Source organism: Spermophilus citellus (assembly GCF_964194105.1).
Source record: "Spermophilus citellus genome assembly, chromosome: 16".
Lineage (NCBI taxonomy): Eukaryota > Metazoa > Chordata > Mammalia > Rodentia > Sciuridae > Spermophilus > Spermophilus citellus.
In genome coordinates, this window is record NC_138196.1 from 86,378,923 (window position 1) to 86,651,422 (window position 272,500).

Sequence of the window (272,500 nt, forward strand, 5' to 3'; positions counted from 1 at the left end):
TGTGTATGTGTATGTGTCTGTGTGTGTCTGTGTGTACGTGTGTGTGTCTGTGTATGTGTATGTGTGTGTGTGTGTCTGTGTGTGTATGTGTTTGTGTGTGTATATATCTGTGTGTGTATGTGTCTGTGTGTCTGTGTGTGTGTCCGTGTGTGTCTGTGTGTGTCTGTATGTGTGTGTATGTGTATGTGTCTGTGTGTGTATGTGTCTGTGTGTGTGTATGTGTGTGTCTGAGTGTGTGAGTGTGTGTCTGTGTGTGTCTGGGTATGTGTGTGTGTGTGTCTGTGTATGGGTATGTGTGTGTATGTGTATGTGTTGTGTCTGTGTGTGTGTCTGTGTATGTGTGTGTGTGTCTGTGTGTATGTGTGTGTGTGTGTGTGTGTCTGTGTCTGGGTATGTGTGTCTGTGTGTGTATGTGTGTGTGTGTGTGTGTGTGTCTGGGTATGTGTGTCTGTGCGTGTGTGTGTCTGGGTATGTGTGTGTCTGTGTGTGTATGTGTATGTGTGTGTGTGTCTGTGTCTGGGTATGTGTGTCTGTGCGTGTCTGTGTCTGGGTATGTGTGTGTGTGTCTGGGTATGTGTGTGTGTGTCTGTGTGTGTGTGTGTATGTGTGTGTGTGTGTGTGTCTGTGTCTGGGTATGTGTGTCTGTGTGTGTATGTGTGTGTGTGTCTGTGTCTGGGTATGTGTGTCTGTGCGTGTGTGTGTGTCTGGGTATGTGTGTGTGTCTGTGTGTGTATGTGTGTGTGTGTCTGTCTGTGTCTGGGTATGTGTGTGTATGTGTATGTGTTGTGTCTGTGTGTGCATGAGTGTGTGGGGGTGTGTGCCTCATGCAATGTGGGGAGGGCCAGAGGAAGTGGTTTCTGAAAGAGCAAGAAGTGTCCTGAGCACTAACCCAGCCCCCAGAGAATCCTAGAGTCATTTACGGGTTTTTCTCGAGGACATTCACTTAACTGTCTTAGCAAAGTGAGTGAGAGAGAGGGCCCAGCCGTCCCAGCACTGCTGCCCCCGGACCCACCGCTCCACGCCTGGTGGGCAGCTCCACGCCAGTGCACTGCTCCTGGGACTTCACACCCTCGCATAAAAATCAACTTACCATGCACTTCCATGTCCACGGATTGGAAGGGTGTCCAAGGAGCAAGAGGTTTAGGACTTCCATCATGCCCACTCTGTCGGTGAGAAAACATGTAAAAATCGTCCTGCTCTCCCTAGTATCGAGGATCCTCGCCAAATCCAATTGGTGAAAATACTGATTTACAGGAAAAGACACCCAGGACACGATTTACAAAGTCAGATGAGAAGCGACCGGAAGTAACCCGCTGTCAGGGAGATGCGTCCTTATTCCGTGTCTTGGACCACAGGCCACCTAGGCTCCCTGGCACCTGGAGAGATCTGAGTTTGAAAAGAAAGCCACACCCTCAGTCCATTGGCATTCAGGGCTCAGGCTCTGAACGTCTGGGGTTTAGACAGACCATGGTGCGTGATGGTGTCCGCAGGGCAGCGCAGACCCTTGCTGGCCTGTTAGGACTTTTTCCTCTGTCCCCACTGGGAACAGCAAGCGCCTTGGAGCCCACCAGGCAACCCTCCCGAGGCCCCCCTGCAGCAGGCTTCCAGCCAGATGAGAGGAGGAGGCAGCTCAGGACACATCCCGGGGGGCTCGGCCTGTGGTCTCCCAACAGGCAGCATGGGCGCTGGCCCATCAGGACGCGACAGGAGGCGGCCAGGAGCTGGGGACAGACATCCATGAGGCAGTCATGAGGAGGCACAGTGTGGCTTCAGGGACCCCTTCCTCACCCGCTGATCACCCCAGTGCACTGCATTCCCCCATCTCGTGAGAGCGCTCAGGAACCAGGGGCTGTCCCTCAAGGCCTTGCCTACCTCAATAGCACTCAAGAGCCTCAGAGTGTCCAGCTGGTGCACTGCCCATCTCCTGACACTCCCAACTTGCCTGCCACCTCCCATGGCCTGTGCCCAAGCCAGTCCCCGACCCTGAGGACCCTTGTCAGGAGTCGGCTTCAGATGAACACCTCGCCCACGCAGGCCTTGACATCCTGTGGCTTGGGGGTGTGGCCCTGCCGGCAGGCCTGGGAAAAGCTGGCAGCACTGGACACAGGCCCATCCTCTGTGGTGGCAGGTGATGGAGCAAGGTGGGGACAGGGAGGAGGGAGCAGGCGTCCTCATGGGCAGACATCTGCAGCTGGACTGGACAGCCTGTCCTGTAGACTGGGCTGTGGAGGGAGGCACTGCCCATGTCTGCCCCCTCCTCTACTCTGTCACTCCTGGTCAGGTCCCCTTGACCATCAGCTGCCCTGGGCCCTAAGTTGGGTCCCTCCTGGGTCACCTCAGTGGGTTGGTCCTGCTCCTTACCCAGGAGAGGGCTGAGGCCTCGGGGCTCCCTGGAGCAGATGCTAAAAGCCTGAGTTGGGGGCAGGCAAGTCCAGAGTGGCATGTGCCCAGCTCTCAACAGCACACCACTGGGACACCAAGTACTGGACGGGCTTTCGCCCCCTCCAGCAGCTGACCCTCAACAGACACACTCCCTGATTCCAGGAAACCAGTCCTGCAGCTGGCCCCCTCCCGGGCACCTGGGGCAACACCTACCGTGGGATGCTGGCTGTGCGCGTTTCTGGGACGGTCCTCAGCCCCCTGGGGTCGCTGCAGCCTCCTACAGCTTGTAGGGAGGGCGACCAGTCCCCGGCCTGCCCGAGTTCCTCACCCCTTCGCAGCGGCCCCTCGGCCAGCACGTTGGCTGCACGAGAGGCCGTACACTTGAGGAGGCTGAGGCCTGAGGCTGAGGTGGTGTGGCACATCATTGGCGTTTACTGATGGCCATGGAGTCCCAGGACACGGTCCAGCAAGCCCTCTTGTTTCCTCCTGCCCCTTCCTGTAGGAGGGTCCTGGCCTCCCATGGGGACCAGTGTCCATCACCCAGCAATTCAGGAACTCTCTCCTTTGCTGCCCACCACCAAAAGGTCAAAGGTCCCACTACTCTTGGTGGAACTCTGACTCTGTCCCCGGGGGACATTTCTGTCTTTGGAAATCCCAGCAGGACCTGAGGGTGCAGCCATGATAAGGTTGTTGGGGGAGAGACAGGGAGGGTGGGCGGGCTGTGCCTGCACTGGCCCCTTGGTCCCCAGGCCCGAGGTTGGCCAGGCTTGACGTCACCCACTGATGGCGCATCAGGTGCAGCGTCCAACCCTGAGACCCCTCCAGCTGCTGCAGTTGCTGGCCTCCAGCAGGCGCCCTGCTGGCTCCCTGGGCCCGCTGCCTGGGGCACCCCAGCTCCTGGCCACCGGCTCTGGCTAGCTTCTTCCTGAGGAGGTGCAGGGCTGAGAGTGGACTGTGGGCTCCCCAGGAGGACTCCCTTTGGGGCTTCCTCAGGGCCTCCTTGCACAGGCCAGTGAACTGTCAGTCCTGTGGTCCCGTCCATTCCCAGCTGGCCTGCAGCCTGGGCTGTCTGGGGCCTGCACACCGACCAGTTCTGGAGGACAGTGGCAGTGAGATGGGCGTGTGGGGATCTGCTCTTGCACCTGCTCTGCTCCTGGGTCTGCTCTTGGGCTGCGGCTCGGGCCAGTGCCCTCTGGCAGTGGGTTGCTCACCGCCCACCTGGCCACAGCTCCCCGGGTATGAGGTCCACTCACAACAGGCAGCTTAATTCACAGAGGACAGTGTCTGCTAGAGAGGCAGGCTGGCGTCTCCCCCAGGTTTGTAGGCAGAGCCCTGACCCCACGTGGGAGGTGACGAGGGGGTCACCTTGATGAGGGGAGACACCGGACAGCGTGCTTCCTCTGTCCATGGCAGGGCAGTGAGAAGCCAGACCCCTGCCAGCCAGAACAGTCATGCTGGGACCCTCACCTTGGACCAGTGGCCTCCAGAGCTCTGAGAGGCGAGTTGCGGGCTCCTGTGTGACGTTTCGGCAGCCTGAGCCGGGACACTGTTCGGTGGCCAGGAGCCCAGGTGCTGCTGTTCCAACAGGTGATAACTCCTGCTGCGGACCTCAGTCACGCTCAGACTCTAGCGGTCAGGGCTCGATAGGGCCCCCCCGGGAGCCAGTTTTCTCTCTCCACCGAATCTGCCGCAGATGGCCCAGTGCTGTCTGATCTGCCCTGTCCCCAGGCCCTAGGTGAGGCACCTGCCCCGCAGAACTCTGCAGATAGCTCAAGAGGCTCCCCAGGGGGCTGGGGGACCCGACGTGCAGTTGTGCTCCATCCGAAATCCAAAGAGGCCTGTAGTCATGTAGCCATGGTGGGACAAGCCGGTGACACCACCTAGCCTTACGAGTGCATCCAGAAGGCCTGGGGTCTGAGCCCCTGAAAGCCTCAGGGACCAGGGCTCCCAGGGGAGGGGCTTGCATCCCACCTCTGTCCCGTGTGCACCCTCCTCGGGGACCTGGTTGGCAGGTCTCCGGGCCGCAGGACACCATCGACACAGTGGTCAGTGGGCCTCTGTGGGCAGTGTCGTTGTGGACTATACTAGGGAGCAGGCTTCACAGCTGAGGCGAGACAACACGGAGTTTGGGGGTGTAAAGGCAGACTCCCCTCACCTGCAGGTGGTGCTGAGGCACAGCCACGCGCCCTGCCCCCGCAGACCCTGGGCTTGATGCTGTGGCTGTGACAGGGTCCTACCCACACCCCCATGGTGCCTGGGCTTGCTGTGTCAGCCCCACGAATCGCACAGGGATGCGTGGGGACAAGGGCTGGCCATCCTGTCTTCCACGGTGGCTCTGATCTCTGCCAGCTGTCCAGGAGGGCAGGGTGGATGTGCCACTGTGGGAGGGGCAGTGCTCAGGGACTTCCTTCCCACTGGCTCTCCGACACGACTGCGCAGGCCAGGGGGCAGAATGTGGTTTCTGCCAGCTGCTAAGTCCCACTGACACATGAGGAGAAGGACCTGGGGACTCAGCTCAGGGTGCGGCTCTGCTCACCTGCTCAGCCAGCCCCAGCTGTAGCCTGCCACGCTGTGGTTTCCCTCCCCCCTGCAGCCTGCCCAGCTCCGAGGACGAGGGACTGCAGCCACCCACACCGGCGGTGACGGTCAGGGGCGGGGCCTGGGACGGCTGGAGCTGGCCATGTGCCAGGGTGGCTGTAACCAAGTGCCCCAGTGTGGGCGGCTCACGAACAGCAGAAATCCATTTCCTCAGCTCTGGAGGCTGAAAGTCCAAGGTCAAGGGGCAGCAGGGCGGGTCCAGGGAAAGCCTCTTCCTAGGGGCAGCTGACTGCCGGCAGAGTCCCCGGAGAAAAAGGGCAAGGGAGTTCTCTGAGGCTCCTTCCTGACGCCTGCAGGGGTGGCCCTCCTGGCTCTGCCCTCACAACCTGACTGTGCCCAGGGGCCTCGCCTCTGGATGTTGTACTTGGGAATAGGATTTCAACCTCTGACTCATCAGGGGGGCACGGACACTCAGGGGTACTTCTGCTGTCTTCAAATGGAGAAGTTATCTGGTTGCCCATCTGATTCAACTCCAGGAAAAAGAAGACCAGACTTCTCCACCGAATGCGTCGTTGGATAACAGGTGGTCTTCCTGCCGTCTCTCACGCCCACTGTGTGCAAGGCCACCTGGGCTCAACTCTGTGGAGCTGAGAACCACCATGGAGTATCATCAAGGTGTTCTTGCCCAGAGAAGGGGGGTCTTCTGAGCCCCCCAAGGAGCACGGTCACTAGATGAGTTCTGTGCTACTTGGCAAGTTCCGTCTAACACTCCCAATTGCCCTCTCCTTTAGTAAGATGTGGAAGGGCTCTGCTCCGAGTCGCACACTCAGGCCACCCTGCTCTGCAGGACCCAGGAAGCCGTCCCAGGAAACCACACAGCCACCAGTGTCCTTAAGAACCTTGCCATCACCCTCCCCCTCCTGGTCTGTCTCAGGGAGTCCCCTGCCATCCTCCTGGTCTGCCTCAGAACCCAGTGCCATCCACCCTCTCCCCTGGTTCCTCGGGGCCGCAGAGAGGTGAGCTGCTGCGCAGCCTCATTCTGGGCCCAGATCGCACCACGGGGTTCTCCCTGGCCTTGCCACACGTTCACCTGGTGGACATCCGCACCAGGAGAGTGGTGAGGGCCTGAGTCTCTTGCAGGGTCCCCTGTGGTCCAGAGCAGTTTCTCCCACACTCAGTCAGTGTCTGGGGTTTACACAAAGTCTCCCGGCTGGCCAGTGGTGATGTCCGTGCTAAAGGACTGGCCAGACCACACCGCCCTTCCTGGGCGTAGTTACCCTTTTGTGTTTATGCGGGGGAGCATCCTTCTGGCTCTGCCCTTACAACCTAATTGTGACATCAGGCACCATCAGAGTGGTGAGGGCCGAGTCTCTGGCAGGGGGAGAAAGGCAACTTGTAATGCCGAATTTCTTTTTTAATAAGAAGACTTTATTTATGAAAGGAGATAGCAGCTAACAACTTAAGAAAGCTTGGAAGTGTATATGCAACTCAGAAAATATTTGGCTAAGTCATAAAATCAGCATTTTTAGTCATCTGTGAAGTGCCAAGAAAAGTTTCTGGGGGATGCCTGCAATAGGCTTTTTTCTTACTGTTTTGACCCAACTTCACCAGGTACTAGCACCTGGTACAGAAACACAGGAAGAACAAACGGAGCTCAGCCGTGGCCGTGCACCCCAGCAGGCAGCATGGGCTTGCAGCTGCAGAGGGCCAACCCAGGGCAGAGTGGGGCTCTCCTCTGGGTGCTCCCAGGCCAGCAGCAGTGTCTTGCAGGGACATTTCCAGGGCAGAGTGGGGCTCTCCTCTGGGTGCTCCCAGGCCAGCAGCAGTGTCTTGCAGGGACATTTCCAGGGCAGAGTGGGGGCATTCCTCTGCGTGCTCCCAGGCCAGCAGCACACCTGTGCTGATGAACACCGTGAGTCCTCAGGGTGAGATTTCAAACGTGCACAGCACTCCAGGTCTATGGGGCAAGAAATGCCTGGGACCAGAAACTCAGAGCTCTCTCCTGTACTCAGTACAGGACTGAAACCCACACATGTCTCATGAGGATGTCCAGAAAGTATTTGATGTGCCAAGGGAAGAATGATTTGGCATTGATGCCTGAGTCTAAACGTTGACAGGCACTGAACATTTTGGTTCAAAGCAGATTATTTGTCAAACACCATAGATAATACATTGGCTTTAACTGTTAATTTTTAATAGAAAATGCAATATAAAAAATAGTGCTTTGTTAAAATATATGGTACAAGCATCAGACCCCTTAGGAAAGCCCAGGTCCCTTCCAAAGGTAAACCATTGTGACTGGACTAGTGTGTGTTACCTGGCTTTTAAAAACTGTTATAAATTCTACCCTGGAACTTGCAAATACAGAACATATAAATAAGGGTAGGGAATCTGAGCCAAGCAGAGTTATTCTGAGAGCTACTATTAGTAAGTCCCACATTACTGAGCAGCTACACGTCCCCAGGAATTCACTACAGGAGAAGGTGCGGGGGCACGTAGGACACCGACAGCCAGCCCGGGAGGAGCAGGCCCTGACCTCTGCACATGGAGGCAGAGGCTCACACTCTCCGAGGGCAGGCGCTGCACGTTCTTTTCCAAACACACTTCAGTTGGCTCTGCTGGTGTGAAGGTGGCCTCAGCCACAGGGGCCTGCACCTGCTGAGAGGCTGTGTCCACCTAGGCGCTCAGCAGTGGGATCTGCCAGACCATCACAGAGGACACCATCTCCTCCAGGGGCTGCTGCCGGGCTTTCCGGCACACCCGCCGGTGGCCCTGGCCCCCACACACCACCAGCACTGAGGTGGCCTTGGCCTTCCTGGGCCGACGGGCCCTGCTTCTCGGGGGGGCAGTGGGGTCCTTCAAGAGGTCACAGGTGCTGCTGTCCTCAGACCTGTGCTCGAGTGAGCTGGAGCCCTGGGATAAGCTCAGAGACCCAGATGAAGAGGACAGGTCACTCTGGGGGTTCACTGGTCCCCAGGAGTCTGCCAACCAGATGGCTGTGTCCAGGTCGCCTTGGCTGGGACTGGCCCCAGTGCCCTCAGGGGGGAGCACGTCCCTCTGGTCCTCTTCCTGGGGCTCGAGGCCAGGAGGTGGGCTGTCCCTGGCTGGGTCCTGGTCCTTCTTGTGTAACGCTGTGGCCATGACGATGAACTTGACAGGGCCGTTGTGAGCATGGTAGGAGACCATGCCTCTTCCTGAAAAGGGAGCAGGTCAACGGCCGTCCGTCAGTCAGAGAGTCAGTCAGAGAGCAGACAGCAGGGGGAACCGAGCCCCGCCCACCCAGGGCCTCTCTCCACCCAGCCGCAGCCTGGAGCACTGACCTGGGCGAGGGCTGCAAGGAGGACCCGTGCAGGTCCCTCCAAGAGAACGCAGGACCAGGCTTTTACATAAACAGTCTGTTTCCCGTCTTCCCTATTAAATACCTTCTCATTTGTTCTAACTTTCCTAAATCTTGACTTTTTTTTAAGGTCTTTGGATTTATTTTCCATATCCTTCAAATTTACATCAAAGGCAAACACGAGCCCTGAATCTTGACTTTTTAAGTTCAAGACTAAACCGTTATCAGTTTTAGAAACTAAGTGACTATAGTCTCAGCAGCTTCTGTCAATGTTTTGTTTTAAGAATTTAACCTTTCTATTTATTTATTTGGGTCTAAGTGGTGCTGGGGATGGACCAGGCCTTCCCTGCTAGGCAAGCGCTCTACACTGAGCCACACTAGCCCCACTCTGTCCTGTTTCATTGCAGAAAGTTTCTGGGGCTTAGGAAAAATCAATTCTATGATTTTAATTAAAATCAGGACTTCTCAGTTTCCAGGAGCGAGATTCAGATTTTAAAGCATCACTGCTATCAGAGACCCCTGAGGCCTCCTGAGCACTGACCCCACCCAGGCGGGCCGGGCTGCAGACTGGGCCCTCCTCACCAAGCGAGTCCGGGCGGACAGGCCCCAGCTTCACCGAGTTCCTACTCTGGCCCAGGCGGGTGGAGTGGTAAAAGGCCACCACCACCACCGCGAGGCTCCAGCACTTGGCAAGCGGAGTGGCAGAGTGAAGTCTGCCGTGGCGGGCGGGAGCTGGTCTGCGGCGGGCAGCGGTGCTCACCCACGGGGAGGGCCCAGAGCCACCACTGTGGTGCCACCGCTGTGGCAGAGTGGTGCCTGGGGGAGCAGGACAGGCGGCGCAGCAGCAGGACAGGAGGGCAGAGGCCCCCTGCTAGACCAGGCCCGGGCAGGGGCCGTGGCCAAGGGCCTCAGGAGGGACAGGCAGGGAAGCCCATCGCTGAGCGTCCTGCAGATCCTCGTCCGTTAACCAGCCCCCCAGGCTGACTGCAGGATGCAGGGACGTGAGGACGCTCACCACGTTTCCCAGCCTCCCCTGCCAGCTCAGCCACTTTCTGAGCACTGTCCTGCCCTGCCCTGGACGTTCAGGTTCTTGGTGTCCTGCTACTGAGAATGAGATGCTGGGCGAGGGTCTCTGCCCACACCTTGCTCCTGCCTGGGCGTTTCCCAAGACGGCCTCCTGGACTGGAGGCTGGTTCTGGACTCGGGTGTTAGGTCCCAAGAGCCACAGTGCCGAGCTGCTTCCCTGGAGGGCCGCACTGAAGGGGGCCCAGCCGAGGAGCAGAGAAGCCCAGGGAGCTCCTCCAGGGCCACCACGCCCAACCGACAGAGATCAACAGGTGGGTGTGAAACGGGCTTCCAGGAGGAGCTTCTCACGGGCTCGCGACACAGGCAGCCAGACTTGCCAGGCACCGTCTGCTGCCACAGCAGAGCTCACACCTGCGTCCCCCACCCAGGTGAGAAGGCACACGGGAGGCTCTTGGACCTGCAGCTGGAACAAGGGCACTTGTTCCACTACACCCGGGAAGTAAGACCAGACCAACCGGCACTTCAACTGCGGAGTCTCTCCTGGGAGGGGCGTCCACTCACCGGTCACCTTGGGGATCCCCTGCAGCCGAGGGACCGGCAGGGCCACAAGCACACCCAGGCTGGTGCCGACCATCAGCAAGCCGTGGCAGACGAGGAGGCTGGTCACAGAGAGCCGCTGGTGCCCTGGGCAACAGAGAGGGAAGCGGCTTTTGTGTCCTGCAGTTGGCTCATGCGGCCATGTCGGAGTAGGGCAGCCGGGAGCTGTGTGCTGCCTGGAAACAAACACCCTGGACCGGGGGCCAGTCTCCCAAGCCGACACCCAGCCTGGTGGCAGGATGAACCACAGCAGAGCTCACACCTGTGTGTGCCCCCCACCCAGGTGAGAAGGCACACGGGGGAGGCTCCTGGACCTGCAGCTGGAACAAGGGCACTGAGGCACCGGCACCTCCCTGCTGCACCTGGCTGGCTCCTCCAGAGGGAGCCAAGCCCCTGGGCCTCCGCTGAAACCATCTGCTTCAAGGAAGTGCAGCCACACGTGTCCATGACACACACGTGAAGAGCCGTCCCTAACCACAAGGGCACACTCTGGCACACCACAGACAAGACGCTGCCTGAGAGAACCCAGAGTTCTGTTCAGAGAACCTTGCAGACATGGTGTCAGGACAGAGGCAGGCTGGGAGTCAGAGAGGCCCCTGAAGCCCCTTGTTCTGCGCAGCCAGGGCTCTGACCAGGCCAGACAGGGCAGTGGAGGGAGGGCCTTCCACGCGCCTCTCCTCTCCAGGGCAATGCCAGAGCTGCCCCAACCCTGCCCGCTCTGCACCACTGGGAGGTAGGCAGGTCCCACGCCCCTGGGCCAAGCCAGCGTCCAGGGGATGGACCCGTCTTCTGTAGACCCGAGCTGTTTTCAGTAGCTCTGCACTGACCCGTTCCAGCTCCAGGGCCAAGGCAGACTGGCAGAAGTCACTCCATGAAATGTTTAGGCAACAGGAAAAATAAAGAAACAGACTTGAAACCAAGGCACTTGGTTTTATCTGAAACAGACTCATGTTTGTTAAAAAGCTAAAGCCAGGAACCCTGGAGTTCTGGCTGCTGAGGGCTGGGGAGGGGACACAGCGCAGCTGTGGTTGACCTGGGCTTGCCCTGTGTGAGCAAGGTGGTTTCCTTCTCAAAGCTCCCAAGAAGATTCCTCAGAAGACTTGGAATGAACCACCACTTGACCCAGTTATCCACTCCATGGTATATAGACAAAGGATTTAATACCAGCACCCTGCAGGGACACAGCCACATCAACGTTTATAGCAGCTCAACTCAGAATAGCCAAGCTGTGGAACCAACCTAGGTGTCCTTCAACAGATGAGTGGATAAAGAAAATGTGGCATCTATACAAAATGAAATATCATTAAGCCATAAAGAAGAAATTATGGCATTTGCTAGCAAATGGATATAACTGGAGACTGTCATGCTAAGTGAAATAAGCCAATTCCAAAAAAACCAAGGTTGAATGTTCTCTGATATACGGATGCTAACCCAAAATAAGGGGGGGGAGGGAATAGAAGTTCATTGGATTAGACAAAGGGGAGCGAAGGAAGGGAGGGGGTGGGAGCAGGAAAGACAGCAGAATGCATCAGCCGTCACCCCCTCCTTCATATATGAAACATGACCAGGAAACTCCACACCACGTGCACCACAGAATGGGATCCTACGTGGAGTACGTCTTATGCCGTGTACGTGCAATATGTCAAAATGCACGGCACTGTCAAGTGCATCTGAAAGGAGTAAAACAGATTTCAACAAAACAAAGCTCCTGAGACAGGCGCTGAGGCGGCTGGGGTGGACGCTCGGCAGAGGCCACACCCCTGCTGCCCCTCCGACCTCGAGCCAGGCTCAGCAGGAGTGTGGAGGAGCAGGAAGATCTTCCTGGAGCCTCAGTCTGAGCCGTGGTGAGTGTTCTGAGCATTAAGTGCCATCATCTGAGGAGACAGGGACAGATGTGCACAGGAGTCCAGTGAGACTCTGGGGCCACTCCCTTCGACCCCGGGACAGCGAGGAGGAAGAGCCCCGGGCTGGTGGCAGAGGTGCACTTGGGACTGATTCGCTGCCCTGCACTTCTGTTTGGATCTCACAAACAGTGTTCTCCACAACCTGAGTGCAGGACAGAGAAGCTGCTCACCACCCGTGGGAACGGGAGGCCTCCAAGTTCACTGCCCGTCTCCCCACCCGAGGGAACAGCTGCCCCAGGGGGGTGAGGCTGCACTCCCTGCGGCCTTCTGAGGCCGTGCCTCCTCAGCCAGGACGAGGAGGGTGTGCTCAGGAACGGTTTACTCCATTCCCGTGGTGCCCCACCTGCCTGTCCCAGGGGCCTGGACTTTGAGAGGGCCCAGACCCAATTAAAAACTATGCAAATGAATATAATGACTGTTTTACGGTCGTTTTAATCTGACATTCAAAAATATTTTGGTTTGGGAAACAATCTTTTAATTTTTCTACAGAGGAATGTCTGAATTGAATTTTCCTCCACAGTGAATTATAAATTTGAAGTGTTGGCTTAGGGCTTTTTAAAAAATATTTATTTTTTTAGTTGTAGACGGACACAATTCCTTTACTTTACTTATTTTTTTGTGGTGCTGAGGATCGAACCCAGGGCCTCGCACATGCTGGGCGAGCGCTCTGCCCTGAGCCCCAGCCCCTGGCTTAGGACTCTGAAGAAACATCTGAAATATCTTTACAAACAACTTCAGAGACAACTAATGGGCTTTCAAAAGTCCCCTCTGAACAGTCAGATTTCCAACAAGGGCTTGTAATGTTGTTAAAAAGCACATCAACCAGGAGGGGGAGCCTCCCTGCCCCTGCTGGCCGCATGTCCTCCGGCTCCGCCCCTCTGTCGGGAGCTCCTGAATAAACACACAGGCCCATGCAGCCTCTAGGGCAGGAGGCCGGGTGCAGGAGGGCGGGAGGTGACCAGCAGCAGTGGGCCGAGGCTCTGCAGAGCACGGCCGGAGCTCAGGTTAGTGACCAGGTGGAAGCAGGTAAAACCTGGGTTTTCTTTCCTAACTGGTTTGAAACCACTGAGGAACCAGGTAAGAGACCAGTCCCCGGGACAGCTGCTTATTCGCTTTCCAAGGGGCCCAGGGCCAGGCATGACAGCACTGCTGCCCGTGTCCTGGGATGCAAGGCCCCGGGCACTGCCGAGTCGCTAGGAGGAAACCCAGCTGCTCTGCACGTCCTTGGCACAGCCATCACCTGGCGCCCAGGTTAAGCTGCTCAATGTCCTTCAACATGCTCGGTGGCTGATTTTCAATGGAAATTTTGGTGCTTTTATTAGGTCACATCACTTCTGCGGGCTACATCTGCTCGGCAGGGACACAGAAGGGCTACATGTGACCCACACGTCCTGCTTTGTGTAGGCTGCACCATGCAGGAAACATCTGTGCCTGGTGCAAAGGACCCTGGCTGGCTAAGGCCTGCAGCAGGCACAGTGCCCTCAAGTCCACAGCTGCCCATTCTTCACCCTGTGCTGGACATCCTGTGAGCAGCCCCACAAATGCACATCTCAGTCCTAAACTGTGTCCTCTCGCCGTTGGACGGCACCACGTGGTGTGTGTGTGGTGGGGGTGCCACGGAAGCAGCCTGGCTACCTGGTTCCACAACTGACCCACACAGAAGGCAAAGACCCACTCACAGGGCCCGGAGCCCCAGGCTCCACGGTCGGAGTCGCTGCCGTCTCAAGGAAGGACAGACTGGGCGAGGCTGTGGCTGTTCCTTTTTCCTTCGAATTCTGTTCTTTGTGGGCCTGTGTTCATCTGCCTGCCATCTTGAATTCTACATCCCTACGACAGCCCAGAAAGGCACCTTCGCCTCACCCTTGGGCGTGTGTAGGTGATTCTTCCTGGAGTCCAGACACCAAGCACTTAAACATCAACACAGTCATGTTCACAGACCCGGCAGAGGGGACCCTACAAGACAGGAGGGGACAATCCCACGCTGCACCCCGAGGACACCACCTGAGCCGGCTTCAGAGGCACAACAGACGACTCTGCCTTTGCAGTGCTGCCGAGCCTGCCCTAGGCTGCCCACCTTCCCAGGGGACAGGCAGCGTGGAGCCCAGAGCCCACAAGGCCTCGTGGGCACAGGGGACGGCTAGAGGAGAGGGCAGCCTGGGCGGGCAGGACTTGATTCTGTGATGCCACGCACACAGACGTCTCATACAGTGTGCACTCCGCCCACACTGGCCGGGGCCTTCCTTTCCTCAGTTTCTTTCTGACTGTATCAGCAGAGAGAGGGACAGACACCAAGGCAGAGCAGGCCCAGCCTGCTGTGCCACAGGCATTTCTGTGGCTCTTTCTCAGGCTTCTGGAGCCATGGCCGCAGTGGCTGCTGGCCCGGGAGGCCCTTTACCACCATGCCCCATCTCCAGGCGCCCTGGGCACGGCAGCCAGAGGAGTGGGTGTGTGGGCAATGGTAGATCCCACTTGTCTCCTCCCAACAGTAACAGGTCCACCAGCCGACACCTGTCCCCCGGCCTGTGCTTGAGAGAGCGATCTTCAAGTCCCCACCGCGTCCACATGCCTCTGGCCAGGGGCTAAGCCACTCCACTTCTCTAAACATGCACGTTATGTTACACAGGCCTTCGCTTTTCTCAGTGAAAGTGTCCTCTACACGTCCTGAAGACGATTTGCACAGCTGGCCCCAAGGAAAGAAGTGTCACCACAGCACCCCACGCCTTCACCCCCACAGTCCCCAGGCCTCCACTGCCCCACGCCCTGCCCCGTCCCCATCCCTCCTGTGGAACGACACCCTCTGTGCCTTGAATCTCTATTACTGGTCTCTTACAGGGCATCATAAATGGCCACCGCTGCGGTCATGCCTCAGGAGGTGAGGCCAGGAGGGGACGGGGCCTTGGGCACCAGTGGGGGTCCTGTGTGGGGTCAGACTCTAGAGCCCACTTCCCTTCTGCCTGTGTGCACACATCCAGGAGCGAGCACTGGGCTCTCCTCAGGACCTGACCCGCACGCACTGTGACCAGACCTTCAGAGCCAGAGCCCTGTCCTCCTTAGCCGGGGGCCTTCTGCATTCCATTACAGCAGCTGGCAGCAGCCCAGAAGCTCCCCAGGCCCCTCCCTGGCCCCAGGAACGCCCCACAACATGCCCAGCCCTCCCACCAGGCCCACCGAGCCTCCGCCCCCACCCCAGGCACACGCACAGAGCACACTGCCAGTCATCTGGCCCAAGAGGGTCTGACCGCTTGACTTGCTCTCCGTGGGCGAGGAACCAAGCACACAGAAACACCACCGAGCACAGGAGGCCGGTCACCAGCCGCTGACGGAGGGGGGGCTCTGGTCCCCAGCAGCAGCTGTGCTTTTCCAAGGTGGAACCAACTCCAGTACCCACTGCCCAGTTTCCATCCCGCCACTCCCCACTCCCATTCTTGCTCCCGTCCTCCCTCACACTGTCCAGGGCAGGCAGCCTGGAAGGAGACGCCCCCCATTCCTCCTGCTGCCTTTCTACACTGCTGCAGACAGTCTCCAAATCCCTTTGCCAGGGCTGCCTCCCATCCTGAGCCCTCAGTGACCCAGGTCAACAACATGGCCACTCATGGCCATGACAGCCCGCAATCCTGTCCTGGGGGCCCTGCAGTCCTTTCACGCTTACCCGTCCACACAGGCTGCACATGCTACAGACGGGCCCCTTGCCCACACCAGCTTCACACTCGCTCACAACTGCTGCACACTCATACCACAGGGCACATGCTCACGCACATAAACCTCACACAGGCCACAAGCTCACACACACGAGTACACACTCGCAGAGCACATGTGCTCACAACAGTAGCTACAGGCCTGTGCGCAGGAAGAACATGCACACCAGGGGCTGTGAGCCTACACAGAGAGATGACCCTCAAGTCCCAGCAGCACCCACAGGCCTCTGGCCAGGGGCTAAGGAGCTCCACCTCACGCCCTCCCTGCCCTCTGCGACCCTCTGCCCCAGGCTCGACTCTCCCGGGCACCTCTGCACCTTGGGCTTCCTTCCTCCCTGTGTTCCTGACCTCGGGGCCTCGCTCCCCAGGGCCTGCTGACATGCGGGGGAAATCCCACAGCCGCCCACGCCGCCCACTCTGCCCAGGGGTCTGACTGGCTCTGCTCGGGGCCATTGGTCAGGGTGGGCTGGCCCCTGCTGGCCCCGCCCGTACCTGGCAGCACGCTGTGCACAGGGGCAGTGATGTTGACGTCCTGCAGGTGCTTCAGGGTCTCTGTGTGGAAGAGACGAAGGGTGGACCCCGAGGTAAAGGCGATCCAGATCCCCACGCCGGCCACGGCCATGTGGGAGATGACCATTCCTTCTTCCTGGTGGGCCTCCAGCTGACTCTGTAGAGGGTGGTCAAAAGAAGACCACGCCGAGGCGTCAGGTGGCTGGAGCCGAAGCTCCATGCAGTCTCCAAGGCCACCCCAGGAGACCAAGCTGAGCGATTTCTGTGGACTGCAGGGTCCAGCTGGAACCCCTCAGCGACCTGGGACAAGGAGACCATGCTCTGGAACCACGGGTCTTCCTGCAGTGGGACACCACAGGTCAACTGCTCTTGACCCTTGGCAGACCACAGTGGCCCAAGAACTCCCTGTGACACTCGGCTACCCAGGCCTCGCCAGGGGCTGAGGAGCCCTAATTGAAACAGGGCAGCCACAGAGCCCCTGCCGGGGCCTGGCCAGCACTGAGTGGCTGGCTGGGTTCAGCTGGATCTCATGGCCACAGACGTTTCACTGGGAACCGCACAGCAGCAGAGCCCCAGGACCAGGGCAGAGTGGGGTGGCCTCCAGGCTGGGCACCCAGGGCTGGGACCACAAGCCTGGAGGTGTGCACTTCAGGGGGCTGGCCCCCACAGGGAGCAAACCGGGTCCTGCCAGTGTGCCCTGGACAGACTGCACATGTGTCCACCCCACAACAGCCAACCACTGCCCACTGGGGTCCCCTGTGTCCTGAGGGAAGGGGTGTGGGGACCCTGGGCAGGGCAGGGGCAACTGTAATAGGCCCTCTGCTCCGTCGTGCGCAGGGCATGGGGGCGGTGGCCTCGGTGTGGCTCTCCTCCTGGACAGGTCCTCAAGGCCCATCCGTGCTGCGGTGGCAGGACCTCACCCTTCCTCGGGCAGAACATCTCCCGCCATTTGCAGAGACCAGGTTGTGTGTCCTTCATCTTGGATGGACCTGTGCAGTATTCACACCACCAATAAAACACCATGCTCGGTCACCGCGTACAGGACTTCGAGTATGTGAATAAGAAGTTCTCTTGAGGATGCACCTGCGACAGGAAATGCTGAGCAGGGACACCTGTGTCCCTTCCTAAGGAAGGAACCTGCTCCTGGGAGAACATGATCCTGTGCTTCTCCACATGCCCTCCAGGACCTGTAGCACTGGCTGGTTCCACTGGCCTTTCTCCAAGGACTTCTACCTGGGCAGCTTCTCTGCAGAACTGCCTGTGCTGAGAGCCATAGATGAGTCGAGTCGAGTCAGCATTTTTGCCAGAAGGGAGTGGTTGAGAGGTGATGCCAGCAAGCCACTGAGATGGTGACGGTTAAGTTAAGCTGTGTATTCAATGGTATATTAGACCCCTGCTGTCCGCCTCAGGCACCGGCTACTTTGGAGTTCTCCCGGGGATTCCGGAGAGTTGGGGAGTTCCCGTTGGTTGGGGAAGTGCAGGAGGAAGGATTTCCGGTTGGTGTGTGGTGTGTGTGTGTGGGGGGGAAGGCCGCGTGGCGTGCGTGCATGGCATTCGCGGGAGTTCGGAAATAAAGTTTGTTCCTGCTTGAGTGGCTCGTGATTTGTGCCTAGCCAGACTGCGGCAGTCTGTCCAGTTCCTTTGCCCACTGTTGGTTTGCTATGTGTACTGGACATCTGATCATATCACATGAGCTGTATTCATTTTATCTCATTCTTTCTACTTTCTTGTGTATCCTGAAGCACAGTTTTTTTTTAATCTTTTTTTTTTTGAGAATTTTAATATTTATTTTCTAGTTTTTGGTGGACACCACATCTTTGTTGGTATGTGGTGCTGAGGATCAAACCCGGGCCGCACGAATGCCAGGCGAGCGCGCTACCACTTGAGCCACATCCCCAGCCCTGAAGCACAGTTTTAATTTGAGTGAAATCCAATTTCTCTCTTTTCCCACTGACACAGTTGCTTGTGATTTAGGCGTCATCTTTTTTTTTTTTTTTTTTTTGGTGGCTCTAGGGATTGAACCCCAGGGTGCTTTACCACTGAGCTATATCCCCAGCCCTAATGTCCTTCCTTCCCTCCCCTCCTCCTCCCACCCTCCCTTTCTCCCAACCGTCTTTCTTCCTTTCTTTTCTTTCAGGTACTGGGGTTTGAGCCCCGGGATGCTCTACCACTGAGGCACATCTGCATGGCTTTTCACTTTTTAGTCTGAGACAGGGTCTCACTAAGTTGCTGAGGCTGGCTTTCAACTCACAATCCTCCTGCCTCAGCCTCCCCACCTGCTGGAATCATAGGCCAGGCCACTGCACCTGCCCAGGAGTCCTACCTAAGAAGCTGTGGCTTGGTCCGAGGTCACCAGACTGGCCCTTCGGCTTCCTTTGAGAGTGCTCATGGTTGGAGCTCTTCTGCTGGGTCTGACCCACCCACATCAGCATTTGCAGGTGGCCTGGGCCCAGGGCAACGGCTGCAGACAGTCCCCACCACTGGGCTGTTCACAGTCGGAACATGCTCTTGCTCCTGCGCTCGCGCTCTACTTCCCTGGTCTACACGCTGTCCTTGAGCCAGTGCCACACTGCCCTGGTCACTGTGGCTGTTCAGGGAGAGGCTGAGATGGGCATGGTGAGTCCTCCAATTCTGTTGCCTTCCCACATTACTCTGGCCATGCCGGACCCCTTCATTTCACACCAAGCGCTAGGATCTGCTTGCCCCATCTGCAGGTGCTGTGGCCACCTGGGACCCTCCCTTCCAATCTACACAGGGGGTCTCCCGCTAGTTTCCAGGGCACATGCCTGTACTCTTTGTCGGGTTCAGATCTCAGTATCCCCTCTTGGTGGTGGTGTTCTCAGCACTGCCGGTCATCTGCTGGACTCCTGGGCACTGGCCTGGGAACCTGTGGCCTTGCTGGCTTGTTCACTCTATTCGGGGTGGTAGTAATCTTCTGTGGACTTCTTAGGGTTTCCTGCTCCTCGTCCATTCAACCTCTACCCTCGGGCCATCCCTTTCCTCCTGCCCAGCTGCCTGGTCAGAGCCTCCAGCTGTGTGCTCTCCAGAGTGGTGTAGGCGGACATCCTGTCTGCTCCAGAGCCTGGCCGTTCACCCTTCCCTCTGCCCTGAAGGGCCAGTGCCTCGTCTTCAGCCTCCTCTGCAAGCTCATCCCAAGAGCGGCTCACCCCTAGCACAGCTCCCAAGCTGCCTCCAGCACTGCTGTCCACTCTGGTGCACCGTCCTCCTGAAATCCCATACCCAGAGTGCCTGCTGGGAGCCCTGCTGCACATTCAGCGGCGGTCTCCTCCCTGGCTGATGTCAGCCAGAGGTCCCACCTCCTCTCCAGGCACAGGACGACACGGGCAGACCTGTCATGGACAGCAGGCTGTGGCCCTGCGTCCCTCCACGGTGAGGAGCAGCGGTCTCCAGGCTGTGCTTGTCCCTGTGTCCCCTATTCTACGCTGCAGCAGCTGGCCAGGAGCTGCTCTGCTTGGGGCCAAGTGCCACGGTAGAAAGAGCCAAGCACAAGTCCGCAGCCCTTCCTTCCTTGGCACAACCTGGCAAATAACCTTCTCCTGCCCAAGTGTCAGTGAACTCAGGAGCACCTGGACCTGGAGGCATCCCAGATCACACCAGGAACACGACACAGGAGCTTAACAACCCCCCGAGGCCCAGAAGAGGAGGAGCCCGAGGCGGGACACGGGCACACTGGCCCTGCCACCAGGTCGTATCACAGACCTCGCCCAGGGAAATCCACACAACAATGAACCCCAGATTCTGCACCCCTGGGCCTCAGCCTGGTGCAGTTCCTCTTGTACTCAATGACAACACCCCAGGATGACGTGTCAGGCTGACACTCGCCCTGAAGACGCTGCAGAGCCTTTAACTGTGCTTCCTTCCCTTGGCCTCTGACATCCCCGTAGGAAGGCCGCGTGGGGCTGGACTACAAGACTCTTGGGATGACACAGCTCAGGGGCTCCTGGTGGCCACGCTTCCCTGACTGGTCTTGGTACACTGAACAAGCCACAGCACCAAAAGTACCAACCAGGAAAACACAGGAAGGTTAGTGGTGGCCCAAGGGAAGAAGTCAGGCCTGAGTCTGTCCAAGACCCCGACCAGGGACCTCGTGGCTCTAACCAGGCCCTGATCCCCTGCAGCGCCCTCAGAGTCCTTCCCTGGCTGCAGACGGCATCCACACCTGTTCTCAAGAACTTGACTTTGCCAGCAACTCTCCAGCTTTGCACCACATTCAGAGGATGCTCCGGGCTGGCGGTGTGGCTGGGCGACAGAGCACGGCTTAGCATGCGCAAGGCCCTGGGTTTCATCACCAGCACACACCCAAAATGAAGTTCTCCTTATTGGGAGCCAAAGTTCCACTTCCCTCTGTACTTACAGAACACGCCACAAGAGCTCATCCTGAAATACCAGGACAGTGGCCTGGTCCCCACCCGGGGAGCTGATACACCCCCTAGGAAACCTCTGGACAACATCTTGAGAGGTCCATAATGACCCAAGTTTGTTTCTAAACTTGCAGCTATTTACACAGTCAATGGACCATGTCCTCAGACAGGTGCTGGACCCTCACCTATCTGGACAGACTTTCTATGACCTTGTATGTGAGCATTAAAGGAAGGTGTAATCATGACGAGAATCATTTTAATGGCTGAAAAAAATGCCCGTGTGCCCTGTGTTTGCTGAGAGAAAGACAGGGTGAGAGATGGTCGTGGGTAAACAGGACAGCTGGGCACAGGCCTTTACAGTAAAAGCCATGTAAGAGTGGAACTTTTTGGCGGGCCAGGCCACGAGGTGCCAGCTGGTGCCGTGCCCAGGGAACCACAACAGAGCGCTTGGCCACTGGCCCCGTCAGGCACTCCCCTCCTCTGGCACGCAGCCCCCGGGCTCTGCACAGCACACGGTGTCTCACCAGGAACCCTGCTCTGAAATGCCTTCCCCACGCCACGCAGCCACCTGAAAGGACTCACCTCCACAGCATGAGTCTCTGTGCTGATGAGGAACACCTGACCGCCAGACGCTGCCCACAAGGTGTCTTCCATCAGCAGGAGGCTTCTAACTGGCAGGACGCCCAGTTTGATCACTTTTTGAGGTTCTGAATTCCAGGATCCATCTTAAAAGAAAACACTTCTTTTAATTTCATTTGAGTTCAGGTAACCATGCACAGGGACAAATAAACAGGATCACAGATCACTTTAAATAACAGACAACCAAAATATCCATAGCAATTTTGATGCTTATGCTTAATTCTGGGTGTGCCCGTGGCCTCAAGAATTAATGCCATCAGGGAGTCTGTGTGGGGAAGACACACGAGGGCCCAGAGGGGGGTGTGCCAAACAAATGGCTCATTTGCGCTGAATCTCAGATGCCTTATCTGTAGAGTGGGGATGATGCCTCCGTTAGCCTCTTAGCCTCGAAGACTGGAGAATCATAAGCAAGATAAAGCATGTAAAAAGCTTAGCACAGCACCCAGGGGGCAAGAGGTGCAAGCAACACTACTGTGATGTGATCATGGCTGGAAGGAGCTGCATTCAAAATAACTGAGCCAACGTTTAGAGCTTCCCATCATCTGCTAGATGTGCACGGCATCTGGAGGAGAAACCGCACCTTCCCCGAACATGAAAAACAATCCAAACGGAAGTGAATGGCTTTCCTGTCTTCTTACACTGCTCCCTGTCCTGACACTCAGGGAATACGTTTTGGTTTGAAAATATTTTCAAAGATCTACAATGAAGTCTATCACACTTCACATGAAGTATGAGTCAGAAACTTGTCAATAAAAATTACTTCAAGCAAGACTTAATACAGATTTTAAAGTGACTGATGTAATTACCCTGTAAATGATTAAAACTAACTCTTTGATTCTCAGTCTAGCCACTAATTAAGTCACCATGCTCAAAAACGTAACAGAAGTGTCACTGCCTCACTGCCTTCGGCCTCACATCAAGGCAACACACTTCGCTCAGAGAACCAGGTCTTGGTTCTACCCTGTGCTCTGGTGCTGAGCACTGATGCCCTGCTCCACAGCTTACTGTGGGCACCTGTCTGAAGCTGAGCTGTGCAGTCTCTGCCAGCAAGCTGTGGCTCTGACTGCCGTGGGGACTCCACGCTGTGACGCAGCTGAATGGTGTTCAGGGCACCCACAGCCTCCAAGGACACTGGCCTGCCTTTTACTCTGCACCTGCACCAGGTCCAGTGGCAATTATGCATCTGAACACAAACCCAGGCACACACACACATGCACACACGTGCACACCCCCTGATACACATGTATACACACTCCTTTTCATTCACACGTGCATACATGCACTTGCACACATAGGAACAAGTACACACACACATGCACACATACCAACACAATGCACACACACCCTCCCACTCAGATGTACACACATGGAAGCACACGTGCACACCCACAGTGCACATAGCTGCACACGCACGTGCCCTTACACATGCATGCACAGGCCTTCCCCATCCTGGAAAGCAATGATGGGACATGGAAGTTCTGATGGACAGGTTTTCTCTTTCACATGCTCTGAGGGCAAAGTGGCTTCTGCCCACTAGCCGACCAGGATGGTACTGCACTGACCCACTGAGAGCAAGCCACCTTTGAAACAAGACCCCAAAAGTCAGAGGTGGGATACTCCAGACGTTTACCTTGGTTGAGGATCAGCTCCCACAATTGAACTCTGATTTCTGAGCCTCTTAGCTACTCTTTCTAGATACCGTAGGCTTGTCTCCCTGGGGGGCCACATGCAACGTGAATCTGGGCCGACAGGACCGCCTCTGGCAACAGCTCCCCCTGCATCTGCGCCTCAGGCCAGGCCTCTCAGTCCACCGACACCAGTCACAGTCCATGCACAAACTAGTGACACTTTGAACCTGAGGCATCACTCCACCTGCTGCACCTAGGGTGGCAAGAGGAGGCTCCACCCTCCAGGGAATTCCCACCATGGGGGAAGGGCCGATGCAGCCCCTGGCCATGGAAACGACTCAGGAAGGTCAGAGGCCAAGTGCAAGGTAGTCCTGTGCCTGGGCTCAGGCTGGTGCAGACCTCCAGGAGGGACAGACTCTGAGCAGGACCAGGGCTAACAAAGGGGGGTTTGCAGGGGAGCGGGGCTCACGGGCCAGGGCGGGAACTGGGATTGCATTCCCAGCACACGGGGAATCCCTGACTGCTTTATGCAGGAGAAGGCCAGTTTTAAAAGCTCACTAGCGAACGCGGGGAGGGCAGACTGTAGGAGTGCAAGACGAAGACAGAGGTGACACAGGAAGCCACGTGGTCGCTGAGGCCTTCTGGAGCAGGTGGTGACGGTGGGGGCTGGCTGCAGGTCCAGGAGCAGGGACAAGAGGTGCTGGTGGGTGGGCCACAGGACAGGAGGGAGATCCTAAGGGGCACGGAGCCTGGCTGCAGGACGGTGTCCCCTCCTGGTGGGAGCAGCCTTTGCTGGAGGAAAGCCCTCTGCTGCACTAAAATCCTTCAGGGCCAGGGGCAGCACCAAAGGGCGCTGGACACGTGAGCCCGGGTACAAGGCCAGCCTGTGGGCAGTGGTGTGGGTCTGGGGTGGCAGTGCAGTGGCGGGCAGAGAAGGGTGGGCTCCCGGCTGCAGCACAGCAGGTCTGCATTTATCCCTGCATGAGAGGAGCCAGGGGGGACCTGGCCAGCAGCCGTGCCCAGGGCAGGGAAGCCCAGGAACAGGGTTTCCAGAGAAGGGACAGTGGAGGTCGTGCGAGAAGGGCTTAGGACAGTGGTACTGTGCCAACGCACAGGGAGAGCAGCGGGACTGCACACGCACCCCCACCAGCTCCCGCTGCTAGCAGGACACGATGGGAGACAGGGAGCCCAGGCTGGGCAATCCGCAAGGCTGCGAGGGCCCCGAGGCCAGGCAGTGCTCCTCTCTGCTGCCCCAGAGCCACAGAACTGCCAGTTAAAGGTGGACAGGTGGCAAAGAGGGCTGGAGGTTGAGGGACCCGGAGGAGGACCAAGAACCTCAGAGGCAGGAAGGACCCTGCTGGGGCAGGAGGAGGCTGGCAGCACCACATGGAGCTGCCGGGAAGGCAGAGAGGTGGGGCCTCAGTGCAGAGGGCCGGGTGGGCGGAGAGGACGGAGCCCCGGGTGGGGAGCCCACGTGTCCCACGGACGCCTTTCGAGAAGGAACACGTCACAGAAGCCTGGGACCAGAGGTGACAGGCGCCAAGGGAAGGTGGGACGGAAACAACCCCAGGAGCGGTCGGGAGGGAGTGCGGTACCTGCAGCCTTGGTGTAGCTGGCCACCGAGCCGTTGACCAGGCCAGCATACAGGCCCTGCGGCGAGCAGGCCAGGCTCAGGACCGTGGACTTCTCGGGAGTGAAAAAGTGCTGAAGCCTCACTTTCTTGGAGCCTTGGTTGCTTTTGTAAATGGAAATGCTTTAAAAGGAAAACACGAGTTAGTCTGCACACTGCCCCCCCCCAAGGCCCCGCACCCTCGACAGCAGGGTGCCCATCTCCTCGTCCTGCTCCCTGTTGAGCCCGCCTCCTGCTCCGAGACACACTGGCTGCATTTCCAACAGTCTGCAGCACCCTGATCTCTTTCCTATATTTAAAATAGAAATTCTAGGTCCTAAAAATAATCAGATCTTCCTATGGCTTAACTTCACATCAGGAAAATCATTTTAACTTTCCATTAAAGGATGTGAATGTTCAATGCGATCATAACACCGAAAAATAGCTATTTTATTCCAAAACGCAAGAGTGGTGTGCTTTTAAAGCATAACAAAAATGAGTACCTTAGGGACAAACAGCAGGTGTGAAACTTCCATTGCTCTTTGGGGTCTCCTAGAATAATTCCCGGGGCCCCATCACTGGTGACTTCAGAGCGCAGAGACCCCTCCCCGGATCTTGTCATTCCCACCTGCTGCCCAACGCTCACGCCAACGCCTATCCCCAGGACGGGCCCTAGGTGTCTGGGCACAGCTCGCCACACCCCTTGTGACCGCTACCTTCCCTCCTCCGTGCCCACACAGATGGTGGGCACTTCGGATGCTCTGGTGGCCTGGGCCTCAGGGCCCACAACGGTGCTGGGCTCCCGCTGCTGCTCCTCGGCAGGAATGTACCCCAGGCACAGGATGCGGGATTCGACGTTGAAACACTCGATGACTTTGGGGGTGGAGTCGTGAAAGGAGACAATGGCAATCTGACCCATCTGGTCACTACAACTTCCAATCTGATCAGGGAGTTAAGAGAAAGAGAGCGAGGGTGCATGGGAACCCCGGGAACCCCAGAAGAAAGGCAGCCTCCTGTGAGGATCGACCCCACACAAAGCAGTCTGCCTCTGAACCAGCTGCTCCCAGGCCCCCGCCCTTCCACATAGTTAGGTCTTTAAATATGTAGTAACAGGGGATAACTTTGTTTTTAAAAAGACATGCATTGAAAACCACACACCCAGGGCTGCCGTGCAGCTCAGTGGTAGAGTGCTTGCTCAGCACTGGGTTCGATCCTCAGCTCCACATAAAAGTAGATAAAGGTATTGTGTCCACCCACCCACTCGTCACCACACAAGGGCAAAGACCTATTCACAGTCTTGAGGGGCAAATCATATCCATCTTAAGTAAGTTAACGTTGGAGTTTCACAGCCCTCAGCTAAGAAAACAGAGTCCCCGAGAGTACGCGGCAGACTCGGTCTCCCAACTGCAGCTCCAGTCCAGCTGGTGTACGGGGCCACGACGGGTCCCTACTAAGGGCCAGTCCAAGAGAGCCAGGCTGACCCTGATGACAGACCCCTTTCTTCTCCACCAATTTGAGCATGTTCTTAGGCCTCCTATTCCACATTACAAGGACACCCTCCTTTGCCCCGTCGGGGAGGGAAGACCAACTGCGGCGTCCCTGTGCCAGCCCTGGGGAGTGGGGTGTCACCAGAAGAGGAAGAAACCCCCAGCCAGCCCAGATCCCTGTGGGCGGAAAACCTGCATCCCCCAGGCAATGACGCCTCTGCCCTCCTTCACAGATGCTATGAAATGCCAGCCAGCCCGGCCGCTGCGCTGTCAGCCTGGCTAGGAACACCATGCGGGCAGGAGCTCTGCCTGCAGCCAGCAAGGCATGACCCTGGACCACAGTCCAGCCGGGAAGAGCCGGGCTTCGGGCTGAGGGTGGACCCGAGTCCCTGCGCCTGAGGACTGTCCTCCATTTGCACAAACCAGGAAGGGCCACTGCAAATGCAGGGTATTTTTAGATGCTGCGTTTCACTTGGAACAAATTAATTCCAACGGCCAAGTCTCCAGGGTAAAAAGCCACCAATGTCTGCAAACAAGGAAAGTCCTTCTCATCTAACCACCAACAGGCCAGAAACAGTAAAATGGCTCTTACACTAGTCAGATCAGCTGTCTGGATGAAATCAGATCTTGTGAAAGTTTTACGTGGAAAAGGGCAGAAATCAACATTTTAATTCCTAGAATTTCATCTTTCCCCAGTCACCAGCTCCCATCAGAGAAAGGCTCCGTGTCTGTGGCCGTCACCTGGGCTCGCGGGGACCGACACTCTTCTGAGCTGCTCAAATCTGAGCTTCACACGACTGTAGGTTCGATTCTAGGTGAACTTGCAGTACAAATAAAGACCCTTACCCACAGGAAGCCACGTGCCGCGGGGGATGGATCTGGTTGGCCTTCGTGATCGAGGTCAGGCTCGGGGTTATAAGCAGCACACTCGATCTAAAGACACCAATCACAACAAGCGCTCGTCAGGGACTCCAGCTGGTGATCCCATTTCAACACCAGCACAGACTCGGGGTCCTGCCTCTCACAGGTACAACAGCAGGGGCAGGCGACTGAGGCCCAGCCCTCCCTCCTCACCCAGGGAGACTGGGGGCTCCAGCCTCTCCCTGCAGACAGCCCAGCGCAGCCTCCACGCTTGACATCTGCTCAGGCACTTGTGACACTGACGCCACGTAACTTCCACACGTCCTGGGGGACACATGAAGTGTCCCCCAAGGCTCAGGGGAGACAGTGCAGGAACATTCAGAAGTGGAGCGAGGAAAGCCTGACCCTCCTGGGCACTAACCCCTGACAGGGGGTGGCTGGGTGGCAGCTGCAGGCAGGTGGGCAGTAGCAGGTGGGTCCTTGGGGACAGAGCTCTCTGCTCCCTGAGGCCATGTCCGGAGCTGCTTTCGTGGGACACACCCTCCTGCCCTGTGCTCTGCCTCAGCTGACCACAGACTGGACCCATGAAACCTCCTCTAGATGGTTTGGGCCAGGCCTCTGGGCACAGCGGTCAGGAGCCACCGCGTGAATGCTTTTTCTGTTCTACTGTTCAGGGAACAAAGACAAGGAGATACATCTGTCCACAGGGTGCAGATGCAGTTTTGTTCCGAAACATCTTCCTGCTGGTCAGCAGGACCCCTGCTGAGGGAGCCCAGCAGACCCAGGCCACTGTCAGCCCTGTGCTCACATTGTAGAAGTGAACCCCTGAGTGCTCAGGCCAAGCGTGGCCGGGGACCAGCAATGGGAAAGGGAAAGGCAGGTCAGGAGCCCCCAGCGCTCAGGAACACGGCCTGCCCGAGCCCAGGAAGCGGAACCTGATGAGCGCTCGCGGGCTTCCCTGGGCACCAGGCCAGCCTGGCACCAGCAGTGTGCAGTCCTGTGCCGTCCAGAGGCCCTCCCACTCCAGGGACCTGCAGGGCCACCCTGGGGACAAGAGCCAAGACTCGACCTCGGCCACAGGCCTGTCGTCTCAGACACCTCTGACTCACCCTCGGGAGAAGCAGCAGCGGTGGCTGGCCCAGAGGACCGCCCCACCACACCCTCACAGCGATCCCAGGTACGCCCGCAGGAGAGGCAGCCAACCCAGCGCATGTACCTTGAACTCTGGCTGCCTGGCCACCGTCACCGGCATGTGTCCCACGAGGAGAGGGTGCGTCTCCTTCTTGGTGTGACTGCCCTCATCGTCCACGCAGAACCAGCCCAGGTGGTTCTCCTCCTCTGCGTTACATTCAGAGAGTGGCGCTCAGTCCCAGGAGCTGCCACGCGACACCCCAGTTCTGCTGCTCAGGAGCCTGAGCCACCATCATTGCTCGGGGTGGCAGCCCCTCCTCTTCCTAAAGTGGGTACAGCACTCGGGGTCCCAGAGAGCGAGAGCCCCAGCCCCGCCTGCTGAGTGCCCATGTACTCTCCCTCAGGCTGCCTCCTTCACCCTCCATGTTCAAAGTCCCCTGGAGGGCCGCCGTCACACACCAGGGATGTGGTGGGGCTGACACTGCGGGTGAAGGAGGACGATACCAGGAAGACACGTTTGCAGCTAAGGGTCCGTCCTGGCTTTGAAGAACCATCTCAAAGATCTTCACATCCACTCCCTCCCTCAGAGTGGCTGTCTCCCATGTGTGGTCACTCTGAGCCCAACCGGGCATACCGCCAGCTCAGGAGAAAGGGAGCAGTGGGCCGTCTGCCCTGGGTACAGCCCCACCACAGCAGGAAGCCCCTGCCTCCCACCCCCCAGCTCCCCAGGGGATGAGTGTCCCTTCTGCTTGGTTCTGACACTCTCATCTGGAGGAGCAGCTCACACACATCTACACCCCAGTGTCTGCCCAGCAGGTCTGTGTGGTGAGCCACATGAGTGGCCAAGGGACAGAGGAACCAGAAAATAGTCATCAAGCCACGCAGATCCACGGCAGGCCCTCAGGACTTGTGTGTCGCCACAGGGGACAGCAGGCAGGCAGAAGAGCCCGGGTGGCGCCTGCTCCTGGGAGATGACCACACCAGGCCGGCGCTCTGACCATGGCCTCAGACACTGGACCACCTCATGCTCAAAAGCTGAGTGCCAGGAGGCCGGTTCCAAGGGAGCCGAGCCTCCTTCCTGCAACCCCTAAATCATCACACACGTCTGAAAACACCCCTCCAGGCTAACGGGGGGACTATCACCAAGTCTCTTTGTCTTTCCGATTTTATCCTCTGAGACCAGGAGTTCGGCAGAGAAAGGTCCACAGAGGACAACCAGCAGGATGCGTGGCTTTCTCGAGCACACCCAGGTCAGCTTCGGTGAGCCACATCTTACCCAGGGCGAGCTTGGCCATCTGCAAGTTGTTGACCCAGGACTCTTTGATGGCAGGCGTGAATGTGTTGAACACAGCCGTGAAGAAAGTGGGCCGCCCAGACCTGCCAGGAGCAACAGACACACACTCTACAGAGGCGCGCCACCTGCCCGTCTCCACCAGGCATCGGCCAAGAGCATCCCCCCAACCCCCCCACCCCCCGGCTCTCTGATGTCACTAACTTGTCCTGCCTCCCCGGGAGCTGTAGCTGAATTCTGCAGCGGTCAGCAGCTCTGATTTCTTCCTCTTTCTTCAGAATCAGTCTTTGTAAACCTGATGTCCAATCATGGGCTACGGACTGGTTCAAGTTCTACAGAGGGAACCCAGAAGCACATTGATTTTAAAAGCGTTTAAAAAATACGGAGGAGGAGGAGGAGGAGGAGGAAAGCCAAGTTGCAACACAGAACATTCAGGGAAGCCCAAAGCGCCCCACCTGAGGTGGACATGCAGGGTGGACCAGCGTGCACGGCGAGCAGACCTGACCTTGGGCACTGCTACATGCACACGAGCTGCACGGAGCCCGGCCACCCAGTCAAGGGAAAGGCACCACAGGCCACGCGGCGAGTTGGGAGCGCAGTCGCCATGGCAGACCTGCAGACACCCACACCCCCGACAGAGCTCTGGTGCGCCCCACCTACCTGATAGCTCCCTTTAAGGTTTCCTATCAGCTGAGCAATCTGGCCCACAACGTTCAGGTCGTGCAGCAGGTTTTGCAGATCTTGATACAGCTGTCCTGGACCCATGTAAACTTTGTCTACAAAGCAAGCAAGAAAAAGAGGGTTGGCGGAACAGGCCGTTATGGCGGTGCTGGAAAGAAACGCGGGTGAATTCTATTTATTATTTTAAGTTGGAGGCTAATCTTGAATTTTTTAAAAGTGGGGCATCTTCAAGAATTTAGTATTTTTTTATCTCTTTGAAATTCTTACTTTGAAATATTTTAGACTTATAGAAGAACACCAGAGAATGGCACGATGAGTCCCTCCAAGTGCCCCTCGCCCACGTTCCCTGGGGTGGAAACTAGGCCCACACACCACTGCCGACGGATCCCCCTGTTCAAATGTCACTGGTTTCCCAAGAGCACCGTCCCCCGTCTGGGGGCCACCTCAGGCTCCCGCACCACGATGTTGTCATGATCAAGGAGCGTGGCCTGCCGCGGTGGAGGACACTGTGGGTTAGTTTACAGGATGTCTCACGCTTTGCTTTGACTGGTGTTTTGTCACTTCCAATATTTTAAATCTGAACCAAATTTCTAGTATCTGGGGCCAACCCACCCCAGAGAATCCCTGTGATCCTCCCTGACGTGAGGGGGAGGAGGAAACAGAACATTCGGGGAGGCCGTGGTTCTTCTGCGCTGACTGGCAGTGGGCTGTGCGTGTCCACTCGGCCGTCCCACCACTTACTGAGGCTGGGTGGGCTGCAGTGCTACTCCGACTCTGTGGCACTGAGTCCCACAGCAACCTGTGGGCAGAGCAGGCCCCGTTCCCCAGGCCAGCTGAAACTGCCCAAGGCCACAAATGTACAACAGGAAGGGCTGGAACTCAGAACGCCATTCAAGGCCACGCGTAGACCAAGGGGTAGTGACATCAGTCTTCTCTTACACCCACGTAAATCGACTGCGTCAGCTCACACTGCCACCCAGGGAAGGAGCCAGACTCAAATCCAGGCAGAAGGGATTCGTGTGGCTGAGAGGGGAGCGGTGCCTTGGTACCTGGGTCCCCGGGGTGCTGCCTGGACATAGTCCTGTGCAAAAGGACACAGCTAGGTTGGAGGCTTTACCATGGACGCCTTCACATGTGTAATGGTTTCCAACAAGGGTCCCGATGTTCAACCAGCCTGGGCGCTTGCACATGGTCCCGTCCTACAGCATGTCTAATGCAGTGTACATGAGGGCCAACGAGATCTACAAATGTCCACCATAAACATTTCATAGGCCCCTGGACATGGCTCCCCTTCCTACAGCATGTCTAATGCAGTGTACGTGAGGGCCAACGAGATCTACGGACGTCCACCACACACACTTCACAGTCACCTGGACATGGCTCCCCTTCCTACAGCATGTCTAATGCACAGTGTACGTGAGGGCTAACGAGATCTACGGACGTCCACCATAAACATTTCATAGGGCCCTGGACATGGCTCCCCTTCCTACAGCATGTCTAATGCAGTGTACGTGAGGGCCAACGAGATCTACGGACGTCCACCATAAACATTTCATAGGGCCCTGGACATGGCTCCCCGTCCTGCAGCACATCAATGCACACACTGTGTACGTGAGGGCCAACGAGACGGGTTCACGTCCACCATACACACTTCACAGTCACCTGGACATGGCCTCCCCGTCCTGCAGCACATCAATGCACACAGTGTGTGTGTGAGGGCCAACGAGATGGGTTCACGTCCACCACACACACTTCACAGTCACCTGGACATGGCCTCCCCGTCCTGCAGCACATCAATGCACACAGTGTGTGCGCGAGAGCCAACGAGACGGGTTCACGTCCACCACACACACTTCACAGTCACCTGGACATGGCCTCCCCGTCCTGCAGCCCATCAATGCACACAGTGTGTGTGTGAGGGCCAATGAGACGGGTTCACGTCCACCACACACACTTCACAGTCACCTGGACATGGCTCCCCGTCCTGCAGCCCAAAAATGCACACAGTGTGTGTGTGAGGGCCAACGAGACGGGTTCACGTCCACCACACACACTTCACAGTCACCTGGACATGGCTCCCCGTCCTGCAGCCCATCAATGCACACAGTGTGTGTGTGAGGGCCAATGAGACGGGTTCACGTCCACCACACACACTTCACAGTCACCTGGACATGGCTCCCCGTCCTGCAGCACATCAATGCACACAGTGTGTGTGTGAGAGCCAACGAGACGGGTTCACGTCCACCACACATACTTCACAGTCACCTGGACATGGCTCCCCGTCCTACAGCACATCAATGCACACAGTGTGTATGTGAGAGCCAACGAGACGGGTTCACGTCCACCACACACACTTCACAGTCACCTGGACATGGCTCCCCGTCCTACAGCACATCAATGCACACAGTGTGTGTGTGAGGGCCAACGAGACGGGTTCACGTCCACCACACACACTTCACAGTCATCTGGACATGGCTCCCCGTCCTACAGCACATCAATGCACACAGTGTGTATGTGAGAGCCAACGAGACGGGTTCACGTCCACCACACACACTTCACAGTCACCTGGACATGGCTCCCCGTCCTGCAGCCCATCAATGCACACAGTGTGTGTGTGAGGGCCAACGAGACGGGTTCACGTCCACCACACACACTTCACAGTCATCTGGACATGGCCTCCCCGTCCTGCAGCACATCAATGCACACAGTGTGTATGTGAGAGCCAACGAGACGGGTTCATGTCCACCACACACACTTCACAGTCACCTGGACATGACTCCCCGTCCTGCAGCCCATCAATGCACACAGTGTGTATGTGAGAGCCAACGAGACGGGTTCACGTCCACCACACACACTTCACAATCACCTGGACATGGCTCCCCGTCCTGCAGCACATCAATGCACACAGTGTGTGTGTGAGAGCCAACGAGACGGGTTCACGTCCACCACACACACTTCACAATCACCTGGACATGGCTCCCCGTCCTACAGCACATCAATGCACACAGTGTGTATGTGAGAGCCAATGAGACGGGTTCACGTCCACCACACACACTTCACAGTCACCTGGACATGGCTCCCCGTCCTGCAGCACATCAATGCACACAGTGTGTATGTGAGAGGCAACGAGACGGGTTCACGTCCACCACACACACTTCACAGTCACCTGGACATGGCTCCCCGTCCTGCAGCACATCAATGCACACAGTGTGTATGTGAGAGGCAACGAGACGGGTTCACGTCCACCACACACACTTCACAGTCACCTGGACATGGCTCCCCGTCCTGCAGCACATCAATGCACACAGTGTGTGTGTGAGGGCCAACGAGACGGGTTCACGTCCACCACACACACTTCACAGTCACCTGGACATGGCTCCCCGTCCTGCAGCACATCAATGCACACAGTGTGTATGTGAGGGCCAACGAGATCCACGGACGTCCACCACACACACTTCACAGTCACCTGGACATGGCTCCCCGTCCTGCAGCACATCAATGCACACAGTGTGTATGTGAGGGCCAACGAGATCCACGGACGTCCACCACACACACTTCACAGTCACCTGGACATGGCTCCCCGTCCTGCAGCACATCAATGCACACACTGTGTACGTGAGGGCCAACGAGACGGGTTCACGTCCACCACACACACTTCACAGTCACCTGGACATGGCTCCCCGTCCTGCAGCACATCAATGCACACAGTGTGTGCGCGAGAGCCAACGAGACGGGTTCACGTCCACCACACACACTTCACAGTCACCTGGACATGGCTCCCCGTCCTGCAGCACATCAATGCACACAGTGTGTGTGTGAGGGCCAACAAGACGGGTTCACGTCCACCACACACACTTCACAGTCACCTGGACATGGCCTCCCCGTCCTGCAGCACATCAATGCACACAGTGTGTGTGTGAGGGCCAACGAGACGGGTTCACGTCCACCACACACACTTCACAGTCACCTGGACATGGCTCCCCGTCCTGCAGCACATCAATGCACACAGTGTGTATGTGAGAGCCAACGAGACGGGTTCACGTCCACCACACACACTTCACAGTCACCTGGACATGGCTCCCCGTCCTGCAGCATGTCTGATGCACAGTGTACGTGAGGGCCAACGAGATCCATGGACGTCCACCACACACACTTCACAGTCACCTGGACATGGCTCCCCGTCCTGCAGCACATCAATGCACACAGTGTGTGTGTGAGGGCCAACAAGACGGGTTCGCGTCCACCACACACACTTCACAGTCACCTGGACATGGCCTCCCCGTCCTGCAGCACATCAATGCACACAGTGTGTGCGCGAGAGCCAACGAGACGGGTTCACGTCCACCACACACACTTCACAATCACCTGGACATGGCTCCCCGTCCTGCAGCCCATCAATGCACACAGTGTGTGTGTGAGGGCCAACGAGACGGGTTCACGTCCACCACACACACTTCACAGTCACCTGGACATGGCTCCCCGTCCTGCAGCATGTCTGATGCACAGTGTACGTGAGGGCCAACGAGATCCATGGACGTCCACCACACACACTTCACAGTCACCTGGACATGGCTCCCCGTCCTGCAGCACATCAATGCACACAGTGTGTGTGTGAGGGCCAACAAGACGGGTTCGCGTCCACCACACACACTTCACAGTCACCTGGACATGGCCTCCCCGTCCTGCAGCACATCAATGCACACAGTGTGTGCGCGAGAGCCAACGAGACGGGTTCACGTCCACCACACACACTTCACAGTCACCTGGACATGGCTCCCCGTCCTGCAGCCCATCAATGCACACAGTGTGTGTGTGAGGGCCAACGAGACGGGTTCACGTCCACCACACACACTTCACAGTCACCTGGACATGGCTCCCCGTCCTGCAGCACATCAATGCACACAGTGTGTATGTGAGAGCCAACGAGACGGGTTCACATCCACCACACACACTTCACAGTCACCTGGACATGGCTCCCCGTCCTGCAGCATGTCTGATGCACAGTGTACGTGAGGGCCAACGAGATCCATGGACGTCCACCACACACACTTCACAGTCACCTGGACATGGCTCCCCGTCCTGCAGCACATCAATGCACACAGTGTGTGTGTGAGGGCCAACAAGACGGGTTCGCGTCCACCACACACACTTCACAGTCACCTGGACATGGCCTCCCCGTCCTGCAGCACATCAATGCACACAGTGTGTGCGCGAGAGCCAACGAGACGGGTTCACGTCCACCACACACACTTCACAGTCACCTGGACATGGCTCCCCGTCCTGCAGCCCATCAATGCACACAGTGTGTGTGTGAGGGCCAACGAGACGGGTTCACGTCCACCACACACACTTCACAGTCACCTGGACATGGCTCCCCGTCCTGCAGCACATCAATGCACACAGTGTGTACGTGAGGGCCAACGAGATCCACGGACGTCCACTACACACACTTCACAGTCACCTGGACATGGCTCCCCGTCCTGCAGCACATCAATGCACACAGTGTGTATGTGAGGGCCAACGAGACGGGTTCACGTCCACCACACACACTTCACAGTCACCTGGACATGGCTCCCCGTCCTGCAGCACATCAATGCACACAGTGTGTGTGTGAGAGCCAACGAGACGGGTTCACGTCCACCACACACACTTCACAGTCACCTGGACATGGCTCCCCGTCCTGCAGCACATCAATGCACACAGTGTGTGTGTGAGAGCCAACGAGACGGGTTCACGTCCACCACACACACTTCACAGTCACCTGGACATGGCCTCCCCGTCCTGCAGCACATCAATGTACACAGTGTGTATGTGAGGGCCAACGAGACGGGTTCACGTCCACCACACACACTTCACAGTCACCTGGACATGGCTCCCCGTCCTGCAGCACATCAATGCACACAGTGTGTGTGTGAGGGCCAATGAGACGGGTTCACGTCCACCACACACACTTCACAGTCACCTGGACATGGCGCCCCGTCCTGCAGCACATCAATGCACACAGTGTGTATGTGAGGGCCAACGAGACGGGTTCACGTCCACCACACACACTTCACAGTCACCTGGACATGGCTCCCCGTCCTGCAGCACATCAATGCACACAGTGTGTGTGTGAGGGCCAACAAGACGGGTTCACGTCCACCACACACACTTCACAGTCACCTGGACATGGCTCCCCATCCTGCAGCACATCAATGCACACAGTGTGTATGTGAGGGCCAACGAGACGGGTTCACGTCCACCACACACACTTCACAGTCACCTGGACATGGCCTCCCCGTCCTACAGCACATCAATGCACACAGTGTGTATGTGAGGGCCAATGAGACGGGTTCACGTCCACCACACACACTTCACAGTCACCTGGACATGGCTCCCCGTCCTGCAGCACATCAATGCACACAGTGTGTGTGTGAGGGCCAACGAGATCCACGGACGTCCACCACACACACTTCACAGTCACCTGGACATGGCTCCCCGTCCTGCAGCACATCAATGCACACAGTGTGTGTGTGAGGGCCAACGAGACGGGTTCACATCCACCACACACACTTCACAGTCACCTGGACATGGCTCCCCGTCCTGCCGCATGTCTGATGCACAGTGTACGTGAGGGCCAACGAGATCCACGGACGTCCACTACACACACTTCACAGTCACCTGGACATGGCTCCCCGTCCTGCAGCACATCAATGCACACAGTGTGTATGTGAGGGCCAACGAGACGGGTTCACGTCCACCACACACACTTCACAGTCACCTGGACATGGCTCCCCGTCCTGCAGCACATCAATGCACACAGTGTGTATGTGAGAGCCAATGAGACGGGTTCACGTCCACCACACACACTTCACAGTCACCTGGACATGGCCTCCCCGTCCTGCAGCACATCAATGCACACAGTGTGTATGTGAGAGCCAACGAGATCCACGGACGTCCACCACACACACTTCACAGTCACCTGGACATGGCTCCCCGTCCTGCAGCACATCAATGCACACAGTGTGTATGTGAGGGCCAACGAGATCCACGGACGTCCACCACACACACTTCACAGTCACCTGGACATGGCTCCCCGTCCTGCAGCCCATCAGGCACACAGTGTGTATGTGAGGGCCAACGAGACGGGTTCACGTCCACCACACACACTTCACAGTCACCTGGACATGGCTCCCCGTCCTGCAGCACATCAATGCACACAGTGTGTGTGTGAGGGCCAACGAGACGGGTTCACGTCCACCACACACACTTCACAGTCACCTGGACATGGCTCCCCGTCCTGCAGCACATCAATGCACACAGTGTGTATGTGAGGGCCAACGAGACGGGTTCACGTCCACCACACACACTTCACAGTCACCTGGACATGGCTCCCCGTCCTGCAGCACATCAATGCACACAGTGTGTATGTGAGGGCCAACGAGACGGGTTCACGTCCACCACACATACTTCACAGTCACCTGGACATGGCTCCCCGTCCTGCAGCACATCAATGCACACAGTGTGTGTGTGAGGGCCAACGAGATCCACGGACGTCCACCACACACACTTCACAGTCACCTGGACATGGCTCCCCGTCCTGCAGCCCATCAATGCACACAGTGTGTGTGTGAGAGCCAACAAGACGGGTTCACGTCCACCACACACACTTCACAGTCACCTGGACATGGCTCCCCGTCCTGCAGCACATCAATGCACACAGTGTGTATGTGAGGGCCAACGAGACGGGTTCACGTCCACCACACACACTTCACAGTCACCTGGACATGGCTCCCCGTCCTGCAGCACATCAATGCACACAGTGTGTGTGTGAGAGCCAACGAGACGGGTTCACGTCCACCACACACACTTCACAGTCACCTGGACATGGCTCCCCGTCCTGCAGCCCATCAATGCACACAGTGTGTGTGTGAGAGCCAACGAGACGGGTTCACGTCCACCACACACACTTCACAGTCACCTGGACATGGCTCCCCGTCCTGCAGCACATCAATGCACACAGTGTGTGTGTGAGAGCCAACGAGACGGGTTCACGTCCACCACACACACTTCACAGTCACCTGGACATGGCTCCCCGTCCTGCAGCACATCAATGCACACAGTGTGTATGTGAGGGCCAACGAGACGGGTTCACGTCCACCACACACACTTCACAGTCACCTGGACATGGCTCCCCGTCCTGCAGCACATCAATGCACACAGTGTGTGTGTGAGGGCCAATGAGATGGGTTCACGTCCAACACACACACTTCACAGTCACCTGGACATGGCTCCCCGTCCTGCAGCACATCAATGCACACAGTGTGTGTGTGAGGGCCAACGAGACGGGTTCACGTCCACCACACACACTTCACAGTCACCTGGACATGGCTCCCCGTCCTGCAGCACATCAATGCACACAGTGTGTGTGTGAGGGCCAACGAGACGGGTTCACGTCCACCACACACACTTCACAGTCACCTGGACATGGCTCCCCGTCCTGCAGCCCATCAATGCACACAGTGTGTATGTGAGGGCCAACGAGATCCACGGACGTCCACCACACACACTTCACAGTCACCTGGACATGGCTCCCCGTCCTGCAGTACATCAATGCACACAGTGTGTATGTGAGGGCCAACAAGACGGGTTCACGTCCACCACACACACTTCACAGTCACCTGGACATGGCTCCCCGTCCTGCAGCACATCAATGCACACAGTGTGTGTGTGAGGGCCAACGAGATCCACGGACGTCCACCACACACACTTCACAGTCACCTGGACATGGCTCCCCGTCCTGCAGCACATCAATGCACACAGTGTGTATGTGAGGGCCAACGAGACGGGTTCACGTCCACCACACACACTTCACAGTCACCTGGACATGGCTCCCCGTCCTGCAGCCCATCAATGCACACAGTGTGTATGTGAGGGCCAACGAGATCCACGGACGTCCACCACACACACTTCACAGTCACCTGGACATGGCTCCCCGTCCTGCAGCACATCAATGCACACAGTGTGTATGTGAGGGCCAACAAGACGGGTTCACGTCCACCACACACACTTCACAGTCACCTGGACATAGCTCCCCGTCCTACAGCACATCAATGCACACAGTGTGTGTGTGAGGGCCAACGAGACGGGTTCACGTCCACCACACACACTTCACAGTCACCTGGACATGGCTCCCCGTCCTGCAGCACATCAATGCACACAGTGTGTATGTGAGGGCCAACGAGACGGGTTCACGTCCACCACACACACTTCACAGTCACCTGGACATGACTCCCCGTCCTACAGCCCATCAATGCACACAGTGTGTATGTGAGGGCCAACGAGACGGGTTCACGTCCACCATACACACTTCACAGTCACCTGGACATGGCTCCCCGTCCTGCAGCACATCAATGCACACAGTGTGTGTGTGAGGGCCAACGAGACGGGTTCACGTCCACCACACACACTTCACAGTCACCTGGACATGGCTCCCCGTCCTGCAGCACATCAATGCACACAGTGTGTGTGTGAGGGCCAATGAGACGGGTTCACGTCCACCACACACACTTCACAGTCACCTGGACATGGCACCCCGTCCTGCAGCACATCAATGCACACAGTGTGTGTGTGAGGGCCAACAAGACGGGTTCACGTCCACCACACACACTTCACAGTCACCTGGACATGACTCCCCGTCCTGCAGCCCATCAATGCACACAGTGTGTATGTGAGAGCCAACGAGACGGGTTCACGTCCACCACACACACTTCACAGTCACCTGGACATGGCTCCCCGTCCTGCAGCACATCAATGCACACAGTGTGTGTGTGAGGGCCAACAAGACGGGTTCACGTCCACCACACACACTTCACAGTCACCTGGACATGGCTCCCCGTCCTACAGCACATCAATGCACACAGTGTGTGTGTGAGGGCCAACAAGACGGGTTCACGTCCACCACACACACTTCACAGTCACCTGGACATGGCTCCCCGTCCTGCAGCCCATCAATGCACACAGTGTGTGTGTGAGGGCCAATGAGACGGGTTCACGTCCACCACACACACTTCACAGTCACCTGGACATGGCTCCCCGTCCTGCAGCCCATCAATGCACACAGTGTGTGTGTGAGGGCCAACAAGACGGGTTCACGTCCACCACACACACTTCACAGTCACCTGGACATGGCTCCCCGTCCTGCAGCACATCAATGCACACAGTGTGTATGTGAGGGCCAACGAGACGGGTTCACGTCCACCACACACACTTCACAGTCACCTGGACATGGCTCCCCGTCCTGCAGCACATCAATGCACACAGTGTGTGTGTGAGGGCCAACGAGACGGGTTCACGTCCACCACACACACTTCACAGTCACCTGGACATGACTCCCCGTCCTGCAGCACATCAATGCACACAGTGTGTATGTGAGGGCCAACGAGATCCACGGACGTCCACCACACACACTTCACAGTCACCTGGACATGGCTCCCCGTCCTGCAGCACATCAATGCACACAGTGTGTATGTGAGGGCCAACGAGATCCACGGACGTCCACCACACACACTTCACAGTCACCTGGACATGGCTCCCCGTCCTGCAGCACATCAATGCACACAGTGTGTATGTGAGGGCCAACGAGACGGGTTCACGTCCACCACACACACTTCACAGTCACCTGGACATGGCTCCCCGTCCTGCAGCACATCAATGCACACAGTGTGAGTGTGAGGGCCAACGAGACGGGTTCACGTCCACCACACACACTTCACAGTCACCTGGACATGGCTCCCCGTCCTGCAGCACATCAATGCACACAGTGTGTATGTGAGGGCCAATGAGACGGGTTCACGTCCACCACACACACTTCACAGTCACCTGGACATGGCTCCCCGTCCTGCAGCACATCAATGCACACAGTGTGTATGTGAGGGCCAACGAGATCCACGGACGTCCACCACACATACTTCACAGTCACCTGGACATGGCTCCCCGTCCTGCAGCACATCAATGCACACAGTGTGTATGTGAGGGCCAACGAGATCCACGGACGTCCACCACACATACTTCACAGTCACCTGGACATGGCCTCCCCGTCCTGCAGCACATCAATGCACACAGTGTGTATGTGAGGGCCAACGAGACGGGTTCACGTCCACCACACACACTTCACAGTCACCTGGACATGGCTCCCCGTCCTGCAGCATGTCTGATGCACAGTGTACGTGAGGGCCAACGAGATCCACGGACGTCCACCACACACACTTCACAGTCACCTGGACATGGCTCCCCGTCCTGCAGCACATCAATGCACACAGTGTGTATGTGAGAGCCAACGAGACGGGTTCACGTCCACCACACACACTTCACAGTCACCTGGACATGGCTCCCCGTCCTGCAGCACATCAATGCACACAGTGTGTGTGTGAGGGCCAACGAGACGGGTTCACGTCCACCACACACACTTCACAGTCACCTGGACATGGCTCCCCGTCCTGCAGCACATCAATGCACACAGTGTGTGTGTGAGGGCCAACAAGACGGGTTCACGTCCACCACACACACTTCACAGTCACCTGGACATGGCTCCCCGTCCTGTAGCACATCAATGCACACAGTGTGTGTGTGAGGGCCAACGAGACGGGTTCACGTCCACCACACACACTTCACAGTCACCTGGACATGGCTCCCCGTCCTGCAGCACATCAATGCACACAGTGTGTGTGTGAGGGCCAACGAGACGGGTTCACGTCCACCACACACACTTCACAGTCACCTGGACATGGCTCCCCGTCCTGCAGCACATCAATGCACACAGTGTGTGTGTGAGGGCCAACAAGACGGGTTCACGTCCACCACACACACTTCACAGTCACCTGGACATGGCTCCCCGTCCTGCAGCACATCAATGCACACAGTGTGTGTGTGAGGGCCAACAAGACGGGTTCACGTCCACCACACACACTTCACAGTCACCTGGACATGGCTCCCCGTCCTGCAGCACATCAATGCACACAGTGTGTGTGTGAGGGCCAACAAGACGGGTTCACGTCCACCACACACACTTCACAGTCACCTGGACATGGCTCCCCGTCCTGCAGCACATCAATGCACACAGTGTGTGTGTGAGGGCCAACGAGACGGGTTCACGTCCACCACACACACTTCACAGTCACCTGGACATGGCTCCCCGTCCTGCAGCACATCAATGCACACAGTGTGTGCGCGAGAGCCAACGAGACGGGTTCACGTCCACCACACACACTTCACAGTCACCTGGACATGGCTCCCCGTCCTGCAGCACATCAATGCACACAGTGTGTGTGTGAGGGCCAACGAGACGGGTTCACGTCCACCACACACACTTCACAGTCACCTGGACATGGCTCCCCGTCCTGCAGCACATCAATGCACACAGTGTGTGTGTGAGGGCCAACGAGACGGGTTCACGTCCACCACACACACTTCACAGTCACCTGGACATGGCTCCCCGTCCTGCAGCACATCAATGCACACAGTGTGTGTGTGAGGGCCAACGAGACGGGTTCACGTCCACCACACACACTTCACAGTCACCTGGACATGGCTCCCCGTCCTGCAGCACATCAATGCACACAGTGTGTGTGTGAGGGCCAACGAGACGGGTTCACGTCCACCACACACACTTCACAGTCACCTGGACATGGCTCCCCGTCCTGCAGCACATCAATGCACACAGTGTGTATGTGAGGGCCAACGAGACGGGTTCACGTCCACCACACACACTTCACAGTCACCTGGACATGGCTCCCCGTCCTGCAGCACATCAATGCACACAGTGTGTGTGAGGGCCAATGAGACGGGTTCACGTCCACCACACACACTTCACAGTCACCTGGACATGGCGCCCCGTCCTGCAGCACATCAATGCACACAGTGTGTATGTGAGGGCCAACGAGACGGGTTCACGTCCACCACACACACTTCACAGTCACCTGGACATGGCTCCCCGTCCTGCAGCACATCAATGCACACAGTGTGTGTGTGAGGGCCAACAAGACGGGTTCACGTCCACCACACACACTTCACAGTCACCTGGACATGGCTCCCCATCCTGCAGCACATCAATGCACACAGTGTGTATGTGAGGGCCAACGAGACGGGTTCACGTCCACCACACACACTTCACAGTCACCTGGACATGGCCTCCCCGTCCTACAGCACATCAATGCACACAGTGTGTATGTGAGGGCCAATGAGACGGGTTCACGTCCACCACACACACTTCACAGTCACCTGGACATGGCTCCCCGTCCTGCAGCACATCAATGCACACAGTGTGTGTGTGAGGGCCAACGAGATCCACGGACGTCCACCACACACACTTCACAGTCACCTGGACATGGCTCCCCGTCCTGCAGCACATCAATGCACACAGTGTGTGTGTGAGGGCCAACGAGACGGGTTCACATCCACCACACACACTTCACAGTCACCTGGACATGGCTCCCCGTCCTGCCGCATGTCTGATGCACAGTGTACGTGAGGGCCAACGAGATCCACGGACGTCCACTACACACACTTCACAGTCACCTGGACATGGCTCCCCGTCCTGCAGCACATCAATGCACACAGTGTGTATGTGAGGGCCAACGAGACGGGTTCACGTCCACCACACACACTTCACAGTCACCTGGACATGGCTCCCCGTCCTGCAGCACATCAATGCACACAGTGTGTATGTGAGGGCCAACGAGACGGGTTCACGTCCACCACACATACTTCACAGTCACCTGGACATGGCTCCCCGTCCTGCAGCACATCAATGCACACAGTGTGTATGTGAGAGCCAATGAGACGGGTTCACGTCCACCACACACACTTCACAGTCACCTGGACATGGCCTCCCCGTCCTGCAGCACATCAATGCACACAGTGTGTATGTGAGAGCCAACGAGATCCACGGACGTCCACCACACACACTTCACAGTCACCTGGACATGGCTCCCCGTCCTGCAGCACATCAATGCACACAGTGTGTATGTGAGGGCCAACGAGATCCACGGACGTCCACCACACACACTTCACAGTCACCTGGACATGGCTCCCCGTCCTGCAGCCCATCAATGCACACAGTGTGTATGTGAGGGCCAACGAGACGGGTTCACGTCCACCACACACACTTCACAGTCACCTGGACATGGCTCCCCGTCCTGCAGCACATCAATGCACACAGTGTGTGTGTGAGGGCCAACGAGACGGGTTCACGTCCACCACACACACTTCACAGTCACCTGGACATGGCTCCCCGTCCTGCAGCACATCAATGCACACAGTGTGTATGTGAGGGCCAACGAGACGGGTTCACGTCCACCACACACACTTCACAGTCACCTGGACATGGCTCCCCGTCCTGCAGCACATCAATGCACACAGTGTGTATGTGAGGGCCAACGAGACGGGTTCACGTCCACCACACATACTTCACAGTCACCTGGACATGGCTCCCCGTCCTGCAGCACATCAATGCACACAGTGTGTGTGTGAGGGCCAACGAGATCCACGGACGTCCACCACACACACTTCACAGTCACCTGGACATGGCTCCCCGTCCTGCAGCACATCAATGCACACAGTGTGTGTGTGAGGGCCAACGAGACGGGTTCACGTCCACCACACACACTTCACAGTCACCTGGACATGGCTCCCCGTCCTGCAGCACATCAATGCACACAGTGTGTATGTGAGAGCCAATGAGACGGGTTCACGTCCACCACACACACTTCACAGTCACCTGGACATGGCTCCCCGTCCTGCAGCCCATCAATGCACACAGTGTGTGTGTGAGAGCCAACGAGACGGGTTCACGTCCACCACACACACTTCACAGTCACCTGGACATGGCTCCCCGTCCTGCAGCACATCAATGCACACAGTGTGTATGTGAGGGCCAACGAGACGGGTTCACGTCCACCACACACACTTCACAGTCACCTGGACATGGCTCCCCGTCCTGCAGCACATCAATGCACACAGTGTGTATGTGAGGGCCAACGAGACGGGTTCACGTCCACCACACACACTTCACAGTCACCTGGACATGGCTCCCCGTCCTGCAGCACATCAATGCACACAGTGTGTGTGTGAGGGCCAATGAGACGGGTTCACGTCCACCACACACACTTCACAGTCACCTGGACATGGCTCCCCGTCCTGCAGCACATCAATGCACACAGTGTGTGTGTGAGGGCCAACAAGACGGGTTCACGTCCACCACACACACTTCACAGTCACCTGGACATGGCCTCCCCGTCCTGCAGCACATCAATGCACACAGTGTGTGTGTGAGGGCCAACGAGACGGGTTCACGTCCACCACACACACTTCACAGTCACCTGGACATGGCTCCCCGTCCTGCAGCACATCAATGCACACAGTGTGTGCGCGAGAGCCAACGAGACGGGTTCACGTCCACCACACACACTTCACAGTCACCTGGACATGGCTCCCCGTCCTGCAGCACATCAATGCACACAGTGTGTGTGTGAGGGCCAACGAGACGGGTTCACGTCCACCACACACACTTCACAGTCACCTGGACATGGCTCCCCGTCCTGCAGCACATCAATGCACACAGTGTGTGTGTGAGGGCCAACGAGACGGGTTCACGTCCACCACACACACTTCACAGTCACCTGGACATGGCTCCCCGTCCTGCAGCACATCAATGCACACAGTGTGTGTGTGAGGGCCAACGAGACGGGTTCACGTCCACCACACACACTTCACAGTCACCTGGACATGGCTCCCCGTCCTGCAGCACATCAATGCACACAGTGTGTGTGTGAGGGCCAACGAGACGGGTTCACGTCCACCACACACACTTCACAGTCACCTGGACATGGCTCCCCGTCCTGCAGCACATCAATGCACACAGTGTGTATGTGAGGGCCAACGAGACGGGTTCACGTCCACCACACACACTTCACAGTCACCTGGACATGGCTCCCCGTCCTGCAGCACATCAATGCACACAGTGTGTGTGTGAGAGCCAACGAGACGGGTTCACGTCCACCACACACACTTCACACTCACCTGGACATGGCGCCCCGTCCTGCAGCACATCAATGCACACAGTGTGTATGTGAGGGCCAACGAGACGGGTTCACGTCCACCACACACACTTCACAGTCACCTGGACATGGCTCCCCGTCCTGCAGCACATCAATGCACACAGTGTGTGTGTGAGGGCCAACAAGACGGGTTCACGTCCACCACACACACTTCACAGTCACCTGGACATGGCTCCCCATCCTGCAGCACATCAATGCACACAGTGTGTATGTGAGGGCCAACGAGACGGGTTCACGTCCACCACACACACTTCACAGTCACCTGGACATGGCCTCCCCGTCCTACAGCACATCAATGCACACAGTGTGTATGTGAGGGCCAATGAGACGGGTTCACGTCCACCACACACACTTCACAGTCACCTGGACATGGCTCCCCGTCCTGCAGCACATCAATGCACACAGTGTGTGTGTGAGGGCCAACGAGATCCACGGACGTCCACCACACACACTTCACAGTCACCTGGACATGGCTCCCCGTCCTGCAGCACATCAATGCACACAGTGTGTGTGTGAGGGCCAACGAGACGGGTTCACATCCACCACACACACTTCACAGTCACCTGGACATGGCTCCCCGTCCTGCCGCATGTCTGATGCACAGTGTACGTGAGGGCCAACGAGATCCACGGACGTCCACTACACACACTTCACAGTCACCTGGACATGGCTCCCCGTCCTGCAGCACATCAATGCACACAGTGTGTATGTGAGGGCCAACGAGACGGGTTCACGTCCACCACACACACTTCACAGTCACCTGGACATGGCTCCCCGTCCTGCAGCACATCAATGCACACAGTGTGTATGTGAGGGCCAACGAGACGGGTTCACGTCCACCACACATACTTCACAGTCACCTGGACATGGCTCCCCGTCCTGCAGCACATCAATGCACACAGTGTGTATGTGAGAGCCAATGAGACGGGTTCACGTCCACCACACACACTTCACAGTCACCTGGACATGGCCTCCCCGTCCTGCAGCACATCAATGCACACAGTGTGTATGTGAGAGCCAACGAGATCCACGGACGTCCACCACACACACTTCACAGTCACCTGGACATGGCTCCCCGTCCTGCAGCACATCAATGCACACAGTGTGTATGTGAGGGCCAACGAGATCCACGGACGTCCACCACACACACTTCACAGTCACCTGGACATGGCTCCCCGTCCTGCAGCCCATCAATGCACACAGTGTGTATGTGAGGGCCAACGAGACGGGTTCACGTCCACCACACACACTTCACAGTCACCTGGACATGGCTCCCCGTCCTGCAGCACATCAATGCACACAGTGTGTGTGTGAGGGCCAACGAGACGGGTTCACGTCCACCACACACACTTCACAGTCACCTGGACATGGCTCCCCGTCCTGCAGCACATCAATGCACACAGTGTGTATGTGAGGGCCAACGAGACGGGTTCACGTCCACCACACACACTTCACAGTCACCTGGACATGGCTCCCCGTCCTGCAGCACATCAATGCACACAGTGTGTATGTGAGGGCCAACGAGACGGGTTCACGTCCACCACACATACTTCACAGTCACCTGGACATGGCTCCCCGTCCTGCAGCACATCAATGCACACAGTGTGTGTGTGAGGGCCAACGAGATCCACGGACGTCCACCACACACACTTCACAGTCACCTGGACATGGCTCCCCGTCCTGCAGCACATCAATGCACACAGTGTGTGTGTGAGGGCCAACGAGACGGGTTCACGTCCACCACACACACTTCACAGTCACCTGGACATGGCTCCCCGTCCTGCAGCACATCAATGCACACAGTGTGTATGTGAGAGCCAATGAGACGGGTTCACGTCCACCACACACACTTCACAGTCACCTGGACATGGCTCCCCGTCCTGCAGCCCATCAATGCACACAGTGTGTGTGTGAGAGCCAACGAGACGGGTTCACGTCCACCACACACACTTCACAGTCACCTGGACATGGCTCCCCGTCCTGCAGCACATCAATGCACACAGTGTGTATGTGAGGGCCAACGAGACGGGTTCACGTCCACCACACACACTTCACAGTCACCTGGACATGGCTCCCCGTCCTGCAGCACATCAATGCACACAGTGTGTATGTGAGGGCCAACGAGACGGGTTCACGTCCACCACACACACTTCACAGTCACCTGGACATGGCTCCCCGTCCTGCAGCACATCAATGCACACAGTGTGTGTGTGAGGGCCAATGAGATGGGTTCACGTCCAACACACACACTTCACAGTCACCTGGACATGGCTCCCCGTCCTGCAGCACATCAATGCACACAGTGTGTGTGTGAGGGCCAACGAGACGGGTTCACGTCCACCACACACACTTCACAGTCACCTGGACATGGCTCCCCGTCCTGCAGCACATCAATGCACACAGTGTGTGTGTGAGGGCCAACGAGACGGGTTCACGTCCACCACACACACTTCACAGTCACCTGGACATGGCTCCCCGTCCTGCAGCCCATCAATGCACACAGTGTGTATGTGAGGGCCAACGAGATCCACGGACGTCCACCACACACACTTCACAGTCACCTGGACATGGCTCCCCGTCCTGCAGTACATCAATGCACACAGTGTGTATGTGAGGGCCAACAAGACGGGTTCACGTCCACCACACACACTTCACAGTCACCTGGACATGGCTCCCCGTCCTGCAGCACATCAATGCACACAGTGTGTGTGTGAGGGCCAACGAGATCCACGGACGTCCACCACACACACTTCACAGTCACCTGGACATGGCTCCCCGTCCTGCAGCACATCAATGCACACAGTGTGTGTGTGAGGGCCAACGAGATCCACGGACGTCCACCACACACACTTCACAGTCACCTGGACATGGCTCCCCGTCCTGCAGCACATCAATGCACACAGTGTGTATGTGAGGGCCAACGAGACGGGTTCACGTCCACCACACACACTTCACAGTCACCTGGACATGGCTCCCCGTCCTGCAGCCCATCAATGCACACAGTGTGTATGTGAGGGCCAACGAGATCCACGGACGTCCACCACACACACTTCACAGTCACCTGGACATGGCTCCCCGTCCTGCAGCACATCAATGCACACAGTGTGTATGTGAGGGCCAACAAGACGGGTTCACGTCCACCACACACACTTCACAGTCACCTGGACATAGCTCCCCGTCCTACAGCACATCAATGCACACAGTGTGTGTGTGAGGGCCAACGAGACGGGTTCACGTCCACCACACACACTTCACAGTCACCTGGACATGGCTCCCCGTCCTGCAGCACATCAATGCACACAGTGTGTATGTGAGGGCCAACGAGACGGGTTCACGTCCACCACACACACTTCACAGTCACCTGGACATGACTCCCCGTCCTACAGCCCATCAATGCACACAGTGTGTATGTGAGGGCCAATGAGACGGGTTCACGTCCACCACACACACTTCACAGTCACCTGGACATGGCACCCCGTCCTGCAGCACATCAATGCACACAGTGTGTGTGTGAGGGCCAACAAGACGGGTTCACGTCCACCACACACACTTCACAGTCACCTGGACATGGCTCCCCGTCCTGCAGCACATCAATGCACACAGTGTGTGTGTGAGGGCCAACAAGACGGGTTCACGTCCACCACACACACTTCACAGTCACCTGGACATGGCTCCCCGTCCTACAGCACATCAATGCACACAGTGTGTGTGTGAGGGCCAACAAGACGGGTTCACGTCCACCACACACACTTCACAGTCACCTGGACATGGCTCCCCGTCCTGCAGCCCATCAATGCACACAGTGTGTGTGTGAGGGCCAATGAGACGGGTTCACGTCCACCATACACACTTCACAGTCACCTGGACATGGCTCCCCGTCCTACAGCACATCAATGCACACAGTGTGTATGTGAGGGCCAACAAGACGGGTTCACGTCCACCACACACACTTCACAGTCACCTGGACATGGCTCCCCGTCCTGCAGCCCATCAATGCACACAGTGTGTGTGTGAGGGCCAATGAGACGGGTTCACGTCCACCACACACACTTCACAGTCACCTGGACATGGCTCCCCGTCCTGCAGCACATCAATGCACACAGTGTGTGTGTGAGGGCCAACAAGACGGGTTCACGTCCACCACACACACTTCACAGTCACCTGGACATGGCTCCCCGTCCTGCAGCACATCAATGCACACAGTGTGTGTGTGAGGGCCAACGAGACGGGTTCACGTCCACCACACACACTTCACAGTCACCTGGACATGACTCCCCGTCCTGCAGCACATCAATGCACACAGTGTGTATGTGAGGGCCAACGAGATCCACGGACGTCCACCACACACACTTCACAGTCACCTGGACATGGCTCCCCGTCCTGCAGCACATCAATGCACACAGTGTGTATGTGAGGGCCAACGAGACGGGTTCACGTCCACCACACACACTTCACAGTCACCTGGACATGGCTCCCCGTCCTGCAGCACATCAATGCACACAGTGTGTACGTGAGGGCCAACGAGACGGGTTCACGTCCACCACACACACTTCACAGTCACCTGGACATGGCCTCCCCGTCCTGCAGCACATCAATGCACACAGTGTGTGTGTGAGGGCCAACGAGACGGGTTCACGTCCACCACACACACTTCACAGTCACCTGGACATGGCTCCCCGTCCTGCAGCACATCAATGCACACAGTGTGTATGTGAGGGCCAATGAGACGGGTTCACGTCCACCACACACACTTCACAGTCACCTGGACATGGCTCCCCGTCCTGCAGCACATCAATGCACACAGTGTGTATGTGAGGGCCAACGAGATCCACGGACGTCCACCACACACACTTCACAGTCACCTGGACATGGCTCCCCGTCCTGCAGCACATCAATGCACACAGTGTGTGTGTGAGGGCCAACGAGACGGGTTCATGTCCACCACACACACTTCACAGTCACCTGGACATGGCTCCCCGTCCTGCAGCATGTCTGATGCACAGTGTACGTGAGGGCCAACGAGATCCACGGACGTCCACCACACACACTTCACAGTCACCTGGACATGGCTCCCCGTCCTGCAGCACATCAATGCACACAGTGTGTATGTGAGAGCCAACGAGACGGGTTCACGTCCACCACACACACTTCACAGTCACCTGGACATGGCTCCCCGTCCTGCAGCACATCAATGCACACAGTGTGTGTGTGAGGGCCAACGAGACGGGTTCACGTCCACCACACACACTTCACAGTCACCTGGACATGGCTCCCCGTCCTGCAGCACATCAATGCACACAGTGTGTGTGTGAGGGCCAACAAGACGGGTTCACGTCCACCACACACACTTCACAGTCACCTGGACATGGCTCCCCGTCCTGTAGCACATCAATGCACACAGTGTGTGTGTGAGGGCCAACGAGACGGGTTCACGTCCACCACACACACTTCACAGTCACCTGGACATGGCTCCCCGTCCTGCAGCACATCAATGCACACAGTGTGTGTGTGAGGGCCAACGAGACGGGTTCACGTCCACCACACACACTTCACAGTCACCTGGACATGGCTCCCCGTCCTGCAGCACATCAATGCACACAGTGTGTGTGTGAGGGCCAACAAGACGGGTTCACGTCCACCACACACACTTCACAGTCACCTGGACATGGCTCCCCGTCCTGCAGCACATCAATGCACACAGTGTGTGTGTGAGGGCCAACAAGACGGGTTCACGTCCACCACACACACTTCACAGTCACCTGGACATGGCTCCCCGTCCTGCAGCACATCAATGCACACAGTGTGTGTGTGAGGGCCAACAAGACGGGTTCACGTCCACCACACACACTTCACAGTCACCTGGACATGGCTCCCCGTCCTGCAGCACATCAATGCACACAGTGTGTGTGTGAGGGCCAACGAGACGGGTTCACGTCCACCACACACACTTCACAGTCACCTGGACATGGCTCCCCGTCCTGCAGCACATCAATGCACACAGTGTGTGCGCGAGAGCCAACGAGACGGGTTCACGTCCACCACACACACTTCACAGTCACCTGGACATGACTCCCCGTCCTGCAGCACATCAATGCACACAGTGTGTGTGTGAGGGCCAACGAGACGGGTTCACGTCCACCACACACACTTCACAGTCACCTGGACATGGCTCCCCGTCCTGCAGCACATCAATGCACACAGTGTGTGTGTGAGGGCCAACGAGACGGGTTCACGTCCACCACACACACTTCACAGTCACCTGGACATGGCTCCCCGTCCTGCAGCACATCAATGCACACAGTGTGTGTGTGAGGGCCAACGAGACGGGTTCACGTCCACCACACACACTTCACAGTCACCTGGACATGGCTCCCCGTCCTGCAGCACATCAATGCACACAGTGTGTGTGTGAGGGCCAACGAGACGGGTTCACGTCCACCACACACACTTCACAGTCACCTGGACATGGCTCCCCGTCCTGCAGCACATCAATGCACACAGTGTGTGTGTGAGGGCCAACGAGACGGGTTCACGTCCACCACACACACTTCACAGTCACCTGGACATGGCTCCCCGTCCTACAGCACATCAATGCACACAGTGTGTGTGTGAGGGCCAACGAGACGGGTTCACGTCCACCACACACACTTCACAGTCACCTGGACATGGCTCCCCGTCCTGCAGCACATCAATGCACACAGTGTGTATGTGAGGGCCAACGAGATCCACGGACGTCCACCACACACACTTCACAGTCACCTGGACATGGCTCCCCGTCCTGCAGCACATCAATGCACACATTGTGTATGTGAGGGCCAACGAGATCCACGGACGTCCACCACACACACTTCACAGTCACCTGGACATGGCTCCCCGTCCTGCAGCACATCAATGCACACAGTGTGTATGTGAGGGCCAACGAGATCCACGGACGTCCACCACACACACTTCACAGTCACCTGGACATGGCTCCCCGTCCTGCAGCCCATCAATGCACACAGTGTGTATGTGAGGGCCAACGAGACGGGTTCACGTCCACCACACACACTTCACAGTCACCTGGACATGGCTCCCCGTCCTGCAGCATGTCTGATGCACAGTGTACGTGAGGGCCAACGAGATCTACGGACGTCCACCACACACACTTCACAGTCACCTGGACATGGCTCCCCGTCCTGCAGCACATCAATGCACACAGTGTGTATGTGAGGGCCAACGAGATCCACGGACGTCCACCACACACACTTCACAGTCACCTGGACATGGCTCCCCGTCCTGCAGCACATCAATGCACACAGTGTGTATGTGAGGGCCAACGAGACGGGTTCACGTCCACCACACACACTTCACAGTCACCTGGACATGGCTCCCCGTCCTGCAGCACATCAATGCACACAGTGTGTATGTGAGGGCCAACGAGACGGGTTCACGTCCACCACACACACTTCACAGTCACCTGGACATGGCTCCCCGTCCTGCAGCACATCAATGCACACAGTGTGTACGTGAGGGCCAACGAGACGGGTTCACGTCCACCACACATACTTCACAGTCACCTGGACATGGCTCCCCGTCCTGCAGCACATCAATGCACACAGTGTGTATGTGAGGGCCAACGAGACGGGTTCACGTCCACCACACACACTTCACAGTCACCTGGACATGGCTCCCCGTCCTGCAGCACATCAATGCACACAGTGTGTGTGTGAGGGCCAACGAGACGGGTTCACGTCCACCACACACACTTCACAGTCACCTGGACATGGCTCCCCGTCCTGCAGCACATCAATGCACACAGTGTGTGTGTGAGGGCCAACGAGACGGGTTCACGTCCACCACACACACTTCACAGTCATCTGGACATGGCTCCCCGTCCTGCAGCACATCAATGCACACAGTGTGTATGTGAGGGCCAACGAGACGGGTTCACGTCCACCACACACACTTCACAATCACCTGGACATGGCTCCCCGTCCTGCAGCACATCAATGCACACAGTGTGTGTGTGAGGGCCAACGAGACGGGTTCACGTCCACCACACACACTTCACAGTCATCTGGACATGGCTCCCCGTCCTGCAGCACATCAATGCACACAGTGTGTGTGTGAGGGCCAACGAGACGGGTTCACGTCCACCACACACACTTCACAGTCACCTGGACATGGCTCCCCGTCCTGCAGCACATCAATGCACACAGTGTGTGTGTGAGGGCCAACGAGACGGGTTCACGTCCACCACACACACTTCACAGTCACCTGGACATGGCTCCCCGTCCTGCAGCACATCAATGCACACAGTGTGTATGTGAGGGCCAACGAGACGGGTTCACGTCCACCACACACACTTCACAGTCACCTGGACATGGCTCCCCGTCCTACAGCACATCAATGCACACAGTGTGTGTGTGAGGGCCAACGAGACGGGTTCACGTCCACCACACACACTTCACAGTCACCTGGACATGGCTCCCCGTCCTGCAGCACATCAATGCACACAGTGTGTATGTGAGGGCCAACGAGATCCACGGACGTCCACCACACACACTTCACAGTCACCTGGACATGGCTCCCCGTCCTGCAGCACATCAATGCACACATTGTGTATGTGAGGGCCAACGAGATCCACGGACGTCCACCACACACACTTCACAGTCACCTGGACATGGCTCCCCGTCCTGCAGCACATCAATGCACACAGTGTGTATGTGAGGGCCAACGAGATCCACGGACGTCCACCACACACACTTCACAGTCACCTGGACATGGCTCCCCGTCCTGCAGCCCATCAATGCACACAGTGTGTATGTGAGGGCCAACGAGACGGGTTCACGTCCACCACACACACTTCACAGTCACCTGGACATGGCTCCCCGTCCTGCAGCATGTCTGATGCACAGTGTACGTGAGGGCCAACGAGATCTACGGACGTCCACCACACACACTTCACAGTCACCTGGACATGGCTCCCCGTCCTGCAGCACATCAATGCACACAGTGTGTATGTGAGGGCCAACGAGATCCACGGACGTCCACCACACACACTTCACAGTCACCTGGACATGGCTCCCCGTCCTGCAGCACATCAATGCACACAGTGTGTATGTGAGGGCCAACGAGACGGGTTCACGTCCACCACACACACTTCACAGTCACCTGGACATGGCTCCCCGTCCTGCAGCACATCAATGCACACAGTGTGTGTGTGAGGGCCAACGAGACGGGTTCACGTCCACCACACACACTTCACAGTCACCTGGACATGGCTCCCCGTCCTGCAGCACATCAATGCACACAGTGTGTGTGTGAGGGCCAACGAGACGGGTTCACGTCCACCACACACACTTCACAGTCATCTGGACATGGCTCCCCGTCCTGCAGCACATCAATGCACACAGTGTGTATGTGAGGGCCAACGAGACGGGTTCACGTCCACCACACACACTTCACAATCACCTGGACATGGCTCCCCGTCCTGCAGCCCATCAATGCACACAGTGTGTGTGTGAGGGCCAACGAGACGGGTTCACGTCCACCACACACACTTCACAGTCACCTGGACATGGCTCCCCGTCCTGCAGCACATCAATGCACACAGTGTGTATGTGAGAGCCAACGAGACGGGTTCACGTCCACCACACACACTTCACAGTCATCTGGACATGGCTCCCCGTCCTGCAGCACATCAATGCACACAGTGTGTATGTGAGAGCCAACGAGACGGGTTCACGTCCACCACACACACTTCACAGTCACCTGGACATGGCTCCCCGTCCTGCAGCACATCAATGCACACAATGTGTGTGTGAGGGCCAACGAGACGGGTTCACGTCCACCACACACACTTCACAGTCACCTGGACATGGCTCCCCGTCCTGCAGCACACCAATGCACACAGTGTGTATGTGAGGGCCAACAAGACGGGTTCACGTCCACCACACACACTTCACAGTCACCTGGACATGGCTCCCCGTCCTGCAGCACATCAATGCACACAGTGTGTGTGTGAGGGCCAATGAGACGGGTTCACGTCCACCACACACACTTCACAGTCACCTGGACATGGCTCCCCGTCCTGCAGCACATCAATGCACACAGTGTGTATGTGAGGGCCAACGAGACGGGTTCACGTCCACCACACACACTTCACAGTCACCTGGACATGGCTCCCCGTCCTGCAGCACATCAATGCACACAGTGTGTGTGTGAGGGCCAACGAGACGGGTTCACGTCCACCATACACACTTCACAGTCACCTGGACATGGCTCCCCGTCCTGCAGCACATCAATGCACACAGTGTGTGTGTGAGGGCCAATGAGACGGGTTCACGTCCACCACACACACTTCACAGTCACCTGGACATGACTCCCCGTCCTGCAGCACATCAATGCACACAGTGTGTGTGTGAGGGCCAACGAGACGGGTTCACGTCCACCACACACACTTCACAGTCACCTGGACATGGCTCCCCGTCCTGCAGCACATCAATGCACACAGTGTGTATGTGAGAGCCAACGAGACGGGTTCACGTCCACCATACACACTTCACAGTCACCTGGACATGACTCCCCGTCCTGCAGCACATCAATGCACACAGTGTGTGTGTGAGGGCCAATGAGACGGGTTCACGTCCACCACACACACTTCACAGTCACCTGGACATGACTCCCCGTCCTACAGCCCATCAATGCACACAGTGTGTGTGTGAGGGCCAACGAGATCCACGGACGTCCACCACACACACTTCACAGTCACCTGGACATGGCCTCCCCGTCCTGCAGCACATCAATGCACACAGTGTGTATGTGAGGGCCAACGAGACGGGTTCACGTCCACCACACACACTTCACAGTCACCTGGACATGACTCCCCGTCCTGCAGCCCATCAATGCACACAGTGTGTATGTGAGGGCCAACGAGACGGGTTCACGTCCACCACACACACTTCACAATCACCTGGACATGGCTCCCCGTCCTGCAGCACATCAATGCACACAGTGTGTGTGTGAGGGCCAACGAGACGGGTTCACGTCCACCACACACACTTCACAGTCACCTGGACATGGCTCCCCGTCCTACAGCACATCAATGCACACAGTGTGTATGTGAGAGCCAACGAGACGGGTTCACGTCCACCACACACACTTCACAGTCACCTGGACATGGCTCCCCGTCCTGCAGCACATCAATGCACACAGTGTGTATGTGAGGGCCAACGAGACGGGTTCACGTCCACCACACACACTTCACAGTCACCTGGACATGACTCCCCGTCCTGCAGCCCATCAATGCACACAGTGTGTATGTGAGGGCCAACGAGACGGGTTCACGTCCACCACACACACTTCACAATCACCTGGACATGGCTCCCCGTCCTGCAGCACATCAATGCACACAGTGTGTGTGTGAGGGCCAACGAGACGGGTTCACGTCCACCACACACACTTCACAGTCACCTGGACATGGCTCCCCGTCCTGCACCACATCAATGCACACAGTGTGTGTGTGAGAGCCAACGAGACGGGTTCACGTCCACCACACACACTTCACAGTCACCTGGACATGGCTCCCCGTCCTGCAGCACATCAATGCACACAGTGTGTGTGTGAGGGCCAACGAGACGGGTTCACGTCCACCACACACACTTCACAGTCACCTGGACATGACTCCCCGTCCTGCAGCCCATCAATGCACACAGTGTGTGTGTGAGAGCCAACGAGACGGGTTCACGTCCACCACACACACTTCACAGTCACCTGGACATGGCTCCCCGTCCTGCAGCACATCAATGCACACAGTGTGTATGTGAGGGCCAATGAGACGGGTTCACGTCCACCACACACACTTCACAGTCACCTGGACATGGCTCCCCGTCCTGCAGCACATCAATGCACACAGTGTGTATGTGAGAGCCAACGAGACGGGTTCACGTCCACCACACACACTTCACAGTCACCTGGACATGGCTCCCCGTCCTGCAGCACATCAATGCACACAGTGTGTGTGTGAGAGCCAACGAGACGGGTTCACGTCCACCACACACACTTCACAGTCATCTGGACATGGCTCCCCGTCCTGCAGCACATCAATGCACACAGTGTGTATGTGAGGGCCAACGAGATCCACGGACGTCCACCACACACACTTCACAGTCACCTGGACATGGCTCCCCGTCCTGCAGCACATCAATGCACACAGTGTGTGTGTGAGGGCCAACGAGACGGGTTCACGTCCACCACACACACTTCACAGTCACCTGGACATGGCTCCCCGTCCTGCAGCACATCAATGCACACAGTGTGTATGTGAGGGCCAACGAGACGGGTTCACGTCCACCACACACACTTCACAGTCACCTGGACATGGCTCCCCGTCCTGCAGCACATCAATGCACACAGTGTGTGTGTGAGGGCCAACGAGACGGGTTCATGTCCACCACACACACTTCACAATCACCTGGACATGGCTCCCCGTCCTGCAGCACATCAATGCACACAGTGTGTGTGTGAGGGCCAACGAGACGGGTTCACGTCCACCACACACACTTCACAGTCACCTGGACATGGCTCCCCGTCCTGCAGCACATCAATGCACACAGTGTGTATGTGAGGGCCAACGAGACGGGTTCACGTCCACCACACACACTTCACAGTCACCTGGACATGGCTCCCCGTCCTGCAGCACATCAATGCACACAGTGTGTATGTGAGGGCCAACGAGATCCACGGACGTCCACCACACACACTTCACAGTCACCTGGACATGGCTCCCCGTCCTGCAGCACATCAATGCACACAGTGTGTGTGTGAGGGCCAACAAGACGGGTTCACGTCCACCACACACACTTCACAGTCACCTGGACATGGCTCCCCGTCCTGCAGCACATCAATGCACACAGTGTGTGTGTGAGGGCCAACGAGACGGGTTCATGTCCACCACACACACTTCACAATCACCTGGACATGGCTCCCCGTCCTGCAGCACATCAATGCACACAGTGTGTGTGTGAGGGCCAACGAGACGGGTTCACGTCCACCACACACACTTCACAGTCACCTGGACATGGCTCCCCGTCCTGCAGCACATCAATGCACACAGTGTGTATGTGAGGGCCAACGAGACGGGTTCACGTCCACCACACACACTTCACAGTCACCTGGACATGGCTCCCCGTCCTGCAGCACATCAATGCACACAGTGTGTATGTGAGGGCCAACGAGATCCACGGACGTCCACCACACACACTTCACAGTCACCTGGACATGGCTCCCCGTCCTGCAGCACATCAATGCACACAGTGTGTATGTGAGGGCCAACGAGATCCACGGACGTCCACCACACACACTTCACAGTCACCTGGACATGGCTCCCCGTCCTACAGCACATCAATGCACACAGTGTGTGTGTGAGGGCCAACAAGACGGGTTCACGTCCACCACACACACTTCACAGTCACCTGGACATGGCTCCCCGTCCTGCAGCACATCAATGCACACAGTGTGTATGTGAGGGCCAACGAGATCCACGGACGTCCACCACACACACTTCACAGTCACCTGGACATGGCTTCCCGTCCTGCAGCACATCAATGCACACAGTGTGTATGTGAGGGCCAACGAGACGGGTTCACGTCCACCACACACACTTCACAGTCACCTGGACATGGCTCCCCGTCCTGCAGCACATCAATGCACACAGTGTGTGTGTGAGGGCCAACAAGACGGGTTCACGTCCACCACACACACTTCACAGTCACCTGGACATGGCTCCCCGTCCTGCAGCACATCAATGCACACAGTGTGTATGTGAGGGCCAACGAGATCCACGGACGTCCACCACACACACTTCACAGTCACCTGGACATGGCTCCCCGTCCTGCAGCACATCAATGCACACAGTGTGTGTGTGAGGGCCAACGAGACGGGTTCACGTCCACCACACACACTTCACAGTCACCTGGACATGGCTCCCCGTCCTGCAGCACATCAATGCACACAGTGTGTATGTGAGGGCCAACGAGACGGGTTCACGTCCACCACACACACTTCACAGTCACCTGGACATGGCTCCCCGTCCTGCAGCACATCAATGCACACAGTGTGTATGTGAGGGCCAACGAGACGGGTTCACGTCCACCACACACACTTCACAGTCACCTGGACATGGCTCCCCGTCCTGCAGCACATCAATGCACACAGTGTGTGTGTGAGGGCCAACGAGACGGGTTCACGTCCACCACACACACTTCACAGTCACCTGGACATGGCTCCCCGTCCTACAGCACATCAATGCACACAGTGTGTATGTGAGGGCCAACGAGACGGGTTCACGTCCACCACACACACTTCACAGTCACCTGGACATGGCTCCCCGTCCTACAGCACATCAATGCACACAGTGTGTATGTGAGGGCCAACGAGACGGGTTCACGTCCACCACACACACTTCACAGTCACCTGGACATGGCTCCCCGTCCTACAGCACATCAATGCACACAGTGTGTATGTGAGGGCCAACGAGACGGGTTCACGTCCACCACACACACTTCACAGTCACCTGGACATGGCTCCCCGTCCTACAGCACATCAATGCACACAGTGTGTATGTGAGGGCCAACGAGACGGGTTCACGTCCACCACACACACTTCACAGTCACCTGGACATGGCTCCCCGTCCTACAGCACATCAATGCACACAGTGTGTATGTGAGGGCCAACGAGACGGGTTCACGTCCACCACACACACTTCACAGTCACCTGGACATGGCTCCCCGTCCTGCAGCACATCAATGCACACAGTGTGTATGTGAGGGCCAACGAGACGGGTTCACGTCCACCACACACACTTCACAGTCACCTGGACATGGCTCCCCGTCCTGCAGCACATCAATGCACACAGTGTGTATGTGAGGGCCAACGAGACGGGTTCACGTCCACCACACACACTTCACAGTCACCTGGACATGGCTCCCCGTCCTGCAGCACATCAATGCACACAGTGTGTATGTGAGAGCCAATGAGACGGGTTCACGTCCACCACACACACTTCACAGTCACCTGGACATGGCTCCCCGTCCTGCAGCACATCAATGCACACAGTGTGTATGTGAGGGCCAACGAGACGGGTTCACGTCCACCACACATACTTCACAGTCACCTGGACATGGCTCCCCGTCCTACAGCACATCAATGCACACAGTGTGTATGTGAGAGCCAATGAGACGGGTTCACGTCCACCACACACACTTCACAGTCACCTACATGGCTCCCCGTCCTGCAGCACATCAATGCACACAGTGTGTATGTGAGGGCCAACAAGACGGGTTCACGTCCACCACACACACTTCACAGTCACCTGGACATGGCTCCCCGTCCTGCAGCATATCAATGCACACAGTGTGTATGTGAGGGCCAACGAGACGGGTTCACGTCCACCACACACACTTCACAGTCACCTGGACATGACTCCCCGTCCTACAGCACATCAATGCACACAGTGTGTGTGTGAGGGCCAACGAGACGGGTTCACGTCCACCACACACACTTCACAGTCACCTGGACATGGCTCCCCGTCCTGCAGCACATCAATGCACACAGTGTGTGTGTGAGGGCCAACGAGACGGGTTCACGTCCACCACACACACTTCACAGTCACCTGGACATGGCTCCCCGTCCTGCAGCACATCAATGCACACAGTGTGTGTGTGAGGGCCAACGAGATCCACGGACGTCCACCACACACACTTCACAGTCACCTGGACATGGCTCCCCGTCCTGCAGCACATCAATGCACACAGTGTGTGTGTGAGGGCCAACAAGACGGGTTCACGTCCACCACACACACTTCACAGTCACCTGGACATGGCTCCCCGTCCTGCAGCACATCAATGCACACAGTGTGTGTGTGAGAGCCAACGAGACGGGTTCACGTCCACCACACACACTTCACAGTCACCTGGACATGGCCTCCCCGTCCTGCAGCACATCAATGTACACAGTGTGTATGTGAGGGCCAACGAGACGGGTTCACGTCCACCACACACACTTCACAGTCACCTGGACATGGCTCCCCGTCCTGCAGCACATCAATGCACACAGTGTGTATGTGAGGGCCAACGAGACGGGTTCACGTCCACCACACACACTTCACAGTCACCTGGACATGGCTCCCCGTCCTGCAGCACATCAATGCACACAGTGTGTATGTGAGGGCCAACGAGATCCACGGACGTCCACCACACACACTTCACAGTCACCTGGACATGGCTCCCCGTCCTGCAGTACATCAATGCACACAGTGTGTATGTGAGGGCCAACGAGACGGGTTCACGTCCACCACACACACTTCACAGTCACCTGGACATGGCTCCCCGTCCTACAGCACATCAATGCACACAGTGTGTGTGTGAGGGCCAACGAGACGGGTTCACGTCCACCACACACACTTCACAGTCACCTGGACATGGCTCCCCGTCCTGCAGCACATCAATGCACACAGTGTGTGTGTGAGGGCCAACGAGACGGGTTCACGTCCACCACACACACTTCACAGTCACCTGGACATGGCTCCCCGTCCTGCAGCACATCAATGCACACAGTGTGTATGTGAGGGCCAACGAGACGGGTTCACGTCCACCACACACACTTCACAGTCACCTGGACATGGCTCCCCGTCCTGCAGCACATCAATGCACACAGTGTGTGTGTGAGGGCCAACGAGACGGGTTCACGTCCACCACACACACTTCACAGTCACCTGGACATGGCTCCCCGTCCTGCAGCACATCAATGCACACAGTGTGTGTGTGAGGGCCAACGAGACGGGTTCACGTCCACCACACACACTTCACAGTCACCTGGACATGGCTCCCCGTCCTGCAGCACATCAATGCACACAGTGTGTATGTGAGGGCCAACGAGATCCACGGACGTCCACCACACACACTTCACAGTCACCTGGACATGGCTCCCCGTCCTGCAGCACATCAATGCACACAGTGTGTATGTGAGGGCCAACGAGATCCACGGACGTCCACCACACACACTTCACAGTCACCTGGACATGGCTCCCCGTCCTGCAGCACATCAATGCACACAGTGTGTATGTGAGGGCCAACGAGACGGGTTCACGTCCACCACACACACTTCACAGTCACCTGGACATGGCTCCCCGTCCTGCAGCACATCAATGCACACAGTGTGTATGTGAGGGCCAACGAGACGGGTTCACGTCCACCACACACACTTCACAGTCACCTGGACATGGCTCCCCGTCCTGCAGCACATCAATGCACACAGTGTGTATGTGAGAGCCAACGAGACGGGTTCACGTCCACCACACACACTTCACAGTCACCTGGACATGGCTCCCCATCCTGCAGCACATCAATGCACACAGTGTGTATGTGAGGGCCAACAAGACGGGTTCACGTCCACCACACACACTTCACAGTCACCTGGACATGGCTCCCCGTCCTGCAGCACATCGATGCACAAAGTGTGTGTGTCAGGGCCAACGAGATCCACGGACGTCCACCACACACACTTCACAGTCACCTGGACATGGCTCCTCGTCCTGCAGCACATCAATGCACACAGTGTGTGTGTGCGGGCCAACGAGATCCACGGACGTCCACCACACACACTTCACAGTCACCTGGACATGGCTCCCCGTCCTGCAGCATATCAATGCACACAGTGTGTGCGCGAGAGCCAACGAGACGGGTTCACGTCCACCACACACACTTCACAGTCACCTGGACATGGCTCCCCGTCCTGCAGCACATCAATGCACACAGTGTGTATGTGAGAGCCAACGAGACGGGTTCACGTCCACTACACACACTTCACAGTCACCTGGACATGGCTCCCCGTCCTGCAGCCCATCAATGCACACAGTGTGTATGTGAGGGCCAACGAGATCCACGGACGTCCACCACACACACTTCACAGTCACCTGGACATGGCTCCCCGTCCTGCAGCACATCAATGCACACAGTGTGTATGTGAGGGCCAACGAGATCCACGGACGTCCACCACACACACTTCACAGTCACCTGGACATGGCTCCCCGTCCTGCAGCACATCAATGCACACAGTGTGTATGTGAGAGCCAACGAGATCCACGGACGTCCACCACACACACTTCACAGTCACCTGGACATGGCTCCCCGTCCTGCAGCACATCAATGCACACAGTGTGTGTGTGAGGGCCAACGAGATCCACGGACGTCCACCACACACACTTCACAGTCACCTGGACATGGCTCCCCGTCCTGCAGCACATCAATGCACACAGTGTGTATGTGAGGGCCAACGAGATCCACGGACGTCCACCACACACACTTCACAGTCACCTGGACATGGCTCCCCGTCCTGCAGCACATCAATGCACACAGTGTGTGTGTGAGGGCCAACGAGATCCACGGACGTCCACCACACACACTTCACAGTCACCTGGACATGGCTCCCCGTCCTACAGCACATCAATGCACACAGTGTGTGTGTGAGGGCCAACGAGACGGGTTCACGTCCACCACACACACTTCACAGTCACCTGGACATGGCTCCCCGTCCTACAGCATGTCTGATGCACAGTGTACGTGAGGGCCAACGAGATCCACGGACGTCCACCACACACACTTCACAGTCACCTGGACATGGCTCCCCTTCCTACAGCATGTCTGATGCACAGTGTACGTGAGGGCCAACGAGATCCACGGACGTCCACCACACACACTTCACAGTCACCTGGACATGGCTCCCCTTCCTACAGCATGTCTGATGCACAGTGTACGTGAGGGCCAACGAGATCCACGGACGTCCACCACACACACTTCACAGTCACCTGGACATGGCTCCCCGTCCTGCAGCCCATCAATGCACACAGTGTGTGAGGGCCAACGAGACGGGTTCACGTCCACCACACACACTTCACAGTCACCTGGACATGGCTCCCCGTCCTGCAGCCCATCAATGCACACAGTGTGTATGTGAGAGCCAACGAGACGGGTTCACGTCCACCACACACACTTCACAGTCACCTGGACATGGCTCCCCGTCCTACAGCACATCAATGCACACAGTGTGTGTGTGAGGGCCAACAAGACGGGTTCACGTCCACCACACACACTTCACAGTCACCTGGACATGGCTCCCCGTCCTGCAGCACATCAATGCACACAGTGTGTATGTGAGGGCCAACGAGACGGGTTCACGTCCACCACACACACTTCACAGTCACCTGGACATGGCTCCCCGTCCTACAGCACATCAATGCACACAGTGTGTGTGTGAGGGCCAACAAGACGGGTTCACGTCCACCACACACACTTCACAGTCACCTGGACATGGCTCCCCGTCCTACAGCACATCAATGCACACAGTGTGTGTGTGAGGGCCAACGAGACGGGTTCACGTCCACCACACACACTTCACAGTCACCTGGACATGGCTCCCCGTCCTGCAGCCCATCAATGCACACAGTGTGTGTGTGAGGGCCAACGAGACGGGTTCACGTCCACCACACACACTTCACAGTCACCTGGACATGGCTCCCCGTCCTGTAGCACATCAATGCACACAGTGTGTGTGTGAGGGCCAACGAGACGGGTTCACGTCCACCACACACACTTCACAGTCACCTGGACATGGCCTCCCCGTCCTGCAGCACATCAATGCACACAGTGTGTGTGTGAGGGCCAATGAGACGGGTTCACGTCCACCACACACACTTCACAGTCACCTGGACATGGCTCCCCGTCCTGCAGCACATCAATGCACACAGTGTGTGTGTGAGGGCCAACAAGACGGGTTCACGTCCACCACACACACTTCACAGTCACCTGGACATGGCTCCCCGTCCTGCAGCACATCAATGCACACAGTGTGTGTGTGAGGGCCAACGAGACGGGTTCACATCCACCACACACACTTCACAGTCACCTGGACATGGCTCCCCGTCCTGCAGCACATCAATGCACACAGTGTGTATGTGAGGGCCAACGAGACGGGTTCACGTCCACCACACACACTTCACAGTCACCTGGACATGGCTCCCCGTCCTACAGCACATCAATGCACACAGTGTGTATGTGAGGGCCAACGAGACGGGTTCACGTCCACCACACACACTTCACAGTCACCTGGACATGGCTCCCCGTCCTACAGCACATCAATGCACACAGTGTGTATGTGAGGGCCAACGAGACGGGTTCACGTCCACCACACACACTTCACAGTCACCTGGACATGGCTCCCCGTCCTACAGCACATCAATGCACACAGTGTGTATGTGAGGGCCAACGAGACGGGTTCACGTCCACCACACACACTTCACAGTCACCTGGACATGGCTCCCCGTCCTACAGCACATCAATGCACACAGTGTGTATGTGAGGGCCAACGAGATCCACGGACGTCCACCACACACACTTCACAGTCACCTGGACATGGCTCCCCGTCCTGCAGCACATCAATGCACACAGTGTGTATGTGAGGGCCAACGAGACGGGTTCACGTCCACCACACACACTTCACAGTCACCTGGACATGGCTCCCCGTCCTACAGCACATCAATGCACACAGTGTGTGTGTGAGGGCCAACGAGACGGGTTCACGTCCACCACACACACTTCACAGTCACCTGGACATGGCTCCCCGTCCTACAGCACATCAATGCACACAGTGTGTATGTGAGGGCCAACGAGACGGGTTCACGTCCACCACACACACTTCACAGTCACCTGGACATGGCTCCCCGTCCTACAGCACATCAATGCACACAGTGTGTATGTGAGGGCCAACGAGACGGTTTCACGTCCACCACACACACTTCACAGTCACCTGGACATGGCTCCCCGTCCTACAGCACATCAATGCACACAGTGTGTATGTGAGGGCCAACGAGACGGGTTCACGTCCACCACACACACTTCACAGTCACCTGGACATGGCTCCCCGTCCTGCAGCACATCAATGCACACAGTGTGTATGTGAGGGCCAACGAGACGGGTTCACGTCCACCACACACACTTCACAGTCACCTGGACATGGCTCCCCGTCCTGCAGCACATCAATGCACACAGTGTGTATGTGAGGGCCAACGAGATCCACGGACGTCCACCACACACACTTCACAGTCACCTGGACATGGCCTCCCCGTCCTGCAGCACATCAATGCACACAGTGTGTGTGTGAGAGCCAACGAGACGGGTTCACGTCCACCACACACACTTCACAGTCACCTGGACATGGCTCCCCGTCCTACAGCACATCAATGCACACAGTGTGTGTGTGAGGGCCAACGAGACGGGTTCACGTCCACCACACACACTTCACAGTCACCTGGACATGGCTCCCCGTCCTGCAGCACATCAATGCACACAGTGTGTGTGTGAGAGCCAACGAGACGGGTTCACGTCCACCACACACACTTCACAGTCACCTGGACATGGCTCCCCGTCCTACAGCACATCAATGCACACAGTGTGTGTGTGAGGGCCAACGAGACGGGTTCACGTCCACCATACACACTTCACAGTCACCTGGACATGGCTCCCCGTCCTGCAGCACATCAATGCACACAGTGTGTATGTGAGGGCCAACGAGATCCACGGACGTCCACCACACACACTTCACAGTCACCTGGACATGGCTCCCCGTCCTGCAGCCCATCAATGCACACAGTGTGTGTGTGAGGGCCAACGAGACGGGTTCACGTCCACCATACACACTTCACAGTCACCTGGACATGGCTCCCCGTCCTGCAGCACATCAATGCACACAGTGTGTATGTGAGAGCCAACGAGACGGGTTCACGTCCACCATACACACTTCACAGTCACCTGGACATGGCTCCCCGTCCTGCAGCCCATCAATGCACACAGTGTGTGTGTGAGGGCCAACGAGACGGGTTCACGTCCACCACACACACTTCACAGTCACCTGGACATGGCTCCCCGTCCTGCAGCACATCAATGCACACAGTGTGTGTGTGAGGGCCAAGAAGACGGGTTCACGTCCACCACACACACTTCACAGTCACCTGGACATGACTCCCCGTCCTGCAGCCCATCAATGCACACAGTGTGTATGTGAGAGCCAACGAGACGGGTTCACGTCCACCACACACACTTCACAGTCACCTGGACATGGCTCCCCGTCCTGCAGCACATCAATGCACACAGTGTGTGTGTGAGGGCCAACGAGACGGGTTCACGTCCACCACACACACTTCACAGTCACCTGGACATGGCTCCCCGTCCTGCAGCACATCAATGCACACAGTGTGTATGTGAGGGCCAACGAGACGGGTTCACGTCCACCATACACACTTCACAGTCACCTGGACATGGCTCCCCGTCCTGCAGCACATCAATGCACACAGTGTGTGCGCGAGAGCCAACAAGACGGGTTCGCGTCCACCACACACACTTCACAGTCACCTGGACATGGCTCCCCGTCCTACAGCACATCAATGCACACAGTGTGTGTGTGAGGGCCAACGAGACGGGTTCACGTCCACCACACACACTTCACAGTCACCTGGACATGGCTCCCCGTCCTGCAGCACATCAATGCACACAGTGTGTGTGTGAGGGCCAACGAGACGGGTTCACGTCCACCACACACACTTCACAGTCACCTGGACATGGCCTCCCCGTCCTGCAGCCCATCAATGCACACAGTGTGTATGTGAGGGCCAACGAGACGGGTTCACATCCACCACACACACTTCACAGTCACCTGGACATGGCTCCCCGTCCTGCAGCACATCAATGCACACAGTGTGTATGTGAGGGCCAACGAGACGGGTTCACGTCCACCACACACACTTCACAGTCACCTGGACATGGCTCCCCGTCCTACAGCACATCAATGCACACAGTGTGTGTGTGAGGGCCAACGAGACGGGTTCACGTCCACCACACACACTTCACAGTCACCTGGACATGGCTCCCCGTCCTACAGCACATCAATGCACACAGTGTGTGTGTGAGAGCCAACGAGACGGGTTCACGTCCACCATACACACTTCACAGTCACCTGGACATGGCTCCCCGTCCTGCAGCCCATCAATGCACACAGTGTGTATGTGAGAGCCAACGAGACGGGTTCACATCCACCACACACACTTCACAGTCACCTGGACATGGCTCCCCGTCCTGCAGCACATCAATGCACACAGTGTGTATGTGAGGGCCAACGAGACGGGTTCACGTCCACCACACACACTTCACAGTCACCTGGACATGGCTCCCCGTCCTACAGCACATCAATGCACACAGTGTGTATGTGAGGGCCAACGAGACGGGTTCACGTCCACCACACACACTTCACAGTCACCTGGACATGGCTCCCCGTCCTACAGCACATCAATGCACACAGTGTGTATGTGAGGGCCAACGAGACGGGTTCACGTCCACCACACACACTTCACAGTCACCTGGACATGGCTCCCCGTCCTGCAGCACATCAATGCACACAGTGTGTATGTGAGAGCCAACGAGACGGGTTCACGTCCACCATACACACTTCACAGTCACCTGGACATGGCTCCCCGTCCTGCAGCACATCAATGCACACAGTGTGTATGTGAGAGCCAACGAGACGGGTTCACGTCCACCATACACACTTCACAGTCACCTGGACATGGCTCCCCGTCCTGCAGTCCATCAATGCACACAGTGTGTGTGTGAGGGCCAACGAGACGGGTTCACGTCCACCACACACACTTCACAGTCACCTGGACATGGCTCCCCGTCCTGCAGCCCATCAATGCACACAGTGTGTGTGTGAGGGCCAACGAGACGGGTTCACGTCCACCACACACACTTCACAGTCATCTGGACATGGCTCCCCGTCCTGCAGCACATCAATGCACACAGTGTGTATGTGAGGGCCAACGAGACGGGTTCACGTCCACCACACACACTTCACAGTCACCTGGACATGGCTCCCCGTCCTGCAGCACATCAATGCACACAGTGTGTATGTGAGGGCCAACGAGATGGGTTCACGTCCACCACACACACTTCACAATCACCTGGACATGGCTCCCCGTCCTGCAGCACATCAATGCACACAGTGTGTATGTGAGGGCCAACGAGACGGGTTCACGTCCACCACACACACTTCACAGTCATCTGGACATGGCTCCCCGTCCTGCAGCACATCAATGCACACAGTGTGTATGTGAGGGCCAACGAGACGGGTTCACGTCCACCACACACACTTCACAATCACCTGGACATGGCTCCCCGTCCTGCAGCACATCAATGCACACAGTGTGTATGTGAGGGCCAACGAGACGGGTTCACGTCCACCACACACACTTCACAGTCATCTGGACATGGCTCCCCGTCCTGCAGCACATCAATGCACACAGTGTGTATGTGAGGGCCAATGAGACGGGTTCACGTCCACCACACACACTTCACAGTCACCTGGACATGGCTCCCCGTCCTACAGCACATCAATGCACACAGTGTGTATGTGAGAGCCAACAAGACGGGTTCACGTCCACCACACACACTTCACAGTCACCTGGACATGGCCTCCCCGTCCTGCAGCACATCAATGCACACAGTGTGTATGTGAGGGCCAATGAGACGGGTTCACGTCCACCACACACACTTCACAGTCACCTGGACATGGCTCCCCGTCCTGCAGCACATCAATGCACACAGTGTGTATGTGAGGGCCAACAAGACGGGTTCACGTCCACCACACACACTTCACAGTCACCTGGACATGGCTCCCCGTCCTACAGCATGTCTGATGCACAGTGTACGTGAGGGCCAACGAGATCCACGGACGTCCACCACACACACTTCACAGTCACCTGGACATGGCTCCCCTTCCTACAGCACATCAATGCACACAGTGTGTGTGTGAGGGCCAACGAGATCCACGGACGTCCACCACACACACTTCACAGTCACCTGGACATGGCTCCCCGTCCTGCAGCACATCAATGCACACAGTGTGTGTGTGAGGGCCAACGAGATCCACGGACGTCCACCACACACACTTCACAGTCACCTGGACATGGCTCCCCGTCCTACAGCACATCAATGCACACAGTGTGTGTGTGAGGGCCAACAAGACAGGTTCACGTCCACCACACACACTTCACACTCACCTGGACATGGCTCCCCGTCCTGCAGCACATCAATGCACACAGTGTGTATGTGAGGGCCAACGAGACGGGTTCACGTCCACCACACACACTTCACAGTCACCTGGACATGGCACCCCGTCCTGCAGCACATCAATGCACACAGTGTGTGTGTGAGGGCCAACAAGACGGGTTCACGTCCACCACACACACTTCACAGTCACCTGGACATGGCTCCCCGTCCTGCAGCACATCAATGCACACAGTGTGTATGTGAGGGCCAACGAGACGGGTTCACGTCCACCACACACACTTCACAGTCACCTGGACATGGCTCCCCGTCCTGCAGCACATCAATGCACACAGTGTGTGAGGGCCAACGAGACGGGTTCACGTCCACCACACACACTTCACAGTCACCTGGACATGGCTCCCCGTCCTACAGCATGTCTGATGCACAGTGTACGTGAGGGCCAACGAGATCCACGGACGTCCACCACACACACGTCACAGTCACCTGTATCTAGCTGCATCACTGCTTACATGGGAGGAGGTTGCAGTGCTCATTTTGTGGGCACTTAGTTTAAGGGTGTGACTACAGGGGTTTATCCATAGGGTAGGCCTGGTTTTCAAGATGAAATGCCTCTAAAGCATTACGAAGCTTCATAAAAAAGGGGGGACAAATCTATCCTTGTGATCTTATACAAGTACTAACTTCTTAACAATTTTTCCTTACAGAATGCTTATAAATATCTTATATGATCGCACATATTTCCTTTCATTTATGAACTTTTGATAAACTGTATAAACATAACTACAATACACTGATAAAGTAAATTAATAAAGCTACATGAAGTTAATAGAGCTATATTAACTTTATCAACTCTCCAACACCTACTTTCTGTCACCTTTACAATCATCATTCAATAAAACTGACCTTTTACATCGGTGTCCAGCTCTAAGAGCGTTAGGACAGGTACGGCTGTGTGTGACACCCTGGGTCAGCCCAGGGAACAGCTCCACCAGGAGCCGCCGCCCATGGGCCGTTCCATGGCCACGTGTTGTTTGACGCGTCCCCCTCGTCTCCTGCCCCACCCAGTGCACTTACATGGGCACAGTATTTAGTTGGTGCGCCCTGGGTTCTGGAGGACAGTGTCTCCCACCCCCTGGGCAGGAAGGCACAGGCAGACCTCACCCTGTGCCCATCTGCAGAGGGACTCTGTGCTGCATGGCTACCTGCTCTCGCCCCTTCTGCTCCACCTCCGAGCGTGAGGTCAGTTAGAAGGGAAGCGCCTTCTTGGCAACTGTGTGTGTGGGGGGGTGGTCAGGAGTCAAGCCTTTGTGCTTGATTTGCAGACGTCTCCTTCTCCCACCAAACGTCTCTGTGAGAAGCCACATGTTGGAAGGGAAAACATGTGGGAACCAGAGTTGCTGAGCGCAGGCCAGGGGCCGGCCACTCTCTGCGAACGTGGTTTCTCCACAGCGAGGCTCAGGCGTCCATGCTCCAGAACTTGCCGGGAACCAATCCTCTGGCCCTGGTCTGTTTCCTCTCTGTAAAGAGGGACGAAACCACTTTTCCTGTCTGCTTCCTAGCACTGCTCTGAGGGTCAAATGGACAGTGACTGTGAATCAATTTTTAACTAACACATACATCATGAATATCGTGCAAATGAGTGCCACCATGGGCAGCAGGTGGGCACCCTCCCAGCAGGGGCAGGACGGCAGGGCGGGACCTGGTGCAGAGGCTGTCCAAATCGTTACTTCAGTCCAGGAGAGAGCTGTTCTATTTTATGGTCAAAATTTACTGACCAATAAAACACCTGAAACTCAAGATTTTGTTAGAGTCGATGTCCAGCCACCTAGTGGTGGATTTCAAGTACTTTAAATTCTGTGAGAAGGTCTCTGGTCTTTCCTTTTCTCATGGGCACTGCCTGTTTCCATGGAAACCCCTGCAACAGCTGGGAAATTCTAGATGTGGGCTGAATGGACCCTTGTGTGAAAGGAAGCAGGGGCTGCCGGGCCGTGGCAGCGCCAACACCCGCGGGACCCTCTGCAGGCGGCTTCCTCGGCCTCCTGGAGGCTCGCCAGCCTGGGACCACAGGGCCCGCGGCCAGGCTGGAGCCAGTCCACTCCCAGGCAGGGGTGGGAAGAGCACTCCTGGGCAGGAGGGAGGAGCCGCCTTCCCAGCGGAGGCGGGGTGCAGGACCAGGTGCACAGGGGAGCCGCTGCTGCAGCCACCCCTCCCAGGCAGCGCCCAGCAGGACAGGCACTGCTTCCCAGACCCCCCAAGTGCATCGCCCCTTCCAGGACTTGGCCCCTCCTGAGTTGCACAGTCACCGTCCCTGGCACCACCAGCGTCCCCTCCCTGGCCCCTGTCCTCCCCCACCCTCCCCAGCGCCCGCCCCTCCTGCCTGCTCCCAGGGTGGCTTCCTCAGAGAGCAAGGACACGGCGCTCACCAAGGAAACACTGGCCAGGACCTGCCCTGTGGGAAGGAGCACCCCGAGGTACAAAGTCCACACCTGCTGGTGCCAGGTGTGGCTGTGAGAGGCAGGGGGAGGCGGTGCTGTGAGGCCTGTCCTGTCCAGTGTCTCCTCCCAATGCCCTGGAGCAGGACAGGCAGGAGGCAGAACAGCAACTCCCAGGGAGAACAGTCCCTGGAGACATCCTGTCTGGAAGCGACCCCTGCTCCCACAGGCAGGGCAGGAAAAGCGGTCCCAGAAGCCTAGGAGCAAAACCAGGGGACATTCCGAGATGACTTTCCCACAGTGGCCGAGGCTCAGTCTTCTAACATGAACATCCACTTTCCCCAGAGCCCTTTGACAAGGGATTTTGGACAAGACCCCAGAAGCACAACCAACACAAGCAATAACAGGCCAACCAGATTCTATCGAACTAGGACCCTCTGCCCAGCAAATGCACAGAGTGAAGAGACGACCCTCTCATGCAGGCCAGCTCTCCATCACCGCCTGACTGCAACAGAAGGGAAAGATCTGTTTTGGCTCATGGTTCCAGAGGTTTCTACCTGTGATGGGCCAGCTCCATGCTCTGGGCTTAAGTGAGGCAGCACATCATGGCAGAGGAGGGGTGGGGAGCTGCTCAGCTCCAGCTGCCCAAGGGCAGGGGGAGTTCCCAAGGGCACACCTGAAGGGCCCACCTCCGGGTTTCCGCCACCTCCCCACAGTCCATTCAGCTGTGAGCCCTCCATGGACCAGGCCCCCGGTGAGGTCAGAGCCCCGTGAAGTTCCCAAGGCTCGTCTCTGGACACTGCTGCACTGGGGACCAAGGCTTCAGCACACTGGCCTTGGGGGGACATCCCAGATTCAACCACAGGACTACAGAATTAGGGGAAAACGCACGTGAAATACTCATCTGACCAAGGTTTGGTATCCAGAATACATAAGGAACTCAAAATAAAACCACCCAATCATCCAATTAAAAATGGGCAAAGGATGGGGCTGGGGCTCAGTGGTGGAGCACCTGCCTAGCACGTGTGAGGCACTGGGTTCGATGCTCAGCACCACATGTGAATAAATGAACAAAATAAAGGTCCATCAGCAACTAACAATACCTGTGAAAACAACTTTAAAAAATGGGCGAAAGATCTATATAAATGTTTCTCAAAAGAAGAAAACGATATATAACAAAATCCTCAGCATCACTAATCATCAGGGAAATGCAATCACACCGTGCTGAGACCCTGCCTCACGGTAGTGGGGATGGCTATTCCCAAAACACAGACGACGGCGGCTGCTGGTGAGAGTGCTGGGGGCGAGCCCTCACGCTGCTGCTGGAACGTGGGTCAGGGCAGCCGGGAGGAGGGCGGGGCACAGGCAGGTCCCAGAAACCGAGGACCGTGCTGCACAGCCCCTGCGACCCCCTGGGCATGCAATGGAGGGCAATCTGCAAAGGGACACCCAGCACAGCGCCCCGTGCACTGCCGCACGACACGGCACCCCACAGCCAGCGGAGGGGCCGTGGCCGGGGTGGACGGCCTGCGGTGCTCTTCACCACGCACCAGTACTCAGCTCTGACCCGACAGTTGTCACTCCCACTACCTGGATGGGACCGAGGACGCCACAGAAGGACAAGCACCACCAGGTCCCTCCCACGCGGACACTGAGCAGAGACCATGACGATTAGGGGCTGGGAAGCGGAGGGGGACCGCGGGCACCCAACAGCAGCAGACATGCCGGGTGCTCGCGCTCTACGGCACAGTAGGTGAAGAGCCTATGAATGACCAGAAGAGGGGACTCAAGGCTCTGCACACAAGGCAGTGACAGGAGATGGCCAGTGACAGACAGGAAGCCAGGTACAGCTGCTGGTCACAGGAAGTCTGCCGGGCTCCCTGTGGACCTGTGTTCTGAAAAACTCCAACTGGGACAAGGCATCACAAGCCACTAGCAGACAGAGGAGGTGGCAACCTGGCTCTGTGGTGGCACTTACCCGCCCGGGAGGGCAGGTAGCTTCAGTGCAGCCCCTGACCCAGGTGTGGAGTCAGCAAGCGGTGTCCACACTGGGCTTTGGTCCTTCACAACTCTACTGTGAGAAGAAGTCACCAGGACCACCACGGCCGGAGGCTTTCTGGGTCACCCTGGCCGGCCAGATGCCTGCTGACGGAGGATGTGCTTCCAGGGCCAGCAGGACCACCAGGAGTCCCTGCTGGGGCAGAGGTGCCCTGTGTGAGCAGGGGTGGAGCATAAGGGCCACTCAGGGAACTGCCCAAGTCACAGGAGCTTCCTGGAGGTCGCTCACACCATGGGACATCCCTGAGGCTGTCATGGTTGGGATGTGAGGTGTCCCCCAAAAGCTCACAGGTGAGGCAATGCAGGACGGTTCACAGGAGAAAGCACCGGGCCTGGAGAGCTCCACCCAGTCAGGGATTCAGTCCCTGGAGGGACTAGCTGGTGACGGAGGAGGTGTGGTGTGGCTGCAGGAGGGCCCTGGGTGTGGCTGTGGGTGGAGTCTGCTTCCTGATCATCATGGGAGCTGCCCTCCACCACACTCTTCCTCCACAGTCTTCAGCCTCTTTGAGCCCCGTGGAATGGAGTCTGCTGTCTACGGATTGACACCTCTGAAGCCGTGAATCCCTCAATAAACTTTCCCTCCCCTAAAACTGTTCCGGCCGACCCTTTCGTCACAACAGCGAGACAGCTGACTAAAACAGGGGAATGGTCGACATCGAGGAATCCTCCCTCCAGCCACACACCCCGCTACGAAGGACGACCGCCCACTGCAACCGGCTTCCTGACCACACCTGCGTGAGGTCCAGTTGTTCACGGGACATGGAAAGCCTCCCGGCTGAGGCTGGCCCCTGCTCACCGATGTCAGAGGTCAGGTCCCCTCCCTCAGAGGAGCCAGGCTCAGGCCACGTCTCTCACAGGTGCAGCCCGCAGGGTGACTGGGCTGGGCGACTCCGTGCCCCCGACACAGGGCCAGCCAGGCCTGCAGCAGCCTGCCCAGCTCTCCATCAAGTCCAGCCTCAGCCACCCGTCCCCAGGTGAGGAGAGTCACAGGGCTTTAGTGGCAGCAGAGCAAGGCACACTGCTGGGCGAGGCAGGGGCCAGGGTCAGATGCTGGAGTCTCTGCAGTCAGGCCAGGGGGGAACCAAGGCCCCCCAGCCCTGGGCGGTCTCGGGAGAACGGCCCGGGTTCCCACACACTGAGCCCCTTCCCTCCTGCCGTGGAAGGGCCAGGGCCGAGTTTCCTGATGGAGCCCACTCCACCTCCACCTGCTGGTGCATGTCCTGTCCAGGGCGTGTGCTCCTCTGGTGGGCTCTCGGGTTTATCCCCTCCACACGCTGCGCCCCAAAAGGTTTCTGTATCTCCTGGAAATTTTCAGGGTCTCTCCTGTGGCACGTCCCAAGGCAGCACAAGTCCACCTCTTCCAGCCTGGGGTTAGTGACCCCAATCTCCCGGTCCCCCACAGATCCCATCACACTGCAGAAGTGTCCTGCACTTTTAGAAGACTGGGAGTGAGGGTGGGCACTAGAGACTGACCCCTCTGCAGAGGGGAGGCGGATGCTTCCTGGAACACCATGCCTCTTCAGGCCCACTGCCAGGGCGAGCAAGACCCCTGGATGTGCTGCCCGCCTGGGTCCTGCAGTTCTCAGGTCTGCACTACGAACACAGCCGGAACAGTGCCCGACCCAGGTGCACATAGCCCCGTGCCATCCTCAGGTATGGCCACCTTTCCTCGGGCCCGTGCCTCTCTTTTCCTTCATACCTTTTACTGGAGCTTTATAACTGTACATGACGGTGTCATTTGTTGTCACATGTTGTGACAGTATAATTTGGGCAATGCCATTCCCCAGTGTTTCCCCCTCCCTCCCCACCTGCCATCCCCCGTGCTCTTCCCCTACTGCTCTCCTTTGGTTTTCATGAGACCCCCATGCCCCTTGCTCCCTTTTTCCTCTCTAGCTTCTACATGTGAGAGAAAACATACGACCCTTGACCTGAGGTTGGGTGTTTCACTTAACATAATGGTCTCAAGTTCCATCCATTTTCCTGCAAATGCTATAACTTCATTCTTCTTTATGGATACATAAAACTCCGTTGTGTGTATGTATATCCATCCATCCGTCGACAGACACCTATGTTGACAGTCCCACAGTGTGGCCATTGTCAACTGGGCTGCCATAAACATGGACGTGCCTGTCTCACTGTAGTCAGACGGCTTTAATTCTTCAGGATGAATACCGAGAAGAGGTAGAGCTGGGTCACATGGTGGTTCCACGCCTGGTCTTTTAAGAAACCTCCATACAATCCCATACAATCTCAGCAATAGTGCAAAAGTGTTCCTTTCATCCACGTCCTCTGCAGCCTTACTAGAGTCTGTGTCCAGATAACTCCGTTCTGACTGTGAGGGAGGAAATCTCTGGGTGGCTCTGATTTGCACTTCCCTAACTCCAAATGATGTTGAACATTTTTTCATGTATTTGTTGGCCTTTTGTATTTCTTCTTTTAAGAATGTCTGTTTAGTTCATTTGCCTGTTTATTAATTGAGTTATTTGGGCTCTTTGATGATAAATTTTTTGAGTTCTTTATATATTCTGGCAATTAATCTTCTGTTGGAAAAGTAGGTAGCAAAATTCCCCCATTAGTCCCCATTCTGTGGGTTCTCTCTTCCCATTCCTGATTGTTTCCTTGCTCTCCAGAAGCATTTTAATTTGATGGTTAGTTTAATTATCAACTCTTGGTATCACTACCTGAGCTTAGGGTCCTGTTTGGAAAGTCACTGCATTTTCTTCTAGGAGTCACCAGTTTCTGGTCTAATTCTGAGGTCTTTGGTCCGCTGTGACTTCGGCACAGGGTGGGAGGGACCTACTCCTCTTCACACTTGGATGGCACTTGTCGTGGCACCGTTTGTTAGAGAGGCGTCTTTTCTCCAGGGTGTGTCCTGGCAGCCTTGTCCTGGACCAGATGTGTGGGTCTGTCTGTCTTCTCTTCTGTGTGTTCGTCCAGGAATCTGTTTTCACACCTTACCATGCAGTTTTGTGACTGTGATCTTGTACGATAATCTAAAGTCAGAAACTGTGAGCCCTCCAGCATTCTTTCTTGGCTTAGAATTGCTTTGGCTATTCTGGGTCTGTTATTCCTCTAAATGAACTGGAGAGCTGTTTTTCCTAGTTCTGTGGAGAACTAGAAAATGACCCTGGAATGTGGATGGGTCTGCACTGAGTCTGCCTGTGACTTGGTGGGAGGCCGTTTTAACAACATTGACCCTGCCTGTCCAGGAGCTCGAATCCGCTCTAGCCATCTTGTGGTGGAGCTTTGGGGTCTCTTAAGCGTATGATCTTATCTTCTCAAACTCTCCCACTGTGTACCCCTTTTCCTCTCTTGCCTCCTCTCTGGTAGAACTTCTAGCACTACACTGAACAGCAGTGGTGAGTGTGGACCCTCATCTCGTTCCAGACTAGGAAGGAAGTGCTCTCTGTTGCCCGTTCACTACAAGGCTGGCTTTGGGTGTTCACACCTCACCTTCATGATGTTGAGGCAGGTTCCTCTGTCCCTAGTCTCTTCAGTGTTTGTTGTTTGTTTTTTAATCGTGAATGTGTGCTGAATTTTGACAAAGGCCACATATATTGAAACGACTAATCTTTGTCCTTCATTCTATTTATGCTGCACTCTCATTTTTAAGGCTTATATAACTAACCACAGAATGATAGGAAAGTTACAAAACGAAATGATCAATATTCGCCCAGGCAAATGAGTGTTCCCTTTAAAATATGCTTAAATGCACTATTATTATCATTATTATCATTATTCCACCATTTCGGGGCCATCTGGCTTGGAAGGTTTAAAGAGTGGTGGACGGTCTCCACAGCCTTTCTCCAGGAACCTGGCTGGGTGGAGAGGCCCCAGAGGACAAGGTTAGCATTCCTCTCCCCCCACAGGACTCCTACTTAGCTCCTTGTGAGCTGGGAGTGTTCTGTCACCTATTTATTGAAAATGAACCGGGCGGTGAAGATCTGCCTGAATAGAACCCACCCAGAGTCACGTTGCTCCTGGCAACAGGGAAAGCACCTTCTCAGAGCTCCACTCCCCACATGGGAAGCGATGGGCACCTCCGTGGAACTGCACCATGGTTGGTTCAGAGTCTTTCTTCCCCCACCACAAGCTGTAATCCAGGAAGCCAGTGAGACCTCGTCAATCACCCAGAAAAGAAATGCACCACAGTTTACAAAATAACTTCTGGAATTCAGGAAGCTTGAACCAATCCATGGGTTTCTGGAGGATCAAGGTGAGCAGCTTCCAGCCCTGTGCTAGGAGCAGAGTCCAAGGACTCAGGAGACCAGCCTGCATGACAGAGGCACACTCGAGGCAGTGTCCTGGGACTGGAGGGCTGGAGCAGCTCCCTGCTGGTTCTGGACTCCCACGGTCCTTCCCCCAGCGCGGGTTGCTAGGCAGGGAGACCTACGCTCTGTCTGCAACACCAAACCACCAAGGCCTTCCAGAGCAGAGTGTCCCAGAACAGAGCCATTCAAACAGGAGAACTGTCACGTGAACGTGCAGTGAGAACAAGAACTCCTACCTGGCCCCTCACGATGATTCAGAACGAGACAGTAAGGGACCAGAAGGGGAGAACAGAGCGTGGACTGGAGCTGTCACCCCCGAAGGAGCAAGACCCAGGAAAGGGCTGAAGTCCTGGTGCAGACAGGGGGGCCAACTCCAGGGCTGCAGCTGGGCATGATGTGTCCATGTTACAGCTCTGACACCACAGGACCCCTCACCTCCTGACCAGCCGCAGTCCCTCTCCATGCTGTGTGAATCTGGATGGACCAGGATCCCAGCACTCGCTCTGCCAGCAAACGTGTGGGCCACTGACCACATCCCCAGACGAAGGGCGGCAGGACACTCTGAGGTCTGAAGAAGCCCCACAGGATTCTGAGCTGAGTCCCACCTCACAAGCCACACAGTAGCAACAAATTTCAATTGATTTGTTAAGACTTTTAAAATATGGCCAAAAGGGACACGAAGAGTTCCTAACATCATGACCAAGACCACAGAGGCACGCACGCACCGTCAGGGTGCTGCCAGCAGGTGTGGCAGAAAAGGGGGGCCTGCGCCCCGCTGGAGGGAAGGTGGAACCCAGCATGGAGGGTCCTCACCGGAGCCAGGGTCCCCCGCCAGCCACGCACCTGAGGAGACGCCCAACTCCCGTGTCCACGGCACAGCATCACGACAGCCAGGACGTGGACGACCCAGGAGTCCACTGACAGGACAACGGGCAGAGGAAAAGTGCCATTTACGCGGCCAAGTCCCAAAGAAGAAGGGACATGCTGCCCATGAGGATGCGAAGGGACTCGGAGGGACCCGAGTCAGTGGAGCACCACACGCAGCAAGAGGAACCCGGCCCTCTCCCACGTGAACGTCGGGAATCGTCCAGCTCAGTCTCACCAGGAGGGCTTCCAGGGCTGAGGGACCCGGGAGGGACTTCTTCACGACGACATCGAGGGCTCCCGATGGCTCATGCCACATCCAGGGGCACAACGAGGGCTCTACCACGTCCCGGGGGGACAGCGAGGGCTCTACCACGTCCCGGGGGGACAGCGAGGGCTCCGCCGCATCCCAGGGGGACAGCGAGGGCTCCACCACGTCCTGGAGGGACAGGAGGGCTCTACCACGTCCCGGGGGGACAGCGAGGGCTCTACCACGTCCTGGGGGGACAGCGAGGGCTCCGCCGCATCCCAGGGGGACAGCGAGGGCTCCACCACGTCCTGGAGGGACAGGAGGGCTCTACCACGTCCCGGGGGGACAGCGAGGGCTCTACCACGTCCTGGAGGGACAGGAGGGCTCCACCACGTCCTGGAGGGACAGGAGGGCTCCACCACGTCCTGGGGGCACATTGAGGGCTCTACCACGTCCCGGGGGGACAGCGAGGGCTCTACCACGTCCTGGAGGGACAGGAGGGCTCCACCACGTCCTGGAGGGACAGGAGGGCTCCACCACGTCCTGGAGGGACAGGAGGGCTCCACCACGTCCTGGGGGCACATTGAGGGCTCTACCACGTCCTGGGGGGACAGGAGGGCTCTACCACGTCCCGGGGGGACAGCGAGGGCTCTACCACGTCCTGGGGGGACAGCGAGGGCTCTACCACGTCCCGGGGGGACAGCGAGGGCTCCACCATGTCCTGGGGGGACAGCGAGGGCTCTACCACGTCCCGGGGGGACAGCGAGGGCTCTACCACGTCCTGGAGGGACAGGAGGGCTCCACCACGTCCTGGAGGGACAGGAGGGCTCCACCACGTCCTGGGGGCACATTGAGGGCTCTACCACGTCCCGGGGGGACAGCGAGGGCTCTACCACGTCCTGGAGGGACAGGAGGGCTCCACCACGTCCTGGAGGGACAGGAGGGCTCCACCACGTCCTGGAGGGACAGGAGGGCTCCACCACGTCCTGGGGGCACATTGAGGGCTCTACCACGTCCTGGGGGGACAGGAGGGCTCTACCACGTCCCGGGGGGACAGCGAGGGCTCTACCACGTCCTGGGGGGACAGCGAGGGCTCTACCACGTCCCGGGGGGACAGCGAGGGCTCCACCATGTCCTGGGGGGACAGCGAGGGCTCTACCACGTCCCGGGGGGACAGCGAGGGCTCTACCACGTCCTGGAGGGACAGGAGGGCTCCACCACGTCCTGGAGGGACAGGAGGGCTCCACCACGTCCTGGGGGCACATTGAGGGCTCTACCACGTCCCGGGGGGACAGCGAGGGCTCTACCACGTCCTGGAGGGACAGGAGGGCTCCACCACGTCCTGGAGGGACAGGAGGGCTCCACCACGTCCTGGAGGGACAGGAGGGCTCCACCACGTCCTGGGGGCACATTGAGGGCTCTACCACGTCCTGGGGGGACAGGAGGGCTCTACCACGTCCCGGGGGGACAGCGAGGGCTCTACCACGTCCTGGGGGGACAGCGAGGGCTCTACCACGTCCCGGGGGGACAGCGAGGGCTCCACCATGTCCTGGGGGGACAGCGAGGGCTCTACCACGTCCCGGGGGGACAGCGAGGGCTCTACCACGTCCTGGAGGGACAGGAGGGCTCCACCACGTCCTGGAGGGACAGGAGGGCTCCACCACGTCCTGGGGGCACATTGAGGGCTCTACCACGTCCTGGGGGGACAGCGAGGGCTCCACCACGTCCTGGAGGGACAGGAGGGCTCCACCACGTCCTGGAGGGACAGGAGGGCTCCACCACGTCCTGGGGGCACATTGAGGGCTCTACCACGTCCTGGGGGGACAGCAAGGGCTCCGCCGCATCCCAGGGGGACAGCGAGGGCTCTACCACGTCCCGGGGGGACAGCGAGGGCTCCGCCACATCCCAGGGGGACAGCGAGGGCTCCGCCACATCCCAGGGGGACAGCGAGGGCTCCACCATGTCCTGGAGGGACAGGAGGGCTCCACCATGTCCTGGAGGGACAGGAGGGCTCCACCACGTCCTGGGGGACAGGAGGGCTCCACCACGTCCTGGGGGACAGGAGGGCTCCACCACGTCCTGGGGGACAGGAGGGCTCCACCACGTCCTGGGGGCACATTGAGGGCTCTACCACGTCCTGGGGGGACAGCGAGGGCTCCGCCGCATCCCAAGGGGGCAGGAGGGCTCCACCACGTCCCGGGGGGACAGCGAGGGCTACCCCACACTCAGTGCCTCTACTCACACCGTGCGTGGCGGAAGGAAGGAAGACTCACAGCGACTCTGGGAATCAAATGCAAGACGGACACGTCCCAGGCCCTTCCTCCCAAGGTTTAGGGAGACTGACTCAATCAGCTGCTCTGTGCCCTTAACCCTGGTGACCCTCCCCTGTTCCAAGGTCAGCACAGGTCACAACACAAAGGTGAGGAAGGAAACGGAAGGTGGGGCTGGACTGCGCTGTCTCGAATCACAGTCAGCGTGAGCTGTTCAAACACAATACGGCAAGCTCAGGTACAAACACAGGTTTTTGTTGTTTATTTTTTGGTAACCTGGACTAAACCCAAGGGCACTTAACCACCAAGCCATAACCCCAGCCCTTTTCATTTTTATTTTGAGACAGGGTCTCACAAAGTTGCTTAGGGCCTCACTTAGTTGCTGAAGCTGGCCTTGAACCTGTGATCCTCCTGCCTCAGCCTCCCAAGTCACTGGGATAACAGGCATGTGCCACTGTGCCAGGCACAAACGCATTCTAAAATGTTCACAAAACAGACATGAATAACTTCGATATTTCTAAATAATTTTAAATGATTTTAAAGACTGTTTTACGATATTCAATTTGCCCTTGAATAAATGTTAATGAGTCATGCCAATCTGAAAAAGGATCTCTCCCCCACTCTCTTCCTCCCTGGTCCTCCTTCCTCTGCTCACCACCCCTCTGTGTGCATGTCACCTGAGAGCCAGCACCTCAGGGGACCTGCAACTCTAGTAAGTAACACTCCCAGAGCAGCCTGCTAGGCAGATGACCAACAAACGACATGAGGGGACAGCCAACCAGACCTGGAGCTCATCACTCCCACTCCCATCAACGTGCGGCCTCTCAGTGGCTCTCAGGCTGTGGAACCTGTGCACAGGGACTGACCCTGAGAGGTTATGGCTCAGCTGACATGAAAGGGGTCTTCTCCAAGTTCTCCTGCTCTGTGTTCTCCTGGTTCCTCAGTCCAGGGGCAGAGGCCAACAAGTGAATAAACCTAGCCTTGCTTTAATTTTTAAAAGGAGGAGGAGGAAAGAATGACTTTGGAACTCGGGTCAAAATCCACAGCATGAACGACATTTAGTAAGAACAATCCGACTAGGCATGATGCTGGACGTTTCCACAGCCTCTAGTCATCGCGCCATAGTTCACCTGGACAAGTTCACAGACCAGCACCAACGTCACAGGGAAACCCAGGCAGAAGCATTGAGATGCTGGCCACAGCTGGAGTGTGCACAGTGGCCACAGGAGCAGGTCTGACCTGAGACTTCCTGCTGCCTGCAATTCGTGCCCATCTGGAGAGGAAGCCCCCTGCTCACGTGCTTCATGGAAGGGCAACCTAGCTGGGGTGGCCAAGTGCACCTCCAGGTGGCCAGGGCTCACACTGCAGGAGGCTGGACTACAGGTGCGACAAGTTCAGGGGCACGGCAGAAGCGTTCTGGACAGCTGTCCCACCAGACCCACCACTGAACCCTCGGGTGAGGCACAGGCGGACCCCAACCTGCAACAACAGCAATGGGGTCACTCACGTGGCTTCGCATTAGGGACCACGGCCAGGCTCTCGGGCGCGTGTGTGGTGGGGCACCTGCCTTGGTGCCCTGTGCCGGGGCCATACTGGATCACGTCCGTGTGCCCTAGAGGCACACTCCACTTCAGCAGGTACCTCTGGCTGGCTGGGGGGCGGCTCTCGTGGGAGGTGCTGGAAGACAAGAAGGCTGGTCTCAGGAGTGCTGTGCCCAGGGTTATCCTCAGACCTTTCACACCCCGGCTCAGAGAAGCAGAAAACCCCAGCACCCGCTTCCCAGGAAGCCTCAGGGGCAGAGCAGGAGGCCTGGAGATGAGGCGCTCAAGAACTCGAGAGAGATCCCTGGGAGAAGAATCCACCAGACCCTGCTCCTACAGGTTCACAGTAACCACGTCCCTGCACTCCCCGACGCCGGCTGTGAGGTGCACAGGGAACTCAGGAAAAGGTGTACCCCACAATCCAACTCCTATCACAGCACGGGACAGGCAGAGAAGCATGTAAGGTGGGGGGCCAGGCAAGACCCACATGTGGGCAGCGGGAGCAGCCAAACACCAAGGGATGCCACTGGCATAAATCAAACGAAAGTATCTTTACTGCAGCAGAGAGATCACCAGACTCAGAATTAGGAGAGGACCCTGAGGAGCAACAGCAAGATGGCGAGGACTGCCTGGAACAGGGGCAAGGACAGGGAGGACCTGGGGAAGAGGGAAAGGATGATGGTGAGGACCCCGAGGAACAGGAGTAAGGGTGACGGTGAAGACCCGGGGAGCAGGAGTAAGGGTGACGGTGAGGACCCGGGGAGCAGGAGTAAGGGTGACGGTGAGGACCCGGGGAGCAGGAGTGAGGGTGACGGTGAGGACCTCGGGAGCAGGAGTAAGGGTGACGGTGAGGACCCGGGAGCAGGAGGAAGGGTGACGGTGAGGACCCGGGGAGCAGGAGTAAGGGTGACGGTGAGGACCCGGGGAGCAGGAGTAAGGGTGACGGTGAGGACCCCGGGAGCAGGAGTAAGGGTGACGGTGAGGACCCCGGGAGCAGGAGTGAGGGTGACGGTGAGGACCCGGGGAGCAGGAGTAAGGGTGACGGTGAGGACCCCGGGAGCAGGAGTAAGGGTGACGGTGAGGACCCCGGGAGCAGGAGTAAGGGTGACGGTGAGGACCCCGGGAGCAGGAGTAAGGGTGACGGTGAGGACCCGGGGAGCAGGAGTAAGGGTGACGGTGAGGACCCGGGGAGCAGGAGTGAGGGTGACGGTGAGGACCCGGGGAGCAGGAGTGAGGGTGACGGTGAGGACCCCGGGGAGCAGGAGTAAGGGTGACGGTGAGGACCCGGGGAGCAGGAGTAAGGGTGACGGTGAGGACCCGGGGAGCAGGAGTAAGGGTGACGGTGAGGACCCGGGAGCAGGAGTGAGGGTGACGGTGAGGACCCGGGAGCAGGAGTAAGGGTGACGGTGAGGACCTCGGGAGCAGGAGTAAGGGTGACGGTGAGGACCCGGGAGCAGGAGTAAGGGTGACGGTGAGGACCCGGGAGCAGGAGTAAGGGTGACGGTGAGGACCCGGGGAGCAGGAGTAAGGGTGACGGTGAGGACCCGGGGAGCAGAAGTAAGGGTGACGGTGAGGACCCCGGGGAGCAGGAGTGAGGGTGACGGTGAGGACCTCGGGAGCAGGAGTGAGGGTGACGGTGAGGACCCCGGGAGCAGGAGTGAGGGTGACGGTGAGGACCCCGGGAGCAGGAGTAAGGGTGAAGGTGAGGACCCGGGGAGCAGGAGTAAGGGTGACGGTGAGGACCCGGGGAGCAGGAGTAAGGGTGACGGTGAGGACCCGGGGAGCAGGAGTGAGGGTGACGGTGAGGACCCGGGGAGCAGGAGTGAGGGTGACGGTGAGGACCCCGGGGAGCAGGAGTAAGGGTGACGGTGAGGACCCGGGGAGCAGGAGTAAGGGTGACGGTGAGGACCCGGGGAGCAGGAGTAAGGGTGACGGTGAGGACCCGGGAGCAGGAGTGAGGGTGACGGTGAGGACCCGGGAGCAGGAGTGAGGGTGACGGTGAGGACCTCGGGAGCAGGAGTAAGGGTGACGGTGAGGACCCGGGAGCAGGAGTAAGGGTGACGGTGAGGACCCGGGGAGCAGGAGTAAGGGTGACGGTGAGGACCCGGGGAGCAGGAGTAAGGGTGACGGTGAGGACCCCGGGGAGCAGGAGTGAGGGTGACGGTGAGGACCCCGGGAGCAGGAGTGAGGGTGACGGTGAGGACCCCGGGAGCAGGAGTAAGGGTGACGGTGAGGACCCCGGGAGCAGGAGTAAGGGTGACGGTGAGGACCCCGGGAGCAGGAGTAAGGGTGACGGTGAGGACCCGGGAGCAGGAGTAAGGGTGACGGTGAGGACCCGGGGAGCAGGAGTAAGGGTGACGGTGAGGACCCGGGGAGCAGGAGTAAGGGTGACGGTGAGGACCCCGGGAGCAGGAGTAAGGGTGACGGTGAGGACCCGGGGTGCAGGAGTAAGGGTGACGGTGAGGACCCGGGGAGCAGGAGTAAGGGTGACGGTGAGGACCCGGGGAGCAGGAGTAAGGGTGACGGTGAGGACCCCGGGAGCAGGAGGAAGGGTGACGGTGAGGACCCGGGGAGCAGGAGTGAGGGTGACGGTGAGGACCCGGGGAGCAGGAGTGAGGGTGACGGTGAGGACCCGGGGTGCAGGAGTGAGGGTGACGGTGAGGACCCGGGGAGCAGGAGTAAGGGTGACGGTGAGGACCCCGGGAGCAGGAGTAAGGGTGACGGTGAGGACCCCGGGAGCAGGAGTAAGGGTGACGGTGAGGACCCAGGGAGCAGGAGTAAGGGTGACGGTGAGGACCCGGGAGCAGGAGTAAGGGTGACGGTGAGGACCCGGGGAGCAGGAGTAAGGGTGACGGTGAGGACCCGGGAGCAGGAGTAAGGGTGACGGTGAGGACCCCGGGAGCAGGAGTAAGGGTGACGGTGAGGACCCGGGGAGCAGGAGTAAGGGTGACGGTGAGGACCCGGGGAGCAGGAGTAAGGGTGACGGTGAGGACCTCGGGAGCAGGAGTAAGGGTGACGGTGAGGACCCGGGGAGCAGGAGTAAGGGTGACGGAGAGGACCCGGGGAGCAGGGAGCAGGAGTAAGGGTGACGGTGAGGACCCGGGAGCAGGAGTAAGGGTGACGGTGAGGACCCGGGGAGCAGGAGTGAGGGTGACGGTGAGGACCCCGGGGAGCAGGAGTAAGGGTGACGGTGAGGACCCCGGGAGCAGGAGTAAGGGTGACGGTGAGGACCCGGGGAGCAGGAGTGAGGGTGACGGTGAGGACCCCGGGAGCAGGAGTAAGGGTGACGGTGAGGACCCGGGGAGCAGGAGTGAGGGTGACGGTGAGGACCCGGGGAGCAGGAGTAAGGGTGACGGTGAGGACCCCGGGAGCAGGAGTAAGGGTGACGGTGAGGACGCGGGGAGCAGGAGTAAGGGTGACGGTGAGGACCCGGGGAGCAGGAGTAAGGGTGACGGTGAGGACCCGGGGAGCAGGAGTAAGGGTGACGGTGAGGACCCGGGAGCAGGAGTAAGGGTGACGGTGAGGACCCCGGGAGCAGGAGTAAGGGTGACGGTGAAGACCCGGGGAGCAGGAGTAAGGGTGACGGTGAGGACCCGGGGAGCAGGAGTAAGGGTGAGGGTGAGGACCCGGGGAGCAGGAGTGAGGGTGACGGTGAGGACCCGGGGAGCAGGAGTGAGGGTGACGGTGAGGACCCGGGGAGCAGGAGTGAGGGTGACGGTGAGGACCCGGGGAGCAGGAGTGAGGGTGACGGTGAGGACCCGGGGAGCAGGAGTGAAGGTGACGGTGAGGACCCGGGGAGAAGGAGTGAGGGTGACGGTGAGGACCCGGGGAGCAGGAGTGAGGGTGACGGTGAGGACCCCGGGAGCAGGAGTGAGGGTGACGGTGAGGACCCGGGGAGCAGGAGTGAGGGTGACGGTGAGGACCCGGGGAGCAGGAGTGAGGGTGACGGTGAGGACCCGGGGAGCAGGAGTGAGGGTGACGGTGAGGACCCCGGGAGCAGGAGTAAGGGTGACGGTGAGGACCCGGGGAGCAGGAGTAAGGGTGACGGTGAGGACCCGGGGAGCAGGAGTAAGGGTGACGGTGAGGACCCGGGAGCAGGGAGCAGGAGTGAGGGTGACGGTGAGGACCCCGGGAGCAGGAGTGAGGGTGACGGTGAGGACCCGGGGAGCAGGAGTGAGGGTGACGGTGAGGACCCCGGGAGCAGGAGTGAGGGTGACGGTGAGGACCCGGGGAGCAGGAGTGAGGGTGACGGTGAGGACCCGGGAGCAGGAGTAAGGGTGACGGTGAGGACCCGGGAGCAGGAGTAAGGGTGACGGTGAGGACCCGGGGAGCAGGAGTAAGGGTGACGGTGAGGACCCGGGGAGCAGGAGTAAGGGTGACGGTGAGGACCCCGGGGAGCAGGAGTGAGGGTGACGGTGAGGACCTCGGGAGCAGGAGTGAGGGTGACGGTGAGGACCCCGGGAGCAGGAGTGAGGGTGACGGTGAGGACCCCGGGAGCAGGAGTGAGGGTGACGGTGAGGACCCGGGGAGCAGGAGTAAGGGTGACGGTGAGGACCCGGGGAGCAGGAGTAAGGGTGACGGTGAGGACCCGGGAGCAGGAGTAAGGGTGACGGTGAGGACCCCGGGAGCAGGAGTAAGGGTGACGGTGAGGACCCGGGGAGCAGGAGTAAGGGTGACGGTGAGGACCCGGGGAGCAGGAGTAAGGGTGACGGTGAGGACCTCGGGAGCAGGAGTAAGGGTGACGGTGAGGACCCGGGGAGCAGGAGTAAGGGTGACGGAGAGGACCCGGGGAGCAGGGAGCAGGAGTAAGGGTGACGGTGAGGACCCGGGAGCAGGAGTAAGGGTGACGGTGAGGACCCGGGGAGCAGGAGTGAGGGTGACGGTGAGGACCCCGGGGAGCAGGAGTGAGGGTGACGGTGAGGACCCCGGGAGCAGGAGTAAGGGTGACGGTGAGGACCCGGGGAGCAGGAGTGAGGGTGACGGTGAGGACCCCGGGAGCAGGAGTGAGGGTGACGGTGAGGACCCGGGGAGCAGGAGTGAGGGTGACGGTGAGGACCCGGGGAGCAGGAGTGAGGGTGACGGTGAGGACCCCGGGAGCAGGAGTAAGGGTGACGGTGAGGACGCGGGGAGCAGGAGTAAGGGTGACGGTGAGGACCCGGGGAGCAGGAGTAAGGGTGACGGTGAGGACCCGGGGAGCAGGAGTAAGGGTGACGGTGAGGACCCGGGGAGCAGGAGTAAGGGTGACGGTGAGGACCCGGGAGCAGGAGTAAGGGTGACGGTGAGGACCCCGGGAGCAGGAGTAAGGGTGACGGTGAAGACCCGGGGAGCAGGAGTAAGGGTGACGGTGAGGACCCGGGGAGCAGGAGTAAGGGTGAGGGTGAGGACCCGGGGAGCAGGAGTGAGGGTGACGGTGAGGACCCGGGGAGCAGGAGTGAGGGTGACGGTGAGGACCCGGGGAGCAGGAGTGAGGGTGACGGTGAGGACCCGGGGAGCAGGAGTGAGGGTGACGGTGAGGACCCGGGGAGCAGGAGTGAAGGTGACGGTGAGGACCCGGGGAGAAGGAGTGAGGGTGACGGTGAGGACCCGGGGAGCAGGAGTGAGGGTGACGGTGAGGACCCCGGGAGCAGGAGTGAGGGTGACGGTGAGGACCCGGGGAGCAGGAGTGAGGGTGACGGTGAGGACCCCGGGAGCAGGAGTGAGGGTGACGGTGAGGACCCGGGGAGCAGGAGTGAGGGTGACGGTGAGGACCCCGGGAGCAGGAGTAAGGGTGACGGTGAGGACCCGGGGAGCAGGAGTAAGGGTGACGGTGAGGACCCGGGGAGCAGGAGTAAGGGTGACGGTGAGGACCCGGGAGCAGGGAGCAGGAGTAAGGGTGACGGTGAGGACCCGGGGAGCAGGAGTGAGGGTGACGGTGAGGACCCCGGGAGCAGGAGTGAGGGTGACGGTGAGGACCCGGGGAGCAGGAGTGAGGGTGACGGTGAGGACCCCGGGAGCAGGAGTGAGGGTGACGGTGAGGACCCGGGGAGCAGGAGTGAGGGTGACGATGAGGACCCGGGAGCAGGAGTAAGGGTGACGGTGAGGACCCGGGAGCAGGAGTAAGGGTGACGGTGAGGACCCGGGGAGCAGGAGTAAGGGTGACGGTGAGGACCCGGGGAGCAGGAGTAAGGGTGACGGTGAGGACCCCGGGGAGCAGGAGTGAGGGTGACGGTGAGGACCTCGGGAGCAGGAGTGAGGGTGACGGTGAGGACCCCGGGAGCAGGAGTGAGGGTGACGGTGAGGACCCCGGGAGCAGGAGTAAGGGTGAAGGTGAGGACCCGGGGAGCAGGAGTAAGGGTGACGGTGAGGACCCGGGGAGCAGGAGTAAGGGTGACGGTGAGGACCCGGGGAGCAGGAGTGAGGGTGACGGTGAGGACCCGGGGAGCAGGAGTGAGGGTGACGGTGAGGACCCCGGGGAGCAGGAGTAAGGGTGACGGTGAGGACCCGGGGAGCAGGAGTAAGGGTGACGGTGAGGACCCGGGGAGCAGGAGTAAGGGTGACGGTGAGGACCCAGGGAGCAGGAGTAAGGGTGACGGTGAGGACCCGGGAGCAGGAGTAAGGGTGACGGTGAGGACCCGGGGAGCAGGGAGCAGGAGTAAGGGTGACGGTGAGGACCCGGGAGCAGGAGTGAGGGTGACGGTGAGGACCCGGGGAGCAGGAGTAAGGGTGACGGTGAGGACCCGGGGAGCAGGAGTAAGGGTGACGGTGAGGACCCCGGGGAGCAGGAGTGAGGGTGACGGTGAGGACCCCGGGAGCAGGAGTAAGGGTGACGGTGAGGACCCCGGGAGCAGGAGTAAGGGTGACGGTGAGGACCTCGGGAGCAGGAGTAAGGGTGACGGTGAGGACCCCGGGAGCAGGAGTAAGGGTGACGGTGAGGACCCGGGAGCAGGAGTAAGGGTGACGGTGAGGACCCGGGGAGCGGGGAGCAGGAGTAAGGGTGACGGTGAGGACCCGGGAGCAGGAGTGAGGGTGACGGTGAGGACCCGGGGAGCAGGAGTGAGGGTGACAGTGAGGACCCGGGAGCAGGAGTAAGGGTGACGGTGAGGACCCGGGAGCAGGAGTAAGGGTGACGGTGAGGACCCGGGGAGCAGGAGTAAGGGTGACGGTGAGGACCCGGGGAGCAGGAGTAAGGGTGACGGTGAGGACCCCGGGAGCAGGAGTAAGGGTGACGGTGAGGACCCGGGGTGCAGGAGTAAGGGTGACGGTGAGGACCCGGGGAGCAGGAGTAAGGGTGACGGTGAGGACCCGGGGAGCAGGAGTAAGGGTGACGGTGAGGACCCCGGGAGCAGGAGGAAGGGTGACGGTGAGGACCCGGGGAGCAGGAGTGAGGGTGACGGTGAGGACCCGGGGAGCAGGAGTGAGGGTGACGGTGAGGACCCGGGGTGCAGGAGTGAGGGTGACGGTGAGGACCCGGGGAGCAGGAGTAAGGGTGACGGTGAGGACCCCGGGAGCAGGAGTAAGGGTGACGGTGAGGACCCCGGGAGCAGGAGTAAGGGTGACGGTGAGGACCCAGAGAGCAGGAGTAAGGGTGACGGTGAGGACCCGGGAGCAGGAGTAAGGGTGACGGTGAGGACCCGGGGAGCAGGAGTAAGGGTGACGGTGAGGACCCGGGAGCAGGAGTAAGGGTGACGGTGAGGACCCCGGGAGCAGGAGTAAGGGTGACGGTGAGGACCCGGGGAGCAGGAGTAAGGGTGACGGTGAGGACCCGGGGAGCAGGAGTAAGGGTGACGGTGAGGACCTCGGGAGCAGGAGTAAGGGTGACGGTGAGGACCCGGGGAGCAGGAGTAAGGGTGACGGAGAGGACCCGGGGAGCAGGGAGCAGGAGTAAGGGTGACGGTGAGGACCCGGGAGCAGGAGTAAGGGTGACGGTGAGGACCCGGGGAGCAGGAGTGAGGGTGACGGTGAGGACCCCGGGGAGCAGGAGTAAGGGTGACGGTGAGGACCCCGGGAGCAGGAGTAAGGGTGACGGTGAGGACCCGGGGAGCAGGAGTGAGGGTGACGGTGAGGACCCCGGGAGCAGGAGTAAGGGTGACGGTGAGGACCCGGGGAGCAGGAGTGAGGGTGACGGTGAGGACCCGGGGAGCAGGAGTAAGGGTGACGGTGAGGACCCCGGGAGCAGGAGTAAGGGTGACGGTGAGGACCCGGGGAGCAGGAGTAAGGGTGACGGTGAGGACCCGGGGAGCAGGAGTAAGGGTGACGGTGAGGACCCGGGGAGCAGGAGTAAGGGTGACGGTGAGGACCCGGGAGCAGGAGTAAGGGTGACGGTGAGGACCCCGGGAGCAGGAGTAAGGGTGACGGTGAAGACCCGGGGAGCAGGAGTAAGGGTGACGGTGAGGACCCGGGGAGCAGGAGTAAGGGTGAGGGTGAGGACCCGGGGAGCAGGAGTGAGGGTGACGGTGAGGACCCGGGGAGCAGGAGTGAGGGTGACGGTGAGGACCCGGGGAGCAGGAGTGAGGGTGACGGTGAGGACCCGGGGAGCAGGAGTGAGGGTGACGGTGAGGACCCGGGGAGCAGGAGTGAGGGTGACGGTGAGGACCCGGGGAGCAGGAGTGAGGGTGACGGTGAGGACCCGGGGAGAAGGAGTGAGGGTGACGGTGAGGACCCGGGGAGCAGGAGTGAGGGTGACGGTGAGGACCCGGGGAGCAGGAGTGAGGATGACGGTGAGGACCCGGGGAGCAGGAGTGAGGGTGACGGTGAGGACCCGGGAGCAGGAGTAAGGGTGACGGTGAGGACCCGGGGAGCAGGAGTGAGGGTGACGGTGAGGACCCGGGAGCAGGAGTGAGTGTGACGGTGAGGACCCGGGGAGCAAGGAGCAGGAGTAAGGGTGACGGTGAGGACCCCGGGAGCAGGAGTAAGGGTGACGGTGAGGACCCGGGAGCAGGAGTGAGGGTGACGGTGAGGACCCCGGGAGCAGGAGTAAGGGTGACGGTGAGGACCCGGGAGCAGGAGTTAGGGTGACGGTGAGGACCCGGGAGCAGGAGTGAGGGTGACGGTGAGGACCCGGGGGAGCAGGAGTAAGGGTGACGGTGAGGACCCGGGAGCAGGAGTGAGGGTGACGGTGAGGACCCGGGGGAGCAGGAGTAAGGGTGACGGTGAGGACCCGGGAGCAGGAGTGAGGGTGACGGTGAGGACCCGGGGAGCAGGAGTAAGGGTGACGGTGAGGACCCGGGGAGCAGGAGTGAGGGTGACGGTGAGGACCCGGGAGCAGGAGTGAGGGTGACGGTGAGGACCCGGGGAGCAGGAGTAAGGGTGACGGTGAGGACCCGGGAGCAGGAGTGAGGGTGACGGTGAGGACCCAGGGGAGCAGGAGTGAGGGTGACGGTGAGGACCCGGGAGCAGGAGTAAGGGTGACGGTGAGGACCCCGGGAGCAGGAGTGAGGGTGACGGTGAGGACCCGGGGAGCAGGAGTGAGGGTGACGGTGAGGACCCGGGGAGCAGGAGTGAGGGTGACGGTGAGGACCCCGGGAGCAGGAGTGAGGGTGACGGTGAGGACCCCGGGAGCAGGAGTGAGGGTGACGGTGAGGACCCGGGGAGCAGGAGTGAGGGTGACGGTGAGGACCCGGGGAGAAGGAGTGAGGGTGACGGTGAGGACCCGGGAGCAGGAGTAAGGGTGACGGTGAAGACCCGGGGAGCAGGAGTAAGGGTGACGGTGAGGACCCGGGGAGCAGGAGTAAGGGTGACGGTGAGGACCCGGGGAGCAGGGAGCAGGAGTAAGGGTGACGTTGAGGACCCCGGGAGCAGGAGTAAGGGTGACGGTGAGGACCCGGGGAGCAGGAGTAAGGGTGACGGTGAGGACCCGGGGAGCAGGAGTAAGGGTGACGGTGAGGACCCGGGAGCAGGAGGAAGGGTGACGGTGAGGACCCGGGAGCAGGAGTAAGGGTGACGGTGAGGACCCGGGGAGCAGGAGTAAGGGTGACGGTGAGGACCCGGGGAGCAGGAGTGAGGGTGACGGTGAGGACCCGGGGAGCAGGAGTGAGGGTGACGGTGAGGACCCGGGGAGCAGGGAGCAGGAGTAAGGGTGACGGTGAGGACCCGGGGAGCGGGAGTAAGGGTGACGGTGAGGACCCGGGGAGCAGGAGTAAGGGTGACGGTGAGGACCCGGGAGCAGGAGTGAGGGTGACGGTGAGGACCCCGGGAGCAGGAGTAAGGGTGACGGTGAGGACCCGGGAGCAGGAGTTAGGGTGACGGTGAGGACCCGGGAGCAGGAGTGAGGGTGACGGTGAGGACCCGGGGGAGCAGGAGTAAGGGTGACGGTGAGGACCCGGGAGCAGGAGTGAGGGTGACGGTGAGGACCCGGGGGAGCAGGAGTGAGGGTGACGGTGAGGACCCGGGAGCAGGAGTGAGGGTGACGGTGAGGACCCGGGGAGCAGGAGTAAGGGTGACGGTGAGGACCCGGGGAGCAGGAGTAAGGGTGACGGTGAGGACCCGGGAGCAGGAGTGAGGGTGACGGTGAGGACCCGGGAGCAGGAGTAAGGGTGACGGTGAGGACCTCGGGAGCAGGAGTGAGGGTGACGGTGAGGACCCGGGAGCAGGAGTGAGGGTGACGGTGAGGACCCGGGAGCAGGAGTAAGGGTGACGGTGAGGACCCCGGGAGCAGGAGTAAGGGTGACGGTGAGGACCTCGGGAGCAGGAGTAAGGGTGATGGTGAGGACCCCGGGAGCAGGAGTAAGGGTGACGGTGAGGACCCGGGAGCAGGAGTAAGGGTGACGGTGAGGACCCGGGGAGCGGGGAGCAGGAGTAAGGGTGACGGTGAGGACCCGGGAGCAGGAGTGAGGGTGACGGTGAGGACCCGGGGAGCAGGAGTGAGGGTGACAGTGAGGACCCGGGAGCAGGAGTAAGGGTGACGGTGAGGACCCGGGGAGCAGGAGTAAGGGTGACGGTGAGGACCCGGGGAGCAGGGAGCAGGAGTAAGGGTGACGGTGAGGACCTCGGGAGCAGGAGTAAGGGTGACGGTGAGGACCCGGGAGCAGGAGTAAGGGTGACGGTGAGGACCCGGGGAGCAGGGAGCAGGAGTAAGGGTGACGGTGAGGACCCGGGAGCAGGAGTAAGGGTGACGGTGAGGACCCGGGAGCAGGAGTAAGGGTGACGGTGAGGACCCGGGGAGCAGGAGTAAGGGTGACGGTGAGGACCCGGGGAGCAGGAGTAAGGGTGACGGTGAGGACCCGGGAGCAGGAGTGAGGGTGACGGTGAGGACCCGGGGGAGCAGGAGTAAGGGTGACGGTGAGGACCCGGGAGCAGGAGTGAGGGTGACGGTGAGGACCCGGGGGAGCAGGAGTGAGGGTGACGGTGAGGACCCGGGAGCAGGAGTAAGGGTGACGGTGAGGACCCCGGGAGCAGGAGTAAGGGTGACGGTGAAGACCCGGGGAGCAGGAGTAAGGGTGACGGTGAGGACCCGGGGAGCAGGAGTAAGGGTGACGGTGAGGACCCGGGGAGCAGGGAGCAGGAGTAAGGGTGACGTTGAGGACCCCGGGAGCAGGAGTAAGGGTGACGGTGAGGACCCGGGGAGCAGGAGTAAGGGTGACGGTGAGGACCCGGGGAGCAGGAGTAAGGGTGACGGTGAGGACCCGGGAGCAGGAGGAAGGGTGACGGTGAGGACCCGGGAGCAGGAGTAAGGGTGACGGTGAGGACCCGGGGAGCAGGAGTAAGGGTGACGGTGAGGACCCGGGGAGCAGGAGTGAGGGTGACGGTGAGGACCCGGGGAGCAGGAGTAAGGGTGACGGTGAGGACCCGGGGAGCAGGGAGCAGGAGTAAGGGTGACGGTGAGGACCCGGGGAGCGGGAGTAAGGGTGACGGTGAGGACCCGGGGAGCAGGAGTAAGGGTGACGGTGAGGACCCGGGAGCAGGAGTGAGGGTGACGGTGAGGACCCCGGGAGCAGGAGTAAGGGTGACGGTGAGGACCCGGGAGCAGGAGTTAGGGTGACGGTGAGGACCCGGGAGCAGGAGTGAGGGTGACGGTGAGGACCCGGGGGAGCAGGAGTAAGGGTGACGGTGAGGACCCGGGAGCAGGAATGAGGGTGACGGTGAGGACCCGGGGGAGCAGGAGTAAGGGTGACGGTGAGGACCCGGGAGCAGGAGTGAGGGTGACGGTGAGGACCCGGGGAGCAGGAGTAAGGGTGACGGTGAGGACCCGGGGAGCAGGAGTAAGGGTGACGGTGAGGACCCGGGAGCAGGAGTGAGGGTGACGGTGAGGACCTGGGAGCAGGAGTAAGGGTGACGGTGAGGACCTCGGGAGCAGGAGTAAGGGTGACGGTGAGGACCCGGGAGCAGGAGTGAGGGTGACGGTGAGGACCCGGGAGCAGGAGTAAGGGTGACGGTGAGGACCCCGGGAGCAGGAGTAAGGGTGACGGTGAGGACCTCGGGAGCAGGAGTAAGGGTGACGGTGAGGACCCCGGGAGCAGGAGTAAGGGTGACGGTGAGGACCCGGGAGCAGGAGTAAGGGTGACGGTGAGGACCCGGGGAGCGGGGAGCAGGAGTAAGGGTGACGGTGAGGACCCGGGAGCAGGAGTGAGGGTGACGGTGAGGACCCGGGGAGCAGGAGTGAGGGTGACGGTGAGGACCCGGGAGCAGGAGTAAGGGTGACGGTGAGGACCCGGGGAGCAGGAGTAAGGGTGACGGTGAGGACCCGGGGAGCAGGGAGCAGGAGTAAGGGTGACGGTGAGGACCTCGGGAGCAGGAGTAAGGGTGACGGTGAGGACCCGGGAGCAGGAGTAAGGGTGACGGTGAGGACCCGGGGAGCAGGGAGCAGGAGTAAGGGTGACGGTGAGGACCCGGGAGCAGGAGTAAGGGTGACGGTGAGGACCCGGGAGCAGGAGTAAGGGTGACGGTGAGGACCCGGGGAGCAGGAGTAAGGGTGACGGTGAGGACCCCGGGAGCAGGAGTGAGGGTGACGGTGAGGACCCGGGGAGCAGGAGTAAGGGTGACGGTGAGGACCCCGGGAGCAGGAGTGAGGGTGACGGTGAGGACCTCGGGAGCAGGAGTAAGGGTGACGGTGAGGACCCAGGGAGCAGGAGTAAGGGTGACGGTGAGGACCCGGGGAGCAGGAGTGAGGGTGACGGTGAGGACCCGGGAGCAGGAGTAAGGGTGACGGTGAGGACCCGGGGAGCACGGAGCAGGAGTAAGGGTGACGGTGAGGACCCGGGAGCAGGAGTAAGGGTGACGGTGAGGACCCGGGGAGCAGGAGTAAGGGTGACGGTGAAGACCCGGGGAGCAGGAGTAAGGGTGACGGTGAGGACCCGGGGAGAAGGAGTAAGGGTGACGGTCAGGACCCGGGGAGCAGGGAGCAGGAGTAAGGGTGACGTTGAGGACCCCGGGAGCAGGAGTAAGGGTGACGGTGAGGACCCGGGGAGCAGGAGTAAGGGTGACGGTGAGGACCCGGGGAGCAGGAGTAAGGGTGACGGTGAGGACCTCGGGAGCAGGAGTAAGGGTGACGGTGAGGACCCGGGGAGCAGGAGTAAGGGTGACGGTGAGGACCCGGGGAGCAGGAGTAAGGGTGACGGTGAGGACCTCGGGAGCAGGAGTAAGGGTGACGGTGAGGACCCGGGAGCAGGAGTGAGGGTGACGGTGAGGATCCGGGGAGCAGGATTGAGGGTGACGGTGAGGAACCCGGGAGCAGGAGTGAGGGTGACGGTGAGGACCCGGGGAACAGGAGTAAGGGTGACGGTGAGGACCCGGGGAGCAGGAGTAAGGGTGACGGTGAGGACCCGGGAGCAGGAGTAAGGGTGACGGTGAGGACCCCGGGAGCAGGAGTAAGGGTGACGGTGAAGACCCGGGGAGCAGGAGTAAGGGTGACGGTGAGGACCCGGGGAGAAGGAGTAAGGGTGACGGTCAGGACCCGGGGAGCAGGGAGCAGGAGTAAGGGTGACGTTGAGGACCCCGGGAGCAGGAGTAAGGGTGACGGTGAGGACCCGGGGAGCAGGAGTAAGGGTGACGGTGAGGACCCGGGGAGCAGGAGTAAGGGTGACGGTGAGGACCTCGGGAGCAGGAGTAAGGGTGACGGTGAGGACCCGAGAGCAGGAGTAAGGGTGACGGTGAGGACCCGGGGAGCAGGAGTAAGGGTGACGGTGAGGACCCGGGGAGCAGGAGTAAGGGTGACGGTGAGGACCCGGGAGCAGGAGGAAGGGTGACGGTGAGGACCCGGGAGCAGGAGTAAGGGTGACGGTGAGGACCCGGGGAGCAGGAGTAAGGGTGACGGTGAGGACCCGGGGAGCAGGAGTGAGGGTGACGGTGAGGACCCGGGGAGCAGGAGTAAGGGTGACGGTGAGGACCCGGGGAGCAGGGAGCAGGAGTAAGGGTGACGGTGAGGACCCGGGGAGCGGGAGTAAGGGTGACGGTGAGGACCCGGGGAGCAGGAGTAAGGGTGACGGTGAGGACCCGGGGAGCGGGAGTAAGGGTGACGGTGAGGACCCGGGGAGCAGGAGTAAGGGTGACGGTGAGGACCCGGGGAGCAGGAGTGAGGGTGACGGTGAGGACCCGGGAGCAGGAGTGAGTGTGACGGTGAGGACCCGGGGAGCAGGGAGCAGGAGTAAGGGTGACGGTGAGGACCCGGGGAGCAGGAGTGAGGGTGACGGTGAGGACCCGGGGAACAGGAGTGAGGGTGACGGTGAGGACCCGGGGAGCAGGAGTAAGGGTGACGGTGAGGACCCGGGGAGCAGGAGTAAGGGTGACGGTGAGGACCCGGGAGCAGGAGTAAGGGTGACGGTGAGGACCCGGGAGCAGGAGTAAGGGTGACGGTGAGGACCCGGGGAGCAGGGAGCAGGAGTAAGGGTGACGGTGAGGACCCGGGAGCAGGAGTGAGGGTGACGGTGAGGACCCGGGGAGCAGGAGTGAGGGTGACGGTGAGGACCCGGGGAGCAGGAGTGAGGGTGACGGTGAGGACCCCGGGAGCAGGAGTAAGGGTGACGGTGAGGACCCCGGGAGCAGGAGTAAGGGTGACGGTGAAGACCCGGGGAGCAGGAGTAAGGGTGACGGTGAGGACCCCGGGAGCAGGAGTAAGGGTGACGGTGAGGACCCGGGAGCAGGAGTAAGGGTGACGGTGAGGACCTCGGGAGCAGGAGTAAGGGTGACGGTGAGGACCCGGGGAGCAGGAGTAAGGGTGACGGTGAGGACCCGGGGAGCAGGAGTAAGGGTGACGGTGAGGACCCGGGGAGCAGGGAGCAGGAGTAAGTGTGACGGTGAGGACCCGGGGAGCAGGGAGCAGGAGTAAGGGTGACGGTGAGGACCTCGGGAGCAGGAGTAAGGGTGACGGTGAGGACCCGGGAGCAGGAGTAAGGGTGACGGTGAGGACCCGGGGAGCAGGGAGCAGGAGTAAGGGTGACGGTGAGGACCCGGGAGCAGGAGTGAGGGTGACGGTGAGGACCCGGGGAGCAGGAGTAAGGGTGACGGTGAGGACCCGGGGAGCAGGAGTGAGGGTGACGGTGAGGACCCGGGGAGCAGGAGTGAGGGTGACGGTGAGGACCCCGGGAGCAGGAGTAAGGGTGACGGTGAGGACCCCGGGAGCAGGAGTAAGGGTGACGGTGAAGACCCGGGGAGCAGGAGTAAGGGTGACGGTGAGGACCTCGGGAGCAGGAGTAAGGGTGACGGTGAGGACCCGAGAGCAGGAGTAAGGGTGACGGTGAGGACCCGGGGAGCAGGAGTAAGGGTGACGGTGAGGACCCGGGGAGCAGGAGTAAGGGTGACGGTGAGGACCCGGGAGCAGGAGGAAGGGTGACGGTGAGGACCCGGGAGCAGGAGTAAGGGTGACGGTGAGGACCCGGGGAGCAGGAGTAAGGGTGACGGTGAGGACCCGGGGAGCAGGAGTGAGGGTGACGGTGAGGACCCGGGGAGCAGGAGTAAGGGTGACGGTGAGGACCCGGGGAGCAGGGAGCAGGAGTAAGGGTGACGGTGAGGACCCGGGGAGCGGGAGTAAGGGTGACGGTGAGGACCCGGGGAGCAGGAGTAAGGGTGACGGTGAGGACCCGGGGAGCGGGAGTAAGGGTGACGGTGAGGACCCGGGGAGCAGGAGTAAGGGTGACGGTGAGGACCCGGGGAGCAGGAGTGAGGGTGACGGTGAGGACCCGGGAGCAGGAGTGAGTGTGACGGTGAGGACCCGGGGAGCAGGGAGCAGGAGTAAGGGTGACGGTGAGGACCCGGGGAGCAGGAGTGAGGGTGACGGTGAGGACCCGGGGAGCAGGAGTGAGGGTGACGGTGAGGACCCGGGGAGCAGGAGTAAGGGTGACGGTGAGGACCCGGGGAGCAGGAGTAAGGGTGACGGTGAGGACCCGGGAGCAGGAGTAAGGGTGACGGTGAGGACCCGGGAGCAGGAGTAAGGGTGACGGTGAGGACCCGGGGAGCAGGGAGCAGGAGTAAGGGTGACGGTGAGGACCCGGGAGCAGGAGTGAGGGTGACGGTGAGGACCCGGGGAGCAGGAGTGAGGGTGACGGTGAGGACCCGGGGAGCAGGAGTGAGGGTGACGGTGAGGACCCCGGGAGCAGGAGTAAGGGTGACGGTGAGGACCCCGGGAGCAGGAGTAAGGGTGACGGTGAAGACCCGGGGAGCAGGAGTAAGGGTGACGGTGAGGACCCCGGGAGCAGGAGTAAGGGTGACGGTGAGGACCCGGGAGCAGGAGTAAGGGTGACGGTGAGGACCTCGGGAGCAGGAGTAAGGGTGACGGTGAGGACCCGGGGAGCAGGAGTAAGGGTGACGGTGAGGACCCGGGGAGCAGGAGTAAGGGTGACGGTGAGGACCCGGGGAGCAGGGAGCAGGAGTAAGTGTGACGGTGAGGACCCGGGGAGCAGGGAGCAGGAGTAAGGGTGACGGTGAGGACCTCGGGAGCAGGAGTAAGGGTGACGGTGAGGACCCGGGAGCAGGAGTAAGGGTGACGGTGAGGACCCGGGGAGCAGGGAGCAGGAGTAAGGGTGACGGTGAGGACCCGGGAGCAGGAGTGAGGGTGACGGTGAGGACCCGGGGAGCAGGAGTAAGGGTGACGGTGAGGACCCGGGGAGCAGGAGTGAGGGTGACGGTGAGGACCCGGGGAGCAGGAGTGAGGGTGACGGTGAGGACCCCGGGAGCAGGAGTAAGGGTGACGGTGAAGACCCGGGGAGCAGGAGTAAGGGTGACGGTGAGGATCCGGGGAGCAGGGAGCAGGAGTAAGGGTGACGTTGAGGACCCGGGGAGCAGGAGTGAGGGTGACGGTGAGGACCCGGGGAGCAGGAGTAAGGGTGACGGTGAAGACCCGGGGAGCAGGAGTAAGGGTGACGGTGAGGACCCGGGGAGAAGGAGTAAGGGTGACGGTGAGGACCCCGGGAGCAGGAGTAAGGGTGACGGTGAGGACCCGGGAGCAGGAGTAAGGGTGACGGTGAGGACCTCGGGAGCAGGAGTAAGGGTGACGGTGAGGACCCGGGGAGCAGGAGTAAGGGTGACGGTGAGGACCCGGGGAGCAGGAGTAAGGGTGACGGTGAGGACCCCGGGAGCAGGGAGCAGGAGTAAGGGTGACGGTGAGGACCCCGGGAGCAGGAGTGAGGGTGACGGTGAGGACCCCGGGAGCAGGAGTAAGGGTGACGGTGAGGACCCGGGAGCAGGAGTAAGGGTGACGGTGAGGACCCGGGGAGCAGGGAGCAGGAGTAAGGGTGACGGTGAGGACCCCGGGAGCAGGAGTAAGGGTGACGGTGAGGACCCGGGAGCAGGAGTAAGGGTGACGGTGAGGACCTCGGGAGCAGGAGTAAGGGTGACGGTGAGGACCCGGGGAGCAGGAGTAAGGGTGACGGTGAGGACCCGGGGAGCAGGAGTAAGGGTGACGGTGAGGACCCCGGGAGCAGGGAGCAGGAGTAAGGGTGACGGTGAGGACCCGGGAGCAGGAGTGAGGGTGACGGTGAGGACCCGGGAGCAGGAGTGAGGGTGACGGTGAGGACCCGGGGAGCAGGGAGCAGGAGTAAGGGTGACGGTGAGGACCTGGGGAGCGGGAGTGAGGGTGACGGTGAGGACCCGGGGAGCAGGAGTGAGGGTGACGATGAGGACCCGGGAGCGGGAGTAAGGGTGACGGTGAGGACCCGGGAAGCAGGAGTAAGGGTGACGGTGAGGACCCCGGGAGCAGGAGTAAGGGTGACGGTGAGGACCCGGGGAGCAGGAGTAAGGGTGACGGTGAGGACCCGGGAGCAGGAGGAAGGGTGACGGTGAGGACCTCGGGAGCAGGAGGAAGGGTGACGGTGAGGACCCCGGGAGCAGGAGTAAGGGTGACGGTGAGGACCCGGGGAGCAGGAGTAAGGGTGACGGTGAGGACCAGGGAGCAGGAGTAAGGGTGACGGTGAGGACCTCGGGAGCAGGAGGAAGGGTGACGGTGAGGACCCGGGAGCAGGAGTAAGGGTGACGGTGAGGACCCCGGGAGCAGGAGTGAGGGTGACGGTGAGGACCCGGGGAGCAGGAGTAAGGGTGACGGTGAGGACCCGGGGAGCAGGAGTAAGGGTGACGGTGAGGACCCCGGGAGCAGGAGGAAGGGTGACGGTGAGGACCCGGGAGCAGGAGTAAGGGTGACGGTGAGGACCCGGGGAGCAGGAGTAAGGGTGACGGTGAGGACCCCGGGAGCAGGGAGCAGGAGTAAGGGTGACGGTGAGGACCCGGGAGCAGGAGTAAGGGTGACGGTGAGGACCCCGGGAGCAGGGAGCAGGAGTAAGGGTGACGGTGAGGACCCGGGAGCAGGAGTGAGGGTGACGGTGAGGACCCGGGGAGCAGGAGTGAGGGTGACGGTGAGGACCCGGGAGCAGGAGTAAGGGTGACGGTGAGGACCCGGGGAGCAGCATCAAGGACGGCAGTTCCTGGACACATAGGCTCCAGCCACTCTTGCAGCCAGCTCTTGGGCCTCCTGGCCTTGCTCACACAGACCCTGCCAGGCATCCGTGCATGCCCTCATCCCCCTATGCTGACAAGGAGTCTGCGGCTTCTTAGAGAGGCTGCTTTTCAAAGTCCTTAGAAGGTGCACTGGGTTGGTGCACTGAGGCCTCCCCGACCTGGAGGTCCTCGTATCCAGCAGGGGTCCCTGCTCTTCTGGTCATGCAGCAGAGGGGGGCATCTGTGGGAGTGCTGGGGAGTGTCTCACGAGGCTCTGGGAGGAGGGGGCCTGCACGTTGTGCTTCCCGACGTCCATGGTGCCAGTACCCCAGTGGGCCCTGTCGTGCTGGAGGTACAGCACTGGCCTCCCATATCCTGCAAGTCTCACGACCATCTCTGGCAAGCCGAAGAAGCTGGCTCCACTCTGCCAGGTCTTGTTCTGGAAAGCCCCAGGGAGGTCTAGTTACTCTCAAACCAGGGCCGCCTGCTCTGCCTGTGTGTAGCTTCTTGGATTTCCTCAACTTCTACACAGGCCACACTGCTTAACGTGGAAGAGCCTGCCAGGCACAGTGATGCACACCTGTAACCCCAGCGACCCAGGAGGCTGAGGCAGGAGGATGGCGAGGTCAAAGCGAGCCTCAGCAATTTAGTGAGGCCTTAAGCAATTTAGTGAAATATAAAAAGGGCTGAGGATGTGGCTCCGTAGTTAAGCGCCCTAGTTCAATCCCTGGCCCAAAATAAAGAAATAAATACAAATAAAGCAGAGAACTACCAAAGCACCCCTCCATTTCTTACACTAAGCCTGATGTGCCCAAATTGAAGGCCAAAATGCATACACAGAGAAGCAGCAGAGAAAAGAAGCATCTGAGCAACAACAGAGAACTCCAAGTACAGTGGCGGCTCCGAGGGCCTGGGTCCAGGGCCTGCTCCCCAGCACCGTCTGAGGAGCGGTTCCCAGGGTGTCAGCCTCGGCCAGCAGGGCTCCCGGACTCGCTCCTGGCCCCCTCCCTCACAGCTCAGCCTGGGCGGGCAGTGACCCCAGGGGGGCAGAGCGGGGCACCTGGTGTCAGGCAGGCGCGGCCCAGCGCGGTGGCCAGCAGCAGGCCTGCTCTTACCGGGGGCTGGCCGTGGCACACATCAGCACGTCGTTGAGCATGAAGAGCCGGCGCTCTTTGGTCTTGATGACTTCACCCCTGTCGTTGTAAACCGTCTCGATCACGTCGTCGGACCGGATGAGGTACCGACTTCCACTGCTGAGGAGCTGTATGTTGAAATGACACCAGTTACCACTGAGTCCACCCAGAAAATGAAAGAGGACGAGGAAAGGTCTTCCAAACAGGAGGCTGCAGCATCAGTTCCACCCAGGTGTGGGGTGCGGGGCCCGAGGTGCGCCTCTCACAGACATCAGCTTCGCAGCTGCCCTCTATGGTGAAAGGAGCCCGCCTCCCTAGAGGCGCTGACGGGCCAAGGACGCAGCCTCCCGTTACCTGTCACCTGACACGACCCCCCTGAACCTGCTGCGCCCCTCACCCTCCACTCCGGAGCCGACACCCCTTGTCTTGCAGCACCAACAACCCGCAGGCGGCTCTTGGGCCGACTACTCCCCAGTGAGTGCCAGGGAGCACGCTGGTGAGCCTCTGAGCTCTCACAGGATGCCATGTTCTAGTCCCCGGGCCAGACAGGAGTCAGGCCTCTGCCAGCTTGTGCCAGCCGACGAGTGACAGGCCCCAGAGACGTCCACTTCCCATAGTTAGTCCACAGGGGCTCAGGGTCCTGGGACCAGGGGATCTGCCGCCCTCTCGAGCCTGAACCGAGGCCACTGCCTGGCTGTACACAGGTGGTGCAGATGCCCGCCTCCCAGCTGGCCTCTCCCGAGAGCCCAGGAAGAGCCAGGCAGGTCTCACTGACGGCCACTCCACGGTGCCTGTGCCTGGCCTGGCTCACTCTGCCCACATGGATTCACATGTGCAAGAGCTGCAGGCCAGTGTGACGTCAGCTGACCACGTCAAGAACACGGCTGGCGCCTTCTCTCCTTCCTTATGAATATCCCAACGTGAGGCACTTGAGGAACTGAGGAAATGGCCGCTCAGACTGCATCCTGCGAAGTTCTCAGGGTCAGACCACTGACGGTCCTCACCAAGCAGGAAACCACTCCCACTGAGGAAAAGTGGGCATCCTAGCCACCCTGACTACGACGTGTGATCACACAGCTCCCACCACACACCTCCCGGGGCCGGGGGCCGGGGCGGCTAACAACACAGGGAGAGGCACACTGCTGCAGGAAACCTGCTCGGCAGACATGAACCTGCATCTGCACCAGTCCTCACCACAGCCAGCTCGGACCTGCAGGGGGCACGAAGGCATTGAACAGAACTCAGTGAAGCCAGAGAGCTGCTCCGGCCTTCCTGGGCGCTGGCCCAGCTGAGCAGCTCCCAAATCTAGGAACCCTTTCCCAAGAAGACTCGGAGACGGACAGACCACCAAGGTCTGCGTGAGGCCTCACCTCCGTCCCACCCGGAGACCTGAGCCCAGGGAAGGACCCCCGCCCCGTGGTGGGAGGGCTGAGGTGAGGGCCCGTCAGTGTGGAGCAGGAGCAGGCGCAGCGCACGAGGAGCGAACGTCTCTACCTTGTCCAGGTACCTTTCGTTCACTGCTTTGGCTATCTGTCTGATCTCACAGCGCTGGTCCGCGTCCCTCTTTCTTTCGTTCAACTTCTCCGCTAAGGTTTCGAGCTCTGTCAGTGCCATCTGCAGGGGCAGCCTGTCGGGGTGTCCTTTGGACGTGTTCTTCAGCATGTCCTGGGAGCAAGAGGTAAAAGGCAGGCGGTCAGCACACACATGCTTCCAGCTGCTGTGCTCGACGGCACCACTCAGCGGGATGGGGGACGACAGTGTGGCCTCGGCTGGGAGAGGGCTGCAAGCAGAGTGAGCCTTGGGCAGCTCCTTTCACAACAGCAAATGGAGTGACTAGTGCAAAACACAGCGCTCTGCTGTCATCCCAGGGGCATGGGAGACTGAGGCAGGAGGATCGCAAGTTTGAGGCCAGCATCAGCAACTTAGCAAGAACCTAAGCAACTCAGGAAGGCCCTGTCTCTAAGTAAAATATGAAAAGGTTGTCTTAGAAAGGGTCTCTACGAATGTGACCAAGTGGTTGGTGCCTTTCTCATCTAGAGCCTGGCACACCTACCCATGCACAGATGCGTCCTCAATAACCCTTTCCCCTGGGTTTCCCAGCAGTGGTGAGTGTGCAGCAGTGCCGTGCGGTGCCCAGCAGGGCCAAGTGCCCAGCGCCTCCCAAACCTGCTCCGGACAGCAGAGCTCTCGGGGCGCGCACAGGCAGACCTGGCAGGCCTGCTGAGCCTCTCCCCCAACAGCACCGCCGGCTCTCACCCGTGCCCCACCCTGGTCACTCCCACGATATCTCAAGTTCGCACTGCGGTCACATCTGTCTGTGGTCAGTGATTTCAATGTCACTATTGTCATTGTTCTGGGGCGCCGCGTACTGTGTCCACAGAGAACAGTGATCTAACAGCATCCATTCTGAGGGCTCCCAGGCTCTCCCCGCTCTGTGGCCTCCCCACCTCCTGGCACACACTCAATGAGACCCACAATGACCCTGCGGGGGCCAAGTGCTCGAGGGAAAGGAAGCACCCGCAGCTCCCCTGTGACCAAAGGCGCGACTGAGCCTGGAGAGGAAGGCAGTCGGAGCAGACGGCTGGGTCTAACCCTCCTGCACCACAGCCAGACTGAGGACGCGGAGGAGGTTCCCGCAGGACGCGGAGGCGCGGCTCCCGTGAACACAGGGCGGTGAGGGGGCTGTCACCTGGGGGCTACAGGTGACTGTGTCCTGCCATTCCCCATGAAAAGTGCCTGAGAGCACCATCAGGAGACACTCAGCCACCCTCCAGGTGAGGCCCATCCGCTGGCAGGTGCCAGGGCCCTGCGACTGCCTGCAGACTGCAAGTCTCTTGCAGCGATCCCACGTGCCCTGCCCAACCTGCCACCCAATGGCACACAGAGGCTGCTTCGGTGCACAATGTGAGAGTGGGCTGGCCGGAGCCCCGTCTCCTTACCTGGAGCAGAAGGATGAACTGCGGGAACCTCTGGATGGGCTTCATCATCAGGCTGTGGAGCGTGACCCTGTCTGGACTGCTCTCCTGGCTCTGCTGTGGGGAGAGCACGGCTCACTGCGGAGGCCAGCCACCTGCTGGGCTGCGTTCCCATCACACAGATGGGGTGCCCCGACAGGTATCCAGACCTGCAGGCGGCCCTTACTCCAGGAGGAAAGAATCCATCCACCTGTGAGAAACACTCCGTGCCCTCTTCTGGGGAGAGCCCGGGGCCACGGCTTTCCCAGAAGGGCCATGTTTTCCACTTAGGTGCCTGGCTCAGTCCTGGCCAGTCTGGCCCAGGAGAGGACGCCCGCCTCTCTGCCGCTTGGAGCAGAAGAAGGTCCTGGTGCCCAAGGGTCACCTGGACCCACCTCTCTGTGCCTCGCAGGAGACATCGACTGGGTCGGACCACTGACCAGCTGAGGCTGTGGGCAGTCCCGACCTGGGGCTGCACCTGGTGTCCTCAGCTCTCCCAGCATGGGCAGCCACACAGTGCCCTAGAGCACGGCTAGCTGTGCCACCCCAAGATGCAGGACAGCCAGCACACCCATCCGTGGTGCTGCGTGGCCTCCACGCCACGGCCGACACCTCAGAGGCTGCAGCCACGTCCTCAGAGGGAGTGAGGTGGCTACGCGTCACGCTTCTTCCCCCAAGAGACAGACACGGACAGCCTCGGGACTCGGCACTGCAGCCCCCGCCTGGGCAACTGCGACGGCCCACTCTGGCGATAAGGGAGGCGGGGACACTCGGCTTAGAGGACAGCGCTGTGCACGCGCCCTGGCCGCAGCCTCCTGCGTGGCTACCTGACCTCACTCCAGTGCCTGCTGGGGAACCACTGTCCACCATGCAAATCCAGAGTCAGCAGGGCCCGGCGCTTGCTCCAACAGGCGCCAGGAGGCACAGGACCCCCACCCGGCCACATGGGGACTCTCCTCGGGGTCTGCCTTCCCAGGGCTCTGCTTGCCACCCTGACTCAGAGGGGCATCTCCAACCCAAAATCTTGCCTAGGCTTCCTTCACCCCAGGAAGGTGGCCAAGGCAGCTGTGGGAGCTGACCTTCACTGTCTGTCCACCGTATGCTTTCAAGGATGGACAAGAGTTACTTTCAAAAGCTACCTTTGAGGCCCCAAACCATAGCTAAGGCTCTGTGGGTACAGCCACCTCTGTTACAACTCCATGCCTGCAGGGGGGGGTCTGCAAAGGGCACCCTGAGTGCTTCCCCTGAACTCACCTTCCACGGGCACCCAACCCCGGGGCCACGTGCTCACCTTCAGGAATTCCAGGAAAGCAGGCTTCGCGGCACAGGTCTTCTTGAGCATGGCCACGGCTGTGCTGAAGTTGTTCACGTACTCGCTGTAGGCGTCCAGCACCATGGACTTGGAGAACTGTGGCAAGGGGGAGGGCGACACGTGGCGTCCAAGCACTGCCCCCCAGCCCAGGGTGGCCCTCCAGGCCTGCCAGGGTCCTGCGGCCTTCCCTCTGCCCACTGTGGAGCTCCCTGTGGCTGGCTGGCCTCACCTTCCCCACCTCCCCCTCTCAGTCCTTATTCTAAACTGTGCTGATCTGGGTTTCCACTGTGACGTCCTCCCGCCCCACAGACGGCCCTCTCTGCTTCCTGCCTAGCTGCCCTTGCTGGACTCAACCTGCACTAGAGAGCAAGGATCACTAGGTGGTGGTCCAGCTCTCTGAGACACGGGCGTCCACCTTCCCCAGGAACACAGGGCAGGACAACAATGCTTCTCAGGCTCGGGTCCCCTACCCTGTGCGTTCATTTTCCTAAAGACACACACGTTTCAAGAAGCAGGTACAGTTGCCCCTGGCATCAATTCCAGAGACTTGAAAATCGTTCCATGTTCTTCCCTGAGGATCTGTGTGTCCTCAGAAAGTCAGCACCCCAACCCCAGTAGGGACCAGGGTGACTGCTACTGAGAGAGGCAGGCTGCCACCTCAATGGCAGCTTACAAAAGGCCCCCACCTTAAAACAGGTTTCCAGGGTAAATCTGAAATAAATACAGAGCCCAGGCAGAAAACGTAAAGTAAGTATCCAGTATTCTTCTGTCTGCCATAAGGTTCTGTGAAGGGTATCGTGCGGATCTTTTGGTAAGAACTTGGTTTCCACATTATCTTCAAAACATCCTACAAAGAAAACCTGCCTTTTGCCATGAGAATAGCATTCGTTTAATAAGCACTTGAAAACTCCAAGCTTACACCCACTGGTAGCATCACTTTCTTAAACGATTACAGAAACCCCTTTGTTCTCTCCACAGCTTCTAGGTAGAGGCAGAAATCCAGCCAGCACATGACAGGGAAGACCCCACCAGGGCCGGGATAAAATGGCCCAAAGCTGCCCAGGCAGGAACTCAGCGCAGGGGTTTCTGGCAGCTGCTTCTCCTGCCAGGAAACGTCAATGAAGCTGTTGCAACATGACTTTCCTTGCTGTGCTGCGGGGCCCAGACCTGGACCTACACACATTGAGGACAACACCACGTGTCTTCCTACCACACGTGTTCTACCTTCCCAGGCCTGGGCGACTCTGAGCCCAGAAAGTAAGACGGAGGCAGGAGGGCCCAGCGAGAGGGCGCTTCCTGACCCTCTGCAATGCCACCAACAAGTGGGTCCTCCTTCCGCAACTCACCAGCAGAGCCAGCGACGCTGGTGCGTCCAAGACCAACATGGCACGACCTCAAGCAGATCCAGGCACACCCTTTGCCTGACCCTCTCTGGCTCCCCCGGCCTCCCTGGAAGGCCCCTGGTTGTTCCCTTGAATGCACTGGGTCAGGGCACTGCCACCTCCGAACCGGGTCCTGTGGCTCTCCAGTGCTCTGGGGGCGCAGCCCTGATCCTACATGACGATGCCACACATCCGTGGCCAAACAGCCCGCAAGGGGAAGGGGACTCGCACAAGCCCCGGGGCTTTGGGTAGCGGCTGGATTACCGAAGCCACAAAGACGTCGCCAATGGTCTCCACGGCATCCCACTCGGACACGCGGCTGGCCAGCGCGATCTGGAACATGGAGTGGCACTGCAGGATCTCCCTGACCCGGTAGAACACCACCTTCCGCTTCCTGTCACTCAGGAGCCGCGGTTCCGTCTCCGACAGCGGCTTCTCATATTGCTGAAGCCACAGCAAGTGCAGCACAGACAGGTCGAGGGAGGGAAAGAACACCTGAGAATAGCTCAGCCAGTGACCCTGACTTCAAGACAGACAGCAGGACACCCGACGCCAGAACACAGACAACACTTCCAGAGTTTTCAAACGTGAATACTCTGTGTTCATAAATATATAAAACTTACAGGTGCATGTAAAACATGTGTGATCAAGAGTACCTAAGTAAACAAGGGTGATAAAAAACAAGTGGTACCTCCAGAATCCTCTTAAGAGCATCAACATAGTTCTTTTCACTTTCAACAATGGAACCCAGAATATATCTTCTCACAACCTATTAGAAATTTGGAAACAGAATGGGAGAAAATTGCTTCAGATACATACAAATAAACTTTAATACTAAGTTGAGATTTGTTGCTGAAAGTAAGTTTTTTTGTTTTTTTTTTTGTACCAGGGACTGAACTCAGGGGCACTCGACCACTGAGCCACATCCCCAGCCCTATTTTGTATTTTATTTAGAGGCAGGGTCTCACTGAGTTGCTTGGGGGCTTCACTATTGCTGAGGCTGGCTTTGAACTCGAGATCCTCCTGCCTCAGCCTCCTGAGCCGCTGGGATTATAGGTGTGTGCTGTCGTGTCTGGTTCCTAAGTTTTGTTTTTTAAATAGTAGGTACAGAAAACCTCCAAAATCCTCTTAAATATTTTAAATGTTTTGTTCAGTAGCATTACAGGTATAAAATTCCTCTATTAATATAATTGTATGACCTTTTAAGTCTCAAATTATAAACCATAACTACAGCAGGAAAAATAAAACCGTAGTACTAAAAACAAACAAAGTCACTAACGTAACAATAGTAAGCTGAATCAACAATTGTACTTCATGTGCCCAACACCGTTAGATGATATTTCATGTATAATTAATTATAAAAAGCCAGTTGCAGTTTTGGTCAAAGAATGCTATTAGCAACACTCATTGAAATCATTATTCCAAAGTCATGGGAACACAGAGAGCTTGCTGAGTGTGGAGGGACTGGTTCTGTGGCTTCCTTTCTGCCCAAAGACCCTGTGACCATGCAAAGGTCCCCCTGTGATGCCAGGTGTGCAGGGGAGGAGTCACTCCGGTCACAGAGGGTGCTTGCCTCCCCAAGGCTCACACATCTCCCTGCTCTGCCTCTCAGCACTGAAGCCCAGGGAGTGCAGACCTGGGCCTTGAGGTGCCTGCAAGAGGCTGACACCAACACCTGGCATGTCACCTGAGCACTGCAGCAGGAGTCGGCCCATGTGTGGAAAACCAGGCAGGGTGTCACAGCAGAGCTGCACCAGGGCCTGCGTGTGCATGCACACGTACACACATGCCACACCTCACACAATGCACATGTTGCACCCTACACGCATACACACATCATACTTCACAGTGCGCATGCCATCCCACATATGTGCACATGCTACACCTCACACACGCACATGCCACACATGTACAGCCACACCTAACACGTGTATACACACCTCACACCTCACACGTGCACACACACGCAGACATCACGCCACACATGTAGATACACACCACAGGTGGATACATGCTACACCTCACACACTAGCCAAGGTCCTACTGAGTGATAGTGGCTGAGGGTGCTGCAGTGCCACCTGGTGGACAAAGAGCATTTTCCAGAGAGGAAACGCCTGCTGTTGATTCCAGAATAACCAAGATTCATGGAATCATCATTCTCTTTACAAAACAGAGTACAGATTTAATTCATAAAAATAAGAAAAACAAATCCTTCCAGAACACCTACGGAAAAGTATATGTTTCTTACAATACAGGTGTGGCTGGGGTTGGAGACAAACAGGACTGAGTAACCCAGTAGCCACAGCATGACCTTGACCTTGACCTTGGCTGGCTCACAGGCACGGGCTGAGCAGACTCTCCATTCTAAAATGATCCTCACATCTTCAAATCTCCCCCATTCTTCCTTCCAAAACTCGGCCCCCACACACCATCTCAAGGGTCAGGCCCCCTGCGTGTGTGCGCATGTGCGTCCTGAGATGCTAGGAACACATGAGGTCAAGGTGCTGAACTGGTATGCGATATTAAAATGCAAGACCAAAAGCAATCTCCCAGATTCCATGCCACTGCAGGTAACGTCCACCTTCGTGGGCAGCTAGAATTGACATATCAAGTAACATGCCCAGATTGGGTGGGGGGACAAGAGAGGGTCCAGTGTCTTCCCAACAATGACCAATCCAAGTGTTAGGGTGTAAACAAGTCAAGATGGCGCCTGGCATTTTGCCAGAGGGAGTGGTTTGTGAAGTAACGCCAGGGAGCCATTAAGTGTGGAGATTCCTTATTGGTTGACTGCTGTATCTAGTTTATGTTAATTAGATAAGCTGTGTGGAATGTATATATACCCCTCCTGTCCTACAATAAACGGCTCCCACTCCTGCTGCATCAATGTACACAAGCTGCTCGTCACCCCCCCCAGTTACTTTGCTGCAGCCGGACTGCGGCAATCAAGGTCGAGGAAGAGAATGTGCAAAACAGAAGGAATAAACAAGGGGAAGTGGACCACCAAGGAGGGCAACTGACTTGAAGGACACAGGTCTGGTGGAGGAGCCAGACCAGGGAGGTTCTGGACCAGTCCACAGCCACCCTGCTAGGCACAACATGCATGGGACAAGGAGGGTGACAGGCAGGACGCAGTGTCCTCAGAAACCAGCGGTCTTTTTCCGGAAATGAACAAGGGCTTCCTCCATCCCCGGAAGCAGGGTCGTAAAGTATGCTCAGCACACAGCCTTCCCAGCTAGTCATGTTACCTTTTTCCCATTTTTCAAAGGCGAAAAGAAAGGGAATTCAAAAGCACCTCCTCCAGTTTAACCTTTAAAGACAAAACTCCCACGAAGAATGCAGCTAACAATAGCAAAATCGAACCATGGGAACCTGACTGTAAAAAGCAAGCTGAATGGAAAACACCGCATCCTAGTGCTGGAGGGAAGCAGCAGCCCAGACCCAACTCTGGCCTTTAGAGCTGCCGTGCTGTGAGGGAGCGCCCAAAGCCCTTCCTCTGCATTATCTCTGTTGGGTGTGTGGGAGACCCCCCTTCTGAGACATCATGGAATCCTTTACCCTTCCCCCTCCTCTCCAAAGGGCGCCAAGCCAAGAGCACCAAATTCAGGTCTCCTTGACCAATCCCCATAGGACCCAGTGTCTGCTCGCTGAGTCACCCTGCCAATCAGCACCAGCCACGTCCCCTATGCCACCCTTCTTAAGCCAAAGCTTGTGTAGGCACAAGCTCTCTCCTCTGTCCTCTTCCTCTTCTTTCTCTCCTGTCTCTACCCTTTCTCTTTCTCTCTCTTTTCCTGTGCTCTCTTTCTCTCTGCCTCTCCCTTTCTTCCCCTTTGGGTTGAATTTCCGTCTCGCCTTCCAATCTCCCTAGTTCTTCCTGCATGGCCAGGAAGACCTCATTAGCTACTAGCACTGCCATTTCACAAAGAGCAGAGAATGGGCTCAAAGGCAGCATGGGGTCCTTGCTTAGCATCTGGATGGCCATCTTTTTTTTTAATATTTATTTTTTAGTTGTAGTTGGACACAATATTTTTATTTCATTCATATATTTCTATGTGGTGCTGAGGATCGAACACAGGGTCTTGCATGTGCAAGGCGGGTGCTCTACTGCTGAGCCACAACCCCAGCCCCTGGATGGCCATCTTAAAGAAAAAGTGTCACTTTCCTGCCCAAGGGCGTTTCTGAGAAAGGCTCACCACTCCCTCATACCAACCCCATCCTTGACCTTCTCCCCCATCCCTCTCCGCTCCCCCATGAAAGTCCTAGAACCCAAGCCTGTTTTGCCTCTCTCCTGTAGAGATGGCCTTTATTGTCAACTGTGACAAATAAACTCTCCGGTGTATGTCTGCCTGGCCTCCATCTTTCATTTCTCATTTACCGTCTCGCTCCTCCTTTCCCTTCAGTAAGTGCCTCACTGGACCAAATGACGAGCTCCATCCCAGTGGCAGACCTGGGGGTTGGACAAGCCTTGGCAGGACACTACTGTGACAGGGGTTCACTTGATGCTTTGACTATATCCCTTGGGGCTTTGAAACTTAAATATTTTTTTCTTTTTCCCTAAACTTCTCCTCCCTGATCTTCTTTTCCCTGGTCTTCTCCCTGATCCTCTCCTCCTAATGTCATTTTCTCTGAATCTCCTCTATAAAGCCTCCTGTTCCTGCACACAGGCAGAATCACAGCCTTTGGAATAGGATTGGCATGGGGGCCAAGGACCTAGCTTTGCTCTGAACCTTTCAAAACCAAGGGCTCCAGGGAATCGCTGTGCAGCTAGGACAGCTGAATGGCCAGGAGCTGGGGTTGCTGGGCCAGCACCCTCCGGCCTGCGGTGGCCTCCGCTGCTGAGTCCTACACACACCTAGAGTGGGACATCATCCTGGACCCCATGCATGGAACAGGAAGTAGACAGGCTGGGGTGTAGGAGCCTCCACTCACACAAGCCCTGCAGACCTAGTCTGCAAACCCGGAGTCACACACACTTGCTGTCCATTCATAGCCTGCTCTTCTCTTGGCCACTCTTCTCTCCCTCCCCAGTTCCTCTCCGCTCCCCCAAACCCCCCGGCCCTGTTCCTCTCCGCTCCCCCAACCCCCCCAACCCCTCACTCCCCCCCCACCCCGTTCCTCTCCGCTCCCCCAACCTCCCCCGTACCTCTCCGCTTCCCAGGTCTCCTCCAACCCTCTCTGCTGCCCCGGCCTCCCCCACCCTCCCCGCTCCCCCTGCCTCCCCCTTCCTCTCCGCTCCCTCAGCCTCCCCCTCGGTACTAGGGAAACGTCAACCTGCCTTTCGGGCAGAAAATTGACAGCTCCTAGGTATCCTTTTTAACTTTTAAAAAACTCTTGACCATCCCGCTTAGCATCTTTATGTTGCCTTCCTTGCCTGTCACCGACACATCACCTGTCGATGTTGTTTAGTCACTCTCTCCGTCTATACACTGGTCCATCTCTCACTCACCCCTGACCGTAACTGTCCGTCTGTTATCCATCCATCTGCCCTTCACCTATCCAGCCATCATCCCTGGTTCTTGTATCCATCACCCACCCATCAGCCATCTATCTGTCCACTCATCTCTCCATCTGTCCATGGTCTGCACCATGCTACAACGTGGAACAGAAAAGAACTCAAAAGAACTTGGAAAAGAACTCAAACCCCATCCAAAAGTTCATGCCCTGCCCGTAAATCCCCTCAAACTCTGTGGCATTATTCTTGCTTTTTAAGTTCTCTTTTCCCTTCACCCAAAGATGACCAGATAGAAACCACTAATTTTTTTTTCTCCCTTTGCCATTTATGATCAATTTTAAGACATGAGGATTATTCCAGTAGCTCCTGAAAACTGTTTTCATCTTAATTGTGGCTCCTGTGAACATATACTGACTTTACCACATCACACACTGGCTCTTTGTAAAAGGACCACAACAACACAAACTTGTAAGAGTTGTTGCTGCAAAGACTGCAATTACTACACATTCCTCAAAATTCCACAAGAGATGGCATTCAGAACACTTCAGGACAAAGTGACCTGACGGAGACTGCGGTAAGACCTGGGACCCCCTGGGAGGGCCCTGCTGTGTGCAGCTGGGGACCAAAGGCAGGCAGTGGCGACTGAGTGGACAGAGGGCAGGGTGCCAGACAGCAGGCACCGACCCACCAGCGCGTGAACACTCGAGTGTCTTCCCACTGGCCCAGAGCACCTGGGCCTTGCCAGCTCGACCCACCTGCTGCTGGGATAAACCCTCGGGCATTGGTGTCAGGATGGCCTCTGGGTGCTTGCAGTCCACGTCAATGAACAGACTCTGCTCCTCATCGAGACCAGACCTGTGATCTTGAGAAAGGTGAAGACCCATGAATCTCACATTCAGATCATGCACTCAGACGCAGCACAGAAAAGTCAGCTGTCGCATGAACCGCTCATATAGACGTTTCCATCTCTACGCTAACTTTCCTCCCAGCTACTGTTGACTTGAAATTTTAACAACCCAAACAAAATACCCATGAGGAAACTACAGTGTCAATATTTGAAACTGAGGTGTCACTTGGATAGCTGGGAAGGTAGCGTGACGACAAATGTTCTGGTTTCTCAGCCTACGTGGTCTGAGACCAGGAAGCAAGCAGGTGCCGAGACAGCTCGGAACAAAGCACTTAGGTCAGTGGACACTCAGGTGGGACTTCCAGTGTTCCTGACTTTGTCTTCTTCTCAGACAAAAGTCTAGAAAAGGACAGTTTCCCCCAAACCAAGAAGTTCAAACTGAAACTAAAATGATTTTTAAATGCCAGTCTCCACCAGATGGCTAGAAGACAGAGCCAGGAGCCTTTAAGAGAGCAGCCTGAGCTCTCCAACTCCGAGACCCCAAACCCTGGCTGCACAGAGACTAGCTGTGGGGCTTCCCACAGACGTGCCCAGACCCCTCCCTCGGAGGCTGCAGGGCTGGGGTGGGGGATGGGCACGCGGCCTCTCTGAGCACTTTTGGGGTGATTCTGTATAAACCCAGACCTAAGTTCGTGCTAGTTTAGTGAGGTGCTCAGGGAATGGAGCCAGAGGGCTCAGGCACCTGTCTGTTGAGTGCTGCAGCTCCCCGGCAGACGCCCAAGACCACCTGCTAAGCCAGAGGTGCACCACAGCTCCTCTCATGGCCTGCACCATCCCTTGTCCCTCGGGGTACTGTCGGGACGTGGATCCTGCTGGGGCCTGGGCGGGGCCAGGCTGGACATTTCTGACCCACTCCGTCATCCAGGTCCCAGACGGACAGAGGTTCTCCTGCAGGCGGCAGTCTCTGGGAGGCAGAGACCCACAGAATGTGTGCAGGTCCCAGCTGCTCCACCTGAGGACCCTGCAGGTGCTGCTGGAGACCAGGCAGAGGCCATCTCCATGGCAGCGCCCTCGCCTGGTGCCGGGATGCTGCTGGCGCTCTCCTGGGGAGCAGACTTTGCAGCACATTTCCCTAGAATGCTCGAGTCTCTCTCCTTCACCAGTGAGGCCACGGCGGTCCTGACGGCCTCCGTCTGGCTAACTCCAATTCCACACAGGGCTCCTCAGCTGTTGCCTGCAGAGACACCTGCTGCCGAGTGCCATGCACACCAGCACCCGTGTGTGGATACAGCCATCCAGGAAACAGGTGCTCCAGACCCGTCAGGGCCGCGGAGCTCCACGGCCCTCCCACAGCCCAACCCCGGTGTCCGTGCAGGGAGGACTCCCTTGGACGTCAGCGACCCGGCCTGCAGCTCACTGCCAGCACAATACTGTGTCCAGGGCCCCAAGGCAAGACCTAGGAAAACGCGGAAATCTGACCCAGTGAAGAGGTACCAGAATCCCGCCGAGACGGCTGCCTGCTTGGCTTGTGACTGTCCCCACAGGAAGACCACCAGGAGCCTGTCCACACAACCACTGTGCAGGCTCGGGAAACTCACCGGGGTCCCTGGCCACTATCCTGTGTAGGAAAGGGCATGAGATGGGGGGACAGCACAGAGGGGGGGAATGGCGGCCCCACTGGGGGAGAGCACGGAGTCGGCTGCCCAGAGCCCTCCTTTACTGTCTTCTGCTTACTGTGTGTGCCCCTGTGGTGACCTGGGGACTCTCAGCCTAGCAGTGAGGGACCCCTCCACTTGAGGGGGCAGGTTGGGGTAGCTGGGCTGACCCAAACCTCTCCAGCAAGAAGGGCCAGCTCCAGGACCACGGAGGCCAAGGAACTTGGGTCACATGGCACAAGTTCAGGGTCCTGACCTTGAGATATGAGGGACTTGGTCCTGATGAAGGAGCGGCCCCTCTTCACCGCGGCTCTCGTCTTCTCCAGCCCGTCCTTGGTGCCCTCCCTGGCCGCCTTCATGAGCTTCTGCATCTGCAGGGAGAGGGAGTGGGTGAGGAGGCACCCAGGACTTGGGCCGCTGGGCTGGGTGTTTTAAAAGAGTACTGTCAAGTAGGCTGGCTTGAGGCGGAGCCCGAGTGTGTATGGCTCTGTGGCTTTTCCTATCTCATTTATCTGTAAAAATGAAAGGTAAACAGGGACCTGGGACAGCACCCACCCTGCCGCAGCCTCTGAACGCTAGACCTCACTCTACCCCTCTCACTCAGAGCTCGGCAGAGCCCCTGGCACTGAAGCCACAGAGGCCAAGCTGGCCAAGGCACGCCCGGCACCACGCGGCGGGACGGCCCACTGCACTCATGTGGCTCCAACCTCCTGCGTTCTCCACAGGGCCCTTCCTGAGATGCCCATGAGCAGGCATGGTCAGCTGCTTAGCGGTGCCTCTATAATGGTCACCAGACCCCTCCAGAGCATGGAGCCAAAGGCAAGGCAGTCAGGCGGTGGTAGACACGTGGGGAAGAAGTGAGGGACAAGTAGACGCTCGACATCCCCTAAGGCAACTGCCAACAGCACTCAGGAGCCCTGGGCTCGTGCTGGGACTGACTTCCACCCTGAAGACCTGACGCTTCAGGGACTGGCCAGTGCCTGCTCAATGTCCTCTTTCTGAGTACACCCAAGTGGCCCTTCAGGGGACCAGACAGCCCCATGCAGCCCACGGCCCCACCTCTGCCCCCTTCATGTGACAGGGCACTGCAGTGAGCTGGCAGCCCTGAAGGGTTCTCCCCAAGGCCCCGGGCTCCTTCCTATGGGCACCTCTGGCTGCCATCCAACATGCTCACCCCAGTCTGTGAGACACCCCCACAGGCACCCAGACTCCAGCTCCCAGCCTGAACTGGGCCATTCTCTCCAACTACTAAAACACGGAAGCCACTCTTGCCCGCTGCACGCCTGCACAACAGTGGACCATCCACGGCTGGCCAGCCTACGTGGCTGGGTGGCTTCTCACACATGCCTCTGCCCCTCACCCTGGGGGGCCTCACATCCACTCACTGCAGGTCCCTCTAGGTCCTGCTCCTTCCTCACACCAGAGCTGGGCGGCTCCCTGCACCTGGTGCCCAGCCTGACCATGTGTGAAGCTGAGGATGGCTGCTAGACAGGACAGCCCCATGCTGGGTGGCAAAGCAGCGTGGCCTGGGGCTCATCCCTGGCCATATCCCTGCCCAGGCCTCCTGGCTCTGCAGGATTTTCTTCTTCCTGAATGAAAGGTGTCCACCGGGTCTGGTTTCACATGTCTTCTGATCCAAGCTCGGCTAAGTGGGCTACTCTGCACTGCACCCCTTCCCCAGGGCCTGGGGCCCCTAGGAGGCCCTGGAGGCAACCCACCATCCCAGACCTGCCACCCTGGCTCTGCTCGGTCCTGTGGAGTCAACCAGAAGGGCCTCCTGCCGCTAGTACTATTCAGGGAAGGACACGTCACGCACAGCGCAGGGTCAAGATGCGGTCGAGGGGAATTACTTGACAGTGCTCTTTTAAAACACATCCAAAGAACTGACCTTTGCAGTGTCCATACCCAGCAGTTCTGAAACATCTTGGCCTGGGAGCTATTCTTTACTCCCTTAAAAACTGTCGTTATGAGTATTCTTTGTGGTGTTGGGGCCTCGTGGGTGCTAAGCATGTGCCCTACCACTGAGCTACGCCCCAGCCCTTCCAAGCCAAAGGAGACTCCTAGGAGCATGAGTTTATCTGGGTTTTATTAACAGAAAGTGACTGTAGCAGAAATTAAAACTGAGAATCTCCGACTACTTTTATTAATTTTTATTTAAAAAATAAACCCACGACACATCATCTTCAATGTCGTATTTATGGGAAACTCCTATATTTTCCAAACCGCACAGCAAGGGCCTATCTTGCCCTTGGGGAGATCTGTGCCTCTGACCCGCTGCCCGGCACACAGGCTCAACACCACCCTTGCAGACCTCCTGCGGCTCCCGTTGCTCGAGAGGCAAGGAGTGTAGAAGGCACACAGAGGCCAGCATCGAAAGCCAGAGGTGCCGGGTGCACCCGAACACTGCTCCAGCCCAGTGGTACAGAGGCCGGGTGCCCGGCGGTCTGCGGGCAGCATCTCTGGCCATGGTTGGGAAGAGCCACACTACCTTGCGCTGGCGCCTGCGCTGCAGCTGCCGCCCCTCCATGGTGCCCACCGTGCTCGCCACCAAGCCTCTCACCTTCTCCTCACAGTGCGCCTTTAAACGGGTGAGGTCATGGGAAAGCTGTGGCATAAAGAGACACAGCTTCAAAACAGGCCCTGCCTGCACAGGGCACCTCAGGGCGAAGGACACTGGCCCCTCTCCTGGGCCCAGCCCTGCTGATGGAGAGGTGAAGGTCTGTGTGCCGGAGACTCCACCAGAGGACACTGCCCTGGCCACCAAGGTGGCAAGTGCACCACACACCCATCAGCACCCGACGTCACTCAGCAGCACCTGGGAGGACAGCCGTGGCCTGGGCAGCACCAGGCCTCTGCATCAGCCCCCACACGGGAACGCTGCCTGCAGGACTGCCTCCACGCCGCTCCGGCCTCTCACTGACCAGCTGGGCTGGGCTCTTTTGCACTGACCAGCATCTCAAATGCACACCCCCAAGCCCTCTGCTCCTCTGGGGGCGTTTCTCATGTCCACCAGAGAAACTGTGACCGTGTTTAACCAAAGCCTGAGATGCCTCCTGACTCCCCACCACTCATCGTTTTACTCTGGCAGTTTTAAAATATAAACTCATAGGCTAGAGACCTGATCTGCCTGTGCACACCCCACCTGGTACTCCTGGCAGGAAACCCAGTTTGGCTGCCTCGCAGGACTCCACGTCCACAGGCCAGGCCCGTGCGGCCCCGCATGCTCCTCCAAGCAGGGAAGGGCTGCCCAGTCACTGCACCCTCTCTGACATCCTTGCTGGTGTGCTGGGGGCTCGAGTGGGAACACAGTCCCCTCGGAGGGCAGAGCGGTCGCGCGATGCCCAACGGGCCCAGCTGCCACGTAAGCCACAGGACAGAACCAAGTGTTTCCCTCGTGTGCTCCAGGCCACCTTGAATGCTACACCCGAGAACTGCTCTTGAAACCACAGCGGCCGTCAGGAAGGTCTGACCCAGCCCCGTGCTGCCCCGGTGTCTAGAAGGAGCCTGGTAACAAACCTGAGCAGCTGAGCTGACCACGCTCACAACTCGAGTTCAGAGAACACAACAGCTCCAAGCAGCCCTGTAACCTGCCAGCCACAGAGACGGGAACCGCATCCAGAACGCGGCCTCTGGTCGTGGGGTCACTGGGGAGCGGGACAAACCTGGCCACGGCCACTAGTCACAGGACAAAGGTGTCCAGCCTCAGAGCAGGGCCGCCTGTGGCCTGCCTGGTGACCACACCCTGGTATGTGGGACTGGACACACTGGTACCCAGAGACCCTCCCACACCTGGCCAGAAGACCCCCACCAACAAAAACTGGGCCCCCACCCATGGTAAAGGCCTCACTGCAGAGGAGCCTCGGGGAGGAGGCTGCAGCCACGCACAGCCCCACCAGCTCTGGAGTTCACTCCTGGAGGGCTCCAAGTTCCTCGCTGGACCCCACCTGTAGGATTTCCACAAAAACATTTAAAACTCTCCTTAGGAAAAGGTCGTCTCAGGCCGCCTGGGACGCCGGGACTCATCCCTCCACACGTCCCGCGTCCTTCTGCCTGTGGGGAGACACGGGCTCTCAGGACTCCACTGAAGGACACAGAGCGGCACCCGTCAGGCCACCGGCTGCGTGGGCCTGGCACACCCAGCAAGCAGGAGCCACAGAGCACCACCAGGACCCACACAACGCCTGGACAGGGAGCCTGCCTGGGGTCCTTTCAGCGATGGAGCTTAAGAAGGTGTAATGTCCCAATTACCTATGATCATTCACCCCACGCAAAGATACCTCATGTTCTCCCCAAACTGAATGTCGAGGTCTTAAAAACAATCCCATAAGTGCCCTGTGAATAAAATCCACATCTCACAGCCCGTGCATGTGCCGATGGGGGGACAGCCACCCAAGCCAGACCCACACCTACCTGCTTCTTGTGGCTGCTGCGCAGGAAGGGCCTGGGGACTCCGTTCCTGCATTCTGAGTCACTCTGCTCTTCGTAGCTTTCAAATTCACTCGAACTCCACCCATACTCCAGAGAACTGTTTCCACCTTCATCTCCGTTCTCCACGTCGTCATAAATCATTTCATCTGAGTGCACAAACACCAAGACAACATTAAAATGGAGAGGCAGCACACCAGCCTGGCCGTGATTTTACCTCGCCATCTAGCCCAGGGGCGGGACACATCCCAGTGCCCGACACGCTTCTTGGAAAGGCACCACTTAGAGGCTCCTCCACTGGGCAGCTCCTCGGTGGTTCTCATAGGTCCCCAACCCCATCCGTTTCCCAGGGATGTTGCTCTGTGGGAGCCCCCCACAATGACACCAAGTAACTTGTTAGCAACAGCAAACTTTCCATGAAGGAAAGTCACAGGGAAGTACAGACAGCATAGAAAGATGACAGACAGCTCGATGATGGGCAGATGGCAGGTGGGCAGAGAGACGGCAGATGCTGGCTGGGTGGCTAGGAGGAGGGGTGACAAACAGCTGCTGATTTCCTCTACGCAGATGAAATACTGAAGCACCGACACAGTGCACTTGCTTCAAACAACTGTACAGTTTGCTTTTATGCTAAAAATGGTGATAAAACTTATAATCTGCTAGTGTATTTAAATGCCTTCTTCACATAGGTCATTTCAGAACGAGTGAAGACATGTCATATTTATGTCACCAAGTACGATGACAAGGAGCTCTCTGTTAAAACCCCAAGGGCCACCCACGGCATGTGTCCTGTGGATGAAGCTGAGCGGTGCCTCCTACAGTGGGCCAAGGCCTGATGCCCACGAGAGCAAGCCTCCTCCCAGCAGGTGCCAGGACGCCACGATTCCCACTAACAAGCGGCATCAGCAGGACAGCGAGGTGCTCCCCCACAGTGGTGGCCGCTGGCTCCAGGGCTCCGGGAGGACAGAGGACGTCCTCAGACCCCAAACACATGCCTTCCTGATCCCAACTGTGCGTCTCGGGGGCACACGTGGCTCTGCATGAGGCTGAAGTTTACCCAGGACAAAGGACGGAAGGCAGCCTTCTGCTTAGACGGTCACCTCAGGGCAGTCTACCTGGAAGATGGCATTTCCTGCATCAAGATAAATCCGTATCTCTACGACCTCTACCGCGCAACCTCAGTCCTTCACTGCGGTAAAACTTGGAGTAAGAACCCTGAACAGGAGGAACACACTCCTCAGGGGGAAGGCAGCGTCTGCCTCTGCTGGAAATGGCCACTTTAAATCCCGGGAAGTTCCAGATCCTTCCCCAGGGCTCCTTCGCCTCCCACAGGTCAGGGCTTGCTCCGCTGGAGGGTGGATGACGACGTGAACATCTACCCTCTGCAATTCCTGGGTTCCGACTCACGGTTTCCAAAACTGAGGACTGAACCCAGCCCCCACAGCGCCTGCCCGCCCGTCCCTCCAGCCGCAGCCCAGGGCCTGCTGGGCCACAAGTCCAGGAGGGATCTAGGTATACACAGCAGCTGCACAGCTTGAGGAGCCGGCAGGGGGTGGCCTCTGTGGCTCCAAGATTCTACTGAGCCCCTCAGTGCCCTCGCACATGCTGGCCAGGCCAACGCCACCAGGTAGACTCTAGGAGGAACCTGGGCACAAGGGCAGCTGTCCTAGAGCCATGAGGCGCCTGGCCCTGGGACTCGGAGTCCAAGGAGGGAGTCTCCGAGCTCACTGCATCGGCTTCATTCAGAGACACGGGAGCGTGGAACTCTGAACGGGTGAAAAGGCACAGGGTGGCGGGCACGCCTGCTGCCTACCCAGACACCTGCCCGGAGGCCTCACTGGTCTCACTAGAGGCAGAAGTGACTGCTGACCATCTAGCTGACCAGCCTCGGTCCTCCAGGTCAGCACAGGTCACTCCTGCTGGTGCTGTCCCGAAGGACACGGGCACCACCAGCGCTGACCCGTGCCCGTGGCTGGACACTGCCCAGTCCACACTCAGCCTGTCTGGGCTCATCTGCGCTGTGCTTCCTGAGCCTCCCCACCTCTTGCCCTTTACCAGTCGGGCTGGGCCCTGGGCCATGAGTTTCTGGAGGTCCACCTGCGGGGGCCACAGGTTCTCAAGCATGGCCTGACTGTTCATGCCAAGCCTCACGTGTGGGCACCGCATCCCCACTGCCATGGCGTCAGCAGGTGATCCTGAGGGCAGAGTTCTCAGCATGCGGTCAGGGCCCTTCGTAGGGAGACCCAGGGGCAGCCTGCCTCCTCCGTAGAGGACGCAGGGAGAAGGCAGAGTGCAACCAGGGAGCGGGCCCTGACACCAACCTGCACACAAGCGATGCCTCGGGTCTCTAAGACACCTAGGCTACTGCACTCTGTCACAGTGGCCCAAAGGGCTGAAACAGACGTGAGCCACTACCCAGGAAATACCAAGTGTTCTTCAAAACCTGGGGGGCCAGCAGGACACTCGAGGCAAAGAGCATCAGCTCCAGTGGGCAGCATGATCCTGGCCAGGGAAGTGTCATGCTGACCTCAGAGGACCATCAGGAACAAGATACTTCCAGACCTTGAAAAAGACACGAAGACACTTGGCTCCCACAGCCACAAGGTTTGGGGAAGGTTTGTGAGCAGAATTTCCTTGCAAAGGAGAACCAGGGGAGTTGGTCCCTGAGCATCAACTCTCTGCAGTGCTATCCTCACAAAGGGGGCACGGGCAACCAGGACCACAGCCATCCCTGGCAGCCACCTCCTGGAAGACCCAGGGCACAGGCTACCTGGCAGGGCCAGTGACCCTACCAGGTAGATGAGCTGGCCTGTAGGCAATGAGCTGGGGGCCCCCCTTATTTGCACTTACATAAATCACCTGCTCCAGGCAATTGCCCTTATCAAGAGGCCCAGGTGGGACTGTTGGCCTGCAGGGGAATCCCGAGGGGGGCACAGCTCCTCTGGGGTGGACAAGCCCCAGGCACTCCAGAAATGGATGAACTAATGAGTATCCGACACTCCACCTCTGAGAAGTCTGACGGATTTCAGGAACACATTCCTGGTCAGGCTGGGAAAGGCCCCTTCTCCTGTCGTCTTCCCCACAGCCACTGAAGTGCGTTTGCCCTCACCCTGTAGAAAGGACCCGACTCCCAGGACACACCCACCGGGCTAAGTGGGATTCTGCTTTTTTCTGGGACACCACTGGACTCATTTCCTGTCTTATCTGGGACACCCAGATTTCGAGGGAGGGGTTTGCAAGTTTACACTACATCTTGAGTTTAGAGCCTCGCCCGTCTGCCATCACAGGAACAGGGTGCCCTGGAGGGTCGCTCGTTCCTGCAGCTCATGGGCCAGCTCTGTGTCTGGGGACTGTTCTGCATGTGAGCCAAGCCATGGATTCAGCATCCTCGGTTATTGCAGATTAATGCTTTCAATTTCAGATACAGCTGACTCTTACAGAAAAACGTAACTTAAGGGTTTTAATTTATCGAGGAAAAGCTATGGCTTCTTCAAATACATGCTGCACCTACACTCTGGGTCTTCTACAGTCTTCCCCCTGCTCCCCTTCTCCGCTTCTCCCCCTGAGGGCACCACCAGGGCGGGCCTGTCTCTACTTTTCCAAGGACTGCCTGGGCTCTGCTGAAACCCTGCTGCTGTGTCATTCTGTTTTATCACTTTCCGGTATCTTCTTTCCTCCCTCCCACCATCCTTAGTGTACTCTGCTGTCTGTTCTTGTGACTGGACTATACCCAGACTCAGGACTTTGCAATCCATTTTTAACATATGCTATTATGTAGAGAGCTTTATTATCTTAAATCTACCCTACACATTTCTAAATTATTCAAGTCAAATTACTTCTGATTTTCATTGTTTTCAAACTGACCACAAGTAGCAGAGTAGTGATTGATAATTCCCAAATGTCTGTGGTTTTTACCCATCTTATTGGACTGGTACCCAGGGAGGAGACCTAAACAGCAATTCTCTGACACTGTTCTTCTTTGTGGCACACTGGGAACTCGCTCCAGGGCTCCGTGCGTCCTTTCTGTCCCTCAGACTCACCTTCTACGCTCACTGGCCCTGCATCCCGGGTCCTTCCACAGGGGAGGGCTGCCCCTCCTACAGTGATGGAACCAGGTCAGAGTGGGCTCTAGGTATCCTGGGGCTATGCCGTCAGGAAACCCGGGCTCAGCACTGCAGACCCGCGACGGTGCTCCACAGCGGCCCCAGTAGCCGCCTCACAGAGCCCGGGCATTTCTTTTCCTACCAGTTACTTCAGATCCTCTGCATCCCTCTCTCTCTCTCACGAGAGACACAGCTCTCCATTTTATCCCTCTGAGGACTTCTCCCACTGGCAACTGGATCCGACTCCCGTTTTCCGTGAGAACCAATGTCTGGACTTCTGCAGTCTTTCTCAGACCACTGCTACTCTTTCTTAACTTACACTTCTACCTTTAGCCAGAATGACGGTTTGTCATTTCACACTGCATTTCACTCTCTTAGCAGTCACCCATGAAACACACTGGACCCTCACAGGCCACAAAGCGAAAGGAGGCAACCAAGGAGCCCAGCCAGCTGTAAAAGTGGCCTCAGGGCTTGGTGCAGCAGCGCCCTCCCAGCCCAGGGCCACCCAGGGCTGAGCCCCACGGAACTGCCACCGTTATGGGTGGCCCTGGGCTTGCAAGGCTACACATGCGCCTCGACCTCTTCTTCCCCTCACTTTCCTCTAGGCTCAGCACTGCGTCCTCAGAAGCCTGACATTAAGTATGTCCTCAGCATCCACAAGGGGGTAAGCTCCCCAGGCTGTGGCCGGCAGATCTTCCTTCTTGAAGGAATCTGCAAGTCCAGGTTCAGAGAGCGGCTACTCCCTCACTCCCTGGTGCTGTCTCCCAGATGGAGAGGGCTGTCCCCCTAGGTCCTAACTGCAGATCCGCCGTGGGCTGCGGTCCCAGCCGCCCTGCATGTTCCCACTGGATCTGGGGCTCCGCTCTGCGGCATTAGCCTAGTATGGACTGACATTTAACTAATCCTGGGTTGAGTCGGTATTTCTGAGAATTTACGTCTTCCTATAACCCTAGAAAATTCTTAGTGATGCCACCCAATCCTGATTCTCCCCATTTTCCCACTGATGTCATCTTCAGACACAGGCTGGGGCTTCTTGGCCACCAAGGGTCTGATGTCTTTGTTCCTACCATCCACATCTTTCACTCCTGCTTCACGTGCTGTCCACACATATGTGCATGCACACCAGTGTTCTACCACATGTGGAATGTGAACACAGACACACATGCACCCGGCCCCGGGGTTGTGTGCATGCTCAGGAGCCCCTCCGCACCCAGAGGGAAAGACTGCTAAGCTCAGGTCCAGAAAGAGCAAACCTGGTTCCGAGTCTGAATTCTCCCTGGGCACATCATCATAAATGGCTTCCTCTGGATCTGCAACAAAAGGGAAGAAGCTGTAAGGGCCACCCTGAAGGAACCACAGGCACCTAGAGCTCCCAAGCCCACTGTCCCCTGAGAAGCCACACTGGCTTGAAAAGCCACTTTAGTGGGCTTTTTTGGCCCACCACGGGACAAGCACTGCGGTTGGGGAGGACTCTTTTGTTTGGAATGAGAGATGCCACTCTGTGGACAAGCTGTGGAAGGCCACAACAGGTGACCTGTCCTATGACCTGTGTTCAATTATTCACCTCTGCACAAGACTGTGGCCGTAAAGCCTTCTAATGCACAAAGTACAAAAGTGACGTCCAGAGTTTTGGAAATAAAGGGGGAACCACTTGTGCCATGTAAAACAGGAAAGCATTGACATGACCGACGGCCCCACGGTGCTTGCAAGGTACTCGTGGGGGACGAATGTCTCAGCTGGCACCTCGTGCACCACTCCTGCTCCGTGAAGGTGAGTTTCCTCAGGAGCAGGCAGCACAGGCCACATGGTACATGCTGTATAAGACGGCCTTGTCAGAGCAGCAGTGACCTTGGCATTGACTGAAAAGTGTCTGTTTCACAGAAGGACCTTGCTATTACTTTTTTTTTTTTTGAAGCGGGGGATGGCGGGCTGCAGAGTGGGTACCAGGGATTGAACTCAGGGGCACTCGACTACTGAGCCACATCCCCAGCCCTATTTTGTATTTTCTTTAGAGACAGGGTCTCACTGAGGTGCTTAGTACCTTGCTTTTGCTGAGGCTGGCTTTAAACTGTGATCTCCTGTTTCAGCCTCCTGAGCTGCTGGGATTACAGGCATGGCCATGCACCCAGCCTGGGTTACTTTTCTAAAACACTCACTCACTTATCAGTGTTCCATTCTCTATAAAGGACCACTCCAACTGCCAAGTCTTCCCGTAGGAAAACCCAGGTGAGGGCTCCCTGTACAGGACACGAGCAGAAGCTCCCCCTGCACCCTGCCATCGCTGCCCAGAGCTGGGAACATGGCAGCTGCTGTCACTGGTGAGCTCAGGGTCACGAGGGCACTACAACTGCAGCCCCAGCAAACACTGCCCCTTTCTGAGACAGGGGTGAAGGACACTTGTTCACAGCACTACCTTTCAAGTATAACTCTTCTAATTAACTGGACTGTGTAAGTGAGTAACAGGAGGAACTGGGGAAGATTTTGCATTGGAAATAAAACCACCAGCAAAGAGCCAGATGATGATTTAATTCTGCGATGATCATGATTCAGCAGCTCCTGGCAGAACCAGCTAGTTAAGCCAGGATCTGTGTTCTGCAAAGTCATGAGCAGAGCAGTGTGAGGATTTGCAGGAGGTAATCCAGTGCTCAGCAGCAGCTGCCGAGGTTTCCCCCAAGTCGATGTGCAAGCGTCAGAGGACCAGTGGGTCAGAGAAGGCATAATCAAAAAGCAATCTTTACTTTTCGTTAAAAATTAAAGAAATGAATCTAGCTAAAACGTGTGCTAGATGTGGCATGCTGGCGGGCATGCTGAACGAAGGGAAGGGCCTCATCCTGGGACATCAAACCACATGTGGAATTGCAATCTGTCCATGGCTGGCTGAACCACTGCCACCTCTAGTCAAAACCGTCCAGGACAAAGTGGCTCCTAGGAATTGCCAGCAGGAATGCCTTGCCATCCCAGCAGAGTGGCCAACAGGGCTGCAAGTCAACACGTTAGTTTCCCAACCAAAGTCCATACCAAGAGGTGCAACGGAGAGGTGGCAAGTGCCAGATGTGATCACCTGTAGAAACGACGGCCTGTCAGGGAACCTAGGGACATTCCTACGCTTTAAATAAGTGAGAAATGTTAAAGCTTCTGATCTGACCAAAGAGAGGGCTCAGGATACTCACTCTCCATCCATGCTGTGTTGGCAGGGTCTGCTGCCCATTGGGCAAGGGCGCTGCCACCTCGGCTGTCTTGATCACCACTGAAAGAAAGCACCATGAAATCAGAACCCACAGAAGCACCCCACCTCAGAGGAGTGAGCACCCGCCCTGTGCCCGCGTGTGCCCAGCTGGGCCTACTAACTGTGGTTTCCCTGATATGACTCTACAGAAATCCCATGCCCAAATTCATCCCGACTTGTCAGCAAGTGCTCTCGACCACCTCTGCACGCAGCAACAGGACTAGCACCACAGGACACAAGACAAATGCAGTCCCTGCCAGAAGGCCCGACTCGCCTCCAGGTCTGCACCATGCTGCACATGACGCTGGGGGTACAAGGCCTAAACCTTCACCCCCACTACCGGTCAGGGTCAGAGAGACACAAGGCCACCCTAGCCCATGGGTGAGTCACAGGGCCCGACAGGGACTTGTATCCTGTCCTGGGCCACAGGAAGCCACTGCAACACTCCGATCAGACCCACTGGAGAACCTAAGGGGACAGCTTCAAGGCACCGCTGCTGACAAAAGGAACACCAGGGTGCCAGGCCCAGGACACGTGCATTCTGCTGGCACTTCTAAGGGGAAACTGCAGCAGCCTAACAGGCCCAGAGGAAAGAGGGGACTGGGACAGGGCCAGCATCCAGACACAGAGGAGCAGAGTGCCAGGAGCCAGGCCATGGAGAGGCAAGGTGCCTTGCCAGAGAGTGACACGGGCGGGGCCACAGCAGACACTGTTTTACTGAAAGCTCTAACGATAGCTGCAAGACTCTGAGGACAAGACTGAAGGCTTCCGTCACAACACCATACAGCTGTCAGGCACACGCCCCAGGACATCTCCAGGGCCCCAGTGGCCGCCTGACGGTGCAGGGGCCTGGGATCTTTGCACACAGCTTCTCCTGCGTGACTGGCCGGCATGCTGAAGGAAGGGACCTCAATCATGCTACTCGGAAGCGTGCCGTGTAACACGTACGACTGGCTCATTTCTAAGTTGTTTGCTTAGTACTTAGCACTGTGTGTGACTGAGGAGACCTGGAACTGCAGAAGGGAGACCGTGGGGGCTGCAGAGCCCCAGGGTGCACTGCACAGCCCGCCTCAGGGCTGCGCAGGGACGGGAGCCAGGTCCTGCTGCTCCAGCGCAGCCCACACCGAGAAAGGAGGGTCACTGCACCTTTCAAGTGTGAGGATACACCTTTAAAAGGGTCGATTTAAAAAGTAAGCAAAATCCTGAAGCAAGCAGGAAAGGTATTTTAAACCATTCTGAGCATTTCCGTGTTTAAAAGTCTTGCGCTCTGGAAACCCCCCCTTCTGTGGGCTCCGTTCTGGCTCCTCCCATTCAGGAAGACCCCGCCTCTTGGCTCCTCCCCTTCCAGAAGATCCCACCTCCTGGTTCCTCCCCTTCAGGAAGACCCCGCCTCTTGGCTCCTCCCCTTCAGGAAGATCCCACCTCCTGGTTCCTCCCCTTCAGGAAGACCCCGCCTCTTGGCTCCTCCCCTTCCAGAAGATCCCACCTCCTGGTTCCTCCCCTTCAGGAAGACCCCGCCTCTGGGCTCCTCCCCTCAGGAAGATCCCGCCTCCTGGTTCCTCCCCTTCAGGAAGATCCCACCTCTGGGCTCCTCCCCTTCAGGAAGACCCCGCCTCTTGGCTCCTCCCCTTCAGGAAGATCCCACCTCCTGGTTCCTCCCCTTCAGGAAGACCCCGCCTCTTGGCTCCTCCCCTTCCAGAAGATCCCACCTCCTGGTTCCTCCCCTTCAGGAAGACCCCGCCTCTGGGCTCCTCCCCTTCAGGAAGATCCCACCTCCTGGTTCCTCCCCTTCAGGAAGACCCCGCCTCTGGGCTCCTCCCCTCAGGAAGATCCCGCCTCCTGGTTCCTCCCCTTCAGGAAGACCCCGCCTCTGGGCTCCTCCCCTCAGGAAGATCCCGCCTCCAGGTTCCTCCCCTTCAGGAAGACCCCGCCTCTGGGCTCCTCCCCTCAGGAAGATCCCGCCTCCTGGTTCCTCCCCTTCAGGAAGATCCCACCTCTTGGCTCCTCCCCTCCAGGAAGACCCCGCCTCCTGGCTCCTCCCCTTCAGGAAGATCCCGCCTCCTGGTGAGCCTCAGGCTGCTGGGGTGCGAGCCCCGCCCTCTCACAGTGACTTATGGGTCACGGGTTCCAGGCAGGCTTCCTGAACCAGCCTGCACTGGCAGTGGGTGGGGGTCTTGACAGTCTTTCTCCCCAGAAGCCTGTCTGTGGGAGGCTCCAGGTCTGAGGTCCTTCAACCCTGAACCCTGAAGGGGAGAACAAGCCATGCTGAAGACAGCACAGCCCTGCCCAGGCCCACAGCCCATCACCCTGGGGCAGCTGGGTGGCCCCACGTGGGTAAGGCACCTGGTGACCACGCACTGGCCTGAGGGAGGCCTGCAGCACTTGGAGGGGCCTGAGGCAGGAAGGGGGCCGGGCCGTGGGCAGCAGGAGGCTGAGGGAAGGGCGGGCACCGGGCACATGGGGTCAGTGCACGCGGCCCACCTGAGCAGGCAGGGCCTCAGGATAATACAGCGACCTACCTGAGTGGAGGGTCTGCAGAACTTGGAGAAGCAGGCTGGTGGTCCTCAGCAACCTCCAGAGCTCCTGCTGGGAAAGAAGAACCCATGCTTTACATCCCAGAGTGTGTGAGCGGTCATCATTCTCCTCTCATGATGAGTCCACAGCTCCTTCTCACCACAGGCTTATGGCACCATAAAGATGGCTGGGAGGCTTAAGAACCTCCAGTTCCTAGGCCAAATGTGCTCAGCATGGGGTCATGACACAGAACAAACAAAGCACACGGAGGTGCAGACAGATCAGGCTGCAGGTCGAAGCACACGACCCTCTAGCTCCAGTGTCCGTGGGAATTTACAATCTGATTTATTTGCAGGGGCATCTATGGACCAATGCAGATGGCCCTCAGGGGAGAAAGCGTGATGTGGGTCCAGCCTTATGCACACACACTCATGCCCTCACTCTGCACAGGGCCGACTCAGGCGCCTGGGCTCCACCAGGCATCCTCCTCTCAGCCCTGTGTGGGTGTTGAGAGCGGAAATCATGGCAAAGGCCATCCTACATGAGAAGACGGCTGACGAACAGCCAATCAGGTGCCAGCAAGAGAAATGAGTCTCCACTGTCCACACAGAGCCCTCAAAAGGGACTCACTGATGGGTAAGCCACCATTCCCAGTCAGCTGCTGGATGGCTGACTCAAAGGCCAAGAGAGCTCAGCCAGCTTGGTGACTCCACAGATGAAGGCAGAGTCCAGGCACAGGGCTGCTGCCACACAGCACAGGCACAGGTGCAGGGCAAGGAACTGCACACAGCAGGCAGGACTTCCAGGCCACAGAAGCAGGCCTCTGTGCCCAGTGCTGCGGGAGCTCAGGCAGGCCTCCCAGCCTGCTCCCACCCAACTTCTCACTGCAGGGGCTTCCACATGTCCCACCCCCAGAAGGTTGCAGTTCCCGGCTCGGATCCTCCTTTCAAGAAGGAAAGTGCAAGTTGGGTGTCCTCCAGAACACAAGAGCTCTGATGTGGGGCAGGGGCCACGGGAGCATGCTCACCACACAGGGCACTGCGAGCGCTCTGCTGGCAGAAGACAACCAGGGAACCAAAGCAGCACCTGTCTCAGAGGCCTTCAGGATGGCCTTGGACAGCAGGCCAGGGCCCGGTGTGGGAAGGGGCCAGGCTAGCACAGTGTCCCAAGACAATCCTAAGGGTCACAGCGGTCCCCATCTCCAGGGCAGAATCCTGGCACCAGAAGCTGAAAGGCAAGCAGGCTTTGGACCTGCCCAAGACCAACCCTCCTTGGAAAGAGGTCAGAGTGTTCATCTCTCTTCAAAAGATAAACACAAACGGCCTTGTTCCTCGGCTCCAAGACTCACGGCAGAATTGACCACAACATGACTTTATTACAGGCTCTTGGTTGACAGTAAAAATAATCAGCAGTTGTTTTAAGATTATGCTGAGTGATTTTTAAGCTACTTTAAATGATGTTCAATCGCTAAATAACCAAACAACTTAAATACAAGCAGAGCACTATAAAAGGAGCACATTTTCTTAAGTGAAAGTCTCCATGACACACTCCCTGGTCTGCAGACGGGCCAGCTTCGTGGTTACAGACCAAGGACAGACCATGGCTCGTGGCCCACTGCAGAACAAAGACAGGCAGAAGACACCTCTCCTACGAGCCCTCTGTGGTTTCCAGAATCAAGAGCTTTCTTTAAGGAAGGTGTTTCTCTTAAATTGCTGCTAACTAGAAAGAAAAGGATCTCTGCCAAACTCCCCACAAGAGCACAACTGCGACTCACACCTGGGCCACTCTCATATGCCGCTCACGTTGTGAGAAGGCCATCTCTAGCTAACTCAGCCCAGCCTCTCGAGACCCTCGCAGCTTCTGCGCTCTGGGTAGAGAGGAAGGCAGAGACTGACTGCCCCCACCCCAGAACTGAGGACACAGGCTGGAGAGATGGGTGAACACCTGTCATCCCCAGTGCCTTGCTGCACACCCTGGCATGGCTGTGGGGTCTAGGCCTCTCCCCAAGGTCTCTTTTTGCACCTCACTGGTGTGGCCAGCTCTGGAGCATCTCCGGGCCTCCACTGCAGGCCTGCTGCCGGGCAGGGAGACAGCTCCCAGGCAGAGTGTGCCCTTGTCTCTCCTTCCCTCCTCACCCCTCCTCACTGAGAATGAAACAGCTGGACAACAACTCAGAGGACGCTGGTTTGTGGGTAGACAGGTGTATCAGGACACACGTAAATCCAGTCAGCAGCGGAACAGTGAGTGCCAGAGGAGGTGTGGGGCGTGGTGGCACTGCCAGAGGTCACCTATGGCTCCCTGGTCTTCAGAGGCCAGACTCGCAGGCTCAGCCTCGATTTCAAAGCCCTCCTTATCTGTGCCTTGTGGAAGAGAGCACTGATCCCACCCTATGAGCAGGGGGGTGACTAAGGTGGGGAAGGGAAGACAGCACGCCCTGCTGTGCCAGGGAGCAGGCGCAGTACCTTCCTCCTCCGCAGACTCCGTGCGGATGATGGCGGGGCTGCAGTAGGCTGGCTGCAGCAGGGGTAGGCTGCAGGGGACAGCGTAGCCGCAGGGCACGGGCACCGAGTACCCGCTGGGCACCTGCAGACCCACGGCTTCCTCCTCGGCGCTCAGGTCGGAGGGCGGCGGCTGGTCCTCCTGGAATGGCGTGATGTCGATGACCGAATAGGGGTTCACTCTGGCTGGGACCGCAAGGGGGGCAGGTTCTGCCACTGCCTCGGCTTCTGTGCTGGTCCCGTTTTCGCCTCCTGGAGGGCGGAAGGTCACCTGTCAGAGCACTCAAGGGCAGGCGGGTGCCCTCCGTGTGCGGGCCAGGAAGGCCTGGGCACGCAGCATATGCCTGGCATGTCCAGATGGATATAGGAGACCACAGTCCATGCAGCACACTGCAGAACTGGGCTCCACACCCCCTCTGGGACAGGTGAGATGGACACAGCCTGGTGGCTGACCCTGGACCACAGCTCGGGCTCAGCAGCCCCTGCTCAGTGAGCCAGCCCAGGCCTGTAGCCTTGAAGACGGAAAACCTGGGTGACTCCCCGCAGGGCCACGCTGTGAAGAAAGGCAAGTGGGACTCACCAGCAGGGGAGGAGGCTTCACCTGCCTCCTGGCCCTGGGCCCCAGCATCTGCCGGGGCTTGTCGGTCTGCTTCCGGAACTTCATCTCCACTGTCAAAATCGAACTGCTCCCCCTCCTCCTCCTCGTTGTTATTAGCATCATATTTCACTTCATTTTCTAAAATTTAAGAAGTATGAATTACCAGGTTAACCGTTATTCTTGGCACAAGGGCTTGCACCTTCCTGAACAAGGACAGAGACCACGGGGCACTTCCCTCCTGGGAAGCAGGAGCAAGGCCAGCAGCCAGAGCATTCCAAAGAGGAAGACAGTCTACTTCATGCCCAGGAGGGCCTGGGGCCCAAGCAAAGAGAGAAGGACAGAAGGGAAGCCCAGGCCGACCCTGCACTACTCAGGAGCTTCTGGAAGTAAAACATAGAAAGGACCATGGAATACTCAATGGCCAAGGGAGGCTAGAGGAAAGAGGAGAGGGTGGAGGAGGGGGGGAAGGGAGGGGGAGGGGGGAGGGAAGGGAAGAGGGGAGGAAGGAAGGGGAGGAAGAGAGGAAGGAGAGGGAGAGGAGGAAGGGGGGAGGAGGGGAGAGAGGAGGGAGGAGGGGAGGGAGGGGGAGGGAGGAGGAGGGGAGGAGGAGAGGAAGGAGAGAGGGAGAGGAGGAAGGGAGGGGAGGAGGAGAGGACGGAGAGAGGGAGAGGAGGGAGGGAGGAGGAGAGGGGAAAGGAGGGGAGGGGAGGGGAGAAGAAGGGAGGAGAGGAAAGGAGGAGGGGAGGAGGGAAGAGGGAGAGAAGGGAGGGGTGAGGAGGGAAGAGAGGAAGAGGAGGGGAGGGAGAAAGGAGAAAGGAAGGGGGAGAAGGGGAGGGAAGAGGGGAAGGAAAAGGAAGAAGGGGAGAGGGGAGGGGAGACCAGAGGGAGAGGAGGGAGGGAGAGGAGGAGGAAGGGAAGGGAGAGAGGAAGGAATAGAAGGAGGGAAGGGAAGAGGGAAAGGGGGAGAGGGGGAGGGGGAGGGGAGGGAAGAAGGGAAAAAAGAAAAGCAACAATCTAAAGGCAGGGACCCCGTGCTGAAGACGCCGCACCCCAGCTGGACACTGATGGGTGCTGCTCAGGCCGGGTCTGGCCCCATTTGGCCCATGCTCTCCCTGCACTGGCTGAGGCCTCAGCCCTTGTCCCAGCCAAGGCCTTCTGCTTGTCCCCAAGGACCTGAGAGCAGCCCCCGTGCCCCCGTGCCCCCGTGCTGTGGGCCATACTCTGTCTCCACGTGGCTCCAGCTCTGGCTACCTCCACCCGAGGCTGCTCTGACCCAAACTCAGGCAGGCTGGGCCTCACGGTGCTATGCACAAGACTGGGTCTGCCATGCCCAGGGCTTCCGAGGAGGTCCTGGCCTGGGGCCCTGGGCTGGGTGACCAGGGCGAGAGCGCGGTAGCTGCTCTCAGGAGAGCTGAGCCCTTCCTCCTGAGCTTGCCACATCAAGAGGCATTCAGTCCCTGGGTCTTCATGAACTGAGGTTAATATAGCGATAGTATGATTTCTTTTTCTGAAACATCATCTGTGGCAGAATTTTAGTATTAATTAGAGACAGCTCTTGCTGGTAGTGTGACTTTAAAATCAGGAACTGAGTTTTGCTTTCTGAAATACCCCAAAGCATCTTCCGAGATGATTTCTTTACACGTCTCAGGTGGCTGTCTGAGCTGCTCGTGGGCCGCTGCCAGCCTGGATGCTGGGAACGCTGCAGACACTGCCTTGCTCAGCCCTGTGGCAAGGCTGGAAGAGGCGCTGCTCCATCTGTCCTTCCTGAAGCTGTCTTGTGTTTATAGTCTCCCCCAAAACTGTAACTGTCTCCTTCATATCTCATACAAAAGTACAAGCCTGGGCATCATGGCTGAAAGGCCAGGGCTCCCACAGCTGAGGCCCACACAGGTGAGACCCGCCAGAGGCCAGAGCAGCCGCAGAACCGGCCTCTAGGCACCCATTCCCACATCCCATGCCTCCTGGGTCCTCCAGCTCCAGATGATCCTCAGGGGTCAGTCCCCCACTCAGCAGGAGCTCCTGCAAACAGTGGCACCTGACAGTTCTCTGGGGGCCTCTCCTCCCACTGGACACTCTGGGCAGTTCACCACACCACAGTTGGCTCGGTGTCTCTGGGGCCCTGCTCACTTGGGGGCAGCTCTGCCTACAGAGCTTCTGGATGAGCATAACCAGGGCCAGAGGTCCGTATGGCGGGCAGCGCAGGGTGGAAGAATGCCCGCACAGCTTTGCCCCACCTGCCCCACAGCCCAGGTTTCACAAGAACAGGAAGCCCTGGGGATGCCTGCTACAGAAATGTTAGGGTCCACCACGGGGCTGGGGCCAGCCTTCCCTGCCATGGGCATCTGGGCAGACGGCTCTGGCGAGATGATAAGAAGGCTGTACCTGGTGTGGATGGACAGAAGAGATCCATGCTTAGCCCTGAGTTGCCCCAGAGAAAGGAAGCAGGAGAGGACTCCCTGGACCCCGTTCCAAGTGCCTGGAGAGGCTGTGTTCTAGTGGTGGAACGTTGGCCCTGGCCACTGGGCCTGCACGTGGACGTGGCCTCTGAACAGGAAGCCCTTTCCCTTCCACATCAGTCAGCTTGGGTGGGGGACGGAACACCTTGCAGGAAGCTGAGATGCCCAGGACAGGCAAGCCTGGTGCAAGAGGCTCACTGGTGCACCCCAAGTGCACTGGCCTAAGAGCTGGGACCCTCAAAGTTCATATCCCCTCTGAGCCCCAGCAAGCACCTCATCATTCTCCCTGAGACACTCTCACCCTCGTCTCCCCCACCACTCGCCCCTGTCAGGAGCAGCCTCGTAATTCCAGAGCACAGAGTGTTCAGGAAGAGCCCCTAGTGCCCCAGGGCTCCTGGACACCCCTGTGGAGGCCACGCACCTGTGGGAGCAGGAGGAGGGCCCTCTTGCTGGTCCATGCTCTGTGGCTTGGTCAGGGAACAGAAGCCCCTGCAGGAAGTGGAGACACCACCCGTCACATGCTGGCTAGGCAGATGTCACTTTCTCACCATGTGCAGGGCTTGTAGTGATGGCCTGATGGCCCTGTAAGGAGGAAACACAGCTGTCACTTGCAGCTGGGGTTAAAGAACTCATCCCCTACTGGCTGCAAACCAAACCCAAGAGAGGGTTCTCAGTCAGCGCGACTTCTCCTCGGGTCACCCTGAATCGCAGCCAGCAGGTAGCCTCACAGCTGGGACCACTGGGCAGATCCCTGCCAGCCAACACCTCCGAAAGTCTTTGCTTAAGTTCATTCAGGGTTCTGAAGGGAAAAATCAGCACATAAGCCAAATGTGTGCTTCCTCTTCCTTCAACTAACACTTAGCAGTTCTGAGTAAAGAACTATCAGGATTAAGGTGCAGCTGACAGTTTTCTAAGCTTCCTTGAGGGACAAGTAACCAGTCTCTTGGCTAGGACAATCCCACGTGCCTGGATCTAAAACAGGGTGACACCCAGAACTCATGAGAAGGCTGGCTCCTAGCTCCAGAGGAGGACATCCTGTCCACTGACTCACAGGAGACTTCCCCGCACCCACCTGGCTTCAGACAGGGACAGAGGGTTGAGGAAAAGCCAACTGCTTCCGTTCCCACGTCAGGAACAACGGATGCGACAGACGGACGGCGACGCCTGCCCCCAGCGCCTCCTCCACCGCCAGCTGCCTACCCAAGGCCATCACTGGCTTCACGTGCTCCGCACAGAAAACAGGCCTGGAAAAGCCCTGGGCTGCCAGCGGGCATAGCCTTGGACTTCGTCTGCAACCACCTAAGCCCAGCCAATTATTTTAGCCAAATTAATTAACAAAATGTGGTACTTTCCGGAGAAAGCCAATGTGTTCTCAAACTAAGATGAGCTGGCAGTGCCACGAAGGCTCTCATCCACTGAGACGCGGAGGGCTCCAGGGGCACCCAGCAGGAGCAGCCACCCTCTGCCCCATGCTCCCCTTACCCAACTTTCCCTGACACCCTCATGGGCATTGAGAAGCTGCCAGGACCTGGCCCAGAGCTGCACACCCTGTGTGAGCAGCTGGCCCTCCTCACTGGCATCTGGAGTCTCAGTTCCCATGTCCCTCCTTCACCAACACTCGCAGCTCCACAGGTGCCGGGAAGCTGCTGGGAGCAGTGGCCTCACTTGGGAGGAACCCAGTCACAGCATCGCCCCAACAAGGGGGTTCTGCCTCAAATGAAGATGCAACAGCTCAGAAAGTTCAAAGGACCTACCCAGGCCATACAAGGGCAGGTGTATGACGCGGAGCCTCAGAGCCCAGAGGCTGGGGCAGAATCTGCTGTCCACATGCCAGGTGAGACCTGGCAAGTTCTGAGATGGTGCAGCCAGCTGCTACACCTGGAACTGGTGGGCGGCAAAAGTGTCCACCTCCCAGCATGCTGCAGGTGAAACATGGTGCAGGGATGAGAATAGGAGCCTCGTCAGTGCTGGGCACGCACGTGCCAGCTGCCACTGCTGCTCACGGTGGCGGACAGGAGTGGTCACTGCTGCAGTTCCTGCTGCTCTGCGCCAGGCCCTCCAGCCACACCTGGACTCTACATGCTGGACACTGAGGACATCCACAGAAGGGGCAAAGGAGCTCATGCCAGTGGTAGGAAACGGACCTGCTTTCCCGTCTAAGGCAGGCGTGCTTAGGCTCAAGGCTGGGCCACAGTTGGGAGGGCCACAGAAGGGTCCTCAGAGAGAAGCTGAGCAACGCGGACACTGCCTGCAGCTGCACAGGGATGTAAGTGAGGGCAGGCAAAGGGCTGCTGTAGTGCCAGTCCAGCCAAGGGCACACCTGCTGTGCTGCAGAAACCCACGGTTCTGAGACAGAATCGACTCGCCCTGCACACACGCAGGTGCACACGAGAGCCCCCAACCAAGCACAGCAGCGCACTGCATTCTGGGCTGACACGGCCACAGGCTTCCTCCAGCTTCTCCCAGGGAGGGCGCAGGGCAGGGAAGCAGAGTGGACAGGACTGGACTATGGGAGGCAGGCCTGGTGACCCCGCGCCTCTGAGGCTGAGGGCAGTCTGCATAGCCAGGAGAAGAAGGAGGTGCTGGAAGGCCAGCCCAGGTCCCACAGAGCCTACGGGCTCCCGCGTTTCATGGAACACCGCATCGGGCTGCTCGCATGATGCCCGTGCAGCTGCAGAACAGTTGGGATGTGTAAGGAAAGGGGCACGGAACGGCACGGTGGCTCCCACTGGGCCCAGGCCCCGGGCCCATCCTCCAGAGGGCCAAGGCCTCAGGAACAGGACAGAGAGGGCCATCAGTGAATGTCCTTGAACTCTAGTCCAGAGAAACTGGGAAAGAGACACAGGCATCTCCAGACACTGCCACAGGAGAGGCGGCTGCCCCGGCGCAGCACTGCCCAGTGATGGCTGAGGCTGAATCACCCGCCTAGGAGGGCATGGGACAGAGACCAGCTCAGCCTGCGGTGACCCGAGCTTTGCTGTGCGACTCTGCGGACCTTGGTGCTCAGCCTGCCCTTGCCAGGGCTCGCCTCAGCAGACTGAGCGCCAAGGTCCGCAGAGTCGCACAGCATGGGTTGCTCTTCTCTAGGTCTTCCTGTCAGCAGAGAAAGCAAGCACGCTCCGCCTGCATCTGCTCAAGACAGAAGGTGGGCACGCTGGCCCACTGCTGGCAGCCACAAGGCTCTCTGTGTCTTACAGGGGCCCGGTGTGCCCTCGCTTTGGCTAAACATTTCCTAACCGTGCTGCGTGGGTCTGGCCTCACTGATGCTCTGTTTTTCTGCCCAGAACACCTGGAAAAAGGGTCAAGCCAACCCATCTCACCAGTGTGACCGGTATGAGCAGGATGAAAAAAGAATAAACACCCGAGTCTTCCAGCAACACCTGTTCTCTGAAGTCACACTGGCTCGCACTCACACAGCACTTACACCCGTCAGCTGAACTGGGGCTTCACACACACCAGGCCACTTTACCCACACAACTCTCTGCCATTCCCCTGAGGCCAGAGGGCCCGCAGCAGGCCTGTGGCTCCCTGGCTGTCAGCGGCTATCAGGACTGCTACCCACTCCCGGCATCCCAGACAGTGTGTCAAACAGATGAGCCAGGGCTCCAGACCTTCTCCTGCATGTGAGTGCCCCTGGACACTGCACCCCGGAGCAGGGGCTTCTGGGGCTGGCCCTCGGGTGGAGGTGGTCCTCACTGGAGCACTGGGCAGGAGCTCTGCCTGCTGCGAGCAGGTGAGACAGACTGACGCCAGGCAGAGCCCAGGGTCTGCTTTCAAAGCACCCTGTGTCTGACCTGCGTGCAGCGTGAGCAAGACCAGCCTCGGCTGCCCAGCTTTGTTTTCATGACTGCTGTCATCGTCCAATTTAAGCATCTTAATGAAAGATCTCATTGTACATTTGGATTGTGGTTTTAAACAAAAGTAGAAACGGTCAGTTAAAGAGCCCAGACACTAACAGACTGCCTCAGCCTTTTGTGTTCAAACATTGTGCTCCCTTTCATACAACTGCCTCTGGCCAGCATGGCCACCCACCCGAGTTGGTGAAGGCCCCTGATCACCACCCCAGTGGTGGTATTGGGCAAGAGCTGCTGCATTCAGGCAAATAGGAAAGACCGCAGCCAGAGACCTCAGGAAACTGGGCATGAGCCCATGTGCACAGCCCTTCTGGAATCCCCTGGCCGAGGCCCTCACTGAGCAGAGGGCAAAGGGGCTGGAGGCTCTGTCTGGTCACTGTTCCTGGTCAGACAAGGATCTGACCCACCCAGCCTGTGTCCTCTGCTGCAGCTGGGCCGCTGACGTGGCCATCCCACTTCTGGCAGGCTGGCAGGAGCACCATATCTGGTAGCACAGGTGTTGTGCCTGCTTCAGAATGCTCTGCCAGATTCATGCGACAAACACAAGACCTGCGTACCCTGAGCCTCCTGGCCCCTCAGCCCTTCAAAGGTGAGAGCTCACGGAGACCTCGTGAGTCGACACCACACGTCACACTAGAGTCCCACCAGAGGCAGATCCATGGCCGTCCATACTCGGCAGTCCCTGGGCAGAGGGAGGCTCAGGAAAGGCTCAGGACCGGCCCTCTCCAGGTTTAAGAGGAGGCAGCCAGGGAGCAGAGAGCCCGGAAGTGGGTCAGGAGCATGTGCTGCTGCAACACCCACGGGTTCTCGGTGGCTGAGCAAAACCTGGCTGCCTGCTGGGAAGGCTCTGTACCCATAAAGAATCCATGAGGGGGTGCAGACGTAAGTACAGGGTGCTCAGCCCACCCCACTGCAGAGAAAGACAGTGGACATTCCTCTCACTGTCCACGGGCACAAGCAGACAGAATGCTTACAAAAACTGAAAATCCAAACATGCTTTCCACAGTCACTCTTCTCCAGGACTAGAGAAGCCTAGCGTGTCAGAGCTACTGTGTGGCTGTGTGGACAGGTCACTCAGGGACTCCAGGTGGTCTCTGCATCAGAGCCTGCACCCACTCCAGGAGGGACAGCAAGCAGCCACATCCCTCAAGGTGCAGCTTCAAAGGGCTAGCCATGTGCTGGGGCAGCTGCCTTCCCAAGGGCTACCAGAGCCCAGGATCATACCCCCTGATACCACTACTACAAGACCAGACCCCTACAACCACTCCTACAGGACCAGACCCTACAGCCACTCCTACAGGACCAGACCCCCTACAGCCACTCCTGCAGGACCAGACCCCCTACAGCCACCCCTGCAGGACCAGACCCTACAGCCACTCCTGCAGGACCAGACCCCCTACAGCCACTCCTGCAGGACCAGACCCCCTACAGCCACTCCTGCAGGACCAGACCCCCTACAGCCACCCCTACAGGACCAGACCCTACAGCCACCCCTACAGGACCAGACCCCCTACAGCCACTCCTGCAGGACCAGACCCTACAGCCACCCCTGCAGGACCAGACCCCCTACAGCCACCCCTGCAGGACCAGACCCCCTACAGCCACTCCTGCAGGACCAGACCCTACAGCCACTCCTGCAGGACCAGACCCCCTACAGCCACCCCTACAGGACCAGACCCCCTACAGCCACCCCTGCAGGACCAGACCCCCTACAGCCACCCCTGCAGGACCAGACCCCCTACAGCCACCCCTGCAGGACCAGACCCTACAGCCACCCCTGCAGGACCAGACCCCCTATAGCCACCCCTGCAGGACCAGACCCCCTACAGCCACCCCTGCAGGACCAGACCCCCTACAGCCACCCCTGCAGGACCAGACCCCCTACAGCCACCCCTGCAGGACCAGACCCTACAGCCACCCCTACAGGACCAGACCCCCTACAGCCACTCCTGCAGGACCAGACCCCCTACAGCCACTCCTGCAGGACCAGACCCCCTACAGCCACCCCTACAGGACCAGACCCCCTACAGCCACCCCTACAGGACCAGACCCCCTACAGCCACCCCTGCAGGACCAGACCCCCTACAGCCACCCCTGCAGGACCAGAGCCCCTACAGCCACTCCTGCAGGACCAGACCCTACAGCCACCCCTACAGGACCAGACCCCCTACAGCCACCCCTGCAGGACCAGACCCCCTACAGCCACCCCTGCAGGACCAGACCCCCTACAGCCACCCCTGCAGGACCAGACCCCCTACAGCCACCCCTACAGGACCAGACCCTACAGCCACTCCTGCAGGACCAGACCCCCTACAGCCACTCCTGCAGGACCAGACCCTACAGCCACTCCTGCAGGACCAGACCCCCTACAGCCACCCCTACAGGACCAGACCCTACAGCCACCCCTACAGGACCAGACCCCCTACAGCCACTCCTGCAGGACCAGACCCTACAGCCACCCCTGCAGGACCAGACCCCCTACAGCCACTCCTGCAGGACCAGACCCCCTACAGCCACCCCTGCAGGACCAGACCCCCTACAGCCACCCCTGCAGGACCAGACCCCCTACAGCCACCCCTGCAGGACCAGACCCCCTACAGCCACCCCTGCAGGACCAGACCCCCTACAGCCACCCCTGCAGGACCAGACCCCCTACAGCCACCCCTGCAGGACCAGACCCCCTACAGCCACCCCTGCAGGACCAGACCCCCTACAGCCACCCCTGCAGGACCAGACCCCCTACAGCCACCCCTGCAGGACCAGACCCCCTACAGCCACCCCTGCAGGACCAGACCCCCTACAGCCACCCCTACAGGACCAGACCCCCTACAGCCACCCCTGCAGGACCAGACCCCCTACAGCCACCCCTGCAGGACCAGACCCCCTACAGCCACTCCTGCAGGACCAGACCCTACAGCCACCCCTGCAGGACCAGACCCTACAGCCACCCCTACAGGACCAGACCCCCTACAGCCACTCCTGCAGGACCAGACCCCCTACAGCCACCCCTGCAGGACCAGACCCTACAGCCACCCCTACAGGACCAGACCCCCTACAGCCACTCCTGCAGGACCAGACCCCCTACAGCCACTCCTGCAGGACCAGACCCCCTACAGCCACCCCTACAGGACCAGACCCCCTACAGCCACCCCTGCAGGACCAGACCCCCTACAGCCACCCCTGCAGGACCAGACCCCCTACAGCCACTCCTGCAGGACCAGAGCCCCTACAGCCACTCCTGCAGGACCAGAGCCCCTACAGCCACTCCTGCAGGACCAGACCCTACAGCCACCCCTGCAGGACCAGACCCCCTACAGCCACTCCTGCAGGACCAGACCCCCTACAGCCACTCCTGCAGGACCAGACCCCCTACAGCCACTCCTGCAGGACCAGACCCCCTACAGCCACCCCTGCAGGACCAGACCCCCTACAGCCACTCCTGCAGGACCAGACCCCCTACAGCCACTCCTGCAGGACCAGACCCTACAGCCACCCCTGCAGGACCAGACCCCCTACAGCCACCCCTGCAGGACCAGACCCCCTACAGCCACTCCTGCAGGACCAGACCCCCTACAGCCACTCCTGCAGGACCAGACCCCCTACAGCCACTCCTGCAGGACCAGACCCCCTACAGCCACCCCTGCAGGACCAGACCCTACAACCGCCCCTGAAGGGCCAGACCCTACAACCACTACTCCTGCAGGCCAGACGCCCTACAACTGCCCCTGAAGGGCCAGACCCCTTAGAAGTGCTCTGCCGGGGTGGGCAGCCGCCACCTGCATGGGCACTGCTGGAACCTGGCCAGCAGTACCTGGGCTCTGCCCCCAGTGCCCGCTGTGCCTGTGTGCCTGCTGTCTGTGGTTCAGCACTGCCACCACATCCTCAGGAAGGCCCCCCCGGGCATGCTGAGACATCTCAAGTGACCTCTGAGGTCGAGCTCTCATTCGTGGACAGAAGAGAAAGAATGCAGGACTCTCCAGAGGACACAGGGAGGGGGACAGGAGAAAGGCAGCGTGAGCAGCAGGGGCTGCCCGGGCTGGAGGAGCAGAGCTCTGGCTGGGGGTGCACCTGAGGGCATGGAGGGGCACTGCCCATCAGGACTTGCCCTGGCCTGGCTCCCACTGCCTGCCAGAGGCACCAAGCTCCATGTCCCTGGTCTTCCACTCCCTGCTGTCCTCCACCCGCCCTGGCCCAGCTGCCAGGGTGGCCCCTGTGGACTTGGCCACGTCACCTCACCTGTGTGTGCCCTTCACGCCCCCTAGGCCAGCAGAGATGGAGCCATTAGTACTGTCTCCATGTTCCCTGTTGTCCCCCACTAGAAGCCAGACTCCCCAGGACAGACAAACAAGAGGGAGAACGACAGGACCCTGCGCAAGCCCTCCCTGGCAGTAGGCGGATCAGCGTGCGGCCACTCACCTGCAGCCCCAGCACACAGACACCTGCCTGCTGCACAGCCGACTAGAGCGCGTCTGCAGGGGTAAGAGCGGGGACAGCAGAGATGGGTTATGTGCTGGGCACTCAGCAGCATGCCCGCAGTGGTCAGCTCTCAAAACCAGGTGTGGAAGAAGAAGGCAGGCAGGAGCGCGGGGAGAGCATCCCCGGATGCACAACCCAGCTAGGCCCCTGGCCAGTCTGCACTGGCCCTCAGGAAATCCCGCACCCGAGCTCCCTCACACAGACCCCAGCAGCCAGCGGCTGAACTGGCGGGAGGTGGGTCTGTTCCAGTGCTTTCCTCCCCCCTGCCCCCAAGCAGTCGTCCCACTGCACCTGAGATCATGGCACCCAGACCAGGGTGGCCACCACATCACAGCCCTCCCAGGAGCCTCTGCGGGCAGACGCACACCAGGTGTCACCACGCCAGCCCGGGAGCGTCCTCTCCGGGAAAAGCCAGCCAGAAAGAACACCATCGCTCCCACTGCCAACTGCCCCAGCACCTGCGTGGGTGCCACCTTTACCTGGGGCGGCCCGTCTTTGCAGCTCTTTCTCATGACATGAGAGGTATATTCACAAAACAGAGCAGAAAGCCCCCCGCCCCCCGCAAGAGTCACCAGACCTGCCGCGCGTCCCGCCTTTGCTTGCCCACACTCGGTTGTGTTTCCAGGGCCAGTCCATCCAGAAGGAACAGAATGGAACAGAAAGTTTCTGACTGGACCAGAAGAGCAAACGGAGCTACGAGTCAAACCAACTGTTCTCAAAGGTCAGAAGGAAGAGTGGGGTAAAGAGGAGAAGAGCACCTGCCCAAGTCCCAACATTGTACCCAGGGATTTCATGCACACAAGTTCAAACTTCCAAGTCACTTTTATTTGGTACTGGGGATTGAACCCAGGGGCACTTAACCACTGAGTGACATCCCAGGTCCTTTTTATTTGTTAACACAGGGTCTTGCTAAGTTGCTGAAGGTCTCACTAAATTGCTGAGGCTGGCCTCAAACTCATGATCCTCCTGCCTCAGCCTCCCCAGGTCACTGGGATTACTGGTATTTACCCACATGCGGGGTGAAAAGTCACTTTTATAATAAGATATTAAGGCTATGGGAGTTTAAGTAACTTGTGAAAATCCCCCCAGGGCTATAGTCCCTTCCTGCACTTAGATACCTGCTGCTGAGAGTTCACATCCCAGTAGAGGGGCTGCAGGAGGAGTGGGATGCCACAGTTATCACACTCCTAGCTCTGGGAGCTGAGACGTGCAAGTCCAGACTAAAATCCCTACAAGGAAGGAAAAGAGTGGGGACAGGTCAGACCTTCTGCCCAAGCCAGGAGACAAGGATCTTCCTGGAAAGGCCCACAGTCCAGCTCGAGTGCCGGGCTGGAAAGAGCCAGGAGAAATGCAGGGGGCTGGCGTCTGGAACTTGAGAGAGGGGTGGCCTGGTCACTCCTGTCCATGGCATGGGCAGGCCTTAGAACAAAGGAAACCCACACATGCAGTGTTGAACAGGGGCTGACTGGGGGAAGGGAGGCCAGGGCACGGTGGGTGTCTGCAGGAAGGCTCTGTGGTTGGGGACAGGATGAGCAGCAGCAGCAGAAGGTGTGGGGGCCAAGGCTGTAGCTGTCGGCCCTGGGCAGACTCCTTCAGGGCAGCAGGTGGCCCTCAGCATGTCCTGTGCAGCAGTGCTGCCCCCTCTCCCACTCACCTACAGACTTAGTCCCATGGAGCCCTGGGGAGGATGTCCTAGGTGGCCACTCTGGTTCAAGGCCAGGGGCCAGTGGGACCCCCGTGCGAGGATTATTAAGACCATCCTCAAACATCAGGAGGAGGCCCCCATCCAGCAGGCTCCAGATAAACACGTGCCCCTCGTCCCTGTGGCGTCCATCCCTCTGGTGGCCCTTTCCCGGATCCTGGACCACTGTCCACGTGCAGGCACCACTGAGCCACGAGCTGGGGATGGTCCTGGCTCTACTCCTGCCCTGGCTGGAGGGGCGGCCTCAGTCCTGAGCACCAGATCCAAGGGCCAGGAGGCAGCAGCCACGCCTTGGTGACCACAGCGCACACCCTCCTTCCCACCGGGCCCTCAGGAGAGGTGCCAGGAGGACAGCAGCCTGCTCTTGTCCATGTCCAGTACTGGGCTCAACATATCAACAGGAACTGATATCCCGTTCTGCCAGCACCCCTCTGCTGGGCCCCAGCATGCCACGCTCTGCATTCCTCTCTCCACCAGTCCTGCCCTCTGCTCCCCTGCGGGCCTGCCCCTTCCTTGGTGACCTCAGTCAGCCTGCAGCTTCGCCGCCACCTGGACAGGGTGACCTCACCAGCACTGTGCTCCTCAATGCAGCTGCCTGTAGCACGTCCCCAGGGGCACCTGGAAAGTTCCCACCATGTGACCCAGGCCCAGCTCCACCACCCACTGCCCACCAAACCAAGCACCCTGGGAGCCGTCCCCCATCCTTCCTTACTCTCAAGCCCAGGACCAAACCAGGAGCAGATACAGTCAGCAGCCTTCAACTCTGTCCACACACCACTGGCCCTGGCTGCCTCCCAGCGTGCACCACCGCACCTGTGCCCAGAGCCATGTGAAGTCTCAGGTACACCTCCAGGCCTCCGTCTGGGCCTCTGCAGGGTCACTTCTCAGTAACCCAGAGGACAGTCCTACAAAACGTGAGCTGACTGGCTCGACACCCTCCAGGCATTCTGTCACAAACCCTCCGCTGCTCTGTCGCTCTGACCTTCTGTGGCTTCCCGTCACACTCGGAACCTCCACGGGCCTTCTTCATCTCTACTGCCCAGCTGGCCACAAGCCCAGGCACGCTGCCCCAGGATGCCCTTCACTGGCCTTCCTGTTGACTTTGGGCATGCCTGGCACCCCCTCCCCTGGCCCTATACTCCTTCTGCAAGGAATGCCCTTGCCAGGGGTACCAGTTGGACCTGGCCACTTCCTTCAGTGTTTCCACTGCCCCACACAGTTCTAGGTGGCCAACGTGTGGGACAGTAGGCATGCTTGGGAAAGGATGTCCACCTAGGTCCACCTGAACCCCCAAGGGAAATGAGTCATCTGCAGAAGCACTTGGCTACGAAACTAGCAATCTCCAGACAAGTGCACACAACTTCCGTCCCCCCCAGTCCACAAGGTCACCAGAGCCCCCATCTTCTGCGGGCCTGCTCCTGTAGACACACGGGGTTTGGAAGCAGCTCCTTACCACAGGAGCCACAGGCCAACCCAGCTCTCCCACGGCAGACTGCACATCCTGGAAAGCCGAAGACCAGCGTTCCAGGGACTCTGCTGTCTGGCAAGGCTGCACCTTTCCTTCCCTCCTATTAAGTCAGAGAGAAACGCAGGTCTCCGCTGTCCTCCCGGAGCAGAGGGCCTCCCTCCTCCCAGCAGGCGCCCCCAACTTCAGACCCTGGGGCCTGGGCCAGAAGCTGAGAACTGTGCCACTCTGGGTCCTCCCTACCCCACAGAAGAGCTCAGACTTGAGCTCCACTAAGAGCGGTCACAGGGCAAGAGCTCCCAGAGCCAGCAATTCTCCTCGACTGCACTCTGCAGCGCCCTGCTGGCTGAATTCAGAGCCCACACGTGACATCGCGAAGCTCCTCTGAGGATCAGCGGCATGCTGGGCAGGGATCAACACTGCTGCTGGGCGTGGGCTGCTTCCTACTGGACTGCTGAGTCCAGGGCTGGAGAACAGTCATGAATGGGCTTCCTCATCACCTCTTCAGCAAGAGGGCCGCCCTGCAGTGGGAAGGAAGCAAGCGGGCCTGGCCAGAGCAGAGGCTACCACACGGCCCTGGCAACATCCTGCCCACCTTGCCCCCGACAGGGCCAGGCTCAGGCTGCCCACACTGTGAGGAACAGACCTGCGACATCCCCATGCAGAAAGCCTGGACTTGAGGGCCATCATCACCAGCTCTGGGTCCCCTGGGTGGGCTGGGCTCGCCCAACAGGCTTCCTACCACCCTCCTGCACACGCCCTGCATTCCCAAGCCACTTGGAGCCACCTCTGCAGGGAAGAGGAGCACAGCCCAATTAGGTGGGACCAGACCACTGCCCAGATGTGCTGGAAATCCAGTGGCCCAGCCTATCCAGAAACCAGAGCCTTCAGCCCTAGCTTGCAGCTTCTGCTCAAGTGGGCATGGAACACCACCCAGCGTACCAGTGCCCTTTCAAGTCACCTCCTCATGTTCCTAAAGGTAGCCAGGAAACAAACTGAAATCCTTGCTGTTCTCCTTTCATAAAAAATTAAAACGTAAGACATAAGTGTGCACAGAACATTTTTATCAAAATATAATTCCAGGGTCATGGGAGTAGCTCAGTAGTAGAGAGTACTTGCCTACCACACACAAGGCCCTGGGTCAAATCACCAGCACCATACATGCAAAAGAAGTATATTTAAGTGTATCTGCATATATACATGTATACATACATACATACACACAGGTGTGTGTATATGTATATATATATATAATGTATACATACACATAAGCATTTGTAATCCTAAGGCCTTTCTTATATAGTTAGCTTTTAATTTCCACATTAGACAACACAGGTTAAAAACCAGCTATAAAGGTGATTCTTAAGTTTTCCTTTCAGTATTATATCTCAAAGTGAACATCTATAATTTTTCTTTAAAAATATTAAGCATAAATTTTTTATACAAGCATGAAGGCCTGTTGACCAACCAGACAGTATGCCCCCGTCAGGACACAGCTGGTGCCTTCCTTGGGGACCTGGCCCCTGGCACTGAGAGCTCTCAGCTGCTCCTTGTTTCCTTCCTCGCACCTGGGCTTCGCGCTGAGCCAGCAGGCCCAGGTCTGCAGCAGTGCCACGAGGTTCCAGACACACTTGCTCACAAACAGCCAGTAGGTACACTTCCCCACCACACAACGGTCTGATAGTTCTCATATCAGGAGGTGATAGAAAACAAAAACCCTCACCTACGATTTTTAAAAAATATTTTGCATGTTTTCCCACTTTTAATAAAATATCAACAACCACTGAGAGTATTTTCTATTAGCAGGTGTCAGTTCATCATGCAAAGAAAATCAAGAAACGCCCAAATGGAAAGAAAGAATAACACACAAAATGACTGCTCCAGGGCTGGGGTGGTGGCTCCGGGCAGAGCGCTTGCCTCACACCCACACGGCCCTGGGTTCCATCCTCGGCACCACATAAGAAATATGAATAAATAAAAATAGATACTGTGTCCATCTACAACTAAAAATATTTTTAAAAAATGACTGCTCCATTTTGTAGTCCAGATTTTTAAATTTTACACAAAGGAAGGAAGGAAGGAAGGGAGGGACGGACGGAGGAAGGGAAGACAGAAAGGAGGGAGGAAGGGAGGAAAAGAGGAAGGGAAGACAGGAAGGAGGGAGGAAGGAAGGAGGGAGGAAGGAAGAAGGGAAGACAGGAAGGAGGGAGGAAGGGAGGAAAAGAAGAAGGGAGGAAGGGAAGACAGGAAGGAGGGAGGAAGGGAGGAAAAGAGGAAGGGAGGAAGGGAAGACAGGAAGGAGGGAGGAAGGGAAGACAGGAAGGAGGGAGGAAGGGAGGAAAAGAGGAAGGGAGGAAGGGAAGACAGGAAGGAGGGAGGAAGGGAGGAAAAGAGGAAGGGAGGAAGGGAAGACAGGAAGGAGGGAGGAAGGGAGGAAAAGAGGAAGGGAGGAAGGGAAGACAGGAAGGAGGGAGGAAGGGAGGAAAAGAGGAAGGGAGGAAGGGAAGACAGGAAGGAGGGAGGAAGGGAGGAAAAGAGGAAGGGAGGAAGGGAAGACAGGAAGGAGGGAGGAAGGAAGGAGGGAAGACAGGGAGGAGGGAGTAGAGAGGAGGGAGGAGGAAGGAAGGGAGGGAGGAGAGGGGAGGAGGGAGGAGGGAGGGAGAGCAAAGGGAACCTCCAGGCCAGGCAGCTCTGGAAGCGGCCAGGAGGGAGAGTGCAGTGGCTGGCCACAGGCCTCCCAGTTGCAAGTTGCACTCGCAGGGGTGCTGGTCTCTTTGTGGGGCACAGGTAGGACCTATCAAGGCCAGCACCCTCTGGGTCACACTGACCATGGCTTCCTGCCTGGCCACGCCCTCCGTACAAGCACTCATGGCCCACCTGCCTTCCACTCTGGACTCACCTTAAACCAAGCCAAGCAGGTTTGGACCTGAAACACCCCTTCCCTCGGCAGTCTCCCATTCTTCCAAAACTGCACCCCTGGAGGCTTAGTGAATGAGAGCTGAAATTCTATCAGTGACGAGAGCTCTGTTCCCCTCTAACTTCACCACACTTACTATCTACCTGGGCGATCCACACGCGGGGTGTGAATGAATATTAACATGCTCTCAGTACCCAGACCCACACCTCTTGCTGCATCCTTTCTATCGCATGTTGTGCAATGAAAGATGATGTACAGCCAGGCACAGCTGCACGTGCCTGGGACCAGCAGCCTGGGAAGCTACAGCAGGAGGGCTGCAAGCTTGAGGCCAGCCTGGGTAACCCAGACCCTGCCTCAAAACTGAAAAATAAACAAACAAGTAAATAGATAGATAGGGCTCAGGATGTAGTTCAGCAGTACAGCATCCCTGGGTTCAATACCCAGTACTGCGCAAAGAGAGAGAGAGAGAGAGAGAGAGAGAGAGAGAGAGAGAGAAAGAAAGAGGGAAAGACTGCTCTATCAGGCAACATGGGCTCTCCTTTTTATTATGCCTCCACACTTTACCTATAGGCTAATGCGGTCGCAGGTGCTGTTCCCACTGCTGTAGCACCTGCAGAAGGTCTCCAGTTTAACTCCCAGCAATGTCCTCAGTGGGCACACCGAGTCCTGTAGAGGGCTGCTGCTTCCCAAGGCCACATCTCCATCTAGAGCTCCCAGGGTCTGCCCCTACCTCACCACAGAACTGCACAGGAGAGGCAGCGAAGTACCAAGGTGACAAACCGGAGGTCTAGAAAGTACACCTTCTGAACAATAAAAAGCTCTTTTGAGCTGGGGGTGTGGTCGGCAGTAGAGCCTTGGCAAGCGGAGGCCCTGGGTTCCAACCCAGCACTGGAAAAAAAAAAGTTCATGTTGAATAACTGAATCTTGCCTCATCCCTCACTGTCCGCAGCTCCTCTCACAACTGGTGTGTACAGAGAGACAGCAACTGTGAACAGCACCTCACACAGGGTCAGGAAGTCCTGCATGGCTGTGAACAGTGGCAGCACGCAATGTAACTGCAGACGCTGGCACCAAGGCCCATCAGATAAACACTGGTAGTGCGGAGGGACAGGGCATCTTCTTAAACACATACAAAGTGTGAATCTCAGTTATCTTCTCTTCTAGTAGAAGGAACTTTCTAAAAAATGGGTTTCAAGATATAAAAATGTTATCCCTCAGGGAAACTAAGGAACCCCTGTACCCAACGCAGCTTTAGGTGCCACCCAACCACAGGGCCCTCTGTTTGAAGTCAATGAGAACTTCCACCTCCAGCCAAAGCAAGGAAAGGAACACTGGGGTGGGTGGCACCAGGCACCTGTGTTGCTTTCCACGAACCTGACATCCCATTAAAAGCCCAAACAGCTGGGCTAGGTGGCCCGCACTTGTGATCCCCAAGACATTGAGGCAGGAGGACTGCAAGTTCAAGGCCAGCCTCAGGCCAGCCTCAGAGAAGTAGGAAAACCCTGAAACCCTGACTCAAAAGGGGCTGGGTCTATCTCAGTGGACCCCTGGGTTCAATCCCCAGTACCCCACACCCACACATTCATCCAGACTTTTACACTTTCACATTCAAAACTTCAGGGCCCCACAGAGGGGAGAGTGGAACCAGGTGGAGTTAACAAGGTACCTGCTGACCAAGCAAATCCACTTAAACCCTGCCTGCATTCTTGGGCAATGGGGGCTGTGGAATGCAGGAGAGAGACCTGCAGGCCCTCATTCCGCAGTGGACAATCATTATCCCCACACAAATACCTGCTTTTCCTCACATTCCGCCCCACTGCGTCCCGTGGGACGTGGGTTCACCCCAAGTCTCTGTGGGTGCCCTGGAACACTGGCCCCAGGACAGCTGTCCTGAAGGGACTGGACACTGCTGGAGTTGAGGGGTCGCCGTCTCTGGCTCCTGGGATACCTCTGGAGCTGGGGGGCTTCCCTGTCTGTGCCCAGGAACAGCCTCTGGAGTTAGGGATCCCCGTGTCTGGAGACACTAGCTGGAGTTGGAGGGTCACTGTCTGTGCCCAGGGACAGTCACTGAGGTTGGAGACTGCCCTATGTGACCCCAGGGGAGCCACTGGAGTTGGGGGGCTGCCCGCCGCACTCCGTGCATCCCGCAAACCTCGGGTGGGATTTAGCTACTTAGAGGAGCTGGACAGACACTCAACTTTTAAAGCAAACAAGAAAGCCCGCGAGAGGCCCAGGCGCCCAGGACCCCTGCCCCGCACTCACCGTGGGCCCGGAATAAGTCCGCCGCGTCCGCATCCGCGTCCGCCGACAGTCCCGAGCCCCCCCACCCGCGCTGTACCCCGCCCGCCGTGCGCCCAGGCCCCGCCCACGCCGGAGGGAGGCCCCGCCCACCACGATGGAATTGGCGCATCCCAACCGTGCCGAGCGCCCACTGGCCGGAGCTTCTGCCCATTTCCCGGCCAGACCCCGCCCTCGCGCCCGCGCATTCCTGCGAGGCCACGTGGCCATCGCACCCCCACCCGCGACGTCCCAACGCCCCGCCCGGGCTGCGCTCGTGTGGGAGGGGGCGCGGTGAGGCTGCGCGTCACACTAGGTGAAGGCAGGGCGCCGGCGAGCACACGCAGCCTGCGGGAGAGCCACCGCCTTTCCCTGAGCGCCCCCAGCGCGCTGGCGCGGGACCTTCACCCTACCAGTGACATGCCAGCATCACCTCCTTCCCGCGCCACTTAGGTGGGGAGCAGGGCAGACTCCCCTCTCACCCCACCATTCGCCCTTCGCTGAGGACCATTCCCGGGGCACTCAGCCAGTGATCCCCTTGCATTCCCTATCCAAGGTGTGCTCACTAGGGCAGGGATGCCAGGAGGACACCACACTCCACGTGCATCATCACCCTCCCTGGAGGGGGGGTGCACTCGGTGTGTGCAGGGTTCCCTAGTCTTAAGACCCCGACCCTGCGCCTTCCCTTCCTCGCTCCTGGTCCCCAGCTGTTATCACTGGGCTGGGGGCTTTTGTGTATCCCCCCCCACCTCCCCGCCCCCCCCCCATTCACCTCTCCCTGTGGATCACTCCCCCAGCTGCCCTCAGGGGTACAGGGCTATGTCCCAAGTCCCAAGCCAGCGCAGCTTGCGCCCCTCCCCGCAGGGCCCCGCCCTCTGGCATCAGCAGCTCTGGGACCCTCCAAGTGCGGCTTTTACAGATCCCCGCCTGTCACTAGAAGCCCTCCTCTGACCTAGCCTGTCAGCCCTAGAGCTGCAGCAACTACGTGCCAGAAAGTCCTGCTGCAGAGGGCTGCTCCAGTCTTGCTGACCCTTTGAGGAGATGGTGCTTCTGAGCTGGGAAAAGCCACAAATTATCACCACGTTACTAAAGGAGGAAACTGAGACAACACTTTTAACCCAACGACTGAAAAATATTACCTACTGTCTGGTCAGTGCCTTCAGCAAACGTGTTCCATTGCCAGGTCCCCATGTTTCCTCCCAACCAAATCTCTCAAAGCATGGGAGTAAATTAAAACCAGAATTTTAGAACTGTCAAAATTCTTAGAGATCTCTAGTCCATTCATTTGTTTATGAGAAATACAAAAAGTTATTTGGCATGCTAAAAGTCATAATATTAAACATTAAGAAGCTTGTATGCTCTGTAATAATTTATATCCCTGAAATTTCTATTGTAAAAACTCATAGCTCACAAATATAGGCTGGAGGTGGTTGGGAATCCGGAGGTACAGGTAGGGTGATGCTTTAGCACTTACTGCTTTTGTAGGAGTGCTCTGAGTTACTCCTGAATGCTGTCAGACCTCTGACCGCACATTCCTCTCAGTGACCTTGAGATTATAACTCTTGTACCAGCCTGGGTTCCTGGGGTTCTTCTGAGAACCTTCCTGGAGCGTCTCCTACACAAGTATTAAACACTCCTGGTCAACAGAGGTAAGAAGGTCAACTGCACTAGTGCTTGTTCACTAGTTGGCATTGATTTCTGCTCAAATAGACCAGAGATGGAAGACAGTCCTGGGTGGAAGGAGCCACATGTGCTCCAGGCTGTGAGGGGCCCTAAACATAGCCAGGAGAAGCCACTGGGAAGGATCTAGGAAGGGCCTGGGAGAGGGGGCTGGGCAGGAAGGACTCTTTGGTTTGGAACTTGAATCCAGTGTAGTCTGTCCGGGTTTTCTCTGGACACAGGACCACACTTACAAGTCCTGAGGTGGAAAAGTTGGGATTTTCCACTGTGATTCCCCCTTTGTCCCTCACTGATAGAATATTTAGAAATTTAGGATATATGTGTTATTGGGGATCAAAACCAGGGCCTCAGTGTTCTATACTGGACCCCTCTCCCAGCACTGTGGCTTTGGGGATGCAGTTTTCAACACATGAGCTTTGGGAGACACAAACCATAGCACTTGTAAATAAAGAACTCTTGTAAATTAACAATACAGATGGCCCAAATAAAAATGGGCAAATACATAAATGCTTCTTAAAAGATTCACTGATGGCCAATAAGAACAGGAAATGGTGCACACTGTTGTTATTTTCAGGAAAACCCAGGTTAAACCCAATAGACGCCATTGTACCCAGATGAGAATGGCTGACACTGAGGATTGAAGCAGCATGGGTTGGTGAAGAGCAGACCCCGTGAGCTGCTGTGGCAGGAGGGTGGTGGCCCCTTCCAGTGGTTGGCTGGCAGGTGCTTACCTAAGGCAAAGGAGAACTTAAGCCACCAAGAGACTTCTACAAGCATTCTTTACTCATCACAGTTCAAACTGGTTACAACAGTTCAAAATTAGATAAAGGCATGAACTCGTGTGGTGACAGACACTGCCCCTGACAACCAGGCAGAGTGACAGTGCATTCAGCAACAGATGTATCTCAAGAACATCACACTGCCTAAAAAGTCAGAGGAGAGGGCACGTGTGGCAGATGAAATGAACTAAATGTGTATGGGAGACCAGGAGGTCCTGCTCTGGGGGAGTTGCCTGGGAGAGGACATGAAAGAATTCTGGGCGGGGGCGGGGGGCGATGAAAGTGTTCTGAGATGCAGACACTTTGATGTCTTCACTTTGTGAAGTATTAGCAAGCTGAGTGCAAGAGTAAGGGACTTCATGAGGTACATCCTATTGCTGTGGTCTGAATTCGCTTCCCTCCGGCCCCCACCACAGTCCACATGCTGAAACTTAACCACCAGTGTGATAGTTAGGAAGAGGAGAGGTCTTGGGGAGGTGATTACATCATGAGGGCTCCCTCCCCATGGACAGGATTAGATCCTCCCCCCTATTTGCCCTTCCTTCCCTCCCTCCCACCATCCCAGGACCATCATGGAAGTAAAGACGGACCCTTACCAGCCCCTGACCCTGCAGGCACTTCAGTCCTCCCTAACTGTGAGAAATCAACTACCCAGTGTAAGTTGTTGTAGCAGCAGGAATAGACTAAGACTGTTACCTATCACTAAAAAGAGATTTTAAAAGCTGGACTGACACTTTTTTAAATTAATGATTCTCTTTATCAATTAGACACAAATGTCCCCTTATTAAGCCAACATGTAAGATCCACACACAGTCAGGAGGTAACTTACACCTGCAGTAGGACATTCAGAAAGCAAAGAAATGGCAGATGCCTCACGGGCTCTGGGTCTCCTTTCCTGCACAGTCATCCTCAGGCCCCACACAGGGCCATACGGTCATCTGTGGCCAGGTCAAGGGCTTGGCTCTGTTATCAAATAGACCTGAGGTGACTTCTGCCTCTTCTGCCACTCACTGGGTGAACTTGGACTGTTATTTAATGTCCCATGCTCCAGTTTCCTCCTGAAAACAGAGTAATTGCTATCTACTGAGGCAGTTTTGAAGACCAGGTGCACAGATCCTCAGGACCTTCGGAAGATGCCTAAAGTGCTATCAGGTCAGAATCCTGTGTCCACACCTGCAGCCTCTTCCCAGGTCGGACCCTAGGCGCCTCCCTACCAGCTGCACCACCTACATGGCAGTGCCTCAGCTCCTCCTATGAAGAGATGGAAGACAGCAGTGCTTGCTGTGGTGGTCCAGCCCCTCTGTTCCGAGGTCCCTCCTCAGGGGCCTTCCACTAAGGAGCTGATTCTGAAGAGTCCAGGTGGCTTGACTCAGGCGTTAGGCACAGCCCAGGCCCCAGCCCAGCTCACCCTCTGCTGCTGCAGCTCTTTGTGCTTGCTCCTGCCGGTGGCTCTCCCGCTGATGCTGACGGACCTGCTTGAAGAACTTTGTCCCTGCAGTGTTCCATGGTGCCTGAACTCAGCAGGTGTCAGCAGCAGGGTTCTTACAGCACTGGGCTCAGAAGACATGGCTGGCACTGCCCAGAGTGCACCAAGCAAGCGGAGGACCTGGAGTCAGTGGCCAGCGGACTGCTCACGGTGAGTCAGGGGAGAATGGCCAACAAGGCTGATGGTCAAGGCACCCAGGTAAAGACTGGGGTGGAGAGACCTCCCTCAGATACCCCAGAGCAGTATCACAGCTTCCATTGGTTTCACAAGCCCTTTGCAAGCCCAAACGATATGTCCATCCTGTGCCGCTCTGAATTGCCCTTAGAGGCCCCTGTGCACAGGGGAATCTGCAGGACTGCCCTGCACACACCTCCGCTGGCCCTCAGGCCTCTCAGATCCTGCACACACCTCCGATGGCCCTCAGGCCTCTCTGCTTGGCACAGGCTATCTAGGCACCAAACATAGCTGGGCAGGTGGGTCTCACTGGACAGGAAACCCCTCCCCATTGGGGCATGCACTGCTCACTGACCCTGAGGCCCAGTGTCCTCCTGCCCTCCACAGGTCCCTTCAGCAGTGCTTTCCCATGAGCCCTTGGCTGGACGTGCTCTCCCCTCAGGCGCGTGCTGTCTCCTCACTGTGGCCCTCCAGCCCCTGTTTGCATCCTGGCACCAGTGGGCCAGGCTGACAGAGAGCAGGACCACCCAGTGAGACGTCATGAGGAAACAGGAAGGCTGCACCGGACTGAGGTAGCCACAACTAGGAAAGCAGCCCTGAGCTGAGCATAGGGGGCCAGGACACCAGCTGGGCCCACTGCAGCTGCGGCTCAGTCAGCCTGCGTCACTCGGGCTGTGACCTTCTGGGCCACTGATCAGTGTTCCTCCATACAAAGTTCTAAAAACAACTGGCTACTTGGAACAAGAGGCCACTGCGGTGGCAGGTGTGTCCAACTCACAAGTCCCCGTGAGCACATGGACATCCTGGTGGGCACTTTACCTTTGTGTGGTTCATCCAACACCCATTACACTAAGGCAGTTGTTAAAATACAGAAACAAAGATGATGAGGCCATGATACTGCAATTTTTTTCTGAAAAGGCCAGTGAACCGACCTCTCTGAGGTCCAGCAGGACCCAAAAATTGTCTCGTGGATCCACTGTTGTGTTTGTCACTGGGGTAACAAGGAATTAGGTTGTGGAGTCAGATAGTGGCCAGTAGGCGACATCATGGGATACTAGCCAGCAATGCTGGATCATGGGCAGCTGCTGGATCCCTGGACCGCAGGACGTGAATGTCCCAGGCCTCCGCCTGCCAAGTGCCCCCAGCTCCATTTCTCTCCACGCTGGGCATCGCTGTGGAGGAGACCCCTCTCCTTTATTCACCAGGCTGCTCCCTGGGCTGGGCTGCTTTCCAGCTCTCTCTCAGAACATGGAACAGGTGGGGAAGTTCAATGGGAGAAAGCAGCAGGTGGATATTACAAGGAAGCAGGCTGCAAAGATGGGAAAGGGAGAGGCAGGTAGAGCAGGAACATCCAGCTGCCCAGCGGAGCACTCTGCTCACGTGTCTGAGCCGAGGGAGCCAGGGCCAGGCACGTGTTCAGCCCACCCTCCACAGAGCGCCAGCCCTGGCCTTGCAAGGGCAGGTCTGAAGCAGCTTGCGAGCTTGCGTGTCCTCCTCCACAGCGCATCTCTGTCTCTGGAGGTGTCTCTGGGTGTGTCCCTCAGCCCACGACTCCTGACAGTACACATGGGTGAGCTTGGAGAACGGCTGGAACACCCCCATGCCTGAGCTCAAACTGCAGATCTCCGGGACATACTCTTGAGATTGCTGGCCTTAGTCTCTCTAGTTCCCACCCGACCCCTACCAACTCCCTTTGATGGACAGGTCAAAGAGAAAAGGGGTGCCTGTGTTTAAAAAAGAAAGAGAGGAGGCTTTGGGACCCAGCAAAGACAAGGCAGGACTCTCACTGATGGTCTGTCAAAGGGCCCCTGTAATCTGGTGGGAGAAGGATTCATTGTTCCCGAGGGTACAGTGGCTTTTTGTTTTCAGAGCTCTTGCAACAACTAAGCCTGTTTTTTCTGGCTTTGCCCAATCTGAAGTAGGAGGTGGGGGAGGCGGAGGTCAGAGAAGTCTGAGAAAGCAGCTCTCCCAGTGACCAGAGGTACACCTGTTGGGGGCAGGGAGGGATGGGCAAAGCTCTGATGTAAACAGCCCCCACCCATGGGTGGGCTTCCCTGGCCCCAGTGACCAGGAGACACTGCCTCCTCACACAGGAGTGCTGCACAAAGCCCCCCATCCCTCTACCCCTCCCGGCCTCCCTCTCGTGGGCTAGGCAGCGCCTCTGGGAACACACCAGGACTGGGCAGCTGGGGCAGAGAGGAATATGGCAAAGGACAGGGCCCGCATTCGCATTCGCTGTGCCAGAGCAGGCTGGAGTCTGCGTGCTGCAGCGGGCAGAGGCAGAGCACAGCAGGCAGGCGGCCTGCACGGGCCATGGCTCAAGGCACACCCGGGGAGCACGCCCTCACCCCAACCTGCGTGTGCAGAGGTGTCTCTGTTGCTCATAGTGGCGGCGATTAAAGCCCAGGACATGGTAGGCATGTTGTGTGGAGTCACACAGTTGTGGCCGGTCTACCTAAGAAGAATGGCCTTCAGCCATTACCTGATTCCCGTTAGTCACGCAGAGCCTTCTGGGGCAGCCAGAGCACAGGCAGGTTCAGATGGGAAGGACGGGTCCAAAGGAGGCTCCAGAAAGAAGGTCGGACGTGGCGCTGAGTGGGGCGGCAGGTAGAGGAGAAGGAGCCCCGGGAGCAGGCCCTGTATTCTGACTTCCACTTCATCCAGAAGGAGGGCCAAGGCCCTTGCTTGTCTGCAGACCACGCCGCCCAGGAGCAGCTTGGCCTGGCTCACAGCTACCCATCCTCACGTCACCCAGAGTGCAGCTGAACACCATCACAACTTCACTACACCAAAATGCACGGAGCCTCAGCGGCTCGCTCAGAACCCAAGCTCCAGCTCCAGAAAGTGAGTCAGTCACTGCTGGTGACCCCCCATGATGTCATAGCATGCTCCACAGGTCTGTGCTTCCTCCTGCACCCTGGGGCCTTCACGAGTCTAAGTTGTTGCTTATCAGGGGAGTCTACAGTAGCTAGCTGAGCACTTCTACTCCTTCCATGATCCAGCATGAGTTATCATGGAAGAAAACACAGTCACAATAAAAAAAAAAAATAACAATTTTCAGCCAGGCATGGTGGCACATACCTATAAACCAAGTGACTTGGGAGGTTGAAGCAGAAGGACAACTTAGTGAGACTTTGTCCAAAATAAAATAAAAGCTCTAGGGATGTAGTCAGAGATAGAGCACTTGCCTATCACATGAGAAGTCCTGGTTTAATCCACAGCACCACAAAACAACAAAAATCAAACAATTTTTACTATTCTATTTAAAGAACTATCAAAGAATTTTCTTAAGAAAATTATATTGTATTTTTCTTAACTTTGCTTAGTTGTTTAGAAAACTTTACATTTTACTATGAAAAGAAGCACACAAAGAAATTCATAAACCATACATCTAATGAAGTGTTATAAAGCCAGCAGTGTGTGGTCAGGTCACAGAGCACCAGGCCAATGCCCAGCGCCTGCTGGGCCTCTCCACCCACAGCCTGCCCCAGGGGGACTTGAGTTCTTTTTGCACTTTGTCCTGCAACCTCACCTCGTGTTCCCAGAAAGCCCCAGAGCAAGAGACCAACCCGTCCCACCATGTGGGCAGCATTGTTTCAGGACACATCCAAACTTCTGCTGTCCAGGGGCCACCTGTAACTGACCCCAGCTACTCTTGGCCTCAGACAGGCAGGGACTCCTCATAAGCCTGCCCATCAGCTCCCAAGAAATTAGAGACTGGGGTCAAGCCAGTTAGATAATTTATCAACCAACCAAGCCCAGTGATTCCCTGTGACAAGGACACAAGATGCTGGAGGTGAATGTCACTTTTATGAATAAAACAAAGCAGAACCCTAGCAAGGGAGCAAAGACTCTGGTTAAACAGGGCACAGCAGGCACCAGTTTCCTTCCTCCTGAAACCTGGCCTAATCACTTGTGTTTCTAAAGTAGAGAGAGGGGGAAGGTCCTCAAGAACCGAGAGGGCAGGCCCAGTCAAGTCCAGGGCAGGAGGCTCCTGCACTATGGTGAGGTAGGAGGTGAAGCCCACTTGGTGCCTCTGTAGGGGCTACTGAAGAGTGTGTGGGATACTCCATGCCCAGGGCCTCTTCCACCCTAGGGAGGCCACTGAAGAAGGGAAGGCCTGGCCGTCTGGACACAGTCTGTGAGATGGAGCAGGTGCAGTGCGTGGACAGTGAGCCCTCAGCACAGGGTCCATGGTACTCCTTGCTGGGAGCACACAAACAAGCGGGAACGGCTGGCGTGCTGGAGTCAGCTGTGAGAAAGAGCTGGGAGCAAATCCAGAGAGCCGGCTCTCGCACTCGTGCCCTGTGCCAACCAGCCTCCGCAACACAGAGGACTGAGCTCCGTTTGCATCCTGAGGGGTTTGATTTCATGATTACAACCGAGACACCTGCTTTCCTTTCTCCAGAAGCACAGGTGTAGACGCCCCTGATTTAGTATTAAAATACACCTACCCACAGTTGTCATCTGTTTTCTGAGCTCTTGAGAAAAGGGGCAGCCCCAACACCATGACAGACTTTGGGCGACCTGGAGAGGACTAAGTTCTCTGAAGACTTGCAGCACAAGGCCACAGGACGAGGACCCAGCAGAATGCAGTTAATGGAGCAGAAGGCAGGTCTGAGACACAGGGGACCGTGCGGGGGCGAGGCCAGGACTCATACCTTTGTCACGACCACCGATGGACTGCACTCTGTGAAGGGAGAGAGAGAATGCTGCATGTGGCTAGAGTGGCCACCACACACCTAAGTCTTCAGAGTTCCCTGGACAGAAGGCCCTCCAGGCCTCTGAGGGCCGAATGGCTTGGAGGGCTCTGAGCAGCAGCCTCAGGGGATTCAGCTGAGTGTGCATATGAAGCAGAGAGGACAATTTGGTACTGACATCCCAGGTCTTAAAGGTGTGGCTGCCATATCATTTCTAGAACTCCAGTGTGCAGGAAGTCAGGCCTTTGAACCTGGAACAGGGGAAGTGTGGGAGGGACAGGTCAACCAGTCTTTGCTTAGACAGCTGCCTTGAGAGCTGAGCCAGAGGCGAAACCCCAGGCAAGGTGGCCCAGGTCACCAGCAACTAGCTTGCACCTGGCTTTGCTTCAGGACAGAGAGGGGCTCACACAGCCTGAAACCTGCAAGTTGGCTCCATGCTGGGCAGGGGGAGGCAGGACTTACCTCACAAATCAGGCCAGTTAAGACTGAGCTTCTTTCAAAGAAAGCTGCTTCCTATCCAAAAATCAAGCAGAAGGCAGGCTATGCCATGAACCCACATCCCCTCCCTGCATACTCTGCACCCATCAGGAGAAGAGCTGGGCTGGGGACCCACCTGACCAAATGCTGGCTGATCCACTGAGAGGATTAGGGGCTGAGGCCAAGTAGGAGGACAGGGGGCTGTAGCTCTGGACAGTTAGTGCATCACAAATCAAAACCAAAACTCTTTAGAAGCATTAGCTTGTTTAAAAATAGTGATAGAGCTGGGGATGTGGCTCAAGCAGTACGCTCCCCTGGCATGCGCGGGGCACTGGGTTCGATCCTCAGCACCACATAAAAATAAAATAAAGACGTTGTGTCCACCGAAAACTAAAAAATAAATATTAAAAAAAAATTCTCTCTCTCTTTTAAAAAAAATAGTGATAAACCTAGTACATGTTTACTTGTTTCCCCAAACAAAATAGTCTGGCAAGAAAGTAAACTGCATGTTTTTCATCTTCTTTGTCTTCTGCAGCTGAGCAGAAGCTGGGAGGTGCTGCAGCGGGAGGGGTGCCTTGTGGTGACCCAGGCTCCAGGCTTGTCCATGCTGGACAAGACGTGTGTGTCTGTCACTGACACGTATGAAGGCCTGAACAAAATCCCCAGTGCTGAAAGAAAGAGAGGGAAAGGGAAAGGGAAAGGGAAAGGGAAAGGGAAAGGGAAAGGGAAGGAAAGCTCAGTTCTGAATGGAGCCAAGCTCCATGGCAGGGATCCGATGTGTGGCCAGGGAACAGAGTGCTAGATGGAGAAGATGTTAAAAGACAAAGGGACCCAGGAGGGAGATGGAGGAGGGCCACAGCCCTCTGCAGGATTCCAGGAAAGAACGCACTCAAGGAGAGGAAGAGCCCTGTGATGCTGCCACCCAGCAGGTGCAAGCAAGCTGGAAGGGCACCTGCCACCCAGCATTTGGGCGATGGAGTGGCTGTGTTTGAAGACGGAGGCCACACAGAGCTAGTGAGGTGGAGAGAGCAGGAATCGAGGAAGTGGGGCAGTGTAGGCGAGTGGTTTTCTAGACAGAGTAGATAAGGCAGTTCTGTGAGGACCAATGGGTCTTAATGACGGAGACTTACAGCACCTGGGAGCAGCCCCGTGCCTCCACAAGTAGAAGTGAGACAACTAGGCCAGAGGGCCCATGTCATCACTCGGGGTCTCCCAGTGCCTAGCACAGTGACACTGGCCTTGCCACCATCCCAGGTGGTGGCAACGCCCACCAGTGTATGGAGCAACGAGTGCAGAGGCTCCTCACAGTGACATCTTCTCTACTTGCAGTGACTGGAAGGCACCCTTGGCGCGAGAGATTGCTGGAGCAAGATACATCCAAGGTGTGGACTCCGATGCCCTGCTAAGAAGTCGAGCTCCGTGAGCACTGCCACAGAGCAGGAATTTCCTGACACAATGGACTACAACATCAGAAGCCAAGTGGAAAGAAGATGCTACCTCAGTGGTCAGAAGGGTCAATGAGAAAACCTGGGCACGTGCTTCATTTTGCACAAGGCCTAAACAATCAGGGGTTCACTGGGTGCGATGGCACACACCTGTAATCCCAGCACCTCGGGAGGCTGAGGCAGGAGGATCGTGAGTTCAAAGCCAGCCTCAGCAACAACAAGATGCTAGGCAACTCAGTGAGACCCTGTCTCTAAATAAAATACAAAATAGTGCTGGGGATGTGGCTCAGTGGTCCAGTGCCTCTGAGTTCAATTCTCAGTACTCAAAATAAATAAATAAACAAACAAATAATAAATATCCAGGGATCCTATGCTCATGTATAGAAAGCCGTGAAAAGTACTCCCAAACTCACCTGTGAGTTCCATGAAATATCAGTGCCATGCCAGGACAGGGTGGGCAGGTGAGGAAGCAGGGGCTGGACTAAGTACAGCCATCAATGCTCACAAATCGCCCTTCTACCTAGGTTTCCAAATGCTATTCCTCACCAGAGAAGCTTCCAGAGGGCAGAGGAAGGCTTCCTACTGTGTTAGAAAGGGAAAAAAGAGGGCCCTGAAGCAACTTGAGCAGGCCCCACTGCACAGGTGGGCATTTGCACAGACAATAATGAATCTAATCTTGGACAAGATGAACCAAGTCAGGGTAGAGGAGGTGCGGAGAGTGGAGCTCTCCTGAGGCTAAAGAGCTGGCCATGGTGAGCACAGCGCAGGGGTGACAGGTGAGTGCCATCTTACTGAGCTTGGTGGAGACCAATCCAGAGCACCAGGGGTCTCCAGGAAACAAAACACTCAAAGCAGTCTCAGCAAGTTAACTGATAATGTGGGAAATAGTGACTGACCAGTGGGGGAGCCAGACAACATCCTAACTGGGTGACCAGCAGGGGGTAAGTAGACAAGTGCCCTGGGCATGATACCCCAGGAAGGACCATATTTACATAGTGCCCCAGACAAATGTATGTAACTATTCTGTGACATAACAGCTAGTAGTCTTCAAAATACCAATGTCATTGAAGACAGGCTGTTCCTGGCCCTTAAGTCAGTCCCCGTGGCAACAAGAGCTGGTGCCTTTGCAGGCATGTGACTTCATTTTAGCCAAAAGGAGGCTGGCGATCAGGAAAGGCGGCTCACGCTCAAGGCTCTTGGCATTTGCCAAGGAAACACACCCTTCCAAGAACACCCCCATGCTCACTGGCCAGCCCTAGGACATGAGGACACCAGGGTGGCTAGGGAGACAGGAAGCCCCTGGGAAGGGAAACTGAGCAGGGTTTCACCGCGACTAAGCCAAACTACTAGCTACAAATTAGAATGTAAAAGTCACTTTTGGCGAGTGAGCTTTTTCCTGAGCTGCACTTTTTCCACGACCACATACTTTGCATCTGAGACAGCTGTGAGCTAAGAGAAAATGCACAGTGGAGTACTGCCAGGGCAGTCTTGCCCCACCCAAGCTTCAGCTCTCTGTACAAAACTTTGTGGGGCCTGAGGTCCTGTCCTCCCTGTGTGTGCAACAAACTCTCTGGGGTGGGCCAAGTTTGCTGAGAAATTCCTTATGACAAAAGAAATTGTAGCCGAGAAGGGCCAAGTTCCAGTTGGAATTTTATATGTCATGTATTATTTTTTATAAACAGCACAGTAAGTATTACAAAAAGGATTATAAGTTTTTTGTGCAAACTTTCATCAGGTACTTTTCAGACTAAAAGACCTGACATTTAATACCTTTCTGTAATAACTGAGGATTTTAACTAGGGGTTAATTTTTGGAGTCTGGGGTGGTGGTGTAAACAGTGAAGTAAGGTGAGTGGGGCTTCAGGCAGATTAGAGAGTAGCAGTGAGAGGGCCAAGTACAATCAGAAGGCCAATTCATCCCGAGAAAGGCGTCCACGTGGGGGGTCCAGAGGTGAGGCCAGGGCACCCCAACCACCTGGAGAGTGCAGAAGGAAGGCCGAGGTCCTGCTTCTGGTCCTGGCTTGTTCAGCACTGCAGGGAAGGAGACTGACTCATTAAAAAAAAGAAAATCGAGATTTCTGAATTTTTCACATCATGGCACTAAAATATGACTAGGAAAGCAAGTTTTTGCTATCAAAACAGTAATATGCAGAGTATGTATTAATTACTGAAAGAGGAAAGTTTATTTCAGAAGGAATGGTGACTGAATCAGCTCTCCTAACAAAGCAGACAGTGACTTAGAGACAGAGGCGACTCGAAAGCATTGGTGAGCATCAGTCAAAGCCAGGTTGTTTCTGTTGGCGTCCTCTTAGGAGGAGCCATGCACAGCCGGGCTCCTGGCTCCCTCTTCCTGCAGTACTGGGCCCCCAGGCAGGCCCATGAGAGCCTCAGGCTATGGGCAGCCTCACAGGAAGGCCAGCGCACTGCACTCCCCATGCCGAGTGGGGTCTGAGGCAGACACGGGCGGCCTGATTTTGAGGGAACCCAAAGAAAAGTCAGCAGCCCAGTGCTCCCCTGTACTCTGACCCCAGAGGGGCAGCTTCTTCCCATCTAGCCTGTCCCAGGCGCCTCTGTCCAGCCCCCTGCTGCTGATCTCCTGGCACCTAAGGCACAGCAGGCAGCGCCAGGGAGACCCTGGCACATGGGAGCTGGACTCTGCTGTCCTCTGTGCCTGGGCACCACCCACAACTCATATGATGTATGACCAGTCTGAGGCCAAGCAGAGAAAGCATACTATGTAACGAGGCACTTCTGACTGGTACTTCTCCAAGCTCGTGCCACTGTTGCTGGGTGGGGCCCATGAAGGCAGCCCACAGCACTCCTGAGGCATGGTGGCGGTCCATGAGCCTGAGGTCCTGCTGTCAGCATTACTAGACAGCCCCAGTGTTTCTGCACTTCTTCTTTTTTTTTTTTAAAGAGAGAGTGAGAGAGGAGAGAGAGGAGAGAGAGAGAGAATTTTTAATATTTATTTTTAGTTCTCGGCGGACACAACATCTTTGTTGGTATGTGGTGCTGAGGATCGAACCCGGGCCGCACGCATGCCAGGCGAGTGCGCTACCACTTGAGCCACATCCCCAGCCCTGTTTCTCCACTTCTTCAATCTGCACGACAGCATTCGTGTGGAGTAAACGCACCGTCTTCAGTAAAACACCCAAGACCTGTCTCACAGAAGAAAGGTTTAGTATGCCGTCAACTTATGGGCTCCCAGTGGGGGAGGCCAACCCCAGCAGACCTCACCCAACCTTGTGCCTGCCGTTTCTCCCCAGCTCCCCCTGGCTGGGCCAGTCCTCAGTGACTACAGTTCTCTGCAGAGTATGTCACCTACAGCCACAGGCCAGGTGGGACACTGCATCAGGCAAAGCTGGCCACCCTTCCTTGGTGGATGTGCCCTTGCCAGATGTTCTGTTGCCCTCTGGGGTTTGCATCTGTTTTCTGACGGTGCCTGCTGGGCTGACATGTGACAGTCGTTCCCTGCTCGGACACCCACCCAGTCATTGGGCGTCCTCCCAAGCTAGGCATGGCAGCTGCTGGAGACGTGCCAGGAGGCCAGGCAGGCACCACCCTGTGAGCCTGGAGCCAGTGACATCTCCTGCGGCAGGGGCGTGAGGGTGGCTCTGTTAATAGTACCTGCCACTGTGGGTGCTGAGTGACAGGCTCTCGCCCTCACCAGAGAAGCAGTGCCTGAGAAGGGCTGTGGACCAGCCTAGGCCCTCTGCTATCCTTCCATCCCTTCTGCCACCTGAGGATCCGGCCTGTTCCCTCCGGGGACGTAGCCACAGTGCGAAAGGAGGCTGGGTCCCTATCTGACACTGAACCCACTGCTTCTTGACCTTGGACTGCCAGCCTCCAGAACCAGGGCAATCAGCCTGGGATTGTGCTGTCATAGCAGCACAAGGACTGAGACCCACAGGAAGTGCCCACCAGGCTGGGCACCAGACACGAGTCGGCTGGTGCTGACGCACCCAGGAGCAGGCCTGGCACGCAGGGCCATGTCACCATGCGTAACCACAGCGGCTCCCAGCCTGGAGCTCCCCGGCTGTGCAGTGGAGGCAACGGTACTTCCTGCAGGGCTGCCAGTCAGAGAAAGAGGGATATCAAGAGACCCTTGGGTTGAGCTGAAGCATTGCCACCATGAGCAGAGCTACACCAGCTAGGCCACACTTTGGGGAGCGGTGGGACACTGAGAGGAGCAGGCTTGGTGCTAGATGAGAAGGGGTGGTGGACAGGACAGATCCCCTCCCTCAATGAAAACGCTTGTCCCACGTTCTGAGTCATTCGGGCTTCCTGGCCCATTTGGTTATCCAACTTTGGAAAAAAAAAAAAAACAAAAAACATGGACACCAAGAAATATTTCCCATCAGAGAAAGCACAGTGCCAAGGTGCGGCACCATGGCAAGCCAAAGAGCCAGGCCGGCCCACGGAGTGCTTTCCTCCCATCGTCACCAGGGGAGATTTAAGGCCAACACTGCCCCATCTTGAGTCTTTCAAGTGATTGCAGAACCCTTGACTGTTACCTGAAGCCTCCCAGGTAATGCCTGTTCCAACTCCACCAGAGGAAGCCTGAGGCATGAGGCATGGGTCTTGATGGTAGCCAGCGCGGCCACTGAGTGGGCTGGCAGGCTCACACCAGCAGGCTGCTTGCCAGCACTGCCAGTACCACGCGACGTGTCAGGTCCGCTCTCACGCTGGTGGGGGACAGGCACCGTGCGACCTGGAGGGTGCTACCATCCACGGGGCGACAGAGGCACAGGCTACTGGGTCCCAACATTCCAAAGCCTTGTGCTCCTCACTGACAAGCCCCTACTCAGAAAGGAGCCATGCGTGCAGGACACCCCACTGAGCGGGTAGGCTGGCGGTCCCATCCACCAAGAAAGAGGGCGTCAAGTGTGGACCCCTGAGGAGGACAGACTCCCAGTGAAGTGCAGAAACCAGTTCAGCCCAGTGCTTGAAAGTGCTTCTCGAGCACGTGAGGTTTGACCGTCACATTTGTTTCCAAGACAACATATCACCAGGTGTGCAAATACTACCTGGGTACAGCGTGGTAAAAGCCAGGTGCATTGGAGACCCCTTCTCAAGAGCTGGTTGCAGGTCCTGGTCAGTGAGGGAAGTTCACTTTAAGAGAAGGAAACTGACATTCATTCGGGTTCTGTAAACATCAGTCACTTTATTAAACTTCTGCCCAGTGGAAAACCACTAGCTTATGCTGGTTCCATGGGACAGGGCAGAACGGAGCAGCCATCAGGAGCAACAGGGTTCTTAGTTAAGGATCTTAGCAGGGACATAGCTTAAATAATTTTAGGATGAGATAAATAGGCATATATCTTGATCTAAATACAATCAATAAAGTTAAAGCACCAGTCATCAAAATACACTATCCCAAGAGTTCCATGATGCAAACAAGCAGGGGTCACATGATTTTAAGAGCAATAAAAACATATTTTCTGCAAGCACTTATTCAAAGGTGCTTTGATAAAAATATACTTTCACTTTTAATTATGTACTTATGGGGAATAAAATGTTTGTAGGTCTGTCAACACTGCTAAGTTGGTGTGCAAATTCTACCTGGGTACAGCGTAGTAAAAGCCAGGTGCATCGGAGACCCCTTCTCAAGAGCTGGTTGCAGGTCTGCCCAGGGCCACTAGGGTCAACCACACACCTCAGGGAAGAAGTCCTCAATAACTTGCCTTAAAGTCCACAGACAAATATCAATCAAGGATTCAGGGTCTGGCCTGGGTACCTACAGGCAACAAGTAAAAACGGCTCTGAAATCCAGACATATCTGCTTGCTGAACACTTACCTTATTTTGTCAATTGAGAAATATAATGTCAATAAAATCATTTAAAAATCCTTCTTGATTAAAAAAAAAAAGTGGAAGTTTTTATAACTTGCACTCCCGTCAGGGCAGGTGGCATCCTGGGTGGCAGTCTCCTACCCAGGGCCACCACAACGGCTCCACTGCCCCTAGGTGGTACCATTACACACCAGCTTTAAAAGGCCATACACTGGGCCTTCCTTAGGCCAGTCCTTTCCAACAAAAGGAAAATGTCTTTGGGGCACACCCACCAGGAGCACTGCAGTGTGCCTGCCACCAGGGCTCCTCCTCCGAGCTAACTGCCTGCAGGAGCAAGCCAGAGGAGTCCAGGAAGTCACAGTGGCGAAGATCTGCTCCAGAAGGTGAAGGAGGCCTTGTAATACTCTGTGGCTACTTCAGAACTAACACTAGTGACTAGAAAGTCAGGGTTTCACTTAGCTTAGATAGTCAAGACCTTATTTGTTACAAATGTCACTGTTCTCTGAGCTGTGGAACCCATGTGCTGCATCCACAGACACAGTGGCCCGCCTGGTCCCGACTACGGCCACTATGGCTGCTTCTTCTGCAGCACCTGACCGTTGGTCCTCTCTGGCCGGCTGCTCTTGGTCTCAGGCTGTGCAAAGTTCCAATCCACTGGATTGAGAAGCTGCTGGGTCTTCTTATGGGTCCAATATGGATTAATGATGAGTGTGAGCAGAGCCAGTCCAACAAGGAACAGTGCGAAATGAGGCAGGTACAGGCTGCTGGCGAGGCGTCCCCAGTGCCAGAAGCACACCCACCACATGTGGTAGGTGAGGACCATGCGGCAGTGAAACATGTGGATCATCAGCCACTGGTTGAGCTTCCAGAACAGCGTCTCGGACCAGCCGGCCTGCGGACCAACAAACGGGTGTCAGCATGCAGCCAGCCAGCCTGCTCACACCTAAGGAGGCCTCATCCTCTGCCAGCAGCGGGCTTTCTGGCCAGGGCTCCGTGCTCCCTGTGTTTCACTCTCAGAGCACCTGGCTCTGAACCCGAGCACCTGAGCCCTGGTGAGCCCTGCTGGCACCTCACCTGCCAGCCTTGTCACTCTTGATTTCTGCTCCCTGAAGCTTTGATTTACCTTGAACTTGCACACATGGGGAAAATCAGCTCTGCTTATGTAGCAACAGCAGAAGATAGATGCCATCAAGCCCTGCACCTTGACTCAGGAAAAGAACTTTCTAGAACAGAGAAGCTCAGGGTAAAATGCAGGTCCTGGTTCACTTTTGTTTGTTTGTTTGTTTGGTACTGGGGATTGAACCCAGGGGGGTAACTACTGAGCCACACCCCCAATCCCCAGCCATTTTTATATTTTATTTAGAGACAGGGTCTTGCTTAGTTGCTTAGGGCCTTGCTAAGTTGCTGAGGTTGGCTTTGAACTTGTGATTCTCCTGCCTCAGACTCCTGAGATGCTGGGATTACAGGCATGCACCTCTGCACCCGGCTCTGTTTCAATTCTTAATATTTCAACGTCATGAGTCCTTGGACACAGGCCAAAATGGACTTGCCTTAACTATGTTGAGTGATCACTGAAGCTAGTTCCAGCATAACTACTGGGCCTGACCCATCAGACCAGGAACACAAGGGGCAGGGCCCTGCCCGATGCAGACCAAGGTACTTCCTGGTACCAGCTCCTTCCCAGGACTGGGATACTGTCCTGCACTTGCAAAAGGACATCAGCAGCTGGAGCAGCCACACTGGATGCAGGGCAAGCGAGAGAGACAGGCAGGGCCAACCTCAGACACACGTCACTTCAACTTCCACAGTGGCTGAATAAACAAGACAGGTATGCTGCTCTCACGCTGGCCTGAAAGTGTGCACACCACACTGGCAAAAAACAGGGGATGGGATCAAGACACAAGGAATTATCTTGGTGATACACAGGAAAAATAGACAAAGAACTTATGTTTCATTCCAAACATTGTGAATGTGCCCCTGAAATAACCTCCTGAGAAGGCAGCAGATCAGACATACCTGCTCTTCCTCACACTAGACGATGTAGTTACTACCTTTGAACAGGAAACCTGCATGTGGAGCAGCCTGGGCTTACATACCAGTGTGTGCACGTGGCCGTAATCCTAGAGGTTCAGAGGCTGAGGCAGGGAGATCATGAGTTCAAAGCCACCCCTGGCAACATAGTGAGTACCTGTCTCAAAATAAAAAACTGAAAAGGGCTGTTGCTCAGTGATTGGTTAAGTGTCTCTGGGTTCAATTCACTTCTTTGGCATCCTGGGCTGTGGTGTGGAAGTTCATGTCCCAAAGACTGAGTCCTGAGGCTCATTTATTACGGATTCTAACCACATCTAGACCCAGCCCGAGGCATGAGCCACCCTGTGAGCCTGGCAAGGCCACCTTAAGTCAGGCTGGCCTCTTGTTTTGATTTATATCCTTTAGTCCTGTCAAGTCAGACTCAAAGATGGGAAATTCCAGGATCCAGACGCTCTACTCTGCAACAATCCATGAGCTTTATTAGGAGCTCAAAAGAAGTTGGATATTTTAAACACAGCCTTTACTTATAACACTTAGTATTTGAAACAGGACAATAAAAAAGCAGAGCCCCCGAGTCATACCGACCCTCAGCTGCATTAACTCAGGAGGTGCACTTCTGGGGTGGGTCTGCTGGCCGTGTGCAGTTAACTCGAGGAGGGTAAGAAGTAAATGCTTGTCTCCATCCTTCATAAACTGCACCCTCAACACCAACCCCAACAGTCTCTCACTAGTGGTCACTCCACCTGTGACAGTGTCCCCGAGGTGCTGAGGGCTCCAGGGATGGCCCCACCACACCTGAGGAGCAAGCACCTGCAGAAGCCCCTCGCTGGGAGGCAGGCCCTCCAGGAGGTGCAGGCCACTCCTGTCTTGGTGGAAGGACAGGATGTGGGGAGCCCAGCCAGCCCCAGCCCTGACTTCCTGAGGAATGCAGACAGGAAGACCTCCATGTCTGTCTGCCTTCCTCTCCTTTCCTTGCCATCCCCTTCCTTTCTCCTGTTTTTCCTCCCACACTTTTTTGGTGTGTTATTGTACATTTTTTTGGTGTGTTATTGTGAGATCTGCTGTGACACATTCGTCCATGCACACAACGTGACAATATAGTTGGCCAATATTACTCTCTAGCACGTCCCCTTCCCTCCAAGCCTCCCACCTCTTGCCCCTTTTCCTCTATGGACCTCTCTTTGACCTTTAGGAGACACTCCCACCTTTGTTTTCTCCATACGTAAGAGGAAACACATGACCCTTCAATTTGACTCATTTCACTTAACGTGATGGTCTTTAGTTCCACTCATTTTCCTGCAAATACCATAATTTCATTTTTCCTATGGCTGAATAAAACACAGTTGTGTATATACACCACATTTTCTTTTTCCATTCTTCCCTTGATGGCCACCTGGGCTGGTTCCATAGTTTGGCTATTGTGAATTATGCTGCTATAAACATGGGTATGCCTGTGTCACTATAGTACAATGACTTTAATTCTTCAGGATAAATACCAAGAAGTAGGATAGCTGGATCATACGGTGGTTCTATGCCTACACTTTTGAGGAGCCTCCATACCAATTTCCATATTGGTCATATTGATTTGCATTTCCCTAATTGCTAATGATGTTCAACATTTTTTTCACGTATTTGTTGTTCTTTGTATTTCTTCTTTTGAGAAGTATCTATTTAGTTCATTTGCCCATTTATTACTTGAGTTATTTGATATTTTGGGTGTAAAATTTTTGAGCACTTTAGATATTCTAGATATTAATCCTCTCCCAGATGAGTAGGTAGCAAAAGTTTTCTCCTATTCTGTGGGTTTTCTCTTCACATTCTTAATTGCTTCCTTTGTTATACAGAAGTTTTTTAATTGATGCTGTCCTATTTATTAACTCTGGGCATTATTTCCTGAGCTTAAGAGGTTTCTCTCTCTCTTTAAAATTTTTTCAATAAAAAAAAATTAAAAAATTAAAAAGACATTTGTAAACTCGTTTTCAAAACACATGCATTATCACAAGCACAGCACCGAGACCTTAGTTCAGTGACACTGTACATCTGTGAGCAAGCATTCCCAAGAACACCATGCTCTGCATGGCAGGGCTGCTTTTGAGACCCTGCTTTTCAGTGCAAGAGGAATAGGTGGGCAGAGAGCTGGCCAAGGCCCCTCTTGCACATATTCCTTCATCCTCAGGATGCCTATGCTGGTACCCATGCCAAGTCAGGGGCAGGGAATTCACAGAGAAAACTAAATCTCCACATAACATGGGCAGGTGCTGATAGAGCCCCAGGCCCCAGAATTTCACCTAAGATGGTCCCCCACTTACCAGCTGCTACATATCCACTCTCGAGGCTGGCACAGAACGCACAGGTGGGTGGATGTGTAGTGACTTTTAGTGTGATCATGGCTCCCACCTTCCTCTCTGGTGAAGCCCACCCAATCGCTCCTGCCACAGACAAGCATGTAACCTCAAACCTCACCCCTCAGGGATCCCTGCAACTCCTCATTAGCCTTCTAATGGTGGGAACTGTTTGTCTCCAGTGGCTGCAGGGGACGCCTGGTACTGCGGACTGTGGTACCCAGCTCATGCATCTTCACTGCACATGCCTCAGAAGGGCCCGTGTCCCTGAACACTCCTGTCACCTAAAGACATAACCAACTATCGCCCAAATGGGGTCATGGCAAATGCAGGTCCTAGCACAAGGCTGGGCACACGACACAACTGGGTCTCCAAAAGTGCGTGTTGTGCTGCTGGCTCTCCTATGACACAACAGGCCTACATCCAGTAGATCCTGAAGCACACAGCTGGTGCTGCACAAACGCCTGTCACACCAACTAGGTGACACGCCATGCCATCACCCACTGGCTCCTGAAGGCTGGAACAACATTTTTATACTCATTCATTTCCCTTCACAAAGCTTACCTATCACAGTGTTCTGATTGAGAAGTGCTCCAAAATATGACCTATATGTCTGAATTATTAAACACTAGTGATATTTCAAGTTCTGTATAAAATACTCTGTGAACAAGGTAATATATCATAAAAGATTGCAAGATTCTTACCAAAAAAATTGTCAAAAAGGATTTAACATGAAGATAATTTTGACATCAAAATGAGAATCCTCACCATGTACAGAAGACACACATTAAAAATATGCGTCTTCTAAACCAAAGGGAAAACCTGGGCAAGTCTCCACACTAGGGGCCAAGTCTGGCCACTTGTGAACACCCTGTGGGCACCACGTGGCCTGGGATCAGCATGGCCATCTGAGCCAGGGCGAGCGAGAACTAAAAAGCAATAAGGATATATGTACACATAGGTATTACTTCAAAAATTTTTTTAAGCATTGAAAGAAAAAAAAGCATGTTTTCAAAAAGAAAGCAAAGTATCTTAAGGAGCAATAAGTATGTAAAGCTTAAAATCAAGAAATCAATAATAAAATTGAAGTTAATAAAATTCGACTACACGAGCTTCTTCCTATATGGGTGGGCTGTGGTTCTGCTGCCGATGGGTCCACAGTGCTCAGCCAGAGGTTAAATGTTCAAGGCACCTTGTCCTGCACCCTCTGCAGTAACCACCTCCCATAGAAATGCTTACCTTTAAGAGCATCCAGGAAATGCAGGTAAAGGGGGTACTCATCTCCAGCAGCAATGTGGTCATCGCTAGGTAGTGGCCAGCTCTGAGATTGATCGCTGAGCCTAGATATCCAAGAAAGGCAAAGAGGTGGTGCACAACCAGGAACAAGTCAAAGGTACGGAAGAACATGTTGGACAAGTGAACGGCCACATTTTCAAAGAAGAAGAACCCTGTGGCTGTGGTGATGTGGAACCAGCACCAGTTTTGCTGGCCAAGCGCTTTGTCAGCTTGAAGCACAGGGTCCCACAGCAGAGCCCACAGGCCCGCAGCTGTGCTCTGGACGCCAAAGACAGCCCGCGTGGCTGCCAGGTCCCAGAAGACCTTCTCTCTGGCCCTTAGAGAACGGTAAGTGGCGTTGAGGGAGGACGACAGCTGGTGGCAGGCCACGAAGACACCCAGATAGAAGACAAAGCCTGAGACCACCAGTGTGGAGCGGATCTCCCAGGAAGCATAGTCCAGGTCAAAAATGCTGTTGGATGTGCCCCCTTCGCTCACAGGAGTCATTGTCCCAAACCGTACACCAGAGTAGTCCTGGGGCCAAGGACGGCTGGGGGCTGCTGGGCCCTGTGCTGTGACTTGTGGAAGGAGACAGTGCAGCTCGCGCTGGGATCTTCATGTATCCGCCTTTGATCTGAAGAAGAGAATGCACCGTATGTTGACTTTGCAGAAGGATGCATCACTGCCCCAGAAACACACACTCAGAAATACTTCTTTAATTCTGTCTCCTACTCCTATGCACTTACAAAGACCACAACACTGCACGATCACTCCCATGGGCAATACAGGAGAGTGAGCAAAAATGAACTCTGGATGGAGTGGCACACCCATAAACGTAAACGTGAACGTAAACGTGAACAGGCAGGAACACTGAAACCCGATCGCACTGGGCAGCACACTTCCTGCGGATTCCACAGGCAAACAAAGGCAGCCCGTCCATCAGGTAGATGACTCACAGTCCACAGGAAGAACATCTAGGTTACACTGTAATAGTTTTAAAGACTTTACTTCCAGAGCCTGAGAGAACATTGTCTTGGTGCTCCAGTTTGTTTGGTGAAGCTGTGTATGAAGCTATACATGTCCCATTTCAAAAATTCACTTTCTCCTATTAACAGTGGCTGAAGGCAGAGGAGATACTCTGAACCATATCAATGTATTTATCTACTCAAAAAACACATTCATCTGGGTGTGGTGGTACATACCGCTGATCCCAGCTACGGGGGAGGCAGAGGCAAGAGGACTGCAAGTTTGAAGCCAGTCTGGGCAATTTAGTGAAACTTTGTCTCCAAAGAACATAAAAAGGGATGGTGTGTTGCTCAGCAGAGAGCACTTGCCAAGCATGTGAGGCCCTGGGTTCAACCCCCAGTACTGCAAACAAAAAACAAGTTAAAATAAAGCAATAACTGTCCTCTGCAGCAACGTAAAAATATAAGTTCATTTGTTCCCTGTACTTTCTATATTTCTGCTTTTTTACTACCATTTCCTATTCTAACTTAAGTCTGATAAACTTGTACATCACACAGTACAGGTCCCACATTGTACTTCCAACAGACCCAAGAACTCCCTGCCTCCGTGCTGGGAGGTAGCCATCTCAGTTGTCCCACTGTCAACAGCACGAGCTTGTTCTAGGGACCTGTGTTCCCATTCCTCATGTTATTTCCTTGGTTAAGGCACTGGTGGGGCTTCCCAAAGCCAGTGGGGTATGTCTGCCCAGGACCTACAGGAGTCTTCAGGAATAACCCACCTACCCCTCTGGACTCCATTCCCAACATCCCCTCATCTCACCCCATGCTAGAACCTTCCAGTTCTCCGAAACATCACATTCTCCTTGACTGGGCCTCTGCAGTGCTGAGACCCCCTGCTGCCTACACTAAAGGCATTTGTTCCAGACATCTTCCAGGCTAGAGGAAGTGCCTCCACTGTAAGCTCCTGAAGCACTTTCTATCTTCTCCACTCCTACACCCAAAATGCACTCTAATGGCTCACTCCAACCTCCACCAGACAGGCTCTCTGAGGGCACAGCCCGTACCTGCCTGTCCACTGTTTTATACTCTGCTGGGCGATGCAATGTCTGATACACAGCAGGTATTCCTGGAATATCTGCCGAATACACAGATTGTAAATTGTGCTCAAGTGGTCAGATCTACCTAAGATTGGACCTATTTTATGAAACTGGAAAAACCAGTCTCGGGTTCTCAGAAGTGAAGAAACCACTCTGCTTCCTGACCACGATGTCCTGAGCTGCTTTCCTCTGCCATGACATTCCACCTCACCTTTGACCCAGATCTGTGGAGTCAGCTGTCTGTAGACTGAAACCTCTGAAACTGATGAAGTAATTTTTTTCTTCCTCTAAAAGTGTTCTTGTCAGGGCTTTTGGTCACAGCAATGAAAAAGCTGACTGAAACAGAAATCGGCACAAAGAGTGGGGTCCCTGTTGGGACCAACCTGACCATCTGGTTCAGAAGAATTTGGAGCTGGTGTGTGGGGGGAAATTTTTTGAAAAGTTCAGCAGTGAAAACTGGAGAAGCTTTAGAATGTTGTAACTGGAGCTTAATGAACCACTCATGGGAGGTCAAAAAACCAGAATGCAAACAAGACTATGGACAGTAAAGACTAGGCTCATGAGGGTTCAGAAGAGGACTCTATTGGAAATTGGACTAGCAGGCATTTGGGTTATGTTCTGGCTTGGAAGTCATTTACATTTTGCCCAGGTCCTGAGATTTTCTGTGAGCCTAAATTTAAAGATGATGGACTTCTTAATGTGACACAGGAAATTTTGAGGCAGCACAGCAGTCAGGTAGTGGCATGGAGAGTGCTGGTAGCTTTTAACCAAGTTTACTGTGATTACCAGGAGCAGAACAGAAAAATTTCAAAAACTTGGAAGTTTGGCCAGAAAACTGCAAGTAAAACTGTGTTCAAGGAAGGTATGGTTGGTAAAGTGATTAGGGCTACTAAAGAAATGCTAAATGCTTTACCCAGAACCATAGGAAAGATGGCTTGATGGCATCTCGGGAGTTGGCAAGACCATACCTATCTCAGGCTCAAGAATGTAACAGAATTCCATTGAGAGGAGACCACGGGGGCACTCTACTTGCACAGAGGAGCCTAACAAGTTGTTTCACCAAGTACAGCTGCCCAGGCATTTAGAGGTTGGTGCAACTGTGGTCCAGGAGGCTTGGCTACTGCTTGAGATGGTGTCAGAGCTTGGCATAAATCACACGGTACTGGTTCTACAGGAATGCAGGATGGGTTAGGGGGCCATGAAGGCTTCCACTGAGAGGCCAGGAAAAGTATAGTAGAGTTGGAGTCCTTGTGGGTTGCCCCTGAGAGAGCAATACATGGAGATGTGAAAAGGAAGCCAAAGCTGCAGTAGAGACACCTCCACCCCAAGAGAGGCCAGTAATGTGAGATATAAGCCAACAAAAGTTGTAGGAATTAAAAAGAAAGAAGCCAACAGAGAAACCGCCACCAGCAAGGTCATAAGGCAGAGCTACACCAGTCCTTTAGAGAGAACATCATGAGGCCATGTGCCCCAGATGCTAGACATGGAGCTAGACTTGTTTACCCAATTGGATTTCAGTCTTGCTTTGGTCCCATTTCTTCTTTCTAAACCTCTATTTCTCCCTTGTGGAATGGAAAAGTTACTCTGTGCCATTATATATCCGATATAACAGAGACTTGGACTTGGACTTTTGGGTAATGCTGGAACCAGGATGGAATGTTGGATTTAGACTGGGTGTCCCCCAATGCTTGTGTGTAAGTCCATGCACGCAAGAAAGCTTAGAGGCAAATGATGGAATTATGAGAGTTTTTAACCAAATCAGTGTGTTAACTGGGGTGACTGTAGGCAGGTGGGGAGTGGCTGGAGGTGGGACACTAGGGTGTGTCTTTGTGGTTTATATTTTTCCCCTGGTGAGTGAAGTTCTGTCTGCTGTTTGCCATGTCTTGAGTGGCTTTCCTCTGCCATGATATTCACTTGAGGCCCAGAGCTATGGAGCTGGCAGTCTATGGACTGAGACCTCTGAAACCATGAAGACCAAATAAACTTTTTCTTCTCTTAACAAGGAAAAACAAAACAAAACAAAACTGAAGGAACCTGTGAAGCTACCTACTCCAGCCCTTTGTTTATAAAACAGGCACATGAAATCGGCCACCCACAGGAGCCTCTGCAGCAAGGATGCAGTCTGCCCTGCACTTCCTCAGGGTCAGGAGTGAAGAGCAGGATCCCCCCCTGGGGCTGTTCCCCAGTGCTCTGGGAGGGCCTCCAGATGACAACCATGAGTAGGCAGGCTGGCGCCACCAGGAGCACTACACTAGCTGTCTTCGCCAATTCCTGGAAAAACATCTTAGGCCACACCCCTAATGACACCAAAAGCCCCAGCTCACATGAGCCCATGCCCACTGCGAGTTCTGGGGTTTATTACAAATGCCAGAAGAAACCCCTGGAACTATTAACTCCTGGATTTGAAGGTGGTCATATAGTCAGAGGCAAGAACCCAGAGACGTGTGTTCTTTCAACTTTAATACAGGTCATGTTGTGTGAACAAAACTCTTTGAGTTGGAGGAGAAAAGACCACTAGCATTCACATCTCTTCTGGAATTCAGATGGCTCCCTGTTGTTCCACCCCTAGTACCTTCTTGGGGTATGTGGACTCTGATGGATGATGGCCAGAAGGCTATTCTGTCCCAAACCAACACTTCATGGCTCATGCCTCTGGTTGTGTTATGGTAAGAATCCAGTGGACTTACACATCTCCAAATTTAACAATGAACCAAGAGACTGACCAGAGACCTTGGCCCTGGTGTGGTCTGTACTTTCTGACCCATTGACATTACAGGTGCAGACCTGCTTCAAGCCAAATCCAGAGCTGTGGGAGGAGACAAACCTTAATCAGACCCTTATTCTCAACACGGAACTGCAGCCCACTAAGTTATACTGCACAAAACTGAACTGCTGAAACATACTTATCCTAAAATGACTGCTTGTGCTTTTCCCCGAGTCAGTCATGAGATCGGGGCTACAGTTCCCATTCTGCCATGATTGCATCAACATGCTCTGGGCCAATCTACCCAGCTTCGTGGGGCCTCTGCTTGGCATAGGTGGGTCCCCAACTCCAAAAAGTTCTGCCTGCATCCACCTTGTGGTGTGATGGGTACAAGTGCTGTTTCAGGAAGGTTCTGAGTAGGTCAGATTGGAAGGGACCCAAGGACACCAGCACTAGATCAAGAACAGCCCAGTCTAGTGGGTTCTCATCTTGGTTTTGCTAACTAAAAGCTAAAAAATAAGCTGGGCTAGGCACACGCCGTAATCCCAGCTACTCAGAAAGCTAAGGCAGGAAGATATCAACTTCAAAGCCAGCCTGGAAATTTAATGAGACTGTCTCAAGATTAAAAGTAGAGATAGAATGCTTGGCTAGCATACAGAAGGCCCTGAATTTGATCCCCAGTACCACAAAAACACACAAAAAAAGAAGCTAATAAAATAAATTTCTCTCTTAACCACATTAAGCCCAAGTGTCTAAATATGAGAGGAAGAAATATACAGAAGTACAGAATAGTAAAGGGCTGAAGCATCTACCATGTGCCAGGCACATTTGGCTGGCTCAATTAATTTTTAATTGCAGAGACAAAATGGTTCCCAGGTATTCTGGGCACCTTTTTGGAAACAGGACCATATCTAAAGGAAGAACTGCATACAGATCAAGCAGGCAGGCCAGAGTTGAGACCCAGTAGGCCCTACGGGAAGGCCCAGGCAAGGTGCCAGTTACATACGGAAACAGCAGATCATAAACACCAGAGCATCACCAATTCCCTCACCTGATTCAGTGCTCAGACCTCCTGGTTATGCAAGTCCCCACAGCAGTGTGCAGAGAGCCCCTGGGCAAGCCTGTGCATTGGTCTCCCAGTGCCATTCAGCATCCTCCAGCTGAGAAGGCAGAAATTGCCTGACTTGTACTCAACTGCCTGAGCCTGAGGGTAGAGAGCCAATGCCCCCACCACCTCCGCCCCCCCACTGCAGGGTCCCAGGATTAGCTGGTCAGCCTTCCCAAGAGTCCTGCAGAGCCCTGAAAGCTGCTGTGAGGCATCTCATCCTGAGTCACCAGGTGGGAGCCCAGAGAGGTTCTGTTGGGCCTTTGTCTGGTGGGCAGCACAGATGGCTATGTGACAAGCTCTACTTCTCCTTCTGCATATATTTCTACTCCCTGGTCTGACCACTTCCCTCTCACCTGAGGCAAAAAAGGCTGCTGGGGTCACCACTGTTCCCCCTGCACTCCTGCCTCCCATCAGCCTGGAGTGAGGCCTAAAGTGTGCTGCACAGCTGGCGTCACTGTGGCCTCTAGGGCTGCATCAAGTCCTCCCGTTCTCTTCTCTGCCCTTTGGCCTCACTGGTGGAGGCAGGGCTGGGAGAGAAGGGAGCCTGAAAGAGCTGCCACATCAGGACCAGCCTAAAGCCCCATCTCTGAAGATCTCTGCTTTCTTTGGGAAAACATTTTTTCAACCCTGTTCTTATTCTTTCTCTGATAAGGTTCAGTTGTTCTACTTCAGTGAATGTTGCCTTTAAAAAAGTTTGAATACAAATTAATAAGAGTGCCAGTCCTGTGCTGCCATGTAACCAGGTAGCCTTGTCACCAGGAGCTGGGATACAGCAGTCACAGGACCCTTCATCTCTGCCTGCCCCAAATCTGAAGACAGCTCCTGCTCATTGAGGATGCCAGCATTTTGTGTTTAAGGTAGTTCATCCAAGCCAGTCACGGTGGTGCACACCTGTAATCCCAGCAGCTTGGGAGGCTGAGGCAGGTGGATAGTGAGTTCAAAGCCAGCCTCAGCAACCGTGAGGCACTAAGCAACTCAGTGAGACCCTGTCTCTAAATAAAAAACAAAATAGGGCTGGGGATGTGCCCCTGAGTTCAATCCCCAGTAACTGCCCCTACCCCCTGCCAAAAAAAGTCGTTTATCCAAAACTTGGAAATGAAGTCAAAGAGGGAAAACTTTTTTGCCAAGCCAAATCACTGTTTCAGAAAACCTTCAGGATCACTTGACTTTTAGGAAAACTAAACACACTTATTTACCACTGATAATGACCAGACAGTCACAATCTGCAACATCGGGGTTAACCTACAGAACACTGATAAGGTTAGTTAAATTTCCTTTCCACCCAGGATTGCTGAGGGCCATTACGAAGTAGGAATGACGCATCGAAATTTCCTTGCCAGCGTACCCCATGTTAAATTCGCTGTTGACCTTGCATGTGTGTTTGAGAAAGGTGACCCTGCTCAACGACCAGGGAGGATCCAGGATTAGGGTGTGCCCTGCAGTTTGAGGAAGTATCCTGCTCCTTGGGTTAAGGGCGTTCCCAGTTTAAGACCTTGGATTTTAGGGAAGTTCGATGTTGAGGATTATTGCTGCTGGAATTAGGGCGTTCCTGCTGCCTGAGCTCCCATTGAGTTCTCGTGAGATTCAGAGAGATTTTGGGAAGAAAGCCTCGTGGAGGAGGTGAATTGGGTGGCAGCAGAACTGGGATTGCCCCAGAACGTGTGTGGAGGCCGGTGTGAGTTCGGGAATAAAGAATTGCTGTTTGAATCTACAAAGCAAACTGCAGGGCACACCCTAATCCTGGATCCTCCCTGGTCGTTGAGCAGGGTCACCTTTCTCAAACACACATGCAAGGTCAACAGCGAATTTAACATGGGGTACGCTGGCAAGGAAATTTCGATGCGTCATTCCTACTTCGTAATGGCCCTCAGCACAGGATGAAGAATAATCCCAAGGCTGGGTTTCATTACACAGTGATACCAATTCTGTAACCAACCCAGCAACCATATTTTAGTATTCCTTTTATTCACTCACTACAAAAATCCTACTTCTGCATATTATCTGTGAACTGGCATCGTCATCCTGGTAGGTCCTTTATTAATGAGCTAAATAACAATGGCATGGGCTGTTTGCATGAGAATTATACTTCTAATATTTTGAGAATCACACATGGGCAGTGGATAAAATATTTTTCCCAAAATCAAAAGAAATACATGCTAAATTAACAAAATTTTAAAAATATAAACAAGCATAAAAACACAGAAATAAAACCTTGTAATCCTCCTACTTGGCTCTAAGCACTATTGCAAGTTTTTGCTACCTGTTGGGTCAATCTTTTTTCTAGATACACATCCCCTCCTCCTGGCTTTTCTTAAAAAAGGATAAAAGTATATAAGCTACCTGTTTCTTTTCTTTAGTGATGTGTTATCACATTTACCCTGCTAATCCTCTTCCAGGTACTTGTGTGTGGCTGCAGAGACCTATCTTAGGGATGTGCCCCCAATGCCTCAAGGTTTTACCAGTTTCTACCATAAAACATTCCCTAGTGAACCTCTCCGAGGCCACCCAGAGAACCTGCTGTTTTAGCTCTTTTCAAGGAGACTGAATGCTCAGGGAGATCTTCATAACAGAAAGGGCTTAGAAGAAGAGAGCCAGTTCATCACTGTTTCCATAGCAACTAGGGTCTGGGGGCCAGGGCCAGCAGGCTAGTGCTGTTTCTGGAAGGTTCAAACTTTTCACAATTCCTGAAAAGTTTAAGTAAAAAACAAAATATGGAAAGGAGATAAGCAGTAAATGGATGGTGGCAGATCACACAGAAGGTGAAGTCAAACTGCTTCAGCAACTGCCACCTCTCCCCAGTCACTGGAGAGTCTACAAGGGCACAGGTGGCACCCCGCGGTGACTCAGCCAAGTCCCAACTCTGTCCCTCCTCTCCTACTGGGACCTGCTCCCAGTCCAGAGTCCTCCCACCCAGTGGCGACCCAGCCCTCGGCGCCCCTCGCTGTCCCTTCGCACCCCGTGAGGAACTGACCCACAGCTCCCCTCGCTGTACCTCGAATCCCATGAGGACACGGCCCACGGCGCCCCTCGCTGTCCCTCCCACCCCGTGGCTACCCGGCCCTCGGCGCCCCTCGCTGCCCCCTCGCACCCCGTAGCCACCTGGTCCAGCGCGCCCCTCGCTGTCCCTCCCGCGCCGACCCCGCCCGCCGACCCGACCCACGGCGCCCCTCGCTGTCCCTCCCACCCCGTGGCTACCCGGCCCTCGGCGCCCCTCGCTGCCCCCTCGCACCCCGTGAGGACACAGCCCACGGCGCCTCTCGCTGTCCCTTCGCACCCCGTGAGGACACGGCCCACGGCGCCCCTCGCTGTCCCTCCCACCCCGTGGCTACCCGGCCCTCGGCGCCCCTCGCTGCCCCCTCGCACCCCGTGAGGACACGGCCCATGGCGCCCCTCGCTGTCCCTCCCACCCCATGGCGACCCGGCCCACGGCGCCCCTCGCTGTCCCTCCCACCCCGTGGCCACCTGGTCCAGCGCGCCCCTCGCTGTCCCTCCCGCCGCGTCGACCCCGCCCGCCGACCCGGCCCAGGTCCCGGCCCAGGTCCCAGCCCCGCCGCGGCGCAGGCCGGTCCGCGCCCCTCCGCGCTGGGCAGCGGGTCGGCCACGCAGCGGCGGCCTGCCCGAGCCCCCACGCCCCGCACGGCGGGCAGCTCACCGCGCCGCGGCACCCGACCCAGCCGGCGCTCACCTGGCCGCGGCCCCTCCGGCGCGCCCCCCGGGCCCGCGCCACCGACGCCACCGTCGCGCGCTCACGCCCGCTGCCGCAACGGCGCACGCGCACGCGCACGCGCACCGCTAGGGGGCGTGGCGACGGCGGGCCCCGCCCCGGGCGTTCCGCGGTTCCGGCCCGCGGCCGCCTTTCGCGTCCTGGGCGGGTCGCCGGAGCCCGGGCGGTTCGCTGAAGGGGGTGGCGGAAGGTCTCCGGGGCGAGGTCTGCCTGTCTCCGTGCAGGGGCGTCTCCGGGGGCCGCGGGACCCCCGGGGACCCCCTCACCCCGACCCACAAGATCCCGCCACGCAGACCCCTGCGGGGTCCTTGTCCACCCGGAAGCCCACGCACACACACCCCGCGAGGCCCTGCCCCGGGGAGCGCCTGGCCTCCGAGGGTCCTGGAGGCTGACGGGCCTGTGCAGAGGTGTAGGGGGGTGGAGGCACACCCACACGACATGTCCGACCTGTCCTCTGGGAGAGAATAGCCTCCAGCCTGTCCCACAAACTACCCAGAGCCAAGGACATCCTGGGGAGGCAGGTGACACCTGGGCCCGTGCAGCCTTTCCCTTAAGAAAAGGTGACATGAGAAGTGCGGAGCTGTTCTGTTAGTCTGAGTGAGGCTGGCCCTTGAGGCAGAAGTTCCTTAGAGTTGCCCAGGGCCTCTGCCTGCTGGCGTTCTGAAAAGAAGTTTGCCTGCACCACCCTCCTGTCCAGAGACTGGGCCTGGAGGCTGGCCTTGGGTGTCCTCGAATGGGACCCTTTAGAGCAAAGACTGGCAGATTCTGGAGAACCCAGCCTAGCACAGAGAAGGTGGCTCTGGAGTCAGACCCGAGGCAGCACAGCCTGCGGTGGGTGTGCACCTGCTTGCTTCTGGGTCCCGGAGGTCGGTGCTGCAGTGTGGATGCAAGACCAGCCAGGTGCTTTGGGATTTCTGGACCTATCCAGGGAGGGCAGGTGACCAGGAGCAGAGCCTTCCCTAAGGCCTTTTGTAGCTAGATGACTCTGTCACCATCAGCCACACTACAGATCTGTTTGTCTTATTTATTTATAAATAAAAACATTGTGTGGTTGTTTTATTTATATGTTTTTTCAGTTATTTGATTTTCCTGTTTCTTCCTGCTAAAATGTGAAGCCTGAGAGTGGGACCCCAATTTTGCTCCCTCTGTCCCCACACCTAGAATACTACCTGGCACTTAACAGATGATCAATAAGTGTTGAAAGAACAAATGAAATTAGGTGCTTTCTATAACAAGAAATCTCCACCCACCCTGCCTGCCCCCACCCAAAGCCTGTTAGACGACAATCCTTCAAAAATGTCTCCTGAGGCAAATTAAAAACAGGATGGACCCTGAGACTTGCTTTTCCCCCTTTCCTGCAACATGTCAAAGACACCTGCCTTATCACCCTCAGGACTGTTCTGGGCATGAAATAAGTTTAAATCATGAGTACAGTGTGAGCGCGTCTCCAGCACCTGCTGAGAAAAGTTGGCATTCTCTTTCACCTCTGGTGGTTGCTCTGATATTTCTTCTAGGTTTGCTGCTACCCTGCGTCCGTAGGTCTGTATGAAAACAAAGAGTGTGTGGGTGCTTGCTGCAGGCCAGCATCCAGGCCGCAGCCTTCCCTACTTCTCCGTCCATCCTCAGGGTGCTCTAAGGAGTGATGTTGGGACTGCCCTGCACCAGACCTGTGGCTTAGAAAGATGAGCCCTGACCTGCAGGTTAGGTCCTCAGCCTGCAGTTAACGATTGTAGGTAAAACCCAGGACACTCCAGTCGGACTTGAGGACTTTGGATGAAGTCCAGTGTATTCCTTCTCTCATCACCTGAGAAGCCCATGTTTACCACCTGGTCACTCACCTCCACCCACCCATCTTGGTCATCTGTCCCTCAGCTGCTCCCTCCTACACATGGAACAACAGTAAGGACATTCTTGATGAGCTTACTGTGCAGGACGCGTAAACACTGGCCTTGCTTTGTTTGTTCAGGTATCACAGGGTCTGCGCAGGCACCCCCAGTGTCCGCTGAGGTCCAGGTGAGTGCAGCTGAACTTGAGAGACACCCCACAAGTCTGGACCTTGAGATACTATTGCACTGGTAGTGTGGAAACAATTCACATGACTTTTTAAAGGAGGTGGCAATGAACATTCTTTTCCTGATCACATAGGCAGAACATGCTCCTTGCAACGTTTGGTTGTTTCCTTAAGAAAGACTTTTAAAAGACATTCACAGACTGGTGGTGCGATTTCTCCTCTCCTGCCTATTTCTTTCTGCTGAACTCAGCAAATGAGTTTTCAGAGGAAGTACCTCAGGGTGAGAGAGGGAGAAGAGAATTCCCATGATTTTAGATCCAAGAGCAGGAGTTCATTCAGTGGGCCCCAGAGATGGCCCAGTGCTTCCTGACAGGACTTCACACCAGGCCAGCAGCAAGCCGGAGGCTGTGCAAAGCCAGTCCAACAGGTCAGCTTTCCACCTGCCTGTGGCAAAGACACCCTGGACTGACTCCAGGTGGGATTCTAGAGGTCCTCAAGGAAGAGGCGTGGGCCAGTTTCAGCAGGAATCCTGCAGGATCCACTTAGTGAAAAATCCGCCCCCCTTGGTATCTGATTAAATTCCTCACCCGCCCTCAGTATCTTCACCACTTAAGCTTCCTCAGCAGGAATCCTGTTGAGTCCACCCTGCAGGGGTTAACCCCTAAACTGGATGTTCCCTCTGGGAGAGGTTTCACCTGACCCCGCCCTGCTCCTTGGCTGACTCCACCTACCCTGCATTCCAGTTGAGCCCACTGTCTCCCCTGTGGCAAGACCCCACTGCAGTTGCCCATCACCATCCTCCCTCAGTCTGAATAAGGATCTTGAGTAATTTCTCTTTAATTGTAGAAAATTAAAGATTCCTACAAAGTAAAATCTCATCAGAGAAATCTGTGTCTTCCTGAAATCATATCTACACAGGCAAGCACACTTGTGTCCATTATTTTTTCCTAAAAGCACATCTTTCTAAAAATGTTTGAGCCACAAAACAGTGCCTAGGGCTTGGATCCAAGAATACAGTAAAGGGCTCTGAGCTTCCTCGGGGAGCTACTGGCTTTTTGACCTTGGAGGGTCTGCGTGGCCTTCCTGAGCTGCCCTTGTAACCGGAGTGGGCAGGTCTCTGGTGACATGATGGATGCTCTGTGATCCAAGTCTGTGCTGTTGGGGTGTCCACCACACCACTGTGGGCATGATGTCCCTGAAGCTAAAGGTGGCACATGATAACCCTTCCACTTGGTGGGCCAGACTCTGCTATAACAGCCGGCGCTACAAAATGCCCTGAGAAGCCTGTGCTGACCCAGGGCCACAAAGACAGGCTGTGCTATATGGCACCTCCTCCAGTCAGTACCTGGGTTCATCCATGCCTGGAGATGGTTTTGGCTTTCACAACTGGGGGGAGAGCTGGGGAGGTGGTCCTCTTCTCCAGGGGAGATGCCACCAACAGCATCAGAGCAGCTCATAGCAGGAAAGCTCCATCCCAGAATGTCAGCAGTGCCCGGGTGGGAAATGCCTCCAAGTAACTCCACTCCCCTCAGAGAGGGACACAAATGTTCTGGGTGGGACCCCCATTCGAGGCAGGAACTCTAGGAGCAGGCACAGTGCTCCAGGTGGGAACCCCAGGACAGGGCACTGTGTGCTGGGTGGAGTAAATATCATCAGAGAAATCCTGACAATTACAACTCTTTGCCTGATCCCAAGTGGGACTTAGGTGACCTAGAGGGTTTTAGGAAAACTTTTTCTTGTTGCCTCTGTTTTGGGATAAAACCTCCCACAGGTACTCCTCTGCCAAGCCACATCCCCAACCATAAACAAAGTTCTTTTTTTTTTTTCCAAAGTGGGGTCTTCCTATATTGCCCAGGCTAGCCTCAAACTCCTGGGCTCAAGTGATCCTCTTGCCTCAGCCTCCTGAGATCTTACTTAGGGCAACTTTAAGAAATGCTTATCTTCTTTCCTTAGATATAGATAACCACTTTGACATATTTTCCAACACAGTGACTAGTTTAGGAACAGATCTATAGGCTCAAAGACAGCTTGCCTTCCCCATCAACACAAAGGATAAAGTGATGTGAATGGAACATACAGGCATATAAAAGAAATCTAGAGTTCAGAATGTCAGGTGAAGAGCTATAAAGTGGACAAATCCAGCAAATAACACACTGAATCAGTATATTTGTTAATTGACCAACAATGAAAACTTACCTAAGAGTTTTCTTTCCAGATTTTCCTCCTGGAGTATATTTGTAGACAATTACACTTGAAATGAAATGAAAAAGAAATTTGTAGACAAGGATGTGAAACTTTGGAACAGCTGCACAGGAACCACCAACAGGAAACAGGAAACACAACTGCCCAGATCTCATGAAGAGCGAGGCTCCAGATGTCCTCCCTGCCACCACGTTGCCTATCTTCTCACAGGGACCCAGACAGGAGAGGTGGAGCAAGCTGTGACCTAAATAATGACCCGGCCAGCACAGAGTTCATGAGCAATGAGGCTTGAGTCACTTGACACGAAGAGAGGAAGCAGTCCTCCCAAGAAGGAATGGGGTCACGATGCGTCCCACATGCTGGGCCACCTCTGGGTCCAGGCTCCAGCCTGTTGTTAGGCCTGTCACTGTGTGCGTCCAGGTGAAGAGATGGACGGGGTGCCACAGTGTGCAGAGGGCCCTGCCGTGGGCACGCAGCCCTCCCGGGGGATGTGACCCAGACAGAAGAAAGCCCAAGGCCATGTTTGACTGAGAGCTTCAGGTCCCCAGGAGAGTGCAGTGGGATGGCTTCATCCCGGCACGAGAGGAGGCCTCTGTGCTTCATGCCTTTCATGCTGTCAGAGGACACAGTCACGACTTTATTTGCTATTCCAGACATGGGCAACTCTTCATTTCATAAAACAGGAGGAGTGTTCCAGTGAGCGGAACTGGGAAGTTCCCCTGATGGACAAGGAAGAGCTGAAGGAAGCAGAAGCAGAGACACAGGGAGGCCGATGGTTTCAAAGTTCTTTCCTTGTTGTTAGGGATGGGGAGACGGCAATGGAACGTACCCACATGGGGCCGGGGCGCGGCTCAGAGGCAGAGGGCCGGCCTGGCAAGCCGAGGCCCAGACTCTGTCCCAGCACTGAAGGAAGAAGAGAGAAGAGGGCAAGAGCTGTGTGGGTGCTCCAGGTGGTCTCCCCTGGTGAGGGGGAAGCAGAGGGGCTTCACTGTCCAGCTCCCCCATCACACTCTGATCCGACAGGCCTGTGTGGAAACTGGCTGTGATCTCTCTTTGTCGCCGTTTCTCTGAACATCGGATGACAGCCAGTTTATGGTGAGGGACTGGACTTCAGCCTCAGTGACTACTCATTGCTGGGCCAGTGTAGGAGCCTCGTAAGAAACAGCAGCTGGCCTCCTCTCATTTTATTTAACCATCTTTTCCACCGATGAGTGTTAACCCTGGAAGTCAATCAGCTGCTGACTTCTAGGCACAGAGGAGCAAAATTCTTGTCCACACCCAGTTTATTTTTCTTTTCTTTTTTTCCAGAAATTTGTGCTGTGTTAAAATAACACCAAGTAAAGAAACAGCTATGAAATTTGCAGTAGTTAGTGTTTCACAGAAAACACCTAGGCATGCTTATCATTGTTAGTGCCTGTTTCATAGGAACAGCTCCCTTCACCTTTGCGCAGGCCACACAGAGCCGGGGCGTTGTGACAGAGTTCTGCACTGGGAAGTCACTCTTGGTTGGAAGTGCTGTGCTCTTTGTGCAGGACTATGCTCTTCCTCGGTGCTTAGGCTGCTTCAGCCTCAGGAGCCTTGCTACCCTCCTAGGGGGTGGCAAACTCCAGACATGGCAAGTGCACCCTGCCCTACCCAGAGCCCTGACTAATCCGGTTCTTCCGGCTGTGAGATGGAGCTCCCACCTCCTGGCCCTGCTGCTGAAACTCACCAGTCCAGACCTGGTCAGCTGGTTTGCCTCGCCCACTTCTTCCCTCAGAAACCACAATAAAGCTCTCCTGGCTCCTGCCCCGAGGCTGACCGGGCCTTGCCTGTGTCCTGAGTGGCTTGATGTGCTTCCCGTGTCTGGGTTCTGTGAGTCTAGACTTCTCCCTTCTCAGCAGTCCTTCCATGTCTGGGTCTGGCCATGCCTGCTCAAGTCAAACTCCGGGTGCACTGTTAAACAATCTGCTAAAACTCACAGACATTTTCAGAAGAAGGAACACTTCCATCAACTCTGTTAAAGATCAATGAAAAATAAAACAAAGACCAAAGAAACGTCCTGAAACAAAATCACCAACGCCTTCAACAACAGCAAGGGCTTGGCACGTACGAGGTGCTGGGTGACACTATATGCACGTGGGAAACATCAGGAATGATATTCGTAGCCCGGCGCAGAGGCACATGCCTGTAATTCAAGCAGCTCAGGAGGCTGAGGCAGGAAGATGAGGAGTTCAAAGCCAGCCTCAGCAACTTAGCAAGGCTGTAAGCAACTCAGGAAGACCCTATCTCTAAACAAAAAATATGAAAAGGGCTGGGGATGTGGCCCAGTGGTTAAGTGCCTCTGGGTTCAGGCCCCAGTGAAAAGAAAAAAAGAAAGAATGACATTTGTGCTATTTGAAAAGTGTTAAGACTCAGACCGCATTTTATGTGCATCCTATTCTAAGCCAAATCACAAACCTGAGAGAATGGCATCTGTGCTATTTGAAAAGTGTTAAGACTCAGACCGCATTTTATGTGCATCCTATTCTAAGCCAAATCACAAACCTGAGGACAGACATTTCCCCCCAGAGTTCACCTCGTGGCAGCAGGACCATCAGCCTCTTCTGTGATGGCCCTGCGTGCTGGAGGAGGACTGGGGAGGAGGCCTGGGGCCTTGATGCCATCTGTCCTGAGAATGTCTCCATTTCCCTGGTGAGGTGGCGAAATTGAGGAAGACACCCACAGAGACAGCACCTGCAGCCAGGGGCAGCGGGCTCTGTTTCCCCAAAGCTGTCATCACCAAAGCTGTCACCACCAAAGCAAACTGCAGGACCCACAGAGGCGGTCCCTAAGTGCACAGTGGGGCCTTCTTCTATTCAAGATTCCTGAAATAGGGGACCCTCAGCAGCAGCCTGTGTCCCCAGATGTGAGGGGCGTTGGTGGGCTTTGCCTGTGAAGAGGGTGATAACTATGAACCCCACTGCTGCATGTCAAGGGGTTGCAGTACCTCAGAGAGACTTGGCTCTCCGTGTGAAGACTCCTGGAAGTTCAGGCTGCTGAGCCAAGACACAGAGGGCAGATTATAAGCACCAGACAGTCCCCGGAAGGAAGTCCTAGATCAAGGAGCAGCAGCGTGGAGTCTGTGAAGGTCTGCTTCCTGGTGCCCAGGCAGTGCCTTCTGGCTGTTCTCTCGCGGTGGGCGGGCAGCTCCCGAGGCCTCTTTAGAAGACCATTAATCCCACCACAGGCTGCACCCCCAACACCTCAGCACTCCCAGAGCCCCTACCTCCTGATGCCATCCCCATGAGGGTCTCAGCCCCTGAGGTTTGGGGGACACGGTCAGGCGGGCTGTAGCGTGGACGTACAACTCACCTAAGGTGCACTCCAGGTCTAACTGTGTGGGTCACTGCACATGGGTGGGCCCTGCTAGACGCTGGCTTTGGCAAGCGGGACATGATCAGGTGTGATGCAGGAGGGGTGTGGCGAAGGCTTGCACACTGGGGTGCCTCCCCACGGGACCCAGCAGCTATGCTGGATCCTGTGAGATAACCTGGCCGTTCCAGCCCCCCAGTGGAGGCACCCGTGTGCGGGTGAAGCCCACCTGCGGTGCCAGGCCCTGAAGCAGGGGCTGCAGAGCAGCCAGCCAGAAAGGTGCTGAATCCTGAGCCCACGAGGATGGTGGCTTTACGACATTCTGCTCAGGTGTTGCCCTTGTGTCTAAGCAGATAAATGCAGCTGGCATGTGGCGTCTCCCCTGCCCCCTTTCCTTCCACAGCTCACTAGACGGGGACCGCCAAAGTGGACCTGGACCCCATGGGCTTAGTAAGAAGGCCAGAGGCCCCCAAACCGACAGTCACTGGCCCGTGGAGCCTGTGGCGATGGTTTTAGCTTTGCCCCCTTTGTCTCACACCTCCCGGGACTTCCAGGTAGTGTAGTCAACCGTGAAGCGCCCAGACCCCTGCCCACCCCCGCCAGCTCTCCTTGAGTGTTGCTGCCGCTAGCCGGTCCCTCCATTTTTATAGAAGACTTGGTACTCAGTCTTTGTGTGCTTTATGCTAAAAGGGTGCATAGGAGGTTAATAGGGATGTGATTAAGTTTTTAACTGAAATGCATAATTAAAAATAACTGAAAAGAAGAACAGATGAGGTCTGTAAGAGCTCTGTGCCTTTCTGCCTCCTGCTGAGGGAAAGCTCTGCTGTGGACCAAATCCTGTATGCAAGTGATTCAGAGGTCAATCAAGTGACTGGAACAGGGGCCACCTGCACTGTCACTTGCCATTCCAAGTCCAGGCTTTTTATTGAGCTTCTCCACAAAAACTTTGGTGAGAGACATGGAATCATCATGGGCAAAATGCAGAAAACCGATGGAAGATGGGCGACTGGAATTGAGGCCCCCCTGGGAGAGGGGGGTTGGCAGGCTGATTCACGCACGTCAGGGCCACACGGGCTGTGGGGAACCAGAGAGGGCGTGGACTCACCACCCAGGCTGACCAGTCGGTCCTCAGCCAGCAAGTGCTGGATGTTAGGCCTTGAAGAGAGCCTTCTGTAGGTGGGCCAGTTCCGAGGGCAGAGAACCCCTGGGAGGGGGGACATCCCGAAAGCCACCACCATCTGGCTGTTCATCCCCAGGGGGCCCGTGGGGTGAGCTGCAGCAGGGGTCTTCTCTGCAGGTTGGAACAGCACTGCGGGCCAGGCTGTGCCAAGGCCCAGGGCCTCCCGAGTGCCTGCAAGCACCCACTGATGGATCCTGAGCTGGAGTCCAGGCAGTGCCCTCACCACCCTCCAAGAGTTCCCAGAGAGAAACGAGGAAGCTCTTCAGCTGCGTGGCCCCAGGTGAGTGCGCCAGTGTCTGAATCTGTGTCTGTGTCTATGATTTGTGTATATCCATGACCCTCTTCTGTGTCTGAGCTATGAACATGCCTGCATCTGCACTGTATGTTTGTGTGGATACACCTATATACACATGTATGCGCACAATTATATACATACTACATTTATATATTGATCTGTATTTGGGGAGGACAGGGAGATGGTTCTCACAGGCTCTTCTCAAACTCCTGGGCTCAGATGATTCTCCTACCTCAAGTAGCTGACTGCAGGTGTGTGCTACCAAGCCCCGTGATATGCACAAGTTGATTTTTCACTGCTGAGGATGGAACTTGGGGCCCAGAGCATGCAAGGTGAGTGCTCTACCATGGAGCCACACCCGCCCATATACATTTTTTTTTAAAGAGGAGAGAGAGAGAGAGAGAGAGAGAGAGAGAGAGAATTTTTTAATATTTATTTTTTACTTTTCTGTGGACACAACATCTTTAATTTATTTTTATGTGGTGCTGCGGATCGAACCCAGCGCTCTGCACATGCCAGGCGAGCACACTACCGCTTGAGCCACATCTCCAGCCCCCATATACATTTTTAAAATAAGGAAATATCCTCAAAGAAACGGCAAGTCTGAGCTGCGTGTCAGTCAGAACTGGCATGAGAACTGGCTTCTCTGCTGAGGCCAGAGTCCTGTCCACCCCCACAACAGGCCTCTATAGGTAAGGAAGTACCCCACGGTGGGTAGCTGGTGACAACCAAGTTACCTCTCCAGTTCTGGGGGCCACAGGTCCACGACCAAGGTATGGGCAGTCCACGCTTCCTCTGGAGGCTCCAAGGGGTGGCTCACGTGGCGCTCGTGCTCTGCAAGCCTGTACCCAAACTCTCCGGAGAACCGTCTCTGACCTTTTCTGGTGGAGGGGGTTACTGGGAACTGAACCAGGGGTGGCTCTACCACTGAGCCATACCCCACCCTTTTTATTTTTTATTTTGTGTCAGGGCCTAAGTTGCCCAGGCTGGCCTTGAACATTTGATCCTCCTGCCTCAGAGGCCGAGCAGCTGGGATTGCAGGCACGGGCCACTGAGCCAGGCTTATTGACCTCATTTTAACTTGACCTCTCTGAGGGCCCTTTTTGTAAATAAAGCACATTCTGAGGCCCAGGAGTGGTGACTCTGATGTATCTTTCTTATGGAGGACATAATTCAACCTGTAACAGGGAAATGCAGGCCTGAAATGCTAATCAGAACACAGTTACCCAGAAGGGAGAGAGACTTTCTGACCCTTTTATACAGACCAGATCCCAGAACCCAAGGAGATAAGGATAATTCCTCTTCACCATAAAATCTGTAAGAATTAGAACTGGTCATCATGGGCCACAGTGACTTAGAGTTGTCATGGCCGTGGGGACTCTAAAGTCTGATCTCATCCTGCTGTCAATCAAAAGTCCAGAGGTGGACCTGGGCAGGACTCCCTGGAAACTTCCCTCGGACCCCCAATAATAATGGAGTGCAGGGATGGGGCCAGGGCTCAGAGGCAGAGCACTTGCCTGGCATGTGTGAGGCACTGGGTCCAATTCTCAGCACCCCGTATCAATAAATAAAATAAAGGTCCACTGACAACTAAAAAAACATTTTTTAAAAAATGGAGTGCAGGAGGGGCCTGCTACCCCCTCCTCCCTGAGAGGACCCACTCTCTCCCTTGATGGAGCCCCTTTCCCTTTTCCTTTCCTTCTAATAAACTCATGCCTGACATCTTCCTGGAATGGTGGCCAGTGTCGGGTGGTGAGGGGTCTCCACCGGCCTCGGGTTAACTGCTGACACCTCGTGAGATGATGCAGGCCAGGAGCCTTGCGTGAGGTGGTGGCTGTCCACAGTGAGCTCGAGTTCAGATCGCACCTCCAGGAGTCTTAACCACGACCCGTGTCCTGGGAGGGCAGATAGTTGATAAACCCGAGCAATGGTGGTGCTTGGTGGCCACCAGCCCATCAGGGTCTCTGTGTGCTCCTTCACAGGAGGACAGCAGCTCTGCCCACCTGGGCGCAAGGTCTGGGTGAGTGGACCCCCAGGGCACTCAGGCCCTCTTGACGGCTGCCCCTGGGATTCGTGGCATGTGGGTTAATAGGTGGGTGGGAGACGGCTGGTTCCAGCAGCAGGCGCTGGGTCATTGGTGCTGCTGACGCCACACGGGTGACGAGTCTCCACCGGGGTACAGTGCCCGTCCGTAGTGCGTCCTGTCTTCTGCTCGGCTCCAGCAGCCTGGTTTTCCTGGTTTCTCCTCATTGGGGATGGGAAAGGGCAGAGGTTGGGGTGGGTGGAAGCAAAACAGGAAGAGAAGGGGACAGGGTGGCATGTCAGCTAGCAGCCAGGGTCCCACGCTTGGCGCAGGCCTGGGACCTGTTTTGGTGGGGTCACCTTCGAGAGCCTCCTGTCCTGCCTGCAGCAGTGATGCCTGTGGTGCCACAGGGAAGTGCAGGCACAGGAGCAGGGGTCTCGCTGTCAAGTTCATGGCCTGGAGGTGTGGCCCTGCTTGATGATTTGTGTATATCCATGACCCTCTTCTGTGTCTGAGCTATGAACATGCCTGCATCTGCACTGTATGTTTGTGTGGATACACCTATAAACACATGTATATAGAGCCTCCAGACTCTGGGCCCCTGGGTGGTGGCAAATCATGCACAGGCAGGAGGTCTTCTGCCAAGGCACCAAGCCCGAGCCAGCCTGAAGTGAGTGCATCAGGGCTGGCTGGGGACGGCCGTGGGCTCTGAGAGTCTTCACCACAGAACAGGCCTGGTGAATTCCCTTGCCCACGCTGGGCCGTTTGCCCCAGCCCCAGGCTTGCTCAGGGCTCACTGTGGGCCGGGCAGGCCAGAGGGAGCCGCTGGCTTTCCTCGAGGTTGTTTTTCCAGGTCAAGATGCACATCCTGGGAAGATGGTCCTCTGGCCACCCTTGCACTCTGCCCATCTGTGCCAGGCCCTCCGTAATGCCCAGCACCTCAGCGCTCCACTTGTCACTCGATACTGTCTCAGTGCCTCCTGCCCACCTGCAGGACCCTGCAGCACACCCAGGGCCTGACCTTCACCTTCTCCCCAGGAGGCTGCTCCCCAGGGCTTGACCTTCACCCTGGTGACTTTTGCCTGAAAAACCAGCCTCTACCTCAGAGCAAAGCCTGTCCAAGGAAGGGACATGACCTTTGTCCTTGGAAAGACCCACAGAGCACTCCTAGGCACATTCCCACCCTGCTTAGTTGTTTATCTACAAATAACAGGAGAGATCTGCTGGGCCAGGTGTCCCTGACTCAGTCAGGCTAGGTGGGGACCCAGAGCAACCCCCAAGCAGCCACCAATCAGCATGAGACAGGGAAATACCTGGGATGCCAGATGACCCTCCCAGTAGTTTATGGTGTTGGGAAACCATGTAGTTCAGCATGAACACCCCTCTTGGCTTAAACCAATCAGTTCAAATGAATACCCCTTTTGTAGTAACCAATCACACTTAACCCAACTTGTTCCCACCAGTGAATGTGCTAATCATGTTTTAGAGTTGTTATTTGATTTTCCCGCGGTGTGTGATGATTTGCTAAGAGATGCTATGATGTATGTGGGGGTCCCTGCCTTCTCCAAAGAGTGTATAAAACTGCTGCAAACCCTGGGCTCGGGGCCTCTCAGCGTCACCAGTTGCTGTGTGTGCGCGCGGAGGACCCAGCTAGCTCGCAATAAACACCTCTTTGCTGTTTACATTGATCTTGGGTCTCTGGTGGTCTTTTGGGGGTCCCGAATTCGAGCATAACATGCCCAGACTGCTTTTCTGTGTAAAGTGAAAGTTTGAGGGGCTGTAGTATTGGGCTCTGGGTCCCCACCAGCCAGGCTGAACCCCAAAGGCATTACCCATGTAGAAGTGCCTTCTCACCAAGCTGAAAGGTTTGCCTGATCTTCCTGAGAAGCCACATTTCCCAAGCAGAGCAGTGTCGACTGGCGAAGTGATAGAAAAGTCACCTTTTATGTCACTGTGATGGCTCAAGGGGGTCACACACGGGTCTTCCTCCCTGTGATTTTTCCCTCCATGGTGACTTCTGTGATGACTTAGCTAATCTGAAATCTCCTGTCCCCAAGCTCTTCCCCAGATGGCTTCTGCTTTCTGTTGGAGGTAAAGAAACTCACAAGCTCTGGAAGGCAGAAGTGAAAGAGCAGCTGTTCTCTGCTGTCATGCTGGAACTACAGGCCCCACACCCCACCAGGAGAGGCTCTCTGTGCCAGCCACCATGTGTGGGGCCTCACCCATGAAAACTGGAAGAGCCCAAGCAGGCCGGCAGCTGCCCCTGCATGCCCGAGGCTTCCCTTCCCCCAGATTTCAGAGGTCGAGGCCCCGTTCCCAAGAGGAGGACCTGGCCTCTGCCTGATGGCACCTGTGCCTGAGCTGCTCCAGGTGACCAGGTGCCCTGGCTTCAGAGGCACTGTGGGTTTGAGAATCAGTCACACGCAGGCCGGCATGGTGGGGACCTTCGGCTCTGCATCCCCACCTCCACCTGGCGGCCGCCTCCCGACCTGGACCTGGAGCTTGCCCCCACCAGAGGGAAGGGCGGAGCGTGGGGAGGGTGAGTCAGCTTGGCAGGCATCTTCTGGCCCGTCTTCCAGGCATCTTCCAGGCATGCTCCTGGTCAGGGCTTGCCCTGCCCGTCCGCTCCCTCTGGCCCAGTGTGTTTCTGCTGCCTAAGTGCATTCTCCGCATTCTCTCATTCTCACTGGCTGCCCCGAGATCTTTCTCTCTGCTCCAGTTTTTAGCGGTTCACCAAGGTGGTCCAGGTGTGAGCTCTGGACACTCCCCCATCTGAGTGTTCTCAGGCCTCCTGAAAGCCTGGCTTAAAGTCTGCCATCAGCCTCCTGGAGGCCCTCGGAGCCCTAGAGCCACCGAGGCTGCACCTGCCCACCTGGCCCAGTACCCCCTGCCCTGCTGCACCTGCCCACCTGGCCCAGGTGCCCTGTGCCCTGCTGTACTGCTGGTGTTCTCCGCATGTCGGCTGAGTGCTCTTCTCATCTCCTGGCCCTTCCTCACCTTCTCTGTTGTGCTGAGTAGAGTTCTTTCTTCCATCCCTCCTTTTTTACTTCTAGATCTCATACTTGATCCTCTTACTATCATTCTCTGTACAATTTGCCATCTGCTCACTGGGTACTTGGATGTAGTCCCACACCTTCTGGCTTCCACCCCTGGAATTCTTGGGGTCTGTTTTTTTTGGGGGGTACTGGGGATTGAACTCAGGGGCACTCGACCACTGATCCCTGTCCCCAGCCCTATTTTGCATTTTATTTAGAGACAGGGTCTCACTGAGTTGCTTAGTGCCTCACAGTTGCTGAGGCTGGCTTTGAACTTGCCATCCTCCTGCCTCAGCCTCCTGAGCCGCTGGGATTACAGGTGTGTGCCACTGTGCCCAGCCCCATCTTTGAAAAATGCCCGGGTGAAAGAAAGAACTCTAAAGTGTCTCATGCACAGCAGAGGAGAGGGTGAGGAAGGGTCAGGAGATGAGAAGATTATACAGCTGGGACATCCAGAGAAAACCAGTGGTGAGGCAGGGCAGAGGGCACTTGGGCCAGGTGGGCAGGGGCAGCCTGGGGGAACTAGGGCCCACCTGGTCTTTTTCTAATGCAGGTGTTTTTCTCTTGGATTTGGTAAATTTTTCCTTTTAAAATTTTTTTCCAGACAATTTTCAATTGGATGTTAATTATTACATATGAAAAATCTACTCCAGCAACCCTCCTGGCAGGCGCGTGGGTGGAGCCAACATGGGAGCCCAGCTGGGGGAAACTGGGTAGGGGCTGTTTTTGTTTTGTTTTGTTTTAAACCTGCTACTAAATCAGGTAGTGAGTGTGTGGGGTGCTTAGGAGCATAAGTTAGAGGTCACTCTGAATGGCTTAGCTCAACTGGATACAGCACTGTGAGCCCGGACCTTAATGTTCTCCAACTGTGGAAACAGACAAGTCACTGAGACATCAGCCCTGCCTGGGGACGGGGGTCTGGGTCCCGGGTGGAGAGTCGGGTGGAGACTTGCTTTCCATGGAGGGGGTGTGGGGGCTTCAGGAGGAGCCAGCTGCCTTGAGGGAGGGGCAGGATGTGCTCTGAGCCAGATTTATTTTAGCCTCACACCATTGAGTCCTGTCCCAATTAAACCAGTCAAAAGCTGGGAATGTTCTGGCCTACTCTGACCTTGAGGCCAAGCATTGGCTAGAGTCAAAGAGAAACCAGATGTTATTTAAACCCTTCCCACGTTTTCTGATCTAGATGATGTGTCTCCTCCCTCCTCTGCGTCTTTGTCTGTCAACATGCAAATGGCTCAAATAATCCAATTACCTGAGACTGAGATCCAGAACTAGGCCTGTGTGGGGCAGAGCACTGGAGTGTCGTGGACACCCCGCCTGGCCCTGGCAGCAGGCCACTGGTCCCCTCTGGTCCCCACACTCACCACATGGCCCTGAGGGAGGAACTTATTGATGGGTGGTGGCAGAGGCCCAGAACCACAGGGAACAGATGTCCTGGCACAGGGTGCTCTCCCTGGGAGGCTGACACTCGGGGTTCAGTCATTTCCTACTCTGAGCACCAGGCTGACTCCCTATTAATCCCCCTGGATCTTGCTTTCCCAGTCAAAGCCCATCAGTTCAGAGGAGAATGCTCATTACAGGAAACCAGAGACTCCTCACATTCCACAGGACAGCTGAACTGGTGGCTTGTATCGAAATGCTTACACCCAGAAACAACGTGTTGTTCTGCCAATCTCTGTTTAGTCAACATTCTTGAACAAGATCAAAGCATGGAAAAGATAATGGCTTTATGTGATGGTTATCCTGGGAGCTGGTGCTGAGTCACAGCTCTGGCTTCCTGGGAGCCGAGAGGTGGGTCACACCGCGCCCTCTGCCGAGGAACTCATGCTGCAGAGCTGTCAAAGTGCTCATCCGGTAGCCCCACTTTCTTCTGCCGGAGGCTGAAAATGCCTTTCTGCAGCCATGATCAGCTACACTTAACTTCGGAAGCAAGCTTGTTTCTGCAGTCTGTTAGCACAGATCCACACACAGATCTGCAGGTGCCACTACTTAATTCAAATGAAGAATCCCTGTCCGACTTTTTCACAGTTATCACCGGGAGGCAGCCTAGCCCTTTAGAGTTAAGTATGTGTAGGGAATTAAATGCAAAAAGCCAACCCCTGTCTCACCTCTGGAAGCTTCAATTAGTCATGCTTCAGAGAGAGATGGCAGGAGGATATCTCTCAGGGCCATGGCTAGATTGGATTAGGCTAGGTGGGTTAGGGATGCAGAAGCTTCTAGAATGTGGGCTTATTGGAAGAGCCTATGAAATCTGGTTCTTCTCTGATATAGTTAAAACAAGCTGTTATTATAGTTAAGCCTTTATGACTTATTTATTGTTTTATTTATTTATTTTTGCAAAAGTCCAGGTTAACATCCTTAGTGAGCCTCAAGACTCCTTGGGAGCTGCTTCTAGGTGCTAACGAGGGGCCTTGCCTGAAAACAGCTTGCTGTGTGACGTGCCCTTCTCCAGGTGGGGTGCTCAGGGTCTGACCAGCTGGCCTAGGCAGAGGTCTTGCCCTCCTGCTCTGTGGCCCTGACCACCTTGCAGCTGCTGCTTCAAGCCTGCAGAGGGGCAGGGTGGTTTGCCTCAGGGGTGGAGTGGTTTGAGCCAGGACCAGGCCACATAGAGGGTAAGGAAATGTCACCAGGGTGCGGTCCCTCTCAGTGGGTCAGGGCACTGCCTGTCTCTGTTCAGAATGAAGGTCAGTGGCTGCAGTCTGTTTTCCTCCCTGTCTCAGGTGTACCAAGAATGCAATGTCAGCCTGCTCTTCCCGGGATCATTTTCCAGGCTGTGCGTGGAGCGAGGTGGCCTTGAGGGACCAGGCCACACTCCCTCTAGACAAGGTGCAGACCTCCTCACTGTAGAACAGTGGGTCCCCAGGCTCAGTGTCCCTTGGCTGTGACTCATGCCTAGCACGTGTCCTGTGCTGTCTTGGCTACATCCCTGCCCTGGCTCTGGGGGCCAAGGGGACCATGTGACCTGCTGATGAGTTCTGTTTCCTGGGCTGAGAGCAACAAATCTTTGTCTGCAGCCCCCTAAGCCTCCCACCTCCACCAGCGTGAACAGACCATGAGGGCTCACTCTGGAGCCTGTAAGTGGAGTAAAGGACGTCTGCATGCTCCACTAAAGTGTCCATCTTCTACCGGGTACTGGGGATTGAACCCAGAAATGCTTAGCCAGTCCTTACATCTCAGTCTTTTTCATTTTTTTTTTTTTAATTTTGATATAGGTTCTAAGTTGCCCAGGCTGGCCTTGAACTTGAGATCCTCTTGTCTCAGCCTTCCAAGTTGCTGGGATCACAAGCATGCACTGCCATACCAAGTGGGTTCATGATTTAAAAAACAAAGCAACTACAATATCTTGAGCATAGTGCCCAATACACAAACCTTGTCAAACAAATATTGATTGAATCCACAATAGATACACAGAAGGCATGGGTCTATGTCCATCCCGTCTTTGTTCCAAAGGGTACAATGAGAATATCACATGAATTCAGCAATACCCTGACTCTGTTGGAGTCAGAGATACAAAGAGGTATTAAATAATCTTGCCCTTAAAAGGTTCTCGACTGGATCATAAGCCAGTTAACAAAGGTCTGCTCGGTGTGAGTTTTTAGTAGTTTCCAGGTTGCCATGTAGGAGAGGTTAGAAGCCGGTGTGGGCTGGCCTTGGGAAGGACAGAGACCCTCAGAGCAGGCAGCCAGGGAGCTGGAGGGACTGCAGCCGGCTGAGTCCCTGGGGAGGCAGGGCAAGGGCCTTTCCCTTGGAAGAACTGCAAGTTGCAGGGCAGGGCCCAAGACAGGATGAAGCACTTGGGGGCTGCAGGAGTGCACCACAGCCGGATGCCAGGCGCCCAGGAGACCGTGGGGAGGAGAGTGGGCTGGGCAGGAGGTGGGCTCAGGTCAGGATGGTGAGCCTGGGCGGGGGGCACTGAGATGTCTTCTCTGGGAGCAGCCATCGGGTGCTGGGGTTTCAGCAGTGCATTGGCAGTGATCTGGACAAACCTTGAAAGCTGGTGTCCAGCCCAGGGAGAGGAGCCTGGACCACAGGACTGACTATGGCCAGGAAGGCAAGCGAGGGAGCAGAGGATGATGCCTGGGCCACGTGCCCTCCAACACCCCTATCGCCAGGGACCGTGGCTTCAGGCTACCTCCTGTGTGGGATGGGTGGGGCTGGTGACAGGGGCAGGGTGGGAGCCCAGGGGACCCAGAGGGGGAGGTTCACTGGCTGCGCGGCCTCCTTCAGGGCTCTTTCCTGCTGGGAGTATCTGTCCACGCAGAGGCTGGGAAATGAGGGGAAGCAGGAGCTGGGCTGACTCAGGAGGATGTGGGGGTCCATGCTGCAGAGGAGTGTGTGTGCTGACCGTGGTGCACATCTCTCCCGGATCCTGCCCACACAGAGTGTGTCCTCGGCATGGGATCGAATTTCTCATACTCTGAGTTGTTAAAGACCGTAGCAGTGTAATGAGATAATTTGGAAATGGATCTCCATCTGCACTGGACTGTAACTGTTCAGGCAAAATCCATTTAATCAATTTAAAACTAGGGTAAAGCCCAGGAGGAGCCCCCTACCACCTCAGGTGGCTGCCCTGCCGGACAGCCAGGCTCTGCAGCCTTCCTCCCCTCCCCATGCAGTGCTCCTCACCAATGAAGGAGCAGGTCAGCGTCTCGGAGCCCAGTGAGTGATGCCAACCTAAGGCTCTCAAGAGAGGACTGAACTCAGGGCACTTGACCCCCGAGCCACATTCCCAGCTCTATTTTGTAGGGTCAGGGTCTCACTGAGTTGCTGAGTGCCTCACTTTTGCTGAGGCTGGCTTTGAACTCAAGATCCTCCTGCTCCAGCCTCCTGAGCCTGTGTTGATGCTCTAACTTTGAAAGGCACCTATTTAAAGTCTCAGAAAACCAGCAAGTTGACAGCTTCTAACTGTGCATGTGATGTTTCCCCAGCTCTGCCTCCTGTTTTGGTGCCTCTTTTAAGTAGTAACTTTTTTCTTTTTCTTTTTTTGAGCAGTTTTAATTTATAAGAAACACTGAGCAGAAAGTACAGTGTTCTCAAGACCCTTTGGCCCAGTGTCCAAGTGGTCAACCTCTTGCATTGGGGTGGTGCCACTCACAGTCAGTGGCCCCACAGAGGCTATATCATTGACCAAGGTTTGCATCTGCACGTGGGTGGGTCATTTTCTGAGCTGTACACTGTATAGGTTTGATAGATGCCAGTGACCACGTACCCAGCATATAGCATCACTGCCCGAAGTCCCTCATGCTGCACCTGTGAGTCCTCCCTCCTGCTGCCCACGAGCCTTCTGACCACGGGATTTTCACGGGCTCCTGGTTTGGCCTTTGGCAGACTGTCAAGAGGTTGGAATCAGAGGAGAGGCCTTCTCAGAGTGGCTCCTGTCCTTGGAGACGGGCTCTGCAGCTCCTTCCTTTCTAGCATGACACGTGCCACTCATTCACCGGCTTCGCCCACTGAAGGGCGCCTCAGAACTGGGTCAGTTAGGAAGAAAGCCGCCACGAACACCTGTGTGCACCCATTTACAGCCCTTGTGGGGGGACACCAAGGAGCACCGCTCCTGGATCAAGGGGTCAGTGTGACTAGAGGGTTCTGGGCACTGGAGTGTGAGTGTTAGAGCTGCTCAGTTTCAAGGCAGGGTGTTCGGGCCTGATGCTGGGAGGGCCCAGAGATGGAGTGCATCTTTGGACCAAGTGATCATGAACTGCTGCCTCTGTGGGTAAGACCACCCAGGCCGACTCCCAGTAGCCAAGGTCTGCTGCAGGAGTTCTGTAGGAGTCAAAGTGCGGCCCACAATCTGTGGATCATGACTCCGACGCCTGGCCTCTGCTGGTCAGCACCCAGCCCACTCCCGAAGGCCCTGTCCCTCCACACTCCCGGCCGTGCGTGAGGGCTCAGGCGGCCCCCGGCCTGGCCAGCCGGTTGTTTTGGCACTAGCCCTTCCCATACATGACCCTGGCACCACGCTGATCCGCCTGCGCTCCCGGTGGTGCGTGGGACACAGGCTTGTTTTCCACCCACAGAGTTTCCGTGGTGAGGGGTCTCTTCAGGTCTTTGCCACTTTCATTTTAACCTCATTGCTTTCTTACTGTTAGAGTTTTTGCATTTTTTGGATAATAGTTTTATCAGGTAAGAGTTTTGTGAGGGTTTTGTCTATAGCTTGTCATTTCATTCTGCAGAGAAGGGTTTCAATTTTAATGAAATTCGACTTCTATTTCTCACTTCCCTTTCCCGCCCTGCTGTGGCGGTGAGGGCACAGTGTGGGGATGAGCAGGGGAACCTGGCCTGGCCCTGGCCTCTGCGGGAGCCTGGGTTCCTCGTCATCTGGAGTCAGCCTGGGCTTCTCCTACATGCTCTTCCTCGGGGCCAGGGAGCCCCTCCTGGTCGCGGCTTGCTGTTTTCACCGTGAATGTGTTGGATTCTGTCAGATGCTTTCTCTGCTCTGTGGATACCGTCATGTGCCCTGTCTTCCTGGGCTGTTGACATGGCGCCAGGAACTGGTTTCTGAATGTTGAACCAGCCTTGCACACCTGGGTGAGCCACTGGCTCAGGGTGTGCGATCACTCTTACACATTGCAGGGTGCCATGTGCTCAGACTTGGTGAGGAGACACGGCCTTGTGGCTTCCTGTCCTGCTGTGTGGCTGGCTTTGGCAGAAGGGGAGCAGGCCCCACAGGTGAGCTGGGCAGTGCCCTCTGCTTCCATGTTTTGAAGGGGACTACAGAGAATCCATAGGACATCCTTGTATCCTGAAGCCTTCTGCTTTGGAAGTTCGTTGGGTGTTGAATTGATTTCTTTAATAGGTCTAGGCCTATTTAGACGCCTGTTTCTCCTCTTGTGAGTTTTGTTGGATGGTGACTTCCAAGCGCTGGCCCTTTTCATGGTGGTAGTCTGATTGTGGGCATCGAGTGGTCAGTGATCCTGGAGCACCATCAAGGTTTTCTTCTCCAGTTCTGATATCGGTCATTTCTATCTCTCTCTGTCTCTGCGGATGGCGCCCGGGCGTGGTGCAGACCAGGAGAGCACCCAGCCCCAGGCTTGTGCTTGGCAGAGTGGGTGGCAACATCTAAGTGCCACCATGCCTTGTGAGAAAGCGGAGGTTCCCACACATTGTCTGTGGCTTTCACTCAGAAGGCTTGATCAATTCAAAGCCATTTTGTGGTGACTTCCAATGAGTACCACATGAGTTTCTGAGCACTTTTACCGGCTTCCAGAAAATACTGTTAACCACGCGTGGCTGAGCAGTTCCAAATGACATTCAACTTAACCAGACTTCCTAGATGGACTGTGGAGTTAGAAACGTGAAGCATGCAAGCCGTGTTTATTTTTTATATTCTCTAGCTGTAAGTGTGTTACAGAAAGAAATACCACCCGTGAGACTGGAGCACCGCACGTGTATTCTCAGTTTATTAGCTTTCTCTACTGAAATCCTTTGTGAATTGTGAAGGTCACCCTGGGAGTGGGACTGAAGGACTGCCTGGGGCTTGTCTTCCCAAGGTCCTGGTGTACCAGAATTCACGTGTCAATTGATGTCACCATTCTCTTCACCTCCTCCCTCTCATCCCACTGGAACTTCATCCAGGCCAGAGCTGGGCAGGGGAGAAGCAGCGGCACCAGCGGAGCCCTGCCCCCACTCCCTGGGGCCAGGACGGGCTTGGGTGGGAGAGGCCTGCTGCAGCCCTGGGGCTGGAAGGGTTCTGGGGGAGGGAGCCTCCTGCAGTGACAGCCTACTGAGAGGCTGAAGGGGGGGGGGCTTGAGAAAGCAGTTTCCTCAGGGTGGTGAGACAGCTGGCAGCGGGCAGAAGGAAGGAAAGCATGGGTCCTGAGCCGCTGCAAGGCAGGGAGCCTGGCTAGAGAGGTCCCCCTGGAGGACATGGCTCACACCTCACTGGGCTCACTCAGTCAGCATCCACACTGGTGCTGTGAACATCTGATGCCTACCTCACTGCAACTCAAGGGAGCATGAGCCTCCGTTAACTAAATACTGCAGCATTGGTTAATTTTGAATCCATTCTAATCTGTGCCCCAGGTTCACTCCCACATTGACCTTAAGAAGGTCCACTTCTAGCAACTAGGGAAATTGAGGGTATTCCAACAACGAAACATACAATGGAAGAAGGGTTGTTTTTTTCCTCCTTCGTCAATCTCTTTGGTCAATATAATGTTTCTGAGTTTAAAATAACACGAGAATTTACTCCAATAAAAAGTGAACATTACTTTTCTCAGAAAATTTAATTGCAGAACTATTTACAGGAGATGAACATCAGAAATCAAATGAAAGAGGCATTATTATAGTGGGATTTTGAAGCAAATGGTGAGCATGTGTTTCTTACAATTGGCTGAGAGTGAAAAAAGTCATGGGAAAAAAAACTAAAAAAAAAAAAAAAGAAATCCTTAAATGCCTGAAACTAATGACCAACATCTGCTAAGAAGGTAGAAGGTGTCTTGGCGAGGAAGGGCGTCCAGCATGTCCAGGGGGGCGTCCTACGTGCTGCTATAGAGAGTTTATCAAAAGAATCGTGAAAGCGTGAGAAGGAGTTCCCTAAAAGAGTGTGTCCAGGGGTGGGGGACTGGCACTCTGTCTCCAGGCTGGTGGTCCCATCTGCATATTTATTTATTTATATACGTACATATCTATGTACAAGCCTTTGTTTTAAGCTCTGCCCAAACCGGCTAGCCCTGTGCTAGCTTTCCTTGGACTTCCACGGGTGGCGTTGGCCCCCCTCAGTCCACACTGGGTGAGCTAGCCTGCAGAGGGAGGGTGGGTGGCTGGCCCCACCCGAGGCCCTGTGACTGCTCAGACATAAGAGATCCACGTAGCCCAGTCTGACGACCTGTTGGGGAAACCTTTTTGAATTTAGCAAACCAGCTAGAGAGAGGAGTGAGGGAGACATTCATGCTGAGCCCTTTGAAAGTGATGTGACCAAGTCATTAAAAGGGTGGGGGCCGGGCCACGGTGGTGAAGTAGGGGTGGCCAGAGAACGGGGAGCGGGGTAAGTCACACAGCCAGCCTCAGAGCTTCCGTGGCTGTGCCCACAGAGGCCAGCTGGCTCGCGCCCCGAGGAGGCCACAGCTGCCGCCCGGGATCAGTCCCTGCATCAGCCAGGCACACGCTCCCGCTCAGCCCTCCTGGCAGGTTTGGCTGCCAGGCCTCGGGGCTGGGAGCAGCACCAGTGGCTCACATGAATACAAAATACCCTAAAAAGGAGTTTTACAGCTGTTACCAACATCTCCTTGCAACAAAGTCACCGGCCTGAAACTTGACCTGATTTCTTTTAATGCTGGGTGAAAACCCCAGGCCTAGGCCTCTTTCCAAGTGGAAAGGAGGGAAAAAGCCTATTTCTGAGCATCCACAGGCCACACCACACCTCCGAGGTACACAGAGAACAAAGATGAGAAGCTGGGTGGCTGAGTCCACTCCATCTGCCGGCTCCACCCGCTCTCTTTCTGCTTCCAAGCCAGGTGCGCCTCTTCACCTGGAAGCCTGGTCCTCCTCATGCATGTCGTGAGGCGGCTGGGCTGTGTGGTGGTGAAGCGCTGTCCCGGGTGGGCTGGAAACCAAAGCCAGCAGGAAAGCAGTCTGTCCACCCCTCAGGCCCCCACCTCCAGACCTCAGGAAGCCCCTCCCACCTCCTTCCACTCCCTCCTGTGGCCTGGTGGTCCCCTGGTTGTGCCCACCTTGACGTGTGCTGGCGCCTGACCCAGCGCTCTGGACCACATCGGGAGTGGTGCTGAGGGCGCCTGACCCCAAGAACACCCTACCCTGCCTGTGTCCCTGGAGCTCAGGGGCTTCAGAGCCAGCGTGCCACCCACCCTCACGCTGTCTGCAGAGGAAAACACGGAGACTCAACCTGACCAGAGGTGGAGGGGAGGGCAGGAATAAAGCCAGGCAGCTTGACTGACTGCCTGCAGGCTCCAAAACATTCTGCAGCCACCCTGAGCGAGGGGCATCTAGCCTGAAGTGTAAAAAGTGCCCTTCCCAGAGCACCTCATCGGCTGCCCACACCAGCTGCAGCTCTGCCCTGTAGGGCAGTGGGCGGGCCTTATGGTGAAGGCACAGGGATCAGCTATGAGCATTAATTAGGACAGACTGTGCAGGGGTGCAAGATGCCACAGATACCATTGCTCCACCCTGTAGCTGAAGACGCGTATACCCAGACACTGGCCGCATTTCCGACTTCTTAGGTTGGTGTGTGTCGATGTTATTTTCAAGGCTGGGAACCTATGTCTGACCCAAACCTACCAGGAGGGGGGAATACATGTTCAGACAAGAACAGGAGAACCCTGGGAAGTTCAAGGGAAGCGGAGTCTGAAAACTATGAAAACCATAACATTATACCAGGGAGGCGGTGTATCCTAAGCGACCTTATTAGTATGCTAAATTTGCAGTTAAAAGAAAATACCAAGGCCAAAGCTTGTCAGAGGGCAGCTGGGAAATGAGCACACACAGGGGAGCAGACGTGGCCGCGGGCGGGGGAGAGTGTGTCTCTGTGCTCTGGGGGCTCACGCCGGGGCCAGGTGCCCCCCTCCCACTGTTCCTGTCTCTCCCTCCAAAATGCAGGGACCAGGGTCGTCTCTGTCCTGTCACTGACTGAGGTCAGCCTGAGCGCGGCAGATGTGCTTCTCTCCCTCTGGCTAGCCTGGGGCACTGTCAGGGCTCTGTCAGGCCTGAGCGCCATTCCCCAAGGAAAGTGACCCCCACCCCCAGGTCTCCTTCAGGGTACAAGAGGGCAGCTGGAATCTGAGGGCACCACTGCCCACAGATTCTCTCCGGCTCCCTGCTCACCATCAAAGTTTGGCCCCAACCAGCCAGCTGCTCCTGCGGAGAGCACACTCGGAGTCACTGCGGAGGACAGGGCCTCTGCAATAGCTGGGGCTTAGCAGCAGCCTTCCATCCTGGGCTGGGGCGGGAGCCTGGCAAGCCCCAGGCTGCAGAGAGGACGACGTCTCTGAGAGCTGAAGTGGGGCTTGCAGAAGGCAAAGCCCAAGCCGGACCCGGGAGCCCAGACCCCAGGAGCTCACCCAGCCGTGTGTGCTCCACAAGTGTCACCTACCCCAGACATGGCCACTTCACATGGGCCAGCAAGGAAAGACCACGGATCTTGTTTACATTTGTTTTAGTTTGAAAAAGAGGCCACCTGGCTGCGACTCACATTTTTCTGGTAGCATGCTTTCCTTTAATGTGTGAAATCTTCAGGACTGGATGGGAGGTGGGAATGTGGACCACACCTACGGCCAGGTGCATTACCCACGTGCTTGGGACAGTGATCTAAGGAAGACTCGGTGGCCACTGTGCTGACGACGCCCGGGCCACACCGGGACTCACGGGCGCTTGCCCTCTGCTTGCTGGGTCCTATTCCACCTGCGGAGTCTTGCCTCTGGGAGTTCATGGGAGTCCCCGAAGCTCAGCGCAGCGCCTCCAGCCTCCATGTGGGCTCCTCGCCCCGCCTCCCAGCGGCTGAGAGCGTGAGCTTCCTGGAACGTGGCCTGGGCTGTCCTCAGCAGTGCCCCCCGTCCACCTTCAGTCTTTCCTTAGTACTGTCTTAAACGCAGAGGGAAGACACCGTGGGACCCCTACGCTGTGAGCCTTCTGTTCCGGGGACACCAGCAGTCTCACTTCTTCATGTGGACAACACACAAATATAGCTTCTCTTCTGGATCCATGATGGAAAGTCACCAGGGACTGTGAGCAGGCGACCCCGGGTCAGACCCAGCAGGAGGTGCGTGCGCCGGGGCCTCGTCTTTGGGGCCTCGTAGACCACACAGCGGCACGTTCTCCACTTCCAGGCCGTGACCACTGAGGCAGCCCAACTGGCCCATGGGGGATGTTAGGCCAAGGCTTCTGGGGACTATCCAGTAGCAAGGAGTCGAGGGAACATAATATCCACCCAAGTCCAGGGCCCACTTCACTCAGGCAGGAGTCAACAGGGATCTCAGCCAGACAATCACCCACTAGTGTGAGCACCCACTTCTGTGTGTTTTGAGCAATAGAAGGCTGGTGGCCTCCAGGAGATGGTGGTGGGCGGGGCCTGCAGGTGGCACTCAGTGTCCTTCATCTGGAGTGCCCATCGATTCTGCTTGTCTGTGGTCACTTCTAAATGGCACTTCCTCTGAGATGGCACATGGTTTTTAAAGTCTAAAAGGCTAATACTTACAAATACACTTGCTTTTAACAGAGTTAGTGAATATAGGAAGAAGCATCATTATTGTACACTGTTCAGGATTTAGGTATTTATTTAGGTAGAAAACGCTTTGAACACTGGGGAAATAGGATTCAGTTATAGAAGAATATTTCAGGGAATTTTTTTTTTGCATTTTTCAAGGATATACATTCGTACTGATTTTTGCTTCCAAATATATTTTAAGGCTGTTTGGTAAAATATATACCAGATCTGAGGCTCACCTTACCAGGTTTTGTTCTTACAGGGAATTCTTAACTACTCAGCTTTAAAAAAGCAAAACTCTGCAGCTCAACATGCTTTGATATCAGCTGCGCCCAGGGAACCCCATGCGTAGTGGGATGTGGACTACAGGAAGAGGAAAGTGCAGTCTTCCAGAAGCCCCGCCCATGCGGCCGCCTCACGCAGCGACACCAGGGTCAGGCTCTAAAGTGCGAGTCAGGGGAAAACAAAGTGCTAGGGGCCTCTACAGCGCTCCCTCTATGGCTGAGCACGGTGCCCCCCACAGCAGCCAGCAGGAGACCGGGCGCTCGGGTGGAGACGTCTGAGGTCGCCATCCTGCCTGCAGCCCCGAGGAGCGTGAGAGCTCTGAGGTCGGGGTCCAGTGGGGACTCTGATGGGTCTTCACCTACGGTGTCCGAGTGGATTCAGGAGGCCATTAGCGACAGTGGCCACCACTGTATCTGCATTTAGCTGCACACGGAGGCCCACTGACCAGAGTTGCTGCTACACTCTGGTGCCCATCAGAGTCCTGCAAGCTAATTCCATCTCTTAAATTCCACAGCGGGACATCACCACACATGACCCTTTCCCTCTTCATGTCTAACACAGGCAAGAAGTATACTGCATAGGACAAGAGAATTCTGGAAAGATACAAGTGTCAACTACATTTCTTCTTTACCAGTTAAACTGCGATATACTTACCACCCACATTCATACTCCTATACTTTTCACAACATCACAACTGTCATTTTAAACAAGCAAACTTTGTTTTTGTTTTAAGGACACCCTGGAAAAGCCAACTGAGAGAGCAATCTGAGGATGCATCTACACAGGTAAAAGAAATCACTTGTGGTGTGGGTGGTGACGTGAAGAGGGTGCTCTGTGTCGAGTTTTGTGGTACAAAGGAATAAAGATGCCATGACATCTCCGGAAGCGGGCGCTTCTTCTTGCCTCCCTCGGGCCTTCTCTGAGCTCCGTCCCTGCCTGTACCTCACAGCCTCGGGGAGGGATGTTGGGCTTAGTTTTTAATGTGTAGGTGCTGAGCCTGGCGTTTCTAGCATTCAGACTCGGAACCTCCTGGGCTTTGGAGAACACAGGGTGGGGAGCTTGGGGGTTGGAGGGACCCCTTCCCATCACCAAGGACCCACATGGGGAACCTATGCTTCTGCCCGTGGCAGCAGGACGGGGTGGCAGTGAGGGCGAGGTCAGCTGGGCTCGGGGGAGTGACCTGAGGTCGGCGAGGGAAATGGGTCTCTTTCCTGCGCTTGGTGTTGTAGCACCTTCCACGGGTGTCTACAGCCTCTCGTGAGTGGTGAGATACCCATTTGTAGTCATTGTTGTCCTGACCTAGTCATCACACGATTTATAAAAATATAAGTAACAAAGTGTCAGCTGGGTTCCGTCTCGAGAGGCGTGTCCTCTGAGGGCCAGAGGGAGCCAGGCCTCGCCAGGCCGAGCATCAGAGCTGGGAGCCAGCCCATCAGGTGCAAAGGTCGTTCTTGCCAGAGCTCAGCAAACCGAGGACAGGGGGAGCGTTCACCGTGTCTGTGGTACCAAGGACACAACAGCAAGGGGGTACTCGGTGGAGGAATGAGACAACGACCCGGTCGGTCGGCAGAGACTGTACAAGCATTTTGTCCAGAGGAGCAGCCGAGGGGGCTGCCCGTCCTCAGAGCCGGGTCTGGGCCTCGGGGATGTAGATCTCGATGCTGTCTGCGCGCTCCGTGGCGGAGCTCTGTCGGAAGGAGGCCGCTCTCTTGGCCGCCAGGAGCCGCCTCCGGGCTTCCTGGCGTTGTCTGTCGGGCAGGTCCAGGGACTTTTCTCTCGTGATGGGGAATTTCCCTTTGGGGGGCTTCTTTGGTATTGGAGGGGGGACTTTTCTTTCCTCCTGAAAAGCATCAGAAGTCAAAGCTGAGGTCAGAACTGAGCCCTGCTGTCCGGGCCCTGGATCACCAGCACCTCTGGGGCCTGGTTCACTTCCTCCTGAGTGTGCCCTGCTTCTGCCTCCTGGGCCTCCTTCCAGGAAGAGCACAGACAAGAGGGGCCCCAGCCCTTGGCTCCGCCTCACAGACGCCCTGACGCTGGGGAGCACTGTGTCTTGCTCCTCTGGCCACGTCGGTGGACACGGGTAAGTGTGGCACGGTTGTGCGCCTGACACTCAGGGTGTGGTGGGAGAGAGCTGTTCTGCTGTCTGACTTGGTTCCTGGGTGTGCTTCCCACGACAGAGGCCGGAAACAAGGACTCTTGCCTTTCTGACATGCTCCTTAAGCTACCTCACTAAGACCCTTCAGCTGTTTAAAACGTATCTCCTGCACCAGACACAGGACCCCACTCCTCCCTCTTCTCTGGGCAGCCTCTGAACGGCCCCATGAGAAGCACATTCCCTGTGCAGTCCCCCTCTCCAAGGCCTGCTATGGTGAGGAGGGGATCAGGAGGCCTTGCAGAGCCAAGCCCCGTTGCAAGAAGACTCAGAGGGGCAGGGCTTCTCTTTCGGGGGGTGCCTGCAGCTCACGTTCTGCATAGGGGCGCTGTGTCCTCAGCAGGAGCTGGTTCTTACTTGGGAGCTGTTCTCTGAATACCCTAGAAAATGGGCTCATGCTAGCTCTCGATTACAGAGGAGTAAATACAAGAAAGGTTCTGTTTGGTCTCCGTTAGAACAACCTCCCACCGGGGCTCAGCCCTTGGTACCTCCTTTACCTCAGCCCCAGGCCACGGCTCCCTGGACTTGCTTACCCCACTGAGGCTTCCGTGCCCCAGGCCACCCCTGGCCCTCTGTAATCTGATGAGAGCTCTGGTCGGTTGTCCTTGGTGGCATCTATGTCTGGCATCTGGCCTGGAACCCCACTACCTGGCCCTGGCACCTTTGGGGGGATTTAGATGGCAGTGAGGACCCCCAATGTATTTGCTCTAATCGTTCACCTGACTGTCCTCATCTGTGTGTTCCACCCTCCCCAAGGCATGCTGCATTGGCTTTCTGGGTGGCTTTGTTTTAATTGACAACATCTATCTGGAAACAGCAACCTGAACCCTGCCTGAAGTGTGCCGGGACGACTCTGTACGCGTCACCAGCTGACCGTCCCCGGGCTCTGCTGCAGCTGCTCCATCCTGAAGAAGTAGGCCCAGGTTCAAGTAACTTGAGTCACATCGCCAGCCCATCTGAAGGACTAAGGCTGACACAGCCAAGGAGATGGCACCCTCCATCTGTCTGGTGAGGCCCAAGGTGCTGTCTTGCTTCCGACTAGACACACAGCCAAAGGCCTCACTGCAGCGGAGCCCGCAGAGCTGGGCCTGCAGCCTCCCCTGCAGGGATCGTCACAGTACCACTGTCTAAGCAAGAAAAGCTTGGAGGATTAATCCCTGGAAGGAGTGAGACTGCCGACTTGCACGGGATCCGGCTGGGGCCTTGGAGCCGTCCACATGCCAGGAGGAGCACACTGTGACCTACATGCCTGAGCCACCAGTCCCACCCATGCACGCGTGTGCACATAGACCTACAGGGCTGATTCCACCCTGTGCTGCTAATCTAGACCCGGCTCCACACGGCGGTGGGAGTGGACGCTTCTATACTGGACTAGAGGCCAGGAAGCCACCCTACAGCCTGCAGGGACAGCGCACGCAGCACACGAACCTTTCTCTCCGGCGACTCTGCCACCTTCCAGTCGTTGAGCTTCAGCTGCTGGAGCTCGTCGAACTTCATGCTGACGTCCTCAATGGACAGCTGCAGCATGTCCCAGTAGCCGGCCAGGTCCTGGGAGGTGGGCCTCGGCATGGCACTGGGATCCTGTGGACACAGGGGAGTTTAGAGCCTGGGACGTGCTGGGCTGCTCCTCCCCTGGGCCACTCAAGGACTCAGCGAGGCCCAGCTCTGGGGGTGCAGGTGTTGGGGAGGCTCTCTGCCTTTGGTGGAAGCCCCCTTAGCACCTGAGTGGGGTGGAGGTTCAGACACAGGTAGCTCATCCCTTCCCTGTTACACTTGGAAAACGCTGGGGCAGAGGCAGAGAGGAAACCTTTCGAATCCTCTGCAGCTCACACACAACAGGGCCCATGGTTTGGTCTCCTGTGGACTATCAGAAGGGACGATGGGCTGGCTCATCTGCTGGGCTAGAGGTGGAGATGGTAGGTGGGAGGAGGGTGGCTGGGGCCAGGTCTGCTGGTGTTTGTTCTGAAGGATCTTAGCTCAGATTCTCTGGGTCATCTTACAAATGAAACACGTGTTTAATTTACTCCTAAGTAGAGGGAGCACAGGTGAGAAAGGAGGGGACAGGGGACTCATGGCAAGGTCCCTCATCTGGAAGGCCCAGGTGATGCCCCTGGCTAGGCCTGGGTGGTCCTGGGCTGTGTCCCTCTGCCCAGTGCCCTGTGGTGTCTGCCCTGGAAGCAGAGCAACTGTTCTGCATGGGCTCACCTGGTTTGGTGGGAGGCCAGCTCAGATTGGCGCCTTAAGCAACCAGACATTCATCTGAATTTGCTTAAAGGGTGCAGTTTTCAGCTTGCTCTTGGTAGTTTGCACTGATCACGACATACTCAGTTTGCAGTTCCTCTAAACTGGCTTGACGTCGTGTCAAAATGATCATTTGAAGCACCATCCCACCTGTCATGTGCAAGCAGATGGCAGCCTGTGCTACCAGCGAGGGGCAGAGGGTCAGAAGAGCTGCCCACTTCCCCTGGGATTTTCCCACCCAAGCAAGATCCAGAGCTGCTTTCTGCTGTGTGAGTGTTCTTCCTCTGAACCACCAGAGGGCGGCCACGGACCATGCCAACGTGCCGGGGTCCTGCAGGATGCTGGCGTGCCTCTGTTCTGTTACTGCGTGGCAGGCAGCTCAGTCTCCAGTCATCTCCGCAGCCTCACTGGAGGCGTGCCTGCTTTGTGGGGCCCCTCCTAAGTGTCTGGGAGGGTCCTGGCGTTCTCTGGGGTCCTGACTTCGGCTACCTGCCCAAAGCTGCCTGCCACTAGCACTGCTCCTGTAACCTGGGCCATGTGCTCCGATGGCACCTGCTTCTGCTCTCAGCGGGTCTCTCCTGCCAGGACTCAAGAGGGTTCAGAGCTCTTTTGTGCTCATCCTGGATAGAAGTCCAAAGAGAAGGAAGGACTCAAACCCGACATTTCTAATCTCAAAAGGCAGCAAAGATATTAGGGTGAATGGTTTTAAGGCTGGCATAAGCTGCCATGGGGGAGAGGACTGTGCACTTGACAGGCTGAGGGGATGCTGACCCACACGGGGTGGGTGAACCACGTGCTCCTGGGGGGCTCTTGGGGCCTCCCCAACTCTGCACAGCACACAAAGTTCCTTGGTGGCTAGCCACTGCCTTTAAAGATAGTGGGGGGTGGGGAGGCACAGGGCAGGGGTGATGGACACACCTGGGGGCCAGCGTTTAACCAGCAGCCTGTATCTTTGAGGACTCTAAACCTCCCACTCTGCTTTTTAAGTGTCCACTAAACTTAATGCCACAGGAGACATGTTGGGAATCTACATCTTATGATGAACTTTAAGGGGCAACTTGGAGAACGTAGAGAAAACACACTGAAGGGTCCTGATTAAAAGATGGGGTGGGCAACTTGGAGGTGCCCTGCCTCTGACTGGTGGGAATGTCCGACTCAGTGTCTCCAGGCAAGCCGGCAATCAAGACCACGCAACTGGAACACCGTGGCCCTGCCAGGACCAGCTCACCTCCTGGAAGTCAGTGAGCAGAGCACAAAGCTGCCTAGGAAGTCAGGACACTGTTCAGCTGGTTACCACACAACAGGTGAACACTTCATTTAGTTAGAAAAGTATGTAGGTGTGTGTGCAAACAGGAAGAGTATGCGAACGTATTAGCATCTATGGATTAGCGTGCGTGGGTACATTGATAGCTGGGCACACTGGTAGCTCTGGAGAAGCGTGCACAGATGTGTACGTGTGTATGGAGCAGGTATCAATCTGCGCGTGTGCACTGTGTCACACCCGTGTGGCTTTTCCTTCCCTTGGTTGCCAAGATAACCGGGTTTGGTGCCGCTGCAGGCACATATCTAGTTCCTGCAGACTGCTAGTGACTGCAGAAGGGGGGGCTGACTCGTTCCTGCCACCTCGTCCTGATCTCTTCCAACACGGGGGGGGGGGGGCAGGCCTCTCCACTCCAGCCTCAGATTCACCTCTCCTCTCCTCCTCTAAGGACTTCTGGGGGGCACCCCGGGGGCTGAGGCACAGCCTCACACATACTCCCAAGACTCCAGCTTCCTGTTCACATGCCCCTCAGGCCTCGACCCTGGCTGCCTGCTGACACCAGGGCAGAGGGCTGAGCCCTCGGGCTGAGTGTGTGAGTGCCAGGAAGGGGTGTGAGTCCCCAGAGATGGGATGGGAGTCCCCAAAGAAGGAGTGTGAGTCCCAGAAATGGAGCATGTGTCCCAGAGATGGAGTGTGACTCCCCAGGGATAGGGTGTAAGTCTCTAGGGATGGGGTGTGAGTCCCAGGGATGGGGTGTCAGTCCCAGGGATGGGGTGTGTGTCCTCAGAAATGGGGTGTGTGTCCCAGGGATGGGGTGTGTGTCCTCAGGAATGGGGTGTGTGTCCTCAGGAATGGGGTGTGAGTCCCAGGGATGGAATGTGAGTCCCAGGGATGGGTGTGAGTCCCAGGGATGGGGTGTGAGTCCCAGGGATGGGGTGTGAGTCCCAGGGATGAGGTGTGAGTCCCAGGGATGGAATGTGAGTCCCAGGGATGGAATGTGAGTCCCAGGGATGGGTGTGAGTCCCAGGGATGAGGTGTGAGTCCCAGGGATGGGGTGTGAGTCCCAGGGATGGAGTGTGAGTCCCAGCAATGGGGTGTGAGTCCCAGGGATGGAGTGTGAGTCCCAGGGATGAGGTTTTAGTCCCAGGGATGGAATGTGAGTCCCAGGGATGGAGTGTGAGTCCCAGCGATGGGGTGTGAGTCCCAGGGATTGAGTGTGAGTCCCAGGGATGGAGTGTGAGTCCCAGGGATGGGGTGTGAGTCCCAGGGATGGAATGTGAGTCCCCAGGGATGAGGTGTGAGTCCCAGGGATGGAATGTGAGTCCCAGGGATGGAATGTGAGTCCCAGGGATGAGGTGTGAGTCCCAGGGATGGAATGTGAGTCCCAGGGATGGAGTGTGAGTCCCAGGGATGGGGTGTGAGTCCCAGGGATGGAGTGTGAGTTCCAGCGATGGAGTGTGAGTCCCAGGGATGGGGTGTGAGTCCCAGGGATGGGGTGTGAGTCCCAGGGATGGGGTGTGAGTCCCCAGGGATGAGGTGTGAGTCCCAGGGATGGAATGTGAGTCCCAGGGATGGGGTGTGAGTCCCCAGGGATGTAATGTGAGTCCTAGGGATGAGGTGTGAGTCCCAGGGATGGGGTGTGAGTTCCAGGGATGGGGTGTGAGTCCCCAGGGATGGAATGTGAGTCCCAGGGATGGGGTGTGAGTCCCCAAGGATGGAATGTGAGTCCCCAGGGATGGGGTGTGATTTCCAGGGATGGAATGTGAGTCCCCAGGGATGGGGTGTGAGTCCCAGGGATGGAATGTGAGTCCCAGGGATGAGGTGTGAGTCCCAGGGATGGAATGTGAGTCCCAGGGATGGAATGTGAGTCCCAGGGATGGGGTGTGAGTTCCAGGGATGGGGTGTGAGTCCCAGGGATGGAGTGTGAGTTCCAGGGATGGAGTGTGAGTCCCAGGGATGGGGTGTGAGTCCCCAGGGATGGAATGTGAGTCCCAGGGATGGGGTGTGAGTCCCAGGGATGGGGTGTGAGTTCCAGGGATGGGGTGTGAGTCCCCAGGGATGGAATGTGAGTCCCAGGGATGGGGTGTGAGTCCCCAAGGATGGAATGTGAGTCCCCAGGGATGGGGTGTGATTTCCAGGGATGGAATGTGAGTCCCCAGGGATGGGGTGTGAGTCCCAGGGATGGAATGTGAGTCCCAGGGATGAGGTGTGAGTCCCAGGGATGGAATGTGAGTCCCAGGGATGGGGTGTGAGTCCCAGGGATGAGGTGTGAGTCCCAGGGATGGAATGTGAGTCCCAGGGATGGAATGTGAGTCCCAGGGATGGGGTGTGAGTTCCAGGGATGGGGTGTGAGTTCCAGGGATGGAGTGTGAGTCCCAGGGATGGAGTGTGAGTCCCAGGGATGGGGTGTGAGTCCCAGGGATGGAATGTGAGTCCCAGGGATGGGGTGTGAGTCCCAGGGATGAGGTGTGAGTCCCAGGGATGGAATGTGAGTCCCAGGGATGGGGTGTGAGTCCCAGGGATGAGGTGTGAGTCCCAGGGATGGAATGTGAGTCCCAGGGATGGGGTGTGAGTCCCAGGGATGAGGTGTGAGTCCCAGGGATGGAATGTGAGTCCCAGGGATGGAATGTGAGTCCCAGGGATGGAATGTGAGTTCCAGGGATGGGGTGTGAGTCCCAGGGATGGGGTGTGAGTCCCCAGGGATGAGGTTGTGTCCCAGGAGTGGAGTGTGGGTTCCCAGGGCCAGCCAGCCCCCTCTTCATGAACTCACCCAGTGTCCCCCTGCACACAGATGCTTTAGGAGATGAGGAGACCGTGAGTGTGTGTAGATGGACATGCGTCAGCTGTTAGGCGGACGGGCCACCTGAGGTCCACTCACCATGTTCTGCTGGCAGAGCCAATAGAACTGCTGGAACTTCTGCGACATGAGCAGCTGGGCACTCCCCACGGCACTCCTGATCTTCCCGAGAGCTGCGAGAAACAGGGCAGGTCAGGCCCGGTCAGCCAGGGCACAGCCCTCGCGCCTGCCTGTGGGAGCTCCTGCCCCTGAGGAGACAGACTGACGGCCGGCTCCCTTCCAGCCAAGAGAAAGCTGGAGGACAGGCAGGGGCCAGCTCTGGAGCCTCTGCTCCTGGGCACTGGGAAACGGAGTTCAGTAAGGGGGGCTGCCTGTGGGGACCCTGTGGGCGAGAGTGTTCTAGTGCAGGTGCTGAGGCGAGCCGGAGAAGAGCACGGGGCAGAACACACTGTAAGCACTTCCTAGGTCATCTGGGCTCCAGGAGGTCCCGTGACCTTGAGGAGATGCCAATCCCTGGGCTTTGAGAAAAGTGCATTGATACCCGTCATCTCACTGGCCTTGGTCAGTCTTTGTGAACTGTGGGCAGAGATCTCATGCAGTGCTTTGAGATGCACCTTAAACAGGGAGAAGCCTTGGGAGGCCACAGGGCAACGCCTCAGGCGTGGAGACTGGTCACAAGCCACACAGGCTCTCACCATCAGGCTCCCAGTGCACCTGGTATCTCCATAAAGACAACCCTGACCATGGGGCATTCCAAAGGACAAAAGACGGGAAGACCCAGCTTCGTCTGCCGCCATCCGCACCTGCTTGTCTTCATCTGCTAAACCAAATAGCAAGCTCAGAAAGTCAACAATCCAGTTTCAGCCACAGGAGGGATTTAACAAATTACCGCAAAATAGGTGTGGTCCTTTGCAGATTAACTGGACAAATAAAGTCTTGGCCAAGAAGTGTGAGGAAAGCCAGGCCTCCCCAGGCACAGGGACTTTCTCAGCACACCCTGCTGGCCCCACCCCTGGTGTAGAGAGCACAGTGCTGCTCTGGACACAGTGCCTTGGCGGATCCCAGCCTGCCTGGGCCTCACAGCCATGCAGGAGCCGACTGGGCCTTTCTCTCCACTGGACTGTGCATCTCTGCCACAGTCCACATGGAGGTGCCTGCTTAGAGCTCCTCCACAGAGCACGTCAGCAGGGTCACCTGGCGTTCCGCCCCTGGTCACCACAGGAGTGGGGTCCTGCCCACATAGCAGGGTGCTGTGGTCTAAGTATCTTATGAGGACTTGGTTAGTACCATGGGCTCAGTGGGGTCACCTTGGTTGGGGAGCTATGGGTGGGCCCCTTTCTGGAGCTTGTCTGTGGAGGCCCTCCCCTCATGGAGCAGGTACACCGAGGTGCCCGTTGGTCTTCTCTTTTGCCTGTCCTCTGATTCTCTGCCCAGCATGATGACTACCCTGCACCAAGTACCTGGAGAGGCTCTGGGAGAGGCCTGTGGGGAGAGTAGCGGAGCACGGCGGCTGGGGGTGGCGTCTGCAAGGGGAGGGCCTATGGTTCTTCCTGGGCAGACTGGTATAGAACTGAGCTCGCCCTGGCGGCCTGGCCTGCGGGCGCCCAGCGGGGGCCATCGCTGCTCTTGAGAGGCTCAGCTTCTGGTTTGTATTCGGTAACCCGAGTCATCGGCGAAGGTTTAAGGGGCTTGCTGTTGTCCTGCCGAGGGTAGAAGCAGGGCAGAGGGCACTTGTTTGACTGGCCCTGCTTCTTCAGCCTGTAATTAAACAGTCAGTGGGTGGATAAAATTCGAAAATGACTTCCTCCTGTTCACATTTCTCTTACAGTGCAGTTCTGCTGGAGCACTGATAGAAAGCACTTCAGTTCATAATCTTCAGCACAAGGTGAGTAGACGGCGATATCTTGGCACTGATTTAATGTGGTGGAGAGTTGTTACAGAGGTAGAAACTGGATGTGGCCAGGGGAGAGCAGGAGTGCTGGACAGAGCGGCTGATGGCCTGATGACTCACGGCAGAACGCCACGGCTCGGGGGTCGGGAAGGACTCTGTTACCCATAGTGTAGACGGCTTCCTACCGTGGCAGGGAGTTTGAAGTGAAAATCCAACTTTTCCTTTCCCCTGTCCTTCCCTAATTCTGCCATCCCGTAGCCATGGTTCCTCTCCGGAGCTGTGGGTAAGGACAAGTGCTCCCCGGAATAGAGATTTACAGAGACAGAGGCAGCCCTGCCTTGGATGACGGAGACTTGATTGACGTACTGGCTCTTACCGTTGATTTTCCTTCCAGTTGTGCTACTTTGCTATGAAGCACCAGGACAATATTTATACGACTCTCATGTTCCAGAATTTGAAGTGGACTTTTATAGGATCTGCAGAGTTTGAAGTGGCCATTTGTGTTCACAAACTCTCTGCTCCCAGAAGCCCCTGCCCCTCAGGCCCCCTCATCTCCTGGTTTCCAGGGCGTGCTTCTTCCCATGGCTGCTCGGTCGTGGGGTGTCAGGGGGCATCTTCAGAGCTTGCTGTGTCAAGGGATGGGCTTCGGCAGCTGGATCCACAAGGCAGAAGCAGGCTGCGCTCCGTGCCCCCTGGGAATCTGGAAGCACACTGTGCGCTTGGCCATCTTGGCTGTGCGCATGGCCATGTGTTCTGCTGGGGAGGACCGTCTGTGAGGGCCTGGAGCTGAGACAGCCTGGCTCCTCTTCAGTGCACCTGTTTCACCCTGCATCGAGTGTGTGCTCCCTCCCCTCTCAGGTCTGCCCTGTGTGCATGTCCACTACAGCTGGGCACTCCCTTCCAGAGACGGCTGGCTTCACCACGTAAGATGTCCTGGAGACCCAGTGCCCTGTGTCTGACCCCTCTGGTGTTGGGGTGGCTTGAGTTCCCGAGGCACCTGGTAGTCTCAGGAGCCTTGGGTAACCAGTGCCAGGGTCTTCTCAGCTCGTCCTTGGCTCTCGACATTCGGCTGGGTGGACATGTGGGGTATTAGCCCTTGTGGGAGCTGCTCAGGACAGGAGGCTCGGCAACACTGTTCAGAGGGCTGTGCTGCACCCTCCTGCGGACCCCTGCCAGTGGCGGATCCCAGCGCATGGGGTGCCGGGTCTCCACATTCCCGTCTCCTCAGTACTTCTTGCCCTGGGTACTGACAATGAGGCCTGAGTCTAGGACTTGATGTAAACCCGTTTGCCTTTGGTGTTTTATTAGGCACAGAGGATTAGACAAATCTAGACTCCTGCAATCAGTTCAGGGAACTGTGATCATAAAATTATAGTTGGGTGAGAATTATATCATGCAATGGAAATTTCAATATTTAGTGCTCAGACTTTTTGTTTAATAAGCCATTTAACTTAATCTTTATTTTTAAAAGTGCTGAGACCAATGACTCTATCTATTGCTAAAATTGGGACTAGAATTGGAGGTTGTCTTACCTTCTAAAAATTATTAGGGAGCTATCTGAACTTGATTAATATTGTGCCAGCCTCACGTGCTAAGCATGCCGATGAGAGATGCGATGCGCTCCTGTCACCTCTGCCGGCTTGAAGTGGAAGACTGCAGACATGGAGGGGGTCACAGAGTGCCCAGTCTCCCAGGCTCACAGCAGTGCAGTCATACTCCGCAGTTGGATAGCAGTGGCACAGAACCACAGAATTGAGGTCACTTACCTGACATCTGTAGATTGAGGCTGCACAGATACTGCAGCCCCATACCTAAGGACAAGGGGTGACTCCTTGGGATCTGGGAAGACGTGGTTCCACCAGGTGTGACGAGTGTGTCTGTCTTGCTGGCCTGGACTGCTCCTCACCAGCAGGGTGCTGTGTGCCGGGCCACTGGAGTGACCGTGCACCCCCCGCTATTAGTGCCCTCCAGGGGCCAATGTCGCCCATCACAGAGGCCTATCCAGTCCTTTGGGACTCCATGGTCCAGGGGAATGGAGCCACATGGACTCTGAGGAGGCACCTGGCCAGCCTCTCTGTCGGTTGGTTGTGAAAGGCGATATTTGAAGAGCAGGTGACAGGTCCCAGCCCCAGGTCTGTGCCTCTGCCTGTCCCTGAATCTCTCTTTCTGTCCTGCCTTGCCCTGCTTGACCAGACCTTGCTGTCCTTCGGAGCCCCTCACAGAGCCACCTGCTCCAGGAAACCACCTGGACATTTCCCCCACCTAAAAACACCTCAGATCTCTGAGGCTTAGGCACCTGGTCTGCACTTTCTGATCACGCTGGTATTTTGCACTTCCTGCAAATAGTTTCTCCTGGTCTCCTTTCTCCCGTGTTTAGGTTCTGGGCTGGGCCTTCCTCCAGGTCAGGTTCTGTGCTGCATCCCGCTCGCCGGAGAGTGGCTTACCCACAGTGAGTATTCCTTCAACATTTGTTGAGTGTGCACCTCCCCGAGAGCCCAGAAGACATTAACCAGTTAAAACCCGCCTGGGGAAACAAGTGCAGGCAGGGGCTCAGTCAGAACCCGTCAGGCACTGGTGAGCACCCGGGGAGCTTGCACACTTCTTCCGGGGATGATGGCTCCACTGCTGACTGGGGTCCGGTGGAGGCCAAGCCGGCCCAGCAGATGGAACAGTCCTGGCATCGCCCAGAGCCCCTCTTGCCACCCCGTGCTGCAGTACTAAGGAAGCCTCCTGCAGTCCTTGGTCCTTACTGCGAGAAAGAACTGGTATCCAACTTTCCTCCACATTTCCCATGGCCCAGGCTGAGGGACCCAAGTCTGAGGGACTTTCTGGAGCAGATGGGTGGATCACAGGAAGCTGTGGTCAGGGAGGGGGTCCTTGTCTTCTGAAGAAGCAGAGGAAGGTGCACCGAGAACCCTGGGAGGGAGGAGGCATCACAGGGGGAGGGGGAGGGGGAGGAGGAGTCTCAGCAATGGAGCATTTTGACTCAGTAGCTTTGGGGGCCAAGCAGCATGGCCCTGAGCCAGACGGCACCCCTCAACACCTAGCTCCGGCTCCAAGAATAGTGGTGCATTTGGGGCGTGGCGTCAAGTGCCTTCCTTGCCGTGTTGGCAGTGACATCTGCCCATCTCAGGGGCAGGGGCATCCAAGCGCCTGGGTGAGCACACACCTGGTGTGCAGTGGTCTCCAGTAAGTTCTGCCGCAGTGGTGCCCTTTTTATAAAAGGATCTTTTAAAACAACCGTAACCCATGGCAAGGGATCAAAATCAGAGGATTCAGGAGGTGTGGGGAGAATGACCCAGCCAGTGCCTCTCTGTTGTCTTACAGAGACAGCCATGGCCATGTTCAAAGCCTGGTATTTGCACATTCAAAGCAAGAGCAGAATGTATGGAACATTTCCCAAAAGGTGTAAGTTCCAATGATGTCAGAATAAAGCGTCATTGACATTTATGGGGCCATGGGTGGGGTGGAGGCCTGGCGACCACTGTCTCCTGAATCAGCCAGTCCACTCTCCTCCCCCTCCTGCCTCCTCTTGCTCCCAGCCACTCTCTGACCCTGCGGGTGGGATGGTTTCTTTGAGGGAGGCGAGGTGGGTGAGGCATGAGTGGAGAGTCGGGTGCTATCTCTTTCCGAGGAAGCAGAGGCCTGGGTGAGCACAGGGTATTGGGGACAGGTCTGCACAGGAGACCCGAGGCTGGGGACATCAAGAGTTCCAGCAACCCAATGGCAAGAGCCCCTCCTTGGAGCTGAGAGTTGACCCTTTGCCCCCCACTGCTTCCTTCAACGCGCAATGCCAAGGCAGGCTTTTATCAACGGGGTCAAGTCATAGCATTCTCCAAGTTCAACAGAATCGGTAAGCAGCAGGGAGAGAACCATCCTTCAAGAGAAGGACCGGCACTGACCATCTCAGGTTCAAGCTTCCAGCCAAACAGAACCGCCCTGGCACACGCACGTGCACACACACACACACACACACACACACACACACACGCCCCGAATGAGAGCCTCGCGGCCCCTGCTGGGCCACCGCTTTCCCCGCCCCCACTCTGTGTCCCTCACCATGTCCCCTTCCTGCTACTCGGCCGGGCACTTACTGTCCTCGCTGAGGTCGTTCTCCTCGGCTTCCCCCTCCATCTCCTTGCACCACCCTTCCATCCTCTTTGTCTCCGTCTGCAGCAGTTTCAAGAACCAGGAGCCGTCCCTGCGGCACGGGGACACCCTTCCAGTGTCCGTGGCCTCCAGGGAGGGCTCCAGCCACGGGTCAGGCGGGGGCAGGCTGGCGGTGTCCACCTGGGTCCTGTAGTCCTCCCTGTAGCTGAAGAGGCCCTGCGTCCGCACAGTCCGCACCGCCCCATACTGCGTCGGGGTGCTGGGCTCCGAGTGCCGCTGGAAGGACGAGCCGAACTGGAGGCCCTTGTCCTCCATGGTGATGTGTCCCGGGAAGCCCTCCAGCTCCAGGTCGGCCTGGACAGCAGCCGTGACGCTGTTAGAGCGCTTGAAGCGCCCGTGCCTGGAGGGGAGAAGGGGACAGATGGCAGCCTTCCCCGAGACAGCAGAGGAACACCCAGCCCAGAGGGCCCCGGGGCACCAGGGCGCCCGACTGTCCAACACACTGCTGTTTCACCTCTGCAGAGCCCTGGGTGCTGCAGGTGGCCAGCTCTAGCACCCCTCACCCCACCACGCCCAAGGAGTGCCCATAGACTTAAGTGTGTTGGGTGATAGAATGACGGTCACACTTTTTATATCTGCACTTGCTCCAGAAATAGGCCTGAGCATGCTGGCTTCCACCTGACCTCCATGCAGGAGGACGCCCCAGGGGCCCTCCCCTGGGCCTCGTTCTGCAGCATGCCTAGTGTCCATGACTTCCAGATCCCACTCCATGGCTTGAGTGGCCCTGCTGTTGGGACACCTCAATCTTGTCCCCATCAGCTGTCACATGCAGATCACAAGACTAAGCCTTACTGACAGGTGTTTCAGGAGCACGTTCATTGTACCTCTGTGACACGGATCTCTACCTGGCCAGTTGTAGAAATGATTGGCAGGAGCCAGCATATAATGAGAGACTAGATATGGCTGGGTGAGAACTATGTGTGTGTGTGAGTGTCTGTGTGTCGAGTGTGTGGTGTGTGTGGCAGGTGTGGTGTGTGTGTATGTCTCTGCAGTGAGTGTGGGATGTGGGGTGTGTGTCTCTAGGATGGGTGGTGTGTGTGCTTATCTCTGTGGTGTGTGCATGTGACTCTGTGCTTTGTAGGTGTGTGTATGTGTGTGTGTGATGTGACTGTGTGGCTGTGTGCCTGCGACCCTGGTGACCACAGCTACAGGACTACAGCTAGTAAAGGTGCCACTTAATTCATAGCCTGAGGCACGGGGAACAGGGAATGTTTGCAGATACTCCTTGAGCTCTACCTGGAACCTTGGAGGTGCTAGCTTTGGTTCTGTAATCCCTGGACCCAGGACCTCCTAGAGGGAGGGCCGCAGCCCAGCACATGCATGGGCCATGAAGTGTGAGGTGTGGCTCTATCACCTGTTCCTATAGCTGACACAGCCCAGCACTGTGTCCACAGGCCCTGAAGTGTGAAGTGTGGCTCCATCAAGTCTGTTCCCTGTAGCTGACACAGCCCAGCACTGTGCCCACAAGCCCTGAAGTGTGAGGTGTGAGCTCTATCAAGTCTGTTCCCTGTAGCTGACACAGCCCAGCACTGTGCCCACAAGCCCTGAAGTGTGAGGTGTGAGCTCTATCAAGTCTGTTCCTGTAGCTGACACAGCCCAGCACTGTGCCCACAGGCCCTGAAGAGTGAGGTGTGAGCTCTATCAAGTCTGTTCCCTGTAGCTGACACAGCCCAGCACTGTGCCCACAAGCCCTGAAGTGTGAGGTGTGAGCTCTATCAAGTCTGTTCCCTGTAGCTGACACAGCCCAGCACTGTGCCCACAAGCCCTGAAGTGTGAGGTGTGAGCTCTATCAAGTCTGTTCCCTGTAGCTGACACAGCCCAGCACTGTGCCCACAAGCCCTGAAGTGTGAGGTGTGAGCTCTATCAAGTCTGTTCCCTGTAGCTGACACAGCCCAGCACTGTGCCCACAAGCCCTGAAGTGTGAGGTGTGAGCTCTATCAAGTCTGTTCCTGTAGCTGACACAGCCCAGCACTGTGCCCACAGGCCCTGAAGAGTGAGGTGCGGCTCTATGAAGCCTGCTCCCTCTGCTGACAGCGTGCACTCTTCTGGACATGTGCTAACTCTGCCAGTGGTTGCACAATGGCAGTAACTTATCAGTGACAGACCACACAGCCTTCTGGGGTCTTCAGTGCTTGGGGCACCCCTATCCTGAAGATCTGAGTTACCGTTTTTCGTCTTCTACTTGCACTCCAACAGAGTGGTACTCCCGTAGGCCTCGGCTCTCCGTGTCCGAATCCGTAGCCGTTTCCACCTGATTCAACACAGAGCATCCGTGTTAGAGCTGAAACACGGGTATTGAGCCAGGGGAATGTTTGCTGTTCTTTTCTGTAATTAATTGTGCACTGGTTTAATTAATGCAGAAATGCACTAGACCCAGTGAGACATAGGTGTGATCATGTTGCTGCTGTGTCCCACCAACTTTTACAGAACTATGGAACTCAGGTCTTCTGTTCGATGTATGCCAACAAAATTGCTCCACTCAGCTTAGGAAGAAAACAGACTTTGTCGACTGCATGGTTACAGACTTGGACGCGCTTCTCACCCCCTACACTGCAGGCAGTCAGTACAGCATGAGCCAGGCAGGGCTAACGACAACAGTAAGCATTTAATAGGATTATACTGATGGCTGCATCCACATACAGAGACACAGAGACCGAAGCGACTGTCAGAAACACGAGGCGAGCTCTCACCAGCTCCTGCACACGGCTGTCACTCCTGCCTGCTAGGACCGCCAGAGCGACTCAGCTCAGAAAGCTTCTCCTGAGAGCCCTAACCGTGGCCCTGCCCCAAGTACCCCCAAACCCGCATGGACTTCAGTGACCTTCAGTCTCGTCAAGGTTTCACCTGAGGATATCCTAGCAGACATTTTTCTAAAAAACGGCCACAGAATCTCGGTATGTGAAGTGCGTGAAGCCAAGACTGGCCGAGCCACAGGGCTCCTCCAGGCACCGAGGAGCAGCCCCACCTTCCTGTCCCCACACAGACACTCCCAATCGCACCCAAAGGACTTCTGACCCCGATCTGAAATGTCCACAACTAAGTTTTAAAAAGCATGTTTAAAACAACTGTACTCGTTGCTATGAGGAGAAGGTGGAAAGCGTCCATCAAAGCTGACATTAGCCAGCAGAGCAGAGCTGCTCTCTGAAATCCTGCCGTCACCGGGACTGTCCTCGGCTGAACCTGTGTGAACAGTCTGAGGCTCTGTGGCAGGAGGCGGAGGAGGGTTCCTCATTCGTGGGATAGGTCTGTGCCCCAGGTGTGGCCCAGGGCCCTAAGCACTGCGGCCAGTCATCCACACCATGACCCTGGTGCTCCCGTGTGGGCTGGTTGGGGAACCCAGAAGGAAGGTGAGTGACTTGCTTGGGGTGCTCCTGGGGCTCTGCCCTGGGAACCCTGCTCTGAACCCACAGCTGCTGGTTCTCCTGAGCAGAGGGAACATCCTGCCTCTTACTGGCATATTTCCAGAATATATGCAGAAACTATACCTAATTTATGTGCTGACCACTGGAAGAGGAATTGCTTACTATAGGAAGAAAGTTCTAGAAGACAAATTCCAACCTTCCTGTTAGGACATGCCCTTCTCCTTCCCGTCCTATGTGGGTCATAGTTTCATTACATCCTTCTTTCTGGACATGGAGGTTATTGAGGCTTCGCACAATAAGATCGTGATAGAATCATTGTTTCAAGTTCCATGTCAGGACGTGGCATGGCCTTGAGCTCTGATTGCTCATTATTCCACCTGAGAAATGTAACCTGATTTATTTGATTAGTCTTCAGTGAAAGGCACTTGGCTATTTCTGGTGTTTTGTCACATTGATGCTACTGTAAAGACTCGTTAGTGCTGGGGACACGGGCAAACTTTGAGGACATGGGAAGTGACCCAGGCTGTGGGGTCAGAGGAGATTGCCTTTAGTCGTTTTAGCAGATATTGCCAAATTTGACAGAGGAATGATGTGGTGAAATGAAGGCACAGATATGTACTTTTAGAGAGATTTTGGAATAAAAAGAGCCCATAATTGTATCATAAAAAAGTTGAGGGTTTTTGCCTACATGAATCTACTCCTAGGGCTGTAGCCTAAGGAAATTGGTCTTGAATTCTGACCTAAGTGTGAGGTCTTCACCATGGGGTCATTTATAAGGGGCAACACGGGGAACACGGGCTGGGACAGGAACAAGGTACGGTGGCTCATGGCAGGGAGCGTTCACGCCAGGTGCGGGCAGCGCAGCCCAGTGGTGCCATGAGCAGCAGGACACACGGGGCACACAGCACCACACCCACAGACACCACCTCACACACTCGTGACTTCCCCCTTCCTTTGGGCTTTGAACTTCGTGGTTTGTGGTGAGCTAGGGAAAGGCAGCTCTTGGAACCGGCCAGGGTCTGCAGATGATGGCTGTGCTGAGGCAGGAAAGGCTCTGGAGTTTGCGTCTTTGCTTCTTGTCTGAAAACAAGGCAGATCCTGCACCTCATGGGACAGATGTGAAACACAGGGCAGAGCTCAGTCAGGGAGGTTTGCTGCCCCCAGTGTCCCTTGTCCTTTCACCTTGACTTTTAGGACTGTCAGGAGAGTCACGCGGACATTCAGTGACAGCCATGCACAGTTGACAGCTCAGAACCTGAAGATCTGGGAAGTCAAGGGCCGGGATGAGCCGGGTGAAATCACGCGTGGCAGGAGCCAGACCCCTGTCAACCTCAGGGACCCCTGGAGGAAGGGTGGTCCTGCCAGTCGAAAGCAAGCTCAGGTGGGGCACAGAGGAAGAACGCCCGTCGGCACGGTGCAAAGGGAGCTCCAGGTCTTCCCCAGGAAATGCTGGCTGGACGAGTGGGTGGGTTCCGAGTCCTGGAAGACTCGTGGGTCTTCATTTCTACAAGACCCACCACTAGGAGAGCTGTTTAGGAAAGTGGAGCAGCAACACCACTCTCCAGGGGACTCCACTGGAGAGAAGGCTGCCCGACTGGGGGAAGCCAGACAGGCTGACAAGCAGCTGCCCAGCGCCTGGCAGGTGCCTTCACCAAGGGACCCCGGATGGCCACCACAGCTCTCCCTGGGCTGAGCTGGAGCCACGAGGAGGGGCCGCAGAAGGGTGCTGGCACGTGCCATCTGTGGGAGAACGAGGGGTTTGGTGGGGCTGCCACGTGCACGTGAGCCCCTGCAAGAGCGTGTGCATGTGTACGTTCTCCCACGCATACATGGGACATATGAGTAGACCCACACATGTGCACATGCACTGTGTGTCCACATGGATGTGTGTGTACATCTGTACATGTGCAGGTGTGCACCTATCCTTGGGTGCATCTATGTAAGTGCACAAGTGTGTATGTCAACAGGTGTGTACATGCACGGTGTGTCCACAAGGATGTGTGTGTGCATCTGTACATGGGTGCACCTATCCTCGGCTGCATCTGTGTAAGTGCACATGTGTGTGTGTGAACAGGTGTGCACGTGCACTGTGTGTCCACATGGATGTGTGTGTGCATCTGTACATGTGCAGGTATGCTCCTACCTTGAGTGCATCTGTGTAAGTGCACAAGTGTGTATGTGAACATGTGTGCACATGCATGGTGTGTCCATGTGGATGTGTGTGTCCATCCGTAAATGTGCCTGCGTGCATCTATCCTTGGCTGCATCCCTGTGTAAGAGCACATGTGTGTACGCGAATAGGTGTGCACATGCACTGTGTGTCTACGTGGATGTATGTGCATATTTACATGTGCACGTGTGCATCTATCCTTGAGTGCATCTGTGTAAGTGCACAAGTGTGTATGTGAACATGTGTGCACATGCATGGTGTGTCCATGTGGATGTGTGTGTCCATCCGTAAATGTGCCTGCGTGCATCTATCCTTGGCTGCATCCCTGTGTAAGAGCACATGTGTGTACGTGAATAGGTGTGCACATGCACTGTGTGTCTACGTGGATGCATGTGCATATTTACATGTGCCTGCGTGCATCTATCCTTGGCTGCATCCCTGTGTAAGAGCACATGTGTGTATGTGAATAGGTGTGCACATGCACTGTGTGTCTACGTGGATGTATGTGCATATTTACATGTGCAGGTATGCTCCTACCTTGAGTGCATCTGTGTAAGTGCACAAGTGTGTATGTGAACATGTGTGCACATGCATGGTGTGTCCATGTGGATGTGTGTGTCCATCCGTAAATGTGCCTGCGTGCATCTATCCTTGGCTGCATCCCTGTGTAAGAGCACATGTGTGTACGTGAATAGGTGTGCACATGCACTGTGTGTCTACGTGGATGCATGTGCATATTTACATGTGCATGTGTGCACCTATCCTTGAGTGCATCTGTGTAAGTGCACTCATGTGTATGTGAACATGTGTGCACATGCATGATGTGTCCGTGTGGATGTGTGTGCATCTGTACATGTGCCTGTGTGCATCTATCCTTGGCTGCATCCCTGTGTAAGAGCACATGTGTGTATGTGAACACGTGTGCACATGTACTTGTGTGTGTGTGTATGTGTGTGCTGTGTACCTGTGTGCACACACATGGAGTGATTTTGATGGGGGACAAGCTGCCCTCTCACCTCTTGCACGTGGACCAGGCTTGCAGCCAAGTCACGGCTGGTCAGCTCAGTTGGATCCCCAGCTTTCTGCAGGGATCTGGGAGAGCAGACCTGGGTGGCGGCTGGAGCCATTCCCCAGAGCTCAGATCTGGAGTCGCTCCCCAACCAGCCCGTCTAGCTCCACCCTGAAGTCTTCCACTCTGCCCGGCAGGGGTGTGGCTTTGATATGAACTCGTTCCATCCCCTGTGAAGACCGATGTGAAGTCCAACGTTCAGTGTGCTTTTCCCGCTCTCTGCCCCAGGTGCCTGGGCTACCGCACAAGTAGCTGCTGATCAGGCTGCAGGATGGGGACCTGGGACGCAGGGAGGACAGGGTGGTGGGGACCAGGGTCCTCCATCTCGTGGGACACTCAACCTGGCTGGTCACGTGGCTTCAGGGTGGCTCCTTTACTCTCATAGCCTGTGGGGTGCGTGTGATGCCTTGCTGACGTAGAGATTCATTTGGGCTCGTGTGACCCCAGGTTTCCTGTGCCTTAAACCAGTCTGCTTCTACCAGCTGGAAGTCTGGGCACAGCTTCACACACGTCCACACACAGAAGTGCAAACCTTTGTCACAGACACACCTGGACGATGAACAAGGCAGGGCAAAGGCAGAGCACGGGCCCTGCTTCAAGGAAGGAAAGCAGGGCCACCCGAGCCTGGGTTCCAGGACTGACCATGGCTCAATGTTCCTCACGGGACCGATCTGTGTGCGGCAGAGCTCAGCTGCCTTTTCCCAGGGACGTCTGGCCTAACGGCCTTCGCACGTCCCTGGGGTGGACTTGTGCATGGCATGGGCTACCTGAGTGATGGGGGCTTTCAGCTCACGTCTGGTCTGAGCTGGGCAGGGAGGGGGACAGGGTGACCGGGGGTGGGCTGAGTGGGACCCAGCTGGACTTCACGCTGGTGGAGCCAGAGGCACAGCTGAAGTCCTGAATTCATCACTGCTGCTGGGTGTCAGGTGATGCCCGTGAACCTGGGAAGCTGTCACTTTAGAGCCGGTGCCAGGCTGAGGGCATGAGCACTCAGGGCCACAGCACCTGGGGGATGCAGATCGTGCCGCCAGTCCAGTTATGCGCCGGACAGAGTGCTAGCCCCCTTCTCTGTAGGCTCACGGTTCCAGAGCAGGGCAGGTGGCTTTGGGACCAAGATGTGGGAGTGGCCCAGGGACGTTGTGCCATCCGTGTCTCTGTGGGAAGCAGAGTGGCTATTTCCTGGGGGGCACCTCGGCTAGTCACTCACCCTCCTGACCCTCGGTTTCCCCATCCTGGAACACAGGGCCACTGTGATGATGGAGGAGCATGTGCCAGGGAGTGGGGATGCTCTGGGCCGTGCCCACACTGTCTCTAGTCCCTCTGGTGCCCATCAGTCTCTGCGGATGACCCTTAGCCTGCTGAACGTGCCCGCGCTCCACGTCTGCACCCCTGACCCTGAGCGCTCCCTGGTCCTGCTTCTCTAACTCTCAGCTATTTTCTGTGTCCTGATGCTCCGTGTCTCTGGCTACGCTTTCCTTTAACTTTCCATGGACTTCATTTTGGCAGTTGCCGGGTTAGGAGCTCACAGCTGTTGCTGTCTCACCACCACAGACAGTGGGATTGGCCGTCCAGCGTGTCCTTGCATTCACACCTCTCTCCGCACTTGCTGTCCAGCACTCGCCGTCCACACACCTGTCCAGCACTCGCCGTCCACACGCCCCTCCACTCACCTGTCCAGCATTCACTGAGAGGTCACTATGTGCCAGGCACTGTGCTGGGTGCGGGGAGGGGGGCAAGAGGAGGAGCACGGGCCCAGCCTTCGTGGACCCTGGTCTGGGAGGGCCGTGGTGAGAGGCTGCGGGCGGGGGCTGAGCTGTGGGAGGCGGAGCAGCTGCTGAGCCAGAGTGGGCATGGACCCAGCTGACCCAGGAGGAGGCAGGCTGGTGTCAGGGCCACCTAACTTGATGGGCCCATGAGGTCACGTCCTCATTTCCTGATGGGGCTGTTGAGCTGCATGTCAGGAGGGGAACTAGCCCCTGGCCAGGGTGGTGGGTGCACTGGAGGACACTGTGTGAGAGAACCAGAGAGAGCCCGCAGGGCATCATGCCATCCCCTGGTGACCTGGGGACCTCAAGTCCCTATGATGAGGTGCCCAGAGCTGGAGAGGGGGGGAATGCACATTGCTTCCACCCTCCTGGGCCAGCGCCAGGCCCGGGGCTCGGCCGAGCGCCTGCTCCTTCCCTTTACGTGGGCCGGCTCGCTTCCTTGAGGACACATGTGGAGCACCCAGCAGAGAGCCTGGCACATAGGGCCAGGACAGAGTGACAAGAGCAGTCGTATGAAGACCCAGAGAGGGAGGTGAGAGAAGTCATGCGTGCCGGGCGTTGGAGATGTTTGGTACTTACATCTGACCTTGGGTATGGATGATGCTCTGGGAATTCAGAATCCTAAACAAAACAACGAAGCCACAGTGTGGAGACCCGGCTGGGGACCAAGGCCAGTGGGCCAGTGGCCCCTGCGCTCTGCCTGTCCCCACCAGGCCTCGCACACAGGCACCGTGCGGGGTGGGCCCTCACTCCCAGCTCCACACACCTCCTCCCGGGGAAAGGGTGCAGGGCCGGGTGCTCCTGGTCTCAAAGCCCCCGGGACACAGGCTGAACAGAGGAGCAGAAGGTGGCCTGGGCCACAGAGAACGTGGCCAGCCACCCTGCTTGACCATGTCCACGGGGCCCTGAGGGATATCAGCAGGACAGTGAGAAGTCCATGTCCCCAACTCCTGCAACCCAGTGCCAGCACTGAGATGACCTAGACTTGCTGACTGGGCAAGGCCCACGGTCCAGCTCGCTGGACTCAGGGGACACACATGGTGGGTTGGGATCTTGGGGAGGACCCCGGGGCCCAGATGCAGGGTGGGTCGCCCGTGAGTGGGTGCATGGGTGCAGCGTCTGTGACCACAGCCAGAGGAGTGGCCGCCTGTGGGAGCACCCTGGTCACACCTGCCCTGCGTGGCACCCAGCACTGCGCCTGGGTGGCTCCCCGCTGCCTCTTTCCAGCACCCTTTGGGAGATGAACAGCTTTTGAAAAACTGGACCTAAGCAGGAAACCCCCCTGGTTATGCACCACGATGGCCTCCTCTCCACACTGTCCACCCGTTCAGTGACCCTCGCAATTGCACCACTCGGGGCCCCGGGAGGGCGCAGTGTGGAGCCCGTCTCCTGGGTCTCCTTGGGGCCGGCTCTGCTGCCAGGCCGCCCATCCACCATTCGTAGGCTCGCAGCCGGAGTGCAGCTGGGCCCTCCGTCTCTGCTGCCAGCTGTGGGTGGCGTGAGCGCGAGGACGCGCAGTAGCTCGCTCCTTCACCTGTTCTAGGCCAGGCACCTGGGCTGGCAGGGAGCCTACCTGGACCCCGATGGAGGAGCAGCGGCTCTTGAGGAGCTCCTCAGCCTTGGACACCAGGATGGCCTTGTCGCTGGTCCGCACAGAGCTGCCCTGGCTGTCGGCCTGGCGCTGGGCCGCGGCCGTTTCTAGGGCTAGACTCATGGCCTTGTTGCTGTCCAAACTGTCCGTGGAGTTGTAGAGGCTGGGGCCATCCTGGGGCCATGGGGACATCCTCTGGGCACGGCTGTCCTGGTAGGCGTCTTGGGTGGACTCAGTGCTGCTCTGGGCTGTCACGGAGATCAGGGGCTTGGAGGTGGTCCGAGGAGGCACCGGGGGTGGTGTCTTCTTGTAATTTGTGTAGGAGACAGCTGTAAGAGAAAGAAGCCCGGTCAGGGCACACACGGCCCGTCGGCATCTGCTGCGCACCTTCAACACGCGTCAGCCATGACCCGAGCCAGCCTGTCTGGACCCCTGGCCTAAGGAAGCAGAGCATTTGGCTTCCATATTTATGGGCACAGCCCTCGATGCTGCAGAGAGTCTGCACCATGTGTTTGTAAAGAGAAAAACTGCAAAAACACCTCGAGTCTAGCAGCAGAGACGGGACTAAGGTCAGAGTGCATGAGGAAAGGTCGGCACAGGTGGGATGTTGGGCGTGGCCATGGTTCAGTGAGGTCCTGGTCCTGTCCTCTCTTCCGCTTGTCTTTCCTAAGAACCTCTGCATGAGCAGCTGCTGCTTTCGTAATGGAGAAAGCATTCAGAGCGAGCAGACGACTGACGTCCCCGCACATGCACGCTCCTGGGCACGAGCTGCGAGGGCCACTGACAGGGCGTTGGGTGGACCCTGGGTGGAGGCCAGCCCGCAGGCTTCCTCGCCTCCTCAAGGTCTCACGTGCCACAGCCACGCTGCTGGCTACACAGCCTGCCAGGGGAAGAGACAGGCTGGCCTCTGGAGACGGAAATCGCCTCAGGCCTCGGCTCCCAGCCGCTCTCCAGGGCTGGGCGTGGCTGCATCCTCCAGCCAGCCACCGAATGGACTCCTCAAGGCCAGGACTCCTGGGAAGGGCCCCTGGGACCACTGTGGCCTGCACACTGGTGACCATCGGGTTCTGACTGGACTCGAGTTGGTGCCCAGGGAGGGTGGCAGGGTTCTCCCTACGCTCTGTGCCAGGGAGGCCTCCATGAGCTCCCGAGGGTGTCCCTGAGCTGACGAGAGAGGCCAGGCCAGGGAGACGAGGCCAAGTGGCACTGCCCAGGGCTACAGGCACACATGAGTGCACTCAACACGTGGACTGACCACAGCGGTTCTCCAGCTTCGATCCGTCTCTCTCCCGGGAACCCGAGTGGGTTTCAGGTGTCGCAGAGAGGTGCAGGAGGCTGGGCCGCAGCCCAGCACTAGCTCATCATGCATGCAGTGAGCCACGCCTCTGTGGCATTCGGGATGCGCTGCAGGTACGGGCTGAGCAAGGAGCCCTGCACCTGAGGAGCGGCAGGTGAGTCAGGGTCCTCTGCTCTGACACTTCTGCCGTGACAACCAGTGCTGCTCAGGGGGGCCTTGTCCTCCTCCCCCAGGGGACACCTGGTGATGTCTGGAGAGGAGTCATAGGCCAGCCCTACCACGAGGACCTCGCTGCCCCAAACCTCAACAGGGCTGAGGCCGTGGAACAGGCAGGCCATGTCATTCAGGGTGCCACAGGGCTTCTGAGAAGGGGATGGAGCACGGTGCTCAGCGGCTCTTGGCTCCTGTGACTCTCCTTCTGGAGACTCCTGCCCTCCTCATCAGGCCTCTTGGTGAGCTCGCTTAACTCTCCTCACAGGGTGGGCCATTTAAACACTGCCTTTTATCACGTTTGTTGGTTTGTTCTGTGGTCCTAGGGGTTTAACCCAGGTGCTCGACCCCTGAGCCACATCCCCGGCCCTTTCTATTTCTTATTCTGAGACAGGGTTTTGCTAAGTTGTTTAGGGCCTGGCTAAGTTGCCGAGGCTGGCCTTGAACTTGTGATCCTCCTGCCTCAGCCTCCAGCACTGCTGGATTACAGTGGTGTGTCCTTGCACCCAGCCTACGTTGTTCTGAACAGTGTTGCATAGTATAGGTCCAGCAGGGCCCAGAGCTGTGAGGACATGAGTGTGGACAGCTCATGGACAGGGCCTCCTGCGCCAGTACTGGCAGCCGGGGCCGTTTCTCGCAGCTCCTCTGTCCTGGTTGTGGGTGGGAGGGGAGTCTGCAGCCTCCCTCCACCCAAGTGGCTCCACGGATCCACAGGAAGTGCGCAGGACTGTGGGCAGTGCTCTCGGCCACACTCGGACCCCGCCATCCGTCTCCCTGGTGCTCTCAAGCAGGAAAAGGGACTCAGAGAAGTCTTACGTTCCCGCAGCGGCGACGGTGGCAGGGGACCGAGCCGGTTTGCAGCGTGGCTGTCTGTCTTCACAGGGCTGAGCTGCACAAGGTGTGGCAGACATCAGGACCCAGGGCTCCCTTGGAGGGTGCCAAGGACCCCACACTGCCAGGCGAGTCAGAGGAGGGAAAGGTCCTCAGCCAGGCCTTCCTGAAACGTGGGCCTGGTCCTCGCTGTCCTCCACAGCTCCCACGACACATCTGGTCACAGGTGCGGTCGAGTTCCAGTAAAACAGAAAGAGCCTAAAACTGGAAAGACCCCTCCAGCTTCCCTCCTGCGTGGAATCGTTGTGAACTGCTGAAGGATTCCCGGGTGTCCTGCGGAGCTCTGAGCTCCCAGGAAAGCCACACACATGCCCGTGAGGTGCCATCAGTCACCACATTCACACCCACACGGGGAGGGAAGGTGCACGTCTTTCCATTGTGAGCAGAAAAACTGTCTTGAGCACATTCCTGAGTTGGCAGAGGATGGAGGCCGAGCTGGGAGGGAGGAGACCAGGCCTGTGTGTGGAGAGCCGGGCTTTTGCTTGTCTCTCAGGAGCCCTGAGACTCGCCTGAGAGTGACGGCTGAGGAAGGCGCTCTCTGCAAAGTGCCTTTCCTCTTGGGCACCCTGAGGCCAGCGTGGTAGCTCTGTGTCATCCAGGTACCTGCACAGCGGTGGGTGGAAGGAACCCGGCAGGAGATGTGGGTGGACAGGTCTCTAGGAAGTTCCATAAAAAGAGATGTGTCCACACTGAGAGGAAGCCAGGCGGGCAAGCCCTCCTCTCAGCTGAGCAGGGCAGGCAGGAAAAGGAGTGGGAAGCCGCGCCCTCCGGATGTGTCTGGGTCAAGTTGCTTTGGGGAAACTTTCTGAATAACTTGCACCAAGCCCTGGAGCACTTGGATGTGAGGAGGAGCCTCAGCGGCCAGCAGGGTCTGCAGAGGACAGGGAGAGGCGGGAGACGCCTTGAACGCACACGTGGGTGCCGCCATTCCATCTGAACGGCTACCACATGGACGGCTCTGACCCACAGCAGAGTCCCTAGTGACACGGGAACGAGCTACGAGTCTAAAGCAGCGGAACATCTATGCACAACTGGTGTGGGGTGCCTCTGCCAGGCCGGCCGTGTGTCTCTGCTCAGGAGTCAGGTGGAGTGGAGGCTCCTGCTCGGGGAGCGCGGCTGCAGGCTGGTCACAGCAGGGCCACACTGGACAGTCCTGACCGACAGCAAGCTTGGCTGTGAAACGGCCACATGAGTACAGGTCCAGTGGCTCGCTCTCTGCATGATGCACAGCAAGCAGAAGGGACTGTAGGACTCCTTTGGGTCTTCAGAGGGTTGGGTAAGCAAAGGCACTGAGGGAGAGGAGGGAGCAGCGTCTGGTATGGAGGAAGTGAATTGGAACAAAACGTCACAAATGGCCCCCACCCAGGCCTTCACGTGACCTCGCGTGAGCCCAAGTGTCGATCACTACTGCTCTGGACATGTGCTGGCCCATCTGCACCTGGAGTCCTGGACACCATGACTGTATCCAATCCTTGAAAGTCGTTTGCAAGCCAACGAGGAAAACTTGAAAATCAGCACAAATACATCATCAAGAGAGAATGTGCTCTGAGGGGTCAGCTTCGCTCTTCTGTTGAATGAGAGAGCCACACTTGGGTGCACTGCACCCTCTGGATGAGCACCTCAAGGAGGGTAGCATAAAAGTCATCAAGTCATCAAGTCGTGAATGTCTAATGAGAGAACGAGTCTGGAGAAACGACTCTGAAGGCAAACGACTCAACTCGAGTTTAAAGATGATTTGATGCTTTAATTAACGTTAGTCTCAAAACATAGTGTGAATCAAACAGGACTCAATGCACAGACACACTGTTCCCTAAAGTTACCAGCAATGACGTGGCCACGCTGGGGGCTGGCCACCGAGGTGTCTGTGGGAGCAGGTGAATTAGTGAGACGGTACAGGCTGACCGGCACTTGGCCTCTCCTGGACAGGGAGGTCCAGCCGTGACAGTGTCCGATCCTTCCAGACACTCCTGTTTTCATTTCAAATTTTCAAAAATCACATGACACAGCAAGAACCTGAAGAAAAACTGGAAATAAACCAACCTCTAACGTGAGTTTGCCAGCTCACCAGGCTCTGAGGTTCTGAGGGCCACAGGGCCCAGGAGGGGCCCTTCCCAGTGACAGCTCACACAGAACAAAGTCATGGCAGTGATGCAGAGACCGAGGCCCACGCCTTGGGGCACAGGGGCTCCCTCCCAGGCTCATTCAGGGACACGCTGCGTCTTGTGTCCTGGTCCTGGAGAACGTGGAGTTGCACATTTGGATGAGAACACCTTGATGAGAGTGGTCCCCGTGGGGACCGGGGGACCCGCAGCTGTGGCCCCGGTGTTGGTGGGTGGCATCGACCCCTCTGACCTGAAAGGAGCTGTGACTGCCCCGTGGTGGCAGCCGCCGGTCTCCAGTCAGGTGTTGCTTGGGCTTTGCCTGGGACATGGGCTGTGAGTGGCGTCTGCCTGAAGCTGAGCTGCAGCTTTCCCCAATGTGCCTTGGAAGCAGGGTGACTCGATTCATCCTTTGCTCGAGGACAAGGCCTGACTTCCCTGGCAAATGAGGCTAAGATCTCTAGACACTGCTGTCTCTTTATTTAAGGAAAAGAAGACCCCGTCCGTACAAGTTCACAGACCCTAGGTCGAGGCTTCTTCAGGGTGCAAGAGCAGTGCTCTGGCCCACTGAGGCCCAGAGTCAAGGTGACATGTGCTGAGCGTGCAGGCAGGCGGTCAGGGGAAGGGCTGGGCCCACAGTGTGGGCTGCACGGTCACAACCTCCAGGGCGCCAGGATGGAGAGGCCCCCCTCACCCCTGACTGCAGGCTGCGAGGCTGGACTGACTGCCTGTGCGCCTGCCCGTGGAGCTGGGCCGACCAGCCGGGCACCTGGAGCAGGCTCCTCTGGGCCGACGTCCAGAGCCCACGAGAAGCAGCAAACACCGCCCAGTGGCCAGAAGCCCGCAGCTGTGTGAGAAGGGCAGTGCCTGGCCGAGGGGCTCTCCTCCAACCTCAGGGGCCACGCCTCTCTGCAGAAGGGGAGTGGGCTCTGGCTCCCTTGCCACACCCCACACTCAGTGCCACCACAGACGAGGTGCCAGCCTGAGGCGTCACGGACTGGTGTTCTCAGGTCATGCCTGCTGTGCCCCAGTAAGTGAAGCAGATGTTTCCAGTCCCATTTGTAACAGCCCCTGAACACAGTGCTCCTGACGGAACACAAAAGGCTTGCCACAGCGCCCTGTGGCCTCTAGAGAATTGTGTCCCTCGCCGGCCACAGCGAAGGTCACCTGGACAGAAGAGGGCGGCACGGGAATTGCACAGTGACTCATCCCCCGCATCCCAGAGATGAGGATGCGGGACAGAGGGTGACAGACCAAAGCAGTAATTTGCGGAGCTGCTGAGCAGCATGCCCGAGCAGCGTGCCAGCTGATGCCAGGGCTGCCTCCCCCCACAGGTCATTCTGACAGGAAGACTCCGTGCCAGGCCTCAGGACCAGGAGACGTGATGCAAGTGCTGGAGCAGCACTGAGGTCCCACTTCAGCCCCCCAAGGGGGGACCACTGGCTTGCCAGTCCCAGTGGACACGATGCCTGGCGTCACTGATCCCAGGGCAGTTGTTCTGTGCCTCTCCACCTGGCCTCTACACTCAGAAAGCACCCGCAGAGCCAGCTGGCGACAGTGCCTGGCCTCGGGAGTCCACAGAGAGGCCGGGCGGCCCTTGGCATCTCTTCCTCCATCTTGCCTTTCGCATTGCTCTTTCTAAAGAAACCGGCGAAAGCTTCGGCCCGTCTTCTGTCTCCCACCAGGTTCCAGACACCAGGGACTGAGCAGTGAGGGGATCCTGCTCCACGGTGCTCACGTTCCAGTGGGGGAGACCCACGAGGTCAGGCACTTACCTGCCCGTCCTGAGACACCTGGGAAGCCCTCCACGCTGTGTTAGCTTCAGGCCCCTGCAGTCCCTGCTCTGGGGCTCACCTGCATACAGGTGAGGTGTGACCAGGAGAGGTCCCTGCCCTGGGGCTCACCTGCATGCAGGTGAGGTAGACCAGGAGAGGCCCCTGACGCGTTGCACTGAGCAGATGGCTGTGGGTCCCACTGGTGCTTCCTGGACGTGTCAAACAGTTCCGCTGCCCCCTGTCCCATGGTGCCTGGCCTTGCTAGGTGAGATGGTGTGATATCCTTTCTTTCTTTTTAACTTACCAGTTTGCTTCTGATGGGCAGCCCTCTGGATGGAGAATGAACACGGCCCTTCCTGTGCCTGCGTGCTCTGCACACCAGACCTCTTCCGCCTTATTTAACACGCTGTGGCTGGTTCCCTGGATGACTCTGTAGGTATGTCGTGGAGAAAGGACAGAGTGCAGTGTTCACACAGAAACCTGCCCCCGCGGGCATGCGCCCGGCCCTGGCAGGCTGCTCTCCTGGAGGAGCAGCATCCCTGCCATCGGTGCGGTGACTGCCACCTCCACCACGGGCAGCAGCTCAGCTGGCGCCTCCTGGGTGCACTGTGTGCCGGGCACGTCAGTCCCTCGGAGGATGGCCACGGTCTGACTGCTGGGTGCTGAGCAGGACCACAGGGCACTAAGAATGGCTCCAGGGACTCCAAGCACACAGGAATGTCACCGCAAACGTAAGAGGAGAAAGGCAGTTTGACCAAATTATGAATCACAGGATAGTTTGTAATGATCCAAGAGCAATTAGGAGCAAGAGTTAGATATCAACTAGAGATTCTGCTTTCCTTTGTTTTATGAAACATCTCTCGGGTATCACTCCAGTATCACATAGACACCAGGTGCTAAATGAATGTTTGTGAATTTGATTCAATTGACTGTGTGATCAATCAAAACAGTAGAGAAGTCTATTGCCACCAATCCATAGACTGAAGAAGAAAATGTCAGTTTCCATTAGGAAAGAGATAAAGGCACACACTCACAATTTGAAGAACTGGGAAAATACAGGTGCCCTTGTTCACAGCATGCGGTGCTCCCCAGGAATCCAGGGATCTGTGGTGACCCTGTGGTGGCTATGCCTGGTGGACTTTCACTTCCTCTGTCTTAAATGGACTCATGGTAACGTTTGATATGATCAATCATTTTATTCCTCCTGGGTCTCCAAAATAAGTACATAGATAAACAGAGGTATAAAGATTCCCCAGGGTGGATCCATCCAGATTTCCAAAGCTCTCCCAGGTCTTGTCTAAATTGCACAGCATGGTCCCACACCTTAATGACTGTTAGCATGAGACAAATTCAGTGCAATTAAACAGTCTAAGAAGGGAGACTACACATGCACGCGTCCTCTTTCAGCAACTGTTTTCTTAACATGTCTTATGCAACCTGCATCATTTGAAAGCACCAACAATGTTGCAGAATTCACAACCAAGTCCCCAGAGCCCAAACCGCGCTCGCGGTGCACGTGCTCAGCATCTCACACTACTGGTGTTTGAAAGGGGTTGAAAGACTAATTTCAGAGCAATCAGTCCCATTCAGTCTCTGGTGTCAATCTTGGGAACATTAAATCGGCTCCGCCGACTCTGTCTTGGCTGGTCCCCCTGCTGAAAACCCATCATAGATAGCATGTGCTCCCTCGGCACCGGGTCTCAGCAGCTCTGGGGCTCTGAGGGGAGAGGGACATTAGATCTTCCTCACTTAAAACAGATTTTTCAGACGTAGGCTGACATTTGGACATCTGAGGTTAGAGAAGGCAGTGGTTCAAGCTGGTTCATACTCCCAAGTTGTCTGTGCTCTCCAGAGCATCGGAGCCAGGCTGGTAGGGTCAATGGGCTGGGATTTCCACCTGTGACCTCCGTGGAGCTGGTGTCAGCAGCTGCCCTCTGAGCAGGGTCAGCTGGACGGTCACTGCCGTTCTGGGGAAGCTTGCCCTCCACCTCACGCCCGTTGATTCTCTGAGTGTCATCTGTGTGTCCCCAACGCTTGCTTCCATCTTCCAGGGGCTCAGGGGTCCTTCTTGGCGGAGGTTTTGCTGGGGAAAGTCAAGCCCAGGACAGCCTCTCTCTTGGCAAAGTTGCCTTGACTCCTGGGAGAGCCGACTCAGCAGGGAGACGGATGGTGCTGGGCAGACAGAGAAGGAAGTCCGTGGGGCAGCGGCAGCAGGGCCCGGGGGTCTGTGGGGTGGGGCCGGCGACACCTGCCCCTCGGCAGACCCAGGAGGAGTCCCACAGAGGGACATGGAGATCCTAGGGCAGCCAGTTGGACGGGGCTGTATGGCCAGGGGCTTCCTGGGGCTCCTGGTGTTGGCATGGCCCTGGGCATGTCCCAAATGATGGACGTCGAATTTCCTAGTACATTGGGCAGGAGGGGTTGGGACTTAGACTTGGAGTTAAGTTGGCTTAAAGGAAATAAATCCATGTATTATCTTGCACATCTCAGTCACAGGTGATCAGACCTGGCCCACAGACCACTGGGTATTCCTAGTCCGCCTGCACTCTCTTCCTCAAAACCGCACTTTAAATAGGAAGATGAAATGCACAGGATCGAAAGCCAGTTGTGCCATAGTTGCACATGTCAACGTGGAAAACTAAGCAGGTAGCTACGTCTGAGCGTCTGGTCCCCCCCAGGGCATGGGCTGGAGTCCTCACTCAGAGGGGGCTCTGAGTGTGCTGAGACCATGGGGTGCAGCCTCTTGGTGGCATTAGTGACTCCTGGAGAGGCCCAGGGAGCTGCCACCCATCACCATGTGAGGAGACAGTACAAAGGTGGGGCTCGGTTCTTGCTGGTGACAGCTGAACATGCCTGAGTCCCCACTCTGATGGCCCACCCTCCAGGCGGTGAGCCAGAGCCACGCCCTCTCCCCACAGTGCAGGCCTCCCCCAGCTCCTCTGGTGGTGGGGCTTGTCCTTTGCTCCTCACGCTGGCTCTACTGTGCCCGTGGGCTCGCTTCATGGTGACAGTCCTGGTTATGGACAGTCCTGCAGCCAGGACTCTAGGCTGGGGTCTTGGGGACACATCTCAGCTGGCTTTACTTCAGGACCAAGCTCTGTTGGAAGCTCCTTGGCGCTCCTGGAACCTCCAGCATGCGTGGCTGGAGAAGAGCTAAAAGTCACCCGGTGACCACTTTGGACGGACTCCACATGGAGCCAGTGCTTGTGGTTCCTTTGAATCACACACGGTGCGGTGCCGGCAGGAGACGTGGCTGGGCGCTAGGTCTGGTGGTGGGATGGCCAAGACAGCAGCTGGGCGTGGGGCCTCACCCGGCGACTGGCAGCCATGATGGGCTGGGTTCCCCAGCCCCAGAGTGAACTTGGCTCCGCTTGATTTGCCAAGAAGAAAACGGGTGTCCGTGGTTCCGTGTCTGAAGGTTCACGCTTGGCCAGCGTCAGCGGAGACTCATCATTCACTTACGAGCGCCCACCCCTTACACACCAAATGTACGTTGTGTAGACCAAGCAAGGCCTGCACCCCGCATGTCGCCCTCTGCCCTCGTGGCCCTAGGTTATGACTAAATGAATCTTATTCCTCAAAACAATCCCTTTGGGGGCGATGTGGCTCAGCGGTAGAGCACTCACCTAGCACGGGTGAGGCTCTGGGTTCAATCCTCAACACCACATACAAATGAATAAAATGAAAGTATTGTGTCCAACTACAACTAAAAACCAAACAAACAAAAACCAATCACTTTGGGATGCTTCTGAAAATAACCCTTTTGGATTTGCTTTCAAGAGCTGGTTTTAGAAAAGAAAATCAATTTGCCAAAACAGTCTCTTTCTACACACCCACATACCCCAACAAAGGTCAGCTATTAAGTGTCGGTGTTAGTGTGAGTACTTACAAAAGTAAGAAGTATTTAAGTACAAAATAATGAAAATCCTCCTGCCCCCTGACAGGAAGCTCTGGATCAAATTGGAAGTTCAACTATCGTAATCATTTAGGCGTTCACATCCTGAATGTTTTGATGATTTTCTCTACCCTTTTGTTTTTCCAGATGGGGCTTTTTGTTTCTTTGGGCTCTCGTGACCCTATTAAACGAATCGGGCTCACGCGGTCTAACTTGTACTTGCAGATGACGGCTGGTGGCAGGCAGGGCTTGGAGCAGCAGCAGGGCTGCTGGAGGCTGCTGCCCCACGGTGCCTGATTCCGCCCGGCTTCTCTCTGCTCTGCCTGTCCAGCCCCAGGCCGTGCCCTGACTCTGACGCGCCGCCGCCGTCTAGAGGGGATTTGACTCAGAGCTAAGGCCAAGATTTGGACAGAAGGATTTTAAGAATGTATTTGGTTTGTAGAGTTTTTAGAATATGTAATACGTGTGGTAAAGACGAAATAGAGTGTATGTAAATCAGAATTCTAGCCTGAGTCGGGCGCTGTTCCTGGGTTATTCTGTGAAATCTGTCTTGTGGCTCTCTCTCCACAGTGACGGCCCGAGGAGTGAAGCCATTTTCTCCAGATCAGTGTTGTTCCCGGCACTTCTAGGCCACGGCGGTGCTGGGCGGTTCACCTCAATGACAGAGTTGGGAAGGGTCAGGACCCAGGGCCAGACAGAGCCATGGGAGGTGAGGTCTGTCCATCCACAGGCTCCACCCAAACCCCTCTCCAAGTGCGAGGAAGGCCTGAGCACTCAGCTTGGGCTTCTGCAGCTGCTGTCCCCAGGTCCCCGCTCGCCTGGCAGTGACGCAGCCGGGCTGCCCTGAGTGCCATGACTCACCCTTCCCAGCCTCTTTTCCTCCCCCACTCCCATTTTTTCTCACTTTATTGTGACAGAATCTGTTCTCTCTCCTTGGAACTGTACTTCAAACCCCTCTGGTACGGCGGTGGCGTTCCAGCCCCCCAACACTGGGGAGCTCGCTGGGGGCTCCTCCTCTCTGCCTTCTCAGGCAGAGCAGCCAGCTGCGGCCGCGGGCTGTGCTTTATGGCCTCCCCAGGCCGTGCATATTCATTGTTACATCAATAATAATGGTGCAGTGAAACATCAGCCAGAGATACTTGGTTTTAGGTGGTAAATTTTCAAAGGGGTGGATATGGTTTTCCATTAGCACTGAAGGAAATCGTGACATTGAATCCTTCGAGTCCTAAGACAATTAGGGAATTTACATTAACGATTGATTGGCTTTGCAGCGATGAATCATGTTGATGGATCTGCTGCCCGAGTGGCAGAGATTGAGTTGGACACTGCACCGCAGGGGCCCCCGAGGCCTTGCATGTCTGCTGAGTCTCACTGCAGTCTATTTAGCTTCTATATTTAAAATGCAACCACCTTCCAAATGTCAGCACTTAACCTCTTCCCCTTGTACAAAACTTTACAAAAATTATACTTGATTATTTTAAAGAACCTGCTAATTTATAGATTTCCTTCTGAGAAAAAATAAAGGCTATCCATGAAAAAAATGCTTCAAAACTATTATTGCAAATGTGACTTTGTAACACATGCAATTTGGAAAAGTGCCAAACGCCTGAAGAGTGCAGGGCGCCTGTGGGGAGACGCACCACTCCTGGGGACAGGCTGGGCACACCCGCAGGCTTCCTGCTGGGGAGTCAGGAAGGGTGCTCTTTACCTGCTGTTGACCTGATGGTGGATGTCATGTTGGAGGGCGTGGTCCCGGGGACACACTCATCATCCTGGGAGTAACCAGCTTGGATGGCTCGAAGGTAACTGTGACTCCTTGTTCGGAAACATCCGGGCAGGTCGAGGGCGTCCATGGCCTGAGATTCAACTTCACTAAAGACGGATTCACACACCGACTCGAACTGCCCATTGATCTCTGCTTCACTCACCTAGAACAGTCAACAGCACATTTGATACCTGAATCCAGCAGGGTTATCCCAACCACATTACACAAGAATCATCCCACGACATTCACCTACGGTCTTATATTTTCAGCACAGCTGATTTGAAATCAGCATTGGAAATCTGTTAAGCTTGGGAAACAATTTATTGAGTTATTTCTTACAAAACATGAAGATGCATAGCCAGTTCCAGAAGATGGTGAGATTCTGTGGACCCACAGTCAGGCTGGGCTGTGGGCTGTGGATTAGCAGGAAGACCCAGAGCAGGGCACCTGCAAATCTCACACGGTGCCTGGCACAAAGCTGGCATTCAAACTGCTCACCCCTCCTCATTTCCAACAACCTGTCGCCCTTCCAAGCCACTCTGCCCAGGCAGCTCTAGGTCGGGGCTGTGCTGCCAGACCACACCCCAGTACAAGCTGCCTTGGTGCTTTCTCAGGGTAGAGGTTGCTCTCGTTGTCAGGGAAACGCGTCACCAGAGGCACAGCCCCTCCACCCGCCTCGTCGCCACGGTGTGAGCCAGTGCAGGTGAGCGGGCCCATCCTCCGGGGGTCTGCATGGAACAGGTCATCTCAACCACACCCCCAGGCTTCCCCCTTAGCTTGAGGTGCTACATGTTGACTTCCTTTGATTGTGTAAAGATAATCGATAATTTTGCAGACTTTCTCTTTCTCTGATGCTAAGGATCAAACCCAGAGCCCTGAGCATGCCAGGCAAGTGCTCCATCCTGAGCCATGCTCCCGGTCCCAGGTATGGGTCACCCTAGGAACATAAGTCTTCCCACTGTGCTCAAAGAAGCACTGTGCTGGCCCTAGAAGGTGGGGTCTGGGTTTGGGGGTTCATGGGCTGCCACCTCAGCTCAGTCCCGGGGCTCTGCTTTGGAGACAGCTGGGGAAGACACGCTCCTTCCGAGGTACCCTGATGGATACTTGTCCATGTCCCTGTGACAGATCTGGATAGTTAAGTGGAAGTCCAAAGCACTGAGGGGATGGGGAGGTGGAGCGGGGACTTTGAGGCCTGAGGAGCTGGAATGGGGCTGGGAGCTCAGGCCAGTGCTCTGCTAGGGCAAGGGGCTGATATCAGCATGAACAGGTCAGCTCTTCTACAGGGGCATCTCTCCACGGGATGGACCACGACTTTGATAAATGGCCTGTCACCTCCACGTACTCGTACACCCTGGGTCTCCCCCTCACGTGGTTGTGCACCCATTAACATGCGTGTGCACTTGGGGGTGCTTGCCAATGACACTGATGGGTGGGGCTGAGTCTCCCTGGGGCGCAGCAAGAAGACAGAGTCAGAGCTGGGAGGGGAGCAGCGCTCATGGGCACCTGCCAGCTGCTCTGGCCACCCCTCCTGCTCGTCTTCCTGCCCACCCTGTGCCACGGCAGGTGGAGCAGAGCTCTGGGGCTCAGGCCCAGAGTCCCGCTGGCCACAGTGAAGCCCAGCAGGTGCCACTGGGCATCAGGTGCTCTTCTAGGCTCAGGCCCCTTGCTCTCAGCCACAGGCCTCCAGCTGCCCAGGACCCTTGTCTCAGTGCCACTCCCAGGACTATCATTGCACTCACAACTCCCCCAGGCCAGCATCAGAGCTGAGAGCAGATTCCTCCACCCTGCAGCGTGCCAAGTCGCCTCCTGTCCCGCCACCGCTCCCCACTCCCCTTTGGCCTATCCCCTCACTCCCCTCCTTCTTGACCCACCAACTCCCTTCCGTCCTGTAGCTGATGCCCACATTGTCACCCCTCAAACCCGTCTACCCCTCTTGCTTCTCTGTCCCTCTGCCCTCGATCCTGTATCTGTCCCTCAGTTTCTGTTCATCTGCTTCCCCTCCTGCTTCTGTCCCCCGACGCCCCCTCCTGTCTCTGTCCCCTGCTCCCCTCCTGCCTCCGTCCCCTGCTCCCCTCCTGTCTCTGTCCCCTGCTCCCCTCCTGTCTCTGTCCCCTGCTCCCCTCCTGTCTCTGTCCCCTGCTCCCCTCCTGCCTCTGTCCCCTGCTCCCCTCCTGTCTCTGTCCCCTGCTCCCCTCCTGCTTCTGTCCCCCGACCCCCCTCCTGTCTCTGTCCCCTGCTCCCCTCCTGTCTCTGTCCCCTGCTCCCCTCCTGCCTCTGTCCCCTGCTCCCCTCCTGCTTCTGTCCCCCGATCCCCCTCCTGTCTCTGTCCCCTGCTCCCCTCCTGCCTCTGTCCCCTGCTCCCCTCCTGCCTCTGTCCCCTGCTCCCTTCCTGCTTCTGTCCCCCGATCCCCCTCCTGTCTCTGTCCCCTGCTCCCCTCCTGTCTCTGTCCCCTGCTCCCCTCCTGTCTCTGTCCCCCGATTCCCCTCCTGTCTCTGTCCCCTGCTCCCCTCCTGCTTCTGTCCCCCGATTCCCCTCCTGTCTCTGTCCCCTGCTCCCCTCCTGTCTCTGTCCCCTGCTCCCCTCCTGTCTCTGTCCCCTCCTGTCTCTGTCCCCTGCTCCCCTCCTGTCTCTGTCCCCTCCTGTCTCTGTCCCCTGCTCCCCTCCTGTCTCTGTCCCCTGCTCCCCTCCTGTCTCTGTCCCCTCCTGTCTCTGTCCCCTGCTCCCTCCTGTCTCTGTCCCCTCCTGTCTCTGTCCCCTGCTCCCCTCCTGTCTCTGTCCCCTGCTCCCCTCCTGCTTCTGTCCCCCGATCACCCTCCTGTCTCTGTCCCCTGCTCCCCTCCTGTCTCTGTCCCCTGCTCCCCTCCTGCCTCTGTCCCCTGTTCCCCTCCTGTCTCTGTCCCCTGCTCCCCTCCTGTCTCTGTCCCCTGCTCCCCTCCTGTCTCTGTCCCTTCTTCTGTCTCTGCTTCCCAACACACACACACACACACACACAAAGCTGAGGAGGGACATGGGCCTCTCCCTTGGTGGCCTCCTGCTGTACTGCTGTGGGGGCTGTGAGGGTGTCCGGTTCACCCCAGCTTCTGGGACTGTTGGAATGTGCTGGCAGCTAAGTCAAAGCAGCTCTTCAAACACCAAGTCAGTTCATGCCCCTTGGTGTCCACAGAGGAAGGCCAGGGCCAAGGAGTCAGTCTACCTCTAAGACAGAAGCCCATGCTGCTCTTCGCCCCTGCGTGACACTCCTGTGGCTTTGCCCTGAGCTCACTGACAGGCCGCTGGCCTCTGGAGGGTGCTGGGAGGGCGGGGCTGGGGCCTGAGGCCAGGAAGGACAGTCTTGGGCCTGGGCGGGGAGCAGGCTGGAGCAGGCTGGTGGAGCCTGGGTTTGCCTGATGGCCAGGGAGGGAGACCCAGCTGAGGGCAGACCAGCCTGGACATGCCACCAAGATAGCCGGGCGCCCAGGTGGGTGTTCAGAAATGCTCCACTGTCTTGAAAACCGTCTGGACCCAGGCTTCTCGCCAGTCCCTGTCACTCTGGAGCCCTGGCAGGGTCTGACGCTGCATCTCCACTGCGGATGCACAGTTCAGCCCACACCTACCACCGCTCCTTCTGGCTGCACTGCACCTGGGTCCCCTGGAGCAGGGAGCCAGCGGGAGGGAGGGGGCCCAAGCAGAGTGGAGACTCCTGTCCCTGTGGCAGGTCCCAGAGCCATCAAGCTGAGCTCTGCTCCCCGCCCTGCCCTCTGCCAGGCTGTCTTCTTTCCTGCCCCATGGAGGACCTGGGTCCCCTGGAGAAGGGCACGAGTCACGGGAATAGCAGCTGCGGAGTTGCGAGTGTGGCTGGGCTCTCTCCTGAGCAGTGCTGTCTCTCCGGCCAGCAGGGGCTTGTCCTCTCTCCCCTCTTATGAGCAAGGCAGTGCTGTGTCCCACACCTAGTTTTGCTCCATCTTGAAATGCCACCTAGCTTCCTGCAGCCTGAGGAGGGGAGGCCCCGGAGGGTGCGGACCCCGGGATGGAGCCCACCCGGTGCCATCTTTCTGATACACCTTGGCCTGATTAGAATGCCTTTCATCTCACCTCTGCAAATACAGGTGGTCATTCTGTTCTGTCCTGCACCTGAGTCTCAAGGTTCCTGTGACCTAGGACATCTGCCTTGTCAGTTGAGGGGTGGGTTCTGTGGTCCATGCTACCGTATTGAGCTTCAGAGTGGGTCACTTTAACTAGCTGTTTGAGCAGGTGGGATGGGGTAGCTATGACCATCCACCCAGTGAAGGGCAGAATCAATCCATAGGCTGAGCACAATGTGCTGGCCCTGACCCCTATGGTTGTTGTCAGCCTCTGGGTGGCCTGGTGCACCTCTCCTGTGGCTCTGCCCAGCCAGTCTTCCCGAGAGCAGGGTCTTCATGCCTCCCGATGACCCCCACCAGGGCAAACCTGCCCATTTCTTGGGGTTTCCACGAAAGCATGATTGTCGTTTGTGTATACAGACTTCACAAAGTAGAACATTCTTTCTTGTCACCTGGGGATTGTCACCTCAGGCCGCGCTCGGGAATTCAGAATTCCATGAAAACCTCACAGAGGCTCCCCTGAATGTTCCCCATTGGCATGACACTGTGACGTGGCCTGGCCACTCAAAACAGCCGCACACACTCTCCTGGTGCGCGGCTACCAGGGACCACTGAGTCCACACGGAGGAGGAGTGGAGGGACCAGCAACTGTCAGAAGGCACAGTTAGGATTCTAGTTCTTTCGCAGCTAGGAGAACAGTGGGTATGGAGGAGCACAGTGTCACTGGCTTCCCTGGCCTGCCCTCTCTGGAACGCTGTTGTCACCAGACCCAGGAGTGTCCTCCATCCCTTCTCACTCACCTCCCACCTTCCTGCCAGAAACCATCGACTTGGGCTGAATGTGAAGGCGTGTCGTGGACCTTGACACAGAAAGACAGGGTCTACACCCAGCTGGGGCCCAGGTGGCTGCTTCCGTTTCCCCCTGCAAGGTGTCTTGCTAGGTGGAGAAGGGCTGAGTAGATGCTTGCTGCTGAATCAGGTCTCCAGGTCCCATCCTGGGTTCACCAAGAACAAGATGTGGAGCGGCTAGTGCGTGTGAGTTTTCTCAAAACCGAGCGGGTGGGGCACTGGTGCTGCTGGGGTCGGTGGCAGCCTGTGCCGAGTGACAGGCCCTTAATTGGAACCTGCTTGCTGAAGGCAAGTCAAGCCAGGGGGGAGGAGGGAAGGGTGGCTGCCACCTGCCAAGAGCCACTCTGCCGTCTGCATGTGCCATTTTGGGTCTCCACAGATTTACAAGCTGAGTTTTGGTGAACTAGCTACTAACTGAAGGGAAGCCGTCAGCGTTAAGAGCAGGCAGTCTGGTTGGCCACCCTCGTCTCAGGCACAGAGGAAGCTGCCCGGGACTCCAGCCCCTGCAGGCTTCAGAGCCTCCTGGACTCCTCTAGGCTGCAGAGAGGGTCCCCGGCTCACAGGGATCACAGTGGGCGGGCCTATTTCCCTTACCTCAGGAGTGTGGGGGTGGGTGCGTAGCAGCAGGTGACCTGGCTGAGGAGTCCTGGCACATGGGACCTTGAGAGCCAGGTCGGAGAGTCCTAGTTAGCAGTTAGCAATGGGTCTTTCCTGTCATCAGGAGAAAGAGCCAGGAAATTCTCTCTGCCACAGATGGAAACGTTACCTACTTCTAAGAGAAAACCTGGCATCTAGGTTAGCTAAAGAGGTTAATAGTCCTGAAGTTATGGACCAGAGACCACCAAGAGAGTGTGGAGGAAAAAGCTCCAAGTGCAACTTTCTTTTCTTTTAAATATTTTTTTAGTTGCAGCTGGACACAATGCCTTTACTGATTTATTTTTATGTGGTGCTGAGGCTTGAACCCAGTGCTCATACGTGTGAGGCCAGTGCTCCACCGCTGAGCCACAGCCCCAGTTCCCAGAGTGCAACTTTCGTCTCCCTGAGAGAGAATTGTGAATACAGAGACCATCTCAGAAGGAATCAAAAGTCTGCGTCAAAGACTCTCTTTACCCTGGTCAGCTGCCCACAGTCCTGGCACAGAACCCAGAGGCCTTCTGCTCTGATACACCGCTGCTACTGTTCGCTATTGGCATTGCAGTAAAAGCAAAGGCTGTCATTATGAGTGCTTGCTGGAAGCTGGGCTACTGCCTAAAAGCACCCAACACCCATCACACACGGCCATTGTTGCCCTGCTAATCACACTGCAGGAGGCAACCCAGCCCAGGATCTGTCTTTCCTGCAAAGGAAAACACCATGTGGGGAGCTCATGTGAACACCAGCTCTGTTTTAATGGAAGTTAAAATTAGAAAGCCACATGTTTAATTATATCCAGGCATTCAATTCCTGTTGGATGGTTACCACAGGGCAAGTGGCACTAACAGTGCCCACGTACTTTATTGGGGTTTGGCCAGCTCACTGCAGGGTGGAAGCCCCGGAACTCCTCACTCTTAAACATCTGAGACCCTAATCAAACATTACAGTTCTCTTAGCAAAGCTGAATGCTGCTCAGGGACCTTCTGCCCAGTTAGAAATGGACACTGCCTGGATACTGCTCTGGGACCTGAGTCCTAGGTAGAGATGGACCCTGGGAGCTGGGCTGTCTGTGGTCTGGGAGCAGGTGTCTAGGTAGAGATGGACCCTGGGAGCTGGGCTGTCTCTGGTCTGGGAGCAGGTGTCTAGGTAGAGATGGATCCTGGGAGCTGGGCTGTCTCTGGTCTGGGAGCAGGTGTCTAGGTAGAGATGGACCCTGGGAGCTGGGCTGTCTCTGGTCTGGGAGCAGGTGTCTAGGTAGAGATGGACCCTGGGAGCTGGGCTGTCTCTGGTCTGGGAGCAGGTGTCTAGGTAGAGATGGACCCTGGGAGCTGGGCTGTCTCTGGTCTGGGAGCAGGTGTCTAGGTAGAGATGGACCCTGGGAGCTGGGCTGTCTCTGGTCTGGGAGCAGGTGTCTAGGTAGAGATGGACCCTGGGAGCTGGGCTGTCTGTGGTCTGGGAGCAGGTGTCTATGAGAGATTCTTGCCTGGGTGTGGGCTGGACAGGGATCTCTGATGGCACCAAGTACCCCACTGTGTTCCCAGCTCTTTTCTTATGGTGTGCTCTCTTTCTGGTGTGGGAGGTGCTTTGCCTCTGGTAAGGCAGGCACTCTCCTGTGTGCCAGTCCCTCACGCCTGTGGCTCTTCTTACTATATCTCCCGGGTTCAATTTGAAGGAAGCCTATGGCAGAGCCAGTCTCTGGTCCCGTGTTTTTTGGGAAGGGAAGACTTAGGCATTCAGTCATCAGGAGACCAAGGGTTGTCCACTGGTCATTGCTTATTCAGAGCTGATCAATGTAAAAGGGACAGAGTCCTAAATGTCAGAAAAATTAATCTTAAAGTTCATTCATTCAGTCAAAGCTAATGCCAGGCAGCACCCGCACAGTCTGCACGTGAGATGCTGACCAGGGATGCTGGCCATCACCTCCCCGGCAGGAGGCAGGGACCCAGAAGGACTCGCGGAGTTCCCACCTGGCTCACGCAGCTGGCCTGGCTCAGGGTGCTCACGGCCCGCATGTAGCTCTGGTTCCTTGAGCGGAATTTCGGGGAGTTGTAGTTGGCAGAGGGGTCCAGGCTGTGACCAACGGGCACCTCACTTGCAGCTTGCAGGTAGCTCTGGCTACAGGAAAAGAGAAAGGAGAGAAGGCGACCAATGAGATCCAGGGAGGGGGGGCAGGGAGCTCGGGAGCTGTGTATGTTTCCACCAGGATGTTGGTCTTTTGATGGATAACATTGCTACATGCGAATATTCTGAGATTCACATCCACAAATGTGAATTTCATCAAAAGTAATAGGGGAGGCTATTTACAAAATTGCTTTGAAACCTGACTTTTTATGGCCAGGTGGTGAAATTAGGATCATTTTACATAAAAATAAAAAAAGTGATGAAGCACTTATTATTCATATAGCAAAAGAGCAAACGCAGCTCCTGAATTTAAGCCAAGAGTGCTGAGAGCCTCATAAAAGTCACGTTAGCTTTTTGGCAACTTTACATTACTTGAAAAAATAAAAAAATGATAACTTTGGTTATCACTTCAGTTTAAAGTTATGCAAAAGGTCAGCATATCATGCAATGTGTGCCAAAAGAGTAGACCGAAGAATCCATCCATTGTATTACCACAATGACCACTGCCTTCCAAGTTCCCTTAAAAATAAATACATTCTGGTTGGGCACGGAGGCTCACTCCTCTAATCCCAGTGGCTCAGGAGGCTGAGGCAGGAGGATGGCAAGTTCAAAGCCAGCTTCAGCAACTTAGTGAGGTGCTAAGCAACTCTGTGAGCCCCTGTCTCTAAATAAAATACCCAAAAGGGCTGGGGATGGGACTCAGTGGTTAAGTGCCCCTGAGTTCAATCCCCCAGACTATAAATAAATAAATAAATACCTTTTGGTCCTCCTTCTGGACATTTTGCAAAACGTTAAAAGTGTGGGAAGATCTTGAGGACCTTTAGCAGATAGAAAGCCAAACCTTGTTCAAATTTCTGTCCAATTTGATCTCTTTCCTTTCAGGTTTTACCTACAATTTTTCCATAGTGCATATACTTCATTTTATTTTGTAAAACAGTGGAGGACTGTGGACAGACATCTCTGATCATCCTCTTCCCTGTTTTGGATCATGATGGAATATCAAGTGTCACTGCAGTGGCCTGTATATAAAATGCACATAAATGCTAGGTGAGCTCCTCTGACTTCATCAATGGGTGCTAAAGTGTGTCCTTTTTTTCCCCCAAATTAAGTCTTAGTGTAATTTGTGTTCTCTTTAGTTTTTGGTACTGAGGATTTTAACCCAGGTGCTTTATTGCTGAACCACATCCTTTTTATTTTGAGTCAGGGCCTCGCTATGTTGCTGAGTTTGTTCTTGAACTTGCAACCCTCCTGTCTCAACCTCCCAAGTCACTGGATTACAGGCATGAGCCACTGTGCCCAGCTCTCTTATTTACTTTAAAAATAGAATATCAGAGAAAAAAAATCGAACTCTATAAATTCAAATTAAGTGAAGCCTATTAGTTATAGATATAAATTCATTCTTCCTAACAAAAATATTTTTTTGCTTTAAAATAATGTACATAGCATGCTCCACCTTCTACCCCCTGCCCCCAAGAACAGAGTGGGGAGCGTGTGCGGGAGGGCTGTGCAGGGGAGAGCTGAGCTGTGAGCTGCCTGGCCCTGGGTGTGGGAGCAGGGTGCGGACTTCAGGGTGTCCCGCTGACACAGGCCCAGCACTGTGGGGCCCGTAGCTCCACAGCAGGCCCGGGGGGCACCAGCAGGGCTGCCCCTGCCCTCCTCCTTGGATCCCCCAGGCCACCTGAGGACAGGTGAGCAGAGCTGGCCTCGACCATCTGGGTTCCCTGGAGCAGAGGAATGTCGGGGGCTCTGACTCAGACAGGCAGACTCCGGGTGGCCCTGCCCATGACCAGGCCTGCTTTCTTTGCACGGGTGCTCCCTGAACACGTGTCGGCAGGGCCCCGCTTGAAGAGACTGCCTGAGCAGTGGGGCAGGGCTGCGTGGACGCAGGAGAGCCGCAGGGCAGGGTGGTGTGGGTCAGGGGTGGCCTTGAGCCACGGAGGCTCCCGACCTGCTCACTCTGTCTTGGCAGACGTGCAGACCTGCCCCCGCACTCCCTCAAGGTCTCTGATCCCATGCTTTTGTCTGTACCAGTGGCACAGGTTCCGTATCTTCTCCAGGTTGACCTCCCCTGCCCATTGGGCCACCATCTCACCGCTCCAACGTTCTCAGTGCAGAGGATGGGTGTCACCTGCCACCGCCTCCAGCAGGCAGGGGGCAGAGAACCCTGGACTCACATCCTGCTGGTCCCGACGGGTACTATTTCCAACTGGTGTCTGGCGCTGGAATGGGTGGCCTCAGCTCCGATGGCCACCCTGTTGGTGGCCAGTGGGTGGCATCATGGGGGATCCACATATCTTGTGATTCTGTGTTTCAAACGTTCAGTGATTCTGTTTCAAAGTTGGGTGTGCCCCTCAAAGGGTGCCATTGTAGGGACCTGATACCAGTTTCCTGTTAAACACGACTCATGTGGTTAACGTCTGCTGATACTGCCGTGAGCCATTTACCCCTCGGACCAACCCACCAAAGTGGGTCTACGGCCCTCGCGGTGAGGAGGCAGAACCCGAGGGCCACGGATGCAGCGCCCCATGCTCCCGCCCCCACAGAGCAAAAGCAGAGCTGGGTCCTGAGCCCAGGGGCCCCTGCTGCAGAACTCCAGCCCCTCCCTCCAAGTCCACAGTTGCAAGACGTGAGCAGAGAGCCCGGGCCTCTGGCCTCTGTTACCCAGCCCAGTCAGCCCTGGTGCCGGACCCCAGGGGAAGCTAGGCACACCCTCCATGCTCTTTGTCACCTCTAGATCACTGACAGTCCCCAACATGATACTGCTGTCGTCGGAGGCGAAGCCGGCTCATGCTGCGGGAGTGGCAGAGGACATCTGCCTGGATCGAGCAGAGTGCTCAGTGTGTGGCCACTTCAAGGTTTGGTTTTTGAACTTTCTGGAATTTTCTTTTTGAATATTTTCTACCTGTGGTTTGTTGAATCTGTGGACATAGAACCCAGGTATATGGAGGGCTGGTGAATGTTTAAAATAGTTTTGAAACCTGCTTTAGTTTCATTAGGCTTAACAGGTTTTTATTAAATTTATCAGTGTTTTATAATGTGGTGTCAGAGGATCAGGTACCCTGTCCGTCACAGAGCTGGTGACTGGCCATCAGGAGCCAAGGTTGGAAGCCAGCCAGGGTCACAGCGGCCAAGTCAGGTTCCCTCGCCCCCCATGCAGCCGTGAGCCCCACAGCCTCTAGTTGTGACCTGCCCCTTGCTGCTCCGGAGACCCCTCCTCAGGAGTCCCGCACATTGGGAAGTTGCCTTCCAGCCACCGAGTGATTCCCTCAAGGTGGACCTCTTACTTTGCCATAGCAGTCGTCGGAGAGTAAAACAGCCTCCCACATAGATTTGTTGGTAGCTCTAGAAACTTTACAAGGAGACCATAAAGCATTTCTAGAAAAACATGAAAACACCTTTTTATTTTCTTCTAATTTTTGCCTTAGAAATGCTGCCTGTATTCGATGGTCATCTGTGCGTGAGACTGGAAGCTCATTTTGGAGAGCTCTGAGTGAAAAGGCGACCGTAGGAAAGAAGCAGAGGTCCCCCAGCGTCCTGCTGTCCTCCACTTGCAGACTGCCCAGAGCTGTTTGTTGAGTCCTGGGCTCACAGAGCTCACCTGTGACTTCAGAGCACCGTCAAGATAAACCTACACCCAAGTGCATGCCCAAGCACGTCTCCTGGGCAGGGGTGTAAATGACTTGGAACACAGACCAAAAAGCCCCCTCTGTGGTTCTGTGCAGGTCACCCAAGGAGAAAGTGACTGCAAGTTCTCCAAACCAGTGTGCTCTTCCCGAACACAGAGGGCCATTTCATCTTATCACCTGCACCCACATGGAAAGTCCAGCTTCCTCCAGGGCCTCAGGTGGAGAAGGGAACCCGTGAGGGCCCTCAGATGTGTGCTGTGCCTGCTCCGCCATAGAGAGGTCCTGCTGGGGTCTTTCAAGTTCCCACTTTGGCAGGGTGGGGTTCTTCTACATGGCTTCTGTGTCCAGTCTAGCTGCCCTTTGGCCTCTAGGAGCCAAGGGTAGATTGTCCCCTATCAATCCCCACCTGACTGTTAGTGCCCTGCAGCCCCCTCCCCACCAGGCCTCCCCCCAGGCTCAGGAAACCCACACTGCACTGGCCCCTCTCCAGATGACCTGCCATGTCCCTGTGGGCCTGCTTGGGGTTTCTGAGCAGCAGCCTCCCTTCCTGAAAGGCCCTGCTCCCATGACGACTGCCTTCTTTGGGGTCATGGTATTTGGCTGCATCCTGGGGAGAGGGTCTCAGCATTGGAATCTGTGGGTTCCACCTACAAGCCTTGACACGTATGTGCACATTTCCCCCATGTCCTCTGCTGCGCCCTGTGCAGCAGGTTCTGCACCTGGCTCCTGGGCCCGGGAGCTCAGGCCACCCCGTCTGAGAACACTGTCACAGGTCCCAAGCTTTCTCCGTGGTGTGAGGCCAGGTCCTGAAGGTCCCAGGAGGATGTGGCACAGCAGTGCTGAGGGATGACCCGCCCGCTGGGTGCTGGGTCTGCTCACCATCTCTGCAGACTTTGCAGGAGAAGCTCAGAACAGAGGTCTCACAGGGACCCCAGGAGAGATCTCGGAGAATCACCTCACTTCCTGCCTTTCAGATGAACCCCCAGGAGGTTCACTTCCGCGCTGTCCTGTCACTTGGCTGAAGGACGTGCTCCCTGTTGGCCGCCGGGACTCTGCCTGAAGCTCTGCTCAGAGGGCGAGCGCCAGACCTGCCTCAGCAGCCCTGGGCCACGGCTGCTGAGCAACAGCCACCAAGCCTGTCACCAGGAACCCTTCGACCCTGTCGCATACGTCTCAGCCTCCTGTGGGCCCACATTTCCTGGGAGGTGGTCAGTCTGAATCCATGCAGACCTGGCCAGCTGTGCAGCCTGCAGCGTCCGCACTGTCAAGAACAGCCCTCTTCTTGGCGCCATTCATAGATGCTTCAGGGCACACTGACTCTGGACCCGTGTGGTCCAGGCACCGGTCATGGGAGTGTGGTGCTGGCATGCCAGAGGAGGCAGGGACAGAGGTGGCCTCCACCAGTTACCTGTCACTGCAACACCCTGACTTTAGTGATCACACAAACCTCATCCAATGTTAAATGGGCAGATATTGAACAGCAGCCTCCTTGCCAGGGGAGCACTCAGGGAACAGGTGGTCTGGGCTAGAAGCATTGAACACTGCAGGCCTTTCCCTTGCATGGATATCTGTGCTACGGGGGGTGTTTCCTGTTCCTCGGGAGGATCTGTGCCCCCGCCGCACTGTTCCTGGAGGCAGTGTGGAGGGAGCCCCAGGAGCAGCACATGGGGGACAGATGACGAAGGCATGCAAAGCTCCCGCACCGATGCCAGGGCTTCACCACGGTGCTCGAGAACCTGCATCCACAGACCCGCCGGGGAGTGGCACCAGGGGCTCCGAAAGGGCCCAGCACTCCAGGGACCAGCCGCTGTGTCCCACAGAGTCACACACACACTGGCCAGCTGGCCAGCACCAAGCTCACTGCGGCTAGAGCTGGCCTGTGCTAGTCCGTGCCGGCTGCTGCTTCACGCTTCCTCTGCACCTTGATCTCCGAACCCAGCCACAGGGCGAGGGCCAGTTCTCACCCCACTTCCTGTCTCCACTCAATCTGATGTCAAATTCCATCCACAGGCTGTGGAACGGGGAGCTGTTTACCTGGCCCCCAGCTCTGTGAACCACAGATTCAGACCAACCACGTAAAGACCTCGGAGGGGCTGGGACCCTCCTCCCACCCACTGGGCCCCCAGGCTGGGACCCTCCTCCCACCCACTGACCCTCCCCAGGCTGGGACCCTCCTCCCACCCACTGGGCCCCCAGATGCTGGGACCCTCCTCCCACCCACTGGCCCCCCCCCCCCCCCAGGCTGGGACCCTCCTCCCACCCAGCCCAGCTCTGCAGAGCCAAGCTCCTGCTGCCCTGCTCTTCCCACCAGCAGGTCTCCATAGCTGACTCCTCTTTCCACTGTTGGTCTCTGGCCCTGAGCCTCGGTTCTGGAGTCCCTCCCTTCCTCACTGCTGCCCCAGCCGCAGGCTGTCCAACTCCTCTTTCTCTTCTCTCCACAGCACGGGACAGCACTCCTGTGATCCCAGGTGACACCCCCCTCCTGCTCACCTGTGGCCTCCAGCTCACTGCGACCCATACACAGCAGGCTTCCTGTCACCCCAGACATGAGGGACCCTCACTGGTCCTCCACATACCTGGCTCCCTCTGCACCCCCACAGGTAACGAGGCCGTGGTTGTACTAATGTGACACCGGGCCCCAGGGCCTGCGGCTCGGCCTGTCTCTGACCACTCCCTGTGGAGCCCTCCTGGGCCCTTCAGCTCAAGCCAGCCTGGACGCTGGCTCCCTGAGGTCTGGAGCATGTCCCTCCCTGCCTCCCGTCACTGGCTTTCTGTGCCCTCTGAAATGCCCAGGATGCGTGCCCCATGTTCAAGGCCAGCTTCACAGTGAAGCCCACCCTGCCACACGGTTTCAGAGGCAGCCTGGCCCCGTGGAACCCCCGGAGGCTGCCAGACGTCTAACCCACGGGGGCTGCACTCTGAGCCCCAGGGCCCATCTTTAGCAGGTTCTGCCCTCCGCCTGGCTCTTGGATGTTCATTGTTTCTGCCTGTCTTCTGTTTAAGAAGGAGCCCAAGGGCTGGTCTCTGCTGGGTCACGGTGTGATCTGAGTTCCTGGGACCCCGCGGTCTGGCAGCTCAGCAGCGCCTGGTCATGGCCGGGTGAGTGGCACTGTGGCTGTCTTCCAGGTGGTGTCAGCTGGGCACTGGCTGGTGGAGGTTCTGGATGCAGTCCACCTGGCTGAGCAGACTGCAGCCTGAAGCTGGCACCTGGACTCTGGGTCTTACTGGGTCCCCATGTACCCCCCTCTGGCTTTGACGTTCACTTTCAAAGCTCAAGATTCTTGGTGATCTGCAACAGAGCTCTCAGCAGCGGACCACACCGGGTGGCTGACTTTTAAAGCAAGTTCCAATTCCAGTGACATTTATTAGCCACGGTATGTCATTGACTGGAAATAACAAGAGGTCTGATCCTTTCTAATAAAACTATAATCTGCTCCTGTGTCGTGGTGACATAACACTGACGGAGCACTGCTGCAAGGCACGCGATGCACGCACTTTCCCTCACACTAGCTTGTTCTACACATGCTTTCTGGCAGCTTCAAGGTGGCTGCCTGGCTCCAGGGTTGTAGTCATTGTGACTGACAGGGCTGGGGAAGGACGGAGGGGCCATCACCAAGACAGCATCCCAGGGTGATTCTAAGCAAGCAAGCCAACAGCGACCAACACAGAGAGCACCCTGGCCACCCTGCCCTCTCTGACTTCTGTTGGCAGGGAAGCCCTTCACGCTCCGCCCACATGAGGGTCTCAGGCTCACCGTGTCCTCAGGCCCACCTCGAGTTTCTTGCTGACAGTATGCGGTTGGACTTGCTCGGTATTTTTCTCCTTTTCAGGTGCTTCGTCCTTGAATGGGGAGTTTGAGCATCCGCATTCTGAGGACTTGGGGAGGGGCCTGTGCGCGTCCTGCTGCCCTCTTAGCCCACAGTGCTCCTGTACCTTCCCGCTGGCGGTCTTCCCTTGTGCCTCGCGGGCTTTCAGAACGGTTATGCTTTGATTCCGTCCTCTTACTCCCGTGTGCCTCATACAGGTATTTTGTTTGTGTGGATGCCGGGGGATCAGTTAATTATCTTATGGGCTGGGATGTAGCTTGGTGGTAGAGTGCTTGCCTAGCATGTGCAGGCCCCTGGTTCAGGGCTTGTGGTTCAGTCACCACAAAAACCAAACAAACAACAATAAAACAAACCCCAAAGTTATTTTATTTATTTTATTTAAGTGGAAAGCAATTTAATTCAAGTGTGTACAAAACTCTGCCATCTGTCTTCCCCTCCCTTTGTTATCCTTGTCACAACCTACAAGTACCCACACTGTGAATTTTATTTTATAATGCTGATTTATTTATTTTTATGGTGCTGGGAATCAAACCAGGGCCTCAGGCATGCTAGGCATGTGCTTTACCACGGAGCCACATCCCCAGCCCTGTGTATTTTCATTAGTTTGGTTATACTTAATTTCAAGACTATGTTTCCTAACTTTGATACTAGAATTAAAAGTGATCTCCACACCGTGGTGCAGTGCTGTGTTCTGTGCATGTTTGCACACTTACTTTTAGCTGCACACTACAGGCACTTAGGTCCTCTGTGCCTCCACAGTCCTCATGGGCTGGGTCTGGGGGTGATGGGCTGCCCCCGTGTTTGTCCACCTGGGAAAGTCTGACTCTCTCACATTTTTGAAGCAGAGTTTTGCTGTGTATAGTATCTTTGTTGGTATTTTTCTTTCAGCACTTTGCAATATTATAATATTCCCTCCTGACCTACAAGATTTCTGTCCAAAAACCCACTTAGAATCTTACGAGGGTGAGAGGTTCCCATGCACAAGACAGGTACAGAGGCTCTTTCTTGCAGCTGCCGGGATCATCTTTGCTGTCGACAGTTTACCAGTTGTCTTGGTGCATCCCTTGGGGTTTTCTCTTACTTGGTGTCCCCTGAGCCTCTCTGCCTGGAAGGCTGTGGGAGTTTGCAGGTATCATCTCCAGAACGTGCCTTCCAGTCTGTCCCTCTCCCCTGGGACTTGGTAACGCGCGGCTTGCTCAGCTGGAGCCTCAGCAGCGCTCAGGCTCTTCCCTGGTCTTCTTGTCTGTTTTCTCCTCCTCTGGTTGAGTTATTCCCCACGGACGCCCCTCCTGCGTGGCCTGGTCTGCTGCGGGCTCCTACTGTCTCTCAGTCCACTCACAGTGCTTTTCTATATGTGGTATCGCTTTGCTGAGGCTCTTGGGTTGCTCACGCATTGCTCTCTTGACCCTGCTGAGCACTCGTCTGGGTTCTCTGTCGAGTCCTGTACCTCCTTTCATTGGAGCTGGCTTCTGGAGACTCGTCTTGTTCCTCGTCTGCAGTGTCTTTCTGGCTTCCCATCTCCCTGACCTGCTGGGAGGCATCTCTCCCAGGTTCACAGCTGCCTCCTGTGTGACATGACCGCGCCCCCCCCCCCCACCCCGAGCATCCCGCCAGGTATTCTGAGGGCCTCACCCATCCTCCCTTCTGAGAGAGAAGCAGCAGCCCTGGTTGGTCTGCTGGCCCTCCCTGACCCCGAGGAGCCATGGCATCTATCAGTCCAAACTGTCATCTCTGTCCCCAGGTGGCCAGATGTGCTGGACCATCAGAGACCCTCGCTGGCATTCCTGGAGGATCGGGGGCACTGGGCAGGGATCACACCTTCCTTGCCGCCTGCCTCCCTGCATCCGTTTCCTATTGTGTGTGGTTGTTTTATGTGTTGGTGTGACTGGGATGTGACTTGGTCAAGCACCAGGTGGACGTGCCATGAAAGCATTGTTTAGAAGAGATTGATATTTAAAAGGGTAGACCTTCATAGAGCGGATGGCCCTCTGCAGTGGGAGTGGGCCTTGTTGAAACAGTTGATGGCCTCAAGAGGAGAAGGCTAGGTGCCTGGGGAGGAGGGGACTGCTTCCCGACAGCCTTCCACTGGGGCTGAGTGTCAGCTCTTGGGGGTCTCCCCCTGCCCCCTGCCCCTCAGTGCCTGCACACACACCCCCATTCACCTGTGACCTGGAGAGCCCTGGGTAGCAGCACAGTTCTGTGGGTCCTGCCTGCCAGGGAGCGCGGGGCCACAACCGTCTCACAGGTTGACCAAGGTGTCGGCACGCTGAGCTCCCCTCTGCACACCAGGGAAGGATCTGTGCAGGCTGCTCCAGGCCCTGGCTGGATGTCAGCGCTAGAGGCTCCGCTGCACACCACTGGGACCCTCTGTCTCAGGGCCAGTGGCCTGCCAGTCCTTGTCCTGTGCGGACTCAGGGTCCCCTCAGCCACCAGCAGGGACGCCCTCTGCTCTGACCTGGCTCTGGGACAGGGGTCGGCTCCCCAGGACAGTGCCCCAGGGCCACAGCACAGCGTACGGAGGTTTGTGTCTCCACCACATTCAGGAAGGCAGAGCCGCGGGTCTCTCTCTGCATCTCACCTGCAGCTTCCCCCTTGTGTTATGGATGCTCTGTGAGGGTGAGGCCTCCTTACAGAGACAGTTCTAAACACCACTGTCTTGTTGGAACACTGACATCAGGCGCAGCATTTCCTACACTGTGAGCATTTAGCCTCTCTGACCCTTTACTACAAAAGGTAGGGACTGAAATTCCCCCAGCACTTCCTGCTTGGCTCCAACGTTTCATTCAGAACTCACCGTTCCCCCAGAACCTACAGGTAGGACGTGTTCTTAACATGTGTTGCCCAATTGCTCAATGAACAGAAATTTAAAAACACTTTCATTCAAATCAAATGGTTATTTTTTAAAAAGCAAATTGATCATTAGAATCTTTCCAGTTTTAAAGCTGAGTGAAGATGTCTTTTATAATTCAAATTAACTGTATTTAGGTTTAGGTTCCTAGCTGATATCCTAACAATCTGTACAGTTCTTTATTAGTTTATTTACATGATAATTTACATACTCAGTCTTCAATACATTCTTCTTTATTGGATAAATTGAAAAATGAACTCATATAATTAGGCATAATGCATTGAAGAGGAAAACGAATTCAGTAGAAGATGCTGTTTTTGCCATTTGAGAGAATGACATACGACATGACCAATTTAGAAAAACTCACGGCTTCTTCCTCGGTTGGGTTTAATTTTACTTGCTTGTGCCCTGCACATTACAGATTTCTCTCCTCTGAGCTATTCTTTTTACTCAGAGCTTTCTCTGAAGGTCAGTCTTCAACAGCTGTTAATGAGTCATTAGCAGAAGGCCTCGCATGGCTTTTTACAGAAGTATTTAACTGGTAGATCTTTCTGCTACTATTATTGTATTTTATTTTTGTACCAGGATTGAACCCAGGGGTGCTTTACCACTAAGCTACATCCTCAGCCCTTTTTATTTATACTTTGAGATGGGGTCTTGCTAGGTTGCTGAGGCTGACCTTGAATTCACAATCCTCCTGCCTCAACCTCCCAGGGTGCTGATATCACAGGCCTGTGTCACAGCATTGGCTGCTACTAAATATATTGAAGTCCATAAAATTAAAGAGTGACTACTATTTAAGGAACAGTTGCTCTGAATGCTCTTCACTGTACACTATGATATCAGAGCCTTGTCAGGAGTCATAGGATGAGCGGACACAAGCCCCTGGTTCCTGGTGGGACTGCATAGTTAGGTGGGCTGCAGCAGCCCAGAACACAGCAGGCCCCCTGGTGGACAGAGTTGGTAGATGCATTTTGTAGGTAGGAGTGTCCTCATGAATGAAAAACTGAAACACTGGAAAATTGAGAGCTCACAGAATCGGAAATTAGAAAAAAAAAAAAAACCTGAAAAATGATATCTTACTTTTGACTCTAAGCAAACTTTCTACCAAAATTAAGGCCTAAAAAGAAAAAGTGGCCAATATTTAGAAGTTTTAAACATAAAAATTCATGAAAGTATTTAAAGAAAAACAAAACAATTAATAGCAACTATATTTTTCCTAGGAAACCTATTTCTTCCTCCTTTAATTCATTCAGGCCTTGAGTCAGAGTGGAAATCAAAATCAAAATTGCAGAATATCTGGAAAATGATCACAAAGATCACATACCAATATGTGTGTGATGTAGCCAAAGATACACTCTTTAGGAACATTCATAGTCTTAAACATTTTGATTACTAAGGAGGCTGAAGAATGAAGCAAAAAAACAGATCTAAGGAACTCAAAAGCAGAAATGGGTAATCAGAAAACAGGAAAACAAGAGAAGGTTGTTAAGTCGACCCAAGCTGATTCTGCAATGTGGTCCTCCTCATCCTCTGTCCCCTCCCTTGACTGACATTTCCCTTTCTCAAGACAATGCCCAAGATTGACAGACCACTGCAAAGCCATCTTCCCCGAGAGGCAGATCAGTAAGGACATTCCCAGGACATACTCCAATAGCAGATGTTCTATGGGTGCATGACTTGGCCCTGCGTTTCTGCGAAGGGACCATGACTCAGAACAAGGCTGAACTGTCTAGAACTGGGGGACCTGCCAGCTGTTCCTAAGGCACGGTTTTCTAAGACAGTGTCCTGTTGGGTTTTCAGAGACAAGCAATGACCAGCCTCAGAGCAGTCCTCCCCTCTCCCTCAGGATAGGGAGGTCAACTATCCATGGATTAAGGGCCCTAATGAACTTAATTCAATTTAAATCGAACCTAGTTTCAAATTAAAACATTGGAAGTCACTCCCATTCTGGTCAGTGTTTCCTCACTGTGTTGAACATTACAGATGCTGAGGCAGCCATGACTTAGGAGAATTCTCCTACACGTTGCCAAAAGAGGGAACATCCTAGCAGAAAGCAGGTCCCTCTCTGCACATTCACAAAGAAATGCCTTCCTGCAACACCTGCCCAATAATGAAAACACAGATCGACAGATCATCGGTGACATCGCACCGCTCTCTGACACGGTCAGGAGGCCTGGCGAGGGAGGTCACCGTGATGGTTGTGCAAGGTGTGGCCCCTGACCTTTGAGCCCTGTTGATTGCAATATCTAGGGTTACGTGGCAAGAGCCAATGAACTTTGCTGATGGAACTGGGGGTGATCATGGGCAGACCCTGAGGTAGAAAGACAGCCAGGGTCCTACTGTGGGTACAGTTGCCCCAGAAGCAGAGGAGGAAGGCGCGAGAGCCAGAGAAGCAGCACGAGATGGCCAGCAGAGGTCTGCAGGGACAGAGGGACCCGAGCCTCTCCAGCTGGCCTCCAACATGAAGTCAGGGACCATCAGCCAAGAGTGGCTGCTAGGAACCGAGAGCTGACCTCAGCTGAGCATCTGCACGGACACGAGGACCTTGATCCTACAACTACCACAGACGGATTCCCTACCCAGAGTCCAGAAGTCACGTAGCCGTGGACACCTGGGTGTCAGTCAGCAAGACCCTGCCAGACTCAGCACCGGGACTTCCTGAGGAAAAGCCTTTTTCTGAGCCGCTGAGCGTGGGCTTTGCAGGGTTGCGGCAGAACAGTACGGGACAGGGGGAGAAAGAGCAGACCGAGCGGCATGCACAGCCCGGTCCCGTCCTGCTGGAAATGCGTGTTCTCATGTGCATGGGAACATGCCAGGGCCGTGTGGGCCGTCGCTGTGGTGCTCCTGGACAGGGAAGGCAAGAGGCAGGTGACGTCTACTTCATGCAGTTACCTGGGTGTAAGGTTCACTATGAGGGTGACCAGTCTCACCATTTAAATGACACGTCTAATGACGCCTCGGCTTCATTGGCTGGTGGTCTGTGAAGCTGGCTACGCACTGCAGAGGCGCCCCGGCTGGAGAGGGAACTGGGGTGCCAGGTTCCCAGGCACACATGGGGGGTTCTCACCATGGAGGAAGCTCTCCCAGAGGCACCTCTAGTTGGCTCCTGCTGGGTTAAAATAAAGATGACCTGTTTTGCAGGTCATGGGTCTTCAGTGTGCAGTTACATACCAGGGTTGGGCAGTCAGTGGCCGTACCTGCTGCTGTCCAGCTATGGCCCTCACTTTGTTCACTGGCCAGCAAAGACCCAGCTCTACGAGCCTCCTTCCACTGTGGTGCTCTGGAGAGAACCAGGGCTTCACATCCTCACAGTGCTGCACCACTGAGCCACACTGCCAGTCTCTACTTGGTTTTCTGCTTCATTTTTGATTAGACCATAAGAAAGTCAAAACGAGAGGACAACCACAAGAGGGACTAGAGTCGATGTGCATAGAAACAAACTGGAGAATCCGGAGAAAAGCTGAGCTCCCTGGAGAAGCCACCCGAGTCCAGGCAGAGGGTGGGCCAGAGGCTTGGAGCACCGGAGACAGGAGCGCAGACAGGTCCTGTGGTGTGGCCTGTGGACACTGCCTCCTGAGCAGGCCAGGCGCCCGCGGAGAGGCTGGGCAGGCTGCAGCAGCCTCCCACAGAGCCTGGTACTGACAGTCGCCCTGATTTCCTCCAACTGGAACCACAGACTGGGAAGCTGTCCACCCACAGGGGGCTGGGAACCCAAAGAGGAAGCCTCCCCCGGGAGCATATGGCTCCCCTGAGCTGAAGCTGCACACGCAGGGTGCCATGCTCCACAGGCCGACCCCTGCCTGGCTGGACCTCCCCCAGGCGGGAGGGCACTACCCTCTGCTCTCCCTGACCTCTCTAGCTCAGAGCGATCCTTTCCAGGTGTCCTCAGGTTGATTGACAATGACCCCCGATGCAGAGTCACCAGATGTGGGTCTCATTCATTACTCAGCGTGTGGGGAGCTCACGCAGGATGCGGTGCAGAGGGTGCGGTGTGGGGACACAGAAGGGGTGCAGACCCCTGGGAGAGCAGAGCCTATGGCGGGGCAAGCAGGGAAACAGGGGACCCAGATCAGGGGAGGCTGGGGAGGGAGGTGGTGATCCTGGGCTGCCGCTGGGGGAAGAGCGAGGCCCACAGAGGCTGCAGTCAAGTGCTGTGAGATGTTGGGGGAGGCTGGAGTGCAGACTGGAGCCTGGGGGACATGAGGGACGAAATGCCCAGTTGTCAGAAGTCACATAGTGAAGAGCTTGCCTGGGCAGCAGGACCCTCAGGCTGTGGCGGGGAGAGAGCAGGGTGGAGGTGGAGACTCCTATGTTTGGAGGCAGGTGGCTGCAGGTGCGTGGCGAGAGGCTCAGTGGTCGGCAGGAAGCCTGCAGAGCCTGGATGGAGATGGAGACCATGTCAGGAGAGGCGAGGGGCCTGCAGATCCTCCTCAGGGCTGCCTTGGAGGCCCTGAGGTGATGTCCACGTCGGCCACTCCCCAGGTCTCCAGGGCTCCCTTGGCTGCAGGTGGCCTGGACCCTCTGGCAGGGCCCAGGACCAGCACTGGCAGCAGTCATCCAGTTCATGAAAACCTTCTGTCCTGCTTCCGGGAAAGCCCTCCTGGTGCAGGGAATGGCGGGAGAGGCAGGTGCACATGGGAAGGTCTGAGCTCCCAGGGGTGCGCACATCAATGTCACCTCTTACAGGCTGTGTCACCTCACCTGGCCCAAGGTCCAGGCAGGAGCAGCACTGGGAGTACCCATGCTTTCCTTGGCTCCTCCAACCCAGGGAGGAGTCGAAGGCTGGAGGCTCCCCATCCCTGGAGGGCGCCCGCCCAGGACTCTGATTACCCTGCTCTCTGTGCAGTTCCCAGCCCAGCCATCTCCTTTCTGCAGAGCCCGGGGATTCTGGGGAGTGCGAAAGGTCCAGTAGTTCCCAGCAAACCCAGGGCGGGCGCACTTCCTTCCTGTGGGTCCAGGGCCTGCAGTGCTCCTCTGTCCCCTGCTGAGAGGGCTGCAGTGCTCCTCTGTCCCCTGCTCAGAGGGCTGCTGTGCTCCTCTGTCCCCTGCTCAGAGGGCTGCAGTGCTCCTCGGTCCCTGCTCAGAGGGCTGCAGTGCTCCTCTGTCCCTGCTGAGAGGGCTGCAG

At 56.6% G+C, this 272,500-nt stretch overlaps 3 protein-coding genes across 14 annotated transcripts in view; all 3 read right to left on the reverse strand.

The window, feature by feature from the left end:
• Window positions 1-7,591: 7,591 nt before the first annotated feature.
• ARHGEF10 (Rho guanine nucleotide exchange factor 10) lies at window positions 7,592-154,790 on the reverse strand. 9 transcript variants are annotated; one of them, XM_081269099.1, is made up of 30 exons: window positions 154,692-154,747; window positions 147,464-147,574; window positions 138,437-138,597; window positions 135,542-135,697; window positions 134,926-135,213; window positions 132,469-132,535; window positions 129,894-129,970; window positions 127,977-128,033; window positions 122,606-122,769; window positions 120,684-120,800; window positions 118,452-118,566; window positions 116,449-116,555; window positions 110,936-111,013; window positions 110,509-110,688; window positions 108,842-108,958; window positions 107,536-107,628; window positions 106,091-106,261; window positions 104,579-104,724; window positions 84,596-84,765; window positions 29,678-29,793; window positions 29,222-29,349; window positions 29,003-29,103; window positions 27,812-27,933; window positions 26,581-26,667; window positions 24,964-25,187; window positions 24,234-24,391; window positions 20,954-21,096; window positions 15,972-16,146; window positions 9,845-9,967; window positions 7,592-8,114 (listed from the first exon to the last, which is right to left on the reverse strand). In XM_081269099.1, exons 3-30 carry the CDS (start codon window positions 138,471-138,473, stop codon window positions 7,597-7,599), a joined length of 4,035 nt encoding a protein of 1,344 aa, XP_081125225.1. In that variant the 5' UTR covers window positions 138,474-138,597; window positions 147,464-147,574; window positions 154,692-154,747; the 3' UTR covers window positions 7,592-7,596. The 9 variants fall into 9 exon arrangements, with proteins under 9 accessions (XP_081125225.1, XP_081125226.1, XP_081125228.1 ...); XM_081269100.1 differs by lacking the exon at window positions 147,464-147,574 and having other exon boundaries at window positions 132,469-132,532; window positions 154,692-154,790; XM_081269102.1 differs by lacking the exon at window positions 147,464-147,574 and having other exon boundaries at window positions 120,756-120,800; window positions 154,692-154,790.
• A 13,780-nt stretch (window positions 154,791-168,570) lies between these two features.
• On the reverse strand, window positions 168,571-186,544 carry CLN8 (CLN8 transmembrane ER and ERGIC protein). Of its 4 annotated transcripts, XR_014019105.1 has the most exons (5): window positions 186,446-186,544; window positions 176,851-177,520; window positions 171,009-172,130; window positions 169,961-170,537; window positions 168,571-168,604 (listed from the first exon to the last, which is right to left on the reverse strand). XR_014019105.1 is itself a non-coding variant. In XM_081269107.1 (3 exons), the coding sequence occupies exons 2-3, from the start codon at window positions 177,391-177,393 to the stop codon at window positions 171,807-171,809; spliced, it is 867 nt and encodes a 288-aa protein (XP_081125233.1). In that variant the 5' UTR covers window positions 177,394-177,520; window positions 186,446-186,544; the 3' UTR covers window positions 170,571-171,806. The 4 variants fall into 4 exon arrangements, 2 of the variants coding, with proteins under 2 accessions (XP_081125233.1, XP_081125234.1); XR_014019106.1 differs by lacking the exon at window positions 168,571-168,604 and having other exon boundaries at window positions 168,746-170,537; XM_081269107.1 differs by lacking the exons at window positions 168,571-168,604; window positions 169,961-170,537 and having other exon boundaries at window positions 170,571-172,130.
• Window positions 186,545-212,975: 26,431 nt separating this feature from the next.
• Window positions 212,976-272,500, reverse strand: part of DLGAP2 (DLG associated protein 2) — a 692,077-nt gene continuing 632,552 nt past the window's right edge. The window contains exons 7-15 of the mRNA XM_081269687.1: window positions 256,918-257,065; window positions 249,351-249,570; window positions 237,458-237,804; window positions 236,464-236,505; window positions 229,683-229,768; window positions 227,442-227,857; window positions 221,538-221,629; window positions 216,586-216,738; window positions 212,976-214,845 (exon numbers count right to left, since the gene is read on the reverse strand). Of these exons, the coding sequence (XP_081125813.1) occupies window positions 214,627-214,845; window positions 216,586-216,738; window positions 221,538-221,629; window positions 227,442-227,857; window positions 229,683-229,768; window positions 236,464-236,505; window positions 237,458-237,804; window positions 249,351-249,570; window positions 256,918-257,065 (1,723 nt within the window). The 3' untranslated portion in view covers window positions 212,976-214,626. The remainder of the gene's footprint in view (window positions 214,846-216,585; window positions 216,739-221,537; window positions 221,630-227,441; window positions 227,858-229,682; window positions 229,769-236,463; window positions 236,506-237,457; window positions 237,805-249,350; window positions 249,571-256,917; window positions 257,066-272,500) is intronic.

Coding starts and splice junctions, on each gene's coding strand:
- CLN8 (XM_081269107.1), bottom strand. CDS start 177,393: ATGACTCCTGTGAGCGAAGGGGGCACATCCAACAGCATTTTTGACCTG. Junction 172,131..176,850: donor TTTCCTGGATGCTCTTAAAG/GTAAGCATTTCT, acceptor GTTGGTCCGCAG/GCCGGCTGGTCCGAGACGCT.
- ARHGEF10 (XM_081269098.1), bottom strand. CDS start 138,473: ATGGACCAGCAAGAGGGCCCTCCTCCTGCTCCCACAG. Junction 118,567..120,683: donor AGCGCAGGCGCCAGCGCAAG/GTAGTGTGGCTC, acceptor CTCTCCCTGCAG/ATGCAGAAGCTCATGAAGGC. Junction 24,392..24,963: donor GTGGGCACGGAGGAGGGAAG/GTAGCGGTCACA, acceptor TTCCTTTTAAAG/CATTTCCATTTACAAAAGCA.